We start from the raw sequence: 288,358 nt of genomic DNA, 5'->3' as shown, positions 1-288,358 counted from the left end.
ACGTATGTATGTATGCATGCATGTATGTATGTATGTATGTATGTATGTATTTATGTATGTATCTATGTACTTCATTGCACCACAAAACACAAATGACAGGTATCAGGTAGGTACACAGGTAGGTAAGTAACTAGTAAGTGCCTATAGATTTTTTGACAAATAACAACATGTTGCTAATGTAACTTACTTAGATATAGAGATAGATTGAATATTGAAAACTGATGTAAAAGGTCTTTGCCTCACTAATCGCTTTCACAAGTAACACCCTGATCTCTTCATACGCGGATTAAATACTCGAGCTTTCGAAATGCCGACACCAACAAAGTTCGAGACCCGAATTGGGATAATCTGTGGAAGAGAAACAACCCCAAATCGCATTACTTGAATATCAAACACCAGCTTTGTTTGCATAAACCATTAGCGAGGCGTTCCCAACTCATATATTATGAAAACTTAAACATTGAGTATGAAGACGTGATTACTTACTTAAGGGGACGCTGCAGGCTCGACCGGAATTGCCGGCGCACGTGGGTAATCTGTTTGCTATTTCACCTAACATTGTGTGAGAAAGAGATCCCCGGCATTAAGAGGGGTCTCTCCGTCACTCACTTCATACAAACGTAGTTCCAATTTCATTTGAATATTAAGCAACCAAAGTCCATGAAATTTTGCAGACATATTCTAGAAACTAATATCTATGTCTGTAGTTTTCCAGATTTCTGTTAAAATAATCGCTTTCAAAGTTACGCGGTCTTAAAAATTTACATACAAATCTTTGAGCCCCTGTAATTTTAAAACTACATATTTTTAGAAAAATCTAAAACACCACAGACACAGATATTAGTTTCTAGAATATGTCTGCAAAATTTCATTGACTTTGGTTGCTTAATATTCAAATGAAATTGGAACTACGATTGTATGAAGCGAATGACGGAGAGAGCCCTGTTAAGATGCACCGGCTGGTCCTTCCCTCCAACATCCGCGTGGAGTCGAATGTTTTGGGTGAGAGGCACGAAGATTTTCACCGAAATCAAGAATTTTTCGGATTTATGTGTGTTTAAGTAATTACACAAGGTGTAACCAGAACGCTAGCAAAAACTTAGGGCTATTATAATTATACTACCTAAACACAATCCAATTCCAATAACCATTTGCCTTATCTTGTAGTTTTAGTGATTTAGTATTTTTCAAACCCGAAATGTATGCGTGCAAGCGTGCAAGACTACGACGCGGCATTGACCCCGAGTGGCCTATTTACGTAGCGTTCGTTGACCTCTAGCGTCAGTTAAATGTTTATTTTGCAGTATATTGTGAACTTTTAAAAATACAGGTTTTTTTTTAAATTGGGTTTTTTGTGCTATTTTATCAGTAATCATGAGTACTCTACCTGATTTCGTTTGTTAACAACATCTTGTATATCACTTGCTTTAACGGTAAAGGAAACCATCGTGAGAAAACCTGCATGCTTGAGCGTTCTCCCTAATGTTCTCAATGACTTACCTTAGAGTTAGACATGACCCTTCTTATTTTATAAATGCGATACTCATACTCAGTAGTGTGGCCGGCGATAGTTAGACAATATTATGATGATGAGTGATGACATAATATTTTAGATACATAAACTTAATATAAGGCCCCGTCGGGGCATTGCAAATAATTATTATTGGTATTGAATTAAGCTAACAAAATTATTAACCAGCCGCCCGTGTGCCCGATGGGAAATATCATCATTTCTCTATTTAACCCCCTTAGGTTGTTTTAGATTTTTATTTTAGAAATATGTAGTTTTAAAAATACAGGATTTTAATGATTTGTATATGAATTTTTAAGACCGCGTTACCACGGCGTTACTTTAACGGAAATCTGGAAACCACAGGCATAGATATTAGTTCCCGAAACGTTTCTACAATATTCCATTGAGTATGATTGGTTAGTATTCCAGTGAGAAACGAACTACGTTTGTATGAAGCGAGTGACGGAGAGACCCCTCTTAAACAGCACTAAAACTCGACTATTACCCGCGCCACGAACTACCAATAGATAGCGATAGATATTAGGTATAAATTAAATTTTTTCTAGACACTCATTTTAACATTCTACCTACCATATTTATATTTATGAACTCAGAATTTTTGACTCTTTCATTTGATATCCCACTTGATACAAAAGCAAAAAAAAATGCATGCATATTATTATGATCTTCCAAGCAAGCGCGCTCCATCTTAGGCTGCATCAGCACTTGCCTGATTGCAGTCAAGCGCTAGCCTATAAATTAAAAAAAATTCAATACAGCTATTACGTAGGTAAATATTTTTTTAATTGCGAAAAGAGATGCAGCATACACACGTGCCCATTGCCCATTCCGTCACGGTTCGATGCCGGTAGCCATTGTTAATCGACGGCTATTTTATAAACACGATAATCGCTGTCATGGACGAAAATGTTACACTTGGAACCAAGTGCAAGCGATAACGTCGTGTCAGGTACAGAAATAATTGCTAATACTATGTATGTATGTATGAATGTATATACTTTATTGCACTACAAAACATAAATGACTGGTTAAAAAAAACGATGTGTAGATTTTTATTACATACTAGCGACCCGCCCCGGCTTCGCACGGGTGGACACTACCACGAAAAATCCTATCTATTTTCCGGGATAAAATATAGCCTATACGGATTCGGAAGAATCCCTGTAAGTAATGGTAAAAGAAATTTTGAAATCGGTCCAGTAGTTTTTGAGCCTATTCAATACAAACATACAAAAATACAAAGGTTTCCTCTTTATAATATTAGTATAGATAAGTCTACAGTTTGAATATGAGCAGCTATATTAAAAGTATTGGATTCGAAAGGACCTGAGCACCCACCGCATTATTACCTCAAAGCAATGAGGAATACGACGCAAAGAGAGAAACCTAGATCATGTATAGATTAATATTTAATATTTATATTTTTCAACTGTCAAAATCCGCCAAAAAGAGCGCAAAGGTGAAAAGATGTAATGTTTTCATTTTATGTAGATATGAATGTATGCGAGTTTCTTAATTCTTCTATAACTTCCAAATGCCTGAACCGATTTTTATGTATGTATGGGGCATCGTTCGAATCCTTAAATCATCCCGAGTGACACTGGCAAATCTTTCGAAAGAATTCAATACTGGCTGGCTATAAATTTTACTTTTTATTAGTTCATTTACGGCATTGCAGTCGGGTAACGGGTTTCATTATTTATTTCTTTGGCGTAACAGCTTTTTTTATTTCAGTAAACGCAGACTTCGTTTGGGTAATCCTTCTAAAATATTTTAATGATTTAATTTAGGTTTTTCATGTAGTAGTTTTTTAATAATAATATTGTAAACCTTTCCATGATAATATAAAATATACACATTACACACATTACATGTTGTGAATCAAATACTCAGTATTTACCTGAATGGCTATTACAACGTAATGGCAGTAGCATTCTATAGATTAGAGAGCAGTAAACAGTTGTTATGTGCATTTTCCTTACAATTGAGGAGGTATGAAGCCATCTGCCGCATATTTGTAAATACTACGTAATTATTTTATGCCTACATTACTATCACGCATATTATGTTGTAACGAAGAACACCATCTGACATAATAAATTATAGCTTTTTTAACCCCCGACCCAAAAAGAGGGGTGTTATAAGTTTGACGTGTGTATCTGTGTATCTGTGTATTTGTCTGTGGCATCGTAGCGCCTCAACGAATGAACCGATTTTAATTTACTTTTTTTTGTTTGAAAGGTGGCTTAATCGAGAGTGTTCTTAGCTATAATCCAAAAAAAATGGTTCAGCCGTTTAAAAGTTATCAGCTCTTTTCTAGTTTTCTTGTAGAAAAGAAGGTTAGATAACCGTTAGGTTCATAATATTATGTCAATTGACAAACGTCAAGCTGTCAAGATCGACGTTGCTGTTTGATACATGATTATTTATTTGAAAATGATGTTTTGGAAAACTCAGATACTTTGGACTAGTTACTGTAACCTTGATTTGTCGGGGGTGTTATAAATTTTTAATTTACACTTGTACATTTAAACGTATTAAATTTAAAGTACCATTGCTAGTTTCGCTAGAGTTGTAAAAAAAATCCTTTCGAAATACATAAATTATTATACATTGTTACAGTATAGGTAGTAAAAATATTTTCAAAAAATATTTTTTGTGATATAAACCACAAATTCATGATTTTCGGATTTTCTCTTTACTTGTGCTATTAGACATTGCTAGCTGCCTTTCATGATTCTAGATCAATAGGAAGTACCCAAAAGGTTTGGATTTCCTTGACAGGTTTTGACAGACAGACAACGAAGTGTTGCTATGAGGGTTCCTTTTTTCTTTGGAGATAACCAAAAGATATGTATTGAAAATAATGATCACGAATCATTACTTTTGTTAAATGTGACGTAGCTTGCTCAGTACGTAATAAAACAACGAATGCTCGTATAGTCGTTGTTCCACGTATGTACAGTGTAATTACATGAAGTAACCCGACGGCAACACGCTCAAATTGGCCAATTACGCTCAAAGGGCGCTCACGCTTAGCTGAGCGTCGAGCGACGAATCCCGGGCATAAAGCAACATTAACATTTACAACGCATTTGTTGACATGCCATTTTCATACAGTCTTTACAGTTTATACTCGTCATTAAGGAAGGTTACGTTCGGCCTATTTTATCTGCAAATTTATCAAACAAAGAACAAAAATAATAAGGCAAAGTTAAAATATAAATCAGAATTTTATTCAAGTGAACTTTTATAAGTGTTTTCGAATCGTCACTTGTATATCCCAACTGGTTCGGAATGAATTTCTTACCGAGAAGAGCCAGCAAAGAACTCGGTAGTTGCCCTTTTGAAAACTTCAATAGTATTAAGAGCCACTTAGATAACATTTTTAATTGCAATGCACGGGGCATTGCTGGAGCGTAACAAATAAAAAAGAACGTAAACATTGTTTTATGAGTAGAAATAGGTACCTAATACACGCACGACAAAAGGAAACGTTTAAGTGCGGAAACCTACCTAGAAAGAAGAAAGAAAGAAGGTAATGTTTTGTTTTTCTGGGATAAAAAGAAAAAAACCGGCCAAGTGCCTGGGTTCCGTACTCAGGTATTTTTCCGATATTTTGCACGATAAATCAAAAACTATTAAGCATAAAAATAAATAAAAAATTGTTTTAGAATGTACAAGTAAAGTCCTTTCAAATGATACCCCATTTGGTATAGTTATCTTTCTTTAATTTCTAACTCACATTTTATTTTATTTTTGTGATGTAATCACAAATTCGCGGTTTTGGGATTTTTTTCCTTGACTTGTGCTATAAGATCTACACCTACCTGCCAAACATGATTCTAGGTCAACGGAAAGTACCATAAAGGTTTTCTTGACAGACACGACAGACGGCCAGCCAAACGGACAGACAGACAGAAAAAGTGATCCTATACGGGTTCAATTTTTCCGTTTGAGGTACGAAACCCTAAAAAGTCTGAACCACTCCTTGCATTGCTATATCTCCTATAGTGTGAAATTCTCATCAAAATTAGTATGACCGTTTAGACAAATAATTTTTTTAGACAAAAAAATTCGTAACAGAACATAGTGTTTGGATTTTAAAAACGAGTTTTTTGATATACAAATACTAAATAGATTGTTTGATTACGTAGATTTTACATGTAAGTATTTAAAGAGGCGATTTCTAATTGATTAATATTTTTCATTTTTATCAATCTAATTTAAAGATAATAATCTGAAAAAAATCTTCATAGAAATTATATTCTAGATCAGTGAATTATAAATTATCAATCGTAACTCATTTATAAATTGAATTGTAGGTAGGTATATGATTGGACTTAGTAGCATCAATCAATAGTAGTAGTACTTAGTAGTAGTACTTAGTAGGATTATTTCAATAAAATAAAATATATATTTTATGTTTAAACTATCGTAAGTGATTTCTTTGTGAGTGATAGTGTGATATCGTAAGTGCTCTGCCTTTTTGGAGTGTTTTTTTTTTTTGTTAAAACTGACTGGAAAGCGCTCTCAGGGGGTGCCGTGCGTGTGTCGGCGAGCGCCGGCACAGACGGGGTCTTTACTTGTATAGTTTCCCTAACTTGTTACAAATAACTACAAACTTGACATTGGCTAATCCCTGTAAAGCCAGACGAGAGAGAAAAAAAAAGACCCTATGAAAAAGGACCCCGGATGGGTGCAAAACTAGTCGGGCTTACATTGACTAAATACGTGAGTATAGGCGGTACATTCTATATTTAAAATATATTTATTTTAATTTTAATAATGAAATGTAATTTTTCCACAGTATGGATAAGACGTAGTAGGCATTAATTTTGTAAAATAGTAATTTTCGTGCAAGAACCGTGACGCGTGACTAATGGGCACGTGCACTTAACGTTAATCAACCAAATCAATTCGCACACAACCATATAATATTTCGGTAGATTACATATTTACTTTACCAACAGTTTTAAGGGTTCCGTACCTCAAAAGGAAAATGGAACTCTTATAGTTGTCTGTCTGTCTGCCCGTCTGTCGTGTCTGCCAAGTGGGATATCATATAAAAGGACTTTATCCGTATATTCTAAAAGAGATTCCATTCAGATTTTTATTTATTTTATGCATAATAGTTTTTGATTTATCGTGCAAAATGTAAAAAATACCCGAGTACGGAAACCTCGGTGTGCGAGTCTGACTCGCACTTGGCCAGTTTTTTTGACGTGACAACGTCTTATAATTCGATAGAGCCGGCTGCACGTACGAAAAAACATGACTCATGCGGCGTTACCTCGCTCTGAGGCGTTCCATGTAAGGCTTGAAGTGCAAGCGAGAGCGCGGAACGAGCGACAAAGAAGCACAATCGGCCTTTGTTGTCACGTTCAACTATCGTCAGTAAACCGACTTTATTTAATAAAGTAGTTCTCAAGCAAAAATAAAAAAAATACTTAGGTCTCATAGTTAATTAAATTATTTTTTGTAAGTCTTTTCAAAATCCAACCACTTACAGTAACCGACTGAAAGTAAGTACAATAAAAACAAATACTAGAGACCTACTCTACCGTGGCTGGTAATCGGCTGTAAGTCTGATTTTTAATTTTTTTTTTTAACTAAGTATATTTAGGGAATGTTTGTCAAACGATCTTTCTTCCTATAAAAGGGATGGGTTTCAAGCAACATGAAAGTTGCGCATACTTACGTACCTATAGTTTTTCACAACACAAAATGTTAGAACAAAACTTTAAGCGCTGTTTTCTCGCAATACCTTTAACCAATAGTTTAAACTTTAACTGCATATTTTGCACGCCATACATAAATGGCAAAATGTAAAAAAGACTAACCGTCAATGTACCATTATTTATTATTACTCACATTTGGCAAAATAAATAATTTCATTTCATTTTTAACCCCCGACCCAAAAAGAGGGGTGTCATAAGTTTGACGTGTGTATCTGTGCATCTGTGTATCTGTCAGTGGCATCGTAGCTCCTAAACTAATAAACCGATTTTAATTTAGTTTTTTTGTTTGAAAGGTGCCTTGATCGTGAGTGTTCTTAGCTATAATCCGAGAAAATAGGTTCAGCCGTTTGAAATTTATCAACTCTTTTCTAGTTACTGTAACCTCCCTCCACTTGTCGGGGTTGTTATAAATTTTTAATTTACACTTGTAATTTTTCTGTTTCACTGCCATCAGGGGTGCATCAGGGCAGAGTGGTTTACCTCGACAAAGTAAGCTTAGCAACTAGTTTCAATTTTCATAGAAAATGGCGGTCACTGGTAAATGGTCATATTATTCAAAACTATCAACAAACCTCGACAAATTACATAATTGATGTTTTTGACTTTCGAACACAAAATACCACTGGTTGATATTTAATTAACAACAAGCCATGCTGGTGATAAATACAATGTTTTATGGCAATAATATTCGCAAAGTAGCTAATATCTATTATTATTCGATAGTAAGAAATAGATTTTCCGACTCTTAACAGGGCTCTCTCCCTCACTTACTCCATACAATCGTAGTTCCAATTTCATTTGAATATTAAGCAACTAAAGTCCATGAAATGCAGACATATTCTAGAAACTAATATCTGTGCCTGTGGTGTTTTAAAAGATTTGTATGTGAATTTTTAAGACCGCGTACCTAACTTTGAAACCGAATATTTTAAGAGAAATCTGGAAAACCACAGGCATAGATATTAGTTTCTAGAATATGTCTGCAAAATTTCATGGACTTTAGTTGCTTAATATTCAAATGAAATTGGCACTACGTTTGTATGGAGCGAGTGACGGAGAGACCCCTCTTAAAACGTTTTTCTTTAAACCAGATAAAGTTGAACAACGCAAAAGCCCGACTACTACCCGCGAACTGCCGATAGATAGCGATAGATGTACATAGTGTTTTTCTCGGTGTGTTTCAACATTGTACTAAGTATATTTATATTTATGAACTCAGATTTTTTCCCTCTTTCATTTGATATCCCTGCACTCGATACAATAGAGACAAAAAAATTTTTGGAGACGCCCACTTTTTTGGATGTTACATCCGTCAGGTCGATTATATTTTCGTATAAAATGTAGCTACCCTATGTCACCCGGACCATAAAGAACGAATCGATTGACACCTTATTCATCAAAATCGGCTCAGTAGTTTAGGCGCTACGGTGGAACACACATAAATACAAACCTAGGTACAAAGACTACTAAAATCATAACCGTTCCTTTTGGCTTTGCCGTAGTCGGGTATAAAATAGGTATATATGACAACGCCTAACAACATCCCCGCTTTCCCTCTCAACTAATACGTTTTGTGCTATAAGTGCGGTAAACACAAAGAGCATCTAAATATCATCATCATGATCACTAACCCAACGCGCTGGCTCACTACTGAGCACGGGTCTTCTTTCAGAATGAGAAGGGTTTAGCCATATCTAGCTAGTCCACCACGCTGCCCAAGCGCGAATTGACAGACCGCACAACTTTGAGAACATTAATTCTTCGAGCCTTAGTAGCCGAGTTTCTTGTTGGTTCTTCTCGGTAGAAAAGGCATTTCGAACCAGTGGTAGATGCATTGTCGTCCAATGCATCTAGCATTGGACGACTCAAAAGTACTTGTAAAAGTTTAATTGAGTAAAAAATATTTTTATTTTATATTTATTACTTATTGGATATGGAGAACTCTCAAGCATGCAGGTTTCCTCGCAATCTTTTCCTTCACGATTGAAGCAAGTGATAGTTAATTTCCTTAAAACGCACATAACTCCGAAAAGTTACAAGTGCGATCGAACACCCGAAGCCCTGAATAGGAGGTCAATGTCTTAACCACTAGGCTATCACGGTTAAATAACCTTTGAACCATAATAATTACTGTAATATCGTTGAAAGTTCTGTTAGAATTCTAACAATTGCTCGGTCTATGAATAAAAATATTAACCAAACTAACAACTTTGTTAGCTATAGCAACTAAATACAAACTTGCTAGCCTATTTGTTACAAAAACGCTGATTAAAAACATTATTTTAACCGCTTAATATCTATTAATAATTAACGCCCTACAAATTGGAATAATAATCGCGTTTTTATAATTATTGTGTTAGTTACTAGTTATACCGAAAACAACTCTACTCCTTGCGTTGAGTGGGAGGAGAGATAGCAATGTATCTGCCGAAGTACTGGACCAGTGGGCCTATATGTTATAGAGGTACGTGAATTTTTGGGTGTATCGTTCAATTTTCTACCTGTCATTCCATGGTGACCAATGATATTACAATGGTGACGGATTATTTTATAGTTTAGTGAATTTTAGGTTCTTTCAGCGTTAATGCCACAGGCTTTCAAGAGAAGTAATTTCTGTGTAGTGACTGTTTTTTGCCAAAATATATATTTAAAAAAAGAACCAAATCTTCACTACAGTTGATACGGCTGGTTCTGTTTAAGTGTTCCCTTACATTAAGTATTGTCATTTCTTACTAACTATTCTTTTAACTTTTTTCCTTTTAAAAAATGTGGAAAATCTTAAATTGAAGAACCAACATTCCATTTAAATGCCAAAACATGGAAACTAGGGCTTAGAAGCATTTTGCACCTCAGTCATCCGATAGAAAAATCGATACTTCTTATAAAAAGTTCCCATTTTTTTGTTTCCCGAGTACTTTTAAATGCCAATAACTTCATAGAAGATGTAATGAAATATATAGTGTGAATAGAAAAGATTTTTTTATTAAATAAACTTTTAAAACTACTTTTTAATCGTCAAACACTTCTACCACTGCTCTGGAATGCTTTTTCCTACCGAGAAGAACCAGCCAGAAACTCGGCTGTAGCTCATTGAAAGATTCGATTTACAATAATAATATTATGCCAAGAATAAAAGTACATGCAGTCCCACGCATTGCTGTAACTGCAAGTCAAATCAACGTTATGAAGATATATAGACCTTCACTAGCGAAAGATTGGATAGCTTAAAAAAAAATTTAAAACTCGAGAGTCCTGTATCCACTTCTAAACGTGTTGCTTGTTTGATAATGTTATAATGTATGTATTGAAATATTTCAATTATTACACTACACACCACCGCCCAGCCTTGGCATTTTTAGTGAGCCTATAACCACTTAGGCATTATCTAAAATACCTACTTTTGATATGGCAACTGTTTTAACAAATATGCAAACCATTTTACATGGGTACTTAACATACACGCTATTGAGGCAGGCGTGTAAGAAACGCTGGTTATTTGTAAAATACTATAATAATATACTATTTACCGTAGTAAAGGTAATTTCAACCATTTCATTATTTACATAGATAAGAATAATCCAGTACTGAGTGACTTAATTATTGAGCTATCTTCCTGACTTTAATACATTTATAAAAGGAAGTTCATATAAAAATACTAAAAAACATCGGCACTAGAACAAGCACCGTTCGGAACTGTAAAATGAACGCTACTCTACTGAAAATTCAGGCAGTCACAACTTTTGATCAGTAAAATAACTTTTAGGAGGGAGTTTTACCAAAACCTTAAAACTGGTTTTGTTCTAAACTCGGCTTTTATGTGTGTAAATACTGATTACCGTATCTATTTTATATGTCATGTACACCTTTTAAAAGCGGTAATAGACTAGTGGTTAAAACGTCGACCTCCTAGAGGGCAAGTCGGGGGTTCGACCCGGACATACTCTTTTGACATTTCGGAGACAGTGGGCAGGTAGGTTGGTGTTATAGCACAAGTAAAGGAAAAAATCCGAAAACCGTGAATTTGTGGTTACATCACAAAAAAATGTGCTCATGAACAAATATAATTAGTATTTTCGATTGTCAAAGTACGATAACTATACCGAGTGGGGTGTCATATGAAAGGGCTTTACCTGTACATTCTAAAACAGAGTTTTATTAATTTTTATGCATAATAGTGTTTGATTTATCGCGAAAAATGTCGGGAAAAATACCCGAGTACGGAACCCTCGGTGCGCGAGTCTGACTCGCACTTGGCCGATTTTTTAGAGAGAGATATCAATATAAGAACGAACATTTAAAGTAAATCTAAAATAAAAACCATGTAACCTACTTGTCCAAATCAATACCTAGCAACTGTATCGTAACATTTTTAAATTAACAAGATATCAAATGAAAAATTCCAAAAATGCGACTTGCTCGCGTACGCGCAAAAAGTTCTCCCGTGTGTATTTTAAGCCCTTAGAAACAAATGTAACTGTCCCAAGGTAGACTAGTTTAAAGCACTAAAATCTACGACCAAAGTAAAATCTACTTTAACGAGATAAAAATAAAGTTCTAAATAAGTTATCTCTGTAACCGAATATTAAACGTGAAACTAGATTTTGTATTGCAATCACTAGTGTATCAATGATTGCAATCGAAATTGATCTGGATACAGTTTTTGTGGTCGCTTTTGGAAGTTGCTTTCCTTGCCCACACGCATTTAATTTATCGGTTAGTTAGTTTTCCATATTATACGATCCGATATTAGTAAACTACGGAACGTATATAAATAGGTATAATACTTACACTTAGAGACGGTGTGACAGACACGACGCGACGGACGGACGGACGGACGGACAAACAGACAGACAACAAAGTAATCCTATAAGGGTTCCGTTTTTCCTTTTGAGGTATGAAACCCTAAAAACGTTAGAATTTCGTAAAAAGTAATATTTTTAAAGGAATGCTGCGAACACGGGTCTCCTCTCAGTATGAGAAGGGTTTGAACATAATATTCCACCACGCAGGCCAACGTGCAGATTGGTAGAGTTCACACACCTTTAAGAACATTAGGGAGAATTTTCAGGCACGCAGGTTTCCTCATTTTCCTTTTGAGGTACGGAACCCTAAAAACGTAAGAAGTTTTGTAATAATTGATATTTTTTTAAAGGAATGCTTCGAATACGGGTCTCCTCTCAGTATGAGAAGGGTTTGAACATATTCCACCACGCAGGCCAACGTGCAGATTGGCAGACTTCACACACCTTTAAGAACATTATGGAGAATTTTCAGGCTTGCAGGTTTCCTCAATAGGTATGTTTTCCTCCACCGTTTTTCAAATACTTTTCAAATATAAATAAATATATTTATACAATTCCACAGACCTATTTACTTGAATAGAAATTGAGCAAGTAGGTAATTACGCTTTTCAAAACAGCGATAAGTAGTCGAAATAATTAAGTTAATAATATGTAGTCTGCTGTAACTAAATTAAGTTAGCAAGTACATAATACGTCTTATCTCATTATGTACAAGTTATTTTAATTGTTAACGCTCAACGTAATATTTTCAGGGTTCCGTACCTCAAAAGGAGAAAAGGAACCCTTGTAGGATCATTTTGTTGTCTGCCTGTCCTTCTGTTGTGTCTGTCAAGAAAACCTATAGGTTACCTACTTCCCGTTGATCTATACAATCATGAAATTTGGCAGGTTTTATAGCACAAGTAAAGGAAAAAATCCATAACAGTGAATTTGTGGCTACATCACAAAAAAAAAATTAAGTGTGTTCACGATTTTTTTCTTTTTTAATTTACTAAATCACATATAGATGGCGCGGTCCATCATTAACTTGCACTGTTCTACATAAAAGTTTTAGGTATGCCTTGTACGATGGTATGGAACCTTTCTTTGCGAGTCCGACTTGCACTTGGCCGGTTTATTATACTTAATTATTTGTTAAGAACATTTGCTCAAGAGCTTATTGTTGGTGGTTAAATGGAGGGCTAAGCAGAGCAGAAAATATTAGTATGCGTGCCTTGATGCTTGGAGGTTGCAACGCATCTCAAATTGGATCCTCAGGCCGCCGCCGCCCGCCTACGTAATCCAATTTATAAAGATTTGTTTACGATATTTTTAAGATTATCCTAGTTTATTCTTGGATGAATATTTTCAGTGTGAGTTAAAAATAACATATTTGTTCAGAGGCCTTAAAAAACATGCTAATAATCCATACTAATATTATAAATGCGAAAGTGTGTCTATCTGTCTGTCTGTCTGCTACCTTTTCACCAACAGTTTAACCGATTCTGACGAAATTTGGTACAGGGTTAGCTTATATTCTGGGGACGGACATAAGCTACTTTTTATCCCAAAAAATCAAAGAGTTCCCACGGGATTCCCAAAAATCCATCCGCTTAAACGATTTGTATAGGTACCGAGGTAGCTTGCGTCCCTGTCATTGACATAGGCAACTTTTTATCCCGGAAAATCAGACAATTCCCACGGGGTCTAAAACCTAAATCCACGCGGACGAAGTCGCGAGCATCCTCTAGTAATTTATAATCAACATGATCAACCCATCGCTGGCCCACTACAGAGCACAGGTTTGTTCTCGGAATTGGAAGGGTTTAGGCCATATCCCGCCACGCTGGCCAAGTGCGGATTGGCAGACTTCACACGTCATTACAGAACATTAAAGAACTCTAAGACATACAGGTTTCTTCACGATATTTTCCTCCACCGTTAAAACAAGTGATAAATTTAATTGGTCAAAACGCACATGACTCCGAAAAGTTAGAGGTCTGTGCCTCTAAGGGTATCTTGAAAGCAGGAGTGAATAACCATGTTCTATCTAAACGCGTTCCACTTTCTACCAGGTGTGATTTTGGTCAAGCGTGTGCCTATAATAAACAATCTTATGCCCGCGACTTTGCCCGCGTGGACTACATAAACAAACACCTATTTCAAAAATCCTTTCTTAGCGAATATGTACGTCATAATGGCTATCTACATGCTTTTCGGCCCGAACCGTCCAGTGGTCTGAGCTGTGCGTTGATAGATCACTCAGTCAGTCAGTCATCAGTCAGTCACCTTTTCTTTTTTAACCGACTTAAAAAAAGGAGTAGGTTCTCTATTCGACTGTTTGTTTTTTTTTGTAATTGTTACGCGACTACTCCTCCAAATATGAACTAATTTTGATCATTTTTTTGTTTGGTAGGACATACTTCCGAGGTGATCCCATTTTCAGTTCGATGAAGATCTGATGAATATCTTCGGAGCTAGAGAACAGAACTCCGCAATGAATAAGAGTAAATTGCTCGTGATCAGTGTAATGGCTTAGTAGACGGTAGGTTTTAACCAAATATTTTAATACAATGGGACCACTAAAATTGTGTTTTTTTTTTTTATTCACTATAGGTAAGCGCTTGACCACAATCACACCTGATGGAAAATGATGATGTGGTCTAAGATGGGACGCGTTTACCTAGAAGGTGCCTATTCACAGGATTTTTTTTATATAGATTTAATAAAAAGTATCCATCCATCGCATACCCCTGCACTGAATCTCTCGTTCAATCTGCTTCACTTTCACCTGTGACGCAACACCGCCGGACACTTGCCGATGCCTTTGTTGCATCTATTGAAGCTTTTAAAAGCTTTGTTTATGTTGTGCGCCGATTATAAAGTCTGTGTTACGTATAGCCGATAATAGCTCTCAAAGGATGTCCTTTGAGAGCTATTTTCTCGCTATTCGCTAAGATCTGGTTTTAGATGCGAATCACACTAATATTATAAAGGAGAAAGTTTGTGTGTGTGTGTGTGTGTGTATGTTTGTTACTCTTTCACGCAAAAACTACTGGACGGATTGGGCTGAGAATAGAGATAGATTACACCCTGGATTAGCACATAGGCTACTTTTTATCCCGGAAAATCAAAGAGTTCCCACGGGAATTTTAAAAAACCTACATCCACGCGAACGAAGTCGCGGGTATCAGCTAGTATAACATAAAAATGCAACGCACGCACAACAGACGGAAACGTTTAAGTGCGGAAACCAGCCCAGAGAGAAGATAGAAAGAAAGAAGAACATAAAAATGAACATTTCTATATTATATTTGCTATATATACTTATAATAAGCTGAATTGTGCTAACTGACTATCGATCAAAGCATAGCCTAAATCGCTGAGGTAAGACACTTGAAATTTTCTATTTTTTTTTGTTTAAAAGTTTGGAATGAAATTAAAACCCCGGCATATTTATAAAAAAACATTATAAATACGTCATAAAATACTTATATTCATATCTATGTTTAAGAATTTATTACTAAATTTAAATATGTATTAAATAAAATAATATTAAAACCTAACATCCTAAATTCAAATTCAAATTCAAATTTTTTTTATACAATTAAACTCTTACAAGTGCTTTTGAATCGTCAAAATAATCTACCACTGGTTCGGAATGCTGTTCCTACCGAGAAGAACCAGCAAGAAACTCGGCGGTTGCTCTTTTCAAATGTACAATTTACAACAATATGCCATACTGTATACAAGCAATTGCAGCGCCGTGTATTGCTGGAGCGCATCAAATCCAAGCATTTTTGTCATTTACATAATCTTCGATTGTATAATAAGCTTTCTTCAGGAGCATACTTTTAATAGATTTTTTAAACTTGTGTAAAGGCAAGTCTAAAATTGATTGTGGAATTTTATTATAAAATATTACACTCATTCCCACAAACGATTTTCCAACTTTCCTGAGGCTTTTCCCTAGGAAATCGTACATCTATTCTACGACCAAAACAATGTTTATACATGCGTAATCATTTTTTATCAGCGCAAGCTTTGATAGGTAGATAGGCTGCATGGATTATTCTAGATAGGTTTAGGGTTACTACATTGTAAAAACCTACGCAGGTGGAGATAGGATATCAGCTGTTACAGCAATAAGTAGTATATCTGTAGATACATATAAATATTTATGTATATATTAACTGTTGGACGAGTTTTCATTTACATTCTGTTTCCCGACTCTTACAATCCAGATATATTTTATAACTCTTCAATGTTATTAGGTAGGTATAATAGGTAAGTAAAGGAGGTATAGATATATGTTTGTTTTCGTATACAAGTTAGCCCTTTACTGCAATCTCACCTGGTGGTAAGTGATGATGCAGTCTAAGATGGAAGCGGGCAGACTTGGAAGGGGCATAGCAGTTTTTTTTAGTTATATCCTGCACGTAAACAACAAATACTATTAGATGAATATTATGAAGAAACGAAATCATTTCATTTTTAACAGGGCTCCCTCCGTCACTCGCTTCATACAATCGTAGTTCCAATTTCATTTGAATATTAAGCAACCAAAGTCCATGAAATTTTGCAGACATATACTGGAAACTAATATCTGTGTCTGTGGTGTTTTAGATTTTTCTAAAAAGATGTAGTTTTAAAATTACAGGGGCTCAAAGATTTGTATGTAAATTTTTAAGACCGCGTAACTTTGAAACCAAATATTTAAACAGAAATTTGGAAAACCACAGACATAGATATTAGTTTCTAGAATATGTCTGCAAAATTTCATGGACTTTGGTTGCTTAATATTCAAATGAAATTGGAACTACGTTTGTATGAAGCGAGTGACAGAGAGACCCCTCTTAATGGGCATCAGTATTAATTATAACATAACTTCACAATAAATAATCATGAAGGAAACTTCTTGGGTTATTGCCCTCAGCATTTTAACGGGCGAATGTCCGTGAAGTCTTAGTTTGGACTTCGGGGCGAACTACTAGGTACTTGTGTAAACAGATTGTGTATAGTGATAAGCTAGCTTTAAGTTTTATTTTTAAAAAATATTAAAAAAAAAAGTTAACCGCTAGTTGTGACGAGTAACTACGGAACCCTGCACTACGCGTGGACCGACACGCACTTGATCGAGTTTTCTTTTTATTGGCCAGGAAACTAGAAAAACGCCAGAACGGCCTTGGCATTCCACTCATATTGGCTTTATCACCCAGGTCGATACTACTCTATAGACATTATACGTACGTATATCACACTAATATTATAAAGGCGAAAGTTTGTATGGGTGTGTGTGTGTGTGTGTGTGTTTTATCCCGGAAAATCAAAGAGTTTCCACGGGATTTCGAAAAACCTAAATCCACGCGGGCGAAGTCGCGGGCATCGGCTAGTAATGTAATAATGTATTGTTCGCTATTTTATCAATTCTATGCAGTCAAGTTGAATTTCATGAAAGGCAGGTAAAGCCCAGTAAAGCCAAGTAAAGAAAATCCAAAAATCGTGAATTTGTGGTTACATCACAAAAAAAAATTAAATTGTGCTCATGAACAAAATAATTAGTATTTTGAATTTTCAAAGTAAGATGACTATTCCACGTAGAGTATCATAAATGAAACTTTACCTGTTTATTCCAAAACTGATTTTTATTTATTTTTATGCATAATAGTTTTTGGTTCATCGTGCGAAATTTCGGAAAAACACCCGAGTACGGAACCCCCGGTGCACGAATCTGACACGCACTTGACTGGTTTTTTTATTATTAAGGTTCCGACACTAATATTACAAAAAGGTAAAGAAGGGTGAAAGCGGAATTTTAGTAGTAGGGTCCCGTCGGTACTCTTCGGGTACGGAACCCGAAAAACCTTTATTCATATGTTGGTCAAAGATAAATGAGCCTAGAGTTATCTACAGTTCCTTCACACGAGTACCTACAGAGTTGCAGTTGTACCTAGTAGTTGGCAGCTAATGAATTCTAGAGCACTCGACATAATCAAACAAGTCGCCTGTGAGAATGGTTTTCAGTACACAACTAGGGTCACCATGAGTGGGAAATTCTTACAACAAATCCAAAATTGAAAACCTACAACCTACAGAAAAATATCATTTTCATACTGTGCAACATATCGCATGCTGCATGTTGCAACATAAAGATTGGTCTGGTTTAGCGGATTGGACTAGATGATGTCCGCGACTCCGTCCGCGTGGATTAGGGTTTATTTAAAAATCCCGTGGGAACTCTTTGCTTTTCCGGGATACAAAGTAGCATATGTCCGTCCCCGGGATGTAAGCTAACTCTGTACCAAATTTGTTGTGTAAATTAATTTTTTTGTTCACATTGTTTTTCTTGAGATGTAACCACAAGTTCACGGTTTTTGGATTTTTTCCTTTATTTGAGCTATAAGACATACCTACCTGCCAAATTTCATGATTATAGATCAACGGGATACTTCCCGGTACCCTATAGATTTTCTTGACAGACACGACAAACAGACAGACGGACGGACAGACAAACAAACAGACAGATAACAAAGTGATCCTATAAGGGTTCCGTTTTCCTTTTGAGGTACGGAACCCTAAAATTGTAGGCGCCACACAACAACACTACTTCCCCTGGGCGAAAGAAATAACGGTATGGACGACAGAGTTTCCAAACATTGTTCCTGGACACAATATCTAGGTACGTGATGTTTCAGAAACTGTGTTTCCGAAACATTATTTCTCAGTGAATACATGGCTTAGCGACCAGCGGGATGATTCTAATTCCGAACATTGAACATAGCCACAGAGATCATTTGGCATTGGTTGGTCTTACATTACTTCGTCATTGAGTGATATTAAAATCATTTTCGTACAAAACCTTCAATGGATCAAAAATGAATGTCAAATAAGCTCGGTGGCTATTATAGTGTTTTAATATTTTTATGAGAAAGGAAAGATTTACCGAAAAACGACTATTCTCTTGAAAAAATAAAGAAATGGTGACCCTAGTGGTAGGTCAGACGAGTAAGTCGATTGGGTTCAGATCAGGCAGAACTAATTGAAAATAGATGAAGGTGTTACAATGTATTATGTTACAACTAGACTTCTTTGTTAGAACTAATTATTCTAGACAGTCAATTAATTTGTTCGTAACTTCTATTATATAATTTAGTTCTCGTAATCTTGTTGTCAATATTGATTTGATGTGATAAAGGTATTTAATAAAGACTTGATTCATAGGTGCTAAATCTATACATATAATACAATTGTAGAAAAGTGGTGTCTGTACAATGGAAATATATAAAAAAAAAGTAGCAGGTGTTGTTATTATATCGATGCCGAACCCGAAATTGTAAATTAATTTTTTTTGTTTGTTTGTCTGTGTGTTTGTGCACGCTAATATCAGAAACGGCTTATTCCATTTAGATACGGTTTTCACTAACACATTCAGTGTTTATTTCATGTCAATCGGTTCATAAATAAAAAAGTTATGTCAATTTAAAGAATCACGGCGAACATTTTTAACGTACAGAGTACGTACTACACGCCTCGCGCCTGAGCGTCCGTGGCTATATAAAGCGCGCTGAGAGCTATTCCACGCGAACGAAGTCGCGGGCACAGCTAGTCTATACTATAGTATTATATAAGGTATTAAATAATGTCCGTAGCATCACGCATCTTTTATAACTACATACAAGATTAGGCATGTAGAAGATGTTTCATACAGTTGCAAACTAAACATTTTTAATCACACATACCAAGTTTCCTTTATAATTAATCGATTACGGATTGGTCTCGGCAACCTTAGTTTTTTCATGTGAAAAGGTTTTCCATGTGATATTTTCCCCGACTGCGGCAAAGCCAAAAGGAAGGGTTATGATTTTAGCAGTCTATGTATGTATGTTTGTATGTTTGTATCCAGTTTCTGTGTGATCCACCGTAGAGCCTAAACTACTGGGCTGATTTTGATGAATGAGATGTCAATCGATTCGTCGAGATCCGGGTGATATAGGTATAGATTTATATGAAAAAAATTGACCTAACGGATGTTACATGGAAAAAAGTGGGGGGTCTCCAAAAAAATGTTTTTTTGCTATTGTATCGAGTGGGGTGTCAAATGAAAGAGGAGAAAAATCTGAGCTCATAAATATAAATGTACTACAACATTAAAATATACCAAGAGACAGGAAAACAATTTTACTATAATATTTCAGCGTTTATTAAGACGATCACAGTCGTGTTTCAATTGATTCGTTATAAAGTTCCAGGTGACATAGGCTATATTTTATACAAAAAACAATTGCAATTGGGTTTTAGTTTTCGACTTTATCTTGTCACATGCAATTTGTAAAATGGTCCATCAATAGTGTTGATAATATCTTGTGTGGCAACCCTACCAATGTGAGCCCAGTAACATATATATTTATCAAATATTACACTTGCTTGCAAGTTGCAACGCAGTAGCTGACATTAGTTAGCACGTACACACATTATCGTCACAGAGTTCACGTAGAAACCGTTAAAGCCGCAGAATTCAAAGAAAAGAATACATACAATCTATACATATAATAAAATTGTAGAAAAGTGGTGTCTGTACAATGGAAATATATAAAAAAAAAAGTTAGCTAGTAAATAAAAAAGTTATGTCAATTTAAAGAATCACGGCGAACATTTTTAACATACAGAGTATATGCTGCCCGAAAAGTCACTATTCCACGCGAACGAAGTCGCGGGCACAGCTAGTCTAAATATATAAAAGGAAAAGGTGACTGACTGACCTTACTAATCAATAATCGCATAGCTCAAACTACTGGACTGATCTTGCTGAAAATTGGCGTGTAGATAGACATTATGACGTAGCGATCCGTTTTCAAAAGGATTCCGAAAGGATTTCAGGAAATTCATATTAAAAAAGGGGTTTTAAAAGAATTAGCGGGTATAAGCTAGTGTAAAATAAAGAAGAATAGAGTCGTGATAGCCCAGTGGTTAAACCGTCCGCCTCTTGTTCGGGAGGTCGGGACTTCGCTCCCAAGCACGCACCTCTAACTTTTCTGGTTCGTTTTAAGCAATTAAATATCACTAACTCTAACATTGAAGGAACACATTGTGAGCATACCTCCGAGAGTTTTCACCACTTGCAAAGTTTTACAATTTAATTTACTTTGCTTGCGATGCTAGACATAATTCATTTTCATTCGTTCATCATTCATTTACTTACTTAATTCGAATTATTTTTGTACAGAAAAATGATTTGGTATTTATACTGTATCTGCAAAGATACCATTTCTATTACCTATTTAGATTTCTGTGGTCAGTCTACTCGCAGATAATCTGTGAAAACAGTACGCTTGCGATTGTGTAACTACTAGGGTTGTCAACAAAAAGTTTACATTAACTACATTTTTTTTTCTCTCTCGTCTGGCTTTACAAAGATTAGCCAATGTCAAGTTTGTAGTTATTTGTAACAAGTTAGTTAAACTATACAAGTATGGACCCAGTCTGTGCCGGCGCTCGCCGACACACACACGGCACCCCCTTAGAGCGCTTTCCGGTCAGTTTTAACAAAAAAAACACTCTAAAAAGGCAGAGCACGCCCGCCAGCTAACACCAACACAGACGAAGTCTCTTAACTACAATTTTATTTTTAGCTAGGTATCGAGTGTGTCGTAAATATAGATAAATAAGAACCCACTAAAAAGAATTATCGAAGCCAAAGCGGGTCAGCTAGCAACAGATAAAAAGTTGTTTACGACAACAAAACAATACAGGGGATTTCCGGCTAAGAGCAACGATTGCTAACCCTGTTACCCAATCAATTAAACAATCTAATCACTTGCATTTTGTATTCCAATTTTTAGGGTTCCGTACCTCAAAAGGAAAAACGGAACCCTTATAGGATCACTTTGTTGTCATTCTGTCTGTTTGTCAAGAAACCAATAGGGTACTTCCCGTTGACCTAGAATCATGAAAGGTAGGTAGGTAGGTCTTATAGCACAAGAGTACAGGAATAAATCTGAAAACCGCGAATTTGTGGTTACATCATTTTAAAAAAAAATTAAAATGTGTTTCAATTTTCAAAATAAGATAACTAAGTATACCAAGTGGGGTATCATAGCTTTACCTGTACATCCTAAAACAGATTTTATTTATTTTTATGTATACCTAATGATTTCTGATTTATCGTCCAAAATGTTGGAGAAATACCCGAGTACGGAACCCTCAGTGCGCGAGTCTGACTTGCACTTGGCCGGTTTTATTCAATAAAACTAGATAATGCCCGCGCCTTCATCCGCGTGGATTGTGGTTTAAAAATTCCACGGGAACTCTTTGCTTTTCCGGGATAAAAAGTTGCCTATGTCAATAGCCGGGACGCAAGCTGCCTCTGTACCAAACGGGCTTTAAGGAATCCCGTGGGAACACTTTGACTTCCCAGGATAAAAATGGGCATATATATACTTCCCCAGGGTGTAAACTAACTCTGAACCAAATTTCATCAAAATCGGTTAAACTATTGAGCCGTGAAAAGCTAGCAGACAGATAGAGAGACAGACGGACACACTTTCGAATTTATAATATTAGTATGGAAGTATGGATAAAAACAAAAGTAGGTAGGTAATAAGTACAAGGTCAGTTGACTTTAAGTTTATCGCACAACGTTTGATACTAAACAATAACCATTAAAACCCAGTAGTTTCATTACACAGAACTTTATAACCTAAAGAATTATTATTTTTTCCTGTTTACAGTATTTACTTTGGTTTTACTGCTTACCTCTTCTAACGTAAACATTAAGTAGGTACTAAAGTACATATAGTCAAACTACATACTTAATGTTGAATATATTACGTAAGGTAATTAATCATTTGACTGTTATGATCTTGAAAGAATTCTTAGATTTGCTATTACATAAACTACAAGTGTAAATTAAAAATTTATAACACCCCCGACAAGTGAAGGTTACACTAACTAGAAAAGAGCTGATAACTTTCAAACGGCTGCATGAACCGATTTTCTTGAATTATAGTTAAGAACATTCTCGATCAAGCCACCTTTCAAACAAAAAAAAACTAAATTAAAATCGGTTCATTCGTTTAGGCGCTACGATGCCACAGACAGATACACAGATATACAGATACACATATACACAGAGACACAGATACACACGTCAAACTTATAACACCCCTCTTTTTGGGTCGGGGGTTAAAAACAATGTCCAACGCAGGAGATTCTGCAAGGTTAGACAATAACTACATTGTTTTAAGTTTACACATACTTATTTACATGACATCCGCCACTTCATCCATCTGGATTTAGATTTTTTAAATACCATGGGAGCCTTTTGATTTTTTAGGATAAAAAGTAACCTATGTCCATCTCCGAGATGCAAACTATCTATAAACCTTTCGTCATAATCGGTTAAACGGATGGGCACTTAAAATCCCGTGGTCATCTTTGATTTTCCGGGATAAGTACCCTCTGAAATATCACACTATCACACTAATATTATAAAGGCGAAAGTTTGTATGTGTGTGTGTGTGTGTGTGTGTGTGTGTGTGTGTGTGTGTGTGTGTGTGTGTTTGTTACTCCTTCACGCAAAAACCACTGGACGGATTTGGCTGAAATTCAGAATGAAGATAGATACTATCCTGGATTAGCACATAGGCTACTTTTTATCCCGGAAAATCAAAGAGTTCCCACGGGATTTAGAAAAACCTAAATCCACGCGGACGAAGTCGCGGGCGTCAGCTAGTTGAAATATAAAGTAACTTACGTCCATCACTAGGATGTAAGCTAACTCTGTACGAAATCGATTAAACGAATGAAAAAATTTGAATGAATGAGCTGTGAAAAGGTAATAAACACACACTTTCGCATTTATGATGTTAATAGATATGGATTGATGAATTGACAAAGCTACATGGATGGAAGCCATCGACTTTGCATAAATCTACCCACAATCTCAATATCTATACTAATATTATAAAGAGGAAACCTTTGTATTTTTGTATTTTTGTAGTTTTGTATGTTTGTATTGAATAGGCTCAAAAACTACTGGACCGATTTCAAAATTTCTTTTACCATTACTTAGAGGGATTCTTCCGAATCCGTATAGGCTATATTTTATCCCGGAAAATAGATAGGATTTTTCGTGGTAGTGTCCACCCGTGCGAAGCCGGGGCGGGTCGCTAGTGACAGATATAACTTTGTTGAAACCGTGTGTTAACTGTGGTGAAAACTGACATAAATCATATCATCATACGAACATAATATGATCATCGAGTATCAAGTCTAACAAAAAATTGAAAAAAATTCAAATACCGGCTGCGGTTTGAACTGCATCAGTTCTGATGTTTATTAATTTAATTTAATAAATTAAACAATTAATTTTCACATTTCAAATCTGTTCAGGCATTTAGAGGACACACGTCGTGAGTTTGAAAACATTACCCTCCCTTTTTGGGCAGCCGCGTACAAAAATATTAAGTTACTAGGTATCTCTGTATTTCAATTACTGGGACCTTGAAAGCTCTTAGATATCAGATGACAATTTTACTTTTCCGATTTCTCATATTTCATATCGAAATACATAACAATGGAACCTCTCATTTTATTTATGACGAGATACTGTTACATCGATTATTCACAATTTGCGAAATTGTTAATTTAAGCATTCTGTGTAACTTTAATCATGATAGTAAAATCATTTTGTATATTTTTGTAATTTGGAGAAAAAACCAAAACAATTTTTGGTATTATAAAGGTGATGGTTATTTTTTGCGTCAGATCGTAGGTACGTGTTCTTTATGTTTTCCTGCAATAGGTATTATTATATTGTACTTCGCCCGCTTTATTATTATTTTATTTTTAACAGATTAGTTTGGTTAATACTCAAGTGAGATCATGCCAATTACCACATCAATTCTTATCGAGAAATAAACATAGTCACATAACGCTTAGGTAGCTTTTAATGTAGTTTACAATAAGAATTAGATTTTTAATTAAGTTTACGTTTACCGAATCCATAATATATTATTGATTTATGATGAAATAGATGTCAAATGACAATATTATAGATATACATAGTCTATGTCTAGTTACTTGCGTACTGTGTGAAAACGGCTCACTAAAACTAGTGAAAAATATCAATACTTGTTTTATATTATGATGTATAAAATTGTAGTAGTTCAGATTATTCGAATACTATTTTGGTCATCCATACAAATTGACAGATTATTTAGTCACCGTCTCCAATTTAAAATCCTGGGATGGCTGTTTTAGGGTGGATAAACGGAGTAAGTCTAAAAATTTCAAAATTTGTTCGTCTATTGGAAATAGTGAAATAACATACAAATTCGACATCCGGGGTGAATAGATTGATACATTTTCAGCCAAGGATGGCTGTTTTAGGGTGAATTTAAACGGAATATGCCTAAAAATTTTGGGATTTGACAGACATGCATTCGAATTTAAATTCCGAATAGGTATTGTCATAATTTTGCATAATTTGTGTTAAGTTCAAATACAAGGCACATTTTTAATAGTGTTATGTTTTAGCAATAAGTATATCATCATCATTAACCGACGTAATAAATCAAAAAAATATAAAAGTTAAATTAAAGGAATACTACCAACAAATTATAATTTCGAAGTATAATAATTAAACTGTATATTATGCAGTTTAATTATTGTACCTATTTAATTTTGTAAATAACGTGCCATAATTATCGAAATATTGAATCTAGAAATAAATATCTACTTGCTACTACAACTAACACTTACTAATAATATTAATATCTTAATTCACTAATAATACTAACAACTAAACTTACTTATAATACTTATAACTTGCAAATAATAATACTAACAACTTAACTTACCACTAACATATACTAATATCAAGCAATATTTAGCATCATAATTGATAGTTGCATTACTTGACCTAAACATTGCACTTACACAAAACAAAATCATCCTGTACCAAAGTTATAAATCACACACGAAGTAGTGTTAGTAAGATATCATATTACATGAAGTAGTGTGAGTGAGCGTCAACTGGTTTTACCACGTCTTACGCTATTTGCGCCATCCTACCTACCAACTTTTTTTTTATCTACCTACATATATTCATAATTCTTATTGATAACCCATATTTAGCCTAATGTTGTTAGTTTATAAGTTTAGTAGTAAGTACTAGTAGAAATTGTTATACTAGATTAAATTATTGTTACGTGCACTACACATTGTCGACGACACCTATAACAGGTGTGCGGAAAAACTGATCAAGTTTATGTACACACCTGTTTTGTAAAATTTGTAAAAATTTGTTCCTAAATAAATAAATTATTATTATTATTATTATTATTATATAAATTAGGATCTGATTGTCAATGTCATGTCTGTATGTTATAGGATTATAAAGGTTAGTTAGCATAAAGAACAATTTTTTAACTATGTTGTTAGCAATAAGTTCTTTTAAAGAACTGTTGTAAGTATAACAAAATAAATGACATTTAAAAACAAAGTAAGCCTTAGAATTTTGGAATTTGACAGGCGTGCATTGGTCAAATGGAACATAGTGAAACGGCCTGCAGAGTATAAACGCGGAGTGCAGCCGGCCATCCCCCCCGTGTCTCATCTGATGCAACTCTCATTTGTCTCGGATCACTACTAGTTGTGTTTACTAGTTGTAACTTGTGATAGTTGTTTCCATTAGAAAGTGTAGGTACTTTATAATGTATGAGCAACACAAATCTGTTCGTTGCAAGATGAGGTAAAGTTTATTCACTAGCTAGCTGATTCCCGCGACTTCGTCTGCGTGGATTTAGGTTTTTCGAAATACCTACCGTGGGAACTCTTTGATTTTCCGGGATAAAAAGTAGCCTATGTGCTAATCCAGGATATTGTCTATCTCTATTCCAAATTTCAGCCAAATCCGTTCAGTAGTTTTTGCGTGAAAGAGTAACAAACATACATACACACAAACTTTCGCCTTTATAATATTAGTGTGATATACCTATCGCTATTCTAAAATTTGAAGTAAAACTTTTAGAATCGCGATATCTCGGGAATGGTGATTCTTGGGGAAATAAGTGTAAGAATTTTTTTGTAGATAAATAATTTATATTATGATATACAATTTTTGTTCGACATACTTTATGATGAAACCTAATTTTTAGCTGGAACATTCAAAACTCCCATTTTTGTAAACTTTGATCTTAAATACATTTTTTGTTTGCAAATGTTTGATCGATGGGGATCACAATTATTGGTGTTCTTAACATTTTGGCCGGACTATAATATAATCTATATCCCATAGTGTAAAATGAGCTTTAGCTTTTCACGACCCACCCGTTCAATCAATTTTGACGAAAAGTACATAAACAGTTTGTATCCCAAGACCTTAACATAGGCTGCTTTCTATCCCGGAAATAAATAAAGAATGTAGTAGGCATATCTCTATTTTTACCCGACTGCGGCAACGCCACAAGGAAGGGTAATGATTTTAGCAGTCTATGTATGTATGTGTGTATGTTTGTATCCAGATTCTGTGTGTTCCACCGTAGTGCCTAAAGTACTGGGTCGATTTTGATATGAGGTGTCAATTGATTCGTTATAAAGACCCGGGTGACATAGGCTATATTTTATACGAAAAAAATTGACCTAACGGATGTTACATCAAAAAAAGGGGTTCCCCAAAAAAAATTTATTGCTATTGTATCGAGTGGGGTGTCAAATGAAAGTGGAGAAAATTCTGAATTCATGGGTATAAATGTACAACAACATTAAAATACAGCAAACGACAGACAAACAATTTTACTCTAATAATTCAGTGTTATTAAGACGATCGCAGTCGGGTTTTAGTTTTCAACTTTATCTTGTATTGTATGTAATGAGAACTTGAGCCCAAAGTACGGATAATTCTCGCGTTAAAATATGACCTACTTATCTAGAGATACCCTAGAATAATGTCTAGGCTTATCCAAAACATAATATGGGAGCTAGGTCCTTTTTATTTTTACAGCAGTCCATAACAATGATGACTACTCATAAAGCGGATTATGGCAAATAGTATTTCAAGCTTATCAGAAGTCAGAACATAACATAAAATACTTACTTATTCGCAAATTATCTTTAAAAGTTCTTAAAAAGTAGTTAAGTATACTGGCTTATACATGAGAGAACTTCTAGGTCTCTAGTAGGTGCAATAAAAGAGCACTTGCTTGATAAGAGTTAGGACTTGGAAGTTTATCCAAGCAATTTTACTTATGGATAGCGTAGGTAGGTAATAGACATGCTTCAGTTTTAACTCGGTATTACTTGTATCGCTATAAAACTGATTTTATACAATCGAAGATTGTGTGGATGATAAAAAGCGTAAATTTAAATCCGTGTGTGTGTGAATACTCTTTCACGCATATACATTACTGAACGGATTTGGCTGGAATTTGGAATGGAGTTAGATTATACCTTGGATTAACACATAGGTTACTTTTTATCCCGTAAAAATCCATGGAGTTAAATCCCGAGGCCACCCATGAAATCGCATGACTGGACGGCTTCGAGAGCGCAGACCTGAGAGCCAATAGACTCAAGACCGGGCAAAGTGGGTGGCAAGATGTAGAAAAACGGACCTCCCCTAGGATAACGCTGGGAATCGAACCCGGGGCCTCCCACTTATAAGACCCCAGCACTCACCACTGCGCCAGAGAGGTCGACAAAATATCAGAGAAAAGACTTTATGATGTACCTATAGTGTGTTGACCTCAACAAAGCCTAAAATAAAACGAGTTCAGCTATAAATAACCTATGTTTGACGTTTCTCATTATTGTAATAACACGACAAATATCGATTTAAGCAAAAACAATAAATGCCCATTGAGTTTGCCATAAATGCTGTTATTATAAGAAAATATATCGATTCCTAAATCGTGTCAGTCGCTATACACTCTGCAGACATTACGAAATAATAAAACAACTCCAAACTCGATTAAACTCACAACCAAATAAGGAAAAAACGACCAAACGGCGTTGTTTTATTAAAACTGCTACGGCTATAAATAATGATTATCTGAAGTGCAAAAAACGTCGATGATATAACTCCGCCACATCCTCTAAACCAGAATCGAGAGCCCAAGCCTTGATGTACAACCAATATGATAAATCCAACGATTTGTATCTTGTGTTTATATCCCATCCTTATTTTAAAGTTCATAAAGTTTCGAACTGCATAAGAAATATCGCAACGCATTCCCACAAATTGCATTAAACTCAAACTATCTATAAAAAATATATTTATTTTCTTAAAACACTAAACGAAAGAGTACATTAGAATGTCAACTCCAGAAGTTACGTTTTTAACATAACTTCTGGAGTTGACATTCTAAAAGTTAAAAAAAACTCAAAGTTATTTTGTGTTACTGTGAGTTTGCACCAAAAAACATGGTAAACATGTGAAATGTTTGACAGGTCGTCATATATAACTTTCACAACTTGTTTTATTGTGTATTCTTTGACAGATTTCAAGATTTAATGAACTGCCAAACAATTACTTACTTTTCGACAAATTATATGACAGTGGAAACGCAGTTATAAGTATTAAAAAAAATAAAAAAATAAAAAAATGGTCTAACCGACAAACTCATAAAAGTTGCTACAAATAAAAGAACTATGGTATTTACTAAGCCCGTTCGAATTGTTGTTACAAATTTCTGTCCTACAAAATCAGGGCCAAATTGAGAAAATTTATTCCAGGCTTTTAGACAAGTTAATGAGAATCTCTATAAATGGACTTATTTAAATGTTAAAGTACATAGTTTCCAATTCCAAAACAAAGAACCTTTCATTGGAAATGCTGTCAGAAAAGTAGATAGGTATATAAAGGTATATACTGACGTAGATACAGATGTTCTTGTAATCAGGACGACAAATTGAACAAAGATGGATATTTGGGTGGCAATAATTTAACGAGAAAGTTTAACGAGAAAATCCTCTCAATTTACTGAAATAGAAACTACACAAAGGTTAGATGATAGAGAAAATAAATCGAACCCGTGAAAATATAGAAGAAAATCATTTTGAACTAGAATGTAATTGGAGGAAGAAGTAATAGGAAAAAATAAACAAGTAAATTATATCAATTAAAAATGAAACTTCTGTAAAATAAACAAAGCCAGAGTTTGTAGAATGGAACTGTTTATCCATTTAAGAATAACAGTGTTATCTGAGAGTTCGGGAAGTAAGGAACACTTCGTAAATAAACAAATCTAAATTATTACTTACATACTTAATTGCTTATCAAGTAAGAACTATCAAAAAGTATTTTTTTTTATCTCAATAAATGATATTATCAAAGTGGCGAATGCTCATGAGGCGTATAACATTTGTCCCCAAAAACGTCACTTTATGATGACCACGATCACTCTGCCAAAAGTGTTACGATGAAGAAGAAGAGAAATGAAATCAAATCAATGTCTGTCTGTTTGTTTTCTACGCATTCGTGCACGCATTGTTCATTCTATTGAGTTAAATCTTTGTACAGTTGTTGTTGAAATTTTCTCAAAGTTTCTTGAGATTGTAGAGGTATATTTATTATATTGCTGTCCTTTAACTAAAATGCGCCGTAAACTGCAAAAAATGGTCCTTCAATTATCGCCAAAAATTGGGAATCTTAAAAAACTAATGATTCTATCTATAAAACTGTGATAGCCTAGTGGTTAGAACGTCCGGCCCCTAATTGGAAGTCGGGGGTTCGATCCCGGGTACGCACGTTCTCCATGTAGGTACTCAAAGGCGTATGAAGTCTGCCAATCCGCATTGGGCCATCGAGCGTGAATGACTATGGCCTAAACCCTTCTCACTCTGAGAAGAGACCCGTGTTTAGTAGAGGCACGGCAATGATCATAGTAATGTTTCTATGGGGTTCCTTTATAGGAATGCAAATACCTAAGACCCAGTATTTTTTAATTTGGTCGTAGGTACGTAGCAAACTTATTTAGAAATACCACTTTTTCTAAAATAGGTGGGTAGGCAGTCATATTTTTGGCGGCAACTCTTAAACTATTTTTTACAGTTAACGGCTTTTTAATTAAAGGATGGCAGAAATACATACATATTAATGTAATTTGCAACACATGCCAGCATAAGCTAATTCTTAAATTAAAAATGGTTATTATATATTTTTTATATATATTTCACAATTTCTGAAATTGCAAAATTACAAAATGTCTGACTTCGAATCTCATTTCACGCGACCCGACGAAGTCATCAGATAATATGAATGCAATTTTTATTTACACACAAGTAAATCAGGGCAAGAAAACAAAAATCATAATATGTTGCAAAGTCTAAATACCTTCTACTTACATAATAAAAAGAAAAGTCCTGACTGACTGACAGACATGCAGTTCAATCCCTTGGACCTAGAAAGCTGAATTTTTTGTCTAAGTTATAAAATACATTAATTGATAAGTAGGTATACGCTCGAGATGGCAATGGGTCCAGCACACAGAGGATAATGCGGGTGTCGTGCGAGGCTCGATTGCCATCTCGACCTGTCGCTACAACTTCTACTATACAACTACTTGTACCTACTATAGGTACAAGGAATAGTCATAGTCATTTATTCTTGATAATATACATTATCCGTCAATCCAATAATTAAAAATTATTTTTTACCCGTCTACGGCAAAGCCGAAAGGAAGGGTTATGATTTTAGCAGTCTATGTATGTATGTATGTATTTATAATAAAATGTCAGATTTTTCACAATTCTCGCAGGATCACACTTCACACTATCACACTAATATATAAAGGCGAAAGTTTATGTGTATGTGTGTATGTGTATGTTTGTTACTCCTTCACGCAAAAACCACTGGACGGATTTGGCTGAAATTCAGAATGGGGATAGATAATATTCTGGATTAGCACATAGCCTACTTTTTATCCCGAAAAATCAAAGAGTTCCCATGGGATTTCGAAAAACCTAAATCCACGCGGACGAAGTCGCGGGCGTCAGTTAGTAGACCATAAAAGAGATTTAAATCGCCGAATGAAACAAATAAATCAATTGGAGCAAAATAACGGGCATTGTAAATTAATAATATTTATTATTGTCATAAATTTTGAACTCATTTTTTGAGATTTTTGCAAAGTTTTATTGCTTGTAATCTTATTTACGGATCTTACTTAGTTTTTTGTTTAATCGGTAAGTACTGTAGGTACTTAACGCTTATTCGTATCGCAAATCAAATTAAGATAACAATTTATATCTAATGCATTGATTTGTTACGTCATCGTCGCTATAGTTTTTGGCTACGGTTTCGATCGCGCCAAATTTTAACTGAGCTTATTTTTTTCTTTTCCGATTAGGTAACTTAACCTTGACATCACCGGTAAGTGACGATGTAGTATAACTTAGAAGAGTTAGGTATGCCAGTTTCATTAACAGGGCTCTCTCCGTCACTCGTTTCATACAATCGTAGTTCCAATTTCATTTGAATATTAAGCAACCAAAGTCCATGAAATTTTGCAGACATATTCTAGAAACTAATATCTGTGTCTGTGGTGTTTTAGATTTTTCTAGAAATATGTAGTTTTAAAATTACAGGGGCTCAAAGAATTGTATGAAATTTTTTAAGACCGCGTAACTTTGAAACCGAATATTTGAACAGAAATCTGGAAAACCACAGACATAGATATTAGTTTCTAGAATATGTCTGCAAAATTTCATGGACTTTGGTTGCTCAATATTCAAATGAAATTGGAACTACGATTGTATGAAACGAGTGACGGAGAGAGCCCTCTTAAGAGGTTCGTCCAGTTGTAAATTGTCATACAAAAAGTGATAACGTTTTTCTGCCCGTAAATGTAGTCCAATTTTCATATTTTTTAAGAAATGATGTAGATATAATGAAGAACTATGCTCGTACGTTTTAATTTTAAAGAAATATTTCTAAATATCCAAATTATTGACCTATATAAGTATTTTTTTTAATGTCACTAAACTAAAATACTAAAATAATAAAACGTACGAGCCTAGATTAAGGTGTACCTACTGAATGTAATGAGACTAAAATTGTTAAATTGTCTAATTTTGTAAACGTTTGGGGGGGGGGGGGGGGGGGGTATTCATCAAGCACTTTGACCGTTTACAATGTTTGCTTGATGCTTGAGTCAAGCATTTACGTGCTTGACAATTTTTGATGCGGTTTTATACTTTCCCCAGCTTCACCAAGAAAATCGTTTGATTAGAATACTACTTTACAAAGTAATCAACCAACAAACAGTTACAATGTTATTAGATAGGATGTTATGCAAAATCTAAATCTCATCATTAAATTCTCCCCGGATATTACGCAAAAAATTTTATCTCATCATTAGATAATAATAATAATTAATTATTACTCAATACTTCAACTAATGAAAGTCAAATATTTGTTCACATCAAGGCCGAAGCAGCGCAGTTTTTAACGATCTCGATTAAATCTAGAGTAATTATTGAGATAACTGCTGAGCGATTTGAAATAAATTTACTTAATTACAGAACAGACCTAACACTTAGTATATCCGAAAAAAATAAGCGAAAACCCATCCCGAGGGTGGAAGATGATTTTAATGATACACTAAATATGAAAGAAGGAATAATCGGGATTGCCAAAAATCTAGAAAAGTCAAATTGCTAAAATACATGAGAGTCAAAAACTTCTGAGATAATATCTATATAATAACTTTTGATATAGGTACTTATTTCTAAACTCAAAACCAATAGAAGCTAAAATACTGAAGTTACTATCCTTCCGCACAATAAAACTCGGTTTCAGTAAGAATATCTAGATTCTAGATCCTTTCACCGCATTATTAACCCATTAAAACTCCTATCATTATGTGGTTAAACTCGGAAATGAGGAATACGAGACAATAAGAGAGTGAGAAGTCTTTAGATAAAGAAAAAGAAAATTCAGTCAATGACGATATATTTGCGAGGTGAATGTAAAAATTCACAGCATCATGTTGCAATTTAAGGGGACTAGACACAATGTTACTATTTAATTTTATTTATTTTGTACAAAATACTTAAAAACTAGAACATGAACATTGAAACAATTTGAGACAAGGTCCCTTAGAGATTTCTACCAGAAGTCCTAGTATATAAGAACAGGGGGCTATTGTGATACATTTAAGTAAAATCAAATAGAAACAGTACCGCATAGAAAACATGTCCTTATGGCCACACGAATCAGGATATATGGTGATGTAGAATCCAATATTGCGAATTTTCTCACTAACATAGTTAAGATAAATGATGTCACGTCCAACTAATTTATATGTCAATAAGGTTCCGATAGTAATTGATTACGCAGAGTTAATATGCTAAACTTTGCTAAAGAATGGCTGGAGAGAGTGTATTCCAAGGAATTGCAACATGCCACAATCTCACGTATCTAATTTTTCCGTTTTCTTTTTCTTGGCTTCGCGCTAGGAATTCTTTGAAAAGCTTCGGATTTCTCTGGAACACTGTCGTTAAATGTCTTGTTAAATTCTATTTTGTAGTACTTTATCTTCAATTTAAAACTCATTGTTTATTCTCCATTAATTTTCAAAAGATGTCAAGCGCAAAATCGGATGCAGATACTTTAAAACAAATTATAGTTAAAGTACCCTCAATATTACTATCATTAAAATTAGGTAGGTACCCTGAAATAGATAAGCAGACGTAGCAAAAAAACTGTTTAAGTAGTTCATAGGCAATTTGAAATTCAGCGATGTGTTCGCAACTTTCCAATTATCAGCGTTTCCTAATAGCAATGAAACAATTGACGAAAACTGCTTACTAATTGCACAATTTACTGCCAACTGTGACGGGGGAGTTGCAAATTGCAATTAGTAATTTTAGGCTTAGCTGCAACTTGTAGCACTTGTAGTGGATGTTGGATAGTGATACCGGGTTTTATTCCTTGCTAAAGTTGGAGGATCGTATAAACAGCAAATGAAATCGGATCAACAAGTGCAGGTAGGTACGCGATAGCAGCAAAAATGTATGTTGTCGATTCGCCGGCGCTTGTATCGGTTCCAACTTCCAAGCCGCAACAAACAAAGCAACCAGTGGAATTCTAAGACGGAGGCAACGATCGTGAAAACTGGGCCGGACATGTGAGCCGCGGCCGTGACCACATTACAATCACTTTTCAATTAATAAAGAACTAGGCACCTGCAGAATGCAACTGTCGCTCGCCGCAGCGTCCGAGGGCCTGGTACCTCTACTCGTAGGGTCTCCGAACTCACTTTGCAGCACTTCTCGCGACGGCTCCGTTTGTTTACGTGTTGGAAGGTACGAAGTAAACACACACAGGTGCACAGGTGCGAAGACCAGTGCGTCGCGAAGGGCGTTCGTTCCGCGCGGCGATCGGCGCGGCACTGTCTTCTCGCGCGCCGAACCCTCGACTCCCGCTGGCGCCGCAACAGCCCGACGCATACGTAGGCGAGTGGACAATCGCAATTCGCAAGTCGCAACTTACCTACGTAACTTAACTCCACAATATTTTATAGTTTCGTAACCGTATTACTAGATTACCGAGCGCCGTTCGCATCTAATCGATGTCACGATTCGGGTGCGGTCCTGAGGATAGCTTTTGACCGTTTTTGAGATTCGAAATTGGCTACGTGCAGCGAGAGTGCCAATTAGCGACTTCAAGGGACGTTGCTTAACTAGCGCAATCGTTTTTGATAGGTACCTACTATAAGTACAGTCGTAGTCACTCAGCGGGCGGTGGAGAGAGCTGTGCTTGGGGTTTTTCTAAATTAGCAATGGGGTGATCCGTAGGAGAACCAGAGTAACCGACATAGTTCAACGGGTTGCGAAGCTGAAGTAGCAATGGGCAGGGCACATAGTTAGTAAAACCGACAGTAGACGTTGGGTTCCCAACGACCTTGCATCAGACGGAGGGCGTTTTACGTGAAATCCCACTTCTGAACTACTAAGTTTTCATATTCAAATCTTTTGTGAGTTATCAAATAGCACAAGATTTATTGTCGTGATTTTATTTCGTTTACTTCTTTAGAATTTGATTATTCACTTTATTAGATAAATAGTTCATAAATTTTCGGCGGTAGACCGACATTTAAAACGCTTCAACCACTTCAATACTGACGGAGCAAGACTGGTGAAAAACGCCGCCAAAAGTTCTTGTTTATAAACGTTTACGATTTTACGTATCATGACTTGTAAAAATATTTCTACTTTAATCAATTTACTACTCTAATATAATTTAAGAATCAAGACTTTCACTTTCTACATTTTAGTCAAATCAGCTTCAAATATTAATTTATGAAATGTTAAAACTAACATTCTAGATGTCGACCATGAAGTGCGCCCTTAATAAATCCAGAATCAGAGCCAATTTGAAAGTCTTTATAACTGCATTGTATAATGATGTAATAAGCTGTGGTAGCTTGGTGGTGGACGTCTGCCTCCTAATTGGAGGTCGGGGGTTCGATCCCGGGCATAACTTTTTGGAATTATGCGTTGAGGCACGTTCATGGAAGCGACAACTCGTTGATGGATTAGGAGTTTAGGACTTGCTTTAATGGTGAAGGTAAAGATGCATGCCTTAATGTGGTTAAAAGGTGTGTGAAGTCTGCCAGTCTGCACTTGGCCAGCGTGGTAAACTATGGCCAAAATCCTTCTCACTCTGAGAGGAGACCCGTGCTCTGTAGTGAGCCAGCGAGGGGTTGATCATGATGATGATGATGATGACATAATGTTAAGTTAAATTGCAATCCACAGATAGGTCTCTGATCATTCGGGATTCTTCTAAGAATCGGTCGCATTGCAGGCGACCAACAATTGATAGATATTATTAAAGTAATATTTATGACGATTCAATAGAACTTGTAAATTGCAATTGCACTCGAATGAAGTAGGTATGTAAGTACAATTTCAATTCGATTTTATCTTCAAGTGGAATGATAACAGGAATTTTTATAAAATTGTTCAGCATAATTACCTGATTCTACAGAATCGCTGCATATACCTAATTATAGGTATTATAACAATATCTATACAAGCTTCCATACTAAGCAAGCGTTTTGACGTTTGATAAAAAGTTGCACCATCTTTTACGGTGGTGGGTACCATTTCTTGTACGATGGTACGGAACCCTTCGGGTATGAGTCCGACTCGCACTTGATCGGTTTTGTGATAAACCATGATAATGCTTTGATAATGTTGTGTAATGTCATACGTCACAAATAATTTCTGCACTTTCTGGAGGAGTAGGGCAAGAATCACAAGTTTTTTAGGGTTTCGTACCTCAAAAGGAAAAACGGAACCCTTATAGGATCACTTTGTTGTCTGTCTGTCTGTCAAGAAACCTATAGGGTACTTCCCGTTGACCTAGAATCATGTTTGGTAGGTAGTTAGGTCTTATAGCACAAGTACAGGAATAAATCTGAAAACCGCAAATTTGTGGTTACATCATTAAAAAAAAATTAAAACGTGTTTCAATTTTCAAAGTAAGATAACTATACCAAGTGGGGCATCATGTGAAAGGGCTTTACCTGTACATTCTAAAACAGATTTTTTTTTTTTAATATGTAATAGTTTTTGATTTATCGTGCAAAATGTGGGAAAAATACCCGAGTACGGAACCCTCAGTGCGCGAGTCTGACTCGCACTTGGCCGGTTTTTTTATTCTTAGTGTACCTGAGCAAGCCTAGGTTCTATAATAGTTTATATATATTATCATCTTAAGCTAATAAACTCCCGTTCGCAGTTGGTTAAAGTTTAACGAAGAACAAACAGAGGAGGTCGGTAGGTACCTATAGGTATTAGAAGATGGTAGGTACACACAATTTAGGGCGTCTAACAGGGTCGCTTCATGAATATTCAGTGAGCGATAATAATTAAAAGTCGTTCCATATTTGGAGTGTTGCTGTTGTCTAATCATTTTTAGGGTTCTGGTACCTCAAAAGGAAAAACAGAACCCTTATAGGATCACTTTGTTGTCTGTCTGTCTGTCTGTCTGTTCGTCCGTCCGTCCGTTGTCTCTGTCAAGAAACCTATAGTCCCGTTGACCTAGAATCATGATATTTGGCAGGTAGGTAGGTATTATACCACAAGTACAGGAATAAATCTGAATGGTTACATCATAAAACAAAAAATGTGTTTCAATTTTCAAAGTAAGATAACTATACCAAGTGGGGTATCATATGAAAGGGCTTTACATGTACATTCTAAAACAGATTTTTATTTATTTTTACGTAGGTATAAAAGTTTTTAATTTATTGTGCAAAATGTTGGAAAAATACCCGAGCACAGAACTCTCGGTGCGCTAGTCTGACTCGCACTTGGCCGGTTTTTTAGAGTTCCGTACCGTAATGTACGGGAAGAAATGATTATGGCGGACAACCTTGCAGTGCAGTAATTATAATCAGATAACGGCGCTAGACTTGAAATAAATCTAAAACTACTAGGAATATAACTTTCTAAAGACGTCATATTATTCATTCTGGGCAGGTTTCCGCAGTTAGACGGTTTCGTCTGCTGTATTTATGCGTGCAGCGCCCCTCCCCGCCGGAGCTGAGTCGCCACTCCAGCCGTCTCCAGCCATCCAAGCTCGCTCCAGAAGCCGAGCATACCGCCCAGGTCGCAGAAGGCTTTCCGGGGCAAGGTTGGGGGTTCGGGGTAGCTTTCTTTCAGTGTTTTCACTTGGCTTTATTCCTATTTATTTATTAATTTATTTATTTATAAGGCAACCAAAACAGATTACAATATTTTATAATCAAAAAAAATACATCATCATCCAATAGAAATTTAAATGTGTTCATAAAAAATAGCAGTTTAAATTTTGTAAGATAACTGTACCAAGTGGGGTTTCATATAAAAGGGCTTTATCTGTATATTCTAAAAAAAGATTTTCATTTATTTTTAAGCATAGTGCAAAAGTTCGAAAAAGATACCCGAGTACGGAACCCTCGGTGCACGAGGTGCATATATACCGAGTGTGTTACATACACACACATAGTGTCAATATTTCTACGAAAATGCTCGGCGTAAAATTAAAATGTCTCATATTTTCTCATCGGGGTGTCTGTGGAGTGTGGACACAGAACGCCAACGCGCGATCGATGCTGTCTATTGCCTAATAATTTTGTAGACAGCTTTAGTTACTAGGCTAGCAAGTAGGTACTAAACTCCTCCTTTCGCTTTTATCAAAACTGTTTCAACTCAAAAACAGAAAATGAAGATACAGGAATAAAGATTCAGGAACTAAGAAAAACTTATTTGTGATATAAATCTACAAAAACTAAATTGCTTCAATGTAAGTAATGTTTAGTTTGAGTTCTTATCAAGAAAGGCGCCGCTGAGCTCTGCTGGAGTGCGTTGCGCTTTAGGCGTCGCGTCGGCTAAACCATCGCCGCATGAATATTCAGCATCGTCATAATAAAAGCTCGTCCCATTTATATACTACTGCTGTCTGTGTATCCAGGCTTAAAGGACTGGGGACCAATGAATCTGTTTTACGACAGTGCTCTCTGAGACACGGAGGGAACGAAAATGCCAAACTCGGATCTTCAAACTTGGTGACACAACCAGTTTCTATGCAAAAGTAAGTAAAGCATACCTACCTAGTTTCAGAATCAGATGTTATCAAGAAAGACGCCGCTCAGCTCTGTCGTTGTGCGTTGCGTTTTAGGCGTTCAGCTAAACCGTCGCCTCATGAATATTCAGCCTCGTTATAATAAAACTCATCCCATCTATATTGTCTGTGTATCCGAGCTTGAAGGACTGGCGAAATCGATGAATCTGTTTATGATGGACTGGTTTTTCTGCGTAGCTCAAAAGGAAAAGCGGAACCCATATAGGATCACTTTAACGGAAACGTTTAAGTGCGGAAACCAGCCCAGAGAGAAGAAAAGAAAAGAAAGAAGGACCACTTTGTTGCCTGTCTGTCTGACTGTGTCTGTCTGTCTGTCTGTCTGTTTGTCTGTCCATCCGTCCGTTCGTCCGTCGTGTCTGTCAAGAAAACCTATATAGGTGGTAAAGTAAAGTAAAGGAAAAATGTGTTCGCGAAAACATTAATTTACTTACTAAATCACGTACAGATGGCGCTGTTGTCATTAGCTTGCTGTGTTGACTTGTATGACGGTACGGAACCCTTCGTATGCAAGTCCGACTCGCACTTGACCAGTTTTTTCCTCGGGACTTCGGCAGCTTACACCGCTGGATTTAGGCAACGGACGCAAGACTTCCCTACAAGATGCCTACGACGTTTTTCCATTCCATTCCAATCCATCAGCCTGTTTGCGTCCACATGGACATAGGCCTTTCCAAGAGACTTGAGACTAACGTCTTCAATGCTCTGTGATGACATATGGAGCAGAAACGTGGATACGGGTGGTTGACCTCGTCCACAAACTAAGACGCTCAGCGCGCTATATGGAGCAAGCTATGTTGGGTTGGGTATCATTCTCAGGGATACGGAACGAGGAAATTTGCAGAAGAACAAAAGCGGCCGACATAGCTCAAAGGATCAGCAAGCTGAAGAGGCAATGGGCAGGCCATGTCTGTCGCAGAACCGACGGCCGATGGGGCAGACGAGTTCAGGAGTATAGAGACCCTGTACCGGCAAGCGTAGTGTGGGACAACCTCCAGCCCGCTGGACCGATGACCTGAAGAAGGTAGCGGGGAGCGGGTGGATGAAGAAGGCGGAGGACCGTGGTCGTAAAGGCCTATGACGTTTATCGGTTGATAATGGTGATGATGAAATAAAAGTCGAAACGTTTTCGGTTTTTGTCCTTGGCATGGCAAAACTGTAACAATTCAGTAGTGAAATTGCATTGTTATCTTGTATTTTTATCTTTTTCCTTTTCGCTGCCTATTTAGCTGCTGATAACACAAACTGCTATGACCCGGTCACATTAATGGCCAACAACGCGATGTTTGACGGCGCTTCCCATTAAATAATTAGTAGATTAACGTACAACGGCATTCACAATGCCGTTTGGCGTTAGGCGATTTTAACCCCAATTCAATTGCCATCAGATGTTAACCGTTCAAGTGTATATCGCGATAATTATGGCGTTTTGGGCATTGACGTTAACCTTAATGTACCGCAACTAACCTAGCCAAATTACAAAACTTTATCAAACCAAAACATAGCTAGCATTTTGCACAGCGTTTAATAATTACAAAACCACAGTGCGCGGCCATCTTGGATTACTCGTTGAAGTCTAATGCTCAAAGCGCGATTAAATAACACCCTTTAATCTGTTCCGTCTCAATGACTCCTCTAATCAACGAATTAGCGGTTTGTTTATTAGCAAAGTGTATCTTGAATCTTGATAAACATAATACTACCTACCCACTGTATTGTACTACATATTTATCCCGGAAAATCAAAGAGTTTCCGCAGGATTTACTAAATCCACGCGGGTGAAGGCGCGGGCATCAACTAGTAGCAAATTATTATGTTCCGCGTCCGAAGTCGTGGGCAAAAGCTAGTAATGTAACATTTTATATTACTAGCTTTTGCCCAAGAACGATTTAGCATTCTCTAGTTTTCAACAATAAATAGGTATACTTAGATACAAAGCTTTAATAACTAAAAATTTAAAAAACCCCTGACACAAAAACCTCTATAAGAAAATTAGAAAAGAGCTGATAACCGATTTTCTTCGATTTTTCTTCGATTATAGCTAAGAACAATCTCGATCAAGCCACCTTTCAAACAAAAAAAACTAAATGAAAATCGGTTCATTAGTTTAGGAGCTGCGATGCCACGGACAGATACACAGATATACAGATACACACGTCAAACTTATAATACCCCTCTTTTTGGGTCGGGGGATAAAAATATAGTTTTACGCGTAAGTAGCATGTTATTCTCCCTATGCTGCTCGAAGTCGGGGTGATTCACTTAGTTAATTAAATAAAGCACCCGCCACGTCTCAATGACTTCTATACTAATAAAAAAAATTGGAGTGTCTGTCTGTAATTTCGAAATAACTACCACATATTAAGGTCATATTATGGTTATTTGAACGATACCACAACTGAATCACACGTTTTTAAAATTTTTGTCTGTCTGTCTGTTTGAAAAGGAACGGCTGAACCGATTTTGACGGGATTTTCACAGACAAGTAAAGGATTGTCCAGGGAGTAACATAGGCTACTTTTTTAACCGACTTTCAAAAAGGGAGTTGTGTTTTTCTACCTATGTACACCGAAATATCCGACATTTCTGAACCGATTTGCGTCGTTTCTTTTTTAATCGATAAAGGAACTTTGCGACATTGTTTCATAAAAAATTTGGATTCCAACTCCTCAATCCTGATGCTGCAGGGGATCTGACCAATCCACGCGGGCGAAGCTGCGGGCATCATCTCCAATAAAACTGAATTTGTGGTTACTGGTACTTAGGTACTTGCGTGTTGCATATTGTTTACTGAGATTAATTTAACAAAATAAGGTCAACGTATGCATTTTCTTTTCTTTTATTAGGGCTCCGTGCCTCAAAAGAAAATACTGAATCCTTATAGGATCACTTTGTTGTCTGTCTATCTGTCTGTCTATCTGTCTGTCTGTCAGTCCGTCCGTCGTGTCTGTCAAGAAAACCTACAGGGTACTTCCCGTTGACCTAGAATCGTGAAAGGCAGGGAGGTAGGTCTTATAGAATAAGTAAAGGAATAAAACTGAAAACCGTGAATTTGTGATTACATCACAGAAAAAAATTAAAATGTGTTTTAATTTTCAAAGTAAGATAACTTTACCAAGTAGGGTATCATATGAAAGGGCTTTACTTGTACATTCTAAAACAGATTTTTACTTATTTTTAAGCATAATAGTTTTTGATTTATCGTGCAAAATGTCGGAAATAATATCCGAGTACGAAACCCTCGATGCGCGAGTCTAACTCTCATTTGGCCGGTTTTTTTTGTTTACTGTAGAAGTTTGTAAAGAGTTTTTGTTATAGTATACTCACTTTAGTTTTCCTTAGATAGCTGACTTACAAGATATAAAAAGCGCAGAACCTTCACGGAGAATCGCGCAAACGAAGCGATTTGCCTTTCAGAAGCTTTCAGAAATTCAGCTAAGCAGTAATATACATACTAGTAGATCATAGCAACAGATCTGAAATAGCAGGGTACTCTTATGGAACCAGCGACATAAATGTTCCACTAGATGCGGCGCTTCAAACTACCTACAGTCCGACAAGGCTCTTTAGGCGCGTGGCCAAAATCGGACTAAAACCGCAATCTTGAGAAGTGCACTTGTTGATAGTTCGCTGTGTCGGCATAAAGCTACAAAAGCGCTCTCATTCAAGTGCCAAAAGACCGATTCTTAGACATAAATAGGTACTTTTATAAGTTTAGGTTAATATGATATTGCTTATTAGCTCTGCTCGTACTTCGTAGGCTAGATTGTAACATTAAAGTACTGCCGTCAACAGTTTATAATTTAAAAAAAAAAACATTATTACAATCGCAATTGTTGTGATTGGCAGAATTTATGGTATTTTTTTTTGCAACAATGCTTTGTAGCAGATAGGCAGCGAGTATCAACCAATTGATTGCGATCGTGACATTGTAGCTGTCATTCTACCGCAATTGAGCCCCAGCTTACTCCGTTTCTACGAACATAGATACGGCAGTACAGGTTATAAGTCTGTACTAAAGCTACCTGTACCTTCTAAAATAAAATAAAGTGAATTATAATTTTATTTAGAGTTATCGCGCAAGTTTAAGAGGGCTCTCTCCGTCACTCGTTTCATACCATTTCATACAATCGTAGTTCCAATTTCATTTGAATATTAAGCAACCAAAGTCCATGAAATTTTGTAGACATATTCTAGAAACTAATACCTATGTCTGTGGTTTTCCAGATTTCTGTTAAAATATTCGGTTTCAAAGTTACGCGGTCTTAAAATTTTCATACAAATCTTTGAGCCCCTGTAATTTTAAAACTACATATTTTTAGAAAAATCTAAAACACCACAGACACAGATATTAGTTTCTAGAATATGTCTGCAAAATTTCATGGACTTTGGTTGCTTAATATTCAAATGAAATTGGAACTACGATTGTATGAAATGGTATGAAACGAGTGACGGAGAGAGCCCTGTTAATTTTAACAATCGGACTGCAACCAAAGCGAATTACGATTGTCATCAGAGTATGTTGTTACTATGAAGCGTCGCCTCTAGAGTCTAGTGGAACATTTATATCGTTGCATGGAGCCGTGTTTATTGAAAAAGCTTGTCTACGCCTCAGGGGCGACATGATAACCCAATATGCAAATAACCACCCGCCCAGTCTCCGACGGAGACGACTGTTTAATGTGTCTTTTGACACGGCTGAAGGCGTAATAGCTCAACAGTGTAGGATTAGAATTAATTCCACAGAACGTTGGTTCAAATTCTACCTGTTGCATTATTTCGGTATCAAGTTGTATGTTGTCATTTTCGTAGTTAGTTGGAGATATTTATGACTAGTGACCCGCACCCGCTTCGCACATAGACCAGGGGTCGGCAAGTAATTTTAAGTGGGGTCCGACTACTTTTAATTTTTTTTATCAAGGTCTAGAAAAAAATTCATACAGCTTATTTTTAGGGTTCCATACCTCAAAAGGAAAAACGCAACCCTTATAGGATCACTTTGTTATCTGTCTGTCTGTCTGTCACGAAACCTATAGGGTACTTCCCGTTGTCCTAGAATCGTGAAATTTTCCAGGTCTTATAGCACAGATACAGGAATAAATCTGAAAACCGCGAATTTGTGGTTACATCATTAAAAAAATTTAAATGTGTTTCAATTTTCAAAGTAAGATAACTTTACCAAGTGGGGTATCATAATATGAAAGGGCTTTACTTGTATATTCTAAAACAAATTTTTATTTATTTTTATGTATAATAGATTTTGATTTATCGTGCAAAATGTTGGAAAAAACACCCGAGTACGGAACCCTCCGTGCGCGAGTCTGACTCACACTTGGCCGTTTTTTCACGTTGCCACATTTAGGTTATTTATATATACTTACTAACTACATAGAATTATTTTTGGCTTAGCCCGGAAATCGATCCAAAGATCTCCTGATCCGCAGTCAACAAACGAATACCTAGTATCTAAATGATAGGTCACTATCCGACCTCCTTTACCCAGTTAGGTCTCACGCAGACCACCGCTTTTTGTCTGAGACCGATTACGGTTACGACACAAAAAATACCTTCTGATATCATGGTTAGCGTGCGCACTACGTTATGTTCTTCTGTCATTATAATATTCTGTGGAGAGCCACAGAATATAATGACCTATGAACATAACGATGAATATTTTGAAAAACAACCAACGGTCAAAAACCAGACCATGTCCGCGAGAGTTGGTCATGAATGCTCTGATTGTTGTAGGACTGTTTTCATGAGACACCTATTTTCGGCGATTTTTGGGTCTAAACACAAAACTGTGAATCGGCGCGATGCGATTTCGTGCGGTAAAACGACTTCCTTATCCGATTGTCTACCGTACTGAACGTATTTTGTGCTACGTTCTATCCACGAAGACAAGTTTATATAGGCTTTGTCTATTATACGTAGTCCCATATTGCTCTACAATTAATGGCAAAGACTTAAAAGTTAGCGGGCGTTAACCATTTTGATTGATCAACCAATCACAAACGAATATGTTTTCCGTACTACTCTATAATAATGATTAGAGAACCTATGTTTTGCTAATAGAGTAGTATGGAAAACACAGGTTCCTTTGTTAACGTAATATCGTAAGTATCCGTGACGCGAATCAATTCGCAAGATGTTGCGATGCGTCGTGTGAGCTCGTATCTACGACGCGAGACGTCGCATAGCAATATTGCAGTTGTCGAAATGACTATTATTGGCTGTCTGCGCTAGGCATAAATGCGTGTAGTGTGTAACATTACGCAGTGCGCGGCTGGCATGAGGCAGGTAGGCGGTAGGCGGTAGGCCCACTTTTACTTTCAGTCACGACGCACGGCCGATGACTTCTCGCCACATTGTACCTGCATAGTGTATCATATTATGTTATTCTTGTTATCGTTTATTATGTTAGTCACCTTACGGTTCGGCTCGGACTCGGCTAACGATTCGTGATACCGTGAATTGTGTGGCCGGCAATCGTATCGTTTCGCACATTAGTGCTAATATACTTAATTCTGAATAGCTAGAGATGCCGGGGTTTGAACTTTGAACCACGGCCCAATGTTTAAACCATCATTAAAATATCAATTTTCTTTTATTGTAAGTTGTTCAAACCCCACCCGACGCACTATAGTTGTACCTACTAGCTTTACTTAGTTGGAGGGGAAAGAGGAAGATTGGTCATGATGAACATGGCTAATATTCTTTTTAATAAAAAATGTAGACAAACGGGTGATCTGTAAGACAAACAAATCGGTCGCAGTGGAGCTTGGTTTTTCTCTGAAATGCGCGCATCACGCGACACCCCGCGGTATGAAAGTTTATTTGAAAATATTTTTTCCGTGATTTTTTAAAATCTTGGTGATAGTGGTTGTCACCTTATATATACTTAGTCTGTGGTTGGCACATAGACCAACGGTTAACCAGAGACATGCTACCTAAACAAGATTGTGCACTGAGACACCAAAAACGAGCCTATTGAGATAGCGCTAAATTGGAGTGTGTCCCTTTCTATTAGGGTGACAACACGATTTGATAATGTAAGACATTTGACGGATTATAAGAGAATAGGAGAGGATGAATCATCATGATAACCCATCGCCGCTCACTACTGAGCACGGGTCTCTTCTCAGAATGATAAAGGTTTAGGCCATAGTCTGCCGCGCTGTAGTTATAAAAGTAGAGAAATTCAATTTTTTTTTGTTCTGCGAAAAAGTACCAGTCATGTTAAGTATGGGTACCTATAATATAGGTAAGTAAAATTATTTTGTATAATCTGGTGCATGTGTTTAGGTCCTAAACAGTTTTAGGAAGTTCGTAAGCAAGGCATACTTTTGGGAAAATTGATGGTACAGCGTTTCTTTTTAACAAAAAATTCAGTGCACACGAAGCCGTAGCAAAATCTTCCACTTTAAAATGCATTCCACAAACTGCCGAATATTTGGTGATATTTCCTGGAACGACAGCGATCCATTTTTGCCTTAAGTCTTCATTTTTGAGAAATCTATCGATAAACAGAAAAAAACACTTCCATTAAACAATCAAATTATGGTTACCTTACTACTTCTGTATAGTATAGTACAGAATGTTCGCCATATTGTTTTGCTTGACACCCAGTGTTGTCATCCTATTAATTTAAAAAAATATTTATAATACTTTTTAAACTAAATGATATTTTAATGACATTATAAAATAAAGATAACAGTATGAAAATTACTGCGAAAACAAAAGAAAGTAATCTTGTTGTTTGAAATTAAATAAACAATGAATAAGAACTTTGTGAGCTACATCATAATTCGTACCATAGAAAATATTTTTTTATGCTTGCAATCCATTAGACAGTGACACACTCCAATTTATAGACCTCTCGCTCGGCTCGTTTTTCCGCTTAGCATAATTGTATTAGAAATTGGACTTTATGCCAATGCAACAGAATTTATTTTTGCAGGGAATTAAAGCTGAAGTGCACAATCATGTTTAGGTAGCACGTCTCTGCGGTTAACTTATATGTAATTATATCTCTGGACTTCGTCTGTGTTGGTGTTAGTTGGCGGGCGTGCTCTGCCATTTTGGAGTGTTTTTTTTTTTGTTAAAACTGACTGGAAAGCGCTCTAAGGGGGTGCCGTGCGTATGTCGGCGAGCGCCGGCACAGACGGGGTCCATACTTGTATAGTTCAACTAACTTGTTACAATTAATAACTATACACTTGACATTGGCTAATCTTTGTAAAGCCAGACGAGAGAGAAACAAAAATTATACCTCTATGGGTTGGCAGCACTGAATTGATGTCAATGTCAAATGTCATATTGACAATAACACTAAATTAACCACAGACCAAAGTTTTGTAGTGATATTTTTATGTAATATGTAGATTTTTCTCAAGAAACAACCTAAATAAATTATATAACTTAGCTAACGTTTTCCATAAAAAGTAACTCAAGAATGGCAGTCTATTACATCAGAACTTTTATTTCAATTAATACAACGATGAACTAATCAACAAACAATCTGTTGTCAAAACACTTCGCTCGTCATGCTTTATCAGTGTTTATCAAATTCACTAATTACAATTGCAGATAAGGCGGGTTACTATTATTTAATTTATTCTTCTCGCCCGCGTTCAGTGGGAATAAGTTAGCCATGGCGACATTCGTGAAAAAGGTTACAGTACTCGGAAACATCGTGAAAAATGTGAATAATTGCACTAAAAGACTGTCGTCGCACTTTGTTTATCACCCCGACAATGAAGCGCCGGTGGAAGGTATTCTTTTAATACAAGTTAAACTCATTTTATAGTTTCTATGTAGGTATAAAGACTCAAAGAGGTTATGAAAGTTATTATAAATGATAGAAATAAATTGGTTTATATAGTCAGTACTTCATCCTGGAATGTGCCACACTATGCTTATTAATATGCAATTTCAACTTTAGTTCTCTTCAGTTTCTTTTGTTCTGCGGATTTCCACATTAATTCAGATCTTATCCTTCAGGAAAATGCCTAAAATAGCTCTTTTCTCACTGCATTATAATGTTGTCCTGAAATTACTCATCTTAACTTTATGAAGGTGGTGTCAAGTAATTCATTACCTATTTATTTTAATTGTTGATATTTACCTGTCTTAAGTTTTTTTTCTTATATACAAATGCAATATCAAATTGAAGTGCATCCAGACCAATCTTACGGATAATAATCCAATACGGAGAGTAGAGAAGATGTGTAGAGTCAACCAATCCGATTTTTTAAAGATGTTAATTTTTTCACATCATCTATTATGGATCTGATTGGTTGAATGAACACATCTTCTCTCCTCTCCGCTTAGGTACATACCGGGCCTAAATTGTGATCATCTAAGAACCCCAAATCTGTTTATATTACGAGGACTGATCACATAGATTTTATAACTTAAATACAGCTGAGTGAACTCGCTGCTGTGTGAGGTGTTTGATTACAAAAGTTGTGATTATCATTTATTATATTGCTACAAAGTACAATCTCAATTTGTATGGTGGGCTGATTTTGTGGTATTATTTCTGTGGCAGTGCATTTTAGCCAATTTTCACACTCGAGCTTTAACTAGTACAAGAGTCCTAGTTTATAGGTAAAAAGATTTTATATGGTAGGGCCCAGGGCCCCAAATCATGGGCTTAATGTAACACTAGCAAGACTCAGGTTTGCACAGTTTATTAATGATGAATGACGACTATTAAATTGTCATATTTAGTGTCTACGCCATTAAAAATCCACTAAACCGTTATTCCTAATGTTAGATACGTTTCTAAAGTTACCCGTCGCGAGTCACCATTGCATAGACAGTATCTTACTGTCTATGGTTTGTTGATTAGTGTCGTTTCTGTCTACGATTAGTGTAGTTCGTGGTCTGTGCTTTTTTTAAACCTTCCGGTATATGTTATTGGTCTGTGCCTTCCGGCTAAAAACGTAGCACGAATAGGTAGTTATATTCTCATTTCTCTTTGCTTCCGGCTTCCCGAAGTTGAAAACATTCTATAAAAACTTTTGGAAAATTATTAATTAATTAACGTTATTGTAAGGTATAACCAAATAAAACTATGCCAAAAAATAAAAAGGAAAGTAGTAGCAGCGATAGCGACGAAGGTCCTGTTGATGTAAGTTAGTTAATATTTGCCGGTTCGGCGGTTCATGATCCATATAGGTTATGTACCTAATGGTTAACATTATTTGAAATAGATGGTACCAGCTAGCTTTCGCAACAATTCAGTAAAATTCATCTATTTGTTTCATTAGCGCAACGAGCCTCCCGAAAAGAAATCCAAATCGGGCTCAAGAACAAATGATAAAGAACCAACATGGGTTCTCCAAGGAACGAAATTAGTCAAGATTCGAGAATTTAAGGGAAAAGTGTACATAGACATAAGAGAATTCTATGAGAAGAATGGCGATTTGTTACCAGGCAAGAAAGGAATCAGTCTGACACCAGAAATGTGGAGAAAGCTGTTATCCTTATCAGATGAAATAAATGAAGCTATAAGTTCACGCTGTTAAATGTTAACTGGAGTTCATAGCTAGAATTACATTTTTTCCATTGAAAATGCGTTAAGTAATAAGTTAATTTTATGTAATTAAAAACATTTCATCATTTAATTGTCTATTATTTACATCCAAACTAAGAATAGGGTTGTTTTTTGCCATATTGTAACTTATAGAAATATATTTTGATTCTCTAAGTAGTTAACTTCTTACTTATATTTTTAATAGATTTTGTATTACTAAGACATTTCAAAGTATTTTCAATGTACAATTAGCAGATTGGAGTTATTGGCTTTCCCATTCTTAATTTGTAAGCTTTACTTATACATAATGTGGTTGATTCTGTAAACTAAATTGATAGTCCTAAGGGTGCCATCAGACGGACAGTCCATTTATGGGAGCCTTAAATCTATGGTATCCTTTTCTGTAAGGAGCATTACAAAAGAGATAGATTATAGAGATATAATATATTTATTCCTGTCATTTTAGTTATGTTTAATTTCGTACAACAGAATAAGCCACAACATTTATATAAAAATCTTTACTTGAAAGGGTCCAGTTTAAGAAATTAGTTATAGTATAGGGCTGCCATATGTCCCGGTACACCGGGACATGTCCCGGTCTGAAGCGTTCTGTCCCAGTGTCCCGGTCAGTTAGTTGTCTGTTGGGTGTCAAGGCGTTTGTCTACCGCCCCTATGAACCAGACTGCAGCGAGAAACAAACAGTGGTTGGGGCCCAAACCTGCCCCAAAATTCCATACAAAGAGAAATTGTTTCTAAAATGCATAATTAGTATCTACTAATTTGTGAGTAACTCATGTAAAACTTATTATTTTGACTAATTTCTGAAACTGAACACTTTCAAGTAAAGATTTTTATGTAATTCTGTGAAGATGATACTGCCATTGGCGGAATTGGAATGCCATAAGCTAAAGTGTTATTTAATTGCTTAAAATGCACATAGTTCACTAGATACAGCCTGCTGACAGACAGATGGACGGCCGGACAGCAGAGACCTAGTTTCCGTGGGCACCCTTCCGGTATGGAACCCTAAAAATTTGATGTATCATCTTTTGATACATTTGAATGTCAACTTGCAGGAGAAAAGACTAAAATGAACATGATGCAGGCAATCAACAATGCTATGGACATCACCCTTAAGACGGATCCCAGTGCGGTGGTGTTTGGTGAAGATGTGGGCTTCGGAGGGGTCTTCAGGTGTGCTCTAGGGTTACAGGTACACCTATAATTATCTAGGTATTATATAATCTAGACATACCTATGAAAGGAGGAACTGACTGACTAACAACAATGTAATAATAGCTCAAACTGCTGAATCTAGAAAATTGGCATTTTGCATGTAGATTCTCTTTATAATGAAAACATCCCTAACAAAGGAAAACTCATAGAGTTCAAAGATAATCTGACAAGACAATAAATAGGTACATGCAGATACTAGGTCAACTAGTAAAGTACCTAAGCATAAAAGTTTATTTGTTATGCAATAACTACATAACAGCATTAAAAGGTGAACTTCCATTATTCCATTCTGCTTCTTAGTTTCTTGTCTGTTATATTAGATTAGTCGATTTTTTTTTTTTTTTTCAGGAAAAATACGGCAAAGATCGCGTGTTCAACACTCCCCTGTGCGAGCAGGGTATCGCAGGCTTCGGCGTCGGCCTCGCGACCGCGGGCGCCACGGCCATAGCGGAGATACAGTTTGCTGACTACATCTTCCCTGCGTTTGATCAGGTTTGTGCCAGGGGAAGTACGGCTATAAGATTGGGCATGCGCTGCCTCATACATTTTATAAACCATTATTTGTTTTATTTACTAGAATCCTCTAGTAAGTAGTAAGCTCGCGACTTCGTCCGCGTGGATGTAGGTTTTTGAAGATCCCGTGGGAACTGTTTGGTTTTTAACCGACTTCCAAAAAAGGAGGAGGTTCTCAATTCGTCGGAATCTTTTTTATTTTTTATTTTTTATGTATGTTCCCCGATTACTCAAAGACCCCTGGACCGATTTGGAAAATTTTTTTTTTGTTTGAAAGGGTATACTGTGCAGGTGGTCCCATATAAATTTGGTGAAGATCTGATGAATATCTTCGGAGATGGAGAACAGAACTCCTCAATAGATAGGAGCAAATTGCTCGCGATCAGTGCAATAGCTTAGTAAACAGTAGGGTTTTAACTGGGCATAGCATATTATAGTACAGTGGGGCCACTAAAAATTGTGAAATAAAAAATTTTCAAAAGAAAAATAAAACCGACTTCAAAAACCACAAACACTAAAAAGTAAAAAATAACTTTTATTTAGCTACACATGTAATGTACCTAGCTATGAAGTCGGGCGAGCTTCACTCTTGGATTTCTAATTTTGTTTTAATATGCTCGCTCGACTTCATACCTAGGTACATTACATGTGTAGCTAAATAAAAGTTATTTTTTACTTTTTAGTGTTTGTGGTTTTTGAAGTCGGTTTTATTTTTCTTTTGAAAATTTTTTTTGGGATAAAGTTGTCTGTGTCAATAACATGAACGCAAGCTAAGTACCTCGGTACCAAACATACAAATCGGTTGAGCGGATGGGTCTATAGAAATCCCGTGGGAACTCTTTGATTTTCTGAGATAAAAAGTAGCCTATGTCCGTCCCCGGGATATAAGCTAACTCTGTACCAAATTTCGTCTGAATCGGTTAAACTGTTGGGCCGTGAAAAGGTAGCAGACAGACAGACACACTTTCGCATTTATAATATTAGTATGGATTATTATTTATTATATTAGACACCTTCTTTCTTCTCTCTGGGCTGGTTTCCGCATTTAAACGTTTCTGTCTGTTGTGATAATAAACACCTTGCAGATTAAATAAAAAAAGAAAACGTGGCTAATTCTGGTGTATAGGCTCACAATCTCGAAACTAAATTTACAGATCTAAATCTGCAGATATTTTTCCCACTGGGAGCGTTGTGAAAGGGGTGGTAATACATTTAGACCTATCATTTTGGTTTAGTTTAGAGATTGTATGCCTATAACAGAATTAAATGCTCAATTTCTTTCATATACAACTGCCCTAATAGTCTCCTTTCATTGTTCCAGCTAGTGAACGAAGCGGCCAAGGTTCGATACCGCTCCGGAGGCCAGTTCTCGTGCGGAGGCCTCACGGTGCGTGCGCCGAGCGGGGCCGTGGGCCACGGGGGCCTATACCACTCGCAGAGCCCGGAGGCCTTCTTCGCGCACGCAGCGGGACTCAAGGTATGCTTGCAGGCCTCTACGGGGGCCTTTATCACTTGCAGAGCCTGGAGGATTTCTTCGCGCACGCTGCGGGTCTAAAGGTATACTTGCAGGCCTCTACAGGGGCCTGTTCGCAGATCCCGGAGGCCTCTCTACGTGGGCCACGGGGGCTTGTGCCTTATCCAGTACCTGGTCCGGGAGACAGCATTTTATATGAAAAAAATCAACCTGACGGATGTTACATACAAAAAGTGGGGGTCCCCAAAAATTTTTTTTTGCTATTGTGTCGAGTAGGATATCAAATGAAAGAAGAAGAAATACTGAGTTCAGAAATAGAAATATGGTACAATGTTAAAATACACCGAGTGACAGAAAAACAGTTTTACTATATCTATCGCTAGCTATATCGGCGGTTCGCGGGTAGTAGTCGGGTTTTAGTACTGTTTAACTTTTTCTTGTTCAAGTTTATTCGGTTTATTACTACGGCTACTACGGCTGATTACTTTTTATCCGAAGTTTTTCTTCTTTCGCAACTTCAGATAAGGTATCCATTTTTGTAGTTTTGATACCTCTTCTAGGTGGTGGTCCCCAGAGGTCCAAAAACGGCGAAAGGTCTGCTGCTGTCGTGCATACAAGACAGAGACCCCTGCATATTCTTCGAGCCCAAGATCCTGTACCGATCTGCCAGTGAAGACGTCCCAATTGACAGTTACACCCTGCCCCTTGGAAAGGCGCAGGTGTTGAAGGAAGGTATGAAAAAGTTAACTTTCCATCATCATCAACCGATACACGCCCACTGCTGGGGTCTCTTGTAAAGACTTCACCACACCATGGACTTGCGCCGTGTGAATCTAGTGGTTCCCTGTCATTTGATATCTCGGTTCACCTAGTGGGGGGTTTTTCAACGCTGTGCTTTCCGTAAGAGGTCGCCATTCGAGCACCTTGGGACCCCAACGTCATCAGCTTTTCGAACATTGTGCCCTGCCCTTTGCCACGAGCCATGTCAATTCTGGTTTTACTATGGATATCCTGATTTTTGAGGTAGAAACTCCAAGTTGGGCCCCCAAGGTGCTAGAATGAATAATGCATAATTTATTTAACTTTAACAAGAATACGTTATTTTATACGAATTTTCTACCTTCTGCACTAGGAAAACCTGTACTGTAGAAGGTAGCTCCTTCTAGAGATACATAAGTTTTCTTAATTTAAAATCACATATTACATTATATAATCTAAACTAGCTTAAAATTATGAATGGTGATCTCGCACCGCAAAGCGCAGCGTCGCGTTGGAAAGTCTCCCTTTGGAATAATTTGGTCTGTCCATCTAGATGGACAGACCAAATTATTCGCAAGGAGCCGCTGAATCCCGGCGGCGCAAGACCGTGGCGTGTGGAAGTCCCTACAACAGACCTAGATATGTCTAGTAGTGGATTTCTATAGAATAGTATAGAACAGAATAAATTTTTATTCAAATAAACGTTTACAAATGCTTTTGAATCATCAAAATAATTTACCACCTCTCTATCATATCATGTCTTTGGTTGATAATGATGACGATGAGATTACTTTCATAATATCTAAATATATATCATAACCCTTCCTTTTGGCTTTGCCACAGTCGGGTAAAAAGGAAAAGCGGACTACTGACTTACTGACTGATCTATCAACGCACAGCTCAAACTACTGAACGGATCGGGCTCAAAGGCATGCAGATAGATAGCTATAATGACGTAGACATCAAATTCAAATTCAAATCATTTTTATTTAAGTAAACTTTTACAAGTGCTTTCGAATCGTCAAAATAATCTACCACTGGTTCGGAATGCTGTTCCTACCGAGAAGAACCAGCAAGAAACTCGGCGGTTGCTCTTTTCAAATGTACAATTTACAATAATATGCCATACTGTATACAACCAATTGCAGCGCCGTGTATTGCTGGAGCGAATCAAATCCAAGCTTTTTTGTCATTTACATAATCTTCGATTGTATAATAAGCTTTTTTCAGGAGCATACTTTTAATAGATTTTTTAAACTTGTGTAAAGGCAATCCGCCGCCAAGATAGGATTTCGGAAAATTCAACCCTAAGGGGGTAAAATAGAGATTAGAAATTTGTGTGAAAGTATTTCTGGGCGGACGTAGTCGCGGGCATAAGCTAGTGTAACATATTAACACCGGTGGTCCATCGGTCGGTCCCAGGTGAGGCGGCGACGCTGGTGGCGTGGGGGACGCAGGTGCACGTCCTGCTGGAGGTGGCCGCCATGGCGGAGCAGCAGCTGGGCGTCCGGTGTGACGTCATCGACCTCATGTCCATACTGCCGTGGGACGAGGAGACTGTGTGCAATGTGAGTATGAAACTACCCTTATTAGGGTTCCCTACTTCAAAAGTATCACTTCGTTGTCTGTCTGTCCATCTATTCTATTCTATAGTACGCGACAGGTCGAGATGGCAATCGGGATATGAGGTCGGGGGACGCCCCGCACTCCCGCACGTCACCCTCACTCACAGCGGGTTAGCGCGGAGGCTATACGGGTGTGCGGAGCAACGCCACTCTGATTGTCATTTTGACCTGTTGCGTACTATTTACCGTACATTTTTTGATCCTCAATTGTTGCATTTGTATGTAAGATAATTAGTATAATAATTGTTTTTTCCAGTCGGTGAAGAAGACCGGGCGTTGTCTGATAGCGCACGAGGCACCCCTCACTTCAGGATTTGGCGCTGAACTAGCCGCCACTGTACAGGTTTGTACTTTATAAAAAAAAAAACCGGCCAAGTGCGAGTGGACTCGCACATGAAGGGTTCCGTAACATCGTACAGGAAAACACTTTTTAGGGTTCCGAACCTCAAAAGGAAAAACGGAACCCTTATAAGATTGTTATTTATCGTGCAAAATGTCGGACAAAATACCCGAGTACGGAACCCTCGGTGCGCGAGTCTGACTCGCACTTGGCCGGGTGTTTTGTTCCACACCTAGCCCATCGTGCACTCGTGATGCCAGGGACCGCGGGACAGCGCCATCTATGATGTGATTAGGTAAACATACTATTTCTTGGTAGCACTTTTTGTGATGTAACCAAAAATTGTCGGTTTCGGATTTTTACCTTTTCTTGTGCTATAAGACCTACCTACCTGCCAAATTTCATGATTCCGGTTAACAGGAAGTACTGTATAGGTTTTGATTCCTCGACGAGTCTTGACAGACACGACAGACGACCAACGAATTGATCCTTTAAGTAAACTACGAAAAACTAAAGTAGTTTTGGGTAAGGTCTGACGAAATCACAAACACAATCTTTATGATAAATTATTACACTTTTATTTCATATTTAAATTTATTAACTTTTACATTTGTGTCAAATAAATGTTGTTCCTCTTACGTTAGTATATTTTTGAATGTCGTCGTTTTAAAACCACTCTTACAGGTAACCTCTCCACGTTTATTAGCCACTCCCCTTTTTATCTTATCGTTATCGGCCAATCCAAATTGTACAATGAATAAACTTAGTGACTAATATACAAATCATCAAGCTCGTTTCACAAATCATCTAAGTAATAAAGATGTTTTCATCTTATATATTGATTACAAATATTATCCTTTATTATGCTACAATTCATCAACTAAAAACTATAAGAATTTTATATACAGTACGTTTATCGATCAGATGTTGAACTACTTCAGCCAATCAATGACGCCTTCTAATATGATGTTATGATTTGAGTGGCGCCAACTATGTTTTATAGATAATTAATATGGGCCAAGCTTACAGCTCGGCCATCCTGTTTTAAGCGAGTCTCATCGCTTTTAAAAAAAAATTAAAACTTAAGTAACATGTAAACTTCACAACCAAAATGACAAAGACTTAGTTCAACAAAACAAAAAAAAAATTAAGATAGTAATTAATTAAATTAATATTCTTGCTAACTTAACTAGAAGGAATATACAGTTTTATTGATACATTGGTATTGATTATGATTGCAACTTAATTTTAGAGCACTCGCAGCACCCCTTTCCATCCGATATAATTAGAAAATAGCAGATAAACTCAATTCAATTCCAAACTATTTACCCTCGCAACTTTACCTGCCAGTCTACAGTAGCACTCAAATTTAGCCTTTAATCTAAAATTCATTTTTCTGTTCTCTTCCGCTAATATTAAAATAAAAAGATGCAGACACTCTAAATTTATAAATAATTTTTCAAAAATCATAAAGATATCAAAAATTGCGAGACCAGTAGCAACTAAAGGAGGCCTCAATTTAATCAAAGAAGGTAGGTATATGCATAAAGTCCGAAGCATCAATTATAACTCACAAGCCAATATTTTACAGGAACACTCAATAGAGATTTGGGGAGGAGCATGTAAAACTAATTACTAAAAACTACTTTAAAGGGTTTCAAGTATCTCAAAATAAATTGTTAAAAGTTCTGTTCCAACTAGACTCTCCTTCCCACTAAAGAATTATATAAGAAAACTGATGAACTATATTATATAAGTCAATTATACAAATTCAAAATATGTCTATTTGTTAGGAAAATACTATTAAAGTCCGTACATACACGCATCACTTTAAAGCTAAATCTCATAAATATGGTACACAAAACGAACATACCTATTATGCTACAATTACATAAAGCTAGGACTAATTATGGTATGTAAACTACCTAGCTCTACTACATAATGTACTTGCCGAAACTCATACTGGAGGAAAAATCTTTTACAAAGTTTAAAGTTTAATCAAACAGTGTCAAACACCATAGATATCTTAGCTAGATGTAGGTATAGTTTGTTAACGAATATAACGTGTTTTGACTTTTTATATTATTGTATAGTCACCATACCTTTAAAGATTATGTTTTCTTCTATATTTATATTTAGAATCGGGAGCGATTCTTAATATGAATATGTGTAAGTGAACTTCTTGTCCTTTTGATAAAATAAACTCTCTAAACTTAAAGTTAATCGCCGCCAGTTCTCGATTTAAATCACAAAACATTTTCATACACTTTCAACGCAATAGTTTTACGCACATATTTTCTTCTTCCCTTCTTATTGGAAAATCGCGGATTCCGAGCCTTGGCGCGTCTCTCTTCTACCGGGATACATATGTGATTGTCCTTATTTCCCTCCAGATCCAAATTTTTAATGACCCTTATCCTAGGGTTCTTTCCCTCCAGATCCAAATTTTTAATGACCCTTATCCTAGGGTCTACCTCCTTCCTCCTATAGGACTTTTTGTCCATAGCCCGTAACCTCGGGGCTTTCCTTCCTTGGGACTTTGTGTCCCTGACCCATACCTAGTTTTGGGTCTTTCTTTTCCTCATTTATTCATTTCCAACATCCTTGGATCCTGCAAACATAAAACACTTTGAGTAGACCGTTCATTTAATTTTGTTTCATAAGCATCCATCATAATACAATCCGACCTAAGAGAAGTAATTTTACTTGGTAACCTAGAAAACCTATTATCATTATTATAATTTAGTTTTCTCCAGTTCCGTACCCCTCGAAGGGTGCCTACGAGACCCTATTTTCTAAACCTCTGCTCTCCGTCCGTCTGTCCGTCTGCACGTGCGTCACGGCCTGAACCGTGAACGGCGTATCGTGAACCGTGATAGTTAGAGAGTTGAAAGGAACGTGATTACGGATGTATGAAAATCCTATGCCTGGTTGCTTCCAATTCAAACTTTTTCTTTTAATGCAGATTACGCTTCCCATATTTCTTACAATTACCTATTGTTTTTTTTTTTTTTTTTTTTTTTTCTAGCAAAATCCACATTCTGAAGTACTAATGGACAATGTTAAACAAACGCCAGGGTACAGTAGTTGCGTCACTTGTGCCTCTTAACCATATAATATCTACATGCAAAAAGAATCTTTGATTTATAATTTCACATGATACTTATATATTTTATTTTAGCCATAATATGCACCATATGGCGTACTTTGTTGTTTCGAGTAACATAAGCAGAACTACCAAATTCGACCCTGGGAACGACACAGTCGCGACTCGCCGCCGAATGATACCTATTAGTTTATCATTAATTCCTTTTCATAGAGAAAAGCGATATCAACATAATAGCAGGAAAAAAAATGAAATAAATATTCCGTTCGATACATCTCTATTCTCTACGACATCAAGATCTCTATCACAAGCTGATCGATCATAAAGATTAGAAGAAAGTAGGTACCTTATACATTATTTTATATGTTAACCGTAATGACCCGCATCTGTTCGATTTTCCTTTATTCGTTTCGTAAAAGATTCGTCCTCGTACGTCCATCATCATCATCATCGTCATCTACATCGTCATCATCATAAGGTCACTGTTGAACATAAACCTTCCCTAGTAAGCACCACACGTACTGTCCTCAGCCTTCCTCATTCAACCCCTGGTTCCTATTGATACAAACCACTAAACCCCCCCCCCATCAAATGTGTACCTATCTACATCCATCCATCATACCCAAATGCCGTGCTGGTTGATGTGATGAGCGACAAAGTGTTAACCTCTTCAATACCTCATGGAACTGTAGGAATAGCCATGGAAGACCTCCAAACCGAACGTTGATATTTTGTGTAAGTGGTCCCACGAGTCAAAAAAAAATATTCTTGTCCATAAAGGAACAAGCCACGATATAGATTCTTCTATCGGAACTTAAATATTCCAATCACTGCATGTATTCCAACTAATCAGTTTGCTACTGTATATTTGAAGTTGATAATAAATAAAAATGTTAGCTTAATTAAATTCCTATGATAATTCGATTTTTGGTGCATCAACCAGCTTCACCTATTATGTAAAATTAAATATATATATTTTTTTTAAATTACCGGCTGTACATTTTAAACTAACCTAATCAAAATATACTTTCTTACTAATAACTTAATCTTAAAAATTTTCCAGAGGATCCTTCCGCCTCAAATTAACTCAATGATAAAAATGAACAGGAAACTTTAAATGTTGTAAAATCCAGCCAATGCTTCGTACCTTGCCTTATTAATCCAATAGGTACTTCTTTGGATTTTGTCAAAACAAAATACTTTTACTTGTTGAGTGTATAATAAATAAATAATGTAATAAATCAATTAACTGTTAAAGCTAATAACTTTTACAGAAAGCGAACCTCATGATATCTCTTATGAGTTTTAAGCGTAAAATTACCACGCCGAAAACAAAACATGAGCTGACAGTATTCTTATTTGATATACATAATCCAGTAATACTATATCTATCTACATAATTCGTAAATATGTATGTATAGTTTGTAAGTTACTATTTCACTTTATGCTGTTTCAATGCTTTAAGTTATTATTTTTATCTTTGTCTCATTTTTTTTAGTTTAGCCTCATTCTATTTTTAAACTTACTATTTCGCTATAATATTTACAAGTAACCTCATCGAAGACTACACGGTCTTCTGATAACCCAACAAGCATTTATCCAACAGCTATCGCTTTCACCCGAACGGAGGTTCCCTGAAATATACTGAGATAACAATACCTAGTTGACACATGGATGTACAAGAGCGGCAACAAGCTATGACCCCCTCTAGTCATAACTATATCTTTATGATTGTAACATTTCAGACAGTGAAAGTATGTATAAACGATTTCGTCCATAGGACATGCGCTCTAAAGAATGTTAATATAATTATCAGCAACTAAAAGCTTGAAGAAACTAATAGGTACAACTTGTCTTTGAAGTATGAAAATATGCACATTTATCAAGTATACCAGTTCATCAAACATTAAAGTACGCATTTATAAAATGATAACTCACTTATTAATCAAGATAACTACCTGTTTATCAAACCTACCCTACCAAATATAAATAACTACTCACCAAATGTAATACTTTATAACTTAAGTAAAAATATGAAACAAATGTGCATCAACCACATACATACACTCTTCAAATTCATCCATTTATCAAAATGTTATATAATATAACCATTCACCAAATCCATTATATACTTTGTTCATTAAATAGCTTAGTCAAACTTTACTCCACTTGCCACGATTGCAAATTTTCCAAAATAGTCAGCCGCAAACATTGCAGCTCATCTCACTTGATAATGCATCCCTCCCTCAGAAAAACAGGCATTAGGAATGTCTTTCCAAGACGCGCGAGAGACAGCCACCGTGGCTTTTCGCGAGATTTAATCCAAATTGAACTAATGCCTAAATAAATGTTTTAATTAGAGGGCGATTGCTTTTGCAACCTCTAACCGTCCAATCAAACACCGAAAGTATTCAATAATCCGAGACGTAAATAAAAAACCCGTCAGAACACCGTATTTATAAAAACAGAGACAAGAAAAAGATTCCTCCTTGCAATGAGATCGCGTGACATCCAACAAGTGAATTATCGACTTTATTACACAACTTATCCTCAACATGTTTTACATCATTTCCTACAATTGAAATCTTTCTATTTTAAATACCCTAACTACAACTTCATAATCCAACCAAAAATCACACTAGATTTATCCCTCGGTCCCACATCTTTAATGCTTTTTTTTTTTCTGTTTCGGTAACTAAAACAAAAAAAATATATATACTCATGTTATAAAACGTTGTCAAAGCTTTCCTGAACGCGCTAAATAAGCAAAAACATAAAATCAGGCGAAATGCCAGACCAGCCGAAAAACCTTCAATGCTTAATCAGCCTAAAAAAAAAATTATGATCACTATTCATATTATCATGAGATACTACCGGCGCTCCTAAGCGAAATTTATAAGGCACCGCATTTCGATTTTATCAAACAGACTGATCAATTTCGAGAGCACAACAAACGTGGTTTCCTGAGAGTTTCGTTAACTAAATGCATATCGAAACTGAACTATCGCGAAGCGAGTCAAGCGAGCGTGAAAATTTTTTTTAAATATATTTCTGGGATAATGTCATGCCACAAACGCGAGCGTAGTGCAAAGATATTTGCCTAAAATTTCTTTCGTACAACAAAGAAAATAGTATTTTGGTAGTAGGTACTTATAATCGCGCCCTGCCCTAAGGGCAGTACTGTAGGTATATTACCATTAAAAAAAAACTTACTCTAATTTTAATAGAACATTTGCCAGGAATTTAACCCGCCAAGCGATGTTAATCCAATAAAAACAAAATCATATTGCATTTAAATGCGGCAGTACACAGTTAATTGCGTGAATACAGGTAAACAAAAAAAAAACCCCCGCTGCCCATATACTATACCTACCTGCTACTCGTAGTACTCAAATTATTGTGCCAGTATTAAAAGTAAATTAGCTGTTATCTAGCGTGGTAGACTACGGCCTAAACCCTTCTCATTCTGTGAGGAGACACTTGTTGCTCAGTAGTGGGCCGGCCATGGGTTGTTCATGGTGAGCTGTTATCAGCAAAGTTATGTTTGAAACTCAAACATTACGCGTTTCAAGTGGTAAAAATAGATAAATGAAAACATTTCTCCTCACTTTTGTAAAAAAAAAAAAACACTTATTTATGCACCCCGTATTTTAAAACTATCTGACTACCTACCTACCATAATTTTAAATTTAGTTAAAGAATAACCAGATAAGATAAACCTACTTTTACACCCATTTTAGGATTTATATTTCTCAAAATGCTCAATTTATTAACCCTGGTCACTATTACTTTATTACAACGGATCACCTTCATTTTTATCAATTAACATTTTATATCCCCAATCACTTAGTAACCATTACAAGTAGAGACGGATTATTTCACTGGCAGGCGTAAAACGAAAAGCTATTTCATGTAACTTTTTCTACCTTATCCCAAAGCGGTTTACAAAAAATAATAATTTCACAAAACAACATTCAAGATGCCCAATGAGTGCTGTGTGATAATATCGCGTCACTGTGTGCTAGAAAAAGGAAAACATCTATCTATACAATGAGTGCAGCAAACGATTGAACCTAAATCCAGAACCTACCTTCCGTAAAACAAAACCACTATGTGAAAATAAATCCCTATCGTAACTCTTAACCAAACTAATTCGGCACACGATTACAAGTGTGAAGATTGAAATACCACGTTCCGTGAGATATTCACCTGTGAAATCATTTAATGAGAAATAAAACCCCGGCAGGACATAGTAGATACATCCTGAAAACTATTTAAAAGTAACAATAACGCCCATCATTAAGTAAACCACACTTTTTATATTGTTTAACACTATGTTCACTATCTATTCCATTGTACCCACGGTACAGGATAACCTAGTGCGGGTACCACCACACAGACACAGGAAAATTGTACAAGACTGTATTTTGTAAATAAACATTTTTCATTTTTCATTGTAAAATAAGCCTTCTAAATACCTCAATGTTATTTAAACCACAATTTGAAGGTCGATCGCATTTGTATAACCAATATACAAGATGAATTATAAACATGTGGGTAATTCTAGGTATCATAACGTTATATAATTTCCATTCCAACTCGGAGCAAAGCTTTCTAACAAAATGATAACTAAATGTAGAACAAACAAAACGAAAACCCACACAAATAAAAAAAAATTACCATTAATAGGTATCAATAAAAATAAAATCATGGAAAGATCCTACCCGTTTATCCAGAAATCCTTTGATGCCATGACTAGGTACTTTGATATATTGAGGCCCAAATATTGGCCTTGTGCTCCAAAATGTCTGTGGTCTACTAGACCTCCACTTCTTTCTCGTTCCTCTGTATATTTCCACTTGTTTCTCTGAGTCGTGAGCGTGACAAGAAAATATTATATTTTCTTGATGTCCCTCTTCTGACCTTTTGGGTAAGGTCTGACGAAATCACAAACACAATCTTTATGATAAATTATTACACTTTTATTTCATATTTAAATTTATTAACTTTTACATTTGTGTCAAATAAATGTTGTTCCTCTTACGTTAGTATATTTTTGAATGTCGTCGTTTTAAAACCACTCTTACAGGTAACCTCTCCACGTTTATTAGCCACTCCCCTTTTTATCTTATCGTTATCGGCCAATCCAAATTGTACAATGAATAAACTTAGTGACTAATATACAAATCATCAAGCTCGTTTCACAAATCATCTAAGTAATAAAGATGTTTTCATCTTATATATTGATTACAAATATTATCCTTTATTATGCTACAATTCATCAACTAAAAACTATAAGAATTTTATATACAGTACGTTTATCGATCAGATGTTGAACTACTTCAGCCAATCAATGACGCCTTCTAATATGATGTTATGATTTGAGTGGCGCCAACTATGTTTTATAGATAATTAATATGGGCCAAGCTTACAGTAGGTATACAGGATGTAACCAGGACGCTAGCAAAAACTTAGCGTTATTATTATACTACCTTCACACAATCCAATGCTAATAACCATTTGCCTTAGCTTGTAGTTTTAGTGATCTAGTAGGTATATTTCAAACCCGCATTGTATTGCATGCTAAACTCCTTACCTTACCTTATACCTTTAAAAATTATGTTTTATCTATATTTATATTTAGAATTATTCTCATATAAGTAAACATTGTTCTTCTGAGAAATAAACTCTTTAAACCTAAAACCTAAACTCGGGTCAATGTCCCACCTACGACGCAACATTGACTTCGAAAGACCTATTTACGGAACGTTCTTTGACCTCTAGCGTCAGTCAGGTGTTTTATTTGCAATGTATTGTGAACTTTTAAAAAATACAGGATTTGTAATTTTTTTTGTAGTTTTTTATCAGTATTATGACCTGTCTTCGTTTTTGCTAGTGTTCTGGTTACATTCTGTATAACTGTGTGGATTTGTATGTAGTTTTTGCGTCTCGGATATCAATATTTCCTTCGTTTGATTTTCTAGGAGGAATGCTTCCTGCACCTGGAAGCCCCTATATCCCGGGTGGCGGGCTGGGACGCGCCCTTCCCGCACGTGTTCGAGCCGTTCTACTTGCCAGACAAGTGGCGCTGCTACGAAGCGCTTGCGCAACTCCTTAAATATTAACCCATCACCGGCTCACTACAGAGCACGGGACTCCTCTCAGAGTGAGAACGTATTTGGCGATAGTTTACCATGCTAGCCAAGTGCGGGTTGGCAGACTTCAACACTTTTGAGAACATTATGGAGAACTCTGAGGCATGCAGGTTTTCTCACGATGTTTTCATTCACTGTTAAACCAAGTGATATTTATACAAGATACATAACTCCGAAAAGTTTCAAGTGCGTGCCCGGGATCGAACCCCCGACCTCCGATTAGGAAGTGGATGTACTAACCACTAGGCTATCACAGCTAGGTATTCAAAAATTCCAAATTCATTCAAAATAGGTACTATTGTACACCTTTTGATGGTCAGAATAGTTACCTATAGACTTGTAAGATGATAATATTGTTATGGTGGTGATAATTACTCACCTAAACTTAGAACTGAAGCTATGAGGGTTCCATTATATAAATATTAATAACTATATTATAATACTAAGTACAATAAAATATTTGCAATATTAGCTTTTAGTTCGTTTATTTATCTGCCCATATACCCTTACCAGCAGGCTGAGTCTACAGCACTCACTTTGACTTTGCTTAGAATTAAGACACTTAAAACGAGACAGCGCTATACTGCTGACATAAAACCGTCTCGTTTTAACTTAAATCTGAGCAAAGTCAAAGTACCTACGCTCAATAGATCTCAGCCTAATAAAAGATAACACTGAGATCGTTGGCCATCTTTAGATAGGCCGAGGCCAATGATCTCAGTGAATTAGGGCCATGACAACTTGGTCATAAAAAAAAATTAAAATTTTGTATGGAAATTTTTATAATTTTATTTCGTCATTTTACTTCAACATTGTATTTATCAGATCAAAGTAGCATGGGTACGTGTCGTCATTATATACTAATTACCAAACACCCTGTATAACTATCTACATCTTTTTCTTTTTGAATTTGAAATTTAAATTAGACCTAAAGTGCTAAGCTCTACTTTTTAACCGACTTCAAAAAAAGGAGGAGGTTCTCAATTCGTTAATTCTTTTTTTTTTTTTTTAATTTTTATGTATGTTCCCCGATTACTCAAAGACGCCTGGACCAATTTGGATCTTTTTTTCTTCGAAAGGGTATACTTTGCACGTGGTCCCATATAAAGGTGAAGATCTGATGAATATCTTCGAAGATGGAGAACAGAACTTCTCAATGGATAAGAGTAAATTGCTCGTGAATCGTGATCAGAGTAATAGCTTAGTAAACAGATTTTTAACTAGGCATAAGCATATTTTAGTACATTGGGGCTACTTAAAATTGTTTTTTTTTTTTTAAGTTTAAAGACTGTTCAAGACTGGCACCTAGTCACGAGGTTCAAAAGTTCTAAATTAAATTATCAGTTCTTGCTATTACATTGAAGGAAAAAGATACCAATGAATACCCAAATCCTTTAAAAAAATCTAAAATTTCGTTGTGACCATAATCAGCAGGTACCATTTGTGACTCAAAATTAATTTAAGTATGTGTGCCTACTGCAAGTTGCTACCTATTTGAAAGAGGATTGGGAATAAAACAAGATGTTTTACCTAAGTTATTTATTCAAAGTAAACATCAATCCATAAAAAAATAATTCTAGAAAATTAAATCAAAATTAGTAGTAAGGATAACCTAAAATAAATGTCAAGAAATGAAATAAACACACAGCTATGAATTAAATTGTGCCATTTTTTTTATACAAATGGTAAAGTGAAAACCGGCTCGATAGAAACTTAACCTAAGTACTAACTCGAAATGAAAACAAGAATAATTTTAAGGAATATGGGTCATTCAAGTATTATGTAAGCACCAAAGGTGGTGAAGTCTTTACTGTTATTGGATGATTAATATTTAAAAAAAATTGAGTTTACCAAATTTTTAAATAGAAAAAATAAACTAATATTGTTTAATTTACTAGTACTTATATTTTAAGAATATAATACATATTTAAATACCTATGATATTAATAATAATATAAATTGCTTGAATAAATAATATTTCATAAATGGGCAATAAATTCCTTTATAATGACTCATAATAATTATTATTGATAATGATAAACCTTAAATAAATTTAAATAGATATTTAATAAAAAGGGGGGAGGGGGATGTTACAAATGACTAAAATTCTTTTTACATAGGTTCGTAATACTTGAATAGTCCCAATGTTCCAGAAAAAGTAAAAAAAAATATCCTACTTATGCAATTTATGCATTTAAAAAAAAACCTTCGATGTAGGTCATATCAAACTTGTACCACCAGAAATATTTAATTTAATTTTGTTAATTTTAATTAATTTTTTAATTTAAAATTGTTATATAATATTCATTTCATTTTATTTTAACACAGCTACAATAAGAAATACCTACTTAAAAACAACAATAAATAATTAGAACAGCAAAGAAATTTTTCATTTATAACTCATTAAATTACTTTAAATTACTTGAATTGATAAATTACTTGAATTTAAGTACAAGTTTGATATTACATTAGAATTTATGTTGAAGCTCTTACCTAGCGCGCTCCCTAGTACTCTCCACAAAAACGTACTTAGGTTATCTGAATATTAACCAATCAAACTCGATGCAATTCTGTAGACACATTATAGAAACTAATATCTGGGACTGTAATTTGTTAGATTTCCGTAAAAACTTCTAGTTTCAAAATCGCACAGAATTAAAATTTGTATGTAAATCCTTTAGTCTGTGTAACATTGAAATTAACAATTTAAACGGAGGATCGGCAAATCACAGACTTTAATTTAATATATAGTGTACACAGATTTGTAACTACAATTTTGGTACATGAAAAAAAAATACGTTTGTATGGAGCGCGCAGCGAATAAACTCCTCTTCAGCTGAGAGCGTACTTCGACTTTGCTCTGACTTTTACTTCATTTAAGTGCTCTTTTCGCTATTACGTGATCATGAATGCAAGCATGCTGTTGCAATCAACCTTTACGGGCGGGACTTACTCAAGAGTGAGATGGACGATGTTTTAACTTTTAATGTCAAAACAGCGTTTGATATCACATTATTATTTTGAAAACTAATCAATACTTTGAAATAAACTAAATACATTTGAAATTATTATTAAGTAAAGTTTGCCTTAAAGCCTTTGTAGTTTTATGTTATGGTTTATTTATGCATGAAGTTACCTCAAAATTTGACCTATAATAGAAATGTTTCAAGAGTCATAACTTTCAAAATATTTATAATTTAATTATTTTTTCCTATATTTATTACTAGAAATTGATATCTTGCTAAAATTTTATATCTACAACAAATAATAGAATAATCGGCGTAATATGTTTGCGTTTGTATGGAGAAGTGTGCAAGTGTAATCTTAAGAGTTCAAACCAGCCCCCCCGATCGTGTAAGAAAAACGTATTCATGGTTATCGTTATCGTCAAGAAATTCTGCCCTTTGATTGGTTCATTCGCTGTTTACCTTTTTTCACAGCCAATCAAAGGGCAGAATTTCTTAACGATAACGATAAACATGAATACGTTTTTCTTACACAATCGAGGGGCAGATAGAGTTGACATAAACCTTATAGTCTTGTTTTAACTCTTAAGGGTCTTAGCAAAGTCAAAGTATTTATCTCAGCCTAAAACTAATGCATAGTAATTGTTTAATAATCTAAAACTAAAGATAAGAAATTAAGTTCCTTTTTCCTTTTGTGATGTCAAATATTTACAAGGTATATTTTTATATTTTATCTTTACGTCTAGTCTAGTAGAATCGGCGACAGAACGTTACACTCAAACAGTGTTTGAGTGTAACATTTGCTTGCATTGAGATAAGTGTAGTATTCTAAGCTAGTTTGCAACAAACAAACACCCACAGGGAATTGTACTATGCAAATAATTTATATCAAGTCTTAAGAGGGGTCTCTCCATCACTCGCTCTATACAAATGTAGTTCCAATTTCATTTGAATATTAAGCAACCAAAGTCCATGAAATGCATACATATTCTAGAAACTAATATCTATGCCTGTGGTTTTCCAGATTTCTGTTAAAATATTCGGTTTCAAAGTTACATGGTTGTCATAAAAATTCACATACAAATTTTTAGAAAAATCACCACCACACCACCACAGGCACAGATATTAGTTTCTTGAATATATCTGCAACATTTCATGGACTTTGGTTGCTTAATATTCAAATGAAATTGGAACTACGATTGTATGGAGTAAGTGAGGGAGAGAGCCCTGTTAAATCTGTGTTTCTATTACAATAACAAACTTACGAAACATTGACTTTTAGTTATAACAATGAGCATTTTCCAAAAACCTCAACATGGCCTTTGCACATGACGATATTTTGTCCTGAACATTTATTGCAACTAATTTTAATGCTCCTTTGAATGCTGATCGTTTGCAATTTGCGTCTCCTTTTACTTGAACTGCGTCATGTCGTCTTGTGCATAGGCTCTAAATAAACTTTGTTACACATACACTATTTAAAAAAAAGAAAACAATTTTTCATTTCAACAGTAAGAAATTAAGAACACATTTAGTTTAACTAGTTACAAACTATAGGCTAACAAATTTTGTACGCAGCAATATAAAAATCGCAATAAATATACCACATATTGAGAGAATCAGTATCAAAAATGCTTCTGAAAGTTCTTATTTAACACTTATTCGCTAAGTTTATTCGTCATAGGACCGTTGTGCCCGGGAAGGTTTCAAATACGGGCCAGAAGAAGGGGAGTATGGAAACCTTTGCATGTATCGCTCTAGACGGAGGTATTTGACTGTGATAAGGCGGCCTTCATACCACCAGCCATGCAAGCTCTTGTAGACTATACCAGCATCGGTGGGACTTGCACATTTCACGTACACGCAACAGGATGTTCTCTCTACATCGATGTGGAGGATGTTGCAGTGCTCACACTTCTCCAGAATAACGTCTTGAATGACCGTCCTTAGATTTGGATTAGCATCGTTCTTTTCAAACATGTGACGGATCTTCAAGCAAGGTGTTGGTGATACTGTAAGGTTGTTGACGGAACCCTCCTGTGTTTCGAAGGCCTGTCCCTGCCAAGAGGTGCTGCGTTTGGGACTGCTGCTCGCTATCCATCGCCACACCCTACAATCCTCTCCATCCACAGACTGCACCTCCATCCGCACCCTACTCTCATTTTTCTGAATAAACTTAACCGCAGCATCCCAGGTGGAAGCTAACTTTTCCCTGTTCGGAGGAGATATTAACGTATCCCTCACATGGTCCACAGATATGTACGGCTCGCCACTGTCCTCCGTCTCCTGGGAAATCACGTCAATAATTTGCTCCACCATAGAGTAAATTTCTTCATTCTTCTTTTGCTTGTAACTTATGTACAACTTGTAAGCTCTTTGCAAACCGAGTGCTAGTACAGCTAATATGCCAACGATGATGAACGTCGAGCCAGCGGAGTATAAGGTGTTGACAAATAAACATGAGATGGGTGTGGAGGGATCGGCGAGAGCTAAAGCGACAGTGCCTTTGTTGCGTTCTACAACAACTACGTCAGTGGAAGTGAGAGGGGAGTATTCCACGTCCTTTGTGTACAAGCTTTTGAGTTGAACAACATTGACGCCCCACTGGGGGTTGTGAACCAACAAAATTTCCAAATTGTTCAGATCTGTTCTACATTGACTGATATCTATAGCCTCTGCCCTGGTGCGGGCTATGTCGATGATTTCTCTCTCTGTCAGGTACGGCATAGCACCAGGCTTGCCGCATTTATAATTCACTGCCCGGGAAGTGAGTTCTGGATGAATGACTTTGAACAGATCTTTTGCATAGGTCACTTGTCCCTTGGATACACAGTTTATGCCTGGTCTATTTCCTGGTATATTACTTTGACATATCGGTATGATACTATTCTGGTCGTCCACAACTGAAGTGATATCATTTTTCTTAACTATGTACATAAAAAAAACACAAAAAAAAAAAAGTGCGACAAGACCGACTAATGCGAGAGAAACCATATTATTTTTCAAGAATTTTTTGTCATTGCCCGACTTGTAGTCGACTATGTCAGATCTGGCGACACCAGTGATGTAGGTCCTCCGAGGGGTGAACGTGCTGCCATTGTTAGTGTCTCGATCTAGGTATGAAGTCGGCTTGGCGGGCTCGGGTTTAAGGGAGGACAAGCGTCGAGTGAAATTGCTTAAATAAGGAGATTCAACTTCATCTATAGTGGATGTGGAGGGCCGATATGTATTGGTGGCATAGGTGGAAGAATAATTTGATGTGTAGTTGCCACCCGAGGGGCTGTCTGCTAGGGAGGAGGTGAGGCCGAGGCGTGACCTAATGGAGTTCAACTGGTCAGAAGATGACAAACTGGATCCAAAGTTAGAAGTTCGAGATACAGAGGGACGAGAGAAAATTGACGGTTTGGGTGGACTAGTTGAGGCATCGTGGGTCGGCAATGTGCTGGATATGTAATCGCTTGATCTCGAATTGCTTCTGAAAGGGCTGGTGGTCTTTTTATCGGCGTCTACGTCACTATCCGAGCCAGTTTCGTAGTCGTCCTGATCATTGGCGTACGTGCGTGTCACGCGACGGGTGGTGACCGTTTCTACCTCCTCGTGTGTACGGACGGGCGACTTCTCCTCGTCGGACTCTGAACCTTTGTCGGAATCGCGTTTCATTGAAGAATCCTTCTTTACTGGTGTACGTCGTGTCTTAGTGACCGGAGGCAGCATCGCCGCGCCGGTGGTGGCGCGACGACCTCGCTTTTCCTTCGCAATGTTAGTATCAATGTCAGATTCCTCGCCGCTGGAATACCGCGCGAGAGACCGTCTACTCTCGACCTTACCGTCGACGCTGTTACGAGGCTTACTCTTGTTGTCGAGTACCATTTTCAACTTTTTCACGAGCAATTTTCTCGTAGAAGCCGTTATAGGCATCACGGGGAATCCATGCTCGGCTAGTTTTGTACGGAGCTCCGCGTCTGACATTGAATCAACTTGATCGGCCATTGTGAAATCTGCAAGGCACAGAAACTGTTTTAACACACTACGTCCACTTGATTTAAAACCTAAAACACAAGTTTCAATGTAAATAGCGATTTTATTTACCTTTTCAATGAAATGTGCACACAAATAATATATTACGTCAATTATTAAAATACAAAATTCACCGGCGCGTCATCTCGCACGCGCTATTTCGTTAACCACAGACAAATTACAAAATTCCAAAAATTTGATTTTTCTTTCTCATACAATATTGCTGTGGTAGAGTTGAGCGTAAGAGTGAACGAAATGAACTGTTTACGATAGAGATGGGTAAGATTGATAGAATAGTGTGAGTTTTGAAGATACCATAGTTTTTTATATATAATGATTTTCCGTTATATTTTTAAAATAATAAAATTTAGATATGTTGGTTTCATGGTATTTTTCGTGAAATTAGTTGTTGAATAATATGTTACTTTGTGCTACATACCTAGAATACCGACATTCTTATGGGCTTGTATGTAAACCAATGTACTCTGTGTGATTACCATTCTGACAACTCCAGTCGTGGAAATCCAGCACTGCATAAAAGCCATTAAAAGGTACAGGGTACAGTCTGACAAGGCTCTTTTGACGCGTGGCCAAAATCGGAAATAAAGCCGCCATCTAGAGAAGTGCACTTGTTGATAGTTTGCTGGTCGGCATTAAGCTCTTATCTGAGGCATAAAGCGACAACTGCGCCCTCACTCAAGTGCCAAAAGAGCCTTGTCGGACTGTAGGTATTATTAACTAAGTTAAGTTAATTCAACCAGTGGCACTGATTTATCAGTATTTTCCATTCCGTAAAAGAAACTGAAATCCTTTTTTTACGACAACGTAGACTTATGGCATTTTCAATTGCGACAATGGCAGTATCATCCTCACAGGTTTATATAAAAATCTTTACTTGAAAGGGTCCAGTTAAAGAAATTAGCTCTAGTATCGACTAATATGTCAGAATATGATAGGTCGTATGGACCCCGTGCCGTACTGAGTAATTGACATTTTAGTGATGGGAAACAAAAATATCGATCAACTTAATTGAAAACTGCATGCACAAGTTTACAATGAAAAGTCTGCCAATCCGCACTTAACTGGTGTGCTAGACCATGGTCAAACCTTTCTCATAACAGCCCCGTGCTCAGTATTGAGCCGATATTGAATTGATCATGATGATAATGAACTGGGAAAAATAAAACGAGTTTTTTTCAAATATTTTACTTTTAAAGAGTACGTTCATTACAAATACATTCAAAAATGTTAAAGTTAAGTTTTGTCACAGCACATTCAGATCGAAGAAACATCTAAGGTCCCCTCAGTTTACCAACATTTAATATTGGAATGATGCCTACATACAAAATAAATTATTTGCGATGGGTTGTTGATGATGATGATGAATTATTAAATAAAGGGTCTTCCAAAATTCATAAAATCCACGTCCACTGTTAGTTTTACGTTCCTTTGCATGCGACGGGTCTGTCCGCGAAATTCAAATTTAATTTGGTTAATTAGCAACCACTAACCATAAACTCCTTTTCTAAGCGAACGTTTTGACGTTTGATAAAAAGTTGCTAATTTGACTAATAGGCACCATCCCTTTTCCCTATTGCGTTAATTTAAGGTAGATACTACATAAGCACTTACATTTTTGTTTGAATAAACGCCTTTTTATAAAAAAAATATCTTAGGTAGTAGATGGGACCTTAGAATATCATATTGTACACAGAGTCATTTTAAAATACCAGCATGCTCTTAGATTAAAAAAAAACACTTTATTTCTTACACACATAAAAATAGAACTTTTTTCTGTACTTTTCACAGCACGATTTTCACGATTTCATATCTTGATTCTAGATATATAAAAAATAGGCTATTCAAGTAGTTTATAGATTGTGTATAATAAAAAAAAACAGAGATTGGTACTGATTCTGAGGGCAACAAAATTTTAGAGTATTCGCATCTTTTTCTTACTAATGTAATAAGAAAAGGACAGACAAACTTAATATAATTTCGAACTGTTAAACCCACGAGGTTTAACTTTAGGAACCAGTCGTGAGAAGTAGGGAGTACGCTAAAATTTATAATCTTTAAGTTTCGAATTCATTTTCCATCCTTTTTTAGCAACACTAAAAAGAAAAAGATGCTGATACTCTGAATTTAGTTTAGAGTAAAACATCAGAATTGGCGCCAATTGCCGGTATTTTTAAACGACATAGGTATATTTACAACATACATAAATAAGTCATTTAAGGGTAAAGGGTAAGAAAATAATTTTACGCTACTATAACTATAGGAATATTTACAAGTATAGGATTTATATTTAAAATAATACATTGATTTCTGTAAAAAAGTAATGCGACCTCCCTAGCGAGTAGCTACTTGTACTCAAGAAGTCTGGAATTCAATTCCTGATTACGGCTTACCGGCTACTTGGATAGTAGGTTTAGCAAAAGTTACTTTTACGTCAAGTTTATAGGGTTAGGGGACCCTATTACTAAGCCTCCGCTGCCCGTCCGTCTGTCTGTCAGCGGGCAATAAAATGTCAGTAGATAGAGAGTTGATATTTTCACATGTGAACTTCCATTGCCGGCATAACAACAAATAATAAAAATCAAATTTAACCTCAAGAAGCCTGCTTGTAAATTCTTCAAAAACATTTTCAATATAGACACGCAATCCAACTTTCTTATACTTAATAAATAGTACATTATGTATACGTAGCAGCGAAATGGCATAAACCGGCAGTTGGCCAGGCTAACACCCGCGAGATGTTAAAACGATAACTCAATTAGACCATTTCACTAAACAAATCTAGTTATAGTTGGCCATATCTCTCAGGAATGTGACCAACTGCCGGTTTATGCTGTTTCCATGCGACATATACATAGTTCAATCCACGATGACGCGCCTCACTCTTTGTTCCAATTGGTTATGCAAGTGCATAGCCATAAAGTAGAAGTAAAGAAGAATTCATTTGCAATACTTGCTTGAAGCAAATACTTACATATCGCTATCCCACTTCGACTAACCAACTGGAGTGAGAGATCGGACCCCAGAGTTCGATCTCTCGCTCTCGCTCGGCAGTCAAAGTGGGATAGCGATATGTAGGTTTTGCTTTGCTTTGTAGGTATTAGGAGTAAGCAATCCAGGTATATTATATTTTATATGTATCATAGATTCATGTGCATACAATTTATTGCTAGCGTGTGCGTTATATCGTTACGCACCGATCAACAATGTGGGCGTACGCACGCACGCACGCACGTAGGATTCCGTACCATCGACAAGAAATAACACTTTTAAATTTTAATGGCAGCCATTTTGAAATTTTTACCATTTGCTGTTATAGTGGCATTAGAAACGCACGTTTTGTGATAATAGTGCCGTTGGCACCCTTCAGAACCCTAAGTAAACATGATCACTCCTCGCAGGAGAAATAGTGGGCGCGTCTTCGTGGATTAAACTATCTATAACCATTAATTCTATTATCCTAGTTTATACTATAGGTTGCCATCCACCGAATCCTTCTTCCAGTTGTTTCGCGACCGCTAAGCATAGTCTGTCTTGATATGGTGCTGCGATTACCTGCAACAGAAACAATAAGATAATCGTGGGTACATATGGTAATACGGTAAATATGGTACGTGTGGTAATCATGGGAACATGTAGTAATCGTGAGTAATATCAATCGTTGGCTACTTATGGTAATCGTAGGGTACTTGTGGCAGACATGGGTAAATATAGTAATCCTTGAATACAGTATTAATCTTTGGATAAGTACACTACTTTATATTAAAGAATTTAAATATTCTAGTGGCGGGTAATCCTAGTTCATTGAAAAGCATTGAGTGCATCACTCCTGAAGCTCGAAGAAATACTTGATGGTCGTACTACGCCAGGAAATCCTGCACAGGGTATAAAACTAAGGGTAATAATAAGGGTATAGATGGTAATAACAAGGTACAAATGGTAATCAGTCACCTGTATGGCCACGGGGAGCCCCTGGTGCATGCCCATGGGCACCACAGTGGCGGGGAAGCCCAGTACGTTGAACAGCATCGAGTACATCACTCCCGAAGCTCGGAGGAATACTTGGTGATGATAGTGTGCCAGCGAACTGTGAACAGGGTACAGAAACACTCCGTCGGTGCCCAGCTTTTCCTGTAACAACGGCAAATAACTGAAAATTTCAGGTCTGTACTTATTATGGTTCACGAAATACAGCCCGCTGACAGACAGACGGACGGATAGAACTCGAAGCCCAGCGCTTGTAACGAGCGCGAGCCGTTTCCGCTGAAGTACTTCAGAAACTACATACCGTCATGATCGTCTTCAGTCGACTCGCTCTCTCGCGATGGTGCTTGAGGCGCCGCCGCGGGATGAACAGCAGCTTCTCCCGCAGCAACGCGAAGCCCAGCGCTTGTAACGAGCGCGAGCCGTTTCCGCTGAAGTACTTCAGAAACTACATACCGTCATGATCGTCTTCAGTCGACTCGCTCTCTCGCGATGGTGCTTGAGGCGCCGCCGCGGTATGAACAGCAGCTTCTCCCGCAGCAACGCGAAGCCCAGCGCTTGTAACGAGCGCGAGCCGTTTCCGCTGAAGTACTTCAGACCTACATACCGTCATGATCGTCTTCAGTCGACTCGCTCTCTCGCGATGGTGCTTGAGGCGCCGCCGCGGGATGAACAGCAGCTTCTCCCGCAGCAACGCGAAGCCCAGCGCTTGTAACGAGCGCGAGCCGTGAAAGGTATTAGCATTAAAACGGCGGTTTCGTGACTGACTTCTATATTTCCATGACAGATGTAGGTACTTTGGAACAATCGTTTGTTACGCACTGTAGGTGCTGTAGGTAAGCATGTACATAAACACTACACACCTCTACCCTAATCCTTTATATAAAACAATAGTTACCCATCTAAAATTGAAAACTTAAAGCTAAACTAATAGTGAAAACTTATAAGCTAACTGATACAGTATGTTTATAATAATTACACTCCTCTTTAACTAATAAAACGAACTTAGTATCTACTAACTATACGAAAGTATTCCTAAAGTATTCCTACTTAACTAGTATTTAACAATGGCTTATTCTTTAAACGACATTGACGTATAGGACGAGACCGAGAAGGTTCAATTGGTGGTGGGACTGTTACCGCAAGTCTTGGACCTTCGCTGTCGTTTTCTGAAACTGGCTGGGCTTCGCCAGTGACAGCCAAGGAACCTCGTCTCGAGAGTGCAGACGTGTCGGCCACCGCCTCCTCCACACCTGGGACGGGGACGGCGCCCTCCGCCTCGTCCACGGTATGCGATGGCTCCGAAGAACTCCGTATTTGGCTGCTCACCCTACGTCTTAACTGGTCAATATGTCTATGAGATTCTTTGCCGATATCGTCTACCACTCGATAATCAGTTGTGCCTAGCTTTAGCGATACTCTTCCTGGAACCCATTTTTGCTGGCCCGCATATTGTCGCAACCATACTTCCTCGCCCGGTTCTAAAGTGCGTTCCACACCACCCCGCGACTCTTTTTGTTTCTCCTGCCTTTCCCTCACTCTATTTTCCTTATCCGGCCTAATCATATCTAATTTAGTTCTTAACCTTCGACCTAACATTAACGATGCGGGACTAACTCCCGTGGTACAATGTTCTGTATTCCTGTAATGTAAAAGGAAAGTGTTTACAAAGGACATCACATTCATATTTTGACCGACCGCTTTTTTAATAGCCTTTTTGATAGTTCGTACTGCATTTTCGGCGGCACCGTTGGATGCCGGGTGGTACGGAGCGGAAAATATATGTTCTATTCCATGGTTTTTTAGGAAATCCGCCACTTCTTTGGACTGAAAAGGCGGCCCATTATCGGACACCAGCTGCCTAACCAGCCCAAATCTCCCAAATAATTCTTTCAATTTATCGATAGTATGGCACGCTGCTGTACTAGGAACTGGAAATACCTCAATCCATTTAGTGTGGGCATCGACCACTATTAAATAAAGTTTATTGAATAGAGGTCCTAAAAAATCGATATGGATGCGTGTCCATGGTTTGCCGGGCCATGGCCACGACGCTACGGCGTGGTGCGGCGGCGCGTCCGCCTCGCGCGCGCACACGCCGCACGCGCGGCACGCCGCCTCCACCGCCTCGTCCACGCCGGGCCACCACACGTAGCTGCGGGCCATCGCCTTCGTTTTTACGATGCCCATGTGCGCTTCGTGCAGTTCCGCTAACACCCTAGACCGACAACCCTCCGGAATGACTACGCGGTACCCCCACATAACACACCCTAATTCCTCATACAGTTCCTTTTTCCGGTTATAATAAGGCTGCATCTCTCTTATTTCACTCTCCCCAGGCCAACCGTCCCTAATATAACACAAGACTCTGCTTAACAACGGGTCACGCATCGTCTGATTTTTAATCATATTATAATCGAGTAACAATGCATCTTGTGCGAAATGTAAATAAGACTGTTCCGGAACGTCACAAGACTCCTCATTCACCGCTGGCGCGACCAATCGAGAAAGGCCGTCGGCTCCGTTATCTCTCGTATTCACATATTCAATATCGTACGTATATGCAGATAATATTATCGCCCAACGTTGCAAACGGCTCGCTGCCATCGCCGGTACACCATATTTAGGCCCAAAAATGGACACCAATGGCTTATGATCGGTGCGCAGAGTAAAACGTCTACCATAAAGGTATTGGTGTAATTTTTTTAAACAATAAACTATCGCTAACGCTTCTTTATCAATCTGTGAATAATGTTTTTCGCTGCAAGTTAACGCGCGCGAAACATACACGACCGCTCGCTCGCTACCGTCCGGCGCCGCCTGCGTCAGCACTCCGCCTATACCTACCGCGCTCGCGTCGCACGTCAACACCAACGGCTTATTTGTGTCATAATGAGCTAGCACCGGTGCACTCGTCAAAATATCTTTTATCTTTACGAATGCCCGTTCACATTCCGCGCTCCACTTCCAACCCACGCCCTTTTTTAACAATTCATATAAGGGTGCTAACACACTACTAACGTTCTTTACAAATTTAGCATAAAAATTTATCAACCCTAGGAACGAGCGTAGTTGGGGCACATCCCTGGGACGGGGAATCTTCAAAACCGCAGCCACCTTGTCTTCATCCACCTTTACTCCCTCGCTCGATATAATATAACCCAGATACTTGACTTCTTTTAGCATAAAGTGGCATTTATTTCTTTTAAGCTTCATGCCATTTAATTTCAATCTGTTTAATACTTCCTCTAATATTTTTAAATGTTGTTTTTGGTCACCCTTAGTTCCGATGATGATATCATCTAAAAATATTTCCACTCCCGGTATACCTTTCAGTAACGTCGACATAATGCGCTGAAATATCCCTGGACTCGACGCTAAACCGAAAACTAACCTATTATATTTAAACAGACCCCGATGGGTGTTGATAACGGTGAGTGCCTTCGAGTCATCTAATTCTATTTGGTTGTATGCTTGCGACAAATCTATTTTAGAAAAAATCTGAGCCCCATTTAGATTGACCAGTAAATCGTCGATCTTCGGCAAAGGATATCTATCGACCAGTAAGACAGGGTTTAAAGTTACCTTGTAGTCAGCACAAATCCGGAGTCCTCCGTCCGCCTTACGCACCGGTACGAGCGGCGTCGCCCAGTCCGAAGTGTCGACGGGTTCGATGATGCCCTCGCGCAGCATGGCGTCCAGCTCCGCGTCCACGGGGCCGCGGAGCGCGTAGGGCAGGCGCCGCGCGCGACAGAACACGGGCGCGGCGCCGGCGCGCAGCCGCAGCGTGGCGCGCCCGCCTGTGAACCGTCCCAACCCCGCGCTGAACAACTCCTCATGTCTGCCGAGTAACGATTTTAAGCTATCAGAGGCAGGTTCTTCTAAATTACAATTAAAATTAGGCTCGACTCTCAATGACGGAATTTTTATATTCATTTCGGCCAACCAATGACGACCCAACAGAGATGTTGTGCCGCCGCCTATTACGTATAGTTCTAAATTCTTACTAGTGCCTCGATAGTTCACTGTCGGTTTTATCATCCCTAAGGGCTTAATCTTACTACCATCGTAAAACTTAAGTATTAATTGACATTTTTCTAATGGTCTCTTTGAAAATTTTTTTAAATAGGTAGCTTCACTAATACATGTCACCGCCGAACCTGTATCCACTTCCATGTCAATTTTAACACCATCAATACACATTGGTATGCTCACCGGTCTGTAACTGTTCAATGATAACTGATTCAGCTCCTCTTCCAGCTCCGACGGGCTATTTTCTTCCGACTCCGCGGTTTGCGAAGCGGCTACATGGTTAACCCCGCGTCGTCCTCGCCCTCGTACTGTACTTTGACCTCTCCACTGGGGACATACGCGTCTCAGGTGCCCGAGGCCAGAACACCGGCTGCAGACGAAATGACGAAATCGGCACCCTTCCTTCCTGTGGTCTCTGGATCCACAGGCGTCGCAACGCCCTGGCTCCCGCCCCGGGCCTGGCTGCGATCCGCGCCCCCGGCCGCGGCCCCCCGCTGAACTCAGCGCATGCACCGCACCCGCACCCGTGCCGCTGGTGCTGGGCGCCTCGGCCGCCGCCGCCGCCGCCGCTCCGCCTGCCGGATCCATCGCCGCCGCATCCCGCTCCGCCGCCTCCCACGCCGTCGCTAACCTCACTGCTCCCGCATAGCTTAAATTATCTTTGGCGAACAGTCGTTGACGTGTCATGTCGCATTTTAACCCGCAAACCAATTGGTCGCGAAGATTCTCTTCTAGGTTTCCACCAAAGTCACAGTATTTTGCTAGTTTTTTGAGTTCCGAGACATACTGTGATACATTTTCGTTGGCTCCTTGTCTTCGTTGTCTAAACCGGTAGCGTTCCGCCATTACGGACGGTTTAGGTTGCAGATGATTACGTAACAATGACACTGCATTATCATATGTTAATTCTGCCGGTTTCTTGGGACTCGCCAAACTGCTCAATAATTCGTACGTCTCGTCACCTATTCCTGCTATCAGCATGGGTAACCACAAATCTTTGTCAATCGCGTTCACTTTGAAATACATTTCTAACCTCTCCACATATAGGGTCCAATTGCCCGATTTTAAATTGTATTCGCTTATTTTCCCGAACGCCCGCGACATTATTCATTTATTATTTACACTTGTTTTACACTGGATAACTGTAAATATCCAAAAAAATACGAATTTAAATCCTCGTCGCCAGTGAAAGGTATTAGCATTAAAACGGCGGTTTCGTGACTGACTTCTATATTTCCATGACAGATGTAGGTACTTTGGAACAATCGTTTGTTACGCACTGTAGGTGCTGTAGGTAAGCATGTACATAAACACTACAAGCCGTTTCCGCTGAAGTACTTCAGAAACTACATACCGTCATGATCGTCTTCAGTCGACTCGCTCTCTCGCGATGGTGCTTGAGGCGCCGCCGCGGGATGAACAGCAGCTTCTCCCGCAGCAACGCGAAGCCCAGCGCTTGTAACAAGCGCGAGCCGTTTCCGCTGAAGTACTTCAGAAACTACATACCGTCATGATCGTCTTCAGTCGACTCGCTCTCTCGCGATGGTGCTTGAGGCGCCGCCGCGGGATGAACAGCAGCTTCTCCCGCAGCAACGCGAAGCCCAGCGCTTGTAACGAGCGCGAGCCGTTTCCGCTGAAGTACTTCAGAAACTACATACCGTCATGATCGTCTTCAGTCGACTCGCTCTCTCGCGATGGTGCTTGAGGCGCCGCCGCGGGATGAACAGCAGCTTCTCCCGCAGCAACGCGAAGCCCAGCGCTTGTAACGAGCGCGAGCCGTTTCCGCTGAAGTACTTCAGAAACTACATACCGTCATGATCGTCTTCAGTCGACTCGCTCTCTCGCGATGGTGCTTGAGGCGCCGCCGCGGTATGAACAGCAGCTTCTCCCGCAGCAACGCGAAGCCCAGCGCTTGTAACGAGCGCGAGCCGTTTCCGCTGAAGTACTTCAGAAACTACATACCGTCATGATCGTCTTCAGTCGACTCGCTCTCTCGCGATGGTGCTTGAGGCGCCGCCGCGGGATGAACAGCAGCTTCTCCCGCAGCAACGCGAAGCCCAGCGCTTGTAACGAGCGCGAGCCGTTTCCGCTGAAGTACTTTATTATTTCCATTAGCAGATTCTTTTCGTGCTAAAAGTGTAATAAACAGTCCAATGAGTAAGACAAAACCTTACAAGTCAAAGACCGTATTATCATATAAAAACAATATCGCAACGGGTGGGGTTTGAACCTTTCGGATTTCAGTCCGCTCCTTCAATCGTTGAGCTATTGAGGCTTCGCTGAACACAGGTCCTTGTAAGGACTTCCACACGCCACGGTCTTGTGCCGGTTGAATCGTGCGATGGTGAGATCAAAACAGAAATGAGATCCGTAGAAGAACCAACATAACTCGTTGCGAAGCTGAAGTGGTGATGGGCAGGGCACATAGTTTGAAAACACGATAGACTTTGGGGTCTCAAGGTGGTAGAATGGCGACCTCGCACCGGAAAGCGCAGCGTTGGAAGATCCCCAATTAGGTGGACACACAATTTTTTGGATGACCGAGGAGGGCTAGTAGAGGGCTATCACTCTAGTCATATCAGTGAGTGGTCCGGAGTTCGATTCCCGGCAGGCGAAATTTGGAATTTTATAATTTCTAAAATTCCTCTGGACTGGTCTGGTGGGAGGCTTCGGCAGTGGCTAGCCGTGCCGCCAAACGATTCAGCGTTTCGGTACGATGCCGTGTAGAAACCAAAGATGTATGGGTTTAATAAAATCTGCCATACCCCTTCCAAGTTAGTATGCTTCCATCTTAGATTGCATCATCACTTACCACCAGGTGAGATTGCAGTCAAGGACTAACATGTATCTGAATAAAAAAAAAGACGACATCAAATGAATTGCAAAGAACTGCTCGACATTGGCTAATTTTATTCCACTATCCATCCATATCGATCCATAGCATTTATCGTTTGGTGTGGTTAACAGCCTTACCTTAGGGTCGAGCGGGTCTTGAAGCATGTTAGGGATGTCTTTCATCGCGAAGAATACCGATACCGACATTTCGACCGACTCTTCCAATTCCTTGAACTTTTCCTGAAATAGTATGATTACAAAAGGATTATATATTACCATATTCATTGTTTGTTATTATAATATTTTACTTAAAAACTGTGCTTAAAAACTACTGTAGTCAGGTTTAAATTAGCAAGATCTAAATAAAATCAAATTAATCTTGAGACTATTTTTTGAAATGGTTTTTTTTTATATTTCTATTTCGAACTCTATTGTATTCGATCTGATGTATTTTGTACTTTACTTAAAATATATGAATTTATGATATTTCCAATGAATGAAGTTGCGATAGTACTGAAAACATTTGAAAATTAAAATTAAAAATGAATTCTACTTTTCCTTAGTTTGCTTGCGAACTAACCAATTGACTAAATCACATATAGATGTTGCAGTCCGTCATTAAGTTGCAGTGTTTTACATAAAAGTGTTAGGTATATCTTGTACGGAACCCTTCATGTGTGAGTCCGACTCGCACTTGACGGGTTTTTGTTACAATACTTACATCGCATAGCGCAGCGCCACACTTGTTGTGCAGATAGTCCGTGGCCTTCCGCACTGCGTTCTGTATGGCGGGGTGCACGCCCAGCAGCGCCGCCGTCTTGGCCGCCTCCGTCATGTGGTATATCTGGGACGTTTACATTCTGGTAAACATCCGCACTTTAGCGGCAACATTAAAAAAAAAGAATATTAGCCATGCTAATCATGACTAATACTCCCCTTTCTCCAATTAAGCGTAAAGCTTGCGCCAGGAGTGGGTACGACAATAGTGCAACGGGTGGGGTTTGAACCGCCGACCTTTCGGAATTCAGTCCCCCTCCCCTCCTCAACCGTTGAGCTATCGGGGCTTTAACATAAAACTGCCATACCCCTTCGAAGTTAGCCCGCTTCCATCTTAGACTGCATCATGACCACCACGTGAGATTGCAGTCAAGGGCTAACTTACATCTAAATAAAAATAAAAAAAAACTTTCGACAGCTTACAATTGAAATTGAAATTTATTTATTTGCTGAATATGAGTTGAGTACATAGGATGTTCAAAATAATAATATTATAAGCGACACCTTCACATTCTAATACACAGCATGTACACTATCTCGGGAGATAGATTATAATTTACCGGTATTTACAATTTTACTGTGACAAAATATACAACCCTGGTAGTAAACACACACATACATACTAACTTAGTACGTGTGCGTGTGTTTATATATGTGAACATTAGACAAAGTACGTGTATGAGTTTAACTCCGAAAATGAATGAAATGAAGCTACGGCTTACCCTCAACTGGTTGACGGGTACAGGCTTGTGCAGGTTGAGTTTGTGCGCCTCGTCCGCCGCCATGATGGACAGTAGGAGGGGCAGATCCTCCGCGTGGCGAGTCATGGGCCCCACCGTGAGGAACTTGGGGTAGTTCTCGTCCGTTAGCGTCGGGACGTGCCCTTCGATTGATATCACTCCTGGAAACGTAAATGGTTATTTAGTGTTCCAAAGTTTGTGTGTATGTTTGTTACCCCTTCACGCAAAAACTACAGGACGGATTCGGCTGGGAATGGCGATAGATAATATCCTGGATGGTCACATAGGCTACTTTTTATACCGGAAAATCAAAGATTGAGAACAATTTCGAGAAACCTAATAATACCAACCACCAACCAACCAACTCCTTTCGGCGGTGTTCCCGTTAAATTATTGGTTATTAATTATTTTTGGTTAATGTCCGCAAAGCGGGTCAATTATGCCCGATTACCGTTGGAACTATAACAGGGTTTTTACGGACAACGACTAGTAGATAAATATGTATTACCAGGAGTGGGCTTGTGTCCAAAAACGCCGCAATACGCCGCGGGGATGCGGATCGAGCCGGCGATGTCGGACGACACCGACAGTGGAGACGCGCCGCTCGCCAGCAGAGCCGCCTGAAAAAAAAACCGGCCAAGTACGGGTCAGACTCGCCCACCGAGGGTTCCGTACTCGAGTATTTTTTCCAACATTTTACGCGATAAATCAAAAACTATTACGCATAAAAATAAATAAAAATCTGTTCAAGAATGAACAGGTAAAGCCCTTTCATATTATGATACCCTACTTGGTATAGTTATCATACTTTGAATATTGAAAGTATATTTGTTCATGAACACATTTTAATTTTTTTTTGTGATGTAACCACACATTCACGCTTTTCGAATTTTTCCTTTACTTGTGCTATAAGGCCTACCTACCTACCGAATGTCATGATTCTAGGTCAACGGGATTTACTCTATAGGTTTTCTTGACAGACGGACAGACAGACAGACAACAAAGTGATAATATAAGGGTTCCGTTTTTCTTTTGAAGTACGGAACCCTAAACATTAAAAATATATATTCGTACTCTACTCAATGAGCTCTAAACAATGATACCCCACATGCTAGGGTAAGAAAAAAAATTTTTCGGCTCCGTTTTTGGGTTCCGTAGCACAAAATGAAAAACAGAACCCTTATAGGATCACTTTGTTGTCTGTCTGTCTGTTCGTCAGTCGTGACTCGTGTCTGTCAAGAAAACCTATCTAAACATAAGCAACAATCTTTACTTAGCATAATTGAATAATAATGGTAAGTAAACATTGTCGCTAAGCAAACATTAGCATATAACGTGTACGTGGTAAAATAACTTGCAGGTGCTAAAATCGAAAGGCGAAGTTGTCCTGCATTATCTATTTGGTACAGAGATAACTTTCATTCTGGATACACATACTACTTAAAAGTAGCATGTCTATCCGTGTATATAATATAATCCTGAGCTTAGCGAGGAATTCAGCAAAAACTCTCGTGACTTTTAGCTAAGAACACTCTCGATCAAGCCACCTTTCAAACAAAATAAACTAAATTAAAATCGGTTCATTAGTTTGGGAGATACGTTGCCACAGACAGATACCCAGATACACACGTCAAACTTATAACACCCCTCTTTTTGGGTCGGGGGTTAAAAAATGACTTACTTCTCCCCCTGACGACCCCCCGGGAGTGGTGCTGAGACGATAGGGGTTATTCGTCGTCCCGTTCAGTAAGTTCGTCGTCTCCCAGCCAAGGCACAGCTCTGGAGTGTTCGACACCAGTAACGGAATGGCCCCGGCTCTCTTCACCAGGTTCACCGCATCACCATCTTTCAGGGCCACTCTGCCTTGATGCTCCAGACATCCTACTGAGTTTGACATTCCTGGAAAAGATAATCTTTTTGTAGTACAAAAATTCCTAAGTTAGTCAGCTTCCATCTTAGACTGTATCATCACTTACCAACAGGTGAGATCGCAGTCAAGAGCTAACTTGTAATAGAATGAAAAACCAGTCAAGTGCGAGTCGGAGTTGCAAACGAAGGATTCCGTACCGTCGCACAAGTATACCTAACACTTTCATACTGTAGAACACTGCAAGTTAATGACAAACATCACCATCTATAAGTGATTTAGTAAACTGATTATTTTTTTGGACACATTTTAATTTTTTTTTTGTGATGTACCTAACCGGTAAAGGTTTTCGGATTTCTCCCTTTACTTGTGCTATAAGACGTCCGTACCTGCCATTACAGATCGATCGACGGGAAGTTTCCTATAGGTTTTGATTCCCTTGTCTTGACAGACAGCAGATAGACAGACAGACTTCCTTTTTTAAGGAGGTGCGGAACCGTAAAAAGATGATGGTCATACCGCTAAGTGAGCAGCTCTCTTTGACAGTGAACGGTACCCCCAGCAAGGGTTTAGTGAGCATCAGCTCATCTATCTGACCCTTGATCCTGACTTCCTGCAGCATGAGGTCGATCTCCTTGGCCTGCGCTATCGCAGTGGAGAATATCTCCTGCACCACCGCGTTGAGTAGGGGGTTCACCTCTTTGATTCGCTCTATGAAACTGGTCACCACTTCTTCACTGGACAACTATGAACAATAAACAAAAAATCAGTCAAGTACGAGCCGGATTCGTACACGAAGCGTTCCGTACCATCGTACAAGAAATAAAACTTTTAAAGTTTTTAAATTTTCATAGCAGCCATTTAGAAATTTTTATTATTTGTTGTTATAGCGGTAGGTAATAGAAATCACATTCTGCGAAAACTTCAGGTCTCTACCTATTGCAATTTTCGAGATATAAGCCGCTGACGGACGAGAGACTCCACGTTTGATCTTACCGCAAGGTTGCCCTAGATGGATGCTAGACGTGCCATGCCCGAGACATAAAGATAGGAAAATGTATGAGGTCACTCAGACCGTGCCATGTCCGAGTTTGCCGAGCCTCGTCCGTGTTACATTATTTCATACAAAATTGCAATTCATGGATAGTCTGTGCGTCGGACGTTCTTTTTTTTCTTTTCTATAGTTTGTGACCACACCTGCGTGTTGACATGAACAAGCACTTAAGAGCTATACCTTCCCGCTTCGTATGGCAGCAGCGAGTTCGGAAGCGCTCTGCAGCAGCACAGTGTCCTGGATGGGCTGCACGCGCAGGCTGTCGTTCTTGCGCCCGCGCAGCCAGAACAGCGGCGCCAGTATGAAGTTGAGGACTCGCAGGATGATGCCCACTATCCGGACCCCCACCTCCATTCTGAGAACAAAGTTGAAAGCTGAAACCGATTCGGTAAAAAATAATAAATTTTTAAGTAACTAAATGTCTCAGTGCAATTCAATATCAGTCAATATATCTACAAGATTTTTTAGATTCTTTGGGTCTGAATCCGAAGCTCCGTCATAAATTGAAATAAACGCAAAAACGTGATAAATTCCAATCATTAAATTGAAGGAGATCCGCTGCACTTTATTAAAATTGGCAAAATAAAAATAGCCTTGATGTAATAATTATTAGGGTTCCGTACTTCAAACCGGAAAAAGTAACCCTTATAGCATCACTTTGTTGTCTGTCTGTCCGTGTCTATCAAGAAAATTTATAGGGTACTTCTCGTTGACCTAGAATCATGAAAATTGGCAGATAGGTAGGCCTTCTAGCACCAGTACCTAAAGGAAAAAATCCGAAAACCATTAATTTGGGGTAACATAACAAAAATAATAATTAAAATGTGTTCATGAACAAATAATAATTAGTATTTTCAATTTTAAAGGACAGGCGGATAAGCAGACAACAAAGTGATCCTATAAGGGTTCCGTTATTTCTTTTGAAGTACGGAACCCTAAAGAATCGACTCCAGTAGATACCTATAACTCTTAATCAATCACAGTTGGCTAAGAACCTCTAGGTTCAGCTGGAACTTAACAAACACAATGCATCCGAACGTTGTAGAAGGATAGTGTGTACGTGCGCGGGGTGATTAATACCGAAATTACCCTAAATTATCGCAGCTACCTCATTCATTGTAGAAACGCCTAATGTTGCGGCTACATTAAGGTTAACGTCAATGCCTAACAACGCCATAATTATTTAATTTTAATTTTTTATTTAAATGTACAATCATAAACAGGATACAATAAATTTTAGCTGTACAAAAAAATGTTTCACATATTATTGCTATATTGCAGACCCACTTAGTGATTGCCACAGCATGCGATGTTGTGCCACACTTAAAAGGAGAAAAAACAAAAAAAAAACCGGCCAAGTGCGAGTCAGACTCGCGCACTGAGGGTTCCGTACTCGGGTATTTTTTCCAACATTTTGCACGATAAATCAAAAACTATCATAAATAAAAATCCATTTTAGAATGTATACATAAAGACCTTTCATATGATACCCCACTCGGTATGATTTGAAAATTGAAACACATTTTAATTTTTTTTTAATGTTGTAACCACAAATTCGCGGTTTTCAGATTTATTCCTGTACTTGTGCTATAAGACCTGCCTTTCATGATTGTTGGTCAACGGGAAGTACCCTATAGGTTTCTTGACAGACAGACAGACAAAGTGATCCTATAAGGGCTCCGTTTTTCCTTTTGAGGTACGGAACCCTAAAAATGAAGTAGGGAGAAGGAAATAGATGCTAAATTAGATCTGAGACAATCAACTGGATCCAGTGCCACGAAGACGACGATTATCGCGATAATCAACGCGTTAAACTGAGTGGCCACACTTGAACGTATAATGTCAATTGAATAGGGGTAAAATCGTCTAACGCCAAACGGCATTGTGAATGCCGTTGTACATTGATCGTGGCTACATTTACGTTTAAACATGAAACGCCGTTGAACATCGCGTTGTTGGCCATTAATGTGGCAGGGACATAAGAAAATGCTTGACATAAATCGACTCTATCCACGGAGAGAAGTTGGTATAGAGCACTCTCTGACGTAATCGCATACAAATGAAAAAGTTTGTTCCCATACAAACGAAACTATGTTTCCGAATTGAATTTCGAATGTTTTTTTGAAAATATAGTTTCTTTAATAGATTTAGTTTAGATTTCAGCTGGTTAAGACCCCAAAAACCCCCTAGATACGGCCATGAAAAGAGAGTATGACAAGCATTGGTCGACGGACGTCTATCGGTTGATAACAATGATGATGAAAGGAAAATTATAAACTTAGGATGGTTGAAGGTCAAAAGATGTAAACACAGAGCTTACCTGGCTGCAGACTGGCTTTGTGCCAGCCCTTAATATATTATACCTACCTACCCATAAAGTATAGGTATGCCTACAGGGCCCTGAAACCTAATGTTTTACTTTTGTTTTGTTTTTGTTTTCCTGGGCGATGATGATACCTATTTAAATTCACGGACAAATCTAACGGATAAACGCGTAAAACTTGATCTATGGTAAATCTATGGTAGAACTCGAATGTGTCTTGTTAGATCAGCGACATACAGTATCGGGCAGGAAATATAGCAGATCGAACTTTAGAAACAGATTTCGGCTTGGCTTTTACATAGACCGTACACCTTTACACAATTGCTCCTGAGAAAAGCATATTATACAATCGAAGATTTATGTAAATGATAAAAGAGCGTGGATTTGACCTACAGCTCGCTCCAGCGAGACTTGAATTAAGTACTTTTAAACTTACATGGCAAAATATTGTATATCAAATCTTTGAAAAGAGCAACCGCCGAGTTTCGTGCTGGTTCTTCTCGGTAGGAAAGGCATTCCGAACCAGTGGCAGACGCTTCTGACGATTCAAAAGTACTTGTAAAGGTCTAATTGAATAAAAATATTTTGAATTTGAATAAAGTTATCTAACAAAGAAATTATCTAATATAGTTTTACGATAGTCATATAATAATAGGAAGAGCTATTATAAACGAACGTGTTCGCGCGTAATCGGCTTGAAGCCTTAGTTACGCGATTAGGGCCTTGAAAGTGCTCATCCTACAATATTGTTTGTCTTAGCACTACTTAGGTACGAGCACAAGTCTAAATACTAATAAAAGTGATCGCATACAACGGCGTTGACTCTGCATATTATAAGCGTCAGTCAGAAAAGCACTAATTATAACGAATTATTATTGGAATGTCCTCCCAAACGAAGAACACAGGTTCAACGCGTAGGAGGTTATAAAAAAATATATTTAACAATAAAAATAAAAACCAACTTCACTAACCACAAACACAAAAATTAAAATATAACTTAATTTATTACCGAATATATTATTATACTAGCTGATGCCCGCAACTTCGTTCGCGTGGATGTAGTTTTTTAAAATCCCGTGGGAACTCTTTGATTTTCATGGATAAAAAGTAGCCTATGTGCTAATCCAGAGTATAATCTATCTCCATTCTTTTCAGCCCAATCCGTCCAGTAGTTTTAGTAGGAGTAACAAACATACACACACACACACACATACACACACACATACAAACTTTCGCCTTTATATTATTTATTTATATTATTAGTGTGAAGTGTGATGTGATATAGTTAATGTAGTTCTATAATAACATTTTTTGGAGCCAGTGCCAATTATCCATACTAATATTATAAATGCGAAAGTGTGTCTGTCTGTCTGTCTGCTACGCTTTCACCGCTGAACCGATTTTAATGAAATTTTGTACAGACTTAGGATACATTCCGGGGAAGGACATAGGCTATTTTGTATAGACTTTTTATCCCGGAAAAACAAACAGTTCCCGCGGGATTCCTAAATACTCATCCGCTTGATCGATTTGTATGAAATTTGGTACCGAGGTAGCTTGCGTCCCTGTTATTGACATAGGCAACTTTTTATCCCGGAAAATCAAACAGTTCCCACGGGATCTCTAAAAACCTAAATCCACGCGGACGAAGTCGCGGGCATCCTCTAGTTATTATTATAAGCCATACGAACCCTTTACTCTTCATATTGTTTTGGGCCTCTACATTGGCACCTTATTATTGGCACCTTGTTGAAGTCGGTTTTTTTAATTTTTTTAATTTCACATTTTTTAAGTTACCCCACTGTAATAAAATAATATACTATGCCTAGTTAAAAACCTACTTTTATTAAGCTATTACACTGATCGCGAGCAATTTAGTCTTATTTATTGAGGAGTTATGTTCTTCATCTCCGAAGATATTCTCTCAGATCTTCACGAAATTTATATGGGACCACCTAAAAAGTTACTTACCTTTATATATACCTTTTAAACAAAAAAAAAAGTATTCTAAGTCTTCGAGTAATCGGGGAACATACATATTTAAAAAAATGATTCCGACGAATTGAGAACCTCCTACTTTTTGAAGTCGGTTAAAATAGGAGTAGGTAATTGTAAGAGTCCAAGATAAAATCGGAGTAGTTAAAACAGGAGTGATCGGTTAAAGTAGTCGATTAAAATAGGAGTAGTTGTAAGAGTCAAAAGTGATAATTGCTAATCGACGATTAGCAATATCTCGTTTGGCAAAAAAATCTTGAATCTCGAGCAAAATTCATTTCCCGCAAGGCAGGAGGCAGAGGAACATACCTACAGAACCGCGGTAGACAAACACAACGTATTTCTAGGGTCTTAAAGATCTAGGGTCTTTAGACTCTTAAATCCTTCTCATTCCAAGAGGAAACTCGTGCTCAGTAAGGTGAATGGGTCAGTCGGCGATGATGGGTTGAGATGATGATGATGAATTATAGCTCGTTCACACAGGCTGCGTAAGCGCTGCGTAAGCGTAGACGTCGCGCGTACCATTGCGTTGTAATATATGGAACTGTATGAAAATTGAAACATGGCACACCGCTTGCGTAAAGCGTGCACGTATGCGTAACCCGGTGTGTAAGGGGCTTACGCGCGTCACTACGCAGGTGTCACGTGTACATGCTTGGTGTGAATCGCCCTTTAAGGTCAAATCGCGATTTGACAATCGTACTTTAATTCATCATCATCATCTCAATGATAGCACATAAACAAGTTAAAGTTCTTCTAAATAAACTAAGTACCAATTAAAACTTACTTATACACCGTTGGGCCTGTTCTCTCTATCTTCATTGTGCACAGCAGAACAATGATTGTAAATCTAAATTAATTGTTCTGCACAGATCTGTGAACTACTTAGAACTAAATGGTCTATGGCACTTTAGAAGGTAGATGAGTTCTATAAAAGCTCGATGTAAAGATATATGTCTATTTAAAATCCCAATATTGTTCTTCACATAGGCACAACTTTTATAACGGAAAGCGTGCTTTAGATAGCCATTATCATTAATTGTTTATCAATTTTTGGGGTTCCGTATCGTTTTAGGAACGCTTATAGGATCACTTTGTTGTCTGTCTGTCAAGACTGGGCAAGAAAATCAAAACGTATAGGATACCTACTTCCCGTTGGCTTAGAACCATGAAACTTGGCAGGGAGCAATGGCACAGGTAAAGGGGAAAGTTCGAAAATCGTAAACTTATCACAAAAAAAGTGTTATTTCTTGTCAGATGATACGGAACCCTTCGTATGCGAATCCAACTCGCACTTGTCCGGTTTATATATTTAAAACGAGTTATCAATAACCACAGAGTTCAATAAAGCGCAAACATCGACCACGAGTTAACTCGTCGATGTCTCACAACCGACTGGCATTTCCCACTTGCATTGTATCGTTATAAACTTTTCACCGGTTTCAACCGTGTAGCTTTCAACAGTAGAACATAGCGATTTCTCTTGAATAGAATAGAATAGAATAGAATAGATTTTTATTCAAATAAACTTTTACAAGTGCTTTTGAATCGTCAAATAATTTACCACTGGTTCGGAATGCCGTTCCTACCGAGAAGAACCAGCAAGAAACTCGGCGGTTGCTCTTTTCAATTGTTCAATTTACAATAATATTCTATACTATACAAGCAATTGCAGACCCGCGCATTGCTGGAGCGAGTCAAATCCATGCTTTTTTATCATTTACATAATCTTCGATTGTGTAATATGCTTTTGCCAGGAGCATACTTTTAATGGATTTTTTAAACTTTGGTAAAGGCAAGTCTAATATTGACTGTGGAAGAAGGAGAAGGAATACGCAACGTTCTTCTAAGCTTAAGTATGAGACCACTGGATCCAAAAAATAATGGATGGGCGGTGTTCCCACCCCACTAGATTACAACATGGGGTTATTCAAGGGCCGGAAACGCATGGGCGGCTTCTCTGGTGCTGCAAATGTTTATGGGAGGCGGTAATCGCTTATCAGGTGACCCGACTCCTCGTTTATTCACCATTTTTATTAAAAACAAAACATAAATGGATGTCTTTTCGTGATTTGTTAATGTATTGATTACTATAAATTATAGATACTCTACTATAGATATTATATTACTAAGATATAGACATCATTTTCATCCATGTGGAGTCAGGTTTTAAAAGATGAAATGCTCTATTTTTAGGGTTCCGTACCTCGGAAAACGGAACCCTTATAGGATCACTTTGTTGTCTGTCTGTCTGTCCGTCCGTCCGTCGTGTCTGTCAAGAAAACCTATAGAATACTTCCCGTTGACTTAGAATCATGAAATCGTAAATTTGTGGTTACATCATTAAAAAAAATTGTTTCAATTTTCAAATTAAGATAACTTAATACCAAGTGGGGTATCATATTATATTATCATAGGGCTTTACCTGTAGGTACATTCTAAAACAGATTTTTATTTATTTTTATGTTCAATAGTTTTTGATTTATCATGCGAAATATCGAAAAAGATAACCGAGTACGGACCCTCAGTGTGCGAGTCTGACTCGCACTTGGCCGGTTTTTTTGTATATAATATAAGAGTCCTATGTCCACTCTTAGGCGTGTTACTCATTGCTCTACAGACTGGGAAATGCTTTACATGGAAAACTAAAATGGAACAAAGTTTCTCTACCACCTGAACGAATTTAACTAGAATAGTTTTGTTGCATTTTGCACGCGTTCCAACGATATGATAACTTTTCAATGGCTTACCTATTTACTTACAAGAGATGATGCTTAAATGCCAAATTTTTTTGTAACTATAAAACTGTAAATATAAAATATTTTTTCCGGGAATTGCTTCAAGAAAGGTTAAGAGAAGGAAGGATTCACCCGAGGTCGTCGAACCAGACAGGATTTATTGTCGAAAAGGTCATCATTGCAGACTGGGTGACCCTTAACCCCACCATAAAAGGATTTTGAGTAATTAACTACAATGTCAATTTAATACCATAGATGAATAACTGCATGTGACGTTTACCTTTACCTTTGTAGCTATATTTACAATTTACATATAGATACGCTACGGAAGCTGCGAACCTTTTGTTTATTGAAAACTAGTTTTTGCTCGCGACTTCGTCCGCGTGATATAAAGTGTCGTATTGTATTTTTTAAGCAATATATCACTTGTTTTAACGGTGAAGGAAAACATCGAGAGGGAACCTTTACGCCTGACGGCCTTCCTGACACAGTGGTAAGCATTGTGGTCTTAATAGTGGAGGTCACGGGTTCGATTCCCGGCAAGCTTTGGAATTTTATAATTTCTAAGTTTCTGGTATGGTCTGGTGGGAGGCTTCGGCCGTGGCTAGTTACCACCCTATCGGCAAAGCTGTGCCGCCAAGCGATCTAGAGTTCTGGTACGATGCCGTGTAGAAACCGAAGGGGTATGGGTTTAATGAAAACGGTCATACCCCTTCCAGGTTACGCCACAATGCTAAGCCAAAGCAAATCTCAAAAAGTTTAGCTTAAGATGTTTTCAAACACGCCGCGCCTCGGCTCTGTCAGTGTGCGTTGCGCTTACAACTACCAGTGTTTTATTCCATGTGTTGGACTCAGAGAGAATTTAGTATAGTGCTCTCTTTGTTACGTCATCTCATACAAATGACAAAAACTCAGTGGGCGTTAACTGTTTTGGAAGGCCAACAAATCGCCGACATGTTTTAAAAAATCATTCGAAATTCAATTTAAAAATGTTTTCAAACTCAATTGGAAAACATAGTTTACTTTTGTGATTGGTTGGTGACTCAAACGGTTAACACCCACTGAGTTTTTGTCTTTGTCCTTTGTATGAGAATATTTAACAGAGAGAGCTCTATACTAACTCCTCTCAGTGGGTAGAGTAGTCTTAGTTTTCAAACTCAAACTAAAATCCTAAATCACTTCTTTCATGTAATTCAAAAAAATGCCCAACAAATTATTTATTAAAAATCTTAGAAACCTTAGAAATAGATTTTTTGAATTTAGCTAAAAACATAAATGTAAGTATAAAAAATAATAAGTAATAAAAGACAAACTTACAAAATAGTCACCCAGATCAGGACACATGGAATGGTATTGTATCCTGTTAGAAAAATGAAACAGTAAATAAATTAAACACAAGAAATCAAAATAATTAAAACAAAAGTATTTAAAAGAAAAATATGACACCAATGCTTTCAGGCTGTATAAGTTTATTGTATACCCCATAAACCCTTAACTGCATATTCATAATATTATGTCCAAGCTTATTGCTCAAAGTTGTTTGAGCCCCACCACATACTTATTAGAAATTTTCTGTCAGAAAAGTTTCAATCTGTGAGCATCTGTGAAGAATCTCTTTGTATAATCTATCTGATCCAGCAACATTCTGAGTCTCATCTGCTTAGCTCAAAATATATGAGCAGAGAGCACCTTCCCAAGTGTGTCAGAATTTTTTCTGACCGACAATTTCTACTAGTAGGTATGCAGCTCACCAAAATATCATAATTAGGTTCCAGTAATTCAGAATTACTTTAAAGAGTCCTATTATATATTTTCTGATAGTTTGGTACTTACATAAAAATATATGAAATCTTTTAATTAAATCAGAACCAGTAACTAGGGAGGTACCTACCTATTATTTTGAAAATTATTATTTTACGTAAATATGTATACTATATTTTTACTTACATTTTTGAGCAGTTTTTTATGTTCCTGAAAAGAAAACCTTGATCAATAAATTGGCGGTCCAGAATGATAAATTAATGCACTTAAAATTGAAGTCACTTCATAACTTGAGTACTTTAACTAAAAATCTCACTCCAGCATAAATGGATAAAGTTCCAGTTTCTTTTGTATGAAAACAAACATCAATAAATCTCTATAAATAACAAAATGTCAATGGTTCAATGAACTTCGAAAGGTGAAAATAAATCGATTACCTACCTGTGTGTGGAGTTCTGCGCAAATATCCAAACAAGCAGAGGTCAAAACTCTAAAGTTATATATTTCTTAACTAAATTCGTGAATAATCTGTTAATTTTCAGTTGTTTTATTGAGTTTTTTCACGCGTTTATCACTGTAATTAAATTTGAATTCAGAAACACTCTCATAAAGAAAACTTGCCTTGACATTTGATTTTGACAATTTTATTGACAGTCGAACCACGCTCCGCAATTTGACATTGGCATTATCGTTTATCCTTGACATTGACGGTTTAGAAGATGGCCATGATTGACCAATGACAAAAAGGGTCACAGATGTAAGGTTAATCGTTCACCGGCTCGGCAGATCGCAATCGAGCGCGATGATACAGATATTTTCAAATGTTGTGATAAACTCCAAAGATATTTTCTGATTGGTTTTTAATGTTTTTATATGGTATAGTAGTTGGGGGGGATAGTAGGGAACGCTGCAAAAAAATGTCTCCTCATCCTGGTAATTAGTACTTATGAGATCCTGGACAAGAGCAAGACGGTAAAGTTTTTAAGTACTTACTTTTGTATAACTTTACCATCTAGATATCTATATTTTTGAAATCGCAATTGAATGATGCAAAACCCGCATATTTAAATAATTAACAAGATCGGAACATTTGGATTAAGGATAAAACCCGATCAAAATATTCATCTATTTTCAAAAAGCTCGCAATGTATCTAACAGAAAATTAATAATAATATTTTATAATAATAATATATTAATTGATATGCATATTGTAATAATTATTGACATGACCTATTCTATGACCAATCACTTTATTATTTTGACATTGAGGCTCAACCTTGAGACATGGATTTATTTAACTATTAACATGATTTTATTGTTGCTGTTTTTCTATTTATTTCATGCCAAATTATTGTAATAACCTAGTTACAATAATGGTTTACCAAATTGCAATGAATACCTACGATTATTATAAATCGTATTTGATTTCCTTTTTCTACTAATTTTTATTAATACTTTGTATTAATACCTACTAAGTGATCTCATTCTGTTAGAAAACTAAATAGGGAAATAACTTATATAAGTAGTACAATGTATATGTAATCATTGAGTTACTTTTCCCATTGCTTTTAGCAGGCCTAGAAATAAAATAGATACATTATGGAAAGGATTTATAAAATTAATAAGAGGCCATTTTGTGAGAAACATTTTATTTGCAGTTGTAAAAACTGTACAAATCTTAACAAACTTATAAATTATCATCTATTATGGACCTTCGCATGGCACTGCTGACGACAAAAGCCACATGTAACGTCGCGAATAGACTACTTAGAAATTTACATTCAATTCCTACATAACATCAGTCGTTTTAATCCTTTTAATATTGACCAAAGGTAGTCTAAGTAAATAATGATCTTATGGCTTTTGACTTCATTTTTGCTTTTTTTTAAGAACTTTCACTCACTGTTACACTGCGTTCAAAGAGTATACAACTAAAATATAATTGGGAGTGTTTGATTATAGTTTGTAATTCAATCTTTCCTTATTTCTAACATATGGTAATGAAAAGGTGATTATGTATTTACACACCCAAAAGCACCAGTTTTGACACAAATGTTCATATGGGTAGTTTCTTGATCGGTTCATTTGGATATGGGGACATTTTTCATTTTTTATTATTTTGTTTTTTATTTATAATTATTATTTCTCGCTTAACAATTTATATATATTTTTTATGATGTTAACTATGCCTTAAAAAATAAGTATTTATATTTCCTCAAAATTGAAAAATGTCTCCTGCCTTCAGTTAATTATTGTAAGCATCCCTAATTAATAAACATTAGTAATCAGTTCACTAATAGGATTAAAACAAAATTATATTGTAAAACTGATAAAACCGATTAAGGAAGCAAGTTTACAGATAAAATAATAAGTATAAATATTCGATTAAATTACTTGCTATGTTAAAATAATGGCTTTAACAATAATAAAAGGTCAACAATTTAAAACTGATTTATATATGTACACTAAAGCTAGTTGGTTGGTAATGAAGAATTAAGAATAATACATACATAGGAATTCAAACAAAAAAAAAAAGACAAAACCAATAGGAATAATGAAACACATTAATGTTTGTCCTTAATAATAATAATTAAAAATTTGAAGTTAATCTAATAATTTTCATTAAATAAATTAAATAATATAAAAAATGATTCAAAGAATACAGAAAATGTTCAAAATAAAACTACTAAATAAATATCAAAACAGTCAAACAATTCAAATGCAACCAGACATTAAAGACAATTATTATTATGTAAATAAAATGCAATAATTTAATTATAATATATTATTAATTTAAAATATAAGAGACGGAAACATGGATTGCAACAAAAACTATAGAAGAATAGAAAATACTAATTTAAGAAAATTTTAAAATAACCATTATTTATCAATAATAACCATTAGTTCTGATATTTTTACTATTGAATATATTAATTTTAACACAGTCGTATTTTTAATTAAATATGTATTAATAATAAATATTATTACAATTTTTACTATCTTTAACTTGGAGATAAATTTTTTTGGAAGATTTAAGTATCAAAGATTATTTCGTCACCATATTATTATATTATCAAATTTAATGTAAGGTCACTTCTTATTAATAATATAAATTTTAAGAATAATAATTACGACTGAGCAATTTTTTGAGATTATTATAATACAATAATTTCATAAAACTCGTCTAAAATATACAATACATAAAAAATACCAAAGTTTCAGATATGTTTATTACATTTCTTTTGTCGGCTGTGAAAATATAGAAACAGTATATTCGGTAATCAAGTAAAATAAAATTGACAAAATAAACGGGAGGCGCACATAATATTATATTACATTTCGTTGTAATACAATACAGACAATAAATAATATATATCTAGTAACGCTCAACAACTAAACGCTAACTTTCACGATGCGCACAGTGTTACGAAAATCCGAAAAAAATCTACGAGTATAATATAGTAGGATTAATATAAAAAGAGCGTTATTTGTTTTAATAGCATTCTTAAACAAGTCAAATACTTATTTTAAAATCACATATTAGTTTTTTTTTATAGACCGGATAGCTCGATTTTTAACAAAGAAAAAAAACGACTTTAATACCATATTCGGATTTGATATATTTCTCTATAATAGTTACAAAATTAACTGACCGTTCCCAAAAATAACAGCCTGTAAAATACGTCCAAACTAAGATTAGGAAAGCCGTATGACCTCTTTCTGTCAACTGTCAATTGCAAACTACGGTTCGCAAGAAAAATACTTTGCATAGAACGTTATAACGATTTTTTCTACATTATTTTATTGAGTCTTAGTACTAAAAATCTATTAAAAATATATTGAATCAAGACACATTTCCAGCTAAGGCGTCACAATATGGCGGAAATTCATTCCTATTCTTAGTTTGGACGCATCATATATTCGGTGAATTCAAAACACTGTACGCATTGCTCTATTCACATCAAAGTTAGCGTACAGTACTACCATTTTTATAAGTTACGCGGATGTACCTGCGCAGAAATCTTATTTTTGAATGGCGCGCGAATATTTCAGCCAATTAAAGCGCGCGTCCGTCCGCTATTGGTTGATACCTACGCGCCATGTTTTGTATGCGTGTATTATGAGTAAGACAGCACGCGTCACGCGCGTTGTCCTTGTGTTTAAAATCTTATCGTCAAGTAATAAGGTCTATATTTTATTGGTGTGCATTCGGCTTTAATGGGTTTCCTTTGCGAGTATTGTCGATGCAACATATAAAAGTAGTAGTACTGTACGCGAGTGGTACGGACTACGGACGCCCCGCGGTCCGCTACATACTACAACACCGGTATGTAGTGTTACGCAGTACGGACCGCTCAGATAGGCCGCGTGAAGTTGGCGGGGAACATGCCCTTCTCATTGGTCGATTCCTTTATACCCATTAGCCAGCCTTCCTCCTGCAAAAAAAAAAGTAAATGTATTTTCTAGATGAAATGATGTACACGTATCATGTACAACAGTATTCATGATTAATTTAGGGCTGGTCGACTAAATTCAATAGTCCATACCTCACGATAAGTTATTCGGAGATTAAAAAATCAGTCCTTACAAATACTAATAAACTCGAACGAGCGGCGATAGATTCTTACAAAAAGTTGGAGAGGAAAAGCCCACCACGGTCTTCCTTATCTCACATTTTAAAAGATATGAAAAAAAAAGATTTTCTTGTAATGAGTGTAATTTTTCCTAGACAATTTTCATGCAATATATCATAGGTTATGTAAAACCTACGTCAATGTTTTGTATTTTTGGTTTTGAAAAGTAGTGACGCAAAAGACAGATGACGGATATCAAACTCGAAAAATTAAGGAAAGAAAATATAATTATAAGCGGGGAAAATATACAAAAAGTTATCCTGATTTCTCTCGTTATTATTCAGTTAGACCCAGGTAGTATCTGATAGTCTTGCACAAATATAAAGAAAAGAAAGAAAAAACGTTTATTTTTGAAAGATATTCCACACATTACCATATACCTATGGGTCAGGTTATTCCGGCACCTCTAATACTTGAGCATTAAAGTCAAAAGACCTCAAATAGAAGAAACGCTGGCATAAACTGGCATAACCCGAAAAAAAAAGGTCCCAACTCAGCATAAATGCTGTATGCCTTGCCCATACACAAAAACATACAGCGCTGAATTTCAGCCGAAACCCCGATTCGTGTCAAATCAGGTCAAATGTGGTTCAAATCAGATGTTTACAATGAGTTGGCCGAGATGGATCGCCGCTTGTTATACATCCGAACCAAAAAGGATGGTTAGAACAACTGGGCACAGTGCACACATTCCACATGATTACCTGTTCGTCTGGATCGTCGTACTCCACGACGCGTATGATGTCGCCCACCTCGAATGACAGCTCGTCGCAGTCCTCGCGCGTGTAGCGGTACGTCGCGCGCACGCGGTACAGCGTGCCGGCCGGCAAGCCCGCCAGAGTCGCCCCTAGACCATACAAACACATATATCCTACTGTTTCATACTTTCCTTGTCTTTACACAAGTTTAATCTATTAAAACTATGGTTCTAAATTCAAATTCAAAGTGTTTTTTATTCAATTAGACGTTTACAAGCACTTTTGAAGCGTCAAGAGCATCTACCACTGGTTCGGAATGCCTTAATCTAAGTAAGGTAAGGTCTTACTTTTGTACATGGCATATATTGTATGTCAAGTCTTTGAAAAGAGCAACCGAGTTTCTTTTGGTTCTTCTCGGTAGGAAAGGCATTCCGAACCAGTGGTAGATGCTTTTGACGATTCAAAAGTACTTGTAAAAGTTTAATTGAATGAAATATTTTGAATTTTGAATTAAATTTCTACCAAGGAAAACGTCTATCATACTAGCACCAATCTTTAAAAACCTCATCATCATCATCAGCAGCAAGCCATCAGCTCATTATTGAGCACCGTGCCTACTCTCAAAATGAAAAATGTTTAGGCCATAGCACATTTCACGACCATTTCACTCTGGCCATATTCCAGTCAAGTGCCGATTGGGTTGACTTCACAGATCTTAACATGACTTGGTGGAGAACTCTCGGAATGCTAATTCCTTCACGATATTTTCCTTCACTGTAAAAACAAGGGATATTCAATGCTTAAAACACACTTAGGTAAATCCAAAAAATTAGAGGTGCTTGTTTGGGATCGTGCCTAAAACCTAAGGCTTTCTAAAATTGTCGTATGATATTCTATCGCAATTCAATTATACTATGTTTTGGTGTACTACAAGTAACAACGCATCCAGTTTGCAGAAAATAGTTTGCGCATCTACATATTATAATATATTAAAGGCATTCGATGAACTTCTGTCGCATCACAACACTATGTAGTTTTCACCTTTAGGTACTTCTTGTCCACTTTACAATAAGTATACTGTTAATTTATAAAGAAACAGCGTGCATTATTTGCTATTAATGTATATATATAACGTAACTAATATAAATTTATGGCACGAAACTTTAGATAGTAAACAGGTTAATAATAGACAATACTGAACAATCGAGCCAAGCGTTAGAAAAAATCTATTAAGCAAGCCATTCCAAGAAGAATAGATATTTACAAAATAGAAATTCCGCAGCCTGTAAAAAATATATATGTAACAACAAACATGACACACTATAATATAATAATCATTGAAAATATTGCTTTTTAAAAAAATATTTAACATATTATAATTTAGATAAATATTTTATAACATTTTTTTTATAAAAAACCGATTTTGATGTAAGCAGGCAATACATAGGTGAGTTATGTAGGTACTAAAACTTTCTGTGCAATATATGGGTTAAATATGTGAAGTACTATCGATTAAGTAGTTAAGAAATGCCTAAAAAAATATATACGAACAATATTCTCTTTTAAAAAATGTGTTAAGGCCGAGCGTTCAACAGTTAGAACTATATAATTAAGTAAAAAAATAAGCAATGCATGTATATATTATGATATAAGTATGAATTAAAATGTGTGCTCGAATTTTCGTAGACGGTGAAAGATCAGCCTTAAGTTCACAGCATCCAATTTTATTTTTGGAGAAGTGCCTTTTTTTCTCATCTGGCTTTAGAGGGGAAGTGTCAAAGTCATTCCAATGGAGCCGTTGCTTCCGGTTTCAAAGTTGTAATGGGGATGATGCCTAGGTCAAAAATAAATTATTTCTTGGTAATTATTAAATAGTGTTTTCCAAAATTCGTAAAATCCGCATTCGATGCTAGTTATAAGTTTGCTAACGATTTTAAATTATCGATTTAACTAAAAAAGTACGTTAAATTACGTCAAATGTTATGCTGTCACATCTGTGAATTTCATACAAGCTCCCTTACTAAGCGAGCGTTTTGACGTTTGATAAAAAGTCGCTGATTTGACTAGTAGTCATCATCCCTATTCTGTGCTACCGTTTTCTACTTTACAAATACTACCACTTACCTGATGTTAATACTTATACCATTAAATAAAATATACAATTTACAGTGTGGCTAATTCTTTTGTAAATAATCTTTAAACTTAACTAAATTGACAGATCTGAATCTAGTGATAACCTTTTCCACAGGGAGTGTGATGCTTAAAAAATGACTTCTCACACGCCATTTTAACTTTATGTGTCTTCAAAAGTACGATTTTAGTCCCTATTTTAAAGGTGAACCGTATTTTTGACATAACAGTTGAGTTGACCGATAGAGTTACAAGTGTAAATTAAAAATTTATAACACCCCCAACAAAGTGTCTGAGTTTTCCAAAACATCATTTTCAAATAAATAATTATGTATCCAGGCAACGTCCATCTTGACAGCTAGACATTTGTCAATTGACATAATATTACGAACCTAACGGTCTGTTACAAAGTAACAAGAAAACTAGAAAAGAGCTGATAACTTTTAAACGGTTGAACCAATTTTCTTGGATTATAGCTAAGAACACTCTCGATCAAACCACCTTTAAAAAAACCTATATAAAAATCAGTTCATTCGTTTAGGCGCTACGATGCCACAGACAGACACACAGATATACACGTCAAACTTATAACATCCCTCTTTTTGGGTCGGGGTTAAAAATGGCGCGTGACAAGTCATTTTGTACGGACTATATTATGCAAGGGATCAATATATTCAGACCTGTTCTACATTGGCATCTGACAGGGATTGCTTACAATATAATTAGCCAGACCAGCAAACTTGAGCAATGGGGATGCTGACTGCCATTTTATCACGCCAGATGGCGCATCGTCGCCATGGCCATTGAAAACTGTCATATTCATACGTTTAATAACCTTTCACAAAGTAATTTTTTAATTTTCTCAAAATATGCCTCTTTGTGCTGTGCCAGGATGTACTAACTCCGGTGTCCATTTATTTCCGAAAGATCCAAAGTTAAAAAAACAGTGGGAGAAGGTTATACGTCGCAAAAATTTTGTGGCGACTTTGCATAGCAGGTTATGTCGGAATCATTTCCAAGAGTCTGATTATGTAGGAGAGTCAGCTTACACAGGTGAGTTAAAAAGTATCTAATTTCAGTCATTAGTGTAACAGAATCGCAGTTATCATTTGTACCAGTGTGTTCATGGAACTATAAATATTTTACTGTGTTTGAAAGCTGATTTCCAACACACATAATTTGGTTTGAATATTTCCCTAGTTTCTTTTAAAGAATAAACAAACCATGCATCACTAATGTATCACTATGTATCCTGTCACCCTTTATCCACCTATAGTTTTAGGCCTGGTCTAAAAAGCTCTTATTTTTTATCTTACTAGTTATGTTACAATACTAGTTTAGACAAATAATATTGCTGACTTGTTCAATTTATTTTTATTTTTCAGGATATCCTCAAATATGCAGGTATTTAAAAAAGGGGACCATACCAAGCATATTTCCTTGGTCCACCCATGTGTCAACAACGCCTACATCAAGAGCCCGTCGATATTTGGCAAGAAGCAGACGCCAAATTGACTTCGGTCAACCAACTGTGGATGAAAGTATTCCAGAACCCTCTACGAGTACTGAAATAGAAATATCTACAATAATAGAGTCCTCAACAGAAGACATTACTCCAAAAGCAATATCTGTTAGCACTCAGTGTGGTAGTACTTTAGGAATATTATCACTAGAAGCTATGAGAGGCAATAATAAAACTATTCATTTTTATACCGGTCTTGAAAACTATGACAAATTCATGCTGCTCTTAGACACATTAACTCCTATGTGCTATAATTTAAACTATTTGAGAAGTACAGTTATGAATGTTTGTGTTCGTGACCAAATGTTAATAACAATGATGAAACTTAGAAGGTATTTACCAGATTTTGAGTTGGCATTTTTGTTTGGTATTTCAGAAACTAATGTTGCAAACATTTTTATAACATGGATCAATTTTATGTATGAAATATGGAATTTAATTGATATTTGGCCCACTAAAGAATTAGTTGAATACTTTATGCCGGAGGCATTTAAAAGAGGTTTTCCGAGTACAAGAATTATTGTGGACACAACGGAAATACCCATTACAAAGCCTGGTAATCCTATAGCACAGCAAGTGACATTCAGCAATTATAAACACAAAAATACTGTGAAGGCTATGATTGGGGCAACACCTGGTGGTCTAATATCATATATCTCAGAATGTTATGGTGGTTCTGTCAGTGATAGACAGATCATAGAAAGATCTGAGCTGGTTAATCGTTGTGACAGTGGCGACTCTATTATGGCTGATAGAGGTTTCAATGTGCAGGATATATTTGCTACTAAAGACGTTACTATTAATATTCCAACATATTTGAAAGGAAAGACACAAATACCTGGTATTAGAATAGTCCAGGATCGAAAACTAGCAAGCAAACGAGTGCACATAGAACGTATTATTGGGCTAGCCAAAACTTACAAGATTTTAAAAAGTGAATTAAGCCCATACCACGTAGCCTTATCATCAAGAATTTTATTCATTTGTGCTTTTGTATGTAATTTTAGAGAAAATATTATGAAATAAAAGCTGTTTAATCTTATATAAATTTTTTATTAGACATTATTATTCTTTATATAGGAGTTTTTTAATCACAGCAGCTTTAAAGAAGTTGTGATAAAAATAATCAAGTTTTTCTAACATGTACTTAATGAATTCTTCATCATAATCAATGAATATGACTTCTAAACTTTTGAAGGTATAAACCAATAAGTTGCAAAATTTCCTTTTTGTGACATACAATTGCCCTTGTATTTGATAGTAATATATGTTGTTCTTTTTCAAAGAGAGTTTCCCATTTTCATATTGTAGATATGGCACATTTAGTGGACAAACTTCTTTGTTCCGCGAACTATATGGACATTTTACTTCTATTATTGTTTCTGATCCCAGTAAGCCATCAGGGGATGCTCCTAGGTAAGGACGTTCCTTACTCAAAAATAACCCACATTCTGTAATTTCAAGATTAAAAGTGTCCATATATTTTTTCATTGCAATTTTTTCATTTATATTACCATGTGCCATTGCTTTGGTTTTTATTGTAGTTTTATGTAAGATTTGACTGGAATATTTCAATAAACTTTCAGTTTTTAAATGGCACACAGTATGAAAAATGCTGGCTGTTATATGGGTTTTTCTGTAACTATGCCATTTTGGGTTATTGCTTTGTCCTCGAGTCTCCCTTTCTATTTCCAGAATCTTTTGTTCTGATACATTTTGCAATACCATAGATTCTAAAAAACAATCTATAGCACTTTTTTCCAAGTACTCATGGTCCAAACATATGCTTCGTTGGCTGGCTACAGGATATATCTGTTTTATAGGCATTGATGACTGTGGATAATTTAGAATCATGGACTGGAATCTGCATTGAAATGCCTTCTTGTCAAAATCAGGGTTTTGCTTCAAGTATGGCGAGAAGACAGTATTATTTATATCCCTTTTTGATGGGAATCTGGAAGCTCGTAATGGAGTAGCATAATATTTCCTTGATGGCTTATGGAATGTCTGTAGTTGTGACGTAGAAACTTCATGAAGTATTATTATTTTTTGCTGGACAATGTTTTCTGCTGCAAGAAGCACCACAGCAATGTGTTTACAGTGGGCTTCATTGCCTTCACCTGCTGCACATTCACAGTTTGCCTCTTCAGGCATTCCATCGTTATTTAATTTGATGTTAATCTCGTATTGAAGTTGTTTCATGGATGCCTTGCAATAACCTGGAAGTATAGGTATAATAAATTTTAATTATCAAATTAAGGCAAGTACACAAACAAAATCTAAAACCACACTGTCATACCACAATCAATAGTAGTTGCATATTATTTCAGTCATCGCCTTTTATTTTCTTATATCCTACTAATATTAAAAATGCAAAAGTATGTTTGTTTGTTGGTTTATTCATTTGTCCTTCAATCACGCCACAACAGAGCAATGGAATGTGATTTTTTGTATGGGTATAGTTAAGAACCTGAAGAGTGGCTACTTTTTATCCTGGAATATTGTGTGAGGAGTTTCAGTAGTACTTAATCAAAAAACTTATTCCACACAATTTCCAAGGCATCAGCTAGTTAAAATTAAATAGCTAGTCTAGTATAAGTGGAAATAAGCCTACCTTTTAGGTAAGTATCTTGGCCAGATGTTGCTGATCGTAAAACAAGAAGGTATCTCGATTCATACAATTTAACAGCATCGCAGATATTTTTATTGAATCTGAAATAAATACCAATGCATGAGGACTGAATGAGGCTTAGGGTATTACATGATAAATAAAGGAACAGTATTATTATATTAAATGTCTTTTGAAAGAATTATATTATATTATTTGTTATTATAAGCACTAGGTACCTACCTATCAAAGTAACTTTGAATATGATGTTTGGTAATCTTCGGCAATATGGTGGAGCTATTAACGTCTTTGTAAAGTTCTACAGCAGGTACGTCAATTGCTTGGCTTTGAGAAGCTTGCAGGGTTTGGTGACCAAAATTAAAATTTCGATCGTAGGCTTCTAACCTAAAAATTAAAAACATATATTATGTACTAAAGTAACGATCTCAGGACTATACTTAATTTTTTAACATGAATTATTTAAGAATAAAAACATTCAAATCCAAAAAAAAGGTGCTAATTATATAAAAGACCACTAAAAAAAATTAATAATATATATTAGGACTACCTTTCTACAAGTTCCGATTTCTTTCCAGTTATCCTCCCTCCTCGTTTTTTTAATTCGTCTTTCAATTCTTTGAGCTTCCAGGTAGAATACATATCAAGTATTGCGTTGATCGATAGGTTTTAACCACAAAAAACAGCAAAAAATCGATTTGCAAACTGATGTAAACAAAGCAATTACAAAATGACAGCGGCCATCGCGCTTCTAGCGCCCTCTGCGCTCAGCTTTGCGTCAGCATCTTCATTGCGCTGTATCGATTTTCAGATCCCTTTGGCTGAACGTATTGGGAGTGCATTTCTACCGTGCGAGCGCACGTGATTGGTTATTGTTGCGGACTTTTTTAGGGTTCCGTACCTCAAAAGGAAATACGGAATTCTTATATTAGGATCACTTTGTTGTCTGTCTGTCCGTCTGTCCGTCCGTGGTGTCTGTCAAGAAAACCTATAGGGTACTTCCTGTTGACCTAGAATAATGAGGCAGGTAGGTAGGTCTTATAGCACAAGTAAAAGAATAAATCAGAAAACCGTGAATTTTGTGGTTACATAATTTAAAAAAAAAAAAGTATTTCAATTTTCAAAGTAAGATAACTATACCAAGTGGGGTGTCATATGAAAGGGCTTTACGTGTATATTCTAAAACAGATTTTTATTTATTTTTATGCATAATGGTTTTTGATTTATCGTGCATAATGTCGGAAAAATTACCCGTAACATTTGCCAATGCGTTGCCGGCCTTTAAGGAATTTGTTGGTCCGCCCCTTGAAAAATCTGATGTTGTAATCAGAATACCGCCGAAGGGAGTTAATTCCACAGTTTGCATGTGCGTGGAACTTTCCCCCCACTACGCTTTTTGCTCAAGTTGTTTGTCGGTCACTATTACCGAAACACCTACACTTTAGTACACTACACTTACCGACGGGTATGTCATACACCTCTTCTGTTTTGGGCGTCTGGTTGAGTTTGTCCGTCTCTTTCTTATCCGTTGTATCGTTGTGCGTGTCGTCCTGCTGTCTCGCTTCCTCGTTGTTGTTGAGCTTGGGTACTGCACCCGGCGACCCTGGGGAAGGCGAGCTACTCAAGCCACTACTGTGCGTACCGGTTGTATGTACAGTGGAAGGGGTTTTATTGTGAACTATACTGGGGGTGCGGTTGGAGGAATTTTGTAAATAGCGCTTTAAGGTATAGGTACCATAACGATTTATTCGAAATGTCTAGTAAGTCCATTGTTGTATAATCAGTATTTATCGGACAAGAACAAAACAATAAATTAAAGCTTTTGTAGACATAGCAACAAATTCAGGCTAAATTAAAAAAAAATATAGGTAATCATTTTGGGGTCAAAAAAATGTTTTTACTGAATAAAAGTTTCATGTGGTTCTATTGAAAATATAGCATTCAAAATCTGGACAAAATCATGAACACGAGCAAAATCTTCCGTTCATACTATAAATAATTATTATCATATAAAAATAAATAAAATTAATACGAGTAGAGCCTAGCGTGAGTTTTTTTCTATATACCTAGAGTATGTGACGTGCATTCAATACAAGACATGCCAGTATAGCGTCGTATTTGATGTTCATTGTACCACCAAACAAAGCACCCATTGCGCTGGCCAGAGGTTTTTTATCTAACTTTATCTACTTTTACATATCCATCGTTAAATGATGTTACCTCACAAACACGAATGTCACAGAGCTCCTTCAACCCTCCTATCTCGGGTAGGGGCCCAGACGGCGAAGCGGAGTCCTCATAAGCGGTTTGCGTTGGCTAAAGGATCACTCTTCCCCCGTAGATCACCTGTCCCCGGAGAGGGGGAGGGTGGCAAGTCGCCGTCATGCGTTGTAGTTAATTTACTCACAGATAACTCATACAGCAGCTTTGTATTCATGGATGACGCGACGCTGCTCTTGACGCCCGCGATGCGGAAGAGTCCAGTTGAATGGGCGTCATTGGCTTGGGGTCACTGGTTCTCTCAGGTCTAAAAAGCCCGACGGGGAGGACTCTTTCTCCCGAGGCAAGGAGAGCCCGGCGTAGTCGTCGTCGTCGTAGAATATATAGCTTACCCTTGACATCAATTTCAAAGCTCCTCCAATATTTATAGTCGGACGGTGAAGAAGCGGCACGGGCTCAGGGGTCATCGGCGCCATCAGCGCGTGTGGGACTCAACTGTCCCCAGAGGGATAAAGTCACCATTGCAGTTTAACTCACTGATAGAAATGTCATACAGCTTCTGCATCTTTGTATCCTGGGGTGGCGAGATGGAGGTCACCGGCACCCTCGGCGTGAGGGGTTAGGCTATCCCAGGGGCGAGGCAGTGAGTCGCCGTCGTAGTGAAACTCACCAAAAGGGACGTCATATAGTTCTTCAACTATCTTATCTTAGCGCGGCGCGGCGGGCGTGACAGGCGGCGAGGAGGGGTCGTAGCGCGGGATCAGGGGACATCGGCGCAGTGGGCGTGGGGATCAACTGTCCCCAGAGCCTCGGGATAGCACAAAGTCACCATTGCAGTATAACTTACCGATAGAAATGTTATACAGTTCCTCCACCTTTTTATCCTCGGGTGGGGAGGCGGAGGTCACCGACACCCCCGGCGTGAGGGGTTACCTATCCCAGGGGCAAGGCGAAACTCACCGACAGGGATGTCATATAGTTCTTCAACCTTCTTATCGTCGGGTGGCGCGGCGGGCGTGACGGGCGGCGAGGAGGGGTCGCGGCGCGCGGGCGGCGCGGGCTCGGGGGTGCGCGGCGCGGGGAGCTGGTCGGCCGGCGCGGGGGACACGTCGCCGCCGGGGGAGGAGGGCGCGGGGGACGGCGAGGCGGGCGTGGAGGGCGGCGAGTCTCCGTTGAGCGCGGGGGACGGCGCTAGCACACACGACACACGCTCACACACATGCGGTTATTGCGGACATTGTGTAACTTGAGACCTCACTCTATGCACTACATCTAAAGTTCCTCGGTATAAACGCAGCGAAAACTCTAATAGTTATTATTTTTCCTTTTTTACTCACTTAGTTTACTACTTTTTATTATTACTTGAGGTCTTTTCATTTTCTTTGTACAAAGAAGGTACTCATATGATTTTTGATAAATAGTGTAAATGCTAATGACCTTATAATAAATAACCTTTTGTTCTTTTCGAAAAAAAAATGTATTATTTTAAGTTAGTGCATGATAGGGTTTTATTTTCATTCATAAGTGCACCTGTAATGAACAACCATACTGCAGTGATTTTGTATATTTTATAGTCATAATTGTATGGAAGTTGTTGGTGTGAATATAAAAAAACACAGTGTTAGCTATACTCAGGCTATAAAAGTAAGTAGCCAGTAGTAGTCACAGAACTAGTGAGGATACATAATTTGAACTTTCATACTAAATATCTTTAAACTACAATTGTCTGCAAGATCTCAAGTTACATCGTCAACTGTAATACATTAACGTACTATTATTTTATGTTATCTATCTATTTATCTACCTACTATATGTTTGTAAACCATCATTATATTAATTAAGGAAATAATCCAACATTTTAATTCTTATCATTGCAAAATACTGACTAACTCTGTTGTGCACTATCTCTAAACGAAATTGAGAGGTCTACATTTATCAAGGAGCATTATGATTATGGGACTTTGTCTGTGTTGGCGTTTGCTGGCGCGCGTGCGGTGCCTTTTTGGAGTGTTTTTTTTTTGTTAAAAGTGGCCGGTTTTTGTGTTTCACTGGTGTTTTTTGGTGGTGGAACTGACTGGGAAGCGCTCTAAAGGGGCGCTGCGCGTGTGTCAGCGAGCGCCGGCACAAACGAAGTTCATACTTAGGTATGTAGTTTCCCTAACTTGTAAATAACTACAAACTTGGCATTGGCTAATCTTTGTAAAGCCAGACGAGAGAAAAAAAAATTATGATTATAAAAGACCATCATTTTAATGATTATGAACTTATATCGTGGTTCAACGACATTTTACGGACAAGAAAGCGGGTAGATCGGTACTGTCCATGACAGCTGGAACCATCTCTCGCAGCACTGCAGAGTGCATAAGTCTATAGCCAGGGTAGGCATAGCTAGAGCCTCAATAGCTCAACCGGTAAAGGAGTGGACTGAAAACCGAAAGGTCGACGGTTCAAACCCCGCCCGTTGCACTATTGTCGTACCTACTCCTAGCACAAGCCTGACGCTTAGTTGGAGAGGAAAGGGGAATATTAGTCATTTAACATGGCTAATATTCTTTTTAAAAAACAAAAAAAAAAAAAAAAATTTTAGGTAGTTGCCTATTTACTAGCGGTCATGATGAAAAATGATCATTGAACTATTTAAATCAGGGTAAGCAGCGCTTTTGTGCATCTATAACCTGCACGCCGCTGACTGCAGTCCGGTCGTGACCACGACTCATGCAACTGACTCGAAATATCGGCAGTTAAAAACACCAAATTAATCGTGATATGTTCCTAAAATATAATATAATATAAACCACCATTTTAGTTTAGAGCTTGTGTACAACAGAATTAGCCACATTGTCTTATAAGTTTGCAAAACTGTTTGGAAATCGACTAATGTTTAATTTAATAAGTATAGAATTATTACGAAAATTTTAATTAAGTTGTGCGATTAAGTTTCTAATGATAAAACTAAAATTAGCAGTCCATTCTCATATCATCACACATTTAACATAAACATTCAAGTGTTTATAAAAACTTTTTGTCTTGCCTGCATTGCCTAACTTCTATTTTGTTACAATTATTATTTATTAATTCATTTTTACTAATTTATTTTTAAATAAGTTCCAGGCAATGAGTCAGTGAAAAGTCCACTTTTTAAATGTCTTTCTCCAACCTTCCAAGTATTACCTTTGCAAGGTTAAAATCATTTTTTATATTAAGATGCAGGTTAGCCCTTGACTGCAATCTCACGTGGTGGTAAGTGATGATGTGGTCTAAGATGGAAGCGGGCTAACCTGGAAGGGGAATGGCAGTATTTATTAAACCCATATCCTTTGGTTTCTATACGGCATCGTAACGAAACGCTAAATCGCTTGGCTGCATGGTTTTGCCGGTAGGGTGCCACGGCCGAACCCGTTCCGTACCTCACCGTTACAGGATCACTTTGTTGTCTGTCTGTCTGTTCGTCCGTTGGTCTGTCAAGAAAAGCTATAGGGTACTTCCCGTTGACCTAGAATCATGAATTTGGTTCTTGAAGTCGGTTAAAAAGTTCGAATGACAAAAGTTTCTATAAACACACATCCCACACAACACACACACTTCATCCAACAAGGACACACTTTACACTCATGACGACACTTGGGCCACTCACTCTGCACAGTGTTGGTGGGCGAGGCCGCGTTGCCGTTAGTGGCGGGCAGCGCCTTGATCGACGGCTTCTTGTACGAGCCGCGTTGGCTGTCCATCGCTAGCTTGTCTGTTATCGCTTCCAGTTCCGCGTATACCTGAAAAGTATAGCAACATTTTGAGGGAGGACTTGATAACATTACGTAATATTACAACCCTAGTCTATTTTACCCCTTTGGGGGTTGAGTTTTCAAAAATCCTTTCTTAGCGGATGTCTACGTCATAATAGCTATCAGCATGCCAAATTTCAGCCCAATCCGTCCAGTAGTTTGAGCTGTGCATTGATAGATCAGCAAGAATCTAGACGGTTGCTCTTATCAAGATTTGACATACAATATTATACTATGTATAAAATTAATTGAAGTAATTGTAGTCACTAAGTCACCTATTCCTTTTTTTTTCTGTTTCTTCCTTTTGTGTTGTGTTCGTTTTCATGTTTTTGTGTCCAATAAAGATTTCATCTATCTATCTATCTATCCATCTATCTATCCTTTTATATAAGTACATAGACTTCATTCCACAAACCTTTGAACTCTCGGAGTGGAAGAGCTGTTCAGCGCTGAACAATGTCTGTAGATTGTTGACAAAGAACAAAACACGTGAGTCGTATAGGGCTGGCAACTCGTCGTGCAGTTCCGAGTTCAGGATCTCGTATGTGCGTTTGGCTTCCTCTAGCTGCTCCCGACCTTTGGTTACCTGGAAGGGAGGTTATCATAATTACTGAAATTGTTTTAATCGTACAGCAAGCGGTGATAATCTAGTTATTAAGACGTCAATCTCCTAATCGGGAAGTCCAAGGTTCAATCCGGGCACACATATCTAACTTTTCTGAGAAATTCAGTGTTTAAATAAAATAAAAAAAACATCCCGAAAACCAAATTTGGAAGACCAAGTATTAAGCACTGGTCTCCTCTCAGAATGAGAAGGGCATAAGACAAAGTCTGCCACGCTGGCTCAGTGCGGATTGCCAGATTTCACATGCCTTCGATAAAACTATGGAGAACTCATGCATGCAAGTTTCCTCCCGATGTTTTCCTTCACCGTTAAAGCACGTGATAGTGAATTTTGCAATAGATAGGCCCTAAGAATGGAATAATTTCGAATTTCACCAACCTTCACGTCGTCTCTTCTTTTAGCCGCATTCGCCTGCAGGTTCTGGAAACTATGTCTCTGTCCATCGTAGTCCACTAGCTTCCGACCACGTTTCTCGATCTTTTTCTGAAATTGACAATTTTGAAAATTAGTACAAAAATAGGGACATCAAATTTTTTTTTCCAAAAATCCACGTCCACTGTTAAATTCGAGTTTGCCAACCGTTTAAATTATCGATTTAAGTAAAAAAGTACGTCATTTATGACATCACATCTATGAATTTCATACTTGAGCTGAGCAAGTGTTTTAATGTTTGACTAGTAGGCACCATTCCTATTTTGATGCTTGAGTTCTTCAACTCAACCATACGGGTAGATACTAGATACTAAGGGTACCTACATACGGACTGCAAAACCGGGATGCAATCTTATTGCAGTTGGCACAACTGCATCGCAACTCTGCCGTCCTAACGAAGAGAGCAATAACTAGGTTTCGACTACTTTCGAGATATTCGCGGTTATGATTAGCTACTTACAAATCGTAATATTACTTACATATTGCAGTTTTGATAACCAACAGAACCTAAACTACTGAAGATACAAAAAAGACGTCTAAGGCGAAAATATAGAGCTCATTTTCCTGATTACGGATATGGTCTTAAGTCAATTTGCCCAAAAACTCGACTTATTGCACTCTTTGTTAGGACGGCAGAACTGCCGACCGACTGCGCAGTCAGTATGCAGTTCTAGAATGAGCATTTAATGTGAATAGCATTTGGTCGTTGAGTTTATTTCTGCTGCCTTGTCTCACCTATTGAAAGTTTGCCACGAAAGTTTCAAGGTAAACTCCTAACATAACTTCAAGGAAGTGGTAGGTGTAGGCGCTAAGCGGAATGAGCACATTATCGCCGAGCATGTGCGACAAGTCTTGAGACAGCTTTTCAAGGATTTCATCATGTTCATAAGTAAATACAAGTGACAAGGTCAACTCTCACCCTAACTTGGTGGAACTGGTTGATGGGAACTATGTGATCGCCTCCATCAGAAACCTGGCCATAGTTTTCCCCTTCATTAGAGACTTGGCTGCTGTTTGGGATACACTCTTACTCCAACTTGAGGGCACGGGTTGATGTGAACTCTGGAACCATCAAGGCCTTAACGACTGTTCGTGCCGCGGTTAGAAACCGGTTGGTGTGACATCTGGGATCGTCTCCATCAGGGATTTAGCCTCTGTTTGGGATACACTACACTCACTTCAGGGAAATAATTTGTATGGACTCTGTGATCGCGTTCCATCAGCGCCTTGGCCACTATTTGGGATACATCTTACCCTTCACAGAACTGATTACCGGGAACTATGCGATTGCCTCCATCAGCGACTTGGACGCTGGTTGGGGTACACTCACCCTAACTTCAGGGAACTGGTTGGTGTAGGTGTTGAGCGGGATGAGCACTTGGTCGCCGAGCTTGTGCGAGAAGTCCTGCCACAGCATCTCCATGTTCTGCGCCTGCACATACAGCAGGTCGTGGCCCGACCAGCCGCTCTCGTACACTTCTGTGATCGCCTCCATCAGCGACTTGGATGCTGTTTGAACCGCTGGAAGGGATACAAACATACTTAGTAATTTTTTATAAAGGAGATATTTTTGTGGTTAGGTACGAAGAAAGTTACATCTTCCGTGGGATTATGAGAGTTGGCTTTATAGAGCAGTTCCAATTTTATCAACACGCAACTTCTTATTCTCATATCAGAGTTGGTAAGATTAATTACCGTGAGTATATTAATAACAAAATACATAAAAGGCCGTAGACATTCAATACGAGGCAACTAATAAAATAGATTAATTCATACTCGAGGGACTTTACGACTATAACATGTAGATGTAACTACGCTAATATAGTAGGAGATTAGATCACGGACGAGACAATTCAATAAGCTTTTACGCTAGCATGTGCGATTTTACGATGCATAATCACCGTACGACTTATTCAGCCTTGGCTAAAAATAAAAAATGTGCCACTGAATCATTGAACATTCTTCCCTCTTCGAAATTTTAATTTACGCTTTAAACATCCTGAGCACACCACTCAATATCTCCTGACTCAGAAGTTCGAGACAATTCCAGAGTCTGAAAATATTGAGGGTAATGAAAGAAAAGACCAGCAGTAGGAAATTTGATTCACGCATAGAAAGTTTAATAGGTGATGTACCAGCTATCTATCTATCTGTCATCTGACAGACGAGTAGACGGCAGTGGAGCGACGATGGGTTGTTGATGATGATGATGAAACAGCATTATGCTGAGCTAAAACCTTTTGTTGTGCCACACAATATGACACAGTTTATTCCGGCGCTTCTTCTGCTTGAGGCATTTTGGCTTTAATGCTCAAATGGTGGAAGCCCGGGAACCAACTCTTAGGTATGACATGTGATATGTGGCACAACTTACAAAACTAACGTTTTTCTTTCTTTCATTTTTAATACTCTCGCGAGATTTTTTTTAATTGTAAGATAGGCTATACTTGACGACAATCATGCCTGAAAAACAGAGCAATGGAGAGGTCTAAGTTGGAGTGCACTTGCCTAGAAGATGCCTATTCGCGCTATTGCCTTGATGCTCCGCGTTAACAAGTAAAGAGAAACTTTAAGTGTATGTAGTTACCTCGTATGCATCGTATGTAATTGTTGAATTCCTTCTGAAGCCTGGTGGCCGTCTGGTGCTGTCGGTTGAAGTTCTGCAGGTGCTCCTCGAAGATGTCGTCTAGTGTCCGGTCTACTTTGCCCAGGTTTTGTAGCAGCTGGAACAAGAAAAAAAATTCTCATAAACTAGATGGCGCTAGTGGAAACCTGGATAGCGCGCTTGTCTTTCGTTAAAAACATAAAATTAGCCCACATACATTTGATATTTTACGTTCTTTATTGGTATAGAATATAGATGAAGATCATTTCAATATTTGTAAAAGGCTGAAAGCTTCGTGGAATCATGATAGTTCAGGACCCAAGGACTGTTAGGAATAAGGATTTACATAAAGTTTAGGAAAGAATATTGATAATGCTAAAAAAGCTTCAATCTTTTAATCGTGCTTTGGTTCGTTGGACCTTTCTATTTAGCAGAAATAGTTTTAGTTTTCCTCAGCAGTGGTGAGGCGTGTGGAAGTTACTGTGGGTGATAGAATATCAATCACCTACGCAGATTGAGGTGCAGGTCGATTCCAGAAAATTGCGTCAATCATTATTATAATCGCAATTGTTGTCATTGGCTGAATTTATGGTATTCTTGTTGCAATAATGTATTGTAGCCAATAGCGAGCGAGTAGCGGCCAATCAGAGGTGATTGCGATCGTCACACTGTAGGTATTATTTTACCGTAATCGATCCCCTGCTTGCTATCGCTAGAGTGACAAAGCTAGCATACACCTGCAAGCTCTCATCGAGATTGACGACTGCGTGTCGAAACTTCGGAGGCAAGATTTTTTCTTGGATCACTGTCTAAGTGCAAGTCACTATCACAGGCCGTTATTTAGGGGTCCGTACCCGAAGGTTGTCAACGGGACCTTATGTCTAAGCTTCCGCTGTCAGTCCGTCTGCCTGTCTGTCAGCGGGCTGTATCGCAAGAACCCTAAGTAGAAAGTTGAAATTTTCATAGAATGTGTATTATAACAACAATTAATAACAATTTCAAAATGGCCTCCGTGAAAATATAGTGTTATTCCTTATACGATGGTGCGGAACCCGTTGTGTGCGAGTCCGACTTGACCAGTTTTTTATTATCAAATGCAAATAGTTGAGTTGAGATATAGTTGCGTTATGCGACTATGCGTGGATTGCATCAGTGGTCGGAGCAAACTGTGGCTAAGTAGGTGTGACAAGTGTGTCGGATTTCAGCAAGTGAGTCGCCTTGCGCAACCTGCGTACGGTAATGATATGCCGGCACAGCTTATAGGGTTACCGACTTCCTTGTAACTTCAGTTGGACTTGGAACCTACGCAATTGACCACAAAATTTTAAAGCAAAGCTTCTTAAGAAGGGTCTCTCCGTCACTCGCTCCATACAAACGTAGTTCCAATTTCATTTGAATATTAAGCAACCAAAGTCCATGAAATTTTGCAGACATATTCTAGAAACTAATATCTATGTCTGTGGTTTTCCAGATTTCTGTTAAAATATTCGGTTTCAAAATTATGCGGTCTTAAAAATTTTCATACAAATCTTTGAGCGCCTGTAATTTTAAAACTACATATTTTTAGCAAAATCTAAAACATCACAGACACAGATATTAGTTTCTAGAATATATCTGCAAAATTTCATGGACTTTGGTTGCTTAATATTCAAATGAAATTGGAACTACGATTGTATGAAACGAGTGGAAACGAGTGACGGAGAGAGCCCTGTTAAAGCAAGTGTGTTTAACTGGTTAAAACGCACATACTAAAATGTATAAATTCCGAAAAGTTAGAAGTAAGTACGTGCCGGGGATGGAACCCCATCGATGCCGGAAGCGCCTAGGGAACCCCCGACCTTTTTAAAATTTATGGACTAGTGCTTGGCAATCACACCTGCTGGCAAGTGATGATGCAGCTTATGGTGGAGTACAATTGCCTAGAAGATGCCTTTTCACTCTTCACTTGAAGGTATTTTTTATAGACCTTGGCGATGCCTTGCGGTACGATTATTGATATTGGAAGAGCCAGGGTATTAAGATGTTCTGTGGGTACAATAGTAGAAAGGTGAAGGAGGACCTCCCAAATAGAAAGCGTCTGAGCGGTTATAGCCATAGCAGTTAAATCAGAATACCTATACAATAAGAGCTCGTTCACACAGGCTGCGTAAGCGTATACGTAGCGCGCACTATTGCGTTGTAATGTATGAAACTGTATGAGACATTGCATACCGCTTGCGTGGCGTGAACGTTCACGGAGACGTAATGCGTGCAGTTATGTCTACGGATTCACGCGCGTCACTACCACGTGCCACTTGTACCTACGTGTTGGTACGCAATTTGGTGTGAATCGGCCTTAAAAAGCAGTTATTTTCGTAAACACAGGCCAGTGCAGAGATATTGCCAAATATGTCCAAAGCTAGCTAAACTTTCATAATGATGTCACTAGTATAATCCAACTCATTATTATTCCTAACGGACGGTCGCGTTGGACGGTCCTCTGGCCGGCTTATTATAAAGAGACAAACTAAACTCAGTATCGGTAAATTGATCTCGCTTTACCGTAAAAGGGCGGGCCCGAAACAAGATCTTAGACAAAATATACTAAAGCGACAATGCTTTATGAACTGGAAAATCGGTCAAGCGTGAGTCGGGCTCGCACATGTAGGGCTCCGTACCACCATAGAAATAAATCTTTAAATTTTCATGGCGGCATTTTTGAAATTCTTAGCATTTGTTATTATAGCTTTACCTATTACGGTTCACGAGATACATCCCGCTGAGAGACGGACGGACGGACGGACGAACAGATTCGTCTCCTGGTCCAAAATTCCAGTGTGTTGCCAGTGATGACTATATGAATCCGAGACATTTGTCGCTAACTAGCTATGGGCTTCATATTAGATTAGAAATCTTAAGAGTAACTCGACTGGTGATGGGGAGAGCTATGCTTGGAATTTATCTACATGATCAAATCAGAAATGAGGAGATTTGTGGGAGAACCAGAGTAATCGACATAGCTCAACGGGTTGCAAAGCTGAAGAGGCAATGGGCAGGTCACATCGAAAAACCGCTAGATGTTGGGGTCCCAAGATGGGTGACCGGAAAGCGCAGCGTTGCAAGCTACCCCACTACGTGGGAGGTGGACAGACGACATCAAACGAGTCGCAGAGAAGCCCATAAATTATACGTATAGACCAGATATAGATATGCAACTCTATGTTGTAATTTTTCAGAAATTCAAAACGCAAACTATAGATGGCGCTAGGGTCAATTGGCTGTACTAGTTTTGAACATAAATTATAAGTATAGACCAGGTTTTGAACTTTTACTATTATAATATTATATTAAAGAAAAATTAATATTCTTTGCTTTAATCCGCCAAACAGAATAAAATATCTTTAACGTTAAAGATTTATTCTGTTGCGAAACGTACGTACGTCGAGTGTTTTAACTTAAAACACTCGACGTAGTACATACGTCGAGTAGATGCAAGGTGCATCTATTAGAAACCTGAGAACTATTTTTGAATTAGTTTTAGAAACGTGTCCTATAGCTGGCGCTAATTTCCATACATTTATTTTAATAAAGTGGGTTCTATGGAAGTTTCACCCCCCTGGAGAAGCCGCTGGGTTCAGGCGGCGCAAGACCGTGGCGTATGGCAGTTCCTACAAGAGACCTATGCCCAGTGGACGTCTATCGGTTGATAATAATGATTATGATGAAACATCGGATCTCACTGCAGCTTTTAATGGTAAGGGCAATGACATGCCATTAGGATGTTGATCAGTATTCAACCTGGCTGCTGATCCAAGTGCAAGTGTTAATGTATTCGTCATAGTGTTAGCAAACAATGCAGAGATTGTCGCAAGGTCGGCACTCGCTTGGTCGCATGATAAATCGGCGTTCCGTAGAAGCGAGGCCGCTATTAACGTGGCCCTTCTTACGTGTTCCTGCATACAAACGTAGTTAGGCTCTCATTTTAACTAAAACTTGAGTCTAAGCAAAATCAAAGTGGAGTTTATAGATTTCAACCATAAGGTTTGATAGGTTAATATTGAAATGAGACCCAAACTACGTTTGTATGCAGAGAGTGACGGAGAGACCGCCGGTAAACTGGTATACGTGCTTCATTACTTAATTCATTCAGGAATGTGGAATTTGCATTGTATCGTGTCTTTATGAAAGTGGATGTAAACATTAATAACAAATTAGCTCTCAGTAAGAACAGGTCTTTTGGCTTTAGGCTATTTTAAGGTGGAATGTATAAATGAAATGTAATCATCACTTACCAGCAGGTTTGATTAAAGGTGACCACGCACTTGAACTGAACTGCAGCTGCAGCACGATGTTCTCTCCAGCCGCGACGCGCGTACGTCACTGCCGCGCGTCGCGGCTGGAGAGAATATCGTGCGGGGCGCTGCCGCGACGCGCAGTTCAGCTGCAGTTCAGTTCGAGTGCGTGGGCACCTTTAGGCATTTGTAGCTAAGCGCTGAGATTATATAACTTAAAATATAAAGTTAAACAGCAATAAAACCCGACCGCGAACTGCCGATAAATATAGGTAGGTAGTATAAAATTGTTTTTCTGATCACTAAGTGCTTTTATTGGTGGTAAAATGTAGCTTATAATAACGAATCGATTGACACCACATTCATCAAAATCCGCTCATTAGTTTAGGCGCTACGGTGGAACACACATAAATACAAATCTACATACATGCATACATAAACTGCTAATAAAAAATCATAACCCTTCCTTTTGGCTTTGCCGTAGTAGGGTAAAAAGTACATAATCTTATACGATACGAAACTTCGTCTTCAATTCCGATTCACACTTGGCCGGTTTTTATGAAGCAAGCACGTAAATCATAAAGTAAGGAACTCTTGGAAGTGTCTCCTCAGGTACGAGACAGGAAAAGACCAAGTAAGTAGAGGGCTCAGTGTGGAACGTAAGCTGTTGATCCGATACGTTGTTATTACCTATGCTAATGCGATGTTGTGTCATCGACCGGTCATTCTTTACTGTGAACTTTGCCAACCAAGGCGATGCAGTTTTACCCACATCTAATAATATGCATTGTTTTTTTATAAAAAATAGCGAGCAAACGAGCAGGTGGGTCACCTGATGTTAAGTGATTATCACCGCCTATGAAGATTTGCAGCATCAGAGGAACCGATGCGTTGCCGGCCTTTCAGGGTCCACCCCTTGAATAACCCCATGTTGTTGCATGACAAGTGTGAGTCGAACTCGCACGCGAAGGGTTCCGTACCATCGTACATATAACATCTTTTACTTTTCATTATTTAATATATGGAATTTTCATATTTATTGGTATATATCAGCAACAGAAATACACACTCAAACATTCAACTCTCTTCCTATTAACACCAGCCCGTTGACAGACAGCCGGACGGACGGACAGAGCGGAGGTAGGACAGCACCTAAGGAGTGTAGTGTTTTCAAGGTTTATGTATATGTATGTGAGTTTCTTAATTCCAACATAACTTCTAAATGCCTTCAGAAAATAGGTACAGACGCATGTTATCTCATGTTTTGAAACAAAGTTCACCATACAGTGTACACCACTTGAAATCGTCCTTATCTACGCCACAATAATATTGTAGATCAAGTATTACGGATTAGAGTATCATGACATCTTCGTACAAAATATCAAACATAATTTTTGAAAACTTGTTCAAAGTCAAAGCATTTATTCACAAGTGTAAATTAAAAATTTTCAACACCCGCGACAAATCATTTTCAAATAAATAATTATGTATATCTCTAGGCAACGTCCATCTTGACAGCTTGACATTTGTCAATTGACACTTGAATATTATGAACCTAAGGGTTATCTAACCTTCTTTTCTACAAGAAAACTAGAAAATAGCTGATAACTTTTAAAAGGCTGAACCAATTTTCTTGGATTATAGCTAAGAACACTCTCGATCAAGCCACCTTTCAAACAAAAAAAAGTAAATTAAAATCGGTTCATTCGTTTAGGCGCTACGATGCCACAAACAGATACACAGATACACAGATACACAGATACACACGTCAAACTTATAACACCCCTTTTTTTTGGTCGGGGGTTAAAAATATAGACACCACTGTACACTTTTTGACTGTCAATTATTGAATTTGTAAGACACTCGTAAGAATAGAATAAAATAGATTTTTATTCAAATAAACTTTTACAAGTGCTTTTGAATCATCAAATAATTTACCACTGCTTCGGATTAAGGGCGATTATACACTGCATCCGATGCGCATCCGTGAAAATACGTTCCGAAGTAGTTCTAGAACTATTTGTATGGTAGCTTACGCACTAGCTCCGACTTCCGTCATCTGAGTTCTCTCCGTCATCCGTGAGAATATCTCGGATGCGCCACGCATTCACATCGGACATATTATAAGTCGTAGATATGTCAAAGATGTCCACTGAATAGCTTGTATTTCAAATTCAAATTCAAATTCAAATTCAAAATGTTTTTATTCAATTAGACTTTTACAAGTTCTTTCGAATCGTCAAAAGCATCTACCACTGGTTCGGAATGCCTTTCCTACCGAGAAGAACCAGCAAGAAACTCGGCGGTTGCTCTTTTCAAAGATTTGATATACAATATTATGCCATGTATAAAAGCAATTGAAGTCCTGCGCATTGCTGGAGCGAATCGAAGTTCAAATCCACGCTTTTTTATCATTTACATAATCTTCGATAGTATAATATGCTTTTCTCAAGAGCATATTTTTAATAGATTTTTTGAACCTGTGTAAAGGCAAGTCCAAAATTGACTGAGGAATTTTGTTATAGAAGATTATACCCATTCCCACAAATGACTTTTGGACCTTCCTGAGACGGAGCGTAGGAGTCACAAGCCTGTTACGGTGTCTAGTCAGCCTGTTGTGTAGATCGCCAACCTTCTTGTAACTAAGAATATTTTGTCTTACAAAAATTATGTTGTTGTAAATATATTGAGAGGCTACGGTAAGGATACCTATTTCCTTAAATTTTTCTCGAAGTGAATCGCGTGGTTTTAAGTTATAAATTGCGCGTATTGCCCTTTTTTGTAATACAAAAACTCTCCCAATATCTGCCGCTCTACCCCATATTAAGATTCCATAAGACATAATACTATGAAAATAAGCAAAATATACTATCTTTGCGGTCTCCACGTCATTTGGATCAAAGATCGGATATATCCATATTTTCACGGACTCGAACCGCTCTAATGATGTATTAGTGATAATTAATTACATAAACTTAAAAGGAAAGTTAAAGTGTTCTAAACGCGACCTGGTCTGAAAAGAATCCTACAACAAACTCAGCCGGGTATTTTTATATTATCACCATAACATAATATCACTTATCTAAACTTATTAATTCTTTATACCTTCCCTGGAGAAACTGAACATGATCATTCCATACGATTTATACCAGGGATTGGCATCCCCGATTGGCTAATACCTACCTGGAATTGATTGTCTGGAAGAGATCGCTATTTTAGCGATAAGGCCGCCTATTGTACAAAAATCTATTTTGTTATAATTACATTTCTATGTGCGTACAGTAAATAATATTTTACTTTACTTTAATATTCTCGTAATTTTGGTTTTGGTTAGCAAAAGCATTTCGAGAAAAACAAATTACTACAGTTAAAGTCTGATTAAGGCCTACAAACGCTGTTATGCAAAACACCAAACAAAACAAAGGTTAGAGAGAACATAAAACAGGTTTCATAACTCTTAATAATCTTAACCTTTAGATAAGTCGACGTCAACTATCTATAGGTATCGATAAGCCAAACACGTTAACAGGGCTCTCTCCGTCACTCGTTTCATACAATCGTAGTTCCAATTTCATTTGAATATTAAGCAACCAAAATCCATGAAATTTTGCAGACATATTCTAGAAACTAATATCTGTGTCTGTGGTGTTTTAGAGTTTTCTAAAAATATGTAGTTTTAAAATTACAGGGGCTCAAAGATTTGTATGAAATTTTTTAAGACCGCGTAACTTTGAAACCGAATATTTTAACCGAAATCTGGAAAACCACAGACATAGATATTAGTTTCTAGAATATGTCTGCAAAATTTCATGGACTTTGGTTGCTTAATATTCAAATGAAATTGGAACTACGATTGTATGAAACGAGTGACGGAGAGAGCCCTCTTAACAATCCACAGAAGTTGTATTCTATAAAGTTACAGCACTAAGGCTCAGATCTATGAGCGCACTTTGACTGCTCAGATTTAAGACTGTTAAAATGAGACAGCGTTATACCGCTGGCATAAATCTGTCTCGTTTTAACCAAAACTAAGCAAAGTCAAAGTGCGCTCTATAGATTTCAAAGTAAAACACGACTATAGATAGCAATAGATATAGTGGAATTGTTCTTCCGTCGGTTGGTGTATTTAAACATTGAACTCAGATTTTTTTCTCTTTAATTTTATATCCCCCTTGGTACAATAGCAAAAAAAAATTGTTTTGGATGTAACATTCATCAGGTCGATTTTTTTTTTCGTATAAAACGTAGCTTATATCCATAGATATCTATGCTTATATCACCCGAACCATAATAACGAATCGATTGTCACCTCATTCATCAAAACCGGCTCAGTAGTTTAGGAGCTACGGACGGTAAAAAAAAGAAAGGTGTGCCCGTCTGTTCGTATGTAACCGATGCACCGAAATAGCTTGTCTTTTGTAAATGAACAGTTTACTAATTAGTGAAATAGTCACAGGATCACAGGATTTGACATTATAATCTATTACACATACTAGATGCAGTCGCCAGTGGTTAGTTAAGTAAAATTCAACTTAAACGCTCAGATAATAAGAGTGATAGCACCCATAAATATGTTGTTGTAACCTAAGATGCGTGCAAGAAAACAATAGGTTGTATCAAAGCGGTTGTGTATGAGACCTCGGTCAAAGACAATCGAAAACGAAAGGAACTGCGGCGGATATGACGCTACGAATGACGGATGTTATGATATTTGACATCATGTAGCCTGTGTAGCCATGGATGTTTGTGTGTGTGTTTTTTACTATTTTTAACCCCCGACGCAAAAAAGGGGTGTTATAAGTTTGACGTGTGTATCTGTGTATCTGTCTGTGGCATCGTAGCTCCTAAACGAATGAACCGATTTTAATTCAGTAATTTTTGTTTGAAAGGTGGCTTGATTAAGTATATCCTTGATAAGAAATCATTAAGTATCTCCACGTATGTATTTTCAATCCTGTATATTTCTACGTAAAAAAGGAACTAACGAAAGAGTTTGAATAAGTTTCAAAATACAAAACAGATTTTAGTAAAATTTAGCAAAATTTATGCAATGTATTTAGATACTAAATACTTCCTAATTCCATGATGCAATTCAAATCAGTGTAGTATATAATTGAAACAACAGGTACAAAATAATTGATACAAACAACAGCAACTATGTAAAAACTAGAAAGGATGCCTAATAAAACGCATCCTTTATTAAATACATATGTGGCAATAAATAAAAGTCGATTGCCGGTTGGATGCGAAAACAATCGGAAATTACAACATTGCTGTAATATCAAGGCTTATTGATGATAGAACAGTTTTAAAATAGCTAATGAAACTAATTTCACACTACACAAATTAATTATAATGGATTCGTAGGTATAATAGGCTCCCAGAAGATTTTCCGGCTTATTACCCGACTACGGCAAAGCCAAAAGGAAGCGTTATGACTTTAGCAGTCTATGTAGTATGTATGTATTTTTGTATTAGATTGAGTTTGTAAATATAAATAAAATAGAATGTTAAAATACACAGCGACAGATAAATAATTGTACTATATCTATCGCTATGTATCGGCATGTTCACGGGTAGTAGTCGGGTTTTAGTGCTGTTTAACAGGGCTCTCTCCGTCACTCGTTTCATACAATCGTAGTTCCAATTTCATTTGAATATTAAGCAACCAAAGTCCATGAAATTTTGCAGACATATTTTAGGAACTATCCATACTAATATTATAAATGCGAAAGTGTGTCTGTCTGTCTGTCTGTCTGTCTGTCTATCTGTCTGTCTGTCTGTCTGTCTGCTACGTTTTCACGGCCCAACCGCTGAACCGATTTGAATGAAATTTGGTACAGACATGGGATACATCCCGGGGAAGGACATAGGCTACTTTTTATCCCGGAAAATCAAAGAGTTCCCACGGGATTTTAAAAAACCGAAATCCACGCAGGCGAAGCCGCGGGCATCCTCTAGTACTCTATAAAGTTAAGAGGGCTCTCCTCTTAACTTTATAGATAAAAGACGGCAGTGACTTGTGTTGATTTCGCGTGCCAATAATTTTAAGTAATTATAAGGGAAATATTAACTGCATATTCGAATAATATATAATTGTATATTTATTAAACCAACACTTGTTTAAACACTTGGCAAAAACAAGCATACTAAGGTACTTTGTAAACCAATCGGCAACTAAGTAAAGTGGCCAATTACGCCTGCTCACTACAAACAATCTATATCTATACTAATAAATAAAATTGGAGTGTCTGTCTGTAATTTCGAAATAACTACCTCATATTAAGCTCATATGGTTATTTGAACGATACCATAACTGAATCACACGTTTTTAAAATTTTTGTCTGTCTGTCTGTCTGTCTGTTTGAAAAGGCTAATCTTTGGAACGGCTGAACCGATTTTGACGGGACTTTCACAGGCAAGTAGAGGATTGACCAGGGCGTAACATAGGCTACTTTTTTAACCGACTTTTAAAAAGGGAGTTGTGTTTTTCTACCTATGTACACTGAAATCTCCGAGATTTCTGAACCAATTTGCGTCATTTCTTTTTTAATCGATAGAGGAACTTTGCGACATTGTTTCATAAAAAATTTGGAGTCCAACTCCTCAATCCTGATGCTGCAGGGGATCTGACCAATTCACGCGGGCGAAGCTGCGGGCATCAGCTAGTCATTTTATAACTGAACGATTTAAGAGAGCTCTCTCCGTCACTCGCTCCATACAATCGTAGTTCCAATTTCATTTGAATATTAAGCAACCAAAGTCCATGAAATTTTGCAGACATGTTCTAGAAACTAATATCTATATCTGTGGTTTTCCAGATTTCTGTTAAAATATTCGGTTTCAAAGTTGCGCGGTCTTAAAAAATTTCATACAAATCTTTGAGCCCCTGTAATTTTAAAACTACATATTTTTAGAAAAATCTAAAACACCACAGACACAGATATTAGTTTCTAGAATATGTCTGCAAAATTTCATGGAATTTGGTTGCTTAATATTCAAATGAATTTGGAACTACGATTGTATGAAACGAGTGACGGAGAGAGCCCTGTTAAGCGTGTTTACGTAAAGATAACAATCTTAATTTCAGCTATTTGAATTCATAATCGTGATTAAATTATTAAGTTACGAATTACAATATTTATCTTCATAAAACTTGAGAATAGATTATTTCGGAGTACATGGGAATGAAAGCCCGTTTTTCATTCATTTACGATGGAAGATTGAACTAAATGCCAACTTCCAAATTGGCATTCATGTACATATTTATGAATGAAAATGTCGAAGTTATAAGAAACATTGAACAAACATTGGCCGAATTTTAACTCATTGACTTTGGTCGAAAATTGAACAAACTGAACAAATATTTGAAAATGGAAGCCAAAACGTCATTCAATTTTGCTTAATTTTTGGCACCAAGCAAGTTCCATCCATACTAATATCAGAGTGAAATGAGAAAGTGTGTCTGTGTGTTAACTTTTTACGATAACGACCTATTTATTCCCTTAACCGATTTTGACTAAGTTTTTAGTACAGATATAGCTTGCCTCATGGATTAATAACTGTGTTTTATTTATATGGCTTGCCTCCCGAGGACGGACATTTCTACTTTTTATCCCGAAAATCAGCGATTTCCCACAGGTCTGTTAATGATGTTAAAAACCGAAATCGATTATAGATCAACGGGAAGTACCCTACAGGTTTTCTTGACAGCCACGATAGGCAGATGAACAGACAGACAGACTACGAAGTGATCTTTTAAGGGTTCCTTTTTCTTTTTGAGGTACGGAACCCTAAGAATTGAGAATAAACAAAATTGGTATTCAAGAATGGATTCCAAATAGTAGAAAGGGCTCGTCAAGTGCGAGGGGAAAGCTGGGAAATAGAAAATAAGATAAATCATGCAGACATGTTCGTCCTATAAACCTGGATGCCGGTCGGATGCTCAGTATGCAATAAACACTGGAGAAAGTGTAAAGTTGGCAAACTGTTATATCAAACTGTTGAATCGTATAGATGACGTGTTAAATCTTTAAATCCTTTAATATTTATAGCCTAGTTTTTTGTTTATCCGCGTGGATTTAGGATTTTAGGGTTCCGAAAAAACGGAACCCCTATAGGATCAATTTGTTGTCTGCCTGTCCGTCTGTCGTGTCTGTCAAGAAAACCTCTAGGGTACTTCCCATAGACCTAGAATCATGAAATTTGGCAGGTAGGTAGGTTTTATAGCACAAGTAAAGTAAAAAATCCGAAAACCGCGAATTTGTGGTTACATCACCAAAAAAATTAAAATGTGTTCATGAACTAATAAAATTAGTATTTATTAGTATTATTAAAAGTAAGATTACTTTGAAGATATCATATTGAGATTGAAGGTATCATATGAAAGGGCTTTATCTGTAAATTCTAAAACAATTTTTTTTTTTGCGTAACAGGTTTTGATTTATCTTGCAAAATGTCGGAAATATACTCGAGTATCGAACCCTCAGTGCTCGAGTCTGACTCGCACTTGGCCGGTTTTTCCTTTTTAGATACCTACCTACTACAGGCCTGAAAATAGAATGTAATCTAATCGTGTTATTCCAATTGAAAGAAATCCTATTTCCAAATGCATTCATACTGATAACACATTAATATACTTACCTTATAATGCTACTCATGCAACGTTGGCATCTGTATATATTACATTTGCTGCATGTGTCTTCTAAATATAGCATCGAGATAGCTTTTTGTGTCGTCAGTGATAGTTAGCGATAGGTACCTACCTATATTTCATGAAATTTTTAGGTGGAATAACATTTGGTTGGAACAGCCGCCGAGTCTCTTGGTCTTGGTGTAGCGCCAACAATTTAGATAGGTAACCATATCTGATACATTATCTCCAAGAATTCTGAGTTTTAATACGTACCAATTTTTTAGGGATCCGTAGTAAAACATGGAACCAAGGAAAGTGTGTTTTTTGTTGGTTTATTGGTTTGTCCTTCAATCGCTGACGTAATTTTTTGCAAAGGAATACAGTTGAAGACCTGAAGAGTGACACGGGCTACTATCCCGGAAAATCAAAGAGTTTCCACGGGATTTTTAAAACGTAAATCCACGCGAAAAGTCGTGTGCATCAACTATGTAGTTAGATATAAACACACTCGCAACATATCTGAGGAAACCCAGACTTGCATGATCGCATGCCGCTAAAGTTGCTAATTCTTTCAAATATCTTAGCGCAAGTCGTGTTGGTCAATCCGTTTTTAACGCTGCTGTTATTTCTTGGGCCACATTTTTATTACATATTCGTTATGGCTATAAAATATTTAGATAGAGCAATAGCGACAGGGCACTTATGTCACATGATCATAACTGTAAATGTTAGCGCTGAACCCAAACGTTGGAGAGGACCTCGACAAAGCTGGATGTCAGTTATATCGAACGACCTTAAAACATCCTAAATCTTAGATGAAGGAACTGCCCTAATAGACAGAACTTGGAGAAATATACTTAGGGTACCCGGACCGTTTCGGTTGATTAAAATTTATTATAGACCGAAACAAGACAAGAAATACAATATTAATGTGTGTGCTACAATGTGCTACATAATACGGTTAATATTTCTTAAGAAAAACATTATTTACAAAGTGATACAAACACTCGTAAATACAAGGAAACGATTGTTGATTAAAATGTATGTAATCATAATCAGCGAATATAATCATAAACGTACAAAACCTGGTGTAAACAATTTTTTTCTAACATTGGCAGAGCTGCGCTTGTTATGGTTCAAGCTAAGTACATAACAAGTGTAAATTAAAAATTTATAACACCCCCGACAAGTGAAGGTTACAGTAATAAATAGAAAAGAGCTGATAACTTTCAAACGGCTGAACCGATTTTCTTGGATTATAGCTAAGAACACTCTCGATCAAGCCACCTTTCAAACAAAAAAAACTAAATCAAAATCGATTCATTAGTTTAGGATCTACGATGCCACAGACAGATACACAGATACACACGTCAAACTCATAACAACCCTCTTTTTGGGTCGGGGGTTAAAAAATGGAAAAATCTTCACAATCGCAAAATCATCGATGTTTTTACAGCAATAAGATAGGGTACCATGCCTACGTAGGTACTTAATTGTTGAAAATCAAACAGCATAGAATAAACCCATTAGAAGATTTATGCGTAGAAGATTAATGGCCGATTCACACCAATTGCGTATGGAGCACGTACACGTGACACGTGCGTAGTGACGCGCGTGAACCCATAGACGTAACTGCACGCATTAAGTCTACGTGAACGTTCACGCCACGCAAGCGGTGTGCCATGTTTCATACAGTTCCATACATTACAACGCAATGGTACGCGCTACGTCAACGCTTACGCAACACTTGTGCAGCCTGTGTGAACGAGCTCTTAAGCTATGGTTTCCTCCAAAACGGACCAACCAGAAACCGGAAAATCAGAGTTTTTAAACGGACGCAATATGATGACCTCAAAAAGACGGCTGTAAACATGTGGAATGAGAAACTGCATTGACCGTTTTATTACGGTGAACAGACCACAAAGTACGTGTCAATGGTTGAAAATGGACGAACTTGATTAGCGTTACTCGTATATTTGGAAGATGAACAATCATCAGAAGACGAAAATAGTCTAGTCTTTATGTTTTACATTATATAGCACATCATGAACGCGCACAAAATCAATTAAAATTTCACCATCCTCGCTGGTCCAGTTGATGAAACTCATTTTGAACAATAAATATTTTAAAATGACACGAAAATTAATATTACGCTTGAAAATACCTTCACCACTACATGAAAAAAACGTTGACAGACACTTCGACACCGACAAGACGGCCGTCATGCAAATGGCGGTACCGCTTTTTGACGTTACGGTGTCAATTACCGTTATCTAGGAAACCGCGCCATATTGTTTACATAGACAACGTTGTAGTGACGTCATTCACCGCTGTATTAAGGCCGCTACATGATGGCACCGCTTTTGGAGGAAACCAGAGTTTTATTCTGTACTTCATAAGCGTCATTTGGATGACATGTGTCACAGAACTCAAGCAATATTTTATCAACTAATGAAGATTATGTGCATTATGCGCCCCAAGTACACTCTGGCCTATAATTTCCAGTGCAATGCAATCACATGCAATAATTCGTCCGCCTGTTTACATTGTACTAGCCGATGCTCGCGGCTTCGCCCGCGTGGATTTAGGTTTTTCGAAATCCCGTGGGAACTCTTTGATTTTCCGGGATAAAAAGTAGCCTATCTCAATAAATAGTTTATTTGGATAAGGATTAGTATTTGACGATAATATGATCAATAAACATAGGCTAGTAATTTTAATTACTTTTATTCTATGGAAAAGTGGTTATAATGGCTAAAATATAAATGTTTGGTTTATACTATCGCGGACTTTTTTGTAGGCATTATTGAGTTCTACAACTTTTCCATAGAAGTCAACCATACATCTCTAACCATTTAGGCAGCGTTCGCAAGAATCGTTAACGTACGGCAGTTTTTTCGACGCCTTACTCCACAATTTTCACTACCACGAAAAATCCTATCTATTTTCCGGGATAAAATATAGCCTATACGGATTCGGAAGAATCCCTCTAAGTAATGGTAAAAGAAATTTTGAAATCGGTCCAGTAGTTTTTGAGCCTATTCAATACAAACATACAAAAATACAAAGGTTTCCTCTTTATAATATTAGTATAGACTAGATGATGCCCGCGACTTCGTCCGCGTGGATTTAGGTTTTTATAAATCCCGTGGGAACTATTTGCTTTTCCGGGATAAAAAGTAGCCATGTGTTAATCCAGGGTATACCTACTCTGCGGCATGCGTAATTGCATTTTTACCAGCGGAAAAAAAAAAAAGGGTATACCTACTCTATCTCCATACCAAATTTCAGCCAAATCCGTCCAGAAGTTTTTGCGTGATTGAGTAACGAACATCCAAACATCCACACTTTCACATTTCTAATATTACTAAGTAGCGGGCGGTTGCCCGCGACTTCGTTCGCGTGTAGGTTTTTGAAAATTCCGTGGGAACTCTATAATTTTCCGGCATAAAAAGTAGCCTATGTTCTTTTCCATGTCAAAGGAAAAATGCATGCCAAACATCCAAATCCGTTCAGCCGTTTTTGCGTGATTGAGTTACAAACATCCAAACATCCACACTTCCACATTTATAATATTAAGTAGGATTAGGATAATAGTATGGATTATGTGCATTATGTGCCCCTGGTTATATTCTGGCCTAAAATTTCACGAATCACGAGCAATAATACGCCCGCCTGTTTATATTGTATTCATGAATTAACGTAACTAGGTAGACTCATTTCAACCTGTTGCATTATTTGCACAAACAAAACGAGTCTCAGTAAATAGGTGCATACTATAAATAGCGGGTAAACGTGACTGCAAGGCGGTTTGTTTCATAACAATGAGGAATTGTGGATCGCAAGGATGCAATGTACAACCGCAACTTGCCAACGAATAGTTTATAAGCAATCTAGTTGAACTAGTTGGATTTAAGACTATCGTCCAGTGGCAAAACGCGACGTGAGTAGGTATACTTTGAAAAGAGCAACCGCCGAGTTTCTTGCTGGTTCTTGTCGGTAGGAAAGGCTTTCCTAACCAGTGTTGGATGCTTTTGACGGTTCAAAAGTAATTGTGAAAGTCTAATTGAGTAAAAATATTTTTGAATTTTAATTTGAACACAAGGAACCAAAAGCTTAATTTGCTGTAATCCGCTAAACCAGTGTATGGTGCAACATGCAGCATGCGGTATGCACCGCCCGCCCTCCCACTGCTAAACATGCAGGAAAAGCCAGCCACCATGCAGGCAATATGCACCACCATCACACAGCACCACACAAATCCTAAAACCACTCGACACACGTTTCGCTTCGACACCGGATTGTGCCCGTGAACTTAGCAGAGCATATGCCAGCAGATCAAAAATAAAAAGGAGTTCCCTTCGCATGCAGAAGAGTTCTATAGTTCCTGATACTTTTTGAAGATAGTTCTGGCGTTTTTGCTAAAAAAATCGCAGTTGAAATAATGCTCTGCTAACTTCCGGTAGCAGATCATTTTCGAGCAAAGCGAAAAAAAAAGAGTTCTCTGTACGCACGTATCTCAGTTCTATAGTTCCTCATACTTTATAATGATAGTTCTGGCATATAAACCTAAAAAAAGTCAAATGAAAAAATCAATAAATTTTCAAATTTAGTCATCATAAGTAATTTAAAAAAATTCTAGCAGCTAGAACTCAAATCTCAGAACCTAGAACTCTACGATTTCTTATAGCTCATTAACTAAGCTATAAAATAAAGCTATTAATTAGCCCAGAACTCACAAAGAAGTCCCAGCAGAGCATAGAAGAATAGTTATAAACAATAAATTTTCAAACTTCACACCAAAAGTTGTTAAAAAATTTCCAGCTGCTAGAACTCTCATCTCAGGGGCTAGAACTCCTCGATTTATTATAGATTATTAACATAACTATAAAATAAAGCTATAAACTAGCCCAGAACTCTCAAAAACGTGCCAGCAGAGCATACCAGAAGAGTCATGATACACTAATTTTCAAACTTATTATCATAAGCCATGAAAAAAAATCCAGCTGATAGAACTCTGATCTCAGAGGCTAGAACTCCTCGATTTCATTAATATTATTGATAAAACTATAAAAGAAAGCCATTAACTTGCCCAGAACTCTCAATAAAGTGCCAGCAGAGCATACAAGAAGAGTCATAAACGATAAATTTTCAAACTTAAAAATCACAAGTTACTAAAAAAATTCCAGCTGCTAGAACTCTCATCTCAGGGGCTAGAACTCCTTGATTTCTTTAAGATTATTAACATACCTATTAAACAAAGCCATTAACTAGACAAGAACTCTCAAAAAAGTGCCAGCAGAGCATACAAGAAGAGTCATGATGCACTAATATTCAAACTTATTATCATACGCCATGAAAAAAATTCCAGCTGCTAGAACTCTGATGTCAGAGGCTAGAACTCCTCGATTTCTTAAATATTATTGACAAAGCTATAAAACAAAGCCATTAACTAGACCAGAACTCTCAAAAAAGTGCCAGCAGAGCATACAAGAAGAGTCATAAACGATAAATTTTCAAACTTAAAAATCACAAGTTACTAAAAAATTTCCAGCTGCTAGAACTCTCATCTCAGGGGCTAGAACTCCTCGATTTCTTAAAGATTATTAACATACCTATTGAACAAAGCCATTAACTAGACCAGAACTCTCAAAAAAGTGCCAGCAGAGCATACAAGAACTGTCATAAACGATAAATTTTCAAACTTAAAAATCACAAGTTACTAAAAAATTTCCAGCTGCTAGAACTCTCATCTCAGGGGCTAGAACTCCTCGATTTCTTAAAGATTATTAACATACCTATTGAACAAAGCCATTAACTAGACCAGAACTCTCAAAAAAGTGCCAGCAGAGCATACAAGAAGAGTCATGATGCACTAATTTTCAAACTTATTATCATACGCCATGAAAAAAAATCCAGCTGCTAGAACTCTGATGTCAGAGGCTAGAACTCCTCGATTTCTTAAATGTTATTGACAAAGCTATAAAACGAAGCCATCAACTAAACCAGAACTCTCAAAAAAGTGCCAGCAGAGCATACAAGAAGAGTCATAAACGATAAATTTTCAAAATTAAAAATCACAAGTTACTAAAAAATTTCCAGCTGCTAGAACTCTCATCTCAGGGGCTAGAACTCCTCGATTTCTTAAAGATTATTAACATACCTATTGAACAAAGCCATTAACTAGACAAGAACTCTCAAAAAAGTGCCAGCAGAGCATACAAGAAGAGTCATGATGCACTAATTTTCAAACTTATTATCATACGCCATGAAAAAAATTCCAGCTGCTAGAACTCTGATGTCAGAGGCTAGAACTCCTCGATTTCTTAAATGTTATTGACAAAGCTATAAAACGAAGCCATCAACTAAACCAGAACTCTCAAAAAAGTGCCAGCAGAGCATACAAGAAGAGTCATAAACGATAAATTTTCAAACTTAAAAATCACAAGTTACTAAAAAATTTCCAGCTGCTAGAACTCTCATCTCAGGGGCTAGAACTCCTCGATTTCTTTAAGATTATTAACATACCTATTGAACAAAGCCATTAACTTGCCCAGAACTCTCAAAAAAGTGCCAGCAGAGCATACAAGAAGAGTCATAAACGATAAATTTTCAAACTTAAAAATCACAAGTTACTAAAAAATTTCCAGCTGCTAGAACTCTCATCTCAGGGGCTAGAACTCCTCGATTTCTTAAAGATTATTAACATACCTATTGAACAAAGCCATTAACTAGACAAGAACTCTCAAAAAAGTGCCAGCAGAGCATACAAGAAGAGTCATGATGCACTAATTTTCAAACTTATTATCATACGCCATGAAAAAAATTCCAGCTGCTAGAACTCTCATCTCAGGGGCTAGAACTCCTCGATTTCTTTAAGATTATTAACATACCTATAAAACAAAGCCATTAACTAGACCAGAACTCTCAAAAAAGTGCCAGCAGAGCATACAAGAAGAGTCATGATGCACTAATTTTCAAACTTATTATCATACGCGATGAAAAAAATTCCAGCTGCTAGAACTCTGATCTCAGAGGCTAGAACTCCGCGATTTCTTAAATATTATTGACAAAGCTATAAAACGAAGCCATCAACTAAACCAGAACTCTCAAAGAAGTGCCAGCAGAGCATACAAGAAGAGTCATAAACGATAAATTTTCAAACTTGAAAATCACAAGTTACTAAAAAATTTCCAGCTGCTAGAACTCTCATATCAGGGGCTAGAACTCCTCGATTTCTTAAAGATTATTAACATACCTATTGAACAAAGCCATTAACTAGACAAGAACTCTCAAAAAAGTGCCAGCAGAGCATACAAGAAGAGTCATGATGCACTAATTTTCAAACTTATTATCATACGCGATGAAAAAAATTCCAGCTGCTAGAACTCTGATCTCAGAGGCTAGAACTCCGCGATTTCTTAAATATTATTGACAAAACTATAAAACGAAGCCATCAACTAAACCAGAACTCTCAAAGAAGTGCCAGCAGAGCATACAAGAAGAGTCATAAACGATAAATTTTCAAACTTGAAAATCACAAGTTACTAAAAAATTTCCAGCTGCTAGAACTCTCATATCAGGGGCTAGAACTCCTCGATTTCTTTAAGATTATTAACATACCTATTGAACAAAGCCATTAACTAGACCAGAACTCTCAAAAAAGTGCCAGCAGAGCATACAAGAAGAGTCATAAACGATAAATTTTCAAACTTAAAAATCACAAGTTACTAAAAAATTTCCAGCTGCTAGAACTCTCATCTCAGGGGCTAGAACTCCTCGATTTCTTAAAGATTATTAACATACCTATTGAACAAAGCCATTAACTAGACAAGAACTCTCAAAAAAGTGCCAGCAGAGCATACAAGAAGAGTCATGATGCACTAATTTTCAAACTTATTATCATACGCCATGAAAAAAATTCCAGCTGCTAGAACTCTGATGTCAGAGGCTAGAACTCCTCGATTTCTTAAATGTTATTGACAAAGCTATAAAACGAAGCCATCAACTAAACCAGAACTCTCAAAAAAGTGCCAGCAGAGCATACAAGAAGAGTCATAAAAGATAAATTTTCAAACTTGAAAATCACAAGTTACTAAAAAATTTCCAGCTGCTAGAACTCTCATATCAGGGGCTAGAACTCCTCGATTTCTTTAAGATTATTAACATACCTATTGAACAAAGCCATTAACTAGACCAGAACTCTCAAAAAAGTGCCAGCAGAGCATACAAGAAGAGTCATGATGCACTAATTTTCAAACTTATTATCATACGCCATGAAAAAAATTCCAGCTGCTAGAACTCTGATGTCAGAGGCTAGAACTCCTCGATTTCTTAAATATTATTGACAAAGCTATAAAACGAAGCCATCAACTAAACCAGAACTCTCAAAAAAGTGCCAGCAGAGCATACAAGAAGAGTCATAAACGATGAAAATCACAAGTTACTAAAAAATTTCCAGCTGCTAGAACTCTCATCTCAGGGGCTAGAACTCCTCGATTTCTTAAAGATTATTAACATACCTATTGAACAAAGCCATTAACTAGACAAGAACTCTCAAAAAAGTGCCAGCAGAGCATACAAGAAGAGTCATGATGCACTAATTTTCAAACTTATTATCATACGCCATGAAAAAAATTCCAGCTGCTAGAACTCTGATGTCAGAGGCTAGAACTCCTCGATTTCTTAAATGTTATTGACAAAGCTATAAAACGAAGCCATCAACTAAACCAGAACTCTCAAAAAAGTGCCAGCAGAGCATACAAGAAGAGTCATAAACGATAAATTTTCAAACTTAAAAATCACAAGTTACTAAAAAATTTCCAGCTGCTAGAACTCTCATCTCAGGGGCTAGAACTCCTCGATTTCTTTAAGATTATTAACATACCTATAAAACAAAGCCATTAACTAGACCAGAACTCTCAAAAAAGTGCCAGCAGAGCATACAAGAACTGTCATAAACGATAAATTTTCAAACTTAAAAATCACAAGTTACTAAAAAAAATCCAGCTGCTAGAACTCTCATCTCAGGGGCTAGAACTCCTCGATTTCTTTAAGATTATTAACATACCTATAAAAAAAAAGCCATTAACTAGACCAGAACTCTCAAAAAAGTGCCAGCAGAGCATACAAGAAGAGTCATGATGCACTAATTTTCAAACTTATTATCATAAGCCATGAAAAAAAATCCAGCTGATAGAACTCTGATCTCAGAGGCTAGAACTCCTCGATTTCATTAATATTATTGATAAAACTATAAAAGAAAGCCATTAACTTGCCCAGAACTCTCAAAAAAGTGCCAGCAAAGCATACAAGAAGAGTCATAAACGATAAATTTTCAAACTTAAAAATCACAAGTTACTAAAAAAATTCCAGCTGCTAGAACTCTCATCTCAGGGGCTAGAACTCCTTGATTTCTTTAAGATTATTAACATACCTATTAAACAAAGCCATTAACTAGACAAGAACTCTCAAAAAAGTGCCAGCAGAGCATACAAGAAGAGTCATGATGCACTAATTTTCAAACTTATTATCATACGCCATGAAAAAAATTCCAGCTGCTAGAACTCTGATGTCAGAGGCTAGAACTCCTCGATTTCTTAAATATTATTGACAAAGCTATAAAACAAAGCCATTAACTAGACCAGAACTCTCAAAAAAGTGCCAGCAGAGCATACAAGAAGAGTCATAAACGATAAATTTTCAAACTTAAAAATCACAAGTTACTAAAAAATTTCCAGCTGCTAGAACTCTCATCTCAGGGGCTAGAACTCCTCGATTTCTTTAAGATTATTAACATACCTATTAAACAAAGCTATTAACTAGACCAGAACTCTCAAAAATGTGCCAGCAGAGCATACAAGAAGAGTCATGATGCACTAATTTTCAAACTTATTATCATACGCCATGAAAAAAATTCCAGCTGCTAGAACTCTGATGTCAGAGGCTAGAACTCCTCGATTTCTTAAATATTATTGACAAAGCTATAAAACGAAGCCATTAACTAAACCAGAACTCTCAAAAAAGTGCCAGCAGAGCATACAAGAAGAGTCATAAACGATAAATTTTCAAACTTAAAAATCACAAGTTACTAAAAAATTTCCAGCTGCTAGAACTCTCATCTCAGGGGCTAGAACTCCTCGATTTCTTAAAGATTATTAACATACCTATTGAACAAAGCCATTAACTAGACCAGAACTCTCAAAAAAGTGCCAGCAGAGCATACAAGAAGAGTCATGATGCACTAATTTTCAAACTTATTATCATACGCCATGAAAAAAATTCCAGCTGCTAGAAATCTGATGTCAGAGGCTAAAACTCCTCGATTTCTTAAATATTATTGACAAAGCTATAAAACGAAGCCATCAACTAAACCAGAACTCTCAAAAAAGTGCCAGCAGAGCATACAAGAAGAGTCATAAACGATAAATTTTCAAACTTGAAAATCACAAGTTACTAAAAAAATTCCAGCTGCTAGAACTCTCATATCAGGGGCTAGAACTCCTCGATTTCTTTAAGATTATTAACATACCTATTGAACAAAGCCATTAACTAGACCAGAACTCTCAAAAAAGTGCCAGCAGAGCATACAAGAAGAGTCATGAACGATAAATTTTCAAACTTAAAAATCACAAGTTACTAAAAAATTTCCAGCTGCTAGAACTCTCATCTCAGGGGCTAGAACTCCTCGATTTCTTAAAGATTATTAACATACCTATTAAACAAAGCCATTAACTAGACAAGAACTCTCAAAAAAGTGCCAGCAGAGCATACAAGAAGAGTCATGATGCACTAATTTTCAAACTTATTATCATACGCGATGAAAAAATACAAGACAAGCATACAAGAAGAGTCTAGCAGCTGGAAATTTTTTAGTAACTTGTGATTTTTAAGTTTGAAAATTTATCGTTTATGACTCTTCTTGTATGCTCTGCTGGCACTTTTTTGAGAGTTCTGGTTTAGTTGATGGCTTCGTTTTATAGCTTTGTCAATAACATTTAAGAAATCGAGGAGTTCTAGCCTCTGACATCAGAGTTCTAGCAGCTGGATTTTTTTTCATGGCGTATGATAATAAGTTTGAAAATTAGTGCATCATGACTCTTCTTGTATGCTCTGCTGGCACTTTTTTGAGAGTTCTGGTCTAGTTAATGGCTTTGTTCAATAGGTATGTTAATAATCTTTAAGAAATCGAGGAGTTCTAGCCCCTGAGATGAGAGTTCTAGCAGCTGGAAATTTTTTAGTAACTTGTGATTTTTAAGTTTGAAAATTTATCGTTCATGACTCTTCTTGTATGCTCTGCTGGCACTTTTTTGAGAGTTCTGGTCTAGTTGATGGCTTCGTTTTATAGCTTTGTCAATAATATTTAAGAAATCGAGGAGTTCTAGCCTCTGACATCAGAGTTCTAGCAGCTGGAATTTTTTTCATGGCGTATGATAATAAGTTTGAAAATTAGTGCATCATGACTCTTCTTGTATGCTCTGCTGGCACTTTTTTGAGAGTTCTGGTCTAGTTAATGGCTTTGTTTTATAGGTATGTTAATAATCTTAAAGAAATCGAGGAGTTCTAGCCCCTGAGATGAGAGTTCTAGCAGCTGGAATTTTTTTAGTAACTTGTGATTTTTAAGTTTGAAAATTTATCGTTTATGACAGTTCTTGTATGCTCTGCTGGCACTTTTTTGAGAGTTCTGGTCTAGTTAATAGCTTTGTTCAATAGGTATGTTAATAATCTTAAAGAAATCGAAGAGTTCTAGCCCCTGAGATGAGAGTTCTAGCAGCTGGAATTTTTTTAGTAACTTGTGATTTTTTAGTTTGAAAATTTTTCGTTTATGACTCTTCTTGTATGCTCTGCTGGCACTTTTTTGAGAGTTCTGGTTTAGTTGATGGCTTCGTTTTATAGCTTTGTCAATAATATTTAAGAAATCGAGGAGTTCTAGCCTCTGACATCAGAGTTCTAGCAGCTGGAATTTTTTTCATCGCGTATGATAATAAGTTTGAAAATTAGTGCATCATGACTCTTCTTGTATGCTCTGCTGGCACTTTTTTGAGAGTTCTGGTCTAGTTAATGGCTTTGTTCAATAGGTATGTTAATAATCTTTAAGAAATCGAGGAGTTCTAGCCCCTGAGATGAGAGTTCTAGCAGCTGGAAATTTTTTAGTAACTTGTGATTTTTAAGTTTGAAAATTTATCGTTTATGACTCTTCTTGTATGCTCTGCTGGCACTTTTTTGAGAGTTCTGGTTTAGTTAATGGCTTCGTTTTATAGCTTTGTCAATAATATTTAAGAAATCGAGGAGTTCTAGCCTCTGACATCAGAGTTCTAGCAGCTGGAATTTTTTTCATGGCGTATGATAATAAGTTTGAAAATTAGTGCATCATGACTCTTCTTGTATGCTCTGCTGGCACTTTTTTGAGAGTTCTGGTCTAATTAATGGCTTTGTTCAATAGGTATGTTAATAATCTTTAAGAAATCGAGGAGTTCTAGCCCCTGAGATGAGAGTTCTAGCAGCTGGAAATTTTTTAGTAACTTGTGATTTTTAAGTTTGAAAATTTATCGTTTATGACTCTTCTTGTATGCTCTGCTGGCACTTTTTTGAGAGTTCTGGTTTAGTTAATGGCTTCGTTTTATAGCTTTGTCAATAATATTTAAGAAATCGAGGAGTTCTAGACTCTGACATCAGAGTTCTAGCAGCTGGAATTTTTTTCATGGCGTATGATAATAAGTTTGAAAATAAGTGCATCATGACTCTTCTTGTATGCTCTGCTGGCACTTTTTTGAGAGTTCTGGTCTAGTTAATGGCTTTGTTCAATAGGTATGTTAATAATCTTTAAGAAATCGAGGAGTTCTAGCCCCTGAGATGAGAGTTCTAGCAGCTGGAAATTTTTTAGTAACTTGTGATTTTTAAGTTTGAAAATTTATCGTTTATGACTCTTCTTGTATGCTCTGCTGACACTTTTTTGAGAGTTCTGGTTTAGTTGATGGCTTCGTTTTATAGCTTTGTCAATAATATTTAAGAAATCGAGGAGTTCTAGCCTCTGACATCAGAGTTCTAGCAGCTGGAATTTTTTTCATGGCGTATGATAATAAGTTTGAAAATTAGTGCATCATGACTCTTCTTGTATGCTCTGCTGGCACTTTTTTGAGAGTTCTTGTCTAGTTAATGGCTTTGTTCAATAGGTATGTTAATAATCTTTAAGAAATCGAGGAGTTCTAGCCCCTGAGATGAGAGTTCTAGCAGCTGGAATTTTTTTAGTAACTTGTGATTTTTAAGTTTGAAAATTTATCGTTTATGACAGTTCTTGTATGCTCTGCTGGCACTTTTTTGAGAGTTCTGGTCTAGTTAATGGCTTTGTTCAATAGGTATGATAATAATCTTAAAGAAATCGAGGAGTTCTAGCCCCTGAGATGAGAGTTCTAGCAGCTGGAAATTTTTTAGTAACTTGTGATTTTTAAGTTTGAAAATTTATCGTTTATGACTCTTCTTGTATGCTCTGCTGGCACTTTTTTGAGAGTTCTGGTTTAGTTAATGGCTTCGTTTTATAGCTTTGTCAATAATATTTAAGAAATCGAGGAGTTCTAGCCTCTGACATCAGAGTTCTAGCAGCTGGAATTTTTTTCATGGCGTATGATAATAAGTTTGAAAATTAGTGCATCATGACTCTTCTTGTATGCTCTGCTGGCACTTTTTTGAGAGTTCTGGTCTAGTTAATGGCTTTGTTCAATAGGTATGTTAATAATCTTTAAGAAATCGAGGAGTTCTAGCCCCTGAGATGAGAGTTCTAGCAGCTGGAAATTTTTTAGTAACTTGTGATTTTTAAGTTTGAAAATTTATCGTTTATGACTCTTCTTGTATGCTCTGCTGGCACTTTTTTGAGAGTTCTGGTTTAGTTAATGGCTTCGTTTTATAGCTTTGTCAATAATATTTAAGAAATCGAGGAGTTCTAGCCTCTGACATCAGAGTTCTAGCAGCTGGAATTTTTTTCATGGCGTATGATAATAAGTTTGAAAATTAGTGCATCATGACTCTTCTTGTATGCTCTGCTGGCACTTTTTTGAGAGTGCTGGTCTAATTAATGGCTTTGTTCAATAGGTATGTTAATAATCTTTAAGAAATCGAGGAGTTCTAGCCCCTGAGATGAGAGTTCTAGCAGCTGGAAATTTTTTAGTAACTTGTGATTTTTAAGTTTGAAAATTTATCGTTTATGACTCTTCTTGTATGCTCTGCTGGCACTTTTTTGAGAGTTCTGGTTTAGTTAATGGCTTCGTTTTATAGCTTTGTCAATAATATTTAAGAAATCGAGGAGTTCTAGCCTCTGACATCAGAGTTCTAGCAGCTGGAATTTTTTTCATGGCGTATGATAATAAGTTTGAAAATAAGTGCATCATGACTCTTCTTGTATGCTCTGCTGGCACTTTTTTGAGAGTTCTTGTCTAGTTAATGGCTTTGTTCAATAGGTATGTTAATAATCTTTAAGAAATCGAGGAGTTCTAGCCCCTGAGATGAGAGTTCTAGCAGCTGGAAATTTTTTAGTAACTTGTGATTTTTAAGTTTGAAAATTTATCGTTTATGACTCTTCTTGTATGCTCTGCTGGCACTTTTTTGAGAGTTCTGGTTTAGTTGATGGCTTCGTTTTATAGCTTTGTCAATAACATTTAAGAAATCGAGGAGTTCTAGCCTCTGACATCAGAGTTCTAGCAGCTGGAATTTTTTTCATGGCGTATGATAATAAGTTTGAAAATTAGTGCATCATGACTCTTCTTGTATGCTCTGCTGGCACTTTTTTGAGAGTTCTTGTCTAGTTAATGGCTTTGTTCAATAGGTATGTTAATAATCTTTAAGAAATCGAGGAGTTCTAGCCCCTGAGATGAGAGTTCTAGCAGCTGGAAATTTTTTAGTAACTTGTGATTTTCATCGTTTATGACTCTTCTTGTATGCTCTGCTGGCACTTTTTTGAGAGTTCTGGTTTAGTTGATGGCTTCGTTTTATAGCTTTGTCAATAATATTTAAGAAATCGAGGAGTTCTAGCCTCTGACATCAGAGTTCTAGCAGCTGGAATTTTTTTCATGGCGTATGATAATAAGTTTGAAAATTAGTGCATCATGACTCTTCTTGTATGCTCTGCTGGCACTTTTTTGAGAGTTCTGGTCTAGTTAATGGCTTTGTTCAATAGGTATGTTAATAATCTTAAAGAAATCGAGGAGTTCTAGCCCCTGATATGAGAGTTCTAGCAGCTGGAAATTTTTTAGTAACTTGTGATTTTCAAGTTTGAAAATTTATCTTTTATGACTCTTCTTGTATGCTCTGCTGGCACTTTTTTGAGAGTTCTGGTTTAGTTGATGGCTTCGTTTTATAGCTTTGTCAATAACATTTAAGAAATCGAGGAGTTCTAGCCTCTGACATCAGAGTTCTAGCAGCTGGAATTTTTTTCATGGCGTATGATAATAAGTTTGAAAATTAGTGCATCATGACTCTTCTTGTATGCTCTGCTGGCACTTTTTTGAGAGTTCTTGTCTAGTTAATGGCTTTGTTCAATAGGTATGTTAATAATCTTTAAGAAATCGAGGAGTTCTAGCCCCTGAGATGAGAGTTCTAGCAGCTGGAAATTTTTTAGTAACTTGTGATTTTTAAGTTTGAAAATTTATCGTTTATGACTCTTCTTGTATGCTCTGCTGGCACTTTTTTGAGAGTTCTGGTTTAGTTAATGGCTTCGTTTTATAGCTTTGTCAATAATATTTAAGAAATCGAGGAGTTCTAGCCTCTGACATCAGAGTTCTAGCAGCTGGAATTTTTTTCATGGCGTATGATAATAAGTTTGAAAATTAGTGCATCATGACTCTTCTTGTATGCTCTGCTGGCACTTTTTTGAGAGTTCTTGTCTAGTTAATGGCTTTGTTCCATAGGTATGTTAATAATCTTTAAGAAATCGAGGAGTTCTAGCCCCTGAGATGAGAGTTCTAGCAGCTGGAAATTTTTTAGTAACTTGTGATTTTTAAGTTTGAAAATTTATCGTTTATGACTCTTCTTGTATGCTCTGCTGGCACTTTTTTGAGAGTTCTGGTTTAGTTGATGGCTTCGTTTTATAGCTTTGTCAATAATATTTAAGAAATCGAGGAGTTCTAGCCTCTGACATCAGAGTTCTAGCAGCTGGAATTTTTTTCATGGCGTATGATAATAAGTTTGAAAATAAGTGCATCATGACTCTTCTTGTATGCTCTGCTGGCACTTTTTTGAGAGTTCTGGTCTAGTTAATGGCTTTGTTCAATAGGTATGTTAATAATCTTTAAGAAATCGAGGAGTTCTAGCCCCTGAGATGAGAGTTCTAGCAGCTGGAAATTTTTTAGTAACTTGTGATTTTTAAGTTTGAAAATTTATCGTTTATGACTCTTCTTGTATGCTCTGCTGGCACTTTTTTGAGAGTTCTGGTTTAGTTAATGGCTTCGTTTTATAGCTTTGTCAATAATATTTAAGAAATCGAGGAGTTCTAGCCTCTGACATCAGAGTTCTAGCAGCTGGAATTTTTTTCATGGCGTATGATAATAAGTTTGAAAATTAGTGCATCATGACTCTTCTTGTATGCTCTGCTGGCACATTTTTGAGAGTTCTGGTCTAGTTAATAGCTTTGTTTAATAGGTATGTTAATAATCTTAAAGAAATCGAGGAGTTCTAGCCCCTGAGATGAGAGTTCTAGCAGCTGGAAATTTTTTAGTAACTTGTGATTTTTAAGTTTGAAAATTTATCGTTTATGACTCTTCTTGTATGCTCTGCTGGCACTTTTTTGAGAGTTCTGGTCTAGTTAATGGCTTTGTTTTATAGCTTTGTCAATAATATTTAAGAAATCGAGGAGTTCTAGCCTCTGACATCAGAGTTCTAGCAGCTGGAATTTTTTTCATGGCGTATGATAATAAGTTTGAAAATTAGTGCATCATGACTCTTCTTGTATGCTCTGCTGGCACTTTTTTGAGAGTTCTTGTCTAGTTAATGGCTTTGTTTAATAGGTATGTTAATAATCTTAAAGAAATCAAGGAGTTCTAGCCCCTGAGATGAGAGTTCTAGCAGCTGGAATTTTTTTAGTAACTTGTGATTTTTAAGTTTGAAAATTTATCGTTTATGACTCTTCTTGTATGCTTTGCTGGCACTTTTTTGAGAGTTCTGGGCAAGTTAATGGCTTTCTTTTATAGTTTTATCAATAATATTAATGAAATCGAGGAGTTCTAGCCTCTGAGATCAGAGTTCTATCAGCTGGATTTTTTTTCATGGCTTATGATAATAAGTTTGAAAATTAGTGCATCATGACTCTTCTTGTATGCTCTGCTGGCACTTTTTTGAGAGTTCTTGTCTAGTTAATGGCTTTGTTCAATAGGTATGTTAATAATCTTTAAGGAATCGAGGAGTTCTAGCCCCTGAGATGAGAGTTCTAGCAGCTGGAAATTTTTTAGTAACTTGTGATTTTTAAGTTTGAAAATTTATCGTTTATGACTCTTCTTGTATGCTCTGCTGGCACTTTTTTGAGAGTTCTGGTTTAGTTAATGGCTTCGTTTTATAGCTTTGTCAATAATATTTAAGAAATCGAGGAGTTCTAGCCTCTGACATCAGAGTTCTAGCAGCTGGAATTTTTTTCATGGCGTATGATAATAAGTTTGAAAATTAGTGCATCATGACTCTTCTTGTATGCTCTGCTGGCACTTTTTTGAGAGTTCTGGTCTAGTTAATAGCTTTGTTTAATAGGTATGTTAATAATCTTAAAGAAATCGAGGAGTTCTAGCCCCTGAGATGAGAGTTCTAGCAGCTGGAAATTTTTTAGTAACTTGTGATTTTTAAGTTTGAAAATTTATCGTTTATGACTCTTCTTGTATGCTCTGCTGGCACTTTTTTGAGAGTTCTGGTCTAGTTAATGGCTTTGTTTTATAGCTTTGTCAATAATATTTAAGAAATCGAGGAGTTCTAGCCTCTGACATCAGAGTTCTAGCAGCTGGAATTTTTTTCATGGCGTATGATAATAAGTTTGAAAATTAGTGCATCATGACTCTTCTTGTATGCTCTGCTGGCACTTTTTTGAGAGTTCTTGTCTAGTTAATGGCTTTGTTCAATAGGTATGTTAATAATCTTTAAGAAATCGAGGAGTTCTAGCCCCTGAGATGAGAGTTCTAGCAGCTGGAAATTTTTTAGTAACTTGTGATTTTTAAGTTTGAAAATTTATCGTTTATGACTCTTCTTGTATGCTCTGCTGGCACTTTTTTGAGAGTTCTGGGCAAGTTAATGGCTTTCTTTTATAGTTTTATCAATAATATTAATGAAATCGAGGAGTTCTAGCCTCTGAGATCAGAGTTCTATCAGCTGGATTTTTTTTCATGGCTTATGATAATAAGTTTGAAAATTAGTGTATCATGACTCTTCTGGTATGCTCTGCTGGCACGTTTTTGAGAGTTCTGGGCTAGTTTATAGCTTTATTTTATAGCTATATTAATAATCTATAATAAATCGAGGAGTTCTAGCCCCTGAGATGAGAGTTCTAGCAGCTGGAAATTTTTTAACAACTTTTGGTGTGAAGTTTGAAAATTTATTGTTTATAACTATTCTTCTATGCTCTGCTGGGACTTCTTTGTGAGTTCTGGGCTAATTAATAGCTTTATTTTATAGCTTAGTTAATGAGCTATAAGAAATCGTAGAGTTCTAGGTTCTAAGATTTGAGTTCTAGCTGCTAGAATTTTTTTAAATTACTTTTGATGACTAAATTTGAAAATTTATTGATTTTTTCATTTGACTTTTTTTAGGTTTATATGCCAGAACTATCATTATAAAGTATGAGGAACTATAGAACTGAGATACGTGCGTACAGAGAACTCTTTTTTTTTCGCTTTGCTCGAAAATGATCTGCTACCGGAAGTTAGCAGAGCATTATTTCAACTGCGATTTTTTTAGCAAAAACGCCAGAACTATCTTCAAAAAGTATCAGGAACTATAGAACTCTTCTGCATGCGAAGGGAACTCCTTTTTATTTTTGATCTGCTGGCATATGCTCTGCTAAGTTCACGGGCACCACCGGATTAACCAATTTTATCGGTGAGTAGGTATTTTCAAAAATGCTGTGTTTCACGCCGAGTCCGTATCGTGCGATAGAGAGTTGCAAGTCCAATATAGGGATTAGCCTACATTTAATTTTTGATATATTGTTTCGAGGGATAACGTTTTTACACCCCTACCTGTAACTTTTAACACAAGCAATATTTTTTAAATTAAAACGTACGAGCATAGTTCTTTATTATATCTACAACATTTCTAAAAATTATGAAAATCGGACTACATTTACGGGCAGAAAAACGTTATCGCTTTTTGTATGAACAACTAGACGATCCTCTTAAGAAGTCATAAAGATCACTATTGATCACTATAAGCTGATATAATCGATATAAATAGCAGTTACGGAATTCCGCCTACTGGAATCTTATGTCTCAAAAGAACCAGCAATCAGAATAGAACTAATACATACTAGCCGATGCCCGCGACTTCGCCCGCGTGGATTTAGGTTTTTTGAAATCCCGTGGGAACTCTTTGATTTTCCGGGATAAAAAGTAGCCTATGTGCTAATCCAGGATATTATCTCCATTGCAAATTTCAGCCAAAACCATCCAGTAGTTTTTGCGTGAAGGAGTAACAAACATACACACACATACACACACACACACACACACACACACACACACACGCACACATACAAACTTTCGCCTTTATAATATTAAGTGTGATAATAATTATTGCGAAAGGGAGTCTGTTTGTCTACGTTACCATTTCACAGCCTCAACTAGAATTTTACAAATTAAAACTATTGGAGAAATTTTTATGAAATCCTTATAACTTAATTAAGTCCAAATTATAATATAGGACGGGACACATTCATCACAGAATCTTATCGTAAAAACAGAAACAGAACGGAATTGGTCTAGTCAGTAATGATGAGTCATTTTAATAATTATGCCACACTTAGATATTTAAACGGTATCGGTATTAGATGACAAATCATACGAAGAAGCCACATGTCTTCTTTTATTTTCGAAGATTCGTCAAGTTAACGAGAACTAGATGTCGCATCTGCGTGGAATTAGAATCGGGACTCTTTGATTTTCGGGATAAAAAGTAAACGTCACTTCTCCATGTCTTTAACTCTACTTACTCATGCAAAAAACCACGTCAATCCGTAGCTCCGTGATTGAGGAACAAACCAATAACATTTTTGTATTAATAATACCAGTGATCTAGTGCAGAAAAATAGATACGGCACGACGACGGTAAAGTACGCTAAAACTAAAGTTAAACCTGACGCTCTTACTGACTCTGTATTATATTCGTATTAAGCTGTTACAAATCAAGTACCAACTGAAAGTCAAATTAGTTAAAAACTCGAACGTGCACCGCAGAACTCTGAACTCTAAATACTAGGCAATGCAAAGACCTTGAACTAAATAAGTTTCAGAGATCAGTGCATGAAAAATTGTCCACCAGCCGCTCTACCTTTTAGTTAAATCTCTTCAATGGCACGCTATCGCGCGCTACTAATTAACTAATTAATTCAAATAAAACATAAATCAATCCGACCAAAGACAAAACTAATGAACCAACAAAGTATTTGCGAATAGAAAATCTCGAGGCAAATAGAAAAGGAAAAGTAGTGAAAAAAAAATAAGAAAGTTGTTTTAACCAAACAAGTAGTTCTAAAAAGGATAGTCGTGTATCCAAGTCTCGTTTTAAAAGAACATATTGAACTGATAGGCGAAGAGCTTGCGGTCAGCTCAGAATCAGAATATTGCGGTCAGAATATGAGGTCAGAATATCTGGTCAGAATATCAGGTCAAAATATCAGCCTGTGGACGTCTACTGTAAGGCATGCAAATATTTCTGACGATTGTAGTAGGGCCAATTTATCGATTACATTTGACATTTCTATCAGTTACATATAAACAACTACATGAAGCCCGCGACTTCGTCCGCGTGGATTTAGGTTTATTAAAAATCCTTCAGGTTTTTTTAAGTTTAAACTGTAAGGGAAAGTCAGTATCATTTTAAATACAATTTTATTTTAATTTAATCAGATACAAGTTAGCCCTTGACTGCAATCTCACCTGACGGTAAGTGATGATGCAGTCTAACATGGAAGCGGGCATTAAACCCACACTCCTATACACACGGTATCATACCAAAACTTTAAATCGCTTGGTAGCACGGCTTTGCCAGTAGAGTGGGAACTACCCACGGTTGAAACCCAACCACCACCACCACCACCACCAGACAAAATTTTATTCGTAAATTTCCTAAAAAACTATTTCGCTTTACTAAAACAAATCGTGCACCGGCTCTCAGACTACAGTAACACAAACAGTTTCACTGGCCACTAACACAGATGCTTGGGCTCATTGTTAAGCCGACAATACACTCATCAGTCAAGTGTAAGTCTATTATATGTGTGGAACGAAACGGTACTAATGCTCGCGGCTTCAAGGTCAGACAGGTCTAAGATTGAATTGGGTCATTAGCTTATTTGGCCACTGTTACTGCGTTACTACAGTAGCCGGCAGGAAATATTGTATATTCTGTCTTTAGAAAGAGATTTCGGCTTCGTAGAGCGTTGTCTTTGTCACTCATACATGTCATGTTTTGTCGGCATCAACGGCAGAGACAACGCTCTAAAAAACCGTTGTCTCTTTCTAAAGGTCGATGTACAATATTTTCTGCCGGCTACTGTATACATACTATTTTAGCAGCCAGCTCTATGCCTGTCAACAGGTAAAATATGGGTGTACTAACTTTTCCCCAGAGAGTAACGAGCGAGGCCTATGCATCGGTGCAATATTTGAAGATCCCTGAGAACTCCGTTATGCACGGAAATTGACACCCGAGGATTAACCTACATGATACACAGCAAGCGGATATGTTTTAGAAAATTTCCCTGAAGGTTTTAGTAAACATGAGATAAATACAATACTTAGTTATAGTCATCGTTAAAAAGTAACGATTCATTAAAATAACCAAGAATTATATTTGGAGAATGGAGTTAAGAAAAACTAGATATTCTCTACTCGTCAGACAGTTCCGAAAAATACAGATTGGGTTAAACAACTAAACATGCGAGTAAATTAAAATAAACAGTATTGGTGCAACGGTGAAAATAAACCAGAAAATATGCAGATGAACAAGTGGCTCTCAAGGTCATTGTAAGAGCTGTTATCAATCGATTAATCAGCCTGTTTGCATTCAACGCTGGACATATGCCCGAGAGCGGTGCTCCGCCTTTCTCATCCACCCACTTCCCGCTAGCTTCTTAAGACCATCAGTCCAGTGGTTGGTGGAGGTCAACCCACACTGCGCTTTCTGGCACGCGTTTTCAAATAAAGTGGTTTCCGATACTGCTCTTGTAAAGGATTAGGATCAGGATTTAAAGACAATTTTATAGAGTAATAAAAACTTCTGGCACGATTCTGACTTGAGTCGTCCATTTCTTCGATTTAAGTACTGAATAGACTATTCAGTGGATTGAAGTGATCAAGAGCAATCAATACAAACCGGCGATAATGACGCAAATAAAAGAACGAATCAAGAAACCTAGCAAGAAAATCAGGTGTGAAAAAAGGTTTTATCAGACGGTCCACTTTTTATTCATTTCAGTCTTAAATTCAGCATTCTTCACTCGAAAAGAAAGTCTGAACTCTGAATTTAAAATGAACCAAAAGTGATGAAGAAATGAATAATTGTATTCTTTTATACGAGACCATAACGCAAACACAGTACAAATAGAGAGCGAGCCAGCGCCTGCCAGACCTTCGTTACTTTATAAAAGCTGAAAGTTTCTTTGCGTATTGCCCCCAACACAAGGAGGAACAATCAGCGAAAGGTGTAAAAAATCTCTCGATCAAGTATAAAAGTATTTTTTTTTCCGGAATAGTACTAGGTATTAGAAATCACGAGATGCAACGAGATGCAATTCCAGACACTTGGTATCGTGGCAAACCCTTGCCACTATTCCGAAGAAAATATTTAAAAAAAATTGACTTTGTATTTTGACGTAAAAATTTTGTACACCTTTATAACCTGCTATCTCCCAAAGCCGTAATGATCCACACTACGTACTTCATAGTCGCCGATCGTACTTCTCTGTGCTAGGGACAATACGCAGAAAAACTTTCAGCTTTTCTATACTAATATTATAAAGAGGAAACCTTTGTATTTTTGTATTTTTGTATGTTTGTATTGAATAATCTCAAAAACTACTGGACCGATTTCAAAATTTCTTTTACCATTACTTAGAGGGATTCTTCCGAATCCGTATAGGCTATATTTTATCCCGGAAAATAGATAGGATTTTTCGTGGTAGTGTCCACCCGTGCGAAGCCGGGGCGGGTCGCTAGTATAAAATAACGATCGTCTGGCACGCGCTTGCTCATAGTCCAAAAACACACACAGAAACATGCAGAAAAAGATAAAGATCACAATTCCTAGTTTCAACGCACACGACTTTCCATGCAGTTCAACCAAGAAAACCGCCACGAGAAAAATCATCGAGGAAGCTACCTCTGAATCAGAATATTGCTCCTACTACGATTAGATTAAGTGCGTTATCCACCGCGTCTCCAAGTATTAAATAAATTGGCAAATATCCCAGTTATAACTATTTTAAAATCAATACGCCAATGCTCATCCGTCTCATCTGGATGATTTGGATTGACGGCTATAAAACGATTCTGTAAATATTATAATTAGATTTCTTCAACTCAGTAATAAAGTTCCAGTTCTTTTTGTACCTACTTATAGCTTGAGTACCTACTTTCAAAGCAAAAACATGGCTTTACCTTCAAAGGCACCGTGTGTTCTATGCAACGCCTTATCGTCATCCTCATAGATCATTATTATTATTATTGATTTGAAATGTGATTTTATGCGTCTACATGGGAATACCTAAGTCGTACATTTTTTATCAGTTTATTTTTGTCATCTTCTCAAAAGTTTGATAAATTACTTTGGGACTTACTTATAAATGGATCAATGTAATTTATTTTAAGACCAGAGAATTTAGATTTGAAATGCAGTCAGTAAATGAATCTCCAGTGATTGACGTCAATTGTAAGATTTTATTTACACACTATAAAACCACACAAAACCCTAATCGTCAGTGAGTCTTACAATGAGATTTCGAAGACGTTTGTACTTTGTAACATTATTACTTATTTTGTGTTTTGTTTCAGAATTTATTTCTTTTTTTAGGGTTACAGAAATTTTAAGATTACAGTTTTAAGTTTTTATCTCCATGCAATTGGTATTACGGAAGAAACTAACTTTCTTCCGTTAGTCTCTACATGCTGGGCAAAGAATTGAAGGAAAGAGAAGCGTTAGTAGAAGAAGAATGTCTTAACTTAGGAACATCCGGGAATAGACCGAAATAGTGAAAGTTTGGCGAAAGATATAGGGCACTATATAACGGCCAACCAGCCAACAGTAGTGGAGGCACAAAAAGAAGATGATAATTTGAATAATTGGCTACTCAACGTAAAGGAACTGTATCAAAATAACTAATCATATAAAACTTAGCTTACCACCTTCTTTGTTCACAGATTACAGTAAGAAATTATTGATCAAATTCGACTCTACCATAATGTCAAAATGGAATTTTTTTACATTCACATGTGCCCATTAATTGCATATAACTTTGCAATATTTAATAGCGCATTGCGTTCAATTGAGTGTTTCAAATGGGCAGCGTTTTCTACTATCATGTACAACATGTGAAATACAATATCTCACGGACGACCTTGGAATACGATATAGAAGTGTTAATTATGCGTAACTACGGTAAACTCGTTTGTGCAGATAATAGAGTAGACGTACATTACGTTGATCTGACGTCGCTACGAGGTATAATCGTAGATACATACGGTAAAGGAAACAGATATGTGGAAGATAGAAGATAATTACTTTAGTTTCTAACGAGCTGACTTGTCGCCTGATGTTAACCTAGTAAACGTGCTATCTATGACCTAGACCTTGAAGTCTTTAGAGATCACTATAATAATATATGGTAGGTACTTGTGACTTCTTCCACGTGGATTTAGATCTTATAAAATTCTAAAACGGTTTGATTTCCTGGGATAAAATTTATCCTACATAGGTATATTACATGTCAATCTATAGATCTTTGAGTATATCCGTGCAAAAAACAATTCGTCACTCCGTGATAGAAGAACAAACTAAAAAAAAACACTTTTGCATTAATAAGTGCTGATTTGACAATGACTTTCTAAGTCATTGTGATTTGAGTTTCTTTCTTACTAAAGGTATTATTTTTGCAAAGAATGTAGAGATAAACGGTAGAGTGGTAGTTTCTTTCGTAATACATCTATATCTTGGTCTATATCTAGCTTAAGGTGGTGTCAGAACCACAGCGAACAAATAAGGATGAATATCTTGGCTTCACAGCATGCGAAAAATGATTTTCGTAACTTTTGGAAATCCACCAATAAATCAAACGGTAGGCCTGGCCTACCAGTGAGCGTGAATGGTATTAATGAGCATAGTCTTATAGCAGACATGTTTAAAGAACATTTCACAGTGACTTCACCGTTGGGACCATCACAGTCCGTCAGTGATGAGTGTACGTGTGGCCAGGAGATTGGAATCCGTTTTACAGCTAAGGATGTCAATAATGCTATAACTTCTATGTCGCGTGGAAAGTCTCCTGGCCATGACGGGCTGAGTATTGAACATCTGCAGCATGCGGGTCCTCACTTACCTAGAGTACTTTCCATGTTGTACAACTTATGTATAGCGCATTCGTACTTACCCGCTGCACTGATGAGAACTGTGGTGGTGCCAATTGTGAAAAACAAAACTGGGGACATATCTGATAAAGCCAACTACAGGCCTATCTCACTTGCCGCGGTTGTGGCGAAAGTGCTTGACAGTTTGCTTAACATCCAGCTGGATAAACATATACTCCTACACGACAATCAGTTTGGCTTCAGGCCAGGTTTATCAACAGAGTCGGCCATATTATGTTTAAAGCAAACTGTAAAGTACTATACGGACAGACGAACGCCTATTTATGCGTGTTTTCTGGACCTTAGCAAGGCATTTGACCTGGTAAGTTACGATATCCTATGGCAGAAATTGAAAGACACCGGACTGCCCGAAGAAGTTACTAGGATCTTCAAATATTGGTATCGAAACCAGGTCAATGTCGTGAGATGGTCCGAAACGTATTCGCAGCCATATAGGTTAGAGTGCGGCGTGCGACAGGGGGGCTTAACTTCCCCTAAGCTCTTTAACCTTTATGTCAACGCACTGATAGAGTCGCTTAGCACTACTCATGTTGGTTGCCATATTGACGGAGTATGTCTCAACAACATCAGTTACGCAGATGACATGGTGTTGCTCAGTGCTTCTGTTTGTGGCTTGGCAAAATTGTTAAGCATGTGTGAAAGCTACGCCCGCAGTCACGGGTTAACGTATAATGTAAAAAAAAGCGAATGCATGGTCTTTCAGGCCAAAGAGAAACCAGTGCCCTCAAACGTACCACCCATTAAGTTATACGGTACCCCCTTAAAGAGGGTGTTTCAGTTCAAATACCTAGGGCATCTGGTGTCTTTTGACCTGAAAGACGATGCTGACATAGAGAGAGAACGCAGGGCATTGTCTATTAGAGCGAACATGATCGCTCGCAGGTTTGCTCGTTGTACTATTCCTGTAAAAGTAACGCTCTTTAGAGCTTACTGCACTTCTTTTTACACGAGTAGCCTGTGGGTGGACTACACGCAGAAACAGTACAATGCCCTGCGTGTCCAGTACAATAATGCATTCAGGATGCTATTGGGCCTGCCTCGTTACTGCAGCGCGTCGGGTATGTTCGCGGATGCGCATGTGGATTGCTTTTATACTACCATGCGTAAGCGGTGCACATCCCTGGTGCGCAGGGTACGGGCTAGTTCCAATGCCATCCTGAGGGCATTTGCTGACAGGTTTGATTGTCAGTACCTGAACCATTGTCATATGGTGCACATGCTGACTAATCAAGCCTGTCTTAGATATAGTATTAGGATTAAGTAATTAGATAGATATAAGATCACTAACATTAGTTTTAAGGTGTGTTATTACTAACAATTATGATCAATTTTATGGTCGAAGTAAAGGATTTTTATTTTTATTTTTATTTTATTTTTATTTTTTTTTATATTTCTATATTTCAATTTTTTGACTTGTAACATTGTGACATATATTTATTTTTTATCTGTGACTCCAGGAGTACCTACCTACTAATGTTTAATTTTCTTTAAATATGACTGTAACTTCTTTTGCTAATTTATATATTGAATTGTTTAATTTCTATTGATTAAAAACGATATTTTATGTACTTATTGAAAATGTATTGAAAATGTATATAAAGATAGTTAATTTTGCACGCCATGTTATGGCAGATTGTGATACGTATCTACTTAAAATTTATGTAACATCTTTTTTACTTACAATCTTGCAATAAAGGAATTGAATTGAATTGAATTGAATACCTACTGCATAAAGATAGAAACTTAAGTCTGTAGTCTTAAGATTTCTGTAATAATATTTGAGACACTGATGTTATAACGGACGATATGGAGAAGATTGATTTACTTATTATCAAATATTTGAAGGTCATATTCTCAAAGGCGAAACATTGTTTACGCTTAGTGGTCGTGAGTAGCAACTGGTATTTCCTTATATTTTCAGAAAACAGTATTTAAATGAGGATTTTCTGTTTGTGTCCAGTTTTGGCAAAATGATAGCACGTAGGCTGTTGCAAGGTACTCGTAGAATACCAACTACGAAAAGTTTAAATAAAAAAATGAAAATGAAGAAATTAACTATGTGTCACCTTGATTACAAAAGTAATTAAATTAAACCCTTGAAAATTGGAATGATGAAATTCAATATCAAATTTTTGCCTACTCAAAATCGATCCAATTGATTCCAAACGCCTTTATTATACAGGTTGTTTTGAGACAAGCCTAAAACCTATGAATTATGAAGTACTTATCTAGTCTGAGAATTCCTCGCAGCATTTAGGTCGCTCGGTACAAATAAACGTCATATTTTACGAATTACTATTTACACACAGTCCGTGACCTATTTTGCGTTTCTGTCGATGAGGACGGGCACTGCTGATTGTTTAACGATTTTTTTACTAATAAACCTTCAGCTTTTCCAAACTGGTGCCCACTTTAGTAATCGACTAGGAAAAAGATCAATTTTTTTCGCTATATCCAATTTCAAGTTTCAGACATGCAAATCTATCTGTAAAATGGCTTTTTTATTGAATATAGGAAAATTGATTTTAACAGTGAAACAGAGATCTGCAGAGATCATATTAATTGTTTTACGCTTCGAAGTCAACAAGATTTTTATGTTTGACTGCGTCTGTTGCCAATGCGATTCTCTCCAGTCACCATAATGCTTACTCGACACACAAATTCTAACAATAGCTGCCACTATGTATTTAGGTAGGTTCGTGCATAACCAACATCGTCATAAGGATGTTTATTGTTTGAACTAAACAACGGGCAGATAATTACCTAGTTTACATCCAGTAAAGGCTAGCGCATCCGTAGAAATGCGCTGTAGGAAATTCATACACGCCGCGTCGGTTTGCCCATTGACTATTACGATTTTGTTGCTTAGCGATTTCTTTAAAACTTCTTCTGAGATCAGTACCTTTTCTAAGATGGCAACTATGACTCTTCCTATTCACTAATTGTAATAAGAGCTAGTTTCATTCATCCTAATAAATGTGAAAGTACTAGTATGTTTGTATGTTGGTTTTCTTTCAATTACATCGTAGCGGTTCCAAGGGATTGTGGATATAGTTAAAGCCCTACATGTATGACTGTGCTGAATACATATCGTACTGGCTAAATCGCTTGGCGACACGGCTTTGCCGGTATGGCGGTAACTAGCCACGGCCGAAGCCTCTCACCAGATCAGACTAGTAATTTAGATATTAAAACCTATTCCGGATTTCCGGAAATAGATCCCAAGACCTACTACAATAAGACCACAGCACTTACCACCAGGGAGGTCGTCAAACTAATTAGTCTAGGTGATGGCTTCGAGGAACGCCCAACTATCGCTTAACTAAGCTAATGTTTGCAAAAGCCCTTATTAGTGCATCAGGCGTAGTTAGGGAAACAACAGCAGTAGCTATACAAAATATTTTGTACGCGCGCCGGTAATTTGAGTAATGTGTGTAATGAAAAGAATACCTAAGCCTATTAACTTCAAACATGAAACTTGTAAGTAAGGTAAGGATATGTATACGTTTACTACGTTTACAGGTTTATTAATGCAAGAATGAATGATGTGCAACAATAATTAATTAATATTTATCAAGTATTTGAGGTCTAATTGCATTGTTTGGATTATTTTGTTGCCTTTCTGACTGTCAGTCTGTCTGTCTGCCCGTCCGTCGTGTCTATAGTAGGTACTTGACCTAGAATCATGAAATTTGACAAGTAGATAGTTAGGTAGGTTTTATAGCACAAGTAAAGGAAAAAATCCGAAAACCGTGAATTTGTGGTTACATCACAAAACAAGTGTAAATTAAAAATTTATAACACCCCCGACGATCCAAAGTATCTGAGTTATCCAAAACATCATTTTCAAATAAATAATTATGTATTTAGGCAACGTCCATCTTGACAGCTTGACATTTGTCTATTGACATAATATTATGAACCTAACGGTTATCTAACCTTCTTTTCTACAAGAAAACTAGAAAAAAGCTGATAACTCTTAAACGGCTAAACCAATTTTTTTAGATTATAGCTAAGAACACTCTCGATCAAGCCACCTTTCAAACAAAAAAAACTAAATTAAAATCGGTTCATTCGTTTAGGCGCTACGATGCCACAGACAGATACACAGATACACAGATACACAGATACACACGTCAAACTTATAACACCCCTCTTTTTGGGTCGGGGGTTAAAAAATTAAAATGTGTTCATGACAAATAAATTAGTAGGTATTTGCAATTTTCAAAGAAAGATAACTATACCAAATGGGGTATCATGTGAAAGGGCTTTACCCGTACGTTCTAAAACGGATCTTTATTTATTTTTATGCATAATAGTTTTTGATTTATCGTGCAAAATGTCGTGCTAAAACTCGAGAACGAACCCTGTGTACCTTTTCAGGTCCCATCAGCTAAATAGATTTTGATGAAATTTAGTACAGAAATCGCTAGCATCTGGAGCCACAAACTCGTACATACGGAATTACATGGGCTACTTTTTATGCCAGAAAATCAAAGAGTTCCCACGGGATTTTTAAATACTAAAAACCACGAGGACGAAGTCGCTCGCGAATGTATTTATTATGATATATTTTAGAATCTAAAATCTAGATACTAAATCATTAAGAGCTATGACTGATAATAAACAAGTAGGTATTATGAATGTTTAAAATTCTATTTCGACCGTCATTGTTGGGCACTTGTACACCGGCTTCAACTGGACAATGGGCATCTGTGATCTATTATGCGATTACTGCATTCGGTACTTTAGACTCTAAGCTAATGGGCACAAGGGTCATAAACAGTGGTTTAATGCCACTGATGCCATGTCAAGGTTTACAGGCGTTAACAATGTCACGCGAAGAATTTAACAAAGGTGTTTTTCTAATCCCACTTATAACGTACCTATTTAAAACTCATAGAATACATTGATTCATAGGTTATTCATGACTGCAACCGTAGATGTAGAAAATAAATGGCTAGTCGCTAGCCAAAGACTTTTTTAACCCCCGACCCAAAAAGAGGGGTGTTATAAGTTTGACGTGTGTATCTGTGTATCTGTGTATCTGTGTGTCTGTGTATCTGTGTGTCTGTGTATCTGTGTATCTGTGTATCTGTGTATCTGTGTATCTGTGTATCTGTGTATCTGTGTATCTGTCTGTGGCATCGTAGCGCCTAAACGAATGAACCGATTTTAATTTATTTTTGTTTGAAAGGTGGCTTGATCGAGAGTGTTCTTAGCTATAATTCAAAAAAATTGGTGCAGCCGTTTAAGAGTTATCAGCTCTTTTCTAGTTTTCTTGTAGAAAAGAAGGTTACATAACCGTTAGGTTCATAATATTATGTCAATTGACAAAATATGTCAAGCTGTCAAGATAGACGTTGCCTTGATACATAATTATTTATTTGAAAATGATGTTTTGGAAAACTCAGATACTTTGTCGGGGGTGTTATAAATTTTTAATTTACACTTGTTAATTAATGGAGTCAACTCTAGTGAATATTTTAGTAATCGTAAAGAGAGACCTAGATCTAGCTAACCCTAGATCCGTATATTAGAGGTATAGCCACAGCAGATAACTGAGGAGGCTCCTGAGGTAGTGGAGAGGTGCGTGGGGGAGACAACTGCGGGTGAAACATTATTAACTTTACATAGGTGATTACTTTACTTCAGATGCAAAAAGTTCATACTCTTCCTCTAGAAAAAAAATATCGAGTCATATCGTGTTCAGAAGGTAAGTAGGATCGTGTTTTTTTTTAATTTCCATGTGCCTCTGTAGGTTGGTAATAGGTTTCAATAAGTGTGCTCAACTTTACTATTTTTAAATATTTCCTAGGGAACCCTAAAAACGAAAATCAAGTATAATTAAAAAAAATGTCTATTTAAAAGGCCAAGTTAGCGTAATGATCGTGTGAAACACGCCGGAGATCGACAAACGGAAAATAGAAAGCAAACGGAAGATGTGTGTCGCGCTGCGCATACGCAGGTGGATCCGGGGGGAGCGGGTGGGAAAGCGTGCGAGCAGGACAAGCGATAGCCGGAACAGAATTAGCGTATGGTCACACTAGCGACATCGACAAGACAAAAATTTCGGCGACCATTGATTAATATTATAATTTTATATTTAAACCAAACATATTAATTATTTTTTTTAAATTTATAATTTAATATTAATTAACATTAATATTAATTATTATTAATTAATTTTATATGATTCAATGTCCATTCTGGTGCATCAAAAACCTGGTCAGGAATCAGGATGGGATAGACAGGACAAAATGTCCTACTTGTACAGATAGAACACAGTGACAGAATAATAGAATTTAATTTAAATTAGAAAAAAACTTATTATCACAATATGGTGATCATCACAATTATTAGATGAGTTTATGGAACTTTAGCTACAATTATGAATTGTTGCCAAGACCTTCCCGCTTTTGCCTAACAGTTTTACCAAGCGTGGCTTCATCATCATAATCATCATCTGGAAGGAAGAGATCCTGGCTCACTACTGAGCAAGGTCTCATCTCCGAATTAGAAAGGGTTCGGTCATAGTCCAGTCCAAGTGCGGATCGGCAGACTTCACACCTCTTTGAGAACATTGTGGAGAATCCATATATCATCACGATGTTTTCCTTCACTCTTAAAGCAAGTAATATATTTAATTGCTGAAAACGCACATAGCTTCGAAAATTTAGATGCATGCCCGAGATTGAACCTCGGACCTTTGGAATAAGAGGCTGTATTAACCACTAGGTTATTACCGCTTGACTTACATTTATCAATAATGACGATGATGATTGTACTGCAATAATTAATGACTAAATCTAGGCCAACCAAGGCCCAAGAAAAAAGTGCTTTAAAACAAAAATCATAACCCTTCCTTTTGGCTTTGCCGCAGTCGGGTAATAAATCCAGTGTGACTAAAGCTTAGCTAAAGCTAGGTTTAGCAAATAAAGGAAAGGGACGGGCCAAGTTGTAAAGCCATAGAACATAGAACTTCTCGTTTTCTGAGAAACTAGAGAGACGTATGGCCTCATTGAAGAACTTGTTATTGATACGACAGCAATGCCGCTTGAGTAAACAACGTTTTTGTAATTAGATGTAGGTCAAATTCGCGAAGCTGTGAAAAGATCTGCCCGACCGACCGGTTAGGTCAACAATGATCTTGAACCACAAACGGAGAATCATGAACGAACTGACAGTAAAAAGATAAGCAAAAAGTTATACACGAAGGTTATGGTGAATTCTACAGTAAATAGAAATGTTTTGTGAATTGTCACAGATTCCAGAGGTTATTGTACACAAATTACCATAGCATTATTTAAATACTGAATTCTAATTCTTTCAAGAGGTACTTATAAATTATAGTAAACATGATTTTTTTTGCTAATAAACTACGTTACTATAGTACTTTTAAAGTAACTAGCGAAATAACAATAAAGAAGTCGTTAGAAAAAACTTTCAATGAAGGTTATGGTGAATATAATAGTAGAACAAGTGTAAATTAAAAATTTATAACACCCCCGACAAGTGAAGGTTACAGTAACTAGAAAAGAGCTGATAACTTTCAAACGGCTGAACTGATTTTCTTGAATTATAGCTAAGAACACTGTCGATTAAGCCACTTTTCAAACAAAAAAAACTAAATTAAAATCGGTTCATTAGTTTCGGAGCTACGATGCCACAGACAGATACACAGATACACCGATACACAGATACACACGTCAAACTTATAACACCCCTCTTTTTGGGTCGGGGGTAAAAAGATTCAGTTGAACGCAGAGTTCTCTACAAATATTTAATTAAATAGTATCTCATTTTATAATAGACCTTGAATAGGACGACCCCGATGATTGCAGTGTTAGTTACAAGGCAACAAGTGCACATGAAATAATCGGTAATAATATCTTGTGTTAACCACATCGAAGGTTTTAGCATAGTAATAAAAATAGTATTTGCTACTAACATGCGATGTAGATTAAACATCCCAATTTCATCATAAGCCTCCGAGATCACGCCTTTGCCTTAGTGACATTTGCCGGTACTGTTTAGCTCGTAAGGCAAACCACATACAGTTACAATAATACGTCTTCCGGTCCTGGCCGTAGCTAGGAGGGAGGGGCGGGGGGCGACAACCCCCCGTAATTCTAGACATAGACCCCCTCCCCCCCCCCCCCCCCCCCTATAACATCCTTCTTTTTGGGTCGGGGGTTAAAAAACTATGTACAGGCATTGTCAAGTCTTCGTTCTAGGCAGGTTTCCGTATTTTTCGTCGTGCCCATCCCCGCTAGAGTCTCGGCCACCCAGATCGCTGAGAACTTTCCGAAATAAGACTAGGGATGGAAATGGACGTTTGCAGACAGTAAAGTCTAGACCCTCAGGTAAGACTGCGAACCTGTAAGGCAGATAGGCACGTGTGTAGCCGTTATAAGGCAGACACGCCTGCGGCTTGGGTGTCTCGGACGTTCACTCGCCGCATTCCTACGCCTGATAAATAAATATATTACGAAAGCCGAACAAGTTATGGCTTTTGTGATGGTGGGATCAATAGTAGCTCACTCTGTCAATAGTTAAGAACTCCGTTTATTTCTATTGAACACGTGACATAGAAATTAAATAATACAAATTAATTATTATTAGAAAGGTCAAATGAAATCTTCTAGGCCACCTAGGCCATTGACGTTTATGAGAATGGGTTTCAACTACAATCTCACGAGCCCTGATTATCTATGACATTGAAATAATGAATACGGGAGAAACGAATTTTGTAACATCAAAAACGGGAAGTCTTCTTACTAGAAATGATACAGCAGATTAGAACCGCTTGATCTAGCGAAATAATGTGTGCAATTTAATCCATATTACATATAGCAAAATATAGTACCTATTTATTACAAACGCGGAAGCGTGTTTTTCTTCCTGTTACCTTTTCTAGGTTCAACCGTTGAGCACAGATATAAATAATTATGTAATTTTAAAGAAGAAAAAGAGCCTTTTATCCCCGAAAATCATCCGACTGATTTTTTAAAATTCTGTCGATCGGTTGACATATCTGTACCTGTATAGTCAATTTTGCAATAGTACCATATAATAATAATTACTACAGCTTCAATCTATGGTATCTGTATCAAATCAAGTACAATCATGATCGTTTAATGTAAATTCGTTTATAATAATCCCGTCCGTATATTTGCACGGTTTGATTCATTGGCTATAAATATTGCAATAAACGACGTCTTACTCCACAAATAAATTCACGAATGCGTAGCTCTTGAATCTTGACCTCATTTCTTTTTTAGATCGAAGCAAAGCTTGTTCAGTACCATTTGCAATAAAATCCTACTTTTCTAATAATTTTAGGTTTATTTCGTGGATTCACAAGTACATACTTTTCAAAAATTACAATGAAAAAAGCCCTTGTAAAAAGCATTATGATAAAGATGCACGGTGGGTATTGAAACTCCCTTATGGCATTTCGCATGGTTGTAGTGTTTATACTTAAGTATATAATTTAGTTTTTAAATTTAAAAGATTTTATTTTAAAAAGGTTGTTTACTTTTAACTTACACATATTTATTAATTTGAACAATCTTTATCTTGTGCATATGAATGCAAAATTAGAGTAATTTTAAGTAAAAATAGTTCTTACGCTAGCCCAAATATTCAGCCGGCATTGCGGCCTTGTTTTCATTTTCGTTAAGTACCTCGTGGTCCGAATCGGATTGGAAGACACCGATAAGTGACATAATAGGTACCTACACTATAAGAGCGCTAACACACTGCGGGACACCATGGCGACGACGCCAGCTACGTATCCAATCAATTCGTATTGAAATGTATGGATGGCAGTTAATTCACTTGGCTTTGGTCTGGCGACGTCGTCACTTTAGAAGCGTAACCACGGCGGCCGCTATGCGGAGACTGGATACTCTGGCGACCTGCGAGATGATTCGCTAACTCTGAATGATAACCGAGCTCATTTGACATTGGTTGGTTTTAAATACATTACTGCTTAACTGAGTTATATTGAAGTAATGTTTCGTAGAAAACCTTTAATGGATTGGATAATGAATTATCCACACACTGAAGTGTTAGATACTAAGTTGGGGAATGGCGCGACGCGTAGTCAAGACACCGTCATTTTGTGTACAAGTAAGTTACGCCTTTCTCACTTATTGGTCAATTGATCGCCAGGATGGGCATCCGCGTGTTTGTGTTCCCTACTGTTGTATTGTTATTGTCCTATTTATTTGGCAACCTCGTTTGGCTACGGTAGGTAGCCATGGCTACGTAACGAGCGACTTCGCCGGCGTCCCAGTGAGTTAGGGCTCTTATAATAATGTAAATCGCCGACGCGTCGTGACTCATTTGATTATGTCGTTCAACCATAATGCACCGTTTAATATGGCATTACTGAGACTAATTAATTCCTCTTTAATGACATCGATTTTTACACTTATCGATGTTTAATCGATTTATATATTTGGAATCTTTAGAACATCGAACAACTCAATTTGTATGATCGATCTACTCTCTACATTGGGTAGCGTTCTGAAGATTTTTTGTTCTAAAACCACCTTCTCTATTCTGTGGACTGTGAGTTGTGACCGCACATTCGTCGCTGAAACAAATGATTGCATGGGCATAGCTAACTACGAGGGGTGGCTGAAAAGTTCTGAGCCTAAGGCACTTGCATTCGTGCTAATTACTCATCCGGCGGGTCACTAGTTGAGCGACATCTACCCACTATATAAGAAAAGTTTCATGTCATTAGCTTCATTAAGCTTTGAGTAATTGAACCGTGAACATCAACATGTCTGAGTCATCGCTGCAGTTAACGAAATTGGAACATCGCGCCGTCATAAAATTCCTCGTAAAAAAGGGGAAAACAGCAAAAGAAATTTTTGAAGAAATGTCTAGTGTATACGGAGAATCTGGACCGTCGTCAGCCACGGTTAAACGATGGACACGCCTATTCCAACAAGGCCGAGAGACTCTGGAAGACGACCCCCGCTCGGGCCGGCCGAACACCGCAGTCACTGATGAAAACATCGAAAAAGTAAAAAAAATTGTACTGGACGATCGGCGAGTAAAATTGTGGCAGATAGCAGAAGAGCTGAGCATCAGTAAGGAACGAGTTGGAGACATTATGCATAATCATTTGCATATGAATAAAGTCAGTGCGCGTTGGGTGCCTAAAATGCTCACGCCACTGGACAAGCAGCGACGAGTTGAAACTTCCGAAGAATTTATAGACCTGTGCAAGGACAATTTGGAGGAAATTTGCACTCGTATTGTCACCGTTGATGAAACGTGGATCCGACAATACGACCCGGAGTCGAAACAAGAGTCAATGCAATGGACAGAGAAGGGGGAAAAGCCGCCGAAGAAGTTCAAGGTGGAAAAATCGGCTTCCAAACTCATGGCCACCATTTTTTGGGATTGCGAAGGAGTTTTACTCATAGATTACCTCCAAAAAAAAACTACGATGAATGCAGAGTATTATGCAGGGCTTTTGAAAAAAGTTCGCGAAGCCATTGTTGAAAAAAGAAGAGGCAAAATCAGCAAAGGAATTTTGTTTCTGCAAGACAATGCGCCGGTTCACACAGCGCGCATTGCGAGGCAAGCCTTGCGAGAAACTGGATTCGATGAAGTGAACCACCCTCCCTATAGTCCAGATCTGGCCCCTAGCGACTATTTTCTATTTAAAAATTTGAAAAAGGACCTTCGGGGACGAAGATTTGGAGATGATGAAGAGATGAAGGCGGCCGTAAATGAACATTTTCAAGCTAAAGACGCGGCTTATTTTTTTTCAGGGATACAAGCCCTCTATAAAAGATGTCAAAAGTGCATTGAAGTCCATGGGGACTATATTGAAAAATAAATTTTATTTAGATTTTTATCTAGACTTTTAATGCCCTAGGCTCAGAACTTTTCAGCCACCCCTCGTATGCCCATGCAAAAAATCACATCGATCCGTTGCTCCATTGCGACGTGATTGAAAGACAAATCAACCAACAAACACACTTTCGCATTTATATTTATAATCCATACTAATATTATAAATGCGAAAGAATGTCTGTCTATCTGTCTGTCTGGCTACCTTTTCACGGCCCAACAGTGTAACCGATTCTGATGAAATTTGGTACAGGATTACCTTATATCCCGGGGATGGGCATAGGCTATTTTTTATACTGGAAAATCAAAGAGTTCCCGCGGGATTCCTAAAGACTCATCCACTTAACTTTGGAAATTTGGTACTTCGAAATAGGCAACTTTTTATCCCGGAAAATCAAACAGTTCCCACAGGATCTATAAAAATCTAAATCCACGCGGACGAAGTCGCGGGCATTCTCTAGTAATTTATAATATTCAGTAAAAATAAAATTTTCAGACATTACACTCTTCAGGGACCATTGAAATCAAATAAATTATCCTTCCGCGGATGACATCACAACTAAGCGACCAAGGAACGGGTAAAAAAAGAGAAAGAGATAAAGAAACTATAATTTATAGACATCTATATTAAATGTTTTATGGAAACAATACTAGTGGTATCAAAGTATAACAATATTTTCCCTATACATTACGTAACATTGCTATATTTAACTACAGATTTCAAGTAATAGGTATACCTAATTCATCATGTATTTAGGTTACTCGTGTCGAACGAAAATTTTAATAGCTTACTAGGTAGGTACATTATGAAAGGAGATTGCTGCAAAAATGAATTACACTCAGCATTTCTAAACTCATCTAGTTTCAACACAGAGTGGGCGTGGAGTAGAGCCATAAAATGAAATAGCTGGTGTTTAATGAAATTAAGAACCAAATGCAAGTAAGATTTTACAATAAAACACACGTTGGTGCTTACAATGAAATAGAACGTATGATAAAGACGATCATAACTACAAGTTCCCGTCACATCCCAAGTACGCGTCCATCTTAGGTCACAACATCACTTTCCATCAGGTGTGATTGTGGTCAAGCGCTTGCAAGATGTTAGCGTACATAGGAACAGACGGCGAGAAGCGACTTAGTTTTATAGTATGTAAAGAAGAGATAGAATTTGAACATGTGCAGCCCCGGATTCCACTGACCCAATCAGGTAGAATGCATTTGAAAACGCAACATACCTACAAGGTAGATATAAAGTGGGTATAAATAACTGACGAAACTTGTTTGGTTAGATGATAGATCCAGTTACCGTTGTATTGACTTTGGACGCGCGGGGAACTAGTTGTAAAGGCATTTTTGTTAGAATGAATGGTTGAGCAGACATGTTTTGTTTTAAATAAATCGTCTACATATTAATAAAAAAATAAAAATCATGTTCAACTTTGAGATGATGTTTTGTATTGAATAAATAATGTATTTTTAACCCCCGACCCAAAAAGAGGGGTGTTATAAGTTTGACGTGTGTATCTGCGTATCTGTCTGTTGCATCGTAGCTCCTAAACTAATGAACCAATTTTAAATAAGTTTTTTTTTTGTTTCAAAGGTGGCTTGATCGAGAGTGTTCTTAGCTATAATCTAAGAAAATCGATTCAGCCGTTTGAAAGTTATCCGCTCTTTTCTAGTTACTGTAACCTTCACTTGTCGGGGGTGTTATAAATTTTTAATTTACACCTGTGTACGCCAGTATAAGATTAGATTAGACACAGATTAAAGGAGCAAAAGCACAACGGTTTTAATCTACAGACAAAAACGAGGATCTATTCTTTTTTGATCACAGAGATGCAGAAAAAAACATTTTAGAAATCTACAAGATGAAAAGGAAAATTGATTTTTTGTACCATTAGCAAGGGTCTCCCTCAGAATTAGTAGGGTTTAGCCGCGCACACCAAGAGCGGATTGGCAGTCTTCACAAAATTTTGTCAGTTTTATACATAGAGAACTCTCATGCTGAATGCTGGTTGCCTCACAACTTTTATTAAGCCTAAACTACCGTTTTCTAAGGAATTTCAATATTCAAAACAATTTGTTCCAAAGGGAAGCTACAATTAATTATGCAGACGAAGTCGCAAAATAATAGCTAGTGATTAAAAAGTAGGTAGTTGAACTTGAAACGACACATGATATTAATTAATACGAATACCTATCACATACGACTGCGTCCATAACAATAAACAATAAAAGCGGTTGCCAAAATAAAAATCAAACAAAACCAAATCGAGTTCGATCGCATTAACGCATTGCCAAAATCTACATATAAATGACGCAATCGATTGCAAAGAATTTAACATTTAAAGTATATTTCTATGGTTATCTGAGAAATTGAGACATTACAAAGGAAATTATTAATTATTTTATTCGTTATCATCATCATGATTAACACATAGCCCGGCCACTACTTAGAATGGGTCTCCCTCGGAATGAAGAGGGTTTAGGCCGTAATCTGCCACACTGGTCCATTGCGGATTGGCAGACTTCACACCTTTGACAACATTATAGAAACAGATCTCCTCAAGCCTAAAAATCATTTGCAAAGAATTCACAAAATTAAATTATGATTCGATGATTGTAGTCATTGTCACTTTGGTAGTAATTTAAAGAAAAGAAAGTCATAAAACTGCAAGTTTCTTATGATGATTATACTTTAAGAAATTGAGAAATTAGCACTTAGCGGTGATGACTTGATATTGGTAGGGAAAAGTATAAATCACTTTATAAAAACTTTAAAAGACTTGAAGTAAAGACATTAAAACGTAATGGCTTTGCCTCAAGGCTAGTGGAACTGATCATAGTTGAATGGATACAAGTATAATTTACTAATGTTTACATTCAAAGAGAAAGTGAGTAATCTAGTTATGCCCTGCATCACTTAAGACAACAATAATATCATTATAACTTGACTCTTAATAATTGAAGCTAAAAGTAACTTTTATAAGTATACTTTGATGGTGACATTGATGGCTTTATTCTTGGCAAGCTTTTTGGATCTTCAAGCTTTTTCTTCGTCACTTGATAAAAGTGAAAGTGTGTTAGTAGTAGTGCCCTGTATAACTTAAGATATCATTATAACTTGTTTTTTTAATAAACCAACTTAAACGCGTATATTTTGTTGGTGATGAACTTATTCTTTGCAACTTTTTTATCTTCAAGTTTTTGGATTCTTTAAAAAATAGACTCATAATTAAGTTTCAAGAGTAAATAGATCGATTTAAAATGTAAACAAAACACGTCCATAATTATTATGAGTAGTTAGGAGTTGTCTTTACATTCATATTGCCAATCAGGACTTTTGCAGCATTCTGGAATATGGAGCATGTATTGACATTCCACACTATTTTTTTTACTCTATCTTCTGATATTAATTCTTCAGAGACCGTGATTATTTCACTTATCTTTATATTAAAATTGTTATTGTAAGTTGTAGTACTGAAGCCATTTTTCTTCTAAAATTCACACCTTGATCCAGTTTAACAACTGGCTTTTAGTAAAATTTAATTTTGTGCAATTACACCTTTCTGTTCACCAGTTCCTCTTAGTTTAAACGGCGCTTAATTATAAATTAAGGCGGGAATCGTCTCAGCGACATCGGATACAGTGTCCAGCTCCCCAGCCGGGAATAGTCGCATCCCTGGCCTGGCTGCCGTCCATATTGTAAAACGTCCCTCAAATGCCATAACTCCATTTAATCTTTCTACGAATCTCGATCTTGACTGGTCGTATTTAGGTCGACTTCGCTTTGTAGCTGTGCTCAGATACGTCACTGTGAACTGTCGAGGACGGATATAAGCCGCGTCTGCGCCGGCCCTTACGTAATTTTTAGCGGACGACGAGCTCAATACGTCACTGCAACGCTTCCGGATGACGGATTGCTGATTCCGCATACAAGTGTCTTACATTACTGCATCAAAGGGTGCAAGGTTGATGGGACCTTGAATTACCATTGATAAAATTTATCGTGGGAAAGAACGAAAAAATATTTATGGAGAGGCATTTTCTGGGCAACGGGCAGGTCATGTCTGTCGCAGAACTGACGGTCGATGGGGCAGACGTGTTCTGGAGTGGAGACCGCGTACCAGTAAGCGCAGACAGAGGACCGTGTTTGGTGGTGCGCTCTTTGAAAAGCCTATGTCCATCAGTAGACGCATACAAGCTGATGGAATGGGAAAAAAATCTGGGCTAGCAATATTATAACGTCTCATCACCCGAAAGTCGTTTACAGCTGGATATAGATCTCTTGTAGTGTTCTTCCCACTGTCTTGCGCCGCTTGAATCCTAGACTCCGTTACGGCTGGATATAACAGTAGGAAACGTTACGTATAGGAATAGAAAAGCAAGTCTGACAGCTACAGTATGACGATCGCAATCGCTTCTGTGCCTCGATTACGGTAGAATGACAGCTACAATGTCACCTCTGATTGGTTGACGCTCGCTCACTATTGGCTACAATGCATTGTAGCAACAAGAATACCATAAATTCAGCCAATCACAACAATTGCGATTGTAATAATGATTGATGCAGGTTTTCGAGAATGGACCCGCTGATTAACTGATAGATTGACTCTTACTATTGGGTGAAATGAAAAATTGCAGCAAGAATGCTAACAATCCAGACAACTACAACAATCGCAAGAATCCCATAGCTCACACAGGTTTTTATAAAACAGTCATATTCTATCACTAGCTGATGCCCGCAGCTTCGCCCGCGTGGATCGGTCAGATCCCATGCAGCATCAGGATTGAGGAGTTGGACTCCAAATTTTTAATGAAACAATGTCCCAAAGTTCCTCTATCGATTAAAAAAGAAATGACGCAAATCGGTTTAGAAATCTCGGAGATTTCGGTGTACATAGGTAGAAAAACACAACTCCCTTTTTGAAAGTCGGTTAAAAAAGTAGCCTATGTTACTCCCTGGTCAATTCTCTACTTGTCTGTGAAAATCCCGTCAAAATCGGTTCAGCCCTTCCCAAGATTAGCCTTTTCAAACAGACAGACAGACAGACAGACAAAAATTTTAAAAACGTGTGATTCGGTTATAGTATCGTTCAAATAACCATATGACCTTAATATGCGGTAGTTATTTCGAAATTACAGACAGACACTCCAATTTTATTTATTAGTATAGATTGGTAATAAAAGTATAATATTATATGCAAACTTTTTTTTTCTCAAAAATAAGTAGGTATTAATGTCTAGTCTTTGAGGTTTAATTTGGGTAGTACATATATCAAAGATTAACAATTCAAAAACCGCTTGAAGCCTACTCGTTTAGGGCGTATTTTTTTGAGTTGTGAGTTTGATTGGCTTGAGACAGTCGACACTTTCACATTTTACTTTCTTTCGCACCGCAGTTATATCATCTTATACTAACAACTTATACTTACATATAAAGCCAGTGATCCATAGCTGAGATGTATGCGGTAATCAGCTCAGGTTAAGCGATATTTATCGACCTTTGTTACGTTGAACGTTTAGAATTAAGATGAACAAGTGGCGTCGATTTTGATGTCTTTGTCTAAACTAAATTTAGAGTACTATGCATCTTTTTCCTTTTAATATTGCTAGAAAAGGACGGAAAAAGAATTTTAAATTAAAGAATCTAAATCTTCGGGATATTAGTTTTATATTCAAGTCTGGCCACCTAATGTCACGAGGTTGGACAGTTTTAAATTAAAAAATTAAGTTTGTCCTTTTCTCATTGGTAAGAAAATTATGCGAATACGTACTCTAAAGTTTAGTTGCTATCAGAATCAGTACCACTGGTTATTATTCTACGGCTTAAACAGTATAAAACATTAATAATTTTGGGCTTTAAATTTCACATCGCGCCCACGTTTTCTAATTTGCTAAAGTAATAATTGATGTTGTAAGAATGCATTGTATGTTAATATGGGCTATTCCGCAACTTAACGATCGATTGATTAATATGAAATGCTATAAGTATGATGCCAATCCGCACTTGGCCAGCATGGTAGACTATTTTTAACCCCCGACCCAAAAAGAGGGGTGTTATAAGTTTGACGTGTGTATCTGTGTGTCTGTGTATCTGTGTATCTGTCTGTGGCATCGTAGCGCCTAAACGAATAACCCGATTTTAATTTAGTTTTTTTTGTTTGAAGGGTGGCTTGATCGAGAGTGTTCTTAGCTATAATCTAAAAAAATTGGTTCAGCCGTTTAAGAGTTATCAGCTCTTTTCTAGTTTTCTTGTAGAAAAGAAGGTTAGATAATCGTTAGGTTCATAATATTATGTCAATAGACAAATGTCAAGCTGTCAAGATGGACGTTGCCTAAATACATAATTATTTATTTGAAAATGATGTTTTGGAAAACTCAAATACTTTGGATCGTCGGGGGTGTTATAAATTTTTAATTTACACTTGTAAGTATAGCATGTAACGGCTTACTCACGATTTAATCGATGTAAGCCCGACTAGTTTCGTACCCATCCGGGGTCCTTGTTAGGGTTCCGTACCTCAAAGGAAAAACGGAACCCTTATAGGATCACTCAGTAGACTATGGCCAAACTCTTCTCATTCTGAGAGTAAAGCCGTGCTCGGTAGTTAGCCGGCGTTGGCATGTAGATGATGATACACTGTCGGGCTGGCAACACGCTCTCAACTCTAAAACACAAACATGTTTAAGTGCAAAACGAGCCGGCAGCTTCCTAATAGAGTTAGCACGAGCCACGAAAATGGACACTGTCGCTCAATTAGGCCTCATGTGTTAACTATGTTACGACTTACGAAACTAACTAGGTACCTAAGTATTCCTAAGTACAGGACTCGATTCAAGACTCGGACAAGTCAAGACATTATATTATGGCAATTCCATACTATTATCAAATAATCTATGAATATTTCGCACAAGAAGTATTTTTCGTAACATACCGAAACCTGCTCGCATGCGACCACAGAACTTTAAATAAGGTATAGAAATGATATTATTTCCTTTTAATTTTAATAATCGCTTATTATTATGAAAGACTCACCGAATCAAATAATATGAACATCTATGTCTAGCAATGCAACGTAAAGCAAACTGTTACGCGATGCAAATAAGTCTATATTTACGAAAACGCGCTATGATGGGTCCCTGCACATCAGTGCGGCGACAATTTACGCTTCTTTACACCTCTACATTTATTCAGATTTCTGTACATTCGGCTATGTTTGGAATAGGTCCAAAAGTATCGGATTAGTCAGTCGGGCCGTAAGGTGAACGGCCAGGCCCACGCGATATTAAATCACTGACCACTTCTTAATATGGCACAGTGAGGCTTAGCGTAGGTAATTATTATAATGATATTTATGGAAATCAAATCAGCAGCGACTTTAATTTTAAAAATCACTAAAAGCAGTAATAGCCTAGTGGTTAAAACGTCGGCCTCCTATTCATGGGTCCGGGGTTAGATGTAACACTGAAGAAAACCGTGTAGCGGGAGCAAGAGCTGGACGCTGACGCCCACTCGCTCCGTAGAAGAAGACAGGGGAGAAGAAGGAGACAGTATGCTCACCTTGTCCCGCACTAGGAGTTGGGTGTGAACCTGTGCCGGTTCAACGTCGCGCCGGGACGTCTCAGTCGCATACGATACCCGGGATCCTAAGACGCTATCTGACGCGGACAGTTTTTTAGTGGGTATGCTGTAGAATGCTATAGCATTGCCAGTGAGTCCCACATACCCGCTTTTGTGCGGGATGCGGAACTGCATTTTCACCAGCGGGTAAAAAGAGCCCGAGGTTCGATCCTGGGCACGCATGACGCACTTTTAACGTTACAGTTATGTCTCTTTTACGCAATTAAATGTCACTTGCTTTAACGCTCCCGATGTTTCCCTTACATCGTGAGGAAAGTGGAAACCTACATGCCTAAAAGTTCTCCATAGTGGTCTCAAACGTGTGTGAAGTCTGCCTATCCACACTTGGCCAGGCCACTTGTCATTCTGAATGGACATCCGTGTCCAACCGGCTGGTGATGGGTGGATGATGAATGATGATGATGATGAATCTTCATGGCGTTTTTGCTGCAACTGTGCATATTAAGCCAATAGTGGTCAAAGGTGTCAGCCAAATCAAGGCGATTGCGATCGCCACACTATGTAAGCATCAAAGGTGCTGTATTCTCGACTTAGTACGTTTCATTTAAGACTATTTTCACGAGATCGTATTTACTTTAACTATGATACCGCAAAATTATCAAAGATAAAAACAAAGAATTTAGTATGCGCAATACAAAGACAATCCACTAGCTTTGTTCGATAGCAGGTATCGCTAAGATAAAACAACAAAAGATTAATTTGAACAAAAACTGAATAACAAATAGAAGATAAGACACTTTGAATCATCTTAAAAATAAGATGATATTTTACCCAGTGCCAGTTCACTCTGACCCAGTAGAATAATAATAATTTATGAAAGATGTCCTAGCTATCTATACTTACTAATAAATAAAATTGGAGTGTCTGTCTGTAATTTCGAAATAACTACCGCATATTAAGGTCATATGGTTATTTGAACGATACTATAACTGAATCACACGTTTTTAAAAATTTTGTCTGTCTGTCTGTCTGTCTGTTTGAAAAGGCTAATCTTGGGAACAGCTGAACCGATTTTGACGGGATTTTCACAGACAAGTAGAGAATTGACCAGGGAGTAACATAGGCTACTTTTTTAACCGACTTTCAAAAAGGGAGTTGTGTTTTTCTACCTATGTACACCGAAATCTCCGAGATTTCTGAACCGATTTGCGTCATTTCTTCTTTAATCGATAGAGGAACTTTGCGACATTGTTTCATAAAAAATTTGGAGTCCAACTCCTCAATCCTGATGCTGCAGGGGATCTGACCAATCCACGCGGGCGAAGCTGCGGGCATCAGCTAGTCGATCAATAAAACCAATCACCCATTGAAATCGTATCGGCTCTTACTACAAAATTTACGATTCAAAACCCTTGAAAATAAAATATTTCTATACACCAATACGATATGAAAAATGTTTTAGATGCACATTGTTATTTTCATGATGATCTTAAGTGATTGAATAAAAATTTTATGACGCCATAATGAGTTTATTTTTAACCCCCGACCCAAAAAGAGGGGTGTTATAAGTTTGACATGTGTATCTGTGTATCTGTCTGTGGCATCGTAGCTCCTAAACTAATGAACCGATTTTAATTTAGTTTTCTTTGTATGAAAGGTGGCTTTATCGAGAGTGTTCTTAGCTATAATGCAAGAAAATCGGTTCAGCCGTTTGAAAGTTATCAGCTCTTTTCGGGGGTCGGGAGTTAAATTTTTTTTAATTTACACTTCTGCCTACATCTGTTTAGTGTCAAGAAAACTTGATTGACAATATACTACACAAGTGGACAGTGTAGCAGGTCGAAATCTAGTGCTATCCTTTTCAGCAGGGAGTATTATAAAAAAGATAGCAATACATTTAGGCCTGTTAGCTTAGTTTATTTTAGAGACGGTTAAGAGATTGTGTACGAAAGAATTAGCTATTTCCTTTGGAATTATTAATTTATTCCGTTGCAATATTGTAAGAAAAGAGACATTATTTCAGACGTGTTAATTCAGGATTGGTATTACTACTATTGGTATTGGGACTACTCATGAACTGAACTCACATTCTATGTATGCACACATCTACACCATGACCAATGCTCTTAACATTTTTAATACAGATAAAGGTAGGTATCGAAACAATATGAAACATTATCAGCTACATATACGGGACAACAATTCGTTGTTCCGATAACGGAGATCGGAGCAAATGGAAACGCCGCGACTGAAACAGAGCATTTTGAGACAGATAGCGTTATCGCTGTGGAATCCAGGAATGTTTTTGTAATACGTTGAACAATTACCAACTAATGACCAACAAGTTCCAGCAACCTTAACTTAAGGGTACAATACACAGACAGATACACAGATACACACGTCAAACTTATAACACCCCTCTTTTTGGGTCGGGGATTTAAAAAACCAGCTATGAAAGGTCAACATAGAGCCTCGATAGCTCAACGGTTTGAGAGGAGGAATGAATTCCGAAAGATCGGTGGTTCAGACCCCACCCGTTGCACTATTGTCGTACCCACTCCTGGCACAAGCTTTACGTTTAGTTGGAGGGGAAAGGGGAGTATTAGTCATGATTAACATGGCTTATATTCTTTAAAAAAACATAAACAAATTGCAAAATCCTATTTTTACACGTCCAGCGAATTAGGGAAGCTATTCATATTACAGCTGATTTTCCTTCCTGTGCTGTAATTTTGTATTGTTTTGGCTTCGCGCTGGCAATTACCCAAACTGTATAATTCAATTGTGCTCTTTGACTTCATGTAATTAAAACGCTGTTAAAAATTGAAGCGAATTTTTAATGGGCATTAAAAATAATTAACAGTGTAATTATTGCATTGCGATTTGCAATCGTTGTTATTAGCTGGATTTATGAACTTTTGCTAAAATAGGGGGGCTGTGATTATCATTAAATAATTATCACTTTGCCATCACTATTATTGTATATTAGCTAGTTCCCGCGACTTTTCTCATCCCACGGGAAATGTCTTTTCCCGAGGGTTTTCCAAAAAAAAATCTTTGATATAAACCTCGTCCTAACGATCACAAACATAACAATAAAAGAATTGGTCCAGTCGTTCTCAATAATTATCGCGTGACCAAGGAAAATAGGGATTCATTTTTAATCCCCGACCCAAAAAGAGGGGTGTTATAAGTTTGATGCGTGTATCCTATGTGTTTGTGTATCTGTCTGTGGCATGGTAGCTCCTAAACTACTGAACCGATTTTAATTTATTTTTTTTGTTTGAAAGGTGGCTTAGTCGAGAGTGTTCTTATAAATCCAAGAAACTCTTTTCTTGTTACTGTAACCTCCACTTGTCGGGGTGTTCTAAATTTTTAATTTACACTAAACTTGTTATATAATCCTAGCGATCCGCCCCTGCTTCGCACGGGTACCTTATTATCTCTGATTATTATTATTGAAAATAAATAGGATTGTTACTCAGGTATAAGGTAGCTTTCTACTGGTGAAAGAATTTTCAAAATCGGTTCAGAAGTTCCAGAGATTACCCCCTACAAACAAACTTACAAACTTTACCTCTTTATAATATTAGTAGGTAAAGATAAGGTGTATGGAATTTAAATCAATTTTTCTTCTGATGTTGTAAAAAATTACCGAAACATCTGTACATGCAATGTTTGTCGAATCTATTCATAGACAGACATTAGACATGTTTTATATGTTACCGACAGTGTGTTTATTTACTGTTGAGTCTTGCTTGTCGTAAAGATTAGGAAACAGTGGCCTGTATAAAAATTACATAAGCGAAGAAAATGGAACACTGTAACCATTTGGGTATAGGCAGATGTACAGTACGTGAGGCTGCGAAAACGAATTTTTTAACTCCCGACCCAAAAAGAGGGGCGTTATAAGTTTGACGTGTGTATCTGTGTATCTGTCTGTGGCATCGTAGCTCCGTAACTAATAAACCGATTTTAATTTAGTTTTTTTTTTGTTTGAAAGGTGGCTTGATCGAGAGTGTTCTTAGCTATAATTCAAGAAAATCGGTTTAGCCGTTTGAAAGTTATCAGCTCTTTTCTAGTTACTGTAACCTTCACTTGTCGGGGGTGTTATAAATTTTTAATTTACACTTGTTGTCTACGGTTCCTTGACCTCGTCCACGGTACAGTCAAAGGCCGTAAGTCGTGTAACCTGTCGAGTGTCGGGGGTGTTATAAATTTTTGTGTGGTTTTACAGTGACGCTTTCGCCAGCGCGGTTGGTAAGCGTCGCGGGCCACGAGCTTTGCGGCTCTTGGATCGTTACATAGTCGCGCGGAAGGCCCGCGCTGACGGCAATACGGCCACCGCGCTTACCACCCGCGCAGACGGTAAGCGTCACTGTAAAACCAGCCTTTAATTTACACTTGTTGCGTCTAATGTTAAAAGTTAACTATATAGTTAAAACTATCTTATGGGAATTATGGGATTCCGATAGGTCTTACTCGTAGTTCGGGGCAACCACAAGTAGTATTAAATCGACAAGAGAAAAGATACGGACTGAAGTATACCTAAAGACCTAATCAGCATGTTTATCTTCCTAATGCTCCATTGGCAAAAATCTCTATTTATCGTGAAGATTAAATCTTTGATATGGTGTTGTTCGCTACGTTAACATTTCATAATGGATTTGTACGGAACGTCTAATTTCATCAAAACCCAATTGTTACAAGCAAATAACATTTAGAAATGTGGTTGTTACTAGAATCCTGTGTTACTTCGCTACAACTCAACAGTAGTGAACAACCAAAGTTTACAAGCAGGTGATATCACTATGATATCTGAGGCGCCATATTTTCGGAAAAAGCGTTTTCGTGCGGTATTTAAATAATATTTTTGTTTTAGTTTTTTTAACGTCCTTAGACATCAATGGTTAACGTAGAAAAGATTTTAAAAACTTGTCCAATTCTCTATTTTCTGAACTGTTATTTGTTTCCTTGCAGGTAGTCAAAAATCTGCGCCCTTATACAGTTAACCACGCAGTGGCACCGATTCTGTTGTCTTTTTTTAAACTAAATACATTTAAATACTCTAAATTTTAGTGGCAACAATAGGCGACAGGCAGCTAAAGTCACGAGGTTTGACAGCTCTAAGTTAAATTTAAAACTGTCAAACTGTGTCTGTCCTTTTTATATTACATTAGTAAGAGGAGGATGCGAATACTAAGTTGTGCTCAGAATCAGTACCAATATCTGGTCTTGTTCGTTGCAATTTAGCTTTTAAACACAGGACATAATAACTGAGGTAACCACGTCACGCGGTGGGAGACTGTAATCACCGGAGATTCATCATTGAGTTGTCGTGCTCATCTTATCAGATAAAAGCTGCGGCAAGGTCACGTTGTACGGAGATGTATCTAACTATGCTCTTAATAAAACTGTAGGAAAGAACAACGGGAAAATTACGTACCTTTTTACTTAGGACGAAGATTTTATTATAAGAGAAATACGACGATTACCTAAAAAAGAAAAAAAACAATTAAATATTAAATGGTTAAAGAAGCTACTGGTGGGAGAAGCCGTGGGTGCTCGGCAGCTCCTCGTGAAAAGCAGCTGTGGTCACACATTGAGAAAAACCTATTTTTACCCCCGATCCAAAAAGAGGGTTGTAATAAGTTTGACGTGTGTATCTGTGTATCTGTCTGTGGCATCGTAGCTCCTAAACGATTGAACCGATTTTAATTTAGTTTTTTGTTCAAACAAAAAACTAAATTAAAATCGGTTCAATCGTTTAAGTCGTAATCGGTTTAATCGTTCAAGGTAGTTTGATCGAGAGTGTTCTTAGCTATAATCCAAGAAAATCGGTTCAGCCGTTTGAAAGATATCAGCTCTTTTCTAGTTACTGTAACCTTCACTTGTCGGGGGTGTTATAAATTTTTAATTTACACTTGTTATCACAGAAAATCAAAGAGTTCCCACGGGATTTTTAAAATCCTAAATCCACGCAGACTAAGTTGCGAGCATCAGCTAGTAAGAAATGTATTTGGTAATATTCGCTACATTCTGAAGCTGTTGTCTAACAATAATCTTATGCTTTACAACATTGGTTCAGGTTATTGTAGGTCATGCCGTATGCCGCATAATGTAATATGTAAACATTGCAAGTAAAAAGTTTATCAAAAAGAAAAATTAACCAACCGGTCATAAATTACAATGTTCGTGAAGGTAGTTCCGTAGACAGGTAGGTAAAGGCCAGCCGAGAAAGTACAAGAGAGGAAAGTGCGTGGCAAAAACACGCCTGTTCAACAGTCCACCTAAAGCCCGCTCCACACACTTCGCGAACGCCATGAAAAACAGTCGACTTCGTCTGTGGTGGCGTTTGCTAGCGCGCGTGTTGTGCCTTTTTGGAGTATTTTTTTGTTAGAAGTGGCTGGTTTTTGTGTTCTGCTGGTGTTTATTGGTGGTGGAACTGACTGGGATGCGCTCTTAAGGGGCGCCGCGTGTGTGTCGGCGCGGCGGGCGCCGGCAGTGACGAAGTTCATACTTATACATATAGTTTCCCTAACTTGTAAATAACTACAAACTTGACATTGGCTAATCAGTGTAAAGCCAGACGAGAGAGAAAAAAAAGAGAAAAATAGTCATAGTGTCAATGGATTCGTGCACCGAGCTCCATCTATTTACTACATACTAGACATGTCATTCTGAATTAATATTTTTGAGGGCTGCAACTTGTTTTTAACTCCCGACACAAAAAGAGGGGTGCTATAAGTTTGACGTGTGTATCTGTGTATCTGTCTGTGGCATCGTAGCTCCTAAACGAACTAACCGATTTTAATTTAGTTTTTTTGTTTGAAAGGTGGCTTGATCGAGAGTGTTCTTAGCTATAATCGAAGAAAATTGGTTCAGCCGTTTGAAAGTTATCAGCTCTTTTCTAGTTTTCTTATAGAGGTTTTTGTGTCGGGCGTTTTTTAAATTTTGAGTTATTGCTTACTAATTACAACTTGATGAAATACTAATTTTGACAGCTTCATATAACACGATTTTTGTTTTGAATAGTCGTTACTATTTAGGTTTAATTATTGATTTTGTGGCTTCTCGGCGTTTTTCGACCAGTACCGGATTTGTTTGTTATCCACGATTAAGGGACTGCGAATTCAACGGGAAACGTTGTGAAACTTTTCGAGTGTAGAGGGACTACAGTCATCATTACTACCCAAATTATAATGCATGTGTGTTTGTTTATTGGTTTGTTCTTCAATCACGTCACAACAGAGCAACAGATCGGTGTGATTTATTTCACAGGTACCTACAGTTAAATACCTGGCGAGTGACACAGGCTATTTACCCCGAAAAACCAAAGAATTCCCACGGGATTTTAAAAAATATCTGTATCCACACAAACGGACTTGCGGGCATCAGCTAGTTGTTCAATAAAATTCACGGCCACATTCACGCACGAGTGTAGAACGGGCTTATTAGATCGGAATTCAGAGCGGGCTAGCGGACATCGCGATTAAACAACTTAGATACAGGAGGCTACTTTGTGATACAAAAGGGCTCAGTACCTACGTTTTTTAGGGTTCCGTACCTCAAAAGGAAAAACGGAACTCTTATAGGATCACTTTGTTGCCTGTCTGTATGTCTGTCCGTCTGTCGCATCTGTCAAGAAAACCTATAGGGTACTTCCCATTGACCTAGAATCATGAATTTTGGCAGACAGGTAGGTCTTATAGTACAAATAAAGGAAAAAAATCGGAAACCGTGAATTTGTGGTTACATCACAAAAAAAGTGCGTTCAGGAACAATTAATTAGTATATTCAATTTTCAGACCAAGATACCAAGTGGGGTATCATATGAAAGGGCTTTACCTGTACCTTCTAAAACAGAACTTATTTATTTTTATGCAAAATAGTTTTTATTTATCGTGCAAAATGTTGGAGAAAATACCCGAGTACAGAACCCTCGGTGCGCGAGTCTGTTTCGCACTTGGCCGGTTTTTACATAATTGCTACTGGAAAAACCAAGAAAGTCGGGAGAGAGATTAGACGCAAGATCTCAAGCTTTATGTGCTTGTCGCCATTATGACGCAGACATCCGCTAAGAAAGAATTTTTGAAAATTCAAACCCTAAGGGGATAAAATAGGGGTTTGAAAGTGAAGTCCACGCGGACGAAATTGCGCACATAAGCTAGTTCTAAAATATGTAGAAACGACGAGTAATTTCGATAGTAAAAATAAATTGTTTTTCATTGAAAGAAAAGTTTTGTGTTTTAAACCAAAACAAAATAAAAAAGCTTTTAAAATATGACTTTAATCTCCACCAAAGCGAGAGTTCAAAGCATTTGAAAAGTTGGGGAATATTAAAACTGAAATGAGAATGTTCATTGTTGCTGAAGTAAAAAGCTCGACTACGCGGCAGGAAGCGTCGAGCACATAAACTGAAGAGTAGCAATCCTTGGACGTATTGCCAGATCAGGCACTTAGGTTGAAAATTGAAATCTATAGAGCGCACTTTGACATTGCTTCTTAAGTTTCAGTTAAAACTTGGCGACGGGCGACCTCGCACTGGAAAATGCAGCGTTGTAAGACACCTCACTAGCTGGATAGACAACATCAAACGAATCGCAGGGGCTGCTGGATTCGGACGGCGCAAGACCGTGGCGTGTGGAAGTCCTTACTAGAGATCTATGTTCATCAGAGGACGGCTATCGGTTGATGATGATGATGATGAATATTGGCAGACACCCTAATACGTGAACACCCGACATCAAACGAGTAGCAGCGGAGCAAAAATGCGGCATGTGGAAGTCCCTACAAGAGACCTAAGCCCAACTATAGATGTCAATGTCCCCCTGATAAAAGACGCCCTAAGCACGTCCTCAACGATCCCGATGACTACATCATGACCGACAATGCTCCCCATCTTGTACGGCTATACAAAAACATAACCTTATACAGACGAGACGAAGACGAAGACGAGATGCCCGATATCTAACGTCCGCGTCACCCGGGCGTGGACTCAGGCCACGGCCTCGGGGGCGTACGGACTAACAAGTCCAACCAATTCACCCAACCCAACGTAATCCTAAGCCGTGATACCGAGCCTCATAGAAGGCGCCCTTACTTAGGAGGACGTTGCCCCCGATTTCTCCAATTATATTTCTTCGAGCCCTATGGCTCATCCCCAGGCGGAGCTTCGGGCTGGTCAACCCATCCGGTGACGCTGTAGCGGCCAGTAGTAGTATGTGCAGCATATTCAATCCGAAACAACACACAATGGTCTGACGATGATGACCGCTGCTCTACGGTCGGTTATGAGCTCGATGCCAGCAAAACACGAAACGTAGCATCTGTTGTTGATGATAATGATAGCATCCAGTGTAAAACACGAGGTTTTCAATACATGTAATGAGTTTTTAGTGTTGTTTTTACACGCGTGGCGTGTATGAAATAACAATAACGATATATCAGTAAATTTATTACTATACAGCTAAGTGTGTAATAAGTTCGCAATAATAGATAATAACAAGAATTGTAGTGTAAGCAAGTACACGTATAGTTCTTCTATAGGTAAACAAGTGTGGAATTACATAGCATATAAACTGGCATCGTCCTTAAAAAAATGTATGAATCGATTTTAAAGTTTTGGTCATAATATTATGACCATCTCGGAAGCCAGTTGCTAAGCTGGTCAGAATTGAAATTAATGGCACTTCATATTCTTTTTCATAGTTCATGAGATGCATAAAAAAGCTAAGACATTTAACATATTATGGGAACCGCAAACCATTATAATATAAGGTTAGTACTAGAATACATTTTATTTGGACTACATTTATGTGTGCCCTGTCTTAAAAAGTAAGTAAAATAATAAAAAGTAAGTAAAATACTAGTTTAGAGAACATTGAAAATGGCCCCAGCTCTGTAAATGAGAAAAAAAAAGAAAATTGCCATTCAAATGAACAGTCCCACGTACCTAAAGTGTGTCATGCAATACTACCGAGAACGCGATGCGTGAGCGGTCAGCTTCAGCATTTTTTTTAATAATAGACCGGAACGAGTCTGTTGTACTTGCATGCTTTCAATAACTAACAGTCCATAACTCCCAATCACTTGACAAGTGATTTTTTACCTTTTCACTTTAGCATTACAGTCCAATGTGACGGTTGTCTCAAATCGCGTTAGCACCTTTTCGCCCGACACCCACTGTACCAATTGGCAAGCGCCATAGGAAGTGGGCGAAGATTGTGACGAAATGTTCTGTAATACTAATATCGTACACTATTAATAAGGATTTACGAATAAAAGATTGGATTTGCATATAACAACCAGCAAGCTTTAATCGTAACACTAGGCGAGAACCACATCTGTGATCATAAACTCTACGTTCAACTCAAGGCATGGGTGAATAGATATCTTCCAGGCAAGCGAACTCCAACTTAGACCTCATCATTGCTTTTATTAAGCACTAGCTGATATACCCGCGACTTCGTTCACGACCACCTGTCACTAAATTTTGAAAAATCCCGAGGGAACTTCGATTTTCTGGGATAAAAATTAGTCTATGTCCCTCTCTAGGTCTAACGATAACCATCCAAAAAATCACGTCAATCCGTTGCTTCGTTGCAACGTGTTTGAAGGACAAACCAACAAAAATTACACTTTCGCATTTATAATATGGGTAATGATATGGGTAGGGATGATTGTCAATCTCGCAATGAAAAGGAAAAGTTAATCGTCCCGTAAACGTGAAAATAAAGATTATAGTTCTGACGAAATAAAAGATCTCATAATTTTTAGGAGTTCAAGTTTTAAAATCCCAGCCAGCATCACGTATCGCTCGTACTATTGGGTCCATTTCAATTGGAACTTACATAATTTGGAAAGTAGATAATAGCAATAAACTTTCGATTCATATAGAAGTGCGCGTAGGACGTAGGCATAATTTATATTCGACCTTACACCTTCAATGGAATGTTAGAGGTAGGCATTTGCAAGAATCCAGTAAAGGTTAATATTGACTTTTACGCATGTTAGGAAGAAGGGCAGAAAATTCTCTGATAAGCTTGTAAAAAAATTCTGGTGCTCTGGTTGGTAAATATGATGTAGTCAATGCAATAATCGTATCTATAGGCTTTATCAATAATCAAGCGTTAGAAAAACAAGATATACCTATATTGCTAACTAATATTCCATACATACTGGTTTAGCGGATTATAGACAAATAAGCGAATTAATCGCTGACCGACAGGGTCTCATAAGAAAGCGTAGAGTCACTGGGCGGATAATTGAGAGATGCACGGAGTTTCTCTACATGATCAAATTAGAAATTAGGAGATCCTAGAAGAACCATAGTATAACCGACGTAGTTCAACGGGTTGTGAATCTGAAGTGGCAATAGCCGATCAAACCGAAAGCGATAGACGTTGGGGTCCAAGGTGCTGGAATGGAGACCTCTGAAGAGGCTCTAGTGTCGGACTCGGGGAGAAACCTGACTAGTGTAACTTTTGACGGTCTATGCGGTGTAGCGTGGTGTGCGTGTTGCTTACTTGATTGCTTTTCGATCATATGTTCCTACTTCTTATGGCAGCAACTCCGCTTTGAACTCTATAAAATTATCTGGTTTAGGGAATACATAGGCTGCACTAAAAGTATCGGGAATGGAATATTTCCACTGTCCCTGTCATATTAAAATCTTTTTAATTGAAAACTCCTTGGTTTTAAAAATCGGATACCATTTATTTATTTTAAAAAAGATTCTCGGTCTTTTCACAATGTCTTGTCAAACTTGTTTAGTCGTTGAGAAAATGGAATTGACTCGAGAAAATTCTAGAGCGATGATTTATTATGACTTTCGAAGTGGTTTAACACAAAAATAGTGTGTTGACCGGATGATTTCTGCGTTTGGTGATGAAGCCCCATCCAAAACCACAATTTATCGCTGGTTTGCTGAATTTCAACGTGGACGTGTCAAGCTCAGTGATGATCCCCGTCAAGGTCGTCCAAAAACTGCAGTCACCCAAGAAAACGTTGATGCTGTGCGTAAGCTGATTGAGGAAGATCGACATGTGACATACCGCGAAATTCAGGCAACTTTAGACATTGGCATGAGTCAAATACAAATATTCTTGCATGAACAATTAGGTGTAAAAAAGTTGTTTTCCCGATGGATACCGCATTTGCTCTGTGAAGAGCAAAAAGCGCTCGCGTTACTTGGTGCGTCAGAACTCTCGAAAGATTCCACGCAGGATTCTCAAATGCTGTATACAACATCGTATCAGGTGACGAATCCTGGATATACGCGTAAGGACCCGAAACAAAAAACCAGTCACGAGTTTGGGTGTTCGAAAATGAGTTAAAGCCAACAAAAATTGTTCGTTCACGAAGTGTTGCAAAAAAAATGGTGGCCACGTTTGTCTCCAAAACCGGCCATGTTGCGACTATTCCTCTTGAGGAACAAAGAACGGTTAATGCAGAATGGTATGCTAGCATTTGTTTGCCACAGGTCGTTTCTGAACTTCGTAAAGAGAACTGCAACCGCCGCATCATCCTCCATCACGACAATGCGAGTTCTCCACCGCGCACAGAACAAAAGAGTTTTTAGAGCAAGAAAACATAGAATTATTAGACCATCCGCCGTACAGCCCCGACCTAAGCCCTAATGATTTCTGTACTATCCCTAAAATAAAGAATACATTGCGTGGTCAGAGATTTTCATCACCTGAAGAAGCTGTGGACGCCTACAAAACGGCCATTTTGGAGACCCCAACTTCCGAATGGAATGGTTGCTTTGATGATTGGTTCCATCGTATGGAAAATGTGTCAAATTTCGCGGAGAATACTTCAAAAAGCAATAAATACATTTTTAAATAGTAATGTTGTGTCACTTCCTTGATTCCCGAAATTTTCAGTGCCGCCCTCGTAGTAGCCAAATAAGTTTGTTGTTCTGTGTTTATTTTATACCCCTCACAGAGTTATAAAGCAGTTTTCTCTGCATAAATGATTAGCTATTAAGCAATCAGCTAACGAAAGTGCTTCCATATCGCAGTGGGCGGGGCGTGGGAGAGTGAAGTTAGAGCTATTCGGCGTGGGCGAGCAAGGACACATGGACTTAACCGATATAATAGTATTCACCATTAGAGGCTTGTGCTTTTTCCGGGTTTTCATTTTGTTGTAACTTTTAATCAAATCTAGACTTAACTTTCCTCGATCACATACTCGTAGCGCGAAAGCGTGTCCATAGAATTTCTAACAAAGGTTAACTGTAAAAGTTAATAAGTACATCTAATTGATCGCTATTTTTTATTAAAAAAAAATACATGATCGTTCAATAAATTAGGTCAGGCCCGCAGCCCGATTGTTATTATTTCCCGACCTACCTCGTACGTATGATTAATAGCAAACAGAAACACGTAACATTTAATTGTTACAACCATTACTTAGCAATTAGCATGATCAATCAATTAGCGCAGTAGTTAGGAGTGATACGATATAGCTGTAATTATTTCCAAAAATTGTTATTTTTGACGATTTATCACACTAATATTATAAAGGCGAAAGTTTGTATGTGAGTGTGTGTGTGTGTGTATGTGTGTGTATGTTTGTTACTCCTTCACGCAAAAACTACTGGGCGGATTGGGCTGAAATTTAGAATGGAGATAGATTATACTCTGGTTTAGCACATAGGCTACTTTTTATCCCGGAAAATCAAAGAGTTCCCACGGAATTTTTAAAAAACTACATCCACGCGAACGAAGTCGCGGGCATCAGCTAGTTAAATATATAAATATCTCAGTTCAATTCGTTCAGTCTGGTTATATTATGTCATAATATCTGATGTATTAGTAATCCTTTCGTTGAACCTCCAACCTCCAACGTACTGGCAAAGATTATTTAGCGTTTCGGCACAGAATCACACTTCACACTATAATATTATAAAGGCGAAAGTTTGTGTGTGTGTGTGTATGTTTGTTACTCTCACGCAAAAACCACTGGACGGATTTGGCTGAAATTCTGAATGGAGATAGATAATATCTTGGATTAGCACATAGGCTACTTTTTATCCTGGAAAATCAAAGAGTTCCCACGGGATTTCGTAAACCCTAAATCCGTACGTACATGCAAAAAAACTCAAACAAAACCTTTTTGGGCAGTGGTGTAACAAGAAACAAAAATTCTACGCCGAGGTAGTCGCGTGCCAAAGCTAGTAAGATAATAATAAATCACGTTAAACGATGCTCTAACATTTACCAATCAACATTACGAGTTACTACGAGCAACAAGTAACAACTGATTGCACGTAGCAGGTGTGTGGTAAGTGGTGATAGTAATTGGGCCAACCACACGACCTTTTTTTTTTTAATTTATATAGACTAGCGCTTGGCTGTGATGATGCAGCCTAAGATGGAGCGCGCTTGCATAGAAGATGCCTATTCACTTTTGACTTGAAGGTACCCATATTAAAATTGGAGGGGCCAATTAAAACCGGAAGGGTTATCCTAAGCGGTTCAAATTAGAAACGAGGAGGCAAATCGCTTCGTACGTGTCCGTGGAATTGCGACCACGTACGAGTACAGTGACCTTAGTGATGGCTTGCGGATACTAGAAAGGTGATGGAAGATTTGTGACATGGTCGTGTGTGGAACGTTTAAATGTTTTTCTGTGATATTAAATTAGGACCATGCTTTGTTTCCACCAGGAATGTGCGCGTGCGCCGCATCACACTAATATTATAAAGGCGAAAGTTTGTATGTGTGTGTGTGTGTACTGGACGGATTTGGCTGAAATTCGGAATGAAGATAGATAACATCCTGGATTAGCACATAGGCTACTTTTTATCCCGGAAAACCAAAGAGTTCCCACGGGATTTCGAAAAACCTAAATCCAAAGTCGCGGGCGTCAGCTAGTGTATAATGAGGTCATTATCTCAACTCATTATCGGCCCATTGCTGAGACAGGGTCTCCTCTCAGAATGAGGAGGACCGTCAATGGTAAGTATGGCCGTTTAACCCATACTTCAGAGTAAGGATATAGATATTATAGATAGAAGCCGTTTATACAGTAATCGGTAAGTGCGGAGGAGCAACCCGAACTGGCACACGTAGTTAGGGTCATGTGGAAGGGTCGACGTGGACGTATTTACCACGAGAATTGACGAGATCAAAGGCATCGAACTACTGTCTCTCTTTATAGGTTAGATGGTCATATTGGTCTCTAGTCTCTACGGTATCGAATCGGAACGCTTACCACTTGGGGGCTAGACCTTTGTTTTCTTTTTTTTGGAACCTTCAATAACATATTATTGGCGTCACTCAGAAAAGCAGGTATTATTTAAATATTTTTATCGAATTATTGGAATGTCCTCTCCAAAACCAACACAAAAAAACACAAGTTTAATGTGTAAGGTTATCCGAGAGTTTTAATCTAAACAAACTAATGCCAAAATAAATAATTTAATTAGAGCGTGATTGCTATCACAACATCTAATTATCCAGTTCACAATCCAAATACCGAAAATATGCGATATCGCTCCGAATCTCAGAAGGAGACTGAACTAAAACCTTCGAAACACCCGTATTTATGCAAGTTCAATCTTGTTGGCCTCCTAGCAACAGATTGTATGACATCGAATGAGCCAAATATCGATTTTATCAAACTACCTGCATTAGGTAAATTAATAATTTTATTTTATTTTTGACAACTCAAATCAATTTTTAAAAATAACCTTACAATAAGTACTTTACGAGTCTTCGTATAGTTAACAAGTCTCGCGCGGAGACATTGTGAGTAGGTAGTAGGTACGTGCTCATCCATGTAGGACATAGAAAGTGTCATCTTGACAAAGCGAGAAACACCATATCCGCTTAACTACCACGTGTGCCTAACTACATAGGCGTGAATTTGCATTAAGAAAGAAAAGAAAGAAAGAAATTATTTACTTGGTGCCACAGAAAGTACAGATAAAATAATGCTTGCTCGAAATAAGATGCGTGGTGTGTGGTACCAAAATGGACTCCATTCAGCATTTGCTGCGCCTGTGTCGGGAACGCAGGCACAGTGCTGGTCTTCCGTGGAGCCAGAACTAAAAGCCTCAATAAAAGCTTCAATAGCCCAACGGTAGGAGTGGATTTCATTCCGAAAGGTTGGCGGTTTTCAATCTCAATTGTTGTGATTGGCTGAAATTATGGTGTTCTCGTTGCAACAATGCATTGTAGCCAATAGTGAGCGAGCGTCAACCAATCAGCAGCTTGATTGCGGTCGAATGACAGTTAAAATGACACGATCGCAATCACCTCTGATTGGTTGACACTCGCTCACTATTGGCTACAATGCATTGTTGCAACAAGAACACCATAAGTTCAGCCAATCACAACAATTGAGATTGAAAACCGCCAACCTTTCGGAATGAAATCCACTCGTACCGATGAGCTATTGAGGCTTTTAGTTCTGGCTCCAAAGACCAGCGCTGTACCTGCGTTCTGCGTTTTGCCATTTAGCCAATAAGAACAAGCGATTGTAATAATGATTGATGCAAGTTTTATGGAATCGAGCTAAAGAGGTGATTGCGATCGTGACATTGTAGCTATCATTTTACCGCAATCGAGCCGCAGTTCGTTGGACTTGTTGACGTCTCGTAGGTCGCGAGGTGAATGATTCAAGTCATTCAAGTTTTTACCCGACCACGGCAAAGCCAAAAGGAAGGGTTATGATTTTAGCAGTCTATGTATGTATGTTTGTATCCAGATTCTGTGTATTCCACCGTAGCGCCTAAACTACTGGGCAGATTTTGATGAGGTGTCAATTGATTCGTTGTAAAAATCCGGGTGGCTAGGCTATATTTTATACGACAAAATTGACCTAACGGATGTTAGCGTTTATTAAGACCATTGTAGTTGGGTTTTAGTTTTCTACTGTATCTTGTCTATGGTATAATCGACAAGGGTAAAGATAAGCCATAAACATACCAGTCAGGGGCGTTCCCACGAACTTACAGGTCACACTTAACTACAACACTACTGTTATGCGAGGTTTATTGTTTTTTTGAACTTTCAATGGTGGACAAATTGACAAAATTTCCCGTAACTTTGAAGATTAAGTAGGTACAAACTTACATTACTTTCGAAGTCACTGGAAGTGTTGTCAATTGTACTTGAATCTTATTTTCTTACAAGACTAGATGACACCCTCGGCTTCATCCGCGTGGATATATTATATATTTTCATTCAAATTCCCGTGGGAACTCGATAATAAATCGGGATAAAAAGTAACCTATGGTTGTTTCTGGCATGGAAGCTAAGCATATAGCAAAATTTTGACTACTGTTTATCCCGGAAAATCAAAAAGTTCCCACGGGATATTTAAAAACCTAAATTCACGTAGACGAAGTTACGGGCATTGTGCAGTATATAAGGATAGCAATTTGTAAAGGTCATTGACTTTGCAAAACCTGATATGTGTAAACAGACTGGGTGTTATATCTACCAATGCATTTAAACATGTATTCCTATTTCCAAGAAAAGATTATTAATATATTAAATGCACACCAAATCGCTGATAACGTAGAAATTAAGTAAATATGTACAAGGATCTAATTTCTTTCTTACATTACAGTAAATCATCTTTCTAGTGTATCATTACAATAACTAGGTTTTAGTAGCTGATGCCTGCAACTGTCTATTTAGGTTTTAAGTAATCCTGTGGGATCTTTTTGGTTTACTGGGATCAAAAGTGTCCAAAGTATCCTATCCTCCACAATGACAGTCATCCATGTGCCAAATTTAGTGAGTCCAAACTCTGAGTGATTGAGCTGTGGAAAGAAAACAGGCTCACTTTTACGTTTAGTGGAAGTATGAATGGAAATAGTAATAATAAAAAGAATAACCGTCTGAGTTTGTTGTAGGCTTCTTCTTAGACCGGGGCGCGTTTGGAACCCTCATAGCTTTAGTTTTAAGTTTATGTAATTAATAATCAACATAACATCATTTTCTTGTGACGAAATCATACACTCTAAATTATACCACCGACCACCATCCACCACCTACCACCATCCACCACCTACCACCATGGCTAGCTAGAAACCGATCAGGGTTAATGAAACTGCCATACTCCTTTCAAGTTATGCTGTTTCCATCTTAGACTGCATCATCACTTACCCCCAGGTGAGATCACAGTCAAAAACCCTCCACAGTAAAGGATATGGTCATGGTCAAAAGTTATCAAATACTCATTTGTACCACACAAAATAACTTTTTTTTGGTGGTTGAATTTAACTTTAACCATAACTTTACTTTAATCACCTGATATGCATTTTGTCCTTAGTCACATGCTTAAAAATAAAATGGCTAATATATTCTTTTAAACAAAAATAAGTGAAGTAAAATTTGGTGTTTTCCTTATAAATGTTACAATGAAATCCATGCGATTTCTTATACCTGCATTAGGTAGCTATAATTATGTAATTTTATTTATAGCACTGATTCAAATACATCAGATGAAATCATGATTACATACACATGACATGCACAAACAATGTGCATGTCTTGCATTATTATTTAAACTCAATACTTAATTAACTATTATGATAAAAAAAAATGATAAAAAGTATATTGAATAAAAAATATTTCAATTTTTATCACTTAGTTAAGTAATAAGAATATAGTGGCAGTGTACCTAAGTATGTACTTAGTATGTAAATTCACATTATCATTATTTGAAGCTGACTTGTGACAATATCAAAACTTTACCACTGCCCGGCTAGCATGGGCAGTAGATAAAAATTATATCCCCCGATTATATCCACCGATGCCATAGAAATTAGTGGATATAATCGGGGATATAATTTTTATCTACTGCCCATGCTACCGGGCTGGTTTGGAAAGCAGTTCATATTTAGATGCACAGCAAGAAACAAACTTAATCAACTACATTTACAAATTTCATGCTAGCCTTTTGGTCACAGAAACTACTATGAGAACATTGAGCGCTGTTTTTACAAAACTTTGTTCATAGAAGTGGCATTACCTATTTATTTTTTCAGTTCAGTTAGATAATTTTTCAGTGTGCCCGTTTAAACTTAGAAATATTTCAAAGTGAACAAGTGGGCTACTTGCCAAACCAGGTCATTATCCTAACACATTTGTAAATGTACATCTACCATGTTGATATATTATTATCATACAACTAAGTACTTACAAATTAACTATTGCACACAGATAGAATTCTGTCCATACACATTATTTAAAGCTTACAAAGACAGCTTTATTGCTTGGAGAATTATCCTTCACACATTTTTTTCTAATGTTTAAAATTAAAAAAAAAACTGAACAGTTTTCAGTACAACCAGCTTGTTATGAATAAATTAAGTAAATAGTAAGAGTGAAAGTATTCAATTCATATTTTAGCTAATTTATATCACTATATAAATTAGATTCCCTACAACTATTTTCATATTAGCACTTATTGGATAAGGTTTATACTCGCATAGTGAATAAAATGGCAAAATATATATTAGGTACAGTACATAATAGTGTCAGTAGGACACTCAAAAGCGATCCTACAAAAATAGAAGTTTAAATAACAGATGCATAGACAGCTAGCTATCTGTCTCCAACGTCTCTCGGTCTCTTGCTACCGTAGAGTTATTTATAAAATTGGGCACACTACCCCAGATATTGCCATCACCTAACAGAAGTTACACACGCATAACACTAAAATCCCCGATTATTGCATTCTTCGCGCGACATTAACGAAATATATCTCAATAGAAACCTATAAATAGCCCTAAACATTACCCTGGAGAGATAAGCTGTTCACGATGTTCACGTAAACTCTATCACAAGTCAGCTGAGTAGGTAAACAAGGTTTTAAGGCACGGAAAACATATTTAAGTTCTACAGGTTAAAGGAAGGAGCAACAGGTGAAAAATGACCTGCATTTTGCCCGTGCATAGAAAACCAAGAGCTTGCTATCAGAGAAGGTTTAAAACAACGCGTCTCCTCACATTTAAAACCCACTTTCACATCACTTGCGATTTTCGAACAGGTATACTATACTCTACGGGACACAAACCATCTCATTATATAAAAACTATAAATACCTTCTCCTTTGCACGTCCGGCATGTTTTTGCACTGATTTCGCGATTAACGCACCTTTACTCTCAGCCATTTTAATCACTATTTCATTACAGACAGTCTTTATTTTCGAAACACTATCAACCTGCAACTGTGCGGAAAGTTGCAATTTGCCAATTTACTGTCACACGTCAAATTCCAAGTGCCGTAAAATTGTACTGAAGTGACGTGAGCTTTGTGCCGACTATGGCCGAAAGGCGAATTCATCTGTGTCACCTATAAAGTGCAACATGGATCCGATGGATGGCGTTACTGTTCAATTATTTCAAAGCCTGTAAATTATGATTTTCATAGTCCTATTTTTAAGTTTTGTAATACAGTAGACTATAGCTCAATTTTTACGTAATTTTAGACCTTGAGAGATTGTTTATATATTTGCGGCTTTGGGATCGAGTCTTTTCGGTGACAGTTACAATGCTATGGTTGCCAACATATTATATTTTCCTTATATTTAGGGAAAAACATACTCAATATTATGGTAATTTTATGTAACTCAGTAGGTATTGTATCCGCTAAAAAAATTCAATAAATCATAGTCATGTAGATATTGACATGTGTATTGGATAATATTTACAGTCCGACAAGGCTCTCTTGGCACTTGGATGACAATAATGGGTGGGCGTAGTTGTAGCACAAAGGCTAAAAAATTGTAAAACAATAAAAACTAGTTTTTACTAGTTTAAGTTTTAGTAGTAATAGTAAAAATAAAAAATAGTAAATACTAAAAAATAGTAAATAAAATCTTCTCAAGTTTAGCGAATATCTTGAAAATGTTAGTGTTGAAAATCGGGTAAGTTTTATCTAATTTTTACTGAAAGAGAAATAAGGAAAGCCGTTTTTATTTGTACATCGAAAAAGAATCATTAAAAAACATTGATAGGCCAGCTATCATGTTTCCCTGCTCAAATACCATACTTACCTAGTGCTAAATATAGCTTTAACATGCAGACACATTTCATTTATGCTGTATTCATTACCTGAATACATCGCTAAGATGGAATGACTCATTAATTTAAAAAACTGAAATTTAGATTTTTTACTTAGCTACACCACATGACCCTTCACAAGATGGCGGTGTTAGTTCCAATTTTGGCCACGCGCTAAGAGAGCCTTGTCAGACTGTATATGGAATGATTATAATATTTAAAAAAAAACCGGCCAAGTGTGAGTAAACTCGCGCACTGAGGGTTCTGAACTCGGGTATTTTTCTGACATTTTGGACGATAAATCAAAAACTATTATGCATAAATATAAATGAAAATCTGTTTTAGAATGTATAAGTAAAGCCCTTTCATATGATACCTCACTTAGTATAATCGTCTTACTTTGAAAATTGAATTTATTTATTTATTTTTAGAATGATTTTAAAACACAATTTTATTTTATTTTTAGGATGTAACCACAAATTCATGGTTTTCGGATTTATTCCTTTACTTGTGCTATAAGACCTACAACTTACCTGATTCTAGGTCAACGGGAAGTATCCTATAGGTTTTCTTGACAGACGCGACGGACGGACAGATAGACAACAAAGTGATCCTATAAGGGTTCCGTTTTTCCTTTTGAGGTACGGAAAAACAGTGAAATTAAGATTTTTTTACTTAGCAACACCACATACAATGGGGCAACATGACATTTTAGAAGATGGCGGCGTTAGTTCCAATTTTGGCCACGCGCCAAGAGCGCCTTGATCATGCCTTGATGGATACTTTATGTTGCTCACCAATTTTTAGCTAGATCAGCTAAATAGATAAGCACCTGGCAGCTCAATTTACATTTGACATTGACAATACTTAAAAAACTAGAAGCCAGAGACAAAACTCTAAAAAGTTTCTTCTAGACACACTGTAGTCTTTGAAAATATAACAGAGTCTGTGGAGCACGTATCCTAATTCCTATGTGTTATTGGTCTTTGGTCTGTGGTGTGGAGTTTGTTTTGTTATTATTTTGTTTGGATTTTTCAAGAATGTTATCAGCTAATTTTGTTATTTGAATATTAAATTTGTAACCGCAACCTTTTACAATTGAACAATGGTAGGTATAGCAAATTCTGTGGATGGTACTTTTTCATATAAAACTTAAGTATAATTTTATCTTTCAACTTATCTTCTCGTATTTTAGGAGCCCAAAAACGAGTTGCAGCGCAATGCTATAGCAGAAGCGCGTCGTAAAGAGCTGGAAACATACCAGCGAGCACTGGATATACAATGGTTGAACAGCCGTATGGAGGACGGAAGAATGGGACGATGCCTCGCGCTTATACAGAAGGAAGCAGAAATGGAGAAGGATTATCAAGAGGTAAAGCCCAAATTAGACGGCTTGCAAAAAATGCAGAGGTGAACATTCTTGTTTTTTCTCATAGGAGTGAGACCTCATAATTGTCACCATGATATTGCAGTCAAGGGAATGTTGTGGAAAAAAAAATATAGAAACATATTTATGGAATTGTATATAGGTGCCTAGATCTATATATTAAAAAAAACTGGTAAAAATATAGGCATCCGGTACTCGCGTACTGGGGGGGAGGGGGGTTGGGAAGCCTCCCCTCTTCATCCCCCGTGGCGGAAAAGCATAGTTTTCCAGTAATGATTTTTTTTTGTAAAATCATTACCTCACTTCTTTTGGAAGGATTTTTATAAAAGGGATATTTATATATTTGAGAGGGCCTTCCCTCTCCGAGTTCTGGCATGTGGTGGTAGTGAAGGGTTTCTGTTCTTTTCACAAATTTTAAGTATGACAAGTACAGTGATGTTTTTAGCATTCCAACGTACAAAAAACTAGCAGTTTAACTAGCAGCATGATAATCTTCAAAATTATTTTGAATTAAACTAATCTACTGAAATTTGCACCTTGATATGAAAAAACGATTATAATACCAGAATTACCAAACAAAGAGTAATGTGTTATACCTCATTTAAATTGGCATTAAATCAGCAAGTTTTCTGATACAGGGTCACTTTTCCGTAGTACATTTTTTTTTCACAGTGCGCTTTTAAAGGACATTTAATTTTTGGTAATGCTTTAAAAGATTTGGAAAAAAAAATAATTGCTCTTGTAATTTGGTAGCCAGAGCCTCAATAGAAGGTTTGTAGTGCTGATACATTATCTAGTAATGACACAACATCGTTTGTTTTATTGTTTTTTATCTCATTTTTAAAATATTCATAACTCTTAGGGCAATTTAAATATGGCCATGCTGTAGAAATTTTTTTTTTGCTGGAAATGACCTCCTCTATCTCCCTATTGCGTTTGATTTACGACTTTTTGACCACTCTGTATACTAATTAGTAATTACCAAACACCCTGTATACACCAAATACTAGAAACAAAAAAAAAACTTGTAATGCTCACTTCTAGGCTAAGTAAACTAAGCAATCAGTTTTATAAAACAAAGTTACTGATAAATCCTATTTAAATGTGAAGGTTTATCTCACTAAATTATAAGAAAGCTTGGGAATTAATTACTTTAACAGCTTTAATAGTTCTGATAAGTTGTAGATGACATTGTGATATTGAGGTATTTTATTTCTCTTTTCTAGAGAACTGATCATGCAGCAATAGTCAATGCACAAGCCAGAAAAGAGATTGATTTAGGCATGGAAGTGGCCCGAGTGCGCAGGGAAGAGGACTGTGAGCTGTTGCGGAGGCACTACCTGAGGGAGAGAGACCCTGGCCTGCGTCAGCTGATGAAGAAGCTGCAGGCGGGATATGTGTGCCGCGACCTAAACCTGCAGATGCTCAACAACCAGTACAAGAGGTTGCAGGATAAGGTAGTTCTCTCAGTATTCCAGAATCAGTCATCATCATCATCATCATCATCATCTCAACCCATCGTAGGCCTACTAGTGAGGAAAGCTCTCCTCTTAAACTGAGCAAAGCTCTCCTGTTAAAGTGAACAGAGCTATTCCCGCAAAATGAGCAGAGCTCTCCTCTCAAAGAGAGCAGAGCTCTCCTCTCAAAGAGTGCAGAGCTCTCCTCTCAAAGGGAGCAGAGCTCTCCTCTCAAAATGAGCAGAGCTCTTCTCTCAAAGTGAGCATTTTTTACATGCAACTACATGTGGAGGTGACTTGCAACCAATTAACAAAAAAATAATGCAACTAATTATCAAATTGATTTGTAACTAATAATAAAATAGATATTGGCAACATTGAATGAGAGTGCAACAACATAGTAATGGACAACATTATATGTTATTTTATAGACTGTACACAAAATGAACATTTTGTACAGTTTGTAACAGTTTAAAAAAATCGAAAGCCATGCATACTATCCTATACTATCCTATAGCTCAAAATTGCTCACCTCCAGTGTGCTATTTTGAATTTAATTTAAATAATGTTAATATTATTATAAATTATTATTTCTTTTTTGTATACTTTTTTGGGTTTTTACCCTAAATAAAGAAAAATTATTATTATATTATTATACTCTATTCATGGAAAAAATAAGTATCAGGGCTCTCTCTTTGATTTCGAAAATGTTTTCAAAAAACATTCGAACTTCAATTTGAAAGCATAGTTTTGTTTGTGATTGATTGGTGACTCAAAACTGTTAACACCCACTGAGTTTTTTGCTCTGTCATGTTTATGGGATTATGTAGCAGAGAGAGCCCTTTACTTACTTCTTTCCGTGGATAGGGTATATTATTATGATAGTTATAATAAATAAATAAAACTCTCTTCCATTTTCAGGCCCAAGAAGAACAGGCAAATCGAATCCTCTCCACCTGCCTGTACAATGATGATGAGGCAAGAGAACATGACGAGAAATTGAAACAGGAGAAGAATAGGCGCTACTGCAATGAGTTGCAGCAGCAGTTGGTCAACAGACAGCTGCAGCGCCAGTGCCAGTACGAGGAGATGCTCATTGAGAAGAAGATGCTGGAGGAAGTTGACAGAACCATAGCTGCTGAGGACCAGAGGTCAGTTTAGCAATTCATTGACAGACTCAAAAATTTATTCAAAATACTAGGATGCCAGCGACTTCGTTCTCGGGAATTTAGGTTTTTTGATTTATTGGGAGCTCTTTGATCTTCCAGGATAAAAAGTTGCCTGCATAAATTTCTGGTATTCTGACTACCTCAGTACTAAACATATAAATTGGTTAAACTATTGGGCCGTGAAAAAAAAAGCAGACAGACAGACTGACACACTTTCGCATTTATAGTATTAGTATAGGTATAGATTAGCCAAGTTTATCATGATTACTAATTCCCCTTTTCCCTCCAACTAAGCTTGTACTAACAAAGCTTGTGCTAGTAGTAGGTACGAAAACAATAGTGCAATGGGTGGGGTTTGAACCGACGATCTTTCGAATTTCATTCCACTCCTTTAACTGCTGAGCTATCGAGGCTCTAGTATTGTATACTTTTTAACTATCAATTGTTGAATTTATAAGACCACTTCGTAAGTATTAATAAGTTGTGAAAGATGTGACATATTTTTTCCTTCAAAATGGGGGTTGAATAATTCTAGGTCATTATTTGGATCAGCTAGGCCTAGGTGATTGCTTTTCAGTTTCCTCATTTATGTTATACAACTTCTTCATTTTATTATGCAGAGTTGTGATTTAGACTTGACAAAATATAAAATTTTAACTACAATTTTTATTACATAGCTTCAAGATAGATAGATATTAGATTTTTACTTAAACTTAGACAAAAATTGCTTTTCACACTGTCTTATAAATATTGTTTTTTTTATTATTATTTGGGTGGTAAAGAAATAGTGACCTATAGTACGCGTCAGGTTGAGATGGCAATCGGGTATGAGGCGGGAGGACGCCCGCACACCCGCACTTCACCTGCGCTCATCCGCAACGATAATAGAATGAATGCTTCATCCCAGGGAGCTCCAACAGAGGCGCGAACAAACAGAGAAGATGCAAAGAGAGATGAAGACGTTCCAACAGGCGCGTGAAGCGTGGAAAGAGAAGCAAAAGGCCATGGTCATTGTAGAAGAGAGGCAGATCGAGGAACAGAAGCGAGCGCTCTCTGATAGAAGCGCAGCCATGTGAGTGAGCAACCATAGACCATTCACTATAACTCCTCCCTTACCGTCATGTTGGCATCATTGCTTTGTTTGCTTCATTCCTTATTCCTTAGAACCGGGTTCAATGCCCGGCAGTGTAATGATTTTTTTTATAAAGCATATAATATATGTGCATCCAAAATTTATTATAGAAGCAGGCGTTATTTTGCGGAAGTCCATGATATACAAGGAACCAAAAGTTTAATTTGCTATAATCCGCCAAACCAATGAAATCTGTATGGTACGCAGCCACAAATTCCACACAACACCAGGTACCACACAAATTCCAACACCACTCGACGTGCGTTTCGCCCTGACACCGGAGCATCCTCAGGAGATGTAGACCTCACAATGTCTAATTGCAAAGATCAATTTTGCTGGAATTAGTCATTGGTGGGGTATATAATATTATTATGGATAAATTATAGAGTGGCAGAGAGAGAACGGAAATTGAGAGAAAAGGAAGAAATCAACAAGAGAATCACCGACAAAATATTAGCCGACGAGGTAAAATCTTTTATTCATTTTATATTTATTTATATGAGTTGGACGCATTTTTGTAGTATTAAAAATCAGTGATCTAAGGCCTGATGTGTACCTACGTAGTAGTTAATTTGATACTGAGGCGATCTTTGTGGAGTTCCGTTCCGCTCCGCTCCGCTCTCCGTCCGTCTGTCTGTAAGTGGGCTGTACTCATGAACTAAAATTTCACAAAATGTATTTATTTCTATTGCAGCTAATACAACAAATAACAAAAATTTCAAAATGATCGCCATAAAAATTAAAAAATTGCTATTTCTTGTACGATGGTACTGAACTCTGGTCGTGTGCGAGTCACACTTTATCTGGGCGTAGGTACAGAACCCTGAAAAGATCCGAGTTACTTTCAAGTCACGTTTAAAGGAGCTAAGCGCTTCAAAAACTTCTATTTCTAATTTATTTCCACACCATTTTGACAGGCAGCCCGTCAAGAACGCGAGAACATCATAAAACTTCTCCAAGAGCAAGAATATTTGGAGAAGAATGTGCAAGACGATATCGGAGAACGCGCAAAGACCGAGCGAGTCAAACGAGATACGAAACAAGCTCTGACGTCACAGATGCGCTCCAGGCAGGCGCTGCAGAGAGAACAGAGGGAGAGAGAAGCGGAATTTAGGAAAAATGTGAGAGTTCTTTACTAATTAAGGGCCTGCCGACATTATTCCTTTGAAAGTATTGTTATTCAACACCTATCTAGTCCTACAAATGACATCACAAAATTTTCAAAAAAATATGTACAATAGTTTGGTTAATGGTCTTTAGTTATTTAGAGTTATTTATTTAAATAATCGTTTATTACGATAAATACACGAATCTGATACAATAGTAGCTTCATTTAAGATCGTGTATCAACTTCTTTACCTGTGCAACCACGAAAGTAAATCTTACATTTAATAATAGGGAATATATATATGATACACTTTCGAAACGTATTTTATTCTATTTCGACATTCTTTATGAAAAATTCACATTTGGGTCAAATAATCCTAGTCTGCCCTGCGCGGGAGACGCGACGCATACGGCAGGCGCCCTTCAGACGTGGTGGATGTGCGCAATTTTTCCCGCCAATCGCTCTCGATTTACGAAAAATATTTTTTGTGTGATCTTATTGTAGCGAAATTATTATTTATAAATTATTGAATAAGGATGATTTGTTTTAGTTTTAAGAAACTTTTATCATCCATTTAGTGAACTCCATAGTAAATAGGTACTTAGAAGTGTTTTTTAGTTATTTCGTTGTTTTAAATTGTGTTAGGTAGGTACGAAGGTATCATAGTCAAATATCAGGATGCCGAAAATATCTCGACTAAAACGATCCCAACTACAAAAGATTGAAAGCATGAAAATCGCGTAAGTACCTACTTATCTTCCCATATACCTATTATTACATAAAAATATTGTGCGGCACACTATTTTTTGGCCCGATTCCTGGAATTGAATCCGAAACCTCGTCACCCATAGTGGAACATTGAAACTCCTGACTAACTAGGTACTACTACTTACTATAAACGGCCTCGCCCCCGGCTTCGTACCTACGGCTTTTTTGAAAATAAATAAGTACAGCCTATGTCACTCAGGAATAATGGTAGCTTTCTACTGATGAAAGAATTTTCAAAATTGGATCAGTAGTTCCAGAGATTACTTCATACAAACTTTACTTCTTTATAATATGAATGAATAAACACACACCATTCCTTGTTGCGTCATTCATGTAAGCAGCTGGGCAAAATACTGTAAGTAGGTAAGTACTAAGTACCTACCTACCTACCGACACAGATTACAATAGTGGTCAAAACTTATTTATAAGTAGGTAGAGGTACCTATAATAGCACCCCATAGTACGCGACAGGTTGACATGGCAATCGGATAATGAGCCGCACATCACCCGCGCTATCCCGCACCGGGTTAGCGCGAGGGCTGTGCGGGTGAGTGGGACGTCCCCATCCCGATTGCCATGTCGACCTGTCGCGTACTATATATAATTATAATTAGATTATTATAATTAGATGCTAGTTATAATTACCTACCTCGACCTATCGCCGACTAAAGTTCGCGATAGGTCGAGATGGCAATTGGAATATGAGGCGGGGGGACGCCCCGCACACCTGCGCTCGCCCGCACCGCTCGCTAGCACGGGGACTGTGCGGGTGTGCGGGGCGTCTCCACCCCGATTGCCATCTCGATTTGTCGTGTACGATATACCTTCATAATATTGCAAATTGTACGATAGGTACATAGGTAGGTTACTAACAACAGATTCTTTGTTTACTTTTATTATTTTAGTTGTAGTTTACTCACGCCCCGAGGGTTCAGTACTCAGGTATTTTTTCGAAATTTTACACGATAAATCAAAAACTATTGTGCATAAAAATATATACGTAGTAAAGCCCTTTCACAATATTATGATACCCCACTTGTTATAAATAGTTACCTTTGAAATTTGAAAATACTAATTATTTCTTGATGGCATAAATTTTTAGGGTTACGTACCTCAAAAGGAAAAACGGAACCCTTTTTTTGACCTATCTCATAGCCAGCGTTTGCAAATCTAAGCATACGTAGGGACTGACAGACGCGACTTTGTTTTATACTATGTAGTGATGACGCAGAGTTTTCGCGGCAGCTTATGAAAGTGGCAGAGGCGGCAAATAAATAAAAAAGACAGAATACCTTGAGCGTTTTTTACCCGACTATGGCAAAGCCGAAAGGAAGGGTTATGATTTTAGCAGTGTATGTATGTATGTATGTATGTATGTATGTATGTATGTATGTATGTATGTATGTATGTATGTATGTATGTATGTATGTTTGTATCCAGATTCTGTGTGTTCCACCGTAGCGCCTAAACTATTGGGCCGATTTTGATGAATGAGGTGTCAATCGATTCGTTGTAAAGGCCCGGGTGGCATAGGCTATATTTCATACGAAAAAAATCGGCCAGATGGATGTATTGAATCTTACTCAAGACGATGCACTAAGCACCTATCTTGTTTCTTTCTTTTTAGTTTATTTTACTTGTACCAAGTCGAGTTCAAGTTGTCTCATTTTTCCGTAGTCGGGTTATAGTTTTTTCAACTTTTATTTAAAGCAAAACTTCTTTACCGGTTTCAGAAATAGTTAGTACTTAGTATATAGTACATAGTATTATGTCGAAATATATAGCCCTACTTATTAAGGCAAATTTTAGGGAAACCTGTAAATACATTACATAGTTTTGATTAATATTATCCCCGACTCGCACTTGACCGGTTTTTTTCTTATTGGATCTATCTATACATCTTTGGTGATTTTGTAATTTAATCGATATATTTATTACCTACCTACTTGCAAACAAACGAGGAGTTATTTCACGAGGCGTGAAGAAGCCAGGAAAGTTTTGTTTCAGTTTGTTAGCTTTTCAAAATTTATTTCTCAAGAATTATCTATATCTATACTAATAAATAAAATTGGAGTGTCTGTCTGTAATTTCGAAATAACTACCTCATATTAAGCTCATATGGTTATTTGAACGATACCATAACTGAATCACACGTTTTTAAAATTTTTGTCTGTCTGTCTGTCTGTCTGTCTGTCTGTCTGTCTGTCTGTCTGTCTGTCTGTCTGTCTGTCTGTTTGAAAAGGCTTTGGAACGGCTGAACCGATTTTGACGGGACTTTCACAGGCAAGTAGAGGATTGACCAGGGCGTAAAATAGACTACTTTTTTAACCGACTTTCAAAAAGGGAGTTGTGTTTTTCTACCTATGTACACCGAAATCTCCGAGATTTCTGAACCGATTTGCGTCATTTCTTTTTTAATCGATAGAGGAACTTTGCGACATTGTTTCATAAAAAATTTGGAGTCCAACTCCTCAATCCTGATGCTGCAGGGGATCTGACCAATCCACGCGGGCGAAGCTGCGGGCATCAGCTAGTTTTAAAATAAAAGTAATGAAACAGATATTTGACCCATTCGACGTCACACGATCTTTTCCGGGCAGCCATCTTCAATCAATTTGTACAAATACGGCTGCATGACGGTTTTTAAATAAATAAATAAATAAAAATATTTTATTTCAGACAGTAATTATATGTCCATAATTAATTCTACACAAATTAAATTACGTAAATTAAAAGTAATATTAAAATGTAATAATTAAAGTTTAAATTATAAAAAAAAAAAATTATAATAATTTTTAAGCCAGTCTCGTTCCGACTCGAGACTGAATGACTATTAAACGCTTTTGTGTTTAGGTCGCCATTTTGATTAAGTGATTGCAAAATCAAGTGCATTCTGATCAAATTAATATTGCAGTTAGGTTATTTAAAAGATCAAAACTCTTGATAAGCTTCTACGCGAACATTTTAATAACTTATAAAATTATCTAAATTATTGTTGCCCTTAGGGCTTTCACATCTAAATTGACTTCTGAATTCTTTTAAGTGTAGGTATTTTGTAAATTTATTCATAACTCACAATCTGCACTCTCACTCGGCACTGTGGTCAAAGTTATGAGTGAAATTTAAAAATAAAATAAAAATATCTAAATCACTGATTAATTTTTTGAATCAGATTTAATTTTCAGTAACAAGTTAAATAATTTTCTGTGTTAAAATAAACTGATGAAAATCACTAATACTGCCTCACTTTTATAATACCAAACATATTCTATTTTCATATATTTTATTCATTCATAAATTTAATATAAAAAATATATACTTTTTATTACCCCTACAAAACCATTTTTATTTCTCACCAACAATCCTTGTGTATAAATTCAATTAATCCAGTTTGTTAACATGATCTTATTTATATACCTATTGCATTTAAGTGGGAGGTCCTGGGTTCGATATCAAGCCCCCGATCGAGTCAGTATTTTACAATTTCCAAATTGGCTCAGGTCTGAACTCTGAACGGGTAGGACACTGGTTTACATATTATTATCCTTTACCCTTTTTAGGGTTGCGGACCTTAAAAGGAAAAACGGAACCCTTATAGGATCTCTTTGTTGTCTGTCTGTCCATCTGTCCGTCTGTCCGTCTGTCCGTCTGTCCGTCGTGTCTGTCAAGAAACCTATAGGGTACTTCCCGTTGACCTAGAGACATGAAACTTGGCAGGTAGGTAGGTCTTATAGCACAAGTACAGGAATAAATCTGAAAACCCCGAATTTGGTTACATCGTTTGAAAAAAAATTAAATGTGCTTTGATTTTCAAATTAAGGTAACTATACCAAGTGGGGTATCATATGAAAGGGATTTACCTGTACATTATGTAAGGTTATTTTTAAAAATTGATTTGAGTTGTCAAAAATAATATAAAATTATTAATTTATCTAATGCAGGTAGTTTGATAAAATCGATATTTCGCTCATTCGATGTCATGCAATCTGTTGCTAGGAGGCCAACAAGATTGAACTTGCATAAATACGGGTGTTTCGAAGGTTTTAGTTTAGTCTCCTTCTGAGATTCGGAGCGATATCGCATATTTTCGGTATTTGGATTGTGAACTGAATAATTAGATGTTGTGATAGCAATCACGCTCTAATTAAATTATTTATTTTTGCATTAGTTTGTTTAGATTAAAACTCTCGGATAACCTTACACATTAAACTTGTGTTTTTTTGTGTTGGTTTTGAAGAGGACATTCCAATAATTCGATAAAAATATTTAAATAATACCTGTTTTTCTGAGTGACGCCAATAATTCAGACGCGGGACGTGTCTCACGTTGTCTTAATTTCGCTTTGGTATCTTTTTGTAAACAACCCACATTTTATTAAAATTTTTATTGAGTTTGATTTGGTGATTAAAATTTTTAGTTTTTTTTTAATAATTTAGTCTTTTGTGAAGTGGAAAGTAATTTGCAATAAGTGGTTCAGATTTTGTATACATCGAATGAGAAGTTAGTCTTTTGGATTTATTGTTGACTGGATATTAAAACTGAGAGTTCGGCAGTTCAAGGGTAGGTTTTAATGATTTGACGGAGGGCAGGATAGCCCACGATTTTCATTTGACTATGGGCAAGGAAGCCCGCGACTGACATGACAAGATTGATTAGAAACACGAGGACGTGTTAAATTCAGGACGGCCGAACTGTAAGGTTATTTTTAAAAATTGATTTGAGTTGTCAAAAATAATATAAAATTATTAATTTATCTAATGCAGGTAGTTTGATAAAATCGATATTTCGCTCATTCGATGTCATGCAATCTGTTGCTAGGAGGCCAACAAGATTGAACTTGCATAAATACGGGTGTTTCGAAGGTTTTAGTTTAGTCTCCTTCTGAGATTCGGAGCGATATCGCATATTTTCGGTATTTGGATTGTGAACTGAATAATTAGATGTTGTGATAGCAATCACGCTCTAATTAAATTATTTATTTTGGCATTAGTTTGTTTAGATTAAAACTCTCGGATAACCTTACACATTAAACTTGTGTTTTTTTGTGTTGGTTTTGAAGAGGACATTCCAATAATTCGATAAAAATATTTAAATAATACCTGTTTTTCTGAGTGACGCCAATAATTATAAAACATATTTTTATGAATAACAGTTTTTGATATATCGTGCAAAATGTTGGAATAAATACCCGAGTACGGAACCCTAAGTGCGTGAGTCTGACTCACACTTGGCCGGTTTTTTCAAATATCAATTGACGGATAAAACTTAAATGGCAAGCACTTTCTTAAATTTTATGCATTATAGCACGATTCAATATTGACTCTGAATGTAGTCTTAGTAAAGTCAAAGTACGCTTCACATCGTCACTTACTACCTACTGCTATTTACCAGGTGAGATAGCAAACAAGTGCTAATTTATAATTGAATAAAAAATATTAATTCAGGTCTTTTACGATATCAACACACATTAAATTTTCTCCATTGCCGCTTCTAACACGCTTTTGCTCTATGGAAAAAAAACCAACCGAGTGCGAGTCAGACTCGCGCACCGAGGGTCCCGTATTCGGGTATTTTTTTCAATTTTGCATAATAAATCAATCACTATTATGCATAATAAAAAAAAACCCCCACCAATACTAAAAAATAAAAAATAATTTAATTTTTATCGAACATATTAGAGTAAAATGTAGTTCTATAGTATCATTTTTTGGATGGTAAATTAAATTGCTTTTACTATTTAGTGTTGGTGGTTTTTAAGTTTTTTATCTATTTTTAGGGTTAAGAAAAAACGGAACCCATAAAGGATCACTTTGTTGTCTATCTGTCCGTCCGTCCGTCGTGTCTGTCAAAAAAACCTATGGGGTACTTCCTGTCGACCTAGAATCATGAAATTTGGAATTTTGAATGAATATTTTTTTTGTGATGTAACCTCAAATTCAAGGTTTTCGGATTTATTCCTTTATACTTGTACTATAAGACCTACCTACCAGCCCAATTTCATGATTTTAGATCTACGGGAAGTACCCTATGGATTTTCTTGACAGACACGACAAACGGACACACAAACAGATAGACAGACGGTCAGACAACAAAGTGTTCCCAGAAGGGTTCCGTTTTTCCTTTTGAGGCACGGAACCCTAAAAAGCTAAGCGCATCGGTGCTATGTCGTTTCTTTTTTCGCCAATGTTGAGGTTGTTAACTTGGTTGACCTGTAGCCGTAGTACAGTTTACCGCCACTAGATGGCGGTAAAAATTAAAGTAAATTAATGTCGAGGTGTAGAGGGGCGAGAGGGAACCAAATGCTCGAGGCCATTCGAAACTTGGAGCGTCTTAAGGTTCTGTACCTTAAAAGGAAAAAAGGAATCCTTAAAGGATCACTTTGTTGTCTGTCTGTCTCTCCGGCTGTCGTGTCTGTGAGAAAAACCTATAGGGTTTTCACCCGTCGACCCAGAATTATGATGCAGGTAGGTAGGTCTTATAGCACAAGTAAAGGAAAAAATCCAAAAAACATGAATTTTTGGTTAGGTACATCACAAAAAAAAAAATTAAAATGTGGTCGAAATAATTAGTATTTTTAACTATCGAAGTAAGATTACTATACCAAATGGGATATCATATATACCTGTACATTCTAAAACATATTTTTATTTATTTTTATGCATTGTTTATTTATTTATTATGCTAAATATCGAAAAAAATACGACTGTAGTTCAGGACCTCGGTGTGTGAGTCTGACTCACACTTGGTCTGCTTTTCTTTTATCCAGCAAATGATAGAATTCCCACTGAGTTAAAAAAAACTAATCCAAACCCACACAGACAAAATCGAGGGCATCATCTAGTTTTCAGTAATTTTTACCATATTACAAAACAGCCAATTAATAATTTCCAGGCCGAAGCAAAAATAGCAGCCGACGAAGCGGAAGAGCGAGAAAAAGAACGAAAGAGAAGGGAAAAGCAAGAGCAGTACGCACAAGAGTTGCTGAAGCAGATACAAGAGAACGCCGCAGTTAGAGAGAGAAATAAAGAGATGGAAGACAGTCGAGCCAAACACGTGTGGGACTGCGACAAAGCATGGTACGAGCTATTTCCATTTTATTTCATCAGCATGTAATCGTCCACTGCTGGACATAGGACTTTCCAAGAGCGCGCCACCAAACACGGTCCTCCGCCTTCCTCATCCACCCGCTCCCCGCCACCTTCTTCATCGGTCCAGTGGGTTGGAGGTCGCTGCGGTCGCTCCAGAACACGTCTGTCCCGACGGCCTTCGACAGACGTACGAGTATTGGACTTTAATTTTGACTGACCGAAACGAGGTCTCCGTCCAAGTTTACTTGAGTCACTGATATCCACTAATGCAAGAACGCTGGACCTTCGATTGCCAACCTGCTTTTGAATATTGTAACGGGTGGGGCTTGCACCGACGACCTTTCAGAAATCTGTCTGGGTCCTGTAAGAATGGACTTGGAGGGTTCAAATTGTCACTAGCCATCCATCCTTTTTATCAAAGCCTCATAAGTAGATGGGGACAATACAGTACATATTGGAATTTGTGGTGATTTGTACTGAAAATCCATTCTAATCGCTATCAATATTATACATTCGAAAGTTTGTGTCTTTGTTTATTGGTTTGGAGGTTTGTTCTTCAATCACGTTGCAACGGAGCAACGGATCGACGTGCTTTTTTGCCTGGGTATAGTTTAAGACCTCGAGAGTGACATAGCCTACTTTTTATCCCAGAAAACCAAAGAGTTCCCACGGGATTAAAAATTTAAATCCACGCGGATAAAGTCGCGGGCATAAGCTAGTCTAGTATATTATAAATATCTTTCCAGGCAAAAAGAAGTAGCAGCAGAAAGGAAGAAGATCATAGAAGACCACGTGCCTCATGTACTGGGCTACCTGCAAGCCGGAGTCATTGGCCCCGCGGACTTGGCCGCCACGCGCCAAGGCGCCAAGAACCACCAACACTTGGCCCAACTCGACATCAAGTCATTGGCCATATCTAACCGACCCAAGAGGTTCTCTAAGTGCAATGCTCAGTGCCGAATATTGAGAGAGTATTGATTGTAAAGTATTTTGAAGTTATTTTGGCTTGTTTTGTAGTTTCGGTAATAAAATGTAACAACTAATGAATAAAATTGATATTATGATTTAAATTACTAAAGACTGGTTAAAACTTAAAATGAATTAAATGATTAAAGACTGATTAAATTTAATATTTACTGTAAAATGTTGTTTTAATTTTTTTCGAATGCTGCTGGGTCAGGGTTGAGAAGTTGGACTTGAAATTAGTCGTTGCTACTACTTACTACGATACTTACCTACGTTACTTACCTACGATATTTATTCACCAGGCGGGCAGTAACCTTGCAACATCAGGGTTGAGGAGTTTGAACTTGTAGTTCAATAATAAAGTCTATGCTCGACTTCAGATATATTATTTCCCAAACTAATGAAATAATAGTTCCTGAACCCCTAATCCTATGGTATAGGAGTGCTGTACCATAGATCATCAGGCTTGAAGAGTTGTGACTTCAAGTTCAATCATGAAGCTGTTGCTTGGTACCTAAGATATTAATAATTCACCACCAAGTTCCTGAATCTTCATTACTTAGGCGGGCAGTAACCTTGAAACGTGTTTAAGGAGGATTTATCCAGAATTTATTATGGGACCATTTAGCAAACTTCCTTAGTTAAGTAAAATAATAATTTTCAAATCGGTTCAGAAATATTAGAGAAATCGGTGTAGCTACATTACGAAAAATATTGGTAACAATGTAACAATATTTTATTCAAATAAATTTTACAAATGCTTTTAATCGTCAAAATAATTTACCACTGGTTCGCAATGCCGTTCCTACCGAGAAGAACCAGCAAGAAACTCGGGAACTAACTTTCGCAGCGGGGTCTTCTCCATCTGACCTATGTCAAGACGGGGGTACGGGCCTCGAGGCGTGGCCTCCTTGCCCGGGTGTGGCGCGGGGAAGAACACTTCCCCGGTAACGTCCTTTAAGCCGTTGTTTTCGGCTAAGGCCTGCCTTCTTGGCTCTGGGCCTCGAGGTCTCGGATGTGTGTAGGATCCAGGGCCCCCGTACTGTGGGCGATGGACTCGCCATCGCGCACGGGGGTATTGTATAGTGTTTTTTTTTACCTATGTACACCGAAATCTCCGAGATTTCTGAACCGATTTGCGTATTTTTTTTTAAATCGATAGAGGAACTTTGTGACATTGTTTCATAAAAAAATTGGATTCCAACTTCTTAATCCTGATGCTGTAGGGGATCTCACCATCAATACTGATGGGATTTAGAAACTGTCGGTTATAAATTGATTGATATTGAAGGTATCTGTACCAAGTAAAGACTTTGTCGTTGACCTCGAGAATCCAACTCCTCAACCCTGATGCTGTACGGAATTGCTTTACTAAATCCTGGTGGTCCCTCGTGATTTTTAAAGGATCATCCGTTTAAATGTTTTTACGTGGAACAGAAACAAATTGCATCCCGGGGACGGGCTATTACGGATAGACTACTTTTGTCCTGGGAAATCATAAGTTCCCACGGGATTTCAGACCCTAAATCCACGCGGGCGAAGCTGCGGGCATCAGCTAGTAAATAATATATATGTGTGCGTACCGCACCTATATTAATTTACTAGCTGATGCCCGCAGCTTCGCCCGCGTGGATTGGTCAGATCCCCTGCAGCATCAGGATTGAGGAGTTGGACTCCAAATTTTTTATGAAACAATGTCGCAAAGTTCCTCTATCGATTAAAAAAGAAATGACGCAAATCGGTTCAGAAATCTCGGAGATTTCGGTGTACATAGGTAGAAAAACACAACTCCCTTTTTGAAAGTCGGTTAAAAAAGTAGCCTATTTTACGCCCTGGTCAATCCTCTACTTGCCTGTGAAAGTCCCGTCAAAATCGGTTCAGCCGTTCCAAAGATTAGCCTTTTCAAACAGACAGACAGACAGACAGACAGACAAAAATTTTAAAAACGTGTGATTCAGTTATGGTATCGTTCAAATAACCATATGAGCTTAATATGAGGTAGTTATTTCGAAATTACAGACAGACACTCCAATTTTATTTATTAGTATAGATATAGGTTAATTCCCACTGTAATGCATTACATTACAATTCTAGATAATTTGGATCAGTACCCAGAGGGCACTAATTACTTCAAAAATTTCAATTCAACAATTGACGAGTATACGGTGCCGAATAAATGTTTTCTATACTCGTATTCTTTAGACGTGATAAGAATGCGCATTTGAAAGTATTAAAGCGCCATCTATTAGAGGTTTGTGGTATTAATTTAAATTCATCTCAAAATTAAATTAATCAATTAGTATACTGAACGCGCCCGCAGCTCTTTTTAACCCCCGACCCAAAAAGAGGGGTGTTATAAGTTTGACGTGTGTATCTGTGTATCTGTGTGTCTGTGTGTCTGTGTATCTGTGTATCTGTCTGTGGCATCGTAGCGCCTAAACGAATGAACCGATTTTAATTTAGTTTTTTTTGTTTGAAAGGTGGCTTGATCGAGAGTGTTCTTAGATATAATCTAAAAAAATTGGTTCAGCCGTTTAAGAGTTATCAGCTCTTTTCTAGTTTTCTTGTAGAAAAGAAGGTTAGTTAACCGTTAGGTTCATAATATTATGTCAATAGACAAATGTCAAGCTGTCAAGATGGACGTTGCCTTAATACATAATTATTTATTTGAAAATGATGTTTTGGAAAACTCAAATACTTTGGATCGTCGGGGGTGTTATAAATTTTTAATTTACACTTGTTCTTTGTATTGTGTTTCCCATTGATGAGGGTCATGACACCATTCCATTAACTTCTTAATGGTAGGGATTTCCTCGGGATCAGGAACGGGTGAGTAGTCGAGTCGTACTCGGAAGGATCTAGATTCTAGATCCTTGCCGAAACGACTCAAAATTATGACGTCACATTAAAACTAATATGGCGAAACGAAATATGGGAAACTAAATAACTAATACGAAAAAACGAAATAGATTTTGCGAGGTTGATATCAATGATTCGTCATGAGATAACGAGATTTGGTTTTATCTTTATTTAAAAAAAAAAGTTATAATTTTACTATGAAGAATTAAATGTTTTCATTTTTTTCTCTTTTTGCTTTTTCTTCTCCATTTTTTCTTTCCATTCTTCTACGAGAGCTCTAAATTCCTTATCATCTTGTATTCGTTTACTCTCCATTTTTCCCCACTGGGTCTTCTCTGCGTACCATTTTAGATACCTTTTATAGTCCTGAAAGAAACCAAAATTAAAACTGTTGCATTAAAGGCAATAAACCCAGAGATGTGCTATAGTATAGCATAGCAATATAATATAGTAAGTTCAATTACTGGAAAAATTTCAAAATCTTTGCGTATGTATAGGAATTAAATAGATCTGACCAGGTACTTACGTGTTTCGCTTCATTTTCATTGCATAAAATGTACTGGTAAAGCGTTTGAGGAGTCAATCCGTAAGCGGCTATCCTGTAAAGTCAATCTAAGTTAAGATGATAGGATATCAAGCACGAAGGAAGTTATCAGTGACCAATTCAAGTTTATAGTTAGTTTCAGTTTTAGATCATCAGTTAGACTACTACCTTCCTCTTACCTAACCTAAACCTCTAAAACTGATCTGAAGTGTTAAAGATTCTTATCTAACTCTAAAACTGATTTACTTATCTAGTATCTTCGTTACCCAGGTCAGATAATATACACACAGGTTAATCACATTAATGTTATAAAGGTGAAAGTTTGCATGTGTGTATGTTTGTTACTCTGTTACGCAAAAACTACTGGACGGATTTGGCTGAAAAGAATGGAGGTGGATTATACCATGGATTAACAGACAGGCTAATTTTTATCTCGGAAAATCAAAGGGTTCCCACGGGATTTTTAAAAACCTATATCCACCCGAACGATGTGGCGGGTATCAGCTAGCGAAAGATAATTAATTAGGTACATAAAAATTCACATAAAGTTGAGAACCACCTTCTTTTTGGAGGTCTGTTAAAAATGATCTCATTAATATACCTAAGCACCTAAGTTTTATTGCACTGTGCAGGATACGAATCAGTGAACCTTGGCAAGGATGCCCGCGTTCTAACTACCTACCATCATCACGAAATCATCACGAAAGTTTCAAAAATGGCACCTGTGCTTATTTCACAATTCGATCGGCAGTTAAAAAATCATCCAAAGCTTTAACGAGGTAGCCGAACGAATATCCCTGAAGAACGTAAGCCAAACTATGAATATCCAAGTCTGATGGCACTATGCGGTTGCTGAAATGTTAGTAAATACCATGTAATTACTTATTAGAAAAAGAGCCCGCGAGTGGCAGACCTTCGCTAATTTATGAAAGCTGAAAGTTTCTCTGCGTGCTATCCCCAACACAGGGAAGAACGATCAGCGACCATGAAGGAATTTGGATCATGGTGGCTTAGGGAGGTAACAATCAAGGTGTAAAATATCTTACGTCCAAGTACAAAGTGTAATTTTTTTACATTTTGAAATCACGTCATACATATTCAGACACTTGAGTCGTGGCAACCCTCTGCCAGACACTCTTAAGTTTAACAAAGTCGCTGCTTTGCCTTTGATGACCTCCTGGTATAGTGGTGAGCGCTGTGCTCTTATAAGCGGGAGGACGGGGTTCGATTCCCGGCAAGGGCAGTTTTGGAAAAGCGCAAGCTCCTAAAAGAGACACTATAGGGTAAGTAATAAAACAACCCGTGTAAGTGTATAAACACTGTATTAAAGTAGGAAAAAAACAACTGTTAATGACTACGAGAACAATTACGCGTCTCCGCTGGTCCTGCGCACAGGCGCGAGCGTCGGTCGTTCGGTTCGGACCAAAGAATATACTACTCTTTCGGACTGGGGTGCGCGCCTAGCTTCTAGAGGGGCTAGGGGTGAGCGGGGCTGCATAGCGAACAGGCACCCGCCGCAACCGAGAGGGGCGCGAAGCGAGGTTCGGCCTGGGTACTATAACACTTTACTTATCAATTAGCCAAAGAAACTCACTTTGCAACCCAGTTTCTTAAAATGAGATAAACAGCGGAGTAACTTGTGTCAGGTAGGAGTACCACAGCTGGAAACTTTTTCAACAATTGCTTACTTCTCGATAACCAAGGATCTGTGCAAGTACCTGGAAATGGCAGTAGTGTATTCATAATCATCATAAGAGCGGTGATAGTGGCAGAGGCGGTCTTAGCCATTGCGAGGCTCCGGGCGGCAGGTCTTGCGAGGCCCTAGTTTGTTCTTCGTGAAAAGTATGTGATGCGAAAGTAGGTCTGTTTGTTTGTTTAGGTATTTTTCATGTTTGAGGAGAAATGCTAAAGTTATACAAATAGATAGAGTTTTAAAATATTTTACATTAAAAGATTTACAAAATTAACAAATACAGAGATGATAAATTTTAAAATTGATATAAGTGGCTTTTCCTAAGACTAAAATCTTTAATTAAAGCGCAATTATCTAACGAATGATAAGACGAAAGATCCACGTAGATTTACCTGCTTTCTTTTGATACCTCGTTTCCTTTTTGAACTACCTGACTCAATTTTTCTGCCGGCATCACGATCACGCGAACTCATTTCGTGAATCTTGTTTTGTTTCGCACAAACAGTCAGAAATATTTTTTAAGTATCACACAGTTTTTTTTTACTTTAACCTTACTCAAAACTTCAAATACTTTAATTTACACATTTCCAGCTCACTCAATACTAGAACGTAATCTTGGATACTTAGAATAAAACTGTAACTGTACGATTTCTGTACATTTGATATATTTTGAAAATTTTAATCGCAGAAAGTATTATTATCTATATAGATCCCAAAACAATTTTTTTTAGGATTTTTGTCTGTCTGTCTATCTGTCAGTCTATCTGTCTGTTCGCGCATCATGCGAAAACTACTGAACGGATTTAAATGAAAGGTGCACTGAAAGTGCTCCGGGTTAATATATAAGGTAGTTTTCATTCCAAAAAAATTAAGGATTCTTCGAGATACAGGATCAAACTTTTTATCGATTTTACTCAATAACTCCGTCAAATTTAAACCGATTTTCACAATTCTTTTTTTTACAAAGGTATAGTACTGTCAGGTTGGTACCATGTAAGATTGGTGAAGATCTGATGAACAGTTTCGGAATTAGAGGCTGGAACTCCTCAACGGGTAACAGCATAACGATCGCAATCAGTATAATAGCTTAGTAGAAAGTAGACTCTTAGTCATAACTAGTTGACCCGCCCGCACGGGGAGTCTACCTGTTCCATAATACCACCCATATTTTGTCTATGGAATAGATAAGCTCCCTGTGCGAAGCTGGGGCCGGTCAACTAGTCTATACTTAATATTATAAAGAGGAAACCTTTGTATTTTTGTATTTTTGTATGTTTGTATTGAATAGGCTCAAAAACTACTGGACCGATTTCAAAATTTCTTTTACCATTACTTAGAGGGATTCTTCCGAATCCGTATAGGCTATATTTTATCCCGGAAACTAGATAGGATTTTTCGTGGTAGTGAAAATTGTGGAGTAAGGCGTCGAAAAAACTGCCGTACGTTAACGATTATATATCGCGAACGCTGCCTAAATGGTTAGAGATGTATGGTTGACTTCTATAGAAAAGTTGTAGAACTCAATAATGCCTACAAAAAAGTCCGCGATAGTATAAACCAAACATTTATATTTTAGCCATTATAACCACTTTTCCATAGAATAAAAGTAATTCACCCGTGCGAAGCCGGGGCGGGTCGCTAGTATTCAATAAAATTGAAAGATATGTAGCGAACGCAACTTTTTTGTTTAATACAGATAAAAAAGAGAAATATAAACGAGCTCAGCCATAACAAAATTTTATGTTTCAAAGCACCTCACTCTACTTTTCTCATGTTTTTTATTCCGGAAAGACAAAGAGTTCCTAGGGGGATTTTCAAAAACTTACCATGTGGATTAAGTTCCGGGCATCAAATAATATACAATAAAAGCGCGAGCGAAGCGAGCGCGAAATTTTTGATATATTATTTACAAAAAAAACCATATTAATATTAGCCAAAATCCTTTTCAGGGCCCATCTTCTTAGCTAAAATTTGGTATAATTCAGAGATAGCTTGCGCACAGATACTTTATCCCGAGTTTCCACGACGTTTTTTAAAACTCGAATCGATGGGAACGAAGTTTCGGGCGTCAACTAATACAATATAAAAGCGCGAGCGAAGCGAGCGCAAAATTTTCGATATATTTAAATAAGAGAATGGTAAATTCGAGCCTTCAGGTCCAAAATGTTGAATTCCTAAAATGTTGAATTCTTATAATGTTGAATTTGTTGTGTGAATGTTGAAATATTTGATTTATCGTGCAAAATGTCAGAAAAAAATACCCGAGTATGGAACCCTCGCCTCGGTGCGCGAGTCCGACTCACAATTGGCCGGTTTTTTTTTTTGTGAATTACGTATAAGCATATGCGAATCAAAAGCTTACTTTTAAGATTCAACATTTAATTTTGGGAATTCAAATTCAACATTTTGCGAATCCAACATTTTGGGATTTAACATTTAGCAACTCCGAAATTCAACATTTTGCAAATTCAACATTTTACGAATTCAACATTTTAAGCCTGAAGGAATTCGAGAATTAGTCTATTTTAAGCTTTCTTTGTCTGGGAGTTTGAACCCCCAAAACCTTACCAGTAACAATTTTGTAACTCATACTACAAGCAAAATAATTCTAAGGTGACAAGAATTGACGAACGAAATAAAATACGGGGATTGCCCGAGCGATGAATTAGTTAGCTAACTTTATTTTAATTTACCGTTATTTAATAACCTTAATAAGTAATTAAAGATCAGAATCAAAAGTTTTAATTAAAAAATTATGTTTAAAAAATGTATATTTTTTATAATTTGCTTGGGTTGTTGCGCGAGGCCCCTGCAAGAGCGAGGCCCCGGGCGATTGCCCCGTTCGCCACCCCCTAAGACCGCCACTGGATAGTGGTTAAGATGGCCTTCTATTCGGGACTGCTTGAACGTGAAGGCAAATACCGATCGTGAGGAAACCGGCATGCCTGAGGCTTCTCCATAATGTTCTCAGAGGTGTGTGAAGTCTGCCAATCCGTACTGGGCTAGCGTGGCGGACTATGGCTTATACCCTTCTCATTCTAAGAGGAGACAGTCAGTAGTGGATGGGTTGATGCATGATGATTATTCGGAAAGCCCTAGGTTTAATTTCTGGCGAGCTAACTTTCCCTTTTCACCTCCAAACCTCAACACCTTTTCTTACGGAGTTATGTGCAGTTGAAACAAAAATTGCTTTTGCTAAACTTGGTGAAAGGAAAACATTGTAAATATTATCTATCACTGAGTAGGGACTTGCGACTTGCAAAAAGATTCATACCATTTCATAATCTTACCTACAATAGTCACATTGTCACGCCGGTGAATCTTTTTGAATAGCTTCCGTATAAAGAATCGTTTTATCACATCAACGTTCATCTCTTTAGGAGGGACCTGCATAATAAACACAATTTAATATTCAGCATCAATTTTGAAAACTGCCATAGGATCGAGAGAATAAATAAATAACAGATTAGTTTCTTCTAAGCATTTATCTTACCAAAATATGCATATATGCTCTAAAAGCCCTTTTTTAACGTATTTTTTTTAAATAATTTAATATCTTTGAAATTGTACCTTGCGTTGATAAAGTTCATGGACATGTTTGATATAAATTACAGAAGGTTGCGTCGCCTTGGCACATACTGCTACAGAGTGTACTAGCTCTTGTAAATATTCCTTAGTTCCATTCTCTTCAGCCACCTGAGTTGGGTCCAACTCGTATAATATTGCGTCTAAAATAAAATCATACTCTATTTAAAACCCCGAGGATTTGAACTGTGACGGGGTAGGCCGTCACAGGAATAGTCAAATAAAAGTCCCGGGTGTGGGTCGATCCTGCCTTTAATCGTCTTTACCACCGCACGCACCCTGCAGATGAGTTAGGACAAACGAGACTGGCCTGCTCCAGGAGGAAGTCCGTGGCCTTCTGGGGTTCCGTCAGGCAGGTTAACGACGTGCTCCAGAGGCAGCTCCTCGGCGTTAGAGCGTTGCACCAGGTAGAAGGAGGGCCGTTGAGCTCAGTGCCTATGCAGCGGACCCCAGCGGGTCCTGAAGGAGCACTCTAGCACACTTAGTCACAAAGGTTAGGGCGTGTGGTGCGTTTAACAGTTTTCTTAGTGTAACGAGAGAACAACCGCCCGCGCAGCGTCCCGGTGGTGAGTGTCCGCGAGCGCCGTCCGGCCGCGACGCGGCCCGTGTGCAAAACCAGTTTCTAGTAGGTAGGGTTCGGTAGCCGCGTGCGCACTGCAGTTCAAAGCATGGAAAACCCAACCGGCGCGAACGAAGCTCGCGGGTTCCGCCTTAATTATTTATTTAGTCTTTAAGGTAACACGTTACAACGTTACAGTACCCCGCCAAAAAACGTAGGATTTTTCGTACCTAATGCGAAAAATCCGACTGACTCCACTCTTCGAGAACACTGTCCTCTCATTCATACTTCCACATTCACACTTTCATACCTCTCTTCCAGAATTTCTTTCACATTGTCTTCTAGTCTGTAATGGTTATGACATAAGACACTAACATACAGAGTAATTATTATAATAATTTAGTATAACTACTCAGGACAGTAATTCAGAGAATATTGCACATGTAGCTGTTGTAATATTCAATCGATAAGTTGGCTGGATGGTAAAGTATAATCAGCAGGTAAGTACTTTGTTGTATCATAAGTAAATAGTAAATTCAATAATTAGTTAATTTAAGGCTTAGGATCAATTATTCTTAATTTAATTATAATATATTATTTATTTAATTCTAAGTTTGAGGTGTGTTTGGTAATAAGTTGAGTAAATATTTACATAACTAGTTTTAAGTGTAATTTGTGTAATTAATGTAAAGTGTAAATATTTGTATAGTTATAATGTTGTATAACTCATTAAGTTAGTATTAGTAGAGTAGTGTATTTAAGATAATTGCATGATTTATTAAATTTTTTTACCATTAGTGCTAATAAATTAAAATTGTTTATTTTATTATCTTTTTGTTTTAATTCTAAACTATTAATTGGTTTTTAAATGCTTTAAAATCTTTTACATGCCAAGTACCAAGATCTTGACCGTTCATATCCTGTAGCTGGTACACTAGTGGAGATAGTTTAGCAACTATTCGACATTTAACAAATTTAGGTGCTAGTTTTTTACTAAAGTAACGATCCTTATCACTTTGTACATAGGTTCGTTTCCATACTATGTCGTTGACGTTAAATTCAGTTTCTTTCCTACGCAGGTTATATTGCTTAGTATTTTTAACATGAGCTTCCCATAGTGATTTTTGTACGTCATTAAATATTTTTGCAAGATGACCTATATTTTCACAGTAAATGTCCCTAGGAAGAAATGAAATCTCGTCAACTTCATCAGAGTGTATATAGTGAGAACCACAAGCTACTAGTTCTCTGCCATAGACTAAAAAATTTGGGGTGTAGTTAGTAGTTTCGTTCACGGAACTATTTATAGCGAACTGAATTTTCGGTAAGTTAACATCCCATGCTCTATGATCATTTTCAATGAACGATGCTATGCTTGTGATAACAGTTTTATTGTATCGTTCCACCGTGTTTACTTGAGGTGTGTATTTAGGTGTGAAGTGAATGTTAGGTATTTTATATTTATTGAAAAATGAGTTTAAATCATTACTACTAAAATAAGAAGCATTATCCATGAGAATAAACTGCGGTATGCCATGGACTAGGAAAACATCATTTTCCAAAATCCGGATGACAGATTCCGAGGTTGCACGCCTTACAGGAAACAACATAGTGTATTTAGAAAAACAGCAAACTACAACTAACAAGTAACTATGTTGCTTTCTACTAGTCGGCAGTGGACCTAAAAAATCTATGGATAGCATCTGGAAGGGCCGTGAAACCTGTTTAGGTCTACCCATTTTACCTATAGTGCCGTGGGTAGATTGTTTGTAGGCTAGGCAGATATCACAGCTAGAGACGAAGTTAACAACATCCGCGTACATACCAGGCCAATAGAATCGAAGTGTCAAGCGTTTGTAGGTTTTAAATACACCGAAGTGACCGGCAGTGGGTTCAGAGTGGCATTCAGTTAGGATTTGATCGCGTCGTTCCTTAGGTATTACCTCCTTCCATTCAAATTCTTTATGTAGTATGCATTTAGCTTTCATGAATCGATAAAGACGTTTATTTTTAACTATGTAATTAGGAAATGAGGTGGGCGAATTCTGACAGCCGTTAAAAATGTTTAGGTACCACTCATCGGAACTATGAGTACCATCTAGCGATGTATTATCCGTATCTATAGCTGCTATAGGGCATGCACGTGAAAGAGCATCAGGTATAATGTTAACAGTTCCGCGACGATGCTTTATTACGAAGTTAAAACAAGATAGACGGACTCCCCAACGAGCTAGGCGTCCTGTAGGGTTACTGAGATTTAAGAACCATTTAAGAGCTGAGTGGTCCGTATAAACTGTGAATTGTTGACCGTTTTCGAGATAGCATCTCCAATGTTCTACAGCCACCAAGACAGCGAGTGCTTCCCTCTCGGTAATGCTGTAGTTCCGTTCAGGAGCTGTTAGTGACCTACTCATGTAAGCTATAGGGTGTTCAGTGCCATCGATAGTTTGTGTTAGTAACGCGCCAACTCCGTAGTCACTAGCGTCGGTATGTACTTCGTATGGTAGGTTATAATCAGGGCAGGATAAAATAGGAGCTGAAATTAGACACTCTTTTAGTTTAGTGAATGCATCGTCCGCTTCTTTCGTCCAAACGAAGGGTTTAGCTTTTTTACTAGATGAGGTTAATTGATTTAGTGGTGCTGCAATGGAACTAAAATTGGGTACGAATCTTCGGTACCAAGAAGCAGTCCCGATGAATCTCTTGACTTCTTTTTTATTAGTAGGGGTAGGAAAATTGAGAATTGCATCGACCTTGCCAGGGTCGACATGCAAACCTTTAGAGTTAACTACATACCCTAGATATTTAAGTTCCTCGCGAAAGAAAACCGATTTAGACAAATTTATAGTTAAGTTCGCAGATTGCAGTTTCTTGTATACTTTAATTAATAAAGATATGTGGGTATCAAAATCTGGTGAGATTATTATAATATCATCGACGAAAACAAAGACTGAATTTTCAAACTCGGGCCCGTAGAATAATAAATCAACTAGTCGTTGTTGAGTCGCCGGCGCATTAGTCAGCCCGAACGGCATAGTGACAAAACGGAAGGTACCGCGACTAGGGATGTAAAAAGCAGTTTTATCGCGGTCTTCCTCAGCTATAGGTATTTGCCAGAAGGCCTTGGATAAGTCGATACTAGATAGGTATTTTGCGTTTTTTAGGTTGTCTAGTATTTCTGCGACGTACGGCAATCTATATGCGTCTTTTCTAGTTATAGCATTCAGTTTCCGGCTATCTAAACAGAACCTGAGTTTTCCGTCCTTTTTCGGTGTTAGTAGAACCGGTGAAGACCAGGGACTTTCGCACTGTTCCACTACTCCTAGTTGTAACATCTCGTCTAGCTCTTCGCCTAGGATTCGTTGCTTGTCCGGAGACATCCTATAATAACGCTGTCTGATAGGTGGTGAGTTACCAGTATCTATATGATGAGTAATCAAGTTCGTACGACCTAGACCAAGTTTCTCAGATGAAATATTTTGGAATTGTTCTATTATGTTATCCATAGTAGTACGTTGTGATTCGTTTAAGTCACGATAGGAACGTAACAACCCGTTAGTCTCATTCACACTAGAAACATGAAATTCAGTATTATCAGATAACTGTATAGATTTTGAAAATTTAGGAAATATTTTAAATTTAAGCCAAAAATCCATTCCTAGTATTAATGAATTAGTCACAGACGGTATAATGTAAGCTTTTAGAATATGGAATTGACTTTCGAATTTTATAGGTAAATAGATGTAACCAATAGACTTTAAATTTTGGCCACCGGCTGCAGTGAATAATTTAGAGTTATCGTCCGGTATTAGAGTTAGCCCTAGTTCTAATAATCTTAAATAAGAGTCTTTGCCCAAAATTGTAATAGCGGACCCAGAGTCCAATAAACCACGCAAGGAGATGTCGCCTATATATATAGTTGCATAAGGGCGAATGTCGTTATTAGGTTTTTTGTCCAAGATTGATGCAATTGAGTAGCTAGAAAAAAATATGTTAATTTTAGTTAACCAATCCTTCCACTCTTGTTCGTTATAGTTTTTATGTTTACGAGTAGGTAAGGCGCTCGAATTGCAGCAATCTTGCACAGCTAGTTTTTTGACTTATTTTTAGAATTAGATTTCCCTATAGCTAGGCAATCAGTGCAGTCAGGAAACTTAACTCCCTGCTTTCCACATTTAAAACAAATGGGAAACCGTTCCATCTTACACTGGCTTAGGGTGTGGTCATTAGTTCGACACCTAGGACATGATAAACGTGTAGGTTTAGAGACCTCTGCAACGGCATTAACGGACTTTGGTTGCATATTATTTTCATTTTTAGTTGTGTAGTATTTTTTTGTGTAGTTGTGATTGAATTTAGAGCCAAAAGGTTTGTGTGTGTTAAAATGTTTATTTGAGTTTTGGTTAGATTTAGGTTCAAAAGCTAGGTCAGGAGCTAGTGTATTAGGAGTTACACGCGGTGGATCCCTATATTGAGCTGTCATTCCATGTACGCTTTCGTAGTTTAAGCACAAGGTACGTAACTTTTCGACCGAATTTAAACTGTCTGGGTTAGCTGCTAAAACGTTGGCGTAACACGGCCGTATGTTATGTAGTAAGATTTCAAGTTTGTCCTGTTCTGACAAAGGCTTTATAAGTCTAGAAAAATAGTCAGCCATTATGGAGAAGTATATAACTATATCTTCCGTTTCACCCTGCGTTCGGTTACGGATTTCAGCTAATAGTCGGTAGTCATAGTCTTTCTTGGTAAAATCTCTAAGTAATAGTTTAGCTAACTCGTCCCAAGTTTTGACTGTATCGCGTATGCTCCGGTGCCAATGCTTGGCATTGCCCGTGAAAAATAATGGCGCTTGAGCTAATAGGCGATCCGCTGTTATATTCTTTACAGATGCGTATTCTTTCACATCCGTAAGGAATGCACGGACGCAAGTTGCACCATTAAATTTAGGTCTAATTCGATCTAACTGATGGTCACAATTTATTATTGTCGTAGCTGGCGAGGTAGTGTTCTCGAAAAAAGGTTGGCCTGCACTAGATGTACTCGGCGTGGGGGTACTAGGACGTTGTATAGTAGCTAAGCGATTGTACAAGTCGTTGAAGTCTCTAACGCCGAGGAGCTGCCTCTGGAGCACGTCGTTAACCTGCCTGACGGAACCCCAGAAGGCCACGGACTTCCTCCTGGAGCAGGCCAGTCTCGTTTGTCCTAACTCATCTGCAGGGTGCGTGCGGTGGTAAAGACGATTAAAGGCAGGATCGACCCACACCCGGGACTTTTATTTGACTATTCCTGTGACGGCCTACCCCGTCACAGTGGCGCCCTTCCCGTGGTTCTTTATCCACCAATCCACCCTGTAGTCTTCTCACAACACTACAGATTCCGCACCGTCATTCTCAACAGTGTAAACGACGAGGTGTTGCAACAACGAACTGGTACGTACTCTCTAACGTATTACGCTTAAGCTATTTTGTGTTTTGCCTATTTTCGATTATAAACTGTTACGTGCATACCTATACCTAGTTACTTGTGTTAAACTTACAAAATAAGTCTTATAAATTGTTAAATTGTCTCAGTTATGCACCGTATTGTAATTTAACTGTAATAACTACGTAACAGTTCGTAACTTACCTACCTAATTGATTGTGATAGTTTTACCTTCTTTTTCTTGTGCATTCGATCTCACGCGCTGACCACCCGCCATTATAAAATAAAATTATTGCTGTTAACCGCGCGGCGCTAATTATTGCCTATTGCCACCGAGTCGTACGTAGTAATTTTGTAAAAAACAGTTTACAGTATTATTATTTGTCAGAATATTTTATTAGACTAGTTTTATTATTCTTGTTTGCTTATACCATTATTCATTAATGTCATTTACGTATTAAAACTTGTAGTTAGCTCTTAATTATATGCACTTACTGTTGATTTTTTTAAATTTTTGTTGCGCTTTTGCTGTATATTTTTTTTGTAAAAATGGGAACTCACCCTATCAAATATTTTCTTTTAAACAAAAATGAACTGTCTTACGAGGTCTTAATAAGAGGTGCAGAACCAGCTTCTACGGTGATCGAACTTAAAAAGCAAATCGCTAAACTAACGCCTTCGCTACCAAGCACTGATATTTTGGAGTCAGGTCTAGACCCGGCCGACGATCTTTCGGGAGCCGCTGTTTCTTTAAAAGAGCTAGCAACGCGTGTAAAACAGCTAGAGGAAAAATATGATTATAGTCTTCACGAACGATCGCGCGCTTTATGCTATCATATCTACCATAGGTTGAAACGCATTGACGACTCGACGCCTAGCGCCACGGCCAAGGGAGTAAATAAAGACGATTAAAGGCAGGATCGACCCACACCCGGGACTTTTATTTGACTATTCCTGTGACGGCCTACCCCGTCACAGAACAGACTCATAATTTTTTAATTTACATTCTATAATACTTATCTCTTGATCGCTAACTTTAGTGAGTTTCATGGTTCATGATTGATCAAGCTATTCGGCACACTTATAACTGCCTACTTATTATTGCCATGTCATCAAAAATAATTTAATACTTCAGAAAGTACCAATATACCAAATTCTAACTACCATTTTTTACGACACAAGTGTAAATTAAAAATTTATAACACTCCCGACAAGTGAAAGTTACAGTAACTAGAAAAGAGCTGATCACTTTCAAACGGCTGAACCGATTTTCTTGGATTATAGCTAAGAACACTCGATCAAACCACCTTTCAAACAAAAAAAATAAAAAAAATCGGTTCATTAGTTTAGGAGCTACTTACGATGCCACAGACAGATACACAGATACACACGTCAAACTTATAACACCCCTCTTTTTGGTTCGGGGGTTAAAAAATAAATGATAGTAAGTGTTGTGCCCGAAAAGATATTTTGATTATTTCTTCACCCATCTGCATTTAACGCATTGTTAATTTCTGGAGTGCCTTTATTTCTATCAGCTGAAGGCTTGAAATAAATGTACCATTAACAGTAGCCATGATATGCACTAAAGTGGTCTTCCCACAGCCTCGTGGTCCCACCAGCAGTATGCGTTTGAAACCATGACTCACATCTCGGCAAGTCTCCCACCAAATTGCTCTTGTTTCTGCTCCGTAGTGTAGTGCTGGTCTATAATAAGTAAAATAGCATAAAAATAAAAAATTTAGAAAAAAAACCGTCAAATTAATAGCCATGACTTGAACATGAATAAATTCTTCATTGCCACACAAAAACATTTCATTCAAAGAGAATAAAATATAGTGCGCAAAAACAGTCTTGTCGCTAAAAATGGTTTCCACCCATAGACTTTTATATTACTGTTTCCGTCAGAAATCCCTTTTTGAAGAAGGATGTGAATTGTGATGTAAGAAAAGCATACGACTTTTTAGTATTTAAATGGAACTTTGACTTACTTAAGCGTATTATATCTGATACTGTCTCCAGCAAAATTAGCATCACCCAAAAAATCCTTAAAATCTTTACATGGGTATTCTTTGAGGACATCGCTTGCTGCTAAATCCTAAAAAATAAGCAATGAAAAATTATATAAAACTAAACTATGATTTGTGAGCCTTTGAACTTTTGTTTAGAAAAAGTCATTACCATTAATTTGTTACGAATGTTTTCATTTATTTTAACTTTGCTTTGAAGTTTCTGCTGCTTTTTGCGTTTTGCCTTTTCCTTTATTGGCTCTGGCATTTGTTCTTCATTTCTTTTGTAATCATTTTTCAAAGCTCTTTTTAGCAGTTTCAATTCTTGTCTGAAACATAATGATAAAGTTGGTTCTTATACTCTTAAATTATTCAGTAAATATGATCCCCAATAAGAAATTGCCACTTACCTCATATCCATGTCCGCAATTTTATTCATTTCTAGTTTCACATTCATAATGAGGTTTTCTTCGTCAATTTTTTTTACGAATTTTTCTTTTACAAACATAAATTCTTCCTTATCTAATTCTTGCCAATTATGATAGTATTTCTTGATTGCCTGCAAAGAAAATTCTTGAATCAAATCTTGAACTTTAAGAATAATTAGTTTAGAGTTTTAGTTATTTTATCTACTTTTATAAGAGGTTCTGTTTTATTTGAAGCAGGATACTTAAATCCCGGATGCAAAGTTGGATTTTTCATCATTTTCTTCAATAGTTCTGCTTCCAATTTCTTTTTTTTCATCTCCTTTCTTTTAAGCATCATTTCTTCTTCTTTTTCTGCTTGTTTTTCCCATTTAACCTTAAAAGAGAAATTTATGATATCATGTGTCAGCTTATCCTGAGTAAATTGCTTTTATTAAAGTTTCCTACCTGCCATAAAGTTTTCTTTTTAATTGATTTTTTATTATCTAGATACACTTTATACTTTTCTCTCCATTCTGTAGGTGAAGGAACTTCTTCTTTAAGAATTAGAAGAGATCCGCCTTGTTTTTCCTTAGGAATATCGTAGAAAAACTTTACTTCATTGTACCTTTATAAGCAAAATTAAAGTTTTGAATTATTTTATAGTTTCAATATAGACAATAGAATAAGATTTATCATACTGCAACATGTATTCAGTCAGCGATTACCATTTCTGAAACCAATTTCTAACGTTATCTCGTATATCTTCAGCAATATCTTCATGTTTTCTCTCAAAATAACTGTTTTTAAATTGCTCATTAAAAACTTTTCTTTGTTTTTCATAGTCCTCATGCAATTGATTTTGTCTCATTTTTAACTGTGAATAAAGAATTTTAAACCGATATAGATCAGGCTTTTTAAGTATCAAATATTGTAATGAATTAATATTTATTTACATCTTTTTCTTTTAAGGTTTCTTCGTAAGATGGCTTATTGCATAATCTTAACTGTAACAGTTCATCTCTTTTACAATCTTTTAACTTTTTCCTTTTTAATTCAAAGTAAAATCTAAAAATGTAAAGATAAGTCTTATATATTTACTGTTGGTATAATTGTTATAATAAAATATATGTCGATAAGAATAATTCTCTCTTAAACACCTCAAATATCTCTGTATAAGATTTGCACCTCTTTCTCTCATTTCAATTCTCGCTGATGAATTCAAAGTTCCTTGTAATTCCTTTGTCCATTTTTCTCTCCTTTGTTTCTGTTTTATAACCATTAGTGTTATTAGTCTGAAAATTAAAGTTATCGTTTATTATAAAATAGAAAGTATAACAAAGTTTTTATTTTTATTTTGTTTCGATAACTTTTAGTTTTTATAATCACAATATCCACAAATACTACAAATACATAAATATATAAATTACAAAACAAAACTGTAGTCCAAATCACTGTAACAAAGTTTAAAATCATAAAATCAAACCTAGTTTTTTCATGTGCCTGAATCAAAGCTACTTTTTGTTTTCTCGCTAACGTTTCTTCTGATATTTTCTCTTCCACTTCATACACTTCGGTCATGTCTAGTCTTCTTGTTACTTTCTTTACTGTCTCTTCAGTATCTTCCCACCATTTATCTTCTTTTAATTCCCTCGAAACTACACCTTCTTCCTCTCCTTCTCCTTTTTTATCTATTTAATATGTATAAACAGAATCGAATAATGTTTACATTAAAAAATATTGTTGTTATGCTTTTAAATCAATTCTTCACTATATTACCTTCTTTTTCTTCTTTTATTTCCTTAGCTCTTTGGAAAGCTTTCATTATAGCATCATTTATTTCTACACATCTTTTATATTTTGTAGAAACACCAGAAAATTCTACATCATTTGGAGTGAGTTTATCTTCAATCAAACCATTACCCAAGAATTGGTAAAAAGCACCTTCAAGTTTTCGCGACTGTCCTTTCAGTTCTAGAATCCTGAAAATAAAGACCTTAACTTTTTGACTTAATTAAAGAAGAGAGTTTAATAATAATTTGACTAGATGATGCTCTCGACTTCATCCACATGGATCAGGTTTTTGAAAATCCCGTGAGAACTCTGGTTTCCTGGAATAAAAAGTACTCTGTGTCACTTTCCAGGTTTTTAAATATATCCATGTAAAAAATGATACTGATCCGTTGCTCCGTTGCAGAGTGATTGAAAAACAAATCAGCAAATAATGTTTTCACATTTTTTTTACGAACTTGTTCTCCTTCGTCATTCTAGTTTGTTTCCGGCATAACTCCGGCCTTTGCTTATTCTAATTCTATATTATCTGCCCCAATTATTTTCTAAGTTAAATCTTGCCTAACCTTACCTGGCTACTATTGCCTTGACAACATCAGCTATGTAAACTGTCTTTTGAACTTGAAGATTGTGTTGTAGGCATTCTAATGCGTCGTTGTAACACGCTATGTATCTCCCAAGTATCCCTGACAACCGCCGAGCGGCATCGCAGCATTGCTGATCATGGACTTTGGTTGTCTATAGATATTTTGGGTTTTATGGGTTATAATTGAATTTCATTTATGTTTCTACTAACACATTTTTCGAGTATTTTCGAATGATATCTGAACTACTAGTCGTTTAAAGTCGGGGCAGGCTAGCTAGTCGAGTCTCCAGAACACTGTTGGTTCATCATCATCATGTTCATACCATCGTCTCTGAAGGAGAAGGGTTTAAGCAATAGTCTACCACGCTAGCCAAGTACGGATTGGCAGACTTCAACACTTTTGAGAACATTATGGAGAACTCTCAGGCATGCACGTTTCCTCACGATGTTTTCTTTCACCGTTAAAGCAAGTGATGTTTAATTGCTCAAAACACACACAACTCCGAAAAGAAGATGCGTGCCCGACTAGGAAGCTACTGTTAGTTAAGAAATATTTATCTAATCTATAATATGTACTATTATCTAACTAAAATAATGGACTTCGTCTGTGTTGGTGTTAGCTGGCGGGCGTGCTCTGCCTGTTTGGAGTGTTTTTTATTGTTAAAACTGACTGGAAAGCGCTCTAAGGGGGTGCCGTGCGTGTGTCGGCGGGCGCCGGCACCGACGGGGTCCATACTTGTAAAGTTTAACTAACTTGTTACAAATAACTACAAACTTGACATTGGCTACTCTTTGTAAAGCCAGACTAGAGAGAAAAACTAAAATAATATAACCTATTTTTGGAAATACATACCTGATAATCTAGATCAAGTTCAATCAAACTGTTTAAGCAGGCGAGGGTCCGATTCCATTTATTGAAATAATAATCACTGGACATTTTGATTTGAATAAAATGAAATAAAGATGGTTCTAATTAATTCAAGGTGGCTTCGATTGTTAACACGTAAGTATATAAAAATCTGTGATGATTTTTTTTCTCATTAAAAATGGCGCCAACAGCCGCCTTATTGATTTTTTTAATTTTTAGCCAGGTGTTATTCGATATAGATGAATGAACTTAGAATATATACTACACTCCTTTTTTTGGGCAGTCATGTCGTAAATATCATCATTATGAACCCATTGCCAGCTCACTACTGAACACGGGTCTCCTCTCAAAGTGAAAAGGGTTTGGCCATTGTCTACCACGCTGGATAAGTGCGGATTGGCAGACACGTCTAAGAAATATAATGTTTTAATTTAATTGCTACCGAAACCTATGTTGCCCGGTGTACTCTGTCTGGAAGGTGTTTTACCGGTGGGCGCGCAGTTTCCGGTCGCTCGACGCTCGTCCGCCATCTTGCCGGAAGTAGTAAAGCCTTCCGCGCCCTCCACGATGTCAGCGTGTCGTTTACGTATCTCTTTATCGCTACTGAAGCGATGTAAAGCGCTTTGTTCATCTGTCGTAAAATTGTATTGTTGTGATACTTCTAGCGCTTTTGTGCTTTATGGTTATTTTGTAGAGTACCTGCGCGTTCGAATGACCTATATTAAAATGCTTAAAGCTAGGATTCGTCCACGTCTTTCCAAGGTCCTCGTCCACTGTGCAGTATGCACCATAGAGTAGGATTATATTGTATGCACTGTTATGAAACCAGGCACCAGCGTTGCCAGAAGGAAACGAAATGTACAAAATTTGAATTTTTCGGTCATTTCGTATCTTTTTTTCGTACTTTCAGTCTTATTTTCGTACTTACATTTTTCAAAGAGACAATACATTTGGAATAACACTAGTGCAGGTGTCATTTTTTAACCCCCAAAAAGAGGGGTGTTATAAGTTTGACGTGTGTATCTGTGTGTCTGTGTATCTGTGTATCTGTCTGTGGCATCGTAGCGCCTAAACGAATGAACCGATTTTAATTTAGTTTTTTTTGTTTGAAAGGTGGCTTGATCGAGAGTGTTCTTAGCTATAATCTAAAAAAATTGATTCAGCCGTTTAAGAGTTATCAGCTCTTTTCTAGTTTTCTTGTAGAAAAGAAGGTTAGATAACCGTTAGGTTCTTAATATTATGTCAATAGACAAATGTCAAGCTGTCAAGATGGACGTTGCCTAAATACATAATTATTTATTTGAAAATGATGTTTTGGAAAACTCAGATACTTTAGATCGTCGGGGGTGTTATAAATTTTTAATTTACACTTGTTCACCTAAAAATCAACAAGGTAAATCAAACCTTTTACTGCATAGTCCAAAAATTGTATTAGTTCTTGTACGACGATACGGAATCTTTCATATGCGAATCCGACTCGCACTTGCCCAATTTTTAGACATTCCTTCCGCGACATTACATTATTCTATTGGACCTACAGTAAGTACACGTAGGCATAGCTAAGTTAACGTTAACTTAAAAAGTCACACATTGCAGTATTTACTTTCCATTATAGTACCTTTAAAATCCTCCAAGCTTTTCATGAATTTTCCCTTCAGAAAATTTAAAACTCAAAGTGTATATTATTTTTCCATTATCGTCAAAACCTTAGCTATTCAAGATAATCACTTTGATGGCCCGAATATTAAAACCTCGCCGCTGAGGTAATCGACACTGTAATGGAATTTATGGCGCCATGAGAGGCGATATGAACATTCGATACGCCCCTGGGACGAAACAGGAGGATACACGGGTTCACTGAAGGTCAGCGCATACCGACGGAGTGGAGCGTTGCGCAACAGGGAGAAGTGATAGGCTCAAGACTTGATATTGTCTTAGCGTTTGTTTTGATATAGTTTTATCGTTTTTGCTCGACGCAATAATTTCAAACATTGGTACACTCATTTATCGATATACTTACATACATACAATATCAGTGTATGTTTTAGTGTGTAAGTATTTAGTAAACGTAGAATATATTGTATATTGTAAATGTTCCTTATAAAAAAAAAATACTTACCCTGACTTAAAACAGGCTACTTTTTATCTCGGAAAATCTATGCGCCGGGTTGGATAAACCCTATACTTACCCACACGGACGTCGCGGGTATCATCTAGTCTATTATACTTCTATATCTATACTAACTAATAAATAAAATTGGAGTGTCTGTCTGTTTGAACGGGCTAATCTTCGGAACGGCTGGACCTATTTTGACGGGACTTTCACTGACAAGTAAAGGATTAGCCAAGGAGTAACATAGGCTATTTTTTTAACCGACTTTCAAAAATGGAGGAGTTGTGTTTTTCTACCTATGTACACCGATATCTCCGAGATTTCTGAACCGATTTGCGTAATTTTTTTTTAATCGATAAAGGAACTTGTTATTTATTAAGTTATGTTATAATATATACCTACCTACTTCTTTGGATAATGCAATCTAAGCAAGCAGGCTAACTTGTAACAAAGTATTTGAGTAGGTAAGTACTGTAAGTAGGTATACCAATTTTTTAAGAAACACGAATCGAAACCTTTTCTTAGACCATAAAAAGTCTAGGTAATTGGCTAAATGCCTACAGCTAGTTATTTAGTTATTACCGAACCAACTTCAGAAATGTCATCTTCTCCCAATGAAAATAATATAAAATATTGTATCAACCCACCAACCTCTTTAAAATTGAAAAGGTATAAAAAATATAGAATTTATATATTTTATGAAGTCGACAGCAAATTGACATCCCGCGGCGTATTCCCTGTACGCGTCGAATACACCGCACTTGCCGTATTTTATATTTTTCGGCAACACCACATTACATGGAGTCGTCCCATGGCGTCGTCTGCTATTCGACACCATAAGTAAACTTGAGACGCAGCCTAAAGAGATAGGTACTGCATACAGTCGGTCGAACGGAGATGTAATTTTTATCCATACTAATATTATAAATGCGAAAGTGTGTCTGTCTGTCTGTCTGCTACCTCTTCACGGTCCAACAGTTTAACCGATTCTGGTTTGGTACAAAGTTAGCTTATATCCCGGGGACGGACATATGTTACTTTTTATCCCGGAAAATCAAATTCACGGGATTGCTAAAGACCCATCCACTCAACCGATTTGTATTTTTGATACCGAGGTAGCTTTAGTTCATGTGATTTACATAGACAATGTTTTATCCCGGAAAACCAAACAGTTCCTTGTCTTCAAAATGTTTTCAAGGTGCCTAGGTTTTTAGCTGTTGTGCCTAGGTGTACGAGATTATTTACATGGGTAAGTAATACCTAAATACCTACTTGCAAGGCGTTTTACGGAACCTTATTGAATCATGTTCAAGTGAGAGCATTCTTTTTACAAATATTGTAAGCCAAAGGAGTACATTTTGAGTACTTTTTGGGGCCCTCCTTAAGATGGTGCTGGGTACGATCGCATTGCTAGCACAACTCGGGCCGGCTCTGGCAAAATCATTCAGCACATTTGACATTTATTTTTTATCCATTGAAGGTTTGCTACGAAACATTATTTTATATCGCTCAGTGAAGCAGCAATGTGAAACCAAGAAATATTAATTAATTTGATGGCTTTCATTTTAGTGATGGTCACAGAGTTAACGAATCATCTGACCTGTATTCCAAAAGGACGTCATTGAGGCATTTAATTACCTTTACAAAACTAAATACGCTAATTATATTTAAAAAGGCAATATAATAGCAATAAACAAAGCGTGCGACGCGACGGTCGTTTCGAATTAACTTAGCTCGTAAATTGGCCACGCAAACAACTTTCAAATTGGCCCGTAGAGGCGACGCTTTCGCTAAATACCTATAAAAATGTCTGCCCTCCGTGAAATATTGTGACTAATAATGTGTCACAAGCCACAAGAGGTGGCGATTTCTCTAACTCTGCCGCCACTGAAGTAAGACATCGTTACTTGGTCCCTAGAAAAAAAATGTTTAAGGCCGATTCACACCAATTGCGTATGCAGCACGTACACGTGACAAGTGCGTAGCGACGCACGTGATACGTGCGCATGACGCGCGTGAACCCACAGCCGTAACTGCACGCATTACGTCAATGTGTACGTTCACGCCACGCAAGTGGTATGCCATGTTTCATACAGTTCCATACAATATTACAACGTAATGGCACATGCTACGTCTACGCTTACGCAACGCTTACGCAGCCTGGCCCGTATGAACGAGATCTGTAGAATTTATAGTGGCGAATTCTGGTAGGTACATAACTATCTAAACCTACTCAGATCCAAAACTAGTGCTATTTTTTGCTTGAGGGGGCTTCGTGGATATTTTATGTGCTGTGCTTTTTACGTTTGCTTATAATATGGTCAGTAATAAGCTGTTTTTCATTGATTGTGCCCGGGCTGCAGAAGTTATCAATGTTTTGCAAAATATAATATTTGGATACTACATGATGCCCAAGACTTGACGAGTGGCATTAGTATTTTAAAAATTTTCTGAGAATCCTTTAACTTCCTGGGATAAACAGTAAGCTATGTCACTCTCTAGATCTTGCGGCGTGATTGGAGAACAAATCAAAAAATAAACACACTGACACAACATTAGTAGTAATTTTATTTGAAAAGAGCAATTTTTAATGCTTGAAGCGTGTGATTTTTCTGTAGGAAGGGAATCTTCATGAACATCTGAATCGGATAGTTCTGAACTCCTACCATATAAAGTCTAAACCCCTCCTTCCGCCAAGCAATAATGTTCCTATTTTGTTGGCCTACCACTACTGCCGCGTTCTATCTCATGTTCTTCCTTCTCTTTCACCCTTCTTTTTTCCATTATGCCTTCCATATACCTATTTCTCAATTATCAACCACTTCCTTTTCACCTCCAGCATTGTACCTACATAATATGATCAAACTTACAATGCTCGAAGAGAAACCTCGAGACTCCACTCCAAACCTACCTCCCAGCTAATCCACATTTTTTATTTCTTCCCCAAACTGAGGACAGCAGAACGATGCACGTTCTGCATTTTCCATACAATATATGTTATATGCAGTAAGTACATACATTTGCTGCTGTCTCTTTGAAGTGTATAGCTTGCGCCAAGCGTTGAAGTCTGTATAAATTGTAGCACTTACCGCGTCGAAACGGCGCATTTCAGCGGATACCGGCGATATACTTACCGTATGAAGCATCGCCATCGCCGCGCTATCTGCAGCGCGGGCGATACAGTGAACACACATTCACACCCACGACTACTTAATACTGTAGCACTTACCGCCTCGGTACTTCTCTTAGAATGAAAAAGGTTTGGCCATAATCCATCGCGCCGGCCAAGTGCGGGTTATCAGATTTCACAGTTCACACACCATTGAGAACATTATGGAGAACTCTCCAGCAATAATATATATATTGCATGTATTATTGCTGTCTCTTTGAAGCGTGTAGCTTGCCCCAAGCGTTGAAGTCTGTATAAATTGTAGCACTTACCGCGTCGAAACGGCGCATTTCGGCGGATACCGGCGATATACTTACCGCGTGAAACATCGCCATCGCCATCGCCATCTGCAGCGCGGGCGATACAGTGAACACACATTACTACAGTACTACTACTACTACAGTACCTACCCAGCATGTAGGAAATATTCAACATCTACCTTTAGAAAGAGATTTTGGCTTTTCAGAGCGCACGCTGTCTTTGTCACTCATAGGTATATGACTCGGACGTTTTGTTAGTGTCAACAACAGAGACAATACGAACCCGTTATCTCTTTCTACAGTTTGATGTAATGCATCCTGGTCGCATCCATAGAGATAGAAAGTACTATTCAATCCAATCCAATCCATCAGCCTGTATGTGTCCACAGCTGGACATAGGTCTTTCCAAGAGCGCGCTACCAAACACGGTCCTCCGCCTTCCTCATCCACTCGCTCCCCGCTATCTTCTTCATGTCAACGGGCCAGCGGGGTGGAGTTGTCCCATGCCGGTACGCGGACGCTACTCCAGAACACAATGACTTTCTACACAAGTCATTGCCAGAACACGTCTGTCCCATCGGCCGTTGGTTCTGTGACATACATGTACTGCCCATTGGCACTTCAGCTTGCTTCCTTATGTTCTTCTGCTAATTCCCTCGTTCCGGATTCTAACCACGAGAGTGATACCCAACATAGCTCGCTCCATAGCGCGCTGAGCGAAAGTACTATTACCTCCTAATTTGACACCGATTCTAAAAAAACAAAATCCCACAAAATTAACCAAATCCATCAACAATTCACATAGATCACAGAGAACAACCCACGAGCTAATCTCCTCTCCCGCTCGCCGGCGATATATCAGAGAGGGACGACATTTTTACGAGCTCTTAATCAAGAATTATAGGATTGCAGCGCGATTAAAGAGCGCGAGTTACCGTCGCGCTAATGCAGTCCTTACACCGAAACCTTCGTCATTTTATGGATTGCTTTTTATAGAAATGTACACAGGGTAATGTTCATGTGCGCTGATAAAGAGATCTAAAGATCCAAATATGTGTATTGTGTACTAGCTGATACCCGCGACTTCGTTCGCGTGGATGTAGGTTTTTTTAAAATTCCCGTGGGAACTCTTTGATTTTCCGGGATAAAAAGTAGCCTATGTGCTAATCCAGGGTATAATCTATCTCCATTCTGAATTTCAGCCCAATCCGTCCAGTAGTTTTTGCGTGAAGGAGTAACAAAGATACACACACACACACACACACACACACACACATACAAACTTTCTCCTTTATAATATTAGTGTGATATTAGTGTGATGTACCTACTAGGTGTACAATAATAGCATAGTCTTACGATAGATTTTAGATTCTTATTCTGTTTATACTATTCGTAAAACACCCGTAGACAGAACCCTTCATTTTACGATAGAACTTACTAAACGATACTTCACATATTATTTAAAACCACGCTCACGTAAACCCTCGTCATGATTCCGTAGAAATGATTTACGCTTAATTGGAGGGGAAAGGGGAGTATTAGTCAAAAGAAACAATTTTCAATCATTTCGTTGTTGGTTGACTTCAAAAAGTGCTGCCAAGCAATTTTTTTCGTTGACGTCAAACTAAACATAAGGGCTAACAAGAAAACAGTGAACAATGAACATATTTCTGGCGCGAAGTTTCTGCATAAAATATGTATCCAGCTGCAGAATTAGTTGTACTTACCTATGTTTGCTCGCGGATATATTTCACGAGGAGGGTGAGAAATACGAGCTCCTTTGTGATTTTTATTGAGATGTACGACTACCAGTGACTGCGCATCTCTTACTAATTACGACTATCTAGCTACAACGCGTCTTATTTTTGGATGCACTTTGATTTTGAAATCTTTTGAGTCCTATGAACTGACCCATTATGGTTTTTTTTAAATTTGTATATTAGTGCTTGGCTGCAATCAAACATGCTAGCAAGTGATGAAGCTTAGAAGATGCTTATTCACTCTTGACTTGAAGGAACTCATATTAAAAGTGCGGTTCGGATTAGAAACGAGGAAGCCTTAATTAAGCTTTTAGAATAAATGACTTTGACCTTGACTTTGACTTAGCCCATTACGGGCTTTTGAACAGTTTTATTATGACACGCGACACAAGCCTTCCTTCTTACAGCTAAAACGGACAGACTCGAAAGCGAAAGTCCTCCTCTAGGGACAAACACTGGAGCGAAACGTTCCCCTGACGGATGCTCGGCCTTCAGCCTATCTCCTCGATTTACGACTTCCCGGGAAAAATGTAGACTCCTCCGAGATTTGTGCGACCGCCATATTTTACACGCAGGAAGTGACGTAAGCGACGATTTACAGATTTTTACATGCGTGTGTAGTTCGCGAAAGGTCGCCCCGCACACCCGCGCTAATCCGGTGCGGGATAGCGCGGGTGACGTGCGGGTGGGCAGGGCGCCCGCCCGCCTCATACCCCGATTGCCATGTCGACCTGTCGCGAACTACACTATAGGTATGGGTATTTATAATTAGATGATGCCCGCAGCTTCGCCCGCATGCATTTAGTTTTTTAAAAACTTTTGATTTTCCAGGAGAAAAGTAGCCAATCCGTAATAGCCCGTCCCCGGGATGCAAGGTATCTCTATAGTTTGTACCAAATTTCGCAAAAACATTTAAACGGATGATCCTTTAAAAATCCCGCGGGATCACCAGGATTCAGAAATGTGATTCCTTACAGCATCAGGGTTGAGGAGTTGGGTCCTCGAGATCAATGACAAAGTCTTTACTTGGTACAGATACTTTCAATATCAATTTATAACCGACTGTTTCTAAATTCCATCAGTTTTGGTGGTCAGGTCCCCTGCAGAATCAAGATTGAGGAGTTGGAATCTAATTTTTTTATGGAACAACATCGCTAAGTTTCTCTATCGATTAAAAGAACTTACGCTTTGTTCAGAAATCTCGGCGATCTGATTGGTCGACTGAACACATCTCCTCTCCTCTCCTCTCCCCTTAGGTGGATACTGGGCCTAAATCAAGGAGCGAACTGTAAGCATGGCCGAAATAAATAAAATAAAGCGAGACATAGCAGCAGTAACCGGTGGCGACCGGCGAGCAGCGCGGCGTGTTTTATGAAGGAAGTTGTACATCACGCGATAAATCACAAGGACAAGGCGGCTGTATAGTCCGGCACATAAAATGAGGCTACTTTTAACAGAAAAATATGTTAAAGTTATGACGTGCCAAATAAAACGAGCCTTAATAGCTCCAGATACAAAATCGTCGATCGGTCTACCGTAACAGTTTTATGGTTCTGGGTTCGATTCTCGATTTAAGAAGGGAGTTGTACGGTCGGCCTCAGAATTCGAGCAATTCCGCAAAACTATTGCATCAAAAACCTGTCACACTTATTTGACGACCTTTTTCTACATGTAAACACGCCCCACACACTCTTAACGTGCAATAACCGTGACATGCGAATATTATGATCATTGTGGTGCTAAACGACTTACGGCCTTTGTGTGTACATTTATCACAGCGCCAGCGCCAGCGGATGACCGGCAAAAAGCGGCATAGTGTAAGCAAGTTGGCGCATCGCGGGAAACGGACAGTAACTGAGTGCATTAAAAATTCTCTGGCACTAGTATAAAGTCTTATTGTACCTAATTAAAAAAATAAAAAGTTGACTGCGATGCCATTTTTTTAATAAATTGGAAGCCAGTATCACTCGGGATGATGTAAGGGATCTAACGAATCTGTTCAGGCATTTAGAAGTTATGGGGGAATAAAAAACTCACAAACTACTTACATGAACCCCGTTAGTAACCCTGAAGCTTTTTTTGGGCAGTCTTGTAAAATCCACATTTTCGTAGCATCATCGCATCAAAATCAATACTCAAACCATCTCAAACGGTCAAGATTCGTGTATTGAATCACTTAAAAAAAACCGGCCAAGTGCGAGTCAGACTCGCGCACTGAGGGCTCCGTACTCGGGTATTTTTTACAACATTTTGCACAATCTGTTTTAGAATGTACATGTACAGGTAAAGGCCTTTCATATGACACCCCACTTGGTATAGTTATCTTATTTTGAAAATTGAAACACATATTTTTTTTTAATGGTTTAACCACAAATTCGCGGTTTTCAGATTTATTCCTATATTTGTGCTATAAGACCTACCTACCTGCCAAATTTCATGATTCTAGGACAACGGGAAGTACCCTATAGGTTTCCTGACAGACAGACAGACAGACAGACAGACAACAAAGTGATCTTATAAGGGTTCCGTTTTTCCTTTTGAGGTACGGAACCCTAAAAACTGTCATTTTAGTAGTACCTAAGTGGCAAGTTATCATTTTTCAGTTTTACATTCTTTCTTTATTACATCACAATATATTATCTAGTTTATATAGTCTAGCTAAAACAAAAAAAAAAGAGTTTAAACTGAGTCCTAACTTGAAGCGCGGTGTACTCTGGCGGGTGATATATTGCGGGGCGCGCCGCGAAGAATCACAAGCTGACAAATTCATTCCCCACTTGACACCTCGCACCCTCCCGCGCCCCTCCCTCGACCTCTGAGCGAGGGTCGTTTATCTGTTACATATTTTAAACCTACTGACATGGATACTTTTGGTACTGCGACGCTACTAACTCGAATTCGTTTCGTAGGTATTCATCATCATCATCACCATGAAGCCATCACCGGCTCACTACTGAGAACGGGTCTCCTCGGGTGGGAACAAGAAGGGTTTGGTTTACTGGGCCCATTACCTTTTATTTTTCTGTTCCAACGTTCCAAATGCAAAAACTATTAACTCTTCTTTTTTCTTTATCTTCTTTACAAATTCGTTTCTACATGCATGCATGTGCATTTTCACAACATTTTCACATAAAAGACAACTCACAAAAAAAAGTACAATTTTAAAAAATGAAATAAAAATACAATTCATACACATTATCAACTAAACTTAAAACTAGAAAATACTAATAAAGATCAATATTGCGTCTGTGAGCTAAAAGGTTTGTTAAAAAGTCGCTGATTTGACTAGTACCTATATTTTGTATTCTAACCTGGCGACTTTCTTCTTCCGCTGGGTTTTTTTCACAGTTTATGCCATTTCCTGCGACACATATTGATCTCATAATATAGAGAGGTTCACAGTCTTTCGATAGTTTACAATCTCACGAGATTGATTCTGTTAGAGGTCTGTTAGATTATACAACGGTAGGTACTTATAATTTTACGTTGACATGTATAAAGGGGTCAGTCTATCAACCAGTATGTCTTTGGATCCCTTAAAAAGTGAGCGTTCAGGAAGGTCGTCTTTATCTAAAAGTTATTCCTAGAATAAAAAATAATGACGTCAACATGGGAAATAAAAAGAAACTCCCCGAAAATAAAAAGCGCCAGAGTGCCGGCTGGCTGCGTCTAACTGCGCCCTGAATATTCATTAAGATAAACGGGATTTACTGGCTCGTAAACGAACAAACTTGTTTCATAGAGTGTTATTAGGACATCTCATATAATATCTCTGCTGGGGACTCACAATCAATCTGCTTTTAGGGTTCCGTATCCTAAGATAGTAATAAATGCATGTGACGATTCAAAAGTATTAAGTGTTTAATTGAATAAAAAATATTTTTATTTTACTTTAAAGGATGCCAAAGGGAAAGAGTGCTATTATTAAGTCTCCGCCGCGGCCGTCCGTCCGTCTGTGTGTCTGTGTCAGCGAGCTGTATGTGTCTCATGAACCGTAAATTGAATGAGTGAGAGTTGAAATTTTCAACAAATGTGTATTTCTATTCTCCGGCAGGGGGTTGCCACGATACTAAGTGGCTGGCAATGCATGACGTGATTTCTAATAGGTAGGTACTATTCTGAAGAAAATATGAAAAAATTACACTTTGTACTTTGACATAAGATTTTTTACACCTTTATTACCTATTTTCTCCCATAGCCACCATGATCCAAACTTTATAGTCGTTCATCGTTCTTCCCTGTGTTGGGGACAATACGCAGATAAACCGGCTTTTATAAAATAACGAACATCTGGCCCTCGTGGGCTCTTAGTCTATTAGGTATACTTAAAATATATTATCCGTATTCGTATTTTTCCATCATCCACACCACAGATCCTTTAACCCACATAATCCACAGATATACACAGACACACAATAGCACGAAATACAGATACACACGTCAAACTTATACTTAACAAGTAACACCCCCTTTTTGGGTGGCATACCTCTTAAATCCAGTAAAACAATAAAACAATCCAAGCACAAACCTACACGTTGTTCCTTATCCCGCTTAAAAATTAAACCACACAAAAAGCGTGAAAAGAGTGTAAAAGTTACCGCATTAACAAGCCAAGTCGATGTCGGAGTAATCCTTGCCCCGGCCGGGAGATGAATGGGCGACCCCACCCGGCCCGACCCCATAACTCACCCGGGAACTAACCCGGGGATGTTTTATTACCTGATGAAAATATCCTGTCCCGTTTTCAAACAGGTCCCCTTAATCTGATACGGTTTTCTTCTCTGGATTTATAGGATTTGATTCATTATTAGTTGACTTGTCTCGGTATTGCTCGGGTGACCACACAATCAATAAAAATCTATTGAATGAACGAATTACACTTTATTTTTAGGGTTCCGTGCCTCAAAAGGAAAAACGGAACCCTTATAGGATCACTTTGTTGTTTGTCTGTTTGTCTGTCTGTCTGTCCGTCTGTCCTTCTGTCTGGTCTGTCAAGAACACCTACAGGGTATTTCCCGTTGACCTAGGCCTCCTTCTACCTACCTGCCATAAAATTTGGCAGGTAGGTACGTAGGTCTTATAGCCCAAGTAAAGGAAAAATCTGAAACCGTGAATTTGTTACATCATAAAAAAAAAATTAAAATGTGTTCATGAACAAATAATAATAAGTGTTTTAAATTTTCAAAGTAAGATTGCCTTCTATATCAAGTGGGGTAACATAATATTATGAAAGGGCTTTACCTGTAGGTACCTAATATGTCGAGAGTTGATATCTCAGAATTGTGTAATTGCCGCTATAACAACAAGTAATAAAAAATCAAATGGCTACCATGATAATTGAGAAATTAAAAAGTGTTATTTCTGATACGATGGCACGGAACCCTTCGTGTGTGAGTTCGACTCCCCCTTAATCTATTTTTAAGATGCGCCTGTTAGTAACACAATAGCAAATACGTTTTAGAAATGATTGCCTTGAAAATGTATAAAACAACACCATTTAGATTTTAGACCAACTTAAAATAAAAAAAAAACATTATATAGGATAAATTATAAACCACCAATTTGAATAAATAACTAGCTTTTAAAGAGCAAAGCCACGTCACAACTCGGAGGCCACTCACTATAAGCCACGTCAGGAAAATGAAGTCTTTATGCATTGGTAATAGGAATAGAAGGGAAATGTCTCATTTTCCAACGATGAAAATTATATGCCTTGGACCGACGGAGGTCGAGCGCTGCCTCGGCCTGTCATTACAGGTTATTGATTACTTTGTTGTAAAGACAATACAAGTTTGAAAGTATTGGAAGTGTTTATACTTCAGGTAGATTCGATACAATTGTAAATTAAAAGTTTATAACACTCGCGACAAGTGAGGTTACAGTAACTAGAAAAGAGCCGATAACTTGCAAACGGTTGAGAACCGATTTTCTTCGATTATAGCTAAGAACACTTTCGATCAAGCCACCTTTCAAACAAAAAAAACAGCCACCTTTCAAACAAAAAAAAACTAAACTAAAATCGGTTCATTAGTTTAGGAGTTACGAGTCCACAGACAGATACACAGATACACACGTCAAACTTATAACACCTCTCTTTTTGTCGGGGGTTAAAAATCGATATATAAGTAATTTATCATCATCATTATCAATCGATAGACGTCCACGGCTGGACATAGGTATCGTTCTGGGACTTCCACTTGCGTTGGTCTTGCGTTGCCTGAATCCAGCTGCTCCCTGGAGGCTGCGACTCGTTTGATATCGTCGGTCCTTCTAACCTAGTGGAAGGTATTCCAACGCTGCGCTTTCTAATGCGACGTCATTGTTCTAGCATCTTGGGACCCCAACGTCTCGAATTATCATAAATTATTCTGAAAAGCACTTGTAAAAGCTTATTATGAATAAAAATTTAATCTAGGTATTATTTTTATGTGCCCTGCCCATTGCCAAGTCACCTTTGCAATTCGTTGGTTAATCTTGGTTACTCTGGTTCTCCTGTGGATCTCCTCATTTTTATTAAGCATAGCTCTCTCCATTGCCCGTTGAATGACTCTGAGTTTTCTTAGATCTGTAATCTATTGGTTTGGAAGGTAGGTATAGGTACGTAGATACTTAATACAGGGCACGTTAAAGAAAATAGCGTTAAAATACCTCTTTTCTCCACAATAGATAAAAAACTCCAACAAGCGTTCTGCAATTTCACTAGGACACTAGAAATCAATAGTAGTCAAGTATGAAGATTCTTCGTAGCTGACATGATAATTAGAAGCAAGGAAACGACATGTGGCTTGGTCTTGGCAAGTTTCTTTGTAAATTGTAGTGGCAATTAGTGGAGCATATAATGTGGCTTATTGGGAATTCGTAATTGATACCTACTCTATAGTGTTCTAGCTTGGTATATGGTTAGTTAGTAATGGAATAATTAGGACCTAATGAGTTCTAATTGTTACGACGTTGTGAATGTAGACTGGGCAGTAGCCAGGAATTGACTTCAGGAGTTCTGTATCAGGACTTTTGTTTTAATGAATTCTTTTATGGGAAAAAATATTATGGCTCAACTTGACGGAGTTCCGAGTTAGATATTCCTAGTCAGTAATATGTATTTTGAACTCTGTATAATTATGTATTTGTATTTTCAATTTAACAGTTTAAAAACATAATTTAATACCAAACAGACGCAGAGAGCGTGAAATTTCTTGTTTTAGAAGGCTGCTGTATCTGCTCCAAAATGGACAAAATATTCATATTATATTCAGGCCTTATATTTTATTCTTTTAAGGTTTATTCTATGTAAAAATATCAGAAAATGATGACCAAGCACCTTATTGTTAAGACGTCTCAAGTTTTAGTTTTGACTTTAAAAAAAATGGATATGTGCAAAAGTTATTATTTTACCCTTAGTTATAGCAGTAAATCAAGAAATCTCAATGATTTTTTTGTGGTAAATTAGCAATAATTCCTACAAAACTAGAGTAAAAAGACCGTGGAAGTGGAAACATTACAAGAGTGCAAGAAACAGTTAAAAATTATTTTGCTATAATCCGCCAACTGTTGGCGGATTATAGCAAAATAATTTTTAACTGTTTCTTGCTAAACATGAACTTCCGCAAAGTAACGCCTGATTCTATCCAATATTACAAGAGTGTCCCATTTTGGGAAAATAACTTTAATTATTTTGTAATCAATGTTTAGTTTTTATGATTTTTAACATTAACCAGTTATTTGACCCGTTTTTATCAAACAATTTCAAAGAAAAAAGGTTGTAACAGGTAGTTCCGGATCTTAACAATATAATTGATGGGTGAATGTAGATGATGGTACATAATGTCTACAATACGTCAGAGGAGACCTATAATCATAACAAATTGCGCCCCTTACAGGCAGGCAACATTGATATAAAACCAAAGATACAAACTACCTTAGAAATTACACTCCAAAATCCAACATGTCCTTAGGCATCGTCCTAATACAACCCAATTACGCGATCATCGCGCGAATGTTACTTCACACTTAGCACAGTATTCGAGATAAGTATGTTTGTGAAATTCGCGCGAATTTGCGTACGATGGCTAGTTATTATTTGTAAATGCGAAAAATAAAGAACTTTAGGAATCTTTTCGTAAGGCCTATCCATCTGTCAGTAAGTTTAGCGCTGACTAAAATATTAAGGCATAGTATGAAAACTTAAAATATGAACAAAATTATTCCTACTTTTTAATGGCTATACCTACATCTTTTTAAAACAAAACAAACTTTAATGTAAACGCTTTATGTAAATGACAAAAAAGCATGGATTTGACTCGCTCCAGCGATGCGCGAGGCTGCAATTGTTTGTATAAGCATGGCATATTATTCTAAATTGTAAATTGACCAATTGAAAAGAGCAACCGCCGAGTTTCTCGCTGGTTCTTCTCGGCAGGAACGGCATTCCGAACCAGTGGTGGATTATTTTTACGATTCAAAAGCACTTCTAAAGTTGTTTGAATATAAATTCATTTGAATTAAAGTTCATTTGAATAAAAATTTATTCTATTCTATTCTAATGACTTTTTTAAATTAAAGTAAAAATATATCGATTACACTTTCCTATGATTTCAATATAATATAAGTGATACGTACATTATATTATTATATCACTGGTTCGCCCTTTTTTTGGTACCTAATTAAAAAAAACATGTAATGAAATCAAAGTACATAATAATACGTGGTAGGTATCTAGGGTTTATACACCAATGTGGCTACACTATTATTTGTAAACGGCGTACATTAAACGTTATTAAAGGCAGTCCAAATAACACGTTGCCTGTGGGCGAACCCTAATGGCGTGGTGGGTTTAATTTGTAGTTAGGAATCGCGTGAATGGCTGCCTATAGCCTATAACTTGATTCTTGTTACCAATTACTGCATCATTGTAGGGTTCTTTGATTTTTAGGGTTTCCTACCTCAAAAGGAACTAAGTCACATGTAAAAAAATAAATTAAAAACATATCTGCCCTGCCTGCCCCCTGCCAAAAAATTGGCCAAGTGCGAGTCAGACTCGCGCACCGAGGGTTCCGTACTCGGGTATTTTTTCCGACATTTTGCACGATAAATCAAAAATCTGTATTAGAATGTACAGATAAAGCCCTTTCATAATGATATCCCACTTGGTATAGGTATCTTAGGTTAACAAGTGTAAATTAAAAATTTATAACACCCCACGACAAGTGAAGGTTACAGTAACTAGAAAAGAGCTGATGACTTTCAAAGGGCTGAACCGATTTTCTTGAATTATAGCTAAGAAAACTCTCGATCAAGCCACCTTTCAAACAAAAAAAAAAACTAAATTAAAATCGGTTAATTAGTTTAGGAGCTACGATGCCACAGACAGATACACAGATACACACGTCAAACTTATAACACCCCTCTTTTTGAGTCAGGAGTTAAAAATATAAGGGTACAGTTATACGATGCGATAGTGATGCTATATCTAAAACTAAGTAAATATTATAGAGTTCAAATTATGATGACTCCAAAGAACTTGTGATAGTTTATTTATATAAAAATTTATTCTATTCTATTTTAAAATAGCCTCGAGCGAAATATTATAAATACTATGGCATAACTCGGTGTTTAGTGTTGGTAAGCGTAAGTTCGAAAAAACTTTGTGCAACACAAAGGCGATAATATTGCACAAAGAAATCCGATATTCCCAGTACTATTCAACATTCTATGTTGTGTGTCAAATTTCACGCATTGTGCCATCGAAATAACTATAATGTGATAATGAGTTATGGAATATTTCAAACACGCTTAAAAATCCCGCCCCCAAACATCCGGCTAGAATTACCACGCCCCATCAAATGTGAAGGAAAACCGCCGAAATTGGTCACGACGGACAAAAGCACATCGCAATAAATGCCACACCAGCCAAAAATATAAGGGCACTTCTGCAGTCGTGCGAGACGATAGCGATGCTAACTTCTAACCTTGTATATTATACAGAGGTAAAATTTGTTAGTTTGTGAGTTTGTATGAAAGGGGTAATCTCATGAACCAATGATACGATTCTGAAAATTATTTGCGTAATAGATAGCTAAGTACATTATCCCTCTCCCTATAGCCTCCCAGGCTTCGGGCGTAGCTAGTTACCACCTTACCAAGCGATTAAGCATTCTGGTACGATGTCGTGAAGAGACCAAAGGGGTATGGGCTTAGTAAAAACTACCATACCCCTTCCAGGTTAGCCCGCTTCCATCTTAGACTGCATCATCGCTTACCACCAGGTGAGATTGCAGTCAAGGGCTTGTATCCGTATTTAAAAAAAAAAAAACAAACAGATTATTATTTATAAGTTTTAAGGTGTGGAATGCCCTTCCACATGGCATTCTTTTCTACCATGTAGGTGAAACCTAAATACTTCAAATCAAGAGTGAATACTTAGACATCTTCTGGCAAACGCGCTCCAATCTCATCGTTGCTCTTTTAAGCATGTGTTTGTCGTCAAGCGTAAGCTTATCACGAAAAAAAATAATTGAAGTGAGTTTCCTTCTTACAGATGTAAATTATAGCATTACATCGCCATCGTCTCGCAACAGCTATTTTCTTACAGGGTAACCAGCTTTATTGCAAATCATGGATAAAGGAAAAATAAAAACCATCGGATTATTAGGTTGGCAACATTCATGCGCTGTCAACAATGAGAACACCAAGCCTTCGAGTACCCTACTCATGGAGCACCCTCGATGCATGTCATTCGACTCCCATGTTATTCGCCAAACAGCGTAGTCTGAGATCGGGTGACCGAAGCGTTCATACATCGAATTCATTAGATTTCATCAGAAAATTAAGTTTTCAGTGACCACTAGAATGCTTTTGCATAATAAATAACAAGATAGTATAATATAGTAAATTTACGTGATCAAATCAGAAATGAGGATATCCGTAGGAGAACCAGAGTAAACGACATAGCTCAGTGCTTTGCGAAGCTGAACCAAATGACAATGGCAAGGCACATAGTCTTGAAAGTGATAGACGTTGAAGAACAAAAGTTCTAGAATGACGAAAGGGCATCGGATGATCCTTCCACAGCCTAGGAAGCTGCTGGATTCAGCTGGTGCAAAACCATGACGTGTGGAAGTACAAGAGACTTATACTCTGCTGCGGGCATCTAGATCACTATAAGACCATTTTATATAACCCAGCAATAGACTAATTGATTGATTGAATAAATAGCATTAAACTTGAAGTTAAATATGAGAAAAGTAAAGAAAAGTGGGTAGAAAGAATAGAAAGAATTTGGTTTAAAAATTGGTTGTCTGTAAAGTCGGTTTACTGACTATAGTTGAACGTGACAACAAAGGCCGATTGTGCTTCTTTGTCGCTCGTTCCGCGCTCTCGCTTGCACTTCAAGCCTTACATGGAACGCCTCAGAGCGAGGTAACGCCGCATGAGTCATGTTTTTTCGTGCGTGCAGCCGGCTCTATCGAATTATAAGACGTTGTCACGTCAAAAACAGGTTTTATCAGATTCGGAAGAGCTTGGATAAATCTATATAATATGAGTTTAGTGCCTACATTGTGTTGCTTTTAACATAACTCTCACAGCTAAATTACAGCGGAAAATCTAGTCAATTGAAATAGAGTACAAGTGTAAATTAAAAATTTATAACACCCCCGACAAGTGAAGGTTACAGTAACTACAAAAGAGCTGATAACTATCAAACGGCTGAACCGATTTTCTTGGATGATAGCTAAGAACACTCTCGATCAAGTCACCTTTCAAACAAAAAAAACTAAATTAAAATCGGTTCATTCTTTTAGGCGCTACGATGCCACAGACAGATACACAGATACACAGATACACAGATACACAGATACACACGTCAAACTTATAACACCCCTCTTTTTGGGTCGGGGGTTAAAAACAAGTAAATACTTGTTGACTTTTTAATAGCTCAAGTAGTCTTATTTCTTCACTTCTAGAAAAGTTACTGGATAACATGTTCTAGCCGACGACTCTTGGCCTATTTATCAGGGGAATTGAAGATGTATCCCTTTGTGTAAATGTTTTGTGGCAATGCGATAGCACTAATGGTCATTGACGGGAATTTGATGCCTTGTGGGGTTCAGAGGACCCTGTGTATACGTGGGGTTGGTACTTTTCGTCGCACGATTGCAAAATTATGAGGGTTGTATGGAGTACTGTTTTTATTAATTAGTATATTTCTGTCCTAAGAATTTTTGTTTTTAGGGCTCCGTACCTCAAAAGGAAAAGAATAACCGCAGGCAGACAGATAGACAATGAAGTCGTCCTATAGATCACACAATTTACGTGACACAATTTGGCTGTGACACACAGATAGACAGTCAGATGGACAGACCGATGAACGAAACTACCTATATAGGTTTCTAACCTAAATATTTTTGCTAACATTCCAAAACATGTAAAAAAAATCTAGTTCACAGCTACTAAAACTTACAAATCATTTTAATCGCGTACTTCTAAATTAATCACAATACAGCAACTCCTGTCATGCGAACTAACAATATTTCATCGAAACCAACTGGCAAAGCATAAATCAGGGGCTTATGAAACATAACGATAGCGATCGCGGTCGTCAGATCGGAATCGATAACAATACAAGCCTATTTACTTTATTACAAACACAATTTTCGCTCGCGGAAAATATAAATCGTCCAAAACTAGATCTTTTTACAAAGTGACAAGGTATGTTATTAATTTTGTTTGAAGACAATGGTAATTTTGTATGATGTAATCACAAATCCGTCCGGAGCCGTCAAAAGGCATCTATTTGTAGGGTTGTCAATCCGGAAATTCGTAAGGGTTCGCTCGCACCTTGACAAATTCTTTAACTGTCCTGTAAAACTGGCCGCTCGTAAAACTTTGTTTGTTAATTAGTCATGAATACGATACGAGTTGGAATGTTCTCAATGTTTCGTACAAGTTTGTGTTTGAAACGGTCAGTTTCGTACAAGTTCATTTAAAGTAGAACAGTTTATACAGAGAGTAAGTATGGAAGGATATTAAAATTCACGCATCTGACTCCAAAGTTTTGGATACCTATACATACAACTACTGATGTAGATTTATTTAGAACATCTTTTCTTTAAGAAATTCTCCCACTGCACGAGGAAGCGACTAGCTATCGACTATTTTTTCGCCATAGAAACGTACAATCGATAGAATATGATTTCGTGCTAATACAAGAGATAAATATGTATATTAATTTACTCACCCTTTGCACTCGCTCACTCGCTTATAGCCTGGCGACAAAACTATTCCAATCATATATTTGCTTCTTGTTGCTCGGCATCTCGTTTGTAGTCTTACCCGCTGTCCACACACTGCTCTACTCGCGCAATTAATCGCGATGCCGCCGATAAGGTCGCTTGCCTTTGCAACGCGATGGACGTCGAAACTGTGGCAGCGTGCACGCTATTGCAAATTTACCAACAAAATAGGAAGCGATGGGCGTGAACGAGGAACACGCGAGTAACGCGGCCACACTACGTCTCTGCCTCCGTTGCTCGCTCCTTCCCATGCCACACGGGCAGTGTGTGGACGGGGGGTGATGCCCAGCTCATTTCTCGCTAACCCTCGTTTTGCGTAATAAATAATTTTCCAGAAAATATGTGACAACCCTAGATCAGAGTCGTCAAAAGGCGCCTATTCACGCGCGTAATTAGCACTCGACGCGCGACAATACGACTTCTTCGACAATAGAGCGTGTAGAGAATAGGCCCTCTTAATCCGCCTTTTATGGAATTGTGTTGGTATTAAAATACGGCAATAGGTAGCGCGATTGTGCTGTTAATTACTATTTATAATTTAACCTACCACGCAAAGAGGCCTGCATGACAATATTTCACAGTAGTTCAATTATGTAGGTACTTAATAGCTGATGCCCGCGACTTCGTTCCAGTGGATATAGGTTTTGGAAATTCCCGCGGGAACTCATTGATTTTCCGGGATAAAAAGTAGCCTGTGTTAATCTATCTCCATTCCCAGCCAAATCCATCCAATAGGTTTTGCGTGAAAGAGTAACAAATACCTATCCATACATACAAACTTTCGCGTTTATAGTATTAGTAGAATTTCAATAGTCCATAATATTAAGTAAATCAATTTTTCCGATAATATCCGACCATCGAAATTGATGTAGCCGACACAGACACATATACAATACACATGTATAGAGAAAGAGCCTGTGAGGGTCAAACCTTCGTTATTTTATAAAATCTGAAAGTTCTCTGCGCATTGACCGGACGATCAACGACTACGAATTTCTAAAAGTACCTACCTGGTATCAGTGTGGTTAATTCATTATATTTCAAAAGAATAAGACATCATTTTCGACGAAAGCTTTCAATCGGATTTATTTCTTCAGACATCTTGAACAATTACGATCATATTTCAACAAATTAGTATAAAAAAACAAAATTCCATTCGGATGTATATACCTTCCTCTTGAATCACTGTATATATTGATGAAAACCTCATTAAAATCCGTTGCGCAGTTTAAAAGATCTAAGCGTACATACGGACAGACGGCGAGAAGCGACTTTGTATCATAATACAGTGGACCCCCGGTAATCCGGCCCCTGTCTAATCCGGCACCCCCTGTAATCCGACATGTCTATTATTATTAAATTTATTAAAATTTGACATACATAGTAAAGTATGATTTGTACTTCAGAGTATGTATAACATAGGTATAGAATCTTCATTGCATCTGTAATTTGTCGGATTACAAGGTACTCTTTTGTAAAAAAACTCCGGACTATAGGGGGTCAGGCAGTACTCTATAATCCGACAAATTCGATAGTTCGACAATGTCCTGCAAAACGTTTGTCGGATTATCGCGGGTCCACTGTAATAATATATGTAGAAAAGAGATGATGCATCAACATAAACGTCAACATTCCCGACTAGGACACTCGTACCTATTCGTAATAAATAAAGCTCGCGAAACGCGATATATCTCTGTATTTGGTCGCGCAACAAACGGATACAAGTCGCATTATGTCTGGCGTCAGCTGGCGCATGTCGCCGCCATGTTCGCGTCATCGGGACAATGCCGTGACAAGTTCTCGAGTTACGCCCAAGACAATACAAATATACATACCACGGAAGCCTTAGGGAATAGAAATGGTACGAAGTCTGACACTTATAGTGTGACGATCGCAATCACATTTGGTTTGCTTCACTATTTACTAATAATATGACGTATTTAAGCTTATTTTTAGGTGACAATATATGTTATGTATGTATGAGGTATATACTTTTTCGTACCACAAAAACAAATTACAGGTTACTAAAAAGAAAACTTACATATAGAAGAAATATGTACAAGCAAGAAACTGCTCAGAAGATAGTGTAGTAGGTATAACTCTTTATATTGATAATATTACTGCACATCACAAAATGCGTTTTGCAAAACGCAAGTTGTGAAAACCAGTTGCTAAGTATCTTGCCGTCTCTTTTCAGTGGAATGTGCTTCACAAACGGGTGGTAGAGTCGTTACCACACTAAGATATTTGAATTTAATTTCAATATCATAAGTTTAGCCAACTACAACGAGTGCGATTTTAGCAATTTTCAAAAGTCAAAATCGCAAATCTCGTGCTAAGAATGCCCCCGTTTTACGCAAAATCATCACAACCGTCCAAAGCAACACACCTATTTAACTACCTATACAAATAGGTACACCTTTTTTTACATAAATGCACACTGATGTTTCTCTAAGCATCTGCGGATAATCTCACGCTATTTTACCACTTCTAAACTTACTCTAATTTCTGTGCCACATGTTGTAGTCAATAGATGTGATAAAGTCTATCAGAAAGTTGTTCAAATGAGATTATTAAGGGATTAGTGCCTTCGTCTAAACAAGTTTTTATAGGCATTGTATAGGGATTTAAGTATTAGGCTGCCTTTGCATCATGGACATGCTGCGTACCGAGGGATTGGACCACTTTGTTTAAGTATAAAAGCTTTTTATTTGTTTGATTTGTCCGTATGTTGTCATTCCGTCAAAACTGGTAACTGATTTTTCGGCTACTTCCAACTATGCCGACATATTATGTGGTTTGGGGTTTGGATGACAGTAGATGATGCTGTTACCATACATATCATTTACTGTCTCTGATGATTGGTGTGGGAGGTGGCCATTGGATTTGGAACTCTCTGAAGTCACGAGTTAGGACAGGCGAATATGGGGAGATTTGCTTTGTTTTCATGAGTGAAATTTAAAAAATACAATGACAAGAGTCTCTGATGGAGACGGAAGCTGGGCACTGGAACTCGCTATAATGAAATTATGATAGGATACCTAGTCGGGTTTGGCCTTCCTAGTACAACAATATCGTCGTATCCTACGTATAACGACACTGGCTTATTTTCAAATGCTAATTTCTAGGCAGTTAAGAAAAAACGATTCTGACGAATTGATAACCTCATTCTTTTTTGAAGTCGATTAAAAATTAAATTTTTCATACTTTTATAAGTTACGAATGATGTGTAATTGAGAGTAGGTTTCAAATCAGCAAACAAACAAAACGCCACTCGGTTGTTGCTCGTTATTCAATTATATCGTTCATAGGATACAACGATATAATATTTATTTTCATTAGTTTAGTACATAAAACAAGCTTTTACTTTAAAAAGATCTCTTACTTTTGACTTAGGTAGGCAGTTTCTTACCTATTATAGTATTGTTTAAGTTACGTGTTTAGTTTATATTAGTTACGACCTTTTCCTTCACCGCTAAAGCAAAATTATACGCTTATTGTTAGATTCCAATTAAAATTATAATCACTTTAGCAGCATTAGATATAAATATTTAATACAACAATCATCGCTGAATAGATTACGTCGTATTTACCATCAATTTTCATATTAATTAATCTAACGATGTCAACTACAAGCTAAATTATAATCCCAGCATTTTATATTGACGTTAGCTTCAATTATTTATCATTTTGTAGTTATCTATGAATAGTTAATTCATTACAATTTTATTAAATGCTAATCATAGTAATTTAGGTAAGCTGAAACCTGTCCTGCGAATTGCAAACTTTTCACACTGGCTCTTTGAAGAAAGCAAATGAGAGAAAATTATATTAACCATTAAATTATAGTACGAGAGCCAGCGTGTGACTGACCTTAGTTATTTAATAAAGCAGAAAGTTTCTGTGGGTATTGCCCCAACACAGGGAAGAATAAATCAGCGGCTATGATGTTTGGATCATGGTGGCTTTGGGAGATAACAGGTAATAAAGGTGTAAAAAATCTTACGTAAAAATATAAAGTCATTTTTTTTAAATGTTTTCTTCGAAATAGTATTAGAAACCACGTCTTGCATTGCCAGACAATGTCGTGGCAACTCCCTGCCATTGAATTAACTATTTATTTGTACCAACTTACAGGGAAACTTTTATGCTTAAAAGATTTTCTAAAGTTAGCGATTAGATATAGATAGGTACGTGGATAATATATGCCGGTCAGTTAAATTATTCTCATATTATATTATTCACACTAATATTATAAAGGCGAAAGTTTGTGTGTGTGTGTGTATGTTTGTTACTCCTTCACGCAAAAACCACTCGACGGATTGGGCTGAAATTTAGAATGGAGATAGATTATACCCTGGATTAGCACATAGGCTACTTTTTACCCCGGAAAATCAAAGAGTTCCCACGGGAATTTTAAAAAACCTACATCCACGCGAACGAAGTCGCGGGCGTCAGCTAGTAGAAGATAATTTAAGACACCTACACAAAAAAGTCAATTAAAATTTAAATAACATAACGTCAGTAAAAGGGGTGATTGTCACCCGGATACGTTTTTAAATATGTTTAAATTTAATTAAAACCGGTAGGTTCAGTACAATTTCGCAAATGTTATGACTACTCGAGAATTAATAGGCAATCGAAACTAATTGCGGGCGCGATAAGCGGCGGATTTTTTGCAAGTCAAAATAGGTTAGCCGGTGAATCGAGCCGAGTGATTTTATGCTAATGCCCCGCTGTTATTATGCAAAGTCGGGGGCTATTAGGGCTGGAACGATGATATCGATACTTTTACTATCTTCCCACGGGTGCATAACGTACGGTGATAAATGATAATATTCGGCTCTTTTCTTTTCAAACGTGTTCTTTCTACTGTACGGTAGGTATGCAAAGTTTGAGCTCGTTTTTATTGGTCGGTTGAATTGAACTCACCGTGGTCAATGCTACTCGAGGATTATCTAATAGGCAATCGGAACAATAGGTTAGCCGGTGAATCGAGCAGAGTAATATTATGTGTGTTACTATGTAAAGTCTATTGTATGGCTATTGGACCTAGGACAATGATATCGAATATCGATACTTTAACTATCTTCCCACGTGTACATAACGTAGGGTAATCGACAAACTTTCCTTTCCGCCACCCGCGCTCAGTACTGTATGCATGAAAAAGATTGAGCTCGTTTTTACTGGTCGTTTGAATTAACCACACCGTAAGATTCAGAGTGGGCATACAGAAAGTGCGATTTTTGCACTTTTTATTTATTAGGACATGGTGAGGTATTTATTAAAAATCTACAAAAATTGTTTAAAGAAAAAATTTAAATAATGTTCCTAAGGTACAATTATTATACAAAAATAGTTATTGCCCTCGTATAAGCACGTATTTCTATTGCCGCTATAAAAATTTCAAAATGTCTGCCATTAAAATTGAAAAAATTAAAAGTTTTATTTCTTGTGCGATGGTACGGAACCTTTTGTGTGCGAGTCCGACGTGCACTTGACCGATTTTTGAATAAGTACATAAATGTTATAGCTTTTAGACATTTTACATGTTAAAATTCGAATCCTCAATTTATTAACCTGATGGAAAGTATCGATAACTTTTGTTTACTAAAACGGGCATCCCTATAACCTCCCTTCACCTACAAGGGTCACCAATTTGTGTTTTAATTAACTGTACGTATAACGGGGGTTTGTTTTTGTTACAAATTGTTTCTGCGCCGATTCCGCGGCCGATTGCACAATGGCTGAACCTACGCTTTGCATAGTGTTGTTGTAATTAATAGTTCCATCAATTTCTGTTCAGTTTTATCTTTTTTTAACCCCCGACTCAAAAAGAGGGGTGTTATAAGTTTGACGTGTGTATGTGTGTCTCTGTGTATCTGTCTGTGGCATCGTAACTTCTAAACTAATAAACCGATTTTAATTTAGTTTTTTTTTTGTTTGAAAGGTGGCTTGATCGAGAGTGTTCTTAGCTATAATCCAAGAAAATCGGTTCAGCCGTTTGAAAGTTATCAGCTCTTTTCTAGTTATTGTAACCTTCACTTGTCGGGGGTGTTATAAATTTTTAGTTCACACTTGTACTATTCAGATAATATTATACCTACTCTCTTACCTTCTCTGCATTGAACAAAATGATATCAAAACTTCTATATAAACTAAGAAGGCAGGTCTTTTTATTTGCAACTGTCCCTATTCATCTTCATTCATAAGATTTTAATCCGTTTCTTTTGTGGTTATTGTTACGATGGTTTGTTGGTCTGTCGGTCCCATTGTCAGTAGAAAATTCAAGATAATATGATAGCGACGACAACAATGTCAGCACTTTAAAATATTATAAAAAACTCACAGAGCTTGCATTAACGTTCTGAGATACGAGTAAAAATAAGATTTTACTTGACTTTTTAGTAAGCTGAATTTATAATGTTGTTTTAATGATCTGTCCACTGATTCGCTTATTCAGTATCTAACACTGAATGATGGCCACTGAGATCATTTGACATATTTTATTGTTGATCCATTGAAGGTTTTTAACGAAAAATTATTTGGACATCACTCAATGAAGCAGCAATGCAGAACCAACCAATGTCAAATGAGCTTGATGGACATCATTTAGTGTTGATCACTAAGTTAGGGAATCGTCTTGCCGGTGAGATCGCAATCAAAGGCTATAATGTATCTGAAAAACAAAAGTTTAAATTAAAAAAAATGAAACTAAAGTATCTTCGGTACTATATCGTCCAATGTCGCAACAAAGAGGTCCTTTATCAGAAGTTAATAGAAAGCAAGTAATAACAAACACACAAAGGCGCGTAACTAACCCTTTATTCGATACAAACGGTGGCATAAATAATATTTTTCTCGGGAAAAATACAAGCCACCTTGTATTTTTGTAGAGTCGCCACACGATTTAAGGGTGCCAAAACCAAGCCAAAAATGTGAAAAGGATAGACTTATTTAACGTAGGTAATGTAGGCATAAAACTAAAAAGTCTAGATATTTGGAGTGAGTAGTAATCAAGTTTTTTCCTATCAAGAAAATTGTCTCATTCGTATCAATTGTGTGTTCACGAGGAATTCAGATTAAAAACCCAAAAAGTTTTATTGATTTCAAATAAAAAGCTTGCAGTGTTTTTGCTCACGAGAAATTCAGATTAATAACCCATTTAGGTTATCTGAATCTGAATTTCTCGTTAACTTTCTCGTTAGTTGTATAAATTTCAAATAAAAAGCTTTCAAAATTAATTTTCACTACTTTAACTTGAACTACTTCAACAGGCTGTCTGTAGAAAAATAGTGGTAGGTACCTAACAGATATCGTGTATTAAGATTTAGTTATAGTTTTCCATGATCTGGTCCTTTGTGTGTCCTGTGTAATTCAAAACTTAGAGCCACCCGAGTTCACAGGCGATAAGTTACAAATTTAACGACAAAAAGCTAGGCCATTTAACGTGAAATACTGTGGCGGGAGACAGTTTCCATAAAAGTTAAGGCTTTGCGTGAAACACGGCCCGCCCCGTGTAAGTACATGATTTGTTTTCATATTACACAATATTTATTTGCGTTGGAAATTTTTCAGTAGCTTCTCGTGGATTTTAGTATGCGAGTGAATTTTTTTAAAACTTTGTTGAAGTTTTAGGCTATTAAGCTATTATGAACGATGTTGCTATACGTTTTTGCATGAGTAAGAATTTTTTCCGTGAAATCGTTCACGTTTTGAACATATTCTGGAATCCAAAGTAATTTTCCACCTTTAGCAGTTTCACCCTTACCACCTGGGTGCCTGGTGCATTTTGACCACCACGCATTGCGCCAGATCTTTTTTACATGCACATGCATACTATGGAACCAACTTCCATCGCCGGTGTTCCTACTAGATTTCAACATGGGGTTATTTAAGAGTCGCATCAATATATTCCTGAAAAGCTGGTAAGCCATTGGCAGTTCCTCTGATGCTACAAATGTTTGTCATCATCATCAAACGATCCCTTTTAGAATGAGAAGGGTTTAAGCCACAGTCCACCACGCTGGTCATGCGGATTGGCAGACTTCACGCACCTTTGAAAATATTATGGAGAGCTCTCAGGCATGCAGGTTTCCTTACGATGTTTTCCTTCACCATTAAAGCATGAAATTAGTTGCCTAAAATCCACATAACTCCGGAAAGTACGTGCCCGAGATTAAACCCCCGATCCGCTCCTCTCGGATAAGATCGGATGCTATCACCTTAACTAATAATATATACTTAGCGGCAGCAAAAAGCCACAAATCCAACGAAGAAAAAAAGGAAAATCAACAAGAATAGTACAAGCATTGGAGCTTGTACCCCGCCGCGGCCCGCACTGTGTCGTCGCCCATTAGTCACGTTAAATGGAGCGTCGCGGGTGATATTCCTAATTTATGGCACATTTCAGATATAACTGCTAACTTATCTGCTGAAAATTCCCTCATACTTTCACTGAGCTGTCATATTTTCGAGGGTTTTGCCTGAATGCGCAATTTGAGGCGACTTGCACCGAGTTGTCTGTAATGTAGAGACGTCTTATGACATCACGGATGCTATAGGGTATTTTACCTTATTTTTAACCGTCTCTTATTTGGATTCTAAGGTGATAATAAATTACAAAAAATCACCAAAAAACCCGGCCAAGTGCGAGTAAGACTCGCGTACCGAGGGTTCCGCACTCGAGTATTTTCGGGTATTTTTTCGACATTTTGCACGATAAATCAAAATCTGTTTTAGAATGTACAGGTAAAGCCCTTTGATATGGTATCCCTTGGTATAGTTACCTTACTGTGAAAATTGAAAGTGAACACATTTTAATTTTTTAACCACAAATTCACAGTTTTCGGATTTTTTTTTTCACTTGTGCTATAAAACATTGCTACCTGCCCATGATTCTAGGTCAACGGGAAGTAACTTATACGATTTGATTCCCTTGAGGGATTCCCAAGGGTCTTGCCGGACATGACAGATGGACAGACAACGAAGTGATCCTATAAGAGTTTCGTTATTTCTGTGGAGATACGGAACCCTAAAAATTGATAAATAGTTGCTTCAGTGTTTCATGCGACATAAGGTCATCGACAGAAACAATCAATTAAGATAAGCAGACGATAGTTCGTGTAAATAAATCGTGAAGCAACAAATAACCGTATCTGTCGTTATCAAGGAACGATGTCGAACGGTGTAAATTACTTGTTTAGTTGTTACTTGTGGTGATGTTATCGGCTTAGTTATTTATTAGGGCGTTCACACTTCATTGACCGACTTAAGTAATATAGCAGGTTATTTTACAACTAGATTTATAAGTTTTATATTTAGAATACTTAATTTAACTTTGATATCAACTTAACTAGGTGGCTAACGGAAAGGTCGTTTTACACAATAGAAGAATTAAAAAATATATAAAATATATAATTTAATTGTAGTTTATAAAACAGTGCATAGTACCTAAGGATTTTATAATAGTATCATGTATGTTTTAATAGGTACCTAATTATGAAGAGTTGCATATACTACTTTATCTAAACTATTATATTTTAAAATCCAAACATTGCCAGAAAAAAGACTGAATTAAAATTCTATCTAATATCTACCTAGTATTACTATTCCGTTATAATATAATTTTGGTAATTATTTATTAGAATAATAAAATGTTCCGTTTGCGAAAGTCTGATTATATGAGGTGAAATATGTATTTCCACTGAAATTATTATAAAAACAACTGTGACTATATGGCAAAAATTCATCTTTATTCTTATTTGATCACATAGATAAGTATGCAAGGTATAGGTAAGGTACCCATCCGGCATCCTACGTATTTTTTTAAATATAAACTCAGATTAAATCACATTAATAGGTATACTTTTATTTAACTTCTCACACATTTTACTAAGTATCGACATTCTTAAGGTACACTAGAGGGTCCATAGAGCCCCTAAAGCATAGGCTCTTAGAAAACGCCAGAGAGCGTTAGGCCGTGTATAGACTATCAACAATTCCATATAACAGTATACCCTTTCAGAAGCCATTAAGATATTTGTGTATACTTAACAGCTGAAAACGAAAGCGCTCGCGTGCATTTATAAAAGCGTTTTTTCAGAATTAATGCCGGCCATTAATCAGTGTTTATTTGCGCTGAGGGCGCTTGTTAATTCGTTAGCAGATGAAAAGTTAAGCTATTAAGGGGAATATTTCTTGTCGGTTTTTTCACGAGCTCTCTTAATCTTGTGAGAAGTGTTTTATAGTGGACGATAATGTTACGATACGATTTCAATTCTATAGTTCAATTTTAAAAAAAAAACTAGAAAGCACGCGTTTTAACGTTCAACGAGACTTCAGAATGGCAAGTATTAGCGTAATCGATAAAAGTACAGAGTACAAGTAGGTATGATTTTCGCACTTAGATTTAACTAAAGGCTTTGATGCTCTCAACCATAAGTTGTAAAACATGTTAAAGTGGTTCTTTTCTACATTCTGAAACATACTACAGGTCCAAGAAGTAAACTTCAATTAGTACCTACTGTATTCTAAATGGTGTTGCGTTGATGTACGTAATATTCATCAAGCTATGTATGTAGGTGTTAATCAAGGTAGTATCATATTTCCCTAATTGTTTTGAGTATTTATTAGTACTTTGCCTTGTTCGATAATATATTGGTTTATACATCATGCACCTATGACACATCAATCACAGCTATGGAAGCCCACTGCATAACTGTTCCAAGAAAACTCCAAGTATGTGAATAATGGCTCGAGGTCAAGACTAAAGAGTCTCATATATCGTAATCGTAGTTTATAAAAGCTACATCAACGGGAAAGACAAATTGTTGCCTCTTAGGAATTAATTTGAAAGAATACGCCCTTTAGATCGTTTTTCATTGTCATATTGTTTTTTTGCTCTTCTAAATAACGCTTTGTTTCTAATTAGTGTCTGATGTTCTAACGCGGCTGCTTTAATATTCTTTCTTTTGTCCGAAGATTGATTGGTTATTTGACAAATTGGCTGCTCTGTCTGTTTTGTTATTGAGTTCACTGACCTATGTGTTCAATTCAATAATATAACCGTGGACCTGGAAATCAGCTTAGCTTATTTGTTTTGCGGATTTAACTGGAGGGTATATAATTATAAACCCAGACTTGTAGAAACATTTAGTAAAATTTAAATACTATTATTCTATATTCCTTGCATTCCGTTATTTTGGGGTCTATTTGTGTGTTAAATGGTTTGAGTCTGAGTTAGTATTTTTTGTTGTCATAATGTAAACTACTGTTGGTTCCTACTTCTAACTATTTTTTAAGCTATGATAATATTTTGATTCTTGTTCTATTTCAAGAAAATCCGTTTCTAGTATTAATGTATCTGTCGAAACGCAGTTTTCAGTAGGATTCAAAAGTTTTTCGATAAATTCAATTTGGTCCTGAGCTTTGATTAAAATATTCTTTTACTTTGATATAATTGCCAATACCTATTGTTTCCAAAGTCTTATCTAAATTCTAAAGTATATCAGTATAGTGTATCAGTCAAGTATAAAACAACGTCAGTCAGTAAATCAATCGTGCATAGCCGGGGCAAGTTAAGCTATCTTGTACTATTTATAACAGAACATGAATGTACTAAAATCACCGTAAATATCAATCCCTAATAAGTTGTAACTTGTCACATTACGTTTATCAAGTAACTCGTACACTTGTCAATTATGAGTGAGCCCTTATCAGATTTACGGTCTCAGAGACACCTTGTCCTTCCACTTAACGGTTATAACGTTGTAAATTCAAGTGTTATTGTTGGAGTCGTTAATATTAACGGTTATTGCCGGAGGCATGGCCCGGCTGATAAGTGACGATAAAAACTTGGAGTGAAGTTGCGTTGATGTGGCAGTGAGAAATAAATTTATTTGAACTAGACGATGCCCTAGATACATATTATTATAAGAAACAAAGGCTTCAAAGTTCAGTATAAGTAGGATTATTTTTTACAAAATTAAAACATTAGTTTGCTCATTCAAATACATTAGACTAAATTAACATGCCTAATGCTGTATAAAAGTAAATTCACTATCACGCAACCGTCTTCCATTTAAACATTGTTAGAAATATTTTATTTATGCAAAGCCTGCGTTGTCTGTCCGTCCGTCCGTCCGTCAGCGGGCTGTATCTCGTTAACCGTAATAGGTAGAGAATTGAAATTTTCACAGAGTGTATATTTCTAATGTCGCTATAACAACAAACAATAAAAAATTAAAATAGCCGCCATGAAAAAAAAAATTAAGAAGTTTTATTTCTTAATGGAACCCTTCGTGTGTGAGTCCGGCTCGCACTTGACTGATTATTTACTATATACCACTTTAATATTTCTTGTACGATGGTATGGAAATCTTGAGCGGTTTTTCATCCTGATGCACTGAGAGCCAGTGTTTGAAGATGGGACAATTCAGGTACTGAGGAAGCTATCCCTATATTGCCGTATCCATCGTTCCCTCTACGATCTGCGGCCAAGATTTATGAAATGCTTATGTAGGAAGATTTCAAAGAAGACTGCCCTCGATAACACAGAGTTATGAGCAATAAGTGCCGGTAGACGAAGAATATGCTTTGTTTACTCGATATCGATCCAGCCTTTTATTAAGACCTAGCTTATACCCGTGACTTCGCATGGATTACACAGCCTCTATTTTTAATCCCCGACCCAAAAAGAGGGATGTTATAAGTTTGACGTGTGTATCTCTGTATCTGTCTGTGGCATCGTAGCTCCTAAACTAATGAACCGATTTTAATTTAATTTTTGCTTGAAAGATGGCTTGATCGAGAGTGTTCTTAGCTGTAATCCAAGAAAATCGGTTCAGCCGTTTGAAAGTTATCAGCTCTTTTCTAGTTACTGTACCTACTTATGGATTGAATTTTCTATGATCCGTCTAGTAGTTTGGGCTGTGCGTTGATAGATCAGTCAGTCAATCAGATACCTTAGGTATCATTTTGTAAAAGACTCATACATGATGTCCGCGATCTCGTCAGAAAATTCGATTTTCTGGGATAGTTATAAGTGTTCCTTGTTTTTCCACTGAACCCTAAAAATATAGCACTTTAGCTATGTGATACATATTTCATTATAATATTATTATCATAAACATGTGGACAACATATTTCATAAATTAGATTACGCACGGCGGAAGAGGCGATCTGTTTCCACGATGACATACGTCACGTCGCATTTATGTTGTCGCCATTTATAAAACTCAATTACTGCCGCCGCCGCGCGCTCCCTAATAATTATAATTGATGACGAAATTTGCGAGCTTTTTGCGGAGATCCTTTCCCGCCATATTTCTTGTGGGGCACACGTTTCCATTGTTCTGCGGTACGATGTTTCCTTTTAGATTTTGTATCATCTTTCTTTCTTTATAGTCGTATCTCGTGTTTTTCATTGCTGAGAGTTCTTTTCCACTCAACACATAGTGGTATGAGTTTTCTTGGGATAGCAATGCAATGAGGCCCCAGATCCAACTGTATGCAGGATACAGCTCGACTAAGAGAAAGAGATGTTGACTCTTAGGTTAGTAATTTATTTTATCAGATATTAGTGATAACAGCCGGGACTGACGATGCGATGGCATTAAATGCTCTCCGAGGCACGGAGAAGACTTTACATGTACTTTACCTTTATCTGAAGTAGGTACTTTATAAAATGTTTTTCTTTTCACCTTAGGAAGTTTTAATACTACAAAGCTATGAATGTGTGAGTGTGTTTTGGAGGATCTGCTGGTATTGCGTGGTGGTAATGCGTATTGCTTGCTTGATGGCTCGCTTTTTCTGCATGTTTAGCAGTGGGAGGCCGTGTGGTGCATATCGCATGCTGCGTGTTGCACTATCATAAGTGTTACAGTGGATTATAGTGAATTGTGATTTCTTCTGTAACTTTTTTTTTTAAGGTTTTCTTGTAAAAATTTCATTTTTATAGCAATGGAAACACGCAATTTACATCTCACAGTATTTCTTCATAACAGAAGCCCGTGTTTAATTTATAAATCGCTTCACGGCTGATTAAAAACTCTTTTGAAAAATTTACGACGAGAGTCGGCGCGGAGACGACGAACGTCATTTGCATCGCCAGTTTACGACGTCGACGAAAATTAAAAAATAAATTCGGAAATCCAAGAGCTTTTAGATGAGCGTTTTTATTTGTATAATGAAGAGGACTTTGAAAATAGCCAGCTGAGTTTGTTGTGGGTTTCGTCTTAGACAAGGGTGCGTTTGGAAGCGTCATAGCTTTAGTTTTAGGACTCTATACCCGAAGGGCGCCGACAGGAACCGATTACTAAGCTTGGGCTGTCCACCTGTCTGACGTCCATCTATCTGTCAGCGGGCTGTACTGTATCTCATGAACCTAAGTAGAGAGTTTAAACTCTACGAAAAATTTACGATGAGAGTCCGCGCGGAGACGATGGACCCCATTTGCATCGCCTATAAAATTATCATCTGCTAGCATTATATCTACAGGCAGTTATATTCTAGGTTTTGAATCATCAAAGGAATTCGTTTCATGGTTCTAGTTTATTTAAGAAATCTTGAAGACACCGGCGCAAAATTGGTGATTAATCTTTTGAAAAGCAAAGTCATCTAAATTATAGGTACCTCAAAAATAATCTGCAGCCATAAAATGTTCGAATCATGTCTAAAACCCTGACGGCGCTGAGGAAAGTAAAGGCCTGGTCAGACAAAACGCGCAGAGATAGTTACAACTACAAGGTAGAACTCGTAGGCTCATAAATCCTTAGATTCCGTAGATCCGTAGATCCGCGGAGTGATTGAATGACAAACCAAACCAACAAAAACACACTTTCGCATTTATAATATGGGTAGTGATACAGTACGCTACGTACCTAGGAACGCTTAATTACTCAACGGCACGGCTTTGCCGGTAGTGTGGTAATTAGCCACGGCCAAAGCCACCAGACGTTACCATCGCACATAATGTTATCCGTGTCTTGTTTGACCAAGCCTTAAAGGGAGGGGAATCAGATAGGGCCCTCAATTTCCCGGACAAATTATGACGAGCAAGACGCTCGGAATGATCGTAATGGGCAGTCGAAGGTGGCCGGAGGGGCTCATAAATCCGAAGATAAGTGCGGCGCGGGCGTAATGCTGGTTATTAGCTTCTACCTTCCACTTGTCGGCGATGACTGAGCTGGTTTCTGTGAAACTGTTATATATACTGTGTTGAGTGGCGGGTAGGTAGGGTATAGACAGCGTGCTTTTGGTTTTATTTTAGGGTTTACCTCAAAGGGAAAATAGGAATCCTTAATAGGACCCCACTTCGTTGTCTTCCCATTGACCTAGAATCATGAATATTGGAAAATGGTAGGTCTTATATTATTACAAGAAAAGGAAAAAATCCGAAAGCCGTGTATTTGTGGTTACATCACAAAAAATATTCGAATGTCTTTATTATAGGTCCATGGTCTGTCGTTTGAAATGTGTTCATGAACAAAATTAGTTAACTAAAATCACCTATAGGTGGCACTGTTGTTATTAACTTGCGGTTTTAAAGTGTTCAAATATCTTGTTAGATTATAGACGACGGTTTTTTGTGTAATCTTGAAAATATACAAATAGAAACTACCTACTTTGTATGAACATAATAATATGTACCTATGCCTATACGAGTTAACGGTATATATTATGTTGATTAGCCCTAAGTATAGCTTAATCCATTTACATAGAAAGATGAGGTATTGCATGTAGATATTTTTTCCAACGTAGTTTACGTGATAAAGAAAAAAAAGGTTCCGGTAATAGGTAAAAGACGAAATTTTCATTTTGCGAGCATTTTTTTTAATAAGTAGAAATTAGCTTTAATAGGTAAGTAGGTAGGTACTCTCAAGAATGTAAGCAATTTAGTTACTTTATAGCTAAATCTACGCTAAATTCTAGTAAAATTGTTCAAGCCTTTTTGTTAATCTCAGTCTTTTCTAGCTTTTCTTTCAACTACCTTCAATCGAACGAAAAAAGTGAACGATCAAGTCACATTAAGTTAAAACAAAAACGAGAGGTACCAACGCGCCGGCGTTTACTTGATTGAGAGGGTTAAAAGTGCTGCAAATTACAGGCTACGCGCCCTGACGGGTGATTACGAGCCTTGTCGTGGCTCCGTAACCAGCCCAAGCCTCCGCGATTGGCTTTAGAGCCTGTGGAGTCTTTACACTATACGGACACTGACTGGCTACGACATGGCTACGACTTAGTACACTAGCGTTGGCCTTAGCTCCGTTGCTCGCACACACAAATCATGTGCGGACATGCCAGTGCTCCGGTAGTAGTAATACGTAATAAATCAGTTCGATTGTCGGGGAGTTTAAAGGCACAACTAGTTATTTTTTATAATTGTGTAAAGAGAACAGCGAGGTGAAAAATAAACACGAAGACTGTATAATATTAGGTACTTAAACCTGTATCAAATGTTAATTAAAATAAAATATCATACAAAATTTAAAAAACATGTAGGTCGACTTGTCTCTTTTTTTTTGTTTCTCTTTTATTATTTTAGGGAACTAGTGTCTCTTAAATGCTACGTCTTGACTCTGTCACAAGAACAAAATACAGTAGATAAATAAACAAATAAATAAAAGTTTATTCAGCTCAACAAAATCACAAAAAAAAAGAATAAAAATAAAAATACAATTCATACAAATTATCAACTAAACTTAAAACTAGAAAATACTAAGATCAATATTGTGTCTGTGAGCTAAAAGGTACCTACCTAGATACTTACGTTAATGTACTCGTATTTACATTTTACTAGCTGATGCCTGCGACTTCGTCCGCGTGGATTTACATTTTTCAAAATCCCGCGGGAACTCTTTGATTTTCCAGGATAAAAAGTAGCCTATGCGTCCAGGGTAGCCTGTGTGTGTGATCCAGTCTATAATCTATCTCCATTCCAAATTTTAGCCAAATTCGTTCAGTAGTTTTTGCGTGGTTGAGTAACAAACATCCAAACATCCACACTTTCACATTTATAATATCAATAAAACTTAAAGCTAGCCTTATCTAATTACTATACAAATCATGCCCGCGTGGAATGGTGCCAAGAATACTGGCTGCATTTCCGCGTTGGACAGCCAGGCTGATCCGTTGCGCAAAAAATGAGCCAGCCCTTCTGTCACCCGATGAGGCTATTAAACGCGGTGAAATGTCTCGTAAAAATTTCTTTGCACTAAGACTCCATGGCCCCAGGGTCTCCACGGCAAACGGAACAAAAATGTAACTCTCAATAAGAGAGGCATACTTGCGCCGCTTGCCGTTTTCAGCCATTTCTGCTGCGGCTCCCGGTCTTGATACTGTCTCCCTGATATGACACGGGGCCAATGTGTCAACGCACGTTGCGTCCCACATTAGCGCCCGTCCCCGTTCCCAGGGAACCAGCGTCAATCCATCAGGTCTCTTGCCATCATCCCGACTAATCCCTGCCGGCTCAATGAGCGCAGGAACGTCTATGGTGGCAAGAGCCCTTTTGATTGTGTCGTTAAGAGAGCCATGCCTAAATAGCCTACCAGCGCTCCTTTGGCAAGAGAGTCCGTGGATTCCAAATTTATCAACCTCTTTTCCACACGGACATCTGTGCTGATGGCACAGCGGTGTTCCCAATCTGAGACCTAGAGCCACACAAAAACTTTCATTATCTAAAAGGGTGCCGAGATTCCTGGATGGCAAGGCATGAAGCCAATACCCAGATTCCTTTTCCGATAATGCTAGGAGCCTGGCTTGATCTCTGTCACTTGTAAGATTTTGCAGCAAATTTGAATGTGTCAGCTGAACCAATGGCAAATCCCAAAGTTTTTGTGTAGAACGTTCCTTTGGATAATCGACATTGGGACATCTGACCTTCCAACTCTCTAGGGCCTCTGTGGCATAGGTCAATGATATTGAATTTGATTTGAGAATTTGAGAGCTAAGCTCTCTTATACTATGCACAGAGGACAGAAAAGCTGGAAGAGCTACACTGGAAATTTTCCTCACGCCGATGCCACCGTACTTGACCGGTAAAGTAGCTTGGTTCCAGGAGTGCTCATCAAAAGTTAAATTTAGAATTTGTTCTAGTGTACTTTTAAGGATGGCATCCATATTATCGAGTAGTCCAGGAAATTTCCAAATTGGGCTCGCGCGAAGGATATAAATTAATTTAGGTACGAAAAGGCAATATTTTAGGATCGAAAATGCAATGTGAGAATTTAGAGCGCCCAATTTGTCGGTATTAGCCGAAAATGTTCTAATTTTTTGATCCAAAAGTGGTTGTATGGATTCATTGTAAAGAGGAGCACCAAGAAGGCAAAGTGAATGTTTATCGAGTATCTTAATGCTAGGGGTAATTTCATTAAATAATTCAGAGGCCAATCGTATTCTATCTTGCGACAGTTTTTCTGTGAAAAACAATTCGCATTTCGAAAAATTTAGTTCTAAACCAATTTTGCCAAACTGTTGCTTAATATGCTTAAGATCTTTTAGAACGTCATCCACGTTGCCCCCAATGGTTCCATCATCAAGATACCATATGTTAAATTTAGATGTTAAATTTGAAATATGGTTATGGATCCCTAAGCTGAACAGGGCCGGACCTAAAGGATCCCCCTGCTGAACGCCTACAGAAGACTTAATATCGCTATCTCCAAAAAATAATTTTGAAGCTGAGCTGTAACATTGCCAGACATATAAATAAATTTCAGGAAGTTGCGTTGAGACTTCGGTCAGCAAAGTTGCCCTGTCCAAAGAATTAAAGGCATTCTTTACATCTACTTTCAGCAGCACTTCAACCTCGCCATTCGCTAAGAATGTACGAGCCGAATGAACTGCTGCTTCACAACCTCCTTTACTGCCGAATCCAACTTGAATAGGTTGGAATTTATCCTTTAGGGTAGAGACTATGTGTTTACACGCTAATTTTGACGCCAAACGGCGAAACGTACAACCAACAGCGATGGGACGGATGCCGCCATCTTTCTTATTAAAAGCACAAAGCCTCGCACCATAAAGGAATGGTAAAAAGGATGAATTTACCTCGCCAGATAACATGAGATTACAATTTATCCTAATATCAATTAGGATAAACATGGTGGGATTGATTCCGGTTGTACTCAATCACGTGGTTAGTCAACGTAACTAGTTTCAAACCCATGCGATATCCGTTTTCACAGAGAGTCAGCTCAACTATAATTGAAATCACTCACGATAGTTTGAAAGCTAAAACGTAAGGGATGTTGTAAAATGTAAATGTCTTCTCAGAAAATTATTGAGTGGTACAAAATGAGACGAAATTACAAATTACTCTGGCATTAAAGTCAAAAACGAGTGAGTGGTGGGAACGGTCTGTCATTAATAAAATACATGACGGGCGGCTGTTGCCCGTATATCATTGTACATCATTAAATGTGCCTGGCCATTGCCTAAATGTGTTTAAATAAACTTTTTACTGTCCCTATTACAATATTATATCCTAACTGGATGATCTCCGCACCTTCGTTCGCGAGGAGTCAGGTTTTGGAAAATCCAGTGGGAACTCTTTGATTTCCCGGAGTAAAAAGTAGCCAATGTGTTAATCCTGGATAGGTATAATCTGTCCCCATTCAAAACATCCAAATCCGTCCAGTAGTTTTTGCGTGTAAGAGTAACAAACCTACACACACACACATACATACATACACACAAACTTTCGCCTTTATAATATTAAGTGAGATGCGAAGTGTATCTGTCTGTCTGTCTGTTGGCTAGCGCTTCACGGCCCGTTCGTTTAACAGATTTTGATGTTTGAAGTCGGGCTAGATCTTGTACACTTCCATCAAAAATTGAAGAGAATGAATAATGAATGGGCCTAATTTTTATCCCGGAAAAATACGCACCTTTTTCAGCCTGCGTATTAAAGCGCATAAAATCCACAATTTTAATTTTTTAAGAATTTTCAATGTGCCCAGTGATACTCGCGTAACAAGTCGAATCTAATGAAGTATCATTTACCAAAATCGGGAGTCGTTGAGTAGTAACGAGTGGACATTAGGGATGTTATGGATATATAATTTCGGATTCGGATATGGATATGGATATTGGTAAAAAATAATATCGGTTTCGGTTACGGTTATGGATATTAAATTATTTCGGATTATCCGATAGTTTCGGTTACGGATATTAATTTTTTAAGGAACTGTAAAATGTGAACTGATGAAGGTGTCGCATTCCAGCGGAGTGCACAGTTAATTCGTACGAGTGTAGTATTTAGTTAGACTCCGCCCTATCCGAAACTATCCAAAACTTTTATTACGGATTCAGTTACGGTTACAGATATTTTTTTATTTCGGATATCCGATAGTTTCGGTTACGGATATGGATATCCATAACAACACTAGTGGACATAGGAACGGACACACATACATGCAGGTCAAACACATAACCCGCCTTTTGGGCTTAGCTGCAGTCGGGTAAAGCGAAATAGGTCTCGTACATGTTGTAAGCTGAAGGTCAAGTGCACTCTAGGAGATTTTCTAAACGTTTATCTCTTATCTGTGTACAGTTACCTAACAAGGAAGCAATTATAGGGCACTAGCCGATGCCCGCGACTTCGCCCGCGTGGATTTAGGTTTTTCGAAATCCCGTGGGAAGTCTTTGATTTTCCGGGATAAAAAGTAGCCTATGTGCTAATCCAGGATATTATCTACCTCCATTCCAAATTTCAGCCAAATCCGTCCAGTAGTTTTTGCGTGAAGGAGTAACAAACACACACACACACACACACACACACACACACACACACACATACAAACTTTCTGATTTATAATATTAGTGTGAAGTGTGATAATCATACTCTGGCGAGACTTTCCACGTAATTCAAACAAACTCTAAGATAATTTTTATTGTATCTCTGTGCATATAAATTAATCCTTAGTTAATCTGTTTTAGGGTTCCGCACCCAAAGGGTAAAACGAAACCCTATAAATGTCAGCCCTGTCTGTCTGCCTGTCACGGGTCTCTAGCTCGTAGAAGAGATGGGGTATAAACCCGAAATTTTGGTATTCAGTTTTGTATACCAAGTAAAATGTTGATTCAAAACTGAATACATATTGAGAACTTCGACAAAATTATTTTTCAGGGAGGCTTCCAAACATGAGAAAGGAGCAGGATTTTTATTTATACCAGCATGTGAAGTATTATTATCTAGAACTCATTTAGTAGAGTACGAATATATTTTTTGTTCCTTTTTTTTTAAATAAACAAATATGTAGGCCGTCAAAGTTATCAGTTTTATCTCAAAAACTAAAGTTAGGAATATGAAATTTCGGTATATTATGTACCATATTATACTGTATTTGAACAACAAATACTGAAAACAACGATTCATAAGATGGTTTTGAAGCTGTAATCAAAACATAATTAAATATAGAACCCTAAAAGAGCGCGGCCTGACTCGGACTTGACCGGTTTTTATACTAGTTACCAAAAAAACAAATTTCGTGTGTAGGCATATAAGTTCACTGCCTAATTCAATAGTGATTAAGTTAAGCTATGTACTAAGTGGTATGAAGATTAATCATTTTTAACCGACTTCGAAAAAAGGAGGAGGTTCTCAATTCGTCGGAATCTTTTTTTTTTATGTATGTTACCTGATTACACTAAGACGCCTGGACCGATTTGGATTTTTTTTTTGTTTGAAAGAGTATACTTTGCAGGTGGTCCCATATACATTTGGTGAAGATCTGATGAATATCTTCGGAGATGTAGAACAGAACTCCTCAATTGATAATAGTAAATTGCTCGCGATCAGTGTAATAGCTTACTTAGTAAACAGTAGGGGTTTGACTGGGCATAGCATACTTAGTACAGTAGGGCCACTAAAAATTGTGAAATAAAAAATTTTCAAAAGAAAAATAAAACAGACTTCAAAAACCACAAACGCTAAAAAGTTTGTTTCTACACGTGTAATGTACGTATGAAGTCGGGCGAGCTTCACATTTGGATTTCTAGTTTCTTTTATTATGCTCGCTCGACTTCATACATACATTACCTACACGTGTAGAAACAAAAATAGTTTTTACTTTTTAGTGTTTGTGGTTTTTGAAGTCGGTTTTCTTTTTCTTTTTTAGTTTCGAATTAATACTATAAACGCGAAAGTGTGTTGGTTTCTTGTTGGTTTGTTCTTCATTCATGTCACGCCGCAGACCGTTGTAGAGCAACGGATCGATGTGATTTTTTGTCATACTCATAGACCTGTGACGTCAAAGGCTAGTTTGATCCCGGAAACTCAAAGTTTGGTCGGCATTTTTGTATCGTAGACCTTTAATAAAAATGAATGTTTAGAAATTCTATCTGTACAAAGCCAGGGCGGTCTAGCTAGTCTATTTATAAAAACAGAAAGTGATTGACTGAATGACTGACTGATATTAATGATGATATTAATGGATGGCTTAGCTAGGTAATTCCTAACAAAAGATCTCAGTGAAAAAGCATACATTTTGTTATATACAAGGTACTCTGCTACATAACATTCGTAGCATACCGGCACGCTGAGGTTAAGAACGATTGTAGATCCCAACGTGTTTTGTCTGGTGGGAGGCTTTGGGCGTGGCTAGTTACCACCCTACTGGTAAAGCCGTGCCGCCAAGCCATTTAGCGTTCCGGTACGATGCCGTGTAGAAACCAAAAGGGTATGGGTTTGATAAAATCTGCCATACACCTTCCAGGTTAGCCCGCTTTCATCTTAGACTGCATCATCTCTTACCACCAGTTGATATTGCAGTCAAGGGCTAACTTGTATGTTAATAAAAAAAGTATAAAAACCCTGTAAATGATAGATGATAAAAATAATAATAGCTAAAAAAAATGAAAATAGCTAAAACAGCTGATCACGGAAATTAACTCATAAAAAAATTCTGTGAACTCGAAGGGCCGTTTGAAAGTTTGTCAAGTAGCTGTGACTGTATGGCTCTACATTTGGTACTACATATTTTGTACCTCATATTTTGTCATTGATCCCCGACCCAAAAAGAGGGGTGTTATAAATTTGACGTGTGTATCTGTATATCTGTGTATATGTCTGTGGCATCGTATTAAACGAATGAACCGATTTTAATTTAGTTTTTTTTGTTTGAAAGCTGGCTTGATCGAAAGTGTTCTTAGCTATAATCGAAGAAAATCGGTTCAGCCATTTGAAAGTTATCAGCTATTTTCTAGTTTACTTATAGAGGTTTTTGTGTCGGGGGTTTTTTAATTTTGAGTTATGTATCATATTTTAATGATTAATTATTATCAAACACGCTGTATTTAGCAAATGTGTGCCCATGTACTGAAAGACTCGTGTACAAACGCGGTTAAGGATAAGGATAATCTAGTTAGTGAAGTGGTTTTCTTCACTGATGATAGATGTGCTCTGTAAAGTGATAACAAAATACCTATATTGAAAAAAATTCAAGGCCACGATATCAATATAAATATAGCTAAAATGGGCCAAAATGAAAAACAACTGTCCAAAGTGAATGTAATTACAATAACTGATCGTGTTAACAGAAAAAGTGAAGTGAAAAAAGGAAATTGTGAAAGTGATTATGTCGAAGAGTGTATAGGTGCGGGTGGGTTATGGCAAGTGTGCGTGTCTTTTGCAGCATTAACGAGATGTATTGCCATGTTCAACCTGATGTCAGTAGTATTTCTGACTCCAACTACAGACTTTCTGTGCGTGGAGTTTGTGGACAATACTACTACGGCAGCTGAAAACGGAACTTGTTATAAGAATTGTGCTGAATATGTTTACCATTCGGAGGTCATGAAAAGTAATTTGATAACCGATTTTGGATTGATCTGTGAAAAGCAGTGGTTGGCGAGTTTTGCGCAAACTATTTTGATGTTTGGTGTGGTGTTCGGAGTTTCAATTTTTGGATGGATCTCGGACAGGTATTTAATTCTTCTTTTTAGGGTTCCGTACCTCAAAAGGAAAAACGGAACCCTTATAGGATCACTTTGTTGTCTGTCTGTCTGTCTGTCCGTCAGTCCGTCCGTCGTGTCCGCCTCTGTGCGCAAGTCTGACTTACACTTGGCCGGTTTTTTTAATTTATTAAAGTTGACCTACATTGCAACAATATCTGCTATAAATTCCAAAAATTTTGGACTGAGTATCTTGATCCCCGAATCTTACTCGGCTGGGCAGCATTGGTGAAGCTTCAAGCTGTTTTCTTGTCCAAAATTCCTCAGAGCTTGAAGACCAAAACTTTTGAACAGTGCGTGTTTCCTGTAATGACATAATAAATAATATATGGATCCGAGACCGGTCGCAAGTATGGACCTCATAAGAAAGTTCAAGGTCACCCAGTGGGCGGCACCTTTTTTAACCGACTTCCAAAAGAACGAGATTCTCAATTCGTCGGAATCTTTTTTTAAATTTTCTATGTATGTTCCCCAATTACTCGAAGACGTCTGAACTGATTTGGAAAATTTTGTTTTGTTAGAAAAAGTATACTTTTCAGTCGTCCCATATAAATTTCGTGAAGATCTGATGAATATCTTCGGAGAAGGAGAACAGAACTCCTCAATAAATAAGAGCGAATTGCTCGCGATCGGTGTAATAGCTTAGTAAACAGTAGATTTTTAACCAGGCATAGCATATTTTATTACAGTGGGACCACAAAAAATTGTGAAATAACAAATTCAAAAAAAAAAAGTAACCAAACTCAAAAACCACAAACATTTAAAAGTAAAAAAGAATTTTTGTTTCTACACGTGTAATATATTAAAGTTAGGCTTAGAGCTTCAGACTAAAAATTCTATTTTTTTAGTGCTAATAAGCAGGATACTTAGTTCGAAAAATCGGTAGAATTGGGGTTCCAAGGTGCTAAAATGGCGACCAGAAATGAAGCGTCCCCACTAGGTGGACAAATGACATCAAAAAATTCACAGGGAGCCGCTGGATTCAGGCCGCTGTATAAACTAAGGACAGTGATTGTAATTTGGATTTAGAAATGAATCATAACTAAAAGTTTAAGCTAGAATAATATTACTTTTTAGCCCATAGGCTAGATGGTAGCAACATAAGGCTGCCATGATATAATGGAGCTTTATGGCAAGAAAAACAAAAAGGCAACCGCTGGATTCAGGCAGCCGCAAGACCGTTTCGTGTGGAAGTCCATACAAAAAACCTATGCCTAGCGTGACCGTCTCTTGGTTGATTAGGATGATGATGTATCAGCTGTCGCCACCGCACCGCTACCGGTTCCCATCCTGCCCACCTTGAATCAGGCCTCAGCCTTTAGGAAATTAGAAATGTCTGAAAAGAGCAACCGCCGAGTTTCTTGCTGGTTCTTCTCGGTAGGAAAGGCATCCCGAACCAGTGGTAAATGCTTTTGACGATTCAAAAGAACTTGTAAAAGTCCAATTGAATAAAAATATTTTGAATTTTTTTTTTCAATTCTACGCTAAAGAAGTCCGGTGGTAACGGATAAGCATGAAGTTGTAGACACTCGTGGCAAGATTTTCCATAAACTCGAAGATAATAATTTACATTGTTTGTGTGCGAATTAATCCTTAGTTTTAGATACTTAGTTACCAAAAAAACGGGTTATGTACACTGTACATATTAATATGTTAATTATATTATTAGACGGTACTTAAATGAATAATGATAAAGTTAATCTACGCTTATATTAGGTACTAGCTGATGCTCGCGACTTCGTTCGCGTGGATGTAGGTTTTTTAAAATTCCCGTGGGAACTCTTTGATTTTCCGGGATAAAAAGTAGCCTATGTGCTAATTCAGGGTATAATCTATCTCCATTGTAAATTTCAGCCCAATCCGTCCAGTAGTTTTTGCGTGAAGGAGTAACAAACATACACACACACACACACATACACATACAAACTTTCTCCTTTATAATATTAGTGTGATACGTAAACGGAATGAAGATTATTCAATAATTATTTATTACTAGCTGATGCCCGCGACTTCGTCCGCGTGGATTTAGGTTTTTTAAGGATCCCGTGGGAATCGTTTGGTTTTCCGGGATAAAAAGTTGTCTATACTCGTATCAATAACATGGACGCAAGTTACGAGTACCTCGGTACCTTTCATACAAATCGGTTGAGTGGATGGTTCTATAGGAATCCCGTGGGAACTCTTTGATTTTCCGGGATAAAAAGTAGCCTATGTCCGTCCCCAGGATATAAGCAAACTCTGTACCAAATTTCGTCAGAATCGGTTAAACTGTTTGGTCGTGAAAAGGTAGCAGACAGACAGACACACTTTCGCATTTATAATATTAGTATGGACGGATTATTCATCGAATTTTAAACAGAGCGTCTCATTAAAAGGACAAATATTTTTAACTTAGTTAACGTGCGTACGATTCTAAATAATATAACTGGTTTAAATGAGGAGAAACAGAGTCGGATAATCACATGAACTTGTTCCTAGAAAAGTTTATTTCTAGTTAGTAGAACAGTTTTCTTCACTGATGATAGGTGTGTAGTGTAATTAAGTTATAAAAAAGTACATAAAAATTACAACATCAACATTCAACATAGTTGAAATGGAGAAAGATGGCAAGCAAGTGTCCAAAGTGAATGGTTTTTCAATAACTGACAGTATTAAAGAAAAGCTTGAAATGGAAAAAGAAAATTATGAAAGTGATTATCTCGAAGAGTGTATAGGTGCGGGTGGGTTATGGCAAGTGTGCGTATCTTTTGCATCATTAACGAGATGTATTGCCATGTTCAACCTGATGTCGGTAGTATTTCTGACTCCAACTACAGACTTTCTGTGCGTGGAGTTTGTGGACAATACTACTACGGCAGCCGAAAACGGAACTTGTTATGAGAATTGTGCTGAATATGTTTACCATTCGGAGGTCATGAAAAGTAATTTAATAACCGATTTTGGATTGATCTGTGAAAAGGAGTGGTTGGCAAGCTTTGCGCAAACCATTTTGATGTTTGGTGTGGTGTGTGGTGTTTCATTTTTTGGATGGGTCTCGGACAGGTTTGTCTTTTTTTATAATTTGTTTGAATGTTTGTCTATGATTGAAGGAAATTTCTACATGATACAAATATGTGATAGCATATACTATGGAATTTTGATCGCTAGGCTTCAAAATTTATATATAACCGTTGAGCTATTGCGGCTTCAATTAATCCGTTTAGGTAGCGCTGTTGTCTCATCTAATGATGAAACAATGCAGTTCCAATTTCACTTTACTTGACTATTTAAACTATGTGCCCTGCTCATAGCCACTTTAGCTTCGCAGCCCGCTGACCTACGAGTATGTCGGTTACTTTGCTTCTCCTACGGACCATCTCATTTCTGATTTGATCACGTAGAGTAACTCCAAGCATAGTTCTCTCTCTGACCTTTCTTATATGAGACCCATAGTTAGCTTACAAAATTGTGACTGTTTTTATTTAACTTTATCATCTATTTTTAACCCCCGACCCAAAAAAGGGGTGTTATAAGTTTGACATGTGTATCTGTGTATCTGTCTGTGGCATCGTAGCGCCTAAACAAATGAACTGATTTTAATTTAGTTTTTTTTGTTTGAAAGGTGGCTTGACCGAGAGTGTTCTTAGCTATCATCCAAGAAAATCGGTTCAGCCGTTTGAAAGTTATCAGCTTTTTTCTAGTTATTGTAACCTTCACTTGTCGGGGGTGTTATAAATTTTTAATTTACACTTGTTGTTGAATTGTTTGCTTGTGTTTATATTTTGGTGTACAATAGAGCATATTCAACTCATTCAACTACAATTTCTTTTTACCCAACTACTAGATTCGGGCGAAGTAGCCTAGTAGGCTTTTTTGCTACCGTATCGATTGGGAAGTCAAATGAAAGAAGATAAAATTCTGAGTTCATAAATATAAATTATAATATACCAAGTGACAATAATACAATTTTAATATATTTTAATATTTTATTTAAAAAGATCGTAGTCGGGTTTTAGTTTTGAACTTTATCTTACTAGAGGATGCCCGTGACTTCGTCTGCGTGGATTTAGGTTTTTAAAGATCCCGTGAGAACTGTTTGATATTCCGGGATAAAAAGTTGCCTATGTCAATTACAGGGACGCAAGCTACCTCGGTACCAAATTTCATACAAATCGGTTAAGCGGATGGGTTTTTAAGAATACCATGGAAACTCTTTGATTTTCCGGGATAAAAAGCAGCCTATTTCCGTCCCCAAGATATAAGCTAACCCTGTACCAAATTTCGTCAGAATCGGTTAAACTGTTGGGCCGTGAAAAGGTAGCAGACAGACAGACAGACACACTTTCGCATTTATAATATTAAGTATGGATTTTAAGTTTACTTAATTGATTGTTTGCATTTTTGTTTGGTGTACCAATTTTAAGCATATTTCATTCATTCATTTTCAATTTCTTTTTCCAGATTTGGGCGCCGCATCGCTATAATTTCCTCAACTGTTCTGAACATAGCTTCCATGGTACCAACCCCGTTCACCACCAACTACTGGTCGTTCAGTGGCCTACGGTTCGTTACAGGCGTCGCGTCCGGCGGATCACTGATAGTCGCCATTCCGGTTATGATGGAAATCGTCGGAAATCGATATAGAGAGTATGTAGGTGAGGGATTTTTTTGAATTTTGAATTTATTAAGTACATAAAAGATTTTACAAAAACAAAGTGCAAAGAAATTTTTACGAGACATTTCACCGCGTTTAATAGCCTCATCGGGTGACAGAAGGGCTGGCTCATTTTTTGCGCAACGGATCAGCCTGGCTGTCCAACGCGGAAATGCAGCCAGTATTCTTGGCACCATTCCACGCGGGCATGATTTGTATAGTAATTAGATAAGGCTAGCTTTAAGTTTTATTGAAATATTTTCAATTAAAAAAAAAAAAAAAAAACAATAATAAATCAAACATCGAAATATGTACAGATGAAAACAAAATAGTAAACGTTATAATATGATGTACTTACTATTAACTTAAAAATAAAAGTGAATCGACTTAAAGTTAAAATACACTGAAAAGTATATAAATGACTCTCAACTCAAACCAATTGTTTTTAAACCAATGGACAATAAACAATTGAATAATAAAATCTATTATTCACCATCAACATTTCGTGAGCCGCTATGGTTTGGGAGTGTTGTAACCCTGATGATACAGGGTTGAAGAGTTGGGTCTTGGAGTTCAATCATGAAGTTGTTGAAGAATCAACTCAGCATCAGCAATCAGTACTAACCACATTACTGATTATTTTATTAGGTGATAATTTTATTAATATTATAATAATTATATTAATTATTAGGTGATATTGCGACAACACAGGCGAAAGCGCACATCCCCCCCCCCCCCCCCCCCCTACTAAGTGGCAAACGACATCAAAAAAGTCGCAGGGAGCCGCTTGATTTAGGCGGCACAAAACCGTGGCGTGTTTAAATCCCTACAAGAGAAGCAGCGGACCTCTATCGGATGATAATGATCATGGTAGAGTATGATGGTTCTTTAAAAAAACCTTTTTTTTTCAGGAGCATTATGTCTTTTCCCTGATTGTTTCGCACAAGCTTCACTAGCACTGTACGCGTACTATTTACCAACTTGGAAGAATTATTTACATGGGCTTAGTGTGACATCTATTTTCATTTTGATATTAGTGTGCTTTGTGCCGGAATCACCGCGATGGTTAATATCTCATGGCAAAGTCGACAAAGCTGTGGAAATAATGTTTGGAGCTGCTAAAGTGTGAGTAGAATCGATTTTATAAAAGTAACTAACTTTTCGCTACGGGTTTTCTCGTGTAAAATTTGTAGGTATGAAGTTGTTTTCGGGTATACTCAGCTGCATTTATCTAAATTATTCATTGTAGTAGTATTAAAATTGTATAAACTAGGTATATTAAATCTGCGATTCCAATAACTTTGGGCAGGAAAGCGCACTTTGTTCTTTATATGTCACTCTTTTTAACGCCCGACCCAAAAAGAGGGGTGTTATAAGTTTGACGTGTGTATCAGTGTATCTGATGTGGCATCGTAGCTCCTAAACTAATGAACCGATTTCAACTTAGTTTTTTTTGTTTGAAAGGTGGCTCGATCGAGAGTGTTCTTAGCTATAATCGAAGAAAATCGGTGAAGCCGTTTGAAAGTTATCAGCTCTTTTCTAGTTACTGTAACCTTCACTTGTCGGGGGTGTTATAAATTTTTAATTTACACTTGTAACCCCTGCGGAAACTGCGCGGAAGTTTTGATCGCCAATAGAGTGTCGTCGCTGAGCGATTTTCTTTCTGCGACAACTTTTGTCGCTGCAACAAACTAGTGAAGAGAGACTTCATACAGACTGTATTTATAGTCGGCGATCAACTATTATTTATTATTTATCCCTTTTATTCACACGTTTAAATTTTGTTTTAGCAACAAACTGAGTACTGAACATATCAAAGACACAGTAACGAAAAGTATGGAAAACTTGAAAATCGACGAAAACAAGACGGTGAATGCATCTTATTTGGACTTTTTCAAGGACAAAAGGACGATAATTATAACCATGTCGACATTTGTGATATGGTTTGTTACTGGTGTTACTTATTATGGTATATACCAGTATATAACATTTATCGGATCTAATGTTTATGTAACAGTTGTCATATTGGGATTGATTCAGGTTAGGAACTTTGTATTTATTTTTTATCCTAAAAATCTTTTTAATAATATTATGAACAGCGAGCAAACGAGTAGGCGGGTCACCTGACGTTAAGTGATTACCGCCGCCAATGACCATTTGTAGCACTAAAGGAACTGCCAATGCGTCGACTTCTTTTTAGGAATTTGTCGATCCGCCTGTTGAATAACCCCATGATAAAACTAAGATGATTAATTATTTCTTCTTAAAACTGGTATTTTTACAAATTGTGCCTAGGACCCTGAATTAAGTTTGCAAAACCTGTATCTAAGGGTCCCCGCTGAAATCCCCTAAAAACTTTTTCTTCTCCTAGATAAAAAGTAGCCTAGGTAGGTAAGTATGTTCGCTTGCAAACAAGTCAAGCTATTTCGTCAAAACTGGTTAACCAAATAAGCCATAAAATGGTACCTACCTATCAGACAGGCAGACACATTTTCGCACATATAATTATAATAGATATTATTAAAAGAAACTTTTTTTGTCACCGCTATTACACAGAAATGCTTCTTCATAATCACACTTCACACTAATATTATAAATTCGAAAGTTTATGTGTATGTGTGTGTGTACGTTTGTTACTCCTTCACGCAAATATAACTAGACGGATTTGGCTGAAAGGAATGGAGATAGATAATATCCTGGATTAGCACATAGGCTACTTTTATCCCTTAAAATCAAAGAGTTCCCATGGGATTTCAAATAGTGTAATCCACGCGTACGAAGTCGCGGGCATCAGCTAGTGTACTTACTTATAAAAGAAGAAACTGACTGAGTTACGGCGTTTTAAAGTAAATTCAAACACTGTTCAAACTAACTTGCTATTTTGTATTCTTCCATACTAAGTTTAGGTTTTTGCTATAACTTATACCACTATGAAGATAGGAAAGGATTTTCATTTTCACCCAAGCGATGTTGTGACACCTATTGTAATATAAAAACAAAATCAATCAGGCACATAATATTACATATTAATTTATGGTCAGGCATGAATGAAATATCAATAAATAAATAAAATAAAATATAATGCAAGCGAACACTTGACCTTAGATTTATCTAAAAGTAAATACCTACGTGCTTGCGTTAAGTGTAGGCATAATAATTTTATAAGATAATAACTAACCCGGTTTAGATAGATAATCCAGGACAGGTTTTTGTGTATAAAATGTTTGAAACACGTTTTGCGGTATGTTGTTCTCGAAATTTCGCAATTAAAGTGAGATTACGAGCAAGTTGACCGAAATTACGATCCTTTAAAACTTAAAAATAAACTTGACAATACAAAAAGCGATAATATACATATAGTATAGTATATAGCCTAGTGGTTAGTGGCCAGAATTCGGGTGATCCAGGATTCGATCTCGGGCACGCACCTCTAATTTTTCCGAGTTATATGCGTTTAACTATATTTTAGCCTTTGAGCCTCGATAGCTCAACGGTTGAGGAGCGGACTGAATTCTGAAAAGCCAGCGGTTCAAACCCCACCCGTTGCACTAATGTCGCATCCACTCCTGGCGCAAGCTTTTTTTGGAGGGGAAAGGGGAGTATTAGTCATGATTAGCATTGCTATAATATTCTTTTTTTTTTAACATTTCCGAGTTATATATGCGTTTAACTATTTAAATGCTACTTGCTTTAACGGTGAAGGAAAACATCGAGGGGATACCTGCATGCCTGAGAGTTCTCTGTGATGTTGATTGTCGCACTTGGCCAGCGTGGTGGATAGTGTCCAAACCTTTCTCATTCTGAGAGGAGACCTATGCTTTGTATTCATTGAGTTGGCGATGGTTTGTTTTTTTTAAATTCACATACAAGTTAGTCCTTGACTGCAATTTCATATGGTGGTAAGTGATGATGCGAGCTAACCGGAAGGGGTTTGGCAATTTCTCATTAAACCTATACGCCTTTGGTTTCTACACGGTATCGTGCCGGAACCCTAAATCGCTTGGCGGCACGGCTTTACCGGTAGGGCGGTAACTAGCCACGGCCGAAACCGTGAAATTATAAAATTTCAAACTCCTGCTGAGAATCGAAACCGAAATCTCCCACTAATAAGACTTCATCGCTTACCACTGCGCAAGGGAGGCCGTCAAAAGGGGGTGATGATTATAAATTATCACACTTCACATCACACTAATATTATAAAGGTGAAAGTTTGTGTGTATGTATGTGTGTGTGTGTGTGTGTGTGTGTGTGTGTGTGTGTGTGTGTGTGTGTGTGTGTGTGCGTGTGTGTGTGTGTGTGTTTGTTACTCCTTCACGCAAAAACTACTAGACAGATTTGGATGAAATTTGGAATGAAGATAGATAATATCCTGGATTAGCACATAGGCTACTTTTTATCCCGGAAAATCAAAGAGTTCCCACGGGATTTCGAAAATCCTAAATCCACGCGGGCGAATTCGCGGGCATCGGCTAGTAATAATATAAACAAAAGTCGGGTTTGTTGAAAATTTTGTAATTTAATAATATTATATTCTTTTTCAGGTGCCATTATTCCCCATACAAATCGCGTTGACAAAATTGCTGAGCCGAAAAACAGCACTCTGCGGGTTCCTCTTAACGACCGGAGTAATGATGACTGGGCTGATCTTCACACCTACAGGCCATTGGTCCACCACTTGCCTAGGAGTCATAGGCTTCACCGCAAGCTCCGCGACCTATGCGGTAACCTATATGTACCAAGCAGAGCTATTTCCTACCCCTTTAAGGAATATGTCGTTTGGTATAGTCTCTGCTGCTGGTAAGGTAGGGTCCATGGCAGCGCCATTTATAGCGAAACTGTCCCCTATTTGGGTCCCTTCGTTGATATTTTCTGTTCTGTCCCTGGTTGCTGTCGGGTTTTGCTTGTTACTCCCTGAAACTAAGGGGAAAAATTTGAAGGATACTATTGATTAATTAATTATAATTATTATCAATTGACGATCGTTTTATTTATAAGTAGAGCTAATTTATATTACGAAAATAAAGCTTAATCCATACTAATATTATAAATGCAAAAATGTGCCTGTCTGTCTGTCTGCTAGGTTTCCACGGCCTAACAGTTTTTTTGATGAGTAAGCTTACATCCCGGGACATCGGCTACTTTTGATCCCGGAAAATCGAAGAGTTTCCAATGGATTCTCAAAGACCCATCCGTTTAACCGATTCATATGAATTTTGGTACAGAGGTAGCTTGCGTCCCGGAAATTGACATAGGCAACTTTTTATCCCGGAAAGCAGAGTTCCCACGGGATTTTCAAAAACCTAAATCCATGCGGACAAAGTAGCGGGTATAATCTAGTATATTATATATTAATTTTAATTCAAAATTCTTAACCGAAAAACAGCATTCTGCGCTTTTCTGTTACCTATGTTACCTATATGACTTATGCGATAACTTATATTATGTACAAAACAGATCTATTTCCTACCCCTTTAAGAAATATGTCATTTGGTATAATTTCTGCTGCTGATAAGGTGGAGTCCAAGGCAGTTTTGTTTGCACTAGATGAAGCGAAGGGCTTTCCCTTCGCTTTGAATGACACTATTGATTACTTAAATTATAATTATTGTCGAATGACTTGTTGTATTGATAAAAGTAAAAAATTAGAGCTAATTCGTATCACAAAAAACATATAGTATCCATGTATTCATATTTTAAAATGTTGGTGCACTGAAAATGCTACCAACATTTCTCATAATAAGTTGCCGAGTATTACCTCAGGATTTTGTTAAGTTCTGACAGAAATTAAAAAAATCTGACTTATTGCATTTTGCTTTTATTGGCATTCAGAGTTTAATAACCCTAACCGTAATATGACATCGACCACCTGTTATCAAACTGGACTTTTTAATGAAATATGTACATTAATTTTATTCATGGATTTTAATTAAATGTTATATTAATTTGTCTAATAGTGGAATTTTTGAAAATCGGTGAGAGGGTTAGTTGGATTCCATTACAAGTGCAATCTCACCTGCTGGTAAATGATGACGTAGTCTAAGATGAAAGCAGACTAACTTGGAAGAAGTGTGGCAGTTTTTACTACACCCATACCTACCCTTATCGGTTTTTAGTGTCTATACGGCATCGTACTACTTAGAATGCTAAATCGCTTAGAGGCACGGCTTTGCCGGTACGGTGGTAACTAGCCACGGTCGTAGCCTCCCACCAGAGCCACAGACAATTTAGAAAATATAAATTCTCGCCCACCGGGAATCGAACACTGGACCTTCCATTTATAAGACCACTGAGCCAGGCAGGTTGTCAGAAATTGTGCACTATAATAATTAATTTACGAAGAACTAGCTGATGCCCGCGACTTCGTTCGCGTGGCTATAGGTTTTTAACAATACCGTGGGAGCTCTTTGATTTTCCGGAACATAAAGTAGCCTATGTGTTAATCCATGGTATAATCTAACTTCATTCTAAATTTCAGCTAAATCCGTTCAGTAGTTTTTGCGTGAAAGAGCCACAAACATACACACATACCTACACACATACACGCATACATACACACACACTTTGGTCTGCATCATATTAGTGTGAAGTGTGATGGCCGCCGTGGCCGAAATTCGGACGGGAACCCAATAAGTATTGCTATCTAGTTCGGTTGTAAAAATCTGATTATAGTCCACATCAATAACTGATGGTAGATGACTTCATAATATCAAAAAAAAAAAAAACTGTTGCCGAAAACT

The 288,358-nt window shown here is 37.3% G+C and overlaps 10 protein-coding genes and 1 long non-coding RNA gene across 16 annotated transcripts; 5 read left to right on the top strand and 6 right to left on the bottom strand.

Moving 5' to 3' along the window:
* Nucleotides 1-48,034: 48,034 nt before the first annotated feature.
* LOC123867525 (2-oxoisovalerate dehydrogenase subunit beta, mitochondrial) lies at nt 48,035-65,576 on the top strand. The gene is made up of 8 exons (XM_045909598.1): nt 48,035-48,464; nt 51,310-51,446; nt 51,818-51,961; nt 53,304-53,459; nt 54,017-54,188; nt 55,638-55,783; nt 56,097-56,183; nt 65,271-65,576. Exons 1-8 carry the CDS (start codon nt 48,344-48,346, stop codon nt 65,409-65,411), a joined length of 1,104 nt encoding a protein of 367 aa, XP_045765554.1. The 5' UTR covers nt 48,035-48,343; the 3' UTR covers nt 65,412-65,576.
* Nucleotides 49,635-50,321, top strand: LOC123867526 (RNA polymerase II transcriptional coactivator). The gene is made up of 2 exons (XM_045909599.1): nt 49,635-49,828; nt 49,968-50,321. The coding sequence occupies exons 1-2, from the start codon at nt 49,772-49,774 to the stop codon at nt 50,223-50,225; spliced, it is 315 nt and encodes a 104-aa protein (XP_045765555.1). The 5' UTR covers nt 49,635-49,771; the 3' UTR covers nt 50,226-50,321.
* A 1,395-nt stretch (nt 65,577-66,971) lies between the features above and the next one.
* LOC123867529 lies at nt 66,972-84,878 on the top strand. Its single transcript, XR_006796435.1, has 3 exons — nt 66,972-67,223; nt 67,525-67,530; nt 84,868-84,878. It is a non-coding gene; the product is annotated as an uncharacterized LOC123867529 (long non-coding RNA).
* Nucleotides 70,035-72,584, bottom strand: LOC123867520 (inner nuclear membrane protein Man1-like). The gene is made up of 2 exons (XM_045909589.1): nt 72,499-72,584; nt 70,035-72,406 (listed from the first exon to the last, which is right to left on the bottom strand). Exon 2 carries the CDS (start codon nt 72,395-72,397, stop codon nt 70,079-70,081), a length of 2,319 nt encoding a protein of 772 aa, XP_045765545.1. The 5' UTR covers nt 72,398-72,406; nt 72,499-72,584; the 3' UTR covers nt 70,035-70,078.
* LOC123867527 (fatty-acid amide hydrolase 2-A-like) lies at nt 75,780-93,485 on the bottom strand. The gene is made up of 11 exons (XM_045909600.1): nt 92,837-93,485; nt 87,912-88,086; nt 87,197-87,422; nt 86,492-86,709; nt 85,319-85,430; nt 84,793-84,971; nt 84,015-84,137; nt 83,432-83,533; nt 82,421-82,588; nt 76,394-76,573; nt 75,780-75,997 (listed from the first exon to the last, which is right to left on the bottom strand). The coding sequence occupies exons 1-11, from the start codon at nt 92,869-92,871 to the stop codon at nt 75,908-75,910; spliced, it is 1,608 nt and encodes a 535-aa protein (XP_045765556.1). The 5' UTR covers nt 92,872-93,485; the 3' UTR covers nt 75,780-75,907.
* LOC123867519 (uncharacterized protein K02A2.6-like) lies at nt 77,172-80,759 on the bottom strand. The gene is made up of 2 exons (XM_045909588.1): nt 80,642-80,759; nt 77,172-80,267 (listed from the first exon to the last, which is right to left on the bottom strand). The coding sequence occupies exon 2, from the start codon at nt 80,117-80,119 to the stop codon at nt 77,477-77,479; it is 2,643 nt and encodes an 880-aa protein (XP_045765544.1). The 5' UTR covers nt 80,120-80,267; nt 80,642-80,759; the 3' UTR covers nt 77,172-77,476.
* A 4,695-nt stretch (nt 93,486-98,180) lies between the features above and the next one.
* On the bottom strand, nt 98,181-196,313 carry LOC123867523 (myc box-dependent-interacting protein 1). 3 transcript variants are annotated; one of them, XM_045909593.1, is made up of 10 exons: nt 196,085-196,313; nt 117,802-117,937; nt 116,545-116,735; nt 115,161-115,265; nt 114,573-114,743; nt 114,013-114,145; nt 111,339-111,569; nt 109,618-109,761; nt 101,887-102,029; nt 98,181-100,984 (listed from the first exon to the last, which is right to left on the bottom strand). In XM_045909593.1, the coding sequence occupies exons 1-10, from the start codon at nt 196,151-196,153 to the stop codon at nt 100,904-100,906; spliced, it is 1,404 nt and encodes a 467-aa protein (XP_045765549.1). In that variant the 5' UTR covers nt 196,154-196,313; the 3' UTR covers nt 98,181-100,903. The 3 variants fall into 3 exon arrangements, with proteins under 3 accessions (XP_045765549.1, XP_045765551.1, XP_045765552.1); XM_045909595.1 differs by lacking the exon at nt 111,339-111,569 and having other exon boundaries at nt 196,085-196,312; XM_045909596.1 differs by lacking the exons at nt 109,618-109,761; nt 111,339-111,569 and having other exon boundaries at nt 196,085-196,312.
* On the bottom strand, nt 106,326-108,943 carry LOC123867522. The gene is made up of 4 exons (XM_045909592.1): nt 108,709-108,943; nt 108,384-108,545; nt 108,147-108,244; nt 106,326-107,751 (listed from the first exon to the last, which is right to left on the bottom strand). The coding sequence occupies exons 1-4, from the start codon at nt 108,798-108,800 to the stop codon at nt 106,598-106,600; spliced, it is 1,506 nt and encodes a 501-aa protein (XP_045765548.1). The 5' UTR covers nt 108,801-108,943; the 3' UTR covers nt 106,326-106,597.
* Nucleotides 196,314-198,028: 1,715 nt separating the features above from the next.
* Nucleotides 198,029-241,970, top strand: LOC123867521 (trichohyalin-like). 2 transcript variants are annotated; one of them, XM_045909591.1, is made up of 10 exons: nt 198,029-198,153; nt 198,241-198,417; nt 199,659-199,889; nt 200,811-201,040; nt 201,966-202,130; nt 202,577-202,655; nt 203,108-203,311; nt 210,958-211,142; nt 211,901-212,158; nt 241,922-241,970. In XM_045909591.1, exons 1-9 carry the CDS (start codon nt 198,151-198,153, stop codon nt 212,130-212,132), a joined length of 1,506 nt encoding a protein of 501 aa, XP_045765547.1. In that variant the 5' UTR covers nt 198,029-198,150; the 3' UTR covers nt 212,133-212,158; nt 241,922-241,970. The 2 variants fall into 2 exon arrangements, with proteins under 2 accessions (XP_045765547.1, XP_045765546.1); XM_045909590.1 differs by lacking the exon at nt 241,922-241,970 and having other exon boundaries at nt 211,901-212,254.
* Nucleotides 215,173-232,553, bottom strand: LOC123867518 (IQ and AAA domain-containing protein 1-like). Of its 2 annotated transcripts, XM_045909585.1 has the most exons (19): nt 232,425-232,553; nt 231,557-231,723; nt 230,974-231,176; nt 230,681-230,885; nt 230,355-230,489; nt 230,151-230,262; nt 229,923-230,071; nt 229,663-229,822; nt 229,424-229,591; nt 229,201-229,349; nt 228,963-229,119; nt 228,773-228,879; nt 228,343-228,488; nt 220,787-220,944; nt 220,507-220,603; nt 217,118-217,241; nt 216,256-216,375; nt 215,506-215,578; nt 215,173-215,345 (listed from the first exon to the last, which is right to left on the bottom strand). In XM_045909585.1, the coding sequence occupies exons 1-19, from the start codon at nt 232,506-232,508 to the stop codon at nt 215,175-215,177; spliced, it is 2,685 nt and encodes an 894-aa protein (XP_045765541.1). In that variant the 5' UTR covers nt 232,509-232,553; the 3' UTR covers nt 215,173-215,174. The 2 variants fall into 2 exon arrangements, with proteins under 2 accessions (XP_045765541.1, XP_045765543.1); XM_045909587.1 differs by lacking the exon at nt 215,173-215,345 and having other exon boundaries at nt 216,246-216,375.
* A 34,443-nt stretch (nt 241,971-276,413) lies between the features above and the next one.
* LOC123867517 (organic cation transporter protein-like) lies at nt 276,414-286,582 on the top strand. 2 transcript variants are annotated; one of them, XM_045909584.1, is made up of 5 exons: nt 276,414-276,958; nt 281,429-281,622; nt 282,533-282,746; nt 283,412-283,661; nt 286,163-286,582. In XM_045909584.1, the coding sequence occupies exons 1-5, from the start codon at nt 276,510-276,512 to the stop codon at nt 286,571-286,573; spliced, it is 1,518 nt and encodes a 505-aa protein (XP_045765540.1). In that variant the 5' UTR covers nt 276,414-276,509; the 3' UTR covers nt 286,574-286,582. The 2 variants fall into 2 exon arrangements, with proteins under 2 accessions (XP_045765540.1, XP_045765539.1); XM_045909583.1 differs by lacking the exon at nt 276,414-276,958 and adding an exon at nt 279,530-280,030.
* The last annotated feature ends 1,776 nt before the right edge of the window (nt 286,583-288,358 follow it).

Source organism: Maniola jurtina, chromosome 8, assembly GCF_905333055.1.
Source record: "Maniola jurtina chromosome 8, ilManJurt1.1, whole genome shotgun sequence".
In the NCBI taxonomy this organism is placed as follows: domain Eukaryota; kingdom Metazoa; phylum Arthropoda; class Insecta; order Lepidoptera; family Nymphalidae; genus Maniola; species Maniola jurtina.
Note: the sequence above shows the minus strand (reverse complement) of the source record. Positions and strands in the feature narration are given on the sequence as shown.

Bases quoted from the DNA above. Each gene is read 5' to 3' on its own strand.
- LOC123867525 (XM_045909598.1), top strand. From the start codon at position 48,344: ATGGCGACATTCGTGAAAAAGGTTACAGTACTCGGAAACATCGTGAAA. The intron at 51,447-51,817 runs GTACACCTATAA...TTTTTTTTTCAG, and splicing joins GGTGTGCTCTAGGGTTACAG to GAAAAATACGGCAAAGATCG. The intron at 53,460-54,016 runs GTATGCTTGCAG...TACCTCTTCTAG, and splicing joins CGCACGCAGCGGGACTCAAG to GTGGTGGTCCCCAGAGGTCC.
- LOC123867526 (XM_045909599.1), top strand. From the start codon at position 49,772: ATGCCAAAAAATAAAAAGGAAAGTAGTAGCAGCGATAGCGACGAAGGT. The intron at 49,829-49,967 runs GTAAGTTAGTTA...TTGTTTCATTAG, and splicing joins GCGACGAAGGTCCTGTTGAT to CGCAACGAGCCTCCCGAAAA.
- LOC123867520 (XM_045909589.1), bottom strand. From the start codon at position 72,397: ATGGCCGATCAAGTTGATTCAATGTCAGACGCGGAGCTCCGTACAAAA.
- LOC123867519 (XM_045909588.1), bottom strand. From the start codon at position 80,119: ATGCTGCGCGAGGGCATCATCGAACCCGTCGACACTTCGGACTGGGCG.
- LOC123867527 (XM_045909600.1), bottom strand. From the start codon at position 92,871: ATGAAGATAGAGAGAACAGGCCCAACGGTGTATAA. The intron at 88,087-92,836 runs GTAAGTTTTAAT...CTTTGTTCTCAG, and splicing joins ACAGGCCCAACGGTGTATAA to AATGGAGGTGGGGGTCCGGA. The intron at 85,431-86,491 runs GTAAGTCATTTT...TTTTTTTTTCAG, and splicing joins GGGGGTCGTCAGGGGGAGAA to GCGGCTCTGCTGGCGAGCGG.
- LOC123867522 (XM_045909592.1), bottom strand. From the start codon at position 108,800: ATGTATTCTACCTGGAAGCTCAAAGAATTGAAAGACGAATTAAAAAAA. The intron at 108,546-108,708 runs GTAGTCCTAATA...TTTAATTTTTAG, and splicing joins AAATCGGAACTTGTAGAAAG to GTTAGAAGCCTACGATCGAA. The intron at 107,752-108,146 runs GTAGGCTTATTT...CTATACTTCCAG, and splicing joins CCAAGATACTTACCTAAAAG to GTTATTGCAAGGCATCCATG.
- LOC123867523 (XM_045909593.1), bottom strand. From the start codon at position 196,153: ATGGCTGAGAGTAAAGGTGCGTTAATCGCGAAATCAGTGCAAAAACAT. The intron at 117,938-196,084 runs GTATTTATAGTT...TTCTTGTTCCAG, and splicing joins CCGGACGTGCAAAGGAGAAG to CTGCTACAAAACCTGGGCAA. The intron at 114,744-115,160 runs GTTGGTGAAATT...CCTCCCTTCCAG, and splicing joins AAAGAAGAGACGACGTGAAG to GTAACCAAAGGTCGGGAGCA.
- LOC123867521 (XM_045909591.1), top strand. The intron at 198,418-199,658 runs GTAAAGCCCAAA...TCTCTTTTCTAG, and splicing joins TGGAGAAGGATTATCAAGAG to AGAACTGATCATGCAGCAAT. The intron at 202,131-202,576 runs GTGAGTGAGCAA...GATAAATTATAG, and splicing joins TCTGATAGAAGCGCAGCCAT to AGTGGCAGAGAGAGAACGGA.
- LOC123867518 (XM_045909585.1), bottom strand. From the start codon at position 232,508: ATGTCCAGTGATTATTATTTCAATAAATGGAATCGGACCCTCGCCTGC. The intron at 228,880-228,962 runs GTAATGACTTTT...CTTATTTTTTAG, and splicing joins ACATTCGTAACAAATTAATG to GATTTAGCAGCAAGCGATGT. The intron at 216,376-217,117 runs GTGAGTTTCTTT...CTAACATTTCAG, and splicing joins TTAAGAAACTGGGTTGCAAA to CAACCGCATAGTGCCATCAG.
- LOC123867517 (XM_045909584.1), top strand. From the start codon at position 276,510: ATGGGCCAAAATGAAAAACAACTGTCCAAAGTGAATGTAATTACAATA. The intron at 276,959-281,428 runs GTATTTAATTCT...TTCTTTTTCCAG, and splicing joins TTTGGATGGATCTCGGACAG to ATTTGGGCGCCGCATCGCTA. The intron at 283,662-286,162 runs GTTAGGAACTTT...ATTCTTTTTCAG, and splicing joins TCATATTGGGATTGATTCAG to GTGCCATTATTCCCCATACA.